Below are 288,358 nucleotides of genomic sequence, written 5' to 3'. Positions count from 1 at the left end.
TGAGGTCCTCCCACTAAAAGCCAGGGTGAGGTCCTCCCACTAAAAGCCCAGGTGAGGTCCTCCCACTAAAAGCCAGGGTGAGGTCCTCCCACTAAAAGCCCGGGTGAGGTCCTCCCACTAAAAGCCTGGGTGAGGTCCTCCCACTAAAAGCCAGGGTGAGGTCCTCCCACTAAAAGCCAGGGTGAGGTCCTCCCACTAAAATCCCGGGTGAGGTCCTCCCACTAAAAGCCAGGGTGAACCCAAAACATTGTACGTAGAAATGTTGCCATTGTGTGAATCGCTAACGACTTGCTACAGTAGCATGTCGAGAAATGAATTGTGAAGAAAATGTGTGAAACCACTGTGCTGTTCAGTACTGTGGAGTCAAAGACTCAAATAGATAAGGCTACTATTGGAACTAATAATTGTCACACCCTGACCATAGTTTACTTTGTATATTTCTATGTTGTGGTTGGTCAGGGTGTGATCTGAGTGGGCATTCTATGTTACATGTCTAGTGTGTCTAGTTCTATGTTCGGCCTGATATGGTTCTCAATCAGAGGCAGGTGTTCGTCATTGTCTCTGATTGGGAACCATATTTAGGTAGCCTGGGTTTCACTGTGGTTTTGGGGGTGATTGTTCCTGTCTATGTGTTTTCACCAGATAGGGCTGTTTAGGTTTTCGTTACGTTCTTTATTTTGTAGTGTTTGTATTAATTCGTGTTTTACGTTTGGTTATTAAAACATGGGTCGCAATCTACACGCTGCATTTTGGTCCGACTCTCCTTCTCATACGGAAAACCGTTACAGAATCACCCACCACCAACGGACCAAGCAGCGTGTCAACAGGCAGCAACAGCAGCGTAAAGAGGAATGGACATGGGAGGACGTTTTGGATGGCAAGGGCTGTTACACTTGGGAGGAGATACTAGCTGGAAGAGATCGCCTCCCATGGGAACAGGTGGAGGCACTTAGGAGAGCAGAGGCAGCCGGAGAAAGGAGCCGGCGATATGAGGGAACAAGGCTGGCAAGGAAGCCCGAGAGGCAGCCCCAAAAATTTCTTGGGGGGGGGGGCTAACAGGGAGTATGGCTACGCCAGGTAGGAGAACTGGGCAAACTCCCTGTGCTTACCGGGGGGCTAGAGAGACCGGACAGGCACCGTGTAATGCGTCGGTGCGCACGGTGTCTCCAGTGCGGGTGCATAGCCCGGTGCGGTATATTCCAGCTCCGCGTGTCGGCCGGGCTAGATTGAGCGTCGAGCCTAATGCCATGAAGCCGGCTCTACGCAGCTGGTCTCCAGTGCGTCTCCTTGGGCCGGCTTACATGGCACCAGCCTTGCGCTCGGTGTCTCCGGTTCGCCTGCATAGCCCAGTGCGGGCTATTCCACCTCGCCGCACTGGCAGGGCGACTGTGAGCATTCAACCAGGTAAGGTTGGGCAGGCTCGGTGCTCAAGAGCTCCAGTGCGCCTGCACGGTCCGGTCTTTCCAGTACCACCTCCACACCCCAGCCCTCCGGTAGCAGCTCCCCGCACCAGGTTTCCTGTGCGTGTCCTCGGCCCAGTACCACCAGTGCAAGCACCACGCATCAGGCCTACAGTGCGCCTCGCCTGTCCAGCGCTGCCGGAGCTTTCCTCCTCTCCAGCGCTGTCGGAGTCTCCCGCCTGTCTAGCGCTGTTAGAGCCTTCCTTCTCTTCAGCGCTGCCGGAGTCTCCCGCCTGTTCAGAACTGCCAGTCTGCATAGAGCTGCCAGTCAGCATAGAGCTGCCAGTCAGCATAGAGCTGCCAGTCAGCAAGGAGCTGCCAGTCTGCATAGAGCTGCCAGTCTGCAAGGAGCTGCCAGTCTGCAAGGAGCTGCCAGTCTGCAAGGAGCTGCCAGTCTGCATAGAGCTGCCAGTCTGCAAGGAGCTGCCAGTCTGCAAGGAGCCGCCAGAGCTGCCTGTCTGCAGGATGCCGCCAAAGCTGCCAGTCTGCAGGGAGCCGCCAGAGCTGCCAGTCTGCAAGGAGCCGCCAGAGCTGCCAGTTAGCATGGAGCAGCCAGAGCCGCCAGTCAGCATGGAGCAGCCAGGGCCGCCAGTCAGCATGGAGCAGCCAGGGCCGCCAGTCAGCATGGAGCAGCCAGGGCCGCCAGTCAGCATGGAGCAGCCAGGGCCGCCAGTCAGCATGGAGCAGCCAGGGCCGCCAGTCAGCATGGAGCAGCCAGAGCAGCCAGTCAGCATGGAGCAGCCAGTCAGCATGGAGCAGCCAGAGCAGCCAGTCAGCATGGAGCAGCCAGAGCTGCCAGTCAGCATGGAGCAGCCAGTCAGCATGGAGCAGCCAGAGCTGCCAGTCAGCATGGAGCAGCCAGTCAGCATGGAGCAGCCAGAGCTGCCAGTCGACCGGACTCTTCCAGATCTGCCAGTCGACCAGACTCTTCCAGATCTGCCAGTCGACCAGACTCTTCCAGATCTGCCAGTCGACCAGACTCTTCCAGATCTGCCAGTCGACCAGACTCTTCCAGATCTGCCAGTCGACCAGACTCTTCCAGATCTGCCAGTCGACCAGACTCTTCCAGATCTGCCAGTCGACCAGACTCTTCCAGATCCGCCAGTCGACCAGACTCTTCCAGATCCGCCAGTCGACCAGACTCTTCCAGATCCGCCAGTCGACCAGACTCTTCCAGATCCGCCAGTCGACCAGACTCTTCCAGATCCGCCAGTCAGCCAGACTCTTCCGGATCTGCCAGTCAGCCAGACTCTTCCGGATCTGCCAGTCAGCCAGACTCTTCCGGATCCGCCAGTCAGCCAGGATCTTCCAGATCCGCCAGTCAGCCAGGATCTGCCAGAACCGCCAGCTAGCCAGGATCTGCCGGATCCAACTACCTGCCTGAGCTTCCTCTCAGTGCTGAGCTTCCTCTCAGTGCTGAGCTTCCTCTCAGTGCTGAGCTACCCATCAGTCCCGAGCTACCTCTGTCCCGAGCTGTCCTTCTGTTCCGAGCTGCCCCTCTGTCCCGAGCTGTCATTTAGGAGGGTAACCTTTCTAGGGACGCTAAGGAGGTGGACTAAAACGATTATGGAGTGGGGTCCACGTCCAGCGCCAGAGCCGCCACCGCGGACAGATGCCCACCCAGACCCTCCCCTATAGGTTCAGGTTTTGCGGCCGGAGTCCGCACCTTGGGGGGGGGGGTACTGTCACACCCTGACCATAGTTTACTTTGTATATTTCTATGTTGTGGTTGGTCAGGGTGTGATCTGAGTGGGCATTCTATGTTACATGTCTAGTTTGTCTAGTTCTATGTTCGGCCTGATATGGTTCTCAATCAGAGGCAGGTGTTCGTCATTGTCTCTGATTGGGAACCATATTTAGGTAGCCTGGGTTTCACTGTGGTTTTGGGGGTGATTGTTCCTGTCTATGTGTTTTCACCAGATAGGGCTGTTTAGGTTTTCGTTACGTTCTTTATTTTGTAGTGTTTGTATTAATTCGTGTTTTACGTTTGGTTATTAAAACATGGATCGCAATCTACACGCTGCATTTTGGTCCGACTCTCCTTCTCATACGGAAAACCGTTACAATAATGCAATACCCTGTTTGGCATACCAATAGAAAAGTACATATAGCCTAGTAAATAGTGAAGTTCAGCCTTGTAGCAGTTTTACCAACATTTTCTATCCATGTTTAAAGCCCCCATGGTTTCAATTCAGTAATGCTAGTCACATTGGAATGCTTTGGCATGACACGACCTGCAAAATACCAACTCCTTCCATTGAATGGAAAATGCCAGCCTCATAGAGCATTGTTCCCATAACAACTAAGTGCCAAGACTGCCACAATGTTGCCACATTCCGACATTGACTCCTCCCCCCTTAAGGTTGAGTAATGAGTCAAGCAAAGACAAAGACACCACATTTGGATGGACCCCACAATCCCACAGATGCAATCACCCCTGGAAGACACTGCACTAGTCTGTTTCCTATTTGAAACCTCAATGAATCCTATCCTCATGCTTTATAGGAAGTCACACACAGAGCGAGCCATGGCCAGAGATGCAGCCTGCGTCCTGAATGGCACCCTATTCTGATTCTAGATCATTGAGTTTGACCAGGACCACAGGGCTCTAAGTCAAAAGTAGAGCACTATATAGGGAATATGGCGAGATATGGGACACACCCACAAGCCACAGTTCTATGTCAGCTCGGTGGAAAATTTGAGAACTACCGCAACAAAGGGAGATCCACTACATTCCAGTAAGACATTAGAAGGCATAGTGTTCTATCTCTAAGGGAGATTTGGAATGTAGTCTTATTGTATGGTAGGAGCATTGCAATGTAGTGAATCGAATCATTATCATCAATACAATGTATATTTGATTAAGTTCTAGCCAGACCACTAACCAAAGGAGATCGATTGGACTCAACAGATAATGTATTGCTCACTACAATTGTGGAGGCCACAGTGATTAGACTATGCTCATTATGTGGATGATATATGCAATAGTATGCATTAGTTAATTTATTCCATGATTTCACACCGACATAATGGGAAGTCTATGACATGTTGTGTGGGGTGGAGCACCATGTTAATCGTCATACTCTGGTGAAGAATGTTGCCTGATAGAGATATCATCAATTGTTGTTTGTAACTGTCACATCATAATTGTGACAAAGAGAAACTTGAGAAGACCATGACAGAAAAAAAGCCTTCAATGTGTCCCAAATGGCACCCTGTTCCCTATATAGTGCACTACTTTTGACCAGAGCCCTGGGGTGCCATTTGGGACGAAAGCAATGTGTTTCTATTAGGAATTCCCTCAATAGGAACAGCCAGGACCTCACAGAAGTTACACTTGATCCATCACAAACCACCACAAGCATGTGCGTTAAAGCGTACAGTTTTCCATCCAGTCAATATCACCCACACATCCAAAACTCATGTTTTTTCCTTGTTTTCAAAGATTCAGTCAGAGTTGTTTGTTTTCAAAATGCTCCTGGCTCGGGACCTACATTTCCAGAGTGGGTTCTCAGGACAAAAGTGAAAACATACTGGAGAGTGGTGAGTTAGGAAGCACACTCCTAACTTACAGTACCCCTCTACACTTTTCTTGTTTGCCATGAGTACTGTCAAAAATTAAAACGTGTAAATCCATGGTTTCTCCACTATCTATTTGCTTAGTATCTTGGCTACTTGAGAACCCTCTTTTGCCACGTTCTTTATAAAGCTATCTCATGCTATGCATTCAATGTCTCCTACCATGTGAGACATTGCAGGGACTCTCAAAGTCCAAATCCTAACAGTAAGACCAAGGTGTGATTTTACCCTACTACCACTGTCTCTACAGTCAGAGCTAAAAATAGAAATAAAATGTCAAAGAAGGCCATAATAATTAGGTATTGGAAAGGACCTGTCTCTCCAGTGGAAAAGGGGTTTGGCAGGGTGGACCAACAGCCACAGCCGTGTGGCAACAAGTCCAACAGTCTTTTCATGTAAACAGTGGAAATTATCGACTCATTAATGTCCTGCGTGTTTAGAATTCATATCAAAAAGAGCCCAAATTTACCGCAGACCATGCAACCCCAAACCCCTACAAAAAGCACTCCCATACACTCTGATTAAAATGAAACGGTGCAGTCGGCGACAGAAATGGTTTTACCAGTCGGCCGGGTTGTGTTGTGATTGTGTGTTGTAAGAAGGGGGAGGAAAGCAGTATAACAAAATATTGTATTAGTCTGAGGGAGAGAGTCACAAGTTGAATGTGAAGCTTTGAATTGTTTCAATCTATAAAGAGACTCAGAGAAAGACACCCAGTGAGGTTCACAAACAGCTGTTTAATTCCCATACATTGTCTGCATCCTGTATGCCAAACTATTCCCTATCTAATGCACTACTTTTGTCCGGGACCTATAGGCCTAAGTCTGTTGTTCCCAATGTTTTTAGACAACAGTCACCATTACAGTGCATGTTAAGTCTGTTTTTGATACTACAGTACCATGTATTGTATTGTCTCAGCTTCATAACCGTGCCAGGCGATGTTTGCAAAGACTTCACATGGAATTATGCACCATGAAAGAGTCTTCTTAGGCCCTCAGATCTAAGTGTTTGTGTTGTTATTGTGCGTGACCAGTTTGTTTTGGATACATCTATGAGTTCTATCATCCTTCAGTCAGGGCACAACTATTTCCAGCCAGTACATTTAGTCATAATAGCAGAAACACCATGCTGCATATTCCACCCATCCACCGCCCTGAAGCAACCCGTTGCATAACAGTATAACAACATTTAACATGTCTGTTAGCATTACTTAACGAGGGAAATGTCTGCCCCCATGTCACGCTTTGTGCTTAGGAATCATTTTAAAAAATCAGCATAATGAAAAGAAAAGAAAATAAACTTTGAATGGTATGTAATAGAAGAGAAGGGAGACTGGTGTGCACAAGGCTGGGCAAACACATATCCATTCAGCTTTTATTGGGAACATTCTTCCATCTCTGCTTAGCTTTGTGAAATCCAATGTACCCTACGAATATGATTGGCTATCACAAAACAATATGTAAATATAGCCGATTCAGCGTCTTTCCCATTAGTGAACAGGAAACATGTGTATTGGAAACCCTTTGCCAATGTGAAAGTTCTACATGAAAAACATTTCCAGACAGACTTCCAGCTTCAAAGCCAACAGGGCTGCGGCACTAAACCTGTCTGTAACGAGAAAATCATGCAGAGATATTCATAGACACATTAATATTCCCTTGGACAGAATGATGCAACAAGGCCACTGAGGGGTCATACATGACACTTTATCTCACCATCTCTCTGTGTGTGTGTGTGTGTGTGTGTGTGTGTGTGTGTGTGTGTGTGTGTGTGTGTGTGTGTGTGTGTGTGTGTGTGTGTGTGTGTGTGTGTGTGTGTGTGTGTGTCTGCATTTGTGTGTGTCTGCATTTGTGTGCATCTGCATTTGTGTGCATGAGTGTCTGTGTGCCATTGGCAGTGTTGGCTAGCATTTCATGCGCTGATGTCACCTACCTAGAGACATCTCCCCATCAAAGCCAAAGGTAGACCGGTTAAATACCCATTTGTATGGATGACGGTTCACATCATAAAGGCACAGAACCAGCGTTACCCATGAGCATCCCTGTGTGTGCTTACGTAGGTGCGAACCAAATAGGTAAAATGGCAGGTCAGCAGTAACTTTTAAATGTGTCGGTTTTGGCTCACAGATGTTCCTCTCACCCATCCACTTCTCCTTCATCCACATGCTGCCTTTCTAAATGCCAAGCTCAGCTGCCAAGTCAGCATCTGAATAGAGTTCAGCAGGTAGGGTAAATACCATTTTAGAACCCGCTGTTGAAATCTGGGGGACTTTGGAGTGCGCTATCTGCCTCAGCCCTTCAAAACGCTCCCCAAATCCCCAGATCACCATGAGAGGGAACATCTGCGGCCAGAGAGCGGCTCCAGATGAGAATAGACATGACCTTGTGTGTGTGTGTGTGTGTGTGTGTGTGTGTGTGTGTGTGTGTGTGTGTGTGTGTGTGTGTGTGTGTGTGTGTGTGTGTGTGTGTGTGTGTGTGTGTGTGTGTGTGTGTTTCCCAGCAGCACAGTTTCTGATTCCCCATAGTCCTCCAGTTATAATACTTCTCATTGGGAAGAGGAAGAACGAGGCTGTCCGTCGGGCAGACTGCTGTAATTCATTTAGAAGAGGGAGAGCGGCCCACTGGGCAAAAACTGGTCGAATCAACGTTGTTTCCACGTCATTTCAACCAAAGAATTCAATGTGATGACGTTGAATCAACATGGAAAACTGACTGAATTTGAAAATCATAAACTTAAGTGAATTTCGTATTTGTAACGTTTAACCTAAATCCAGTGACATGGTGGCATTTTTGGTTGATGTCACGTTGAAATTCAAGCTAGTTGACAACTCCACCAGATGTAAATCAAAACTAGACATTGAACTGACGTCTGTGTGCAGTGGGGAGGCTATTTGCGAGGCAGACTGCTGTGATTGAGTTCATGTGTGTGAAGGAGGAGAAGGCATGCTCCCTGCCATGCATTCCTCATTAACACATGTTAACACATCTTCTGCCTTGACACTGCACACACTAATCATTAGCACAATCACCTTGCAGCGAATTCCAGCGTGTGTCAATATCTGATTTGATCAAGATGCATTGACACACCTACAGGATATATTTTGATTTGTTTTGGCGTTGTGGAATTGGCAGCATGCAGTGGTCTTTCTGGTTTTGATATTATTGGTGGAGGAACAGTTTTCCATGAACTATTGTTTTTCTGTGTATGTGTCACAGACAGACAGGTAAACAGACAGACAGACTGATACACAGACACACACACACACACACACACACACACACACACACACACACACACACACACACACACACACACACACACACACACACACACACACACACACACACACACACACACATACACACCCACACACCCTACAGTATTGAGTGAGAGTTTGACAGGGTGCCTTCCATCTGTTCCTACAGGTCTGTGATGATAGACTGAATAAGGGGTTAAATATTACACTTCGTTGTAAACAAAGGATTGTGCATATATTTAAACAGGTTGTTGCCAAGCATCCAAGGAAAGCAAGAATTTGTGGCCAGCTGAGCAAACATCATGATTAGGCAGATTTGCCATTGATGTCTGGGTTAAGATTACATTGGAAATATTTGTTCAAAAGGCAGCTATCACCGTGAATTACCTCTGACATGTTCGCAAGTTCGCAAAAAAGGGAAGCCGGGGGAAAGCCAAAGAAAAACAAGAAAAAGAAAGAAAATAAGAGGGAAAGAAAGACATCTTAGGTGAGTGTGTTGCTTCAAAAATCATTGTGGTGTTGCTGTGAAGCATGTAGAAGGTAGAATACAGGGTGGTTTTCAAGGACAAACCTAGACAGGACAGCTACCTCTCTCTGCTCAGAGGGAGAGAAGGACTTTCGTTGTGATGGTAAAAAGCAGGGAATACAGGAATGGATGGAGGGACGGGGGGTCCAAATGGGACACTATTCTCTTTTGACCAGGACCCAGAGACTTCTCTCTCTCTCTCTCTCTCTCTCTCTCTCTCTCTCTCTCTCTCTCATTCTCTCTCTCTGTCTCTCTCTCTCTCTCTCTCTCTCTCTCTCTCTCTCTCTCTCTCTCTCTCATTCTCTCTCTCTCTCTCTCTCTCTCTCTCTCTCATTCTCTCTGTCTCTCTCTCTCTCTCACTCTCTCTCCCTCTCTCATTCTCTCCGTCTCTCTCTCTCTCTCTCTCTCTCTCTCTCTCTCTCTCATTCTCTACATCTCTCTCTCTCTCTCTCTCTCTTTCTTTCTACCTTACACCCAACATCCCCTTCTCTCTTTGTCTCTTTATTATGTTCTCTCTCTGTCCACTCCAAACTAAACATACCAGTGCATAATACATACAGGTGTGTTGGAGTATACGCAGTACCATACATGCATAAGCACACACACACACACACACACACACACACACACACACACACACACACACACACACACACACACACACACACACACACACACACACAAACACACACACACACACACACACAAATCAATGTTTTTTTTGTCACATGCACAGAATACAACAGGTATAAATCATCCAACAAAATTCTTCCTTACAAGCTCTTCTTCTTTGATATTGAACTCTGCATTGTTGAGGAAGAGCTTGTAAGTAAGCTGAATGGTTTATTTGACACACACACACACAGAGAGAGAGAGAGAGAGAGAGAGAGAGAGAGAGAGAGAGAGAGAGAGACAGAGAAGCACTCTGAAATGAACACATGTGTAAAGGACATTAACGATCTTACACACACACACTCCATGCCATGCCAAGGACATAAGCAGGTGGGGTGTGGTGGGGTAGGGCCTGGACAGTGAAAAAGCCTCCCCAGATTTCAACCACAACTATGTTACACGCCAGTGAATGTCTGGTTAACCAAATAAAGCGGGACATGGGTCTGGGCCAGGCCACATATATAAAGCATATGTCTCCAAACACATTCCAAGGTCAGGAATTTAGGAGCGCTCTTTAGATTTGCTTTACTGTGGCATGAAGGTCTTACGATCCAAATGTGATTATCTATTTTACAAATTGTTTGGGAATACCAGATGATCAAAGTTGATTTATAATAGATGTGTGGTACTGAATTTAACAACCATTGTCAAACGCATTGGTATTTATCTCTCACTGTATTTCTCTCTCTCTCTCTCTCTCGCTCTCTCTCTCTTTCTCTCTCTCTCTCTCTCAATTCAATTCAATTCAATTCAATTCAAGGGCTTTATTGGCATGGGAAACATGTGTTAACATTGCCAAAGCAAGTGAGGTAGACAACATACAAAGTGAATATATAAAGTGAAAAACAACAACAATTAACAGTAAACATTACACATACAGAGGTTTCAAAACAATGTTATATATATATATACAGTGTTTTAACAATGTACAAATGGTTAAAGGACACAAGATAAAATAAATAAGCATAAATATGGGTTGTATTTACAATGGTGTGTGTTCTTCACTGGTTGCCCTTTTCTCGTGGCAACAGGTCACAAATCTTGCTGCTGTGATGGCACACTGTGGAATTTCACCCAGTAGATATGGGAGTTTTTCAAAATTGGATTTGTTTTCGAATTCTTTGTGGATCTGTGTAATCTGAGGGAAATATGTCTCTCTAATATGGTCATACATTGGGCAGGAGGTTAGGAAGTGCAGCTCAGTTTCCACCTCATTTTGTGGGCAGTGAACACATAGCCTGTCTTCTCTTGAGAGCCATGTCTGCCTTTTTGCAGAATTCTGCGTGCAGAGTCTCAATTTGGTGTTTGTCCCATTTTGTGAAGTCTTGGTTGGTGAGCGGACCCCAGACCTCACAACCATAAAGGGCAATGGGCTCTATGACTGATTCAAGTATTTTTAGCCAAATCCTAATTGGTATGTTGAAATTTATGTTTCTTTTGATGGCATATAATGCCCTTCTTGCCTTGTCTCTCAGATCGTTCACAGCTTTGTGGAAGTTACCTGTGGCGCTGATGTTTAGGCCAAGGTATGTATAGTTTTTTGTGTGCTCTAGGGCAACAGTGTCTAGATGGAATTTGTATTTGTGGTCCTGGTGACTGGACCTTTTTTGGAACACCATTATTTTGGTCTTACTGAGATTTACTGTCAGGGCCCAGGTCTGACAGAATCTGTGTATAAGATCTAGGTACTGCTGTAGGCCCTCCTTGGTTGGTGACAGAAGCACCAGATCATCGGCAAACAGCAGACATTTGACTTCGGATTCTAGCAGGGGGAGGCCGGGTGCTGCAGACTTTTCTAGTGCCCGCGCCAATTCGTTGATATATATGTTGAAGAGGGTGGGGCTTAAGCTGCATCCCTGTCTAACCCCACGACCCTGTGTGAAGAAATGTGTGTGTTTTTTGCCAATTTTAACCGCACACTTGTTGTTTGTGTACATGGATTTTATAATGTCGTATGTTTTACCCCCAACACCACTTTCCATCAGTTTGTATAGCAGACCCTCATGCCAGATTGAGTCAAAGGCTTTTTTGAAATCAACAAAGCATGAGAAGACTTTGCCTTTGTTTTGGTTTGTTTGGTTGTCAATTAGGTTGTGCAGGGTGAATACATGGTCTGTTGTACGGTAATTTGGTAAAAAGCCAATTTGACATTTGCTCAGTACATTGTTTTCATTGAGGAAATGTACGAGTCTGTTGTTAATAATAATGCAGAGGATTTTCCCAAGGTTACTGTTGACACATATTCCACGGTAGTTATTGGGGTCAAATTTGTCTCCACTTTTGTGGATTGGGGTGATCAGTCCTTGGTTCCAAATATTGGGGAAGATGCCAGAGCTAAGTATGATGTTAAAGAGTTTTAGTATAGCCAATTGGAATTTGTTGTCTGTATATTTGATCATTTCATTGAGGATACCATCAACACCACTGTCTCTGTCTCTCTCTATCGCTCTCTCTCTCTCTCTCTCTCTCTGTCTGTCTGTCTCTGTCTCTGTCTGTCTCTCTCTATCGCTCTCTCTCTCTCTCTCTCTCTCTCTCTCTCTCTCTCTCTCTCTCTCTGTCTGTCTGTCTCTGTCTCTGTCTCTCTCTATCGCTCTCTCTGTTTTTCTCTCCTGCTGAGGAGGAACATGGATTCCATAAAGCACTGGACCGTATAAAAGTCTCCTGACCTACGCTCAGCACCTGGCTAAATATTTTCCCAGTGATACTTTGGTGACGTCCCCACCGAACAAGAAAGTGTGCCCTCAACTGACACAGATATTTAGGATGACGCACAAAGGACTGGGCTTTCCTCCACAGACATGTATTTAGTCTGAAGTGATATAGAGTATGTAGTGGCTTGGGATTGTCGGGACTGTGTGCACTAAAATAGTTGCCCTGTCTTGATTCTAAATATATGCACTTATAAGGATCCGCTTATCCAGTGTGCAAAAAACACAAACAAGAGAGACAGCATTAGGTGTGGAAAGAACTGTGTTGGATGGATCGCTTCCCCAAAAACATGTACAGCACCTGAAAAAGCAAACATGCCTTTGAAAATAGCTACCCAAAGAATAACACAACAGCCCCTGATAGCACTATTCTCTGTGTGTAATCTGGGTCTGCACCTCGTCTTCGAACAATGGTGGGTGTTTGTACAGCCACAGCATGTAGGGTGAGTTAAGGTTAGGAACCCATGTCTGACCAGACTCCCACCAGGAACACAAAGGCTCTAGGACCATAAAAACCCAAACAAGGGGGGAGTGGGGACATGAACCTCGTCGCACCACAGATTGAGAGTCCCTGGCTGCGGTCCAAACACTTAAAAGACACACCCTCGTCCACTTACCCTCGCCTTATGCCCTTGGGGGAATCCCCGTCGCCATCTTGGAGGGTGGTAAATGATTAGCCAAGCAAGGGAAGTTTGCAACATAAGCCCCTCAGCCCTCATTTTTTGTTGGCTTTGCAAGTGTACAATTATGTTCACTCCGGGCCTGAAACTTCCCATAATTCAATTCCTGAAACTCCCCATAATTCAATTCCTGAAACTCCCCATAATTCAATTCCTGAAACTCCCCATAATTCAATTCCTGAAACTCCCCATAATTCAATTCCTGAAACTCCCCATAATTCAATTCCTGAAACTCCCCATAATTCAATTTGCGACGATTGTACATACGCTAAGAAAAGTCAGCGAAAACTTAAAAACAACATCAATGGAGAAGTCAACATAAAAGTGTAAGTAAAAACGAATGCAAATAAGTTAGAAATTTTGCTACTACGTAAAAAGTAATTATGTTTTTCTGTGGTTAGCTTTTGGAAATTGAAGAAATAAAAATGTTCCTTCTTCAGAAGTTCCAGCTAAGCAGGCTAACGTTAGTTAGCTAATTAATTTGCTAGCTATCATACAGTAGGCGTATATTAATAATTATATATTTAATAGACCCACTCATAATTGACTGTAGCACATATAAAGCCCCCACAAGTTACCAGAGGCTGAAAATGATCATAGCGAGATGAATGAGTGATGAATTTCCGGCCAAGGGTGGTCCATTTAAATATCATTCCTTCCTCCCTCGCCCCTTGCCCTGCATTATACTTGCCAGACATCATGATACGTCATCAGAAGTGTCCACTTAATTTGAGGGCTGAGGGGATCGGGTGCGTCTTTTAAGTTGTTGGACCGCAGCCACAGAGGCAGGACATACCCCACTAACATTTAGAAGACAGAGACAGTACAGGTGCATCATAGCTGGGACAGAGACACTGAGAAACAGCTTCTATGTCCAGGCCATCAGACTGTTAAATAGTCCCCAATAGCTGACCTTCACCCAGTACCCTGCCCTGAACCTTAGTCACTGTTCTAGTTGACCTCCACCCGGTACCCTGCCCTGAAGCTTAGTCACTGTTCTAGCTGACCTCCACCCAGTACCCTGCCTTGAACCTTAGTCACTGTTCTAGCTGACCTCCACCCAGTACCCTGCCCTGAACCTTAGTCACTGTTCTAGCTGACCTCCACCCAGTACCCTGCCCTGTACCTTAGTCACTGTTCTAGCTGACCTCCACCCGGTACCCTGCCCTGAACCTTAGTCACTGTTCTAGCTGACCTCCATCCAGTACCCTGCCCTGAACCTTAGTCACTGTTCTAGCTGACCTCCAGCCAGTACCCTGCCCTGAACCTCAGTCACTGTTCTAGCTGATCTCCACCCAGTACCCTGCCCTGAAACTTATTAACTGTTCTAGCTGACCTCCACGCATTACCCTGCCCTGAACCTTAGTCACTGTTCTAACTGACCTCCACCCAGTACCCTGCCCTGAACCTTAGTCACTGTTCTAGCTGACCTCCACCCGGTACCCTGCCCAAAACCTTAGTCACTGTTCTAGCTGATCTCCACCCAGTACCCTGCCCTGAACCTTAGTCACTGTTCTAGCTGACCTCCACGCATTACCCTGCCCTGAACCTTAGTCACTGTTCTCGCTGATCTCCACCCAGTACCCTGCCCTGAACCTAAGTCACTGTTCTAGCTGACTTCCACCCAGTACCCTGCCCTGAACCTTAGTCACTGTTCTAACCTTAGTCACTGTTCTAGCTGACCTCCACCCAGTACCCTGCCTTTAACCTCAGACACTGTTCTAGCTGACCTCCACCCAGTACCCAGCCTTTAACGGCAGACACTGTTCCAGCTGACCTCCACCCAGTACTCTGCCCTTAACCTTAGTCACTGTTCTAGCTGACCTCCACCCAGTACCCAGCCTGAACCTTAGTCACTGTTCTAGCTGACCTCCACCCGGTACCCTGCCCTGAACCTCAGACACTGTTCTCGCTGACCTCCACCCAGTACCCTGCCCTGAACCTTAGTCACTGTTCTAGCTGACTTCCACCCAGTACCCTGCCCTGAACCTTAGTCACTGTTCTAACCTTAGTCACTGTTCTAGCTGACCTCCACCCAGTACCCTGCCTTTAACATCAGACACTGTTCTAGCTGACCTCCACCCAGTACCCTGCCTTTAACCTCAGACACTGTTCTAGCTGACATCCACCCAGTACCCTGCCTTTAACCGCAGACACTGTTCTAGCTGACCTCCACCCAGTACTCTGCCCTTAACCTTAGTCACGTTTCTAGCTGACCTCCACCCAGTACCCTGCCCTGAACCTTAGTCACTGTTCTAGCTGACCTCCACCCAGTACTCTGCCCTTAACCTTAGTCACTGTTCTAGCTGACCTCCACCCAGTACCCTGTCCTGAACCTTAGTCACTGTTCTAGCTGACCTCCACCCAGTACCCTGCCCTGAACCTTATTAACTGTTCTAGCTGACCTCCACGCAGTACCCTGCCCTGAACCTTAGTCACTGTTCTAACTGACTTCCACCCAGTACCCTGTCCTGAACCTTAGTAACTGTTCTAGCTGACCTCCACCCGGTACCCTGCCCTGAACCTCAGACACTGTTCTCGCTGACCTCCACCCAGTACCCTGCCCTGAACCTTAGTCACTGTTCTAACCTTAGTCACTGTTCTAGCTGACCTCCACCCAGTACCCTGCCTTTAACCTCAGACACTGTTCTAGCTGACCTCCACCCAGTACCCTGCCTTTAACCTCAGACACTGTTCTAGCTGACCTCCACCCAGTACCCTGCCTTTAACCGCAGACACTGTTCTAGCTGACCTCCACCCAGTACCCTGCCTTTAACCGCAGACACTGTTCTAGCTGACCTCCACCCAGTACTCTGCCCTTAACCTTAGTCACTGTTCTAGCTGACCTCCACCCAGTACCCTGCCCTGAACCTTAGTCACTGTTCTAGCTGACCTCCACCCAGTACCCTACCTTTAACCTCAGACACTGTTCTAGCTGACCTCCACCCAGTACCCTGCCTTTAACCGCAGACACTGTTCTAGCTGACCTCCACCCAGTACTCTGCCCTTAACCTTAGTCACTGTTCTAGCTGACCTCCACCCAGTACCCTGCCCTGAACCTTAGTCACTGTTCTAGCTGACCTCCACCCAGTACTCTGCCCTTAACCTCAGACACTGTTCTAGCAGGCTTCCATCTGGTACTCTACTCTACACTTAGAGACCTTATGTACAGTAGATAGTCATTGAACATTGGTCACTATAATGTTGGTTACATACTGTTTCCCCACTTTATATCTACTGTGTATAATGTATTCTAGTCATGGCTCAGCAAATATAAATTATTTATTTATTGTTCTTTTTAACTGCACTGTTGACACTAGAACACAATCATTTCACTGCACTGTTGACACTAGAACACAAGCATTTCACTGCACTGTTGACGCTAGAACACAAGCATTTCACTGCACTGTTGACGCTAGAACACAAGCATTTCACTGCACTGTTGACGCTAGAACACAAGCATTTCACTGCACTGTTGACGCTAGAACACAAGCATTTCACTGCACTGTTGACGCTAGAACACAAGCATTTCACTGCACTGTTGACGCTAGAACACAAGCATTTCACTGCACTGTTGACGCTAGAACACAAGCATTTCACTGCATCTGTGATAACATCTGCAAATCTGTGTACGTGACCGATAAAGCTAGATTTGATTTTGTGTGTGGTGGGGGCAACTCTGACAGCTTAACTGGCATTGAGTCATCATCATCATAAGCGCAGCCCAAAACAGCGAAGACATGCTGTATGTCTTGAGAAGCAAAAAAGCTAAATGAGCCAAAAAAGCAAACAGCAGCATGTGACATGGAATGACCAGGCTGTAGAATTGCTCCCACATGGAATGACCAGGCTGTAGAATTGCTCCCACATGGAATGAATGAATTTTGAAATCCCAAATGGCACCCTATTCCCCACAAAGTGCACTAGTTTTGAACAGATCCCTATGGACCCTGGTCAAAAGTAGTGCACTATATATAGTGAACATAGTGCTGTTTGGCATGCAACACAAGTGTGCCAGAATGCTTAGCATTTACAAATACAACCGCAGTGTTTTTTTATGATGATAAGGTCTTAACTCAGAGGCATTGTGCACTGTTAAACAATCCTTTCAGGCTTACTACAGACCCTGACTGAGGGTGGGAGGAGAGGGGGAGGACTGGATTGAAAAGGAGGGAGAAAACGAGGGGGAGATCGGTTTCACTGCAGCTCCTTTCTTGATTGGTTAATAATTCAATCAGTTATCTAATTTAATTAATAATTTGTGCTGGCTCGTGACTCAGTGTTTTGAATCCAGTTGCTTTACTATGTAACTGCCTATAGTCAGGTCTGAGAAACGTCTGTGGATATGTATCTAATAGAACAGTGACTAAGGTTAATCTGATTTGTATAAAATAACATTTAATAATACAAAATGCTTAAGAGCAAATTTAGGAACCAACCACCTACAGAGAAGCATAGTAGGCAACGGCAATTCAGTTACTGTCCAGTCATAACGTTTGTTCAGTGGCACTCTGTACACTTAGTTGAAGGGAAACTGATTTGAATGGAGACGGGATACTGTAGGCCATGTTCTAACCTGGAATACATTCCTCAGTTTACTGACACTGATGGCAAAGAAAACCAAAGGGGGGAGGTAGAGAAACCAAGAGAAAATGAATATCTTCTAGTACCACATGGCTCTCGCTAACCTCCTGGTGTGCTTTTTTATTATTTTCGCCTCATGCCTCCATCCTCTCCTCTGTCTCGTCCCTCGCTTATAGAAATTAAGAGAGAGAAACTCAGAGGGAGTCAGAGAAATAGAGAGAAGGAGAGAGGGAGAGAGAGAGCAAGAGAGAGAGAAAGAGAGAAAGCGAGAGAGAGAGAGAGAGAGAGAGAGAGAGAGAGAGAGAGATTGTCAGAAACAGGAAGAGAGAGAGAGAGAGAGAGAGAGATTGTCAGAAAAAGGAAGAGAGAGAGATATTGTCAGAAAGAGAGAGAGAGAGATTGTCAGAAACAGGAAGAGAGAGAGAGAGATTGTCAGAAAGGGAGAGGCCACAGTAGGTTGGAAAATATAACTAGAGAATGAACTAATGCATCCAGGGTTTCTGTGTAATTAGGGTTCCACACACACACACCCCTCATCCCCCCCATCCTCTCTGTCCTCTTTCCATTGTAGGTTGAAATTGTCCGAACAGCTGAGTTTATACATTGTAACACATCATCCTAAACCCAAACACAGTAAAAGAGTAAACAGTGCTGTTGAGAGTCTGTTTCCCTCCCTCCTTCCTCTTTCCCTCCCTCTCTCTCTCTCTCTATCTATCTCTCTCTCTATCGCTCTCTCTATCTCACTCTCTCAGACACACACACTCTCCTTCTCCCTCCTTCCTCTTTCCCTCTCTATCTCTCTCTCTATATATATCTCTCTCTCTATCGCTCTCTCTATCTCACTCTCTCAGACACACACTCTCCTTCTCACTCCTTCCTCTTTCCCTCTCTATCTCTCTCTCTCGATCTCACTCTCTCAGACACACACACTCTCCTTCTCCCTCCTTCCTCTTTCCCTCTCTATCTCTCTCTCTCTCTCTATCTATCTCTCTCTCTCTATCACTCTCTCTATCTCACTCTCTCAGACACACACACTCTCCTTCTCCCTCCTTCCTCTTTCCCTCTCTATCTCTCTCTCTCTATCTATCTCTCTCTCTCTATCACTCTCTCTATCTCACTCTCTCAGACACACACACTCTCCTTCTCCCTCCTTCCTCTTTCCCTCTCTATCTCTCTCTCTCTATCTATCTCTCTCTCTCTATCACTCTCTCTATCTCACTCTCTCAGACACACACACTCTCCTTCTCCCTCCTTCCTCTTTCCCTCTCTATCTCTCTCTCTCGATCTATCTCGCTCTCTCTCTCACACACAAACTCTCCTCCTCCTCCTCCTCCACCTTCTATTCCTCTTGTGTTTATGAGTGATTGTTTTGTTACAGTAAAGGAGGGGTAAGGCCATGCCTCTCAATGCTTCCGTCTGAAAAACTAGAAAGTGGTGGACTTTTTTCCATTCTTACATGACCAGATAGTGACAACTAAAAGTTCCAAGCAGAACAACTAAAAGTTCCCAGCAGAACAACTAAAAGTTCCCAGCAGAACAACTAAAAGTTCCCAGCGGAACAACTAAAAGTTCCCAGCGGAACAACTAAAAGTTCCCAGCACATTACTGTGTTGAAAATCACAAATTGTTTGCAACATACACACAGCTCTGACACACACACTTATCCCACCAGACATGCCACCAGGGGTCTTTTCATATTCCACAAATCCAGAACAAATTCAAGAAAACGTGCAGTATTATATAGAGCCCTTATTGGGTCTCCTGACCTCTCCTGTCTCAGCCTCCAGTATTTATGCTGCAGTAGTTTTTGTGTCGGGGGGCTAGGGTCAGTTTGTTATATCTGGAGTACTTCTCCTGTCCTATTCGGTGTCCTGTGTGAAAAGTGTGCGTTCTCTAATTCCCTCCTTCTCTCTTTCTTTCTCTCTCTCGGAGGACCTGAGCCCTAGGACCATGCCCCAGGACTACCTGACATGATGACTCCTTGCTGTCCCCAGTCCACCTGGCCGTGCTGCTGCTCCAGTTTCAACTGTTCTGCCTTATTATTATTCAACCATGCTGGTCATTTATGAACATTTGAACATCTTGGCCATGTTCTGTTATAATCTCCACCCGGCACAGCCAGAAGAGGACTGGCCATCCCACATATGCTCTCTCTAATTCTCTCTTTCTTTCTCTCTCTCGGAGGACCTGAGCCCTAGGACCATGCCCCAGGAATACCTGACATGATGACTCCTTGCTGTCCCCAGTCCACCTGGCCGTGCTGCTGCTCCAGTTTCAACTGTTCTGCCTTATTATTATTCGACCATGCTGGTCATTTATGAACATTTGAACATCTTGGCCATGTTCTGTTATAATCTCCACCCGGCACAGCCAGAAGAGGACTGGCCACCCCACATAGCCTGGTTCCTCTCTAGGTTTCTTCCTAGGTTTTGGCCTTTCTAGGGAGTTTTTCCTAGCCACCGTGCATCTACACCTGCATTGCTTGCTGTTTGGGGTTTTAGGCTGGGTTTCTGTACAGCACTTTGAGATATCAGCTGATGTACGAAGGGCTATATAAATACATTTGATTTGATTTGATTTATTGCATGGAACTTCCTTCCATCTCATATCCAGCTCAAATAAACAGCAAACCTGGTTTCAAAAAACAGATAAAGCAACACCTCGCGGCACAACGGCTCTCCTCTATTTGACTTAGATAGTTTGTGTATGCATCGATATGTAGGCTACGTGTGCCTTTTTTTAAATGTATGTAGTCCTGTTTCCTAGCGTGGTCTTCTTCTCACATTTCAGCACCAGAGAGGCTCACTTCAGCGGAGAGGCGGATTACCATTTTCCCTGCTCTGCTGGAAGTCTTTGTTTGCGCTCACTCATCCAGAGGAGGATCATAGAATACAATTATCTCAGACCACTGACCTTATAATTGCGTCGTGAAGTCTAAAGACAATTGATCTTACTCTAAGCCACGCCACTTTGTTAACTGTTGGAAACTCTGACAACATTTTACTGGGAAGTCAAATTCCCCATTCAAACCACTGGAGAAAACCATTGGCTAGCTAGCTTTAGCATAAGCAAAGTTTTCAATGGTGGCAAATGACACTGAGAGCTAGCTAACTAGCTAACAAACAATCCAACAAAATTAGGATATATCGGTGCACTCAGTTTTTGCCATAGCTCTCTTGGTTAGAGACGGTTGCTATCCAATGGAGCGCTGTGATAGGTTGCCCAAAATACAGAGCATGATAGCAGCTCATTCAGTGAAATAATTTCTGCATCCTATCGTCACCCTATTCCTTGATTTTTGCTCTGGTAAAAGTAGTGCATTACATAGGGAAAAGAGAGAGAGAAAGTGCATTACATAGGGAAAGGAGAGAGAGGAAGTGCATAACATAGGGAAAAGAGAGAGATAAAGTGCATTACATAGGGAAAAGGGAGAGAGGGGAGAGAGAGGAAGTGCATTAAATGGGGCAAAGAGAGAGAGAGGAAGTGCATTAAATAGGGAAAAGAGAGAGAGAGGAAGTGCATTAAATAGGGAAAAGAGAGAGAGAGAGGAAGTGCATTACATAGGGAAAAGGGAGAGAGGGGAGAGAGAGGAAGTGCATTACATAGGGAAAAGGGAGAGAGGGGAGAGAGGGGAAGTGCATTACATAGGGAAAAGAGAGAGAGGGGAGAGAGAGGAAGTGCATTACATAGGGAAAAGAGAGAGAGGGGAGAGAGAGAAAAGGTGCATTACATAGGGAAAGGGAGAGAGAGAAAGTGCATTACATAGGGAAAAGAGAGAGAGAGGAAGTGCATTACATAGGGAAAAGAGAGAGAGAGGAAGTGCATTACATAGGGAAAAGGGAGAGAGGGGAGAGAGAGGAAGTGCATTACATAGGGAAAGGAGACAGAGGGGAGAGAGAGAAAAGGTGCATTACATAGGGAAAGGGAGAGAGAGGAAGTGCATTACATAGGGAAAAGGGAGAGAGAGGAAGTGCATTACATAGGGAAAATGGAGAGAGGGGAGAGAGAGGAAGTGCATTACATAGGGAAAAGAGAGAGAGGAAGTGCATTAAATAGGGAAAAGAGAGAGAGAGGAAGTGCATTAAATAGGGAAAAGAGAGAGAGAGAGGAAGTGCATTACATAGGGAAAAGGGAGAGAGGGGAGAGAGAGGAAGTGCATTACATAGGGAAAAGAGAGAGAGGGGAGAGAGAGAAAAGTGCATTACATAGGGAAAGGGAGAGAGAGGAAGTGCATTACATAGGGAAAAGGGAGAGAGAGGAAGTGCATTACATAGGGAAAAGGGAGAGAGGGGAGAGAGAGGAAGTGCATTACACAGGGAAAAGAGAGAGAGGGGAGAGAGAGAAAAGGTGCATTACATAGGGAAAGGGAGAGAGAGGAAGTGCATTACATAGGGAAAAGGGAGAGAGGGGAGAGAGAGGAAGTGCATTACATAGGGAAAAGAGAGAGAGGGGAGAGAGAGAAAAGGTGCATTACATAGGGAAAGGGAGAGAGAGGAAGTGCATTACATAGGAAAAGGGAGAGAGAGGAAGTGCATTACATAGGGAAAATGGAGAGAGGGGAGAGAGAGGAAGTGCATTACATAGGGAAAAGAGAGAGAGGAAGTGCATTAAATAGGGAAAAGAGAGAGAGGAAGTGCATTAAATAGGGAAGAGAGAGAGAGAGGAAGTGCATTACATAGGGAAAAGGGAGAGAGCGGAGAGAGAGGAAGTGCATTCATTACATAGGGAAAAGGGAGAGAGGGGAGAGAGAGGAAGTATATTACATAGGGAAAAGAGAGAGAGGGGAGAGAGAGGAAGTGCATTACATAGGGAAAAGAGAGAGAGGGGAGAGAGAGAAAAAGTGCATTACATAGGGAAAAGGGAGAGAGGGGAGAGAGAGGAAGTGCATTACATAGGGAAAAGAGAGAGAGAGGACGTGCATTACATAGGGAAAAGGGAGAGAGGGGAAGTGCATTACATAGGGGAAAGGGGGAGAGGGGGAGAGAGAGAGAGAAAGTGCATTACATAGAGAAAAGGGAGAGAGAGGAATTGCATTACATAGGGAAAAGGGAGAGAGAGGAAGTGCATTACATAGGGAAAAAATAGAGAGGAAGTGCATTACATAGGGAAAAGGGAGAGAGAGGAAGTGCATTACATAGGGAAAAAATAGAGAGGAAGTGCATTACATAGGGAAAAGGGAGAGAGGGGGGAGAGCGAGAAAGTACATTACATAGGGAAAGGGATAGATGGGAGAGAGAGAGAAAGTGCAATGCATAGGGAAAAGGGAGAGAGGAGGAGAGAGAGAGAAAGTGCATTACATAGGGAAAAGGGATAGAGGGGAGAGAGAGAGAAAGTGCAATGCATAGGGAAAAGGGAGAGAGAAGGAGAGAGAGAGAAAGTGCATTACATAGTGAAAAGGGAGAGAGGAGGAGAGAGAGAGAAAGTGCATTACATACGGAAAAGGGATAGAGGGGAGAGAGAGAGAAAGTGCAATGCATAGGGAAAGGGGAGAGAGGAGGAGAGAGAGAGAAAGTGCATTACATAGGGAAAATGGAGAGAGGGGGAGAGAGAGAGAAAGTGCATTACATAGGGAAAAGGGGGAGAGAGGAAGTGCATTATATTTAATTTTACCTTTATTTAACTAGGCAAGTCAGTTAAGAACAAATTCTTAGTTTCAATGACGGCCTAGAAACAGTGGGTTAACTGCCTGTTCAGGGGCAGAACGACAGATTTATACCTTGTCAGCTCGGGGGTTTGAACTTGCAACCTTCCGGTTACTAGTCCAATGCTCTAACCACTAGGCTACCCTACCGCCCCAGGGAAAAGGGAAAAGGGAGAGAGAGGAAGTGCATTACATAGGGAAAAGAGAGAGAGGGGAAGTGCATTACATAGGGAAAAGAGAGAGAGGGGAAGTGCATTGCATAGGGAAAAGAGAGAGAGAGGAAGTGCATTACATAGGGAAAAGAGATAGAGGGGAGAAAGAGGAAGTGCATTACATAGGGAAAAGAGATAGAGGAGAGAGAGGAAGTGCATTATATAGGGAAAAGAGAGAGAGAGGAAGTGCATTACATAGGGAAAAGAGAGAGAGAGGAAGTGCATTACATAGGGAAAAGAGAGTGAGGGGAAGTGCATTACATAGGGAAAAGAGAGTGAGGGGAAGTGCATTACATAGGGAAAAGAGAGAGAGAGGAAGTGCATTACATAGGGAAAAGAGATAGAGGGGAGAAAGAGGAAGGGCATTACATAGGGAAAAGGGAGAGAGAGGAAGTGCATTACATACGGAAAGGGAGAGAGGAGGAGAGAGATGAAGTGCATTACATAGGGAAAAGAGAGTGAGAGGAAGTGCATTACATAGGGAAAAGAGAGAGAGAGGAAGTGCATTACATAGGAGAGGAAGTGCATTACATAGGGAAAAGAGAGTGAGGGGAAGTGCATTACATAGGGAAAAGAGAGAGAGGGGAAGTGCATTACATAGGGAAAAGAGATAGAGGGGAGAGGAAGTGCATTACATAGGGAAAAGGGAGAGAGAGGAAGTGGATTACATAAGGAAAGGGAGAGAGGAGGAGAGAGAGGAAGTGCATTACATAGGGAAAAGGGAGAGAGGGGGAGAGAGAGAAAGTGCATTACATAGGGAAAAGGGAGAGAGGGGGAGAGAGAGAGAAAGTGCATTACATAGGGAAAGGGAGAGAGGGGGAGAGAGAGAGGAAGTGCATTACATAGGGAAAGGGAGAGAGAGAAAGTGCATTACATAGGGAAAAGAGAGAGAGAGGAAGTGCATTACATAGGGAAAAGAGAGAGAGAGGAAGTGCATTACATAGGGAAAAGAGAGAGAGAGGAAGTGCATTACATAGGGATAAAAAGGGGTAGAGATTGCTAAATGCAATAAATGCACCAATGGTTAAGGATAGGATTTAGTAGGGGGAGAGGGAGAGAGAGGGAGACGGGGGGGAGAGATGGGGGGAAAAGAGACGGGGGAGAGAGAGAGGGGCGAGTGAGAGGGGGAGAGAGAAGGGGGGGAGAGAGAGAGGGGAGAGAAAGAGCGGGAGAGAGAGAGAGAGGGGAGAGAGAGAGGGAGAGAGAGAGAGAGGGCGAGAGAGAGAGAGAGAGAGAGAGAGAGAGAGAGAGAGAGAGAGAGAGAGAGAGAGAGAGAGAGAGAGAGAGAGAGAGAGAGGGGGGAGACAGGGGGAGAGAAAGTGGGAGAGAGAGAGAGAGAGAGATAAAGAAAAATAGGGAGATTGTGAGAGAGAGAGAGAGAGAGAGAGAGAGAGAGAGACAAAGTGAGAGAGAGACAAAGTGAGAGAGAGCGTGAGATGGTGGGAGAAAGAGAGAGACAGGGGGAGAGAGAGAGGCGGAGAGGGAGAGAGGGAGAGCGAGAGAGAGAGATTGTGAGAGAGAGAGAGCGAGAGAGAGAGAGAGAGAGAGAGAGGGACAGAGAAAGAAAGTGATAGAGAGGGGGAGGATAGCGAGAGGATGAGAGAGAGACAGAAACAGACACAGAGCGGAAGAGCCAGCAGAGAAACTAAAGAAAACCAATATTTCCTCATCTCAGAGTCAGACCCAACTGACAGAAAGGAAACACCGCCAGGTGCACTCCGCCCTCAACTTCCTTTTCCTGTATGACCTCATCTTTCGGCGTCACAGTAGCTCGACTCTCTCACCTCCATCCCGGAGCTCCCCGACTGGAGATGTCAGCGGGGAAATGTTCCGACCATCCCAGTGTTCTGAGAAAAGGAGGCTGGCTGAACTTTGCTCTGTTGGACAACAGCCAGTACAAGTCGTTTAGAATCTGTTACTTTCCTCCAGAAGCAATATTTCACCTCTAGAAGTATAATACTATCATTCTAACAGTAGCTGTTGTTGTATTTATGTTTTACTTAAACTGTCGGGTATTTTGGAATTTTCAGTATGTATTTCCTGGTGTGTGTGTATGTGTGTGTGTCTGTGTGTGTGTCTCTGGACAACGGCCAGTACAAGCCGTTTAGAATCTGTTACTTTACTCCAGAAGCAATATTTCACCTCTATAAATATAATACTTTCATTCTCAGTAGCTGTTGGTGTATTTATGTTTTACATAATTATTTTTTATCTGTTTTATGTTTTTGGTGTGCGTGTGTGTGTCCAACAGATTTCTGAATAGGCTCTGTCAAAATGTCCCTGCTATCCTCAGTTTGTCTAACGAGAGAGTTCTGTGGGGGCAGTAGGGCACAGTAAGTCATGGGCGGGGTTTGAGGTGAAGTTATTACAAGAAACATAAACTGTTCTTAGCATTGTAACACAATCCCTTACACACACAAACACACTCACAAAGGTTAGGATTGTCCTTTGTGGCTGTAACCTGGGGAACATGAAATGTTTTAGGTTTAAATAGGATTTTCAGACCACTCAGGAAGTGACATCATAATTCCCTGAATGGAGAAAGGAGTATGTGTGCGCTTGTGTGTGTGCGCCTGTGTGTTTCATGTGTGTGTGGGTGTGTTGTGCACTCAAGAGAACAGCGGCAGTGGTATGTCATGGATGTTGTAGCAGGGGATGAAATGCCTGATTGCCCTTTATGGCACATGGTTTGGTCAGAGTGGTGGTATGATGTATGGGTGATTGGTCAGAGTGGTGGTATGATGTATGGGTGATTGGTCAGAGTGGTGGTATGATGTATGGGTGATTGGTCAGAGTGGTGGTATGATGTATGGGTGATTGGTCAGAGTGGTGGTATGATGTATGGCTGATTGGTCAGAGTGGTGGTATGATGTATGGCTGATTGGTCAGAGTGTTTGTATGATGTATGGCTGATTGGTCAGAGTGGTGGTATGATGTATGGCTGATTGGTCAGAGTGGTGGTATGATGTATGGCTGATTGGTCAGAGTGTTTGTATGATGTATGGGTTATTGGTCAGAGGGGTGGTATGATGTATGGCTGATTGGTCAGCGTGGTGGTATGATGTATGGCTGATTGGTCAGTGGTGGTATGATGTATGGCTGATTGCTCAGAGTGATGGTATGATGTATGGGTGATTGGTCAGAGTGGTGGTATGATGTATGGCTGATTGGTCAGAGTGTTTGTATGATGTATGGGTGATTGCTCAGAGTGGTGGTATGATGCATGACTGATTGATCAGAGTGGTGGTATGATGTATGGCTGATTGGTCAGAGTGGTGGTATAATGTATGGCTGATTGGTCAGAGTGATGAAATTATGTATGGCTGATTGGTCAGAGTGTTTGTATGATGTATGGCTGATTGGTCAGAGTGATGATATGACGTATGGCTGATTGCTCAGAGTGTTTGTATGATGTATGGCTGATTGGTCAGAGTGATGATATGACGTATGGCTGATTGCTCAGAGTGGTAGTATGATGTATGGCTGATTGGTCAGAGTGGTGGTATGATGTATGGCTGATTGGTCAGAGTGATTATATGATGTATGGCTGATTGGTCAGAGTGGTGGTATGATGTATGGCTGATTGGTCAGAGTGGTGGTATGATGTATGACTGATTGGTCAGAGTGATTATATGACGTATGGCTGATTGGTCAGAGTGGTGGTATGATGTATGGCTGATTGGTCAGAGTGGTGGTATGATGTATGGCTGATTGCTCAGAGTGGTGGTATGATGTATGGCTGATTGGTCAGAGTGGTGGTATGATGTATGGCTGATTGGTCAGAGTGGTGGTATGATGTATGGCTGATTGGTCAGAGTAGTGGTATGATGTATGGCTGATTGGTCAGAGTGGTGGTATGATGTATGGCTGATTGGTCAGAGTGGTAGTATGTCGTACTCCACTTCTGTCTTCACATACTGAATCCCATAACGTTAACACATATTTTACATCTCTCTCATCATCATCTCTCTCTCTCTATCGCTCTCTCTCTCTCTCTCTCTCTCTCTCTCTCTCTCTCTCTCTCTCTCTCTCTCTCATCATCTCTCTCTCATAATCTCTCCCTCATCATCTTTCTCTCGGTCTCTCTCTCTCTCTCTCTCTCTCTCTCTCTCTCTCTCTCTCTCTCTCTCTCTCTCTCTCTCTCTCTCTCATACACACATCTCAAACATCAACCGTATCTCTCTGTAATGAGACAATGTTGCTTAAAATAATGATGGTTAAAGAGGGCTCCTCCCTTGTTTCTAAATGACTCCTCTCCTCTTTCCTGCTCTTCCTTTTCCAACACCTCATCAGTCTAAATGATCCATATCGACGGGCCTGCAGTGGAGAAGGTGAAAAGCTTCAAGTTCCTTGGCGTACACATCACTGACAATCTGAAATGGTCCACCCAAAACAGACAGTTTGGTGAAGAAGCCGCAACAGCTCCTCTTCAACCTCAGCAGGCTGAAGAACTTCGGCTTGGCCCCTAAGACCCTCTCAAACTTTTACAGATGCACCATTGAGAGCATCCTGTACCGTCCGCAACCACAGGGGGGTGGCCGGCTTCCACTCAGTACCCTGCCCTGAACTTAATCACTGTTACTAGCTGGCTACCACCCGGTTACTCCCACCCGGTTACTACCACCCGGTTATTACCACCCGGTTACTACCACCCGGTTACTACCACCCGGTTACTACCACCCGGTTACTACCACCCGGTTACTACCACCCGGTTACTACCACCCGGTTATTACCACCCGGTTACTACCACCCGGTTACTCATCTGTGTACCTCTCTGCACCTCCTCTTTCCTGCTCTTCCTATTCCTCCACCTCATCAGTCTGTCAACCCCTGGGTTTATGAGACAGTTGTTCCACTATCTGTGTGTGTGAGTGTTTGCATGTACATGTGCGTGGGTGTGTATCAGCCGAGTATTGTGTGAAGGTAAAAGTGTTGCACATAGTTTTTAAACATAAATATCTGAAGATGCTGGTGAATAAAGTCATAGTTTATATGGAGTACCAACTCCTGCATGTTTTGACCCTGAGTAGATCTGCAGAGGTCTGATTAAAGAAGTTGAGTGCTAGTTTGTGTTGTTGTTGTTGTTGTTTGTGTGTGTGTGTGTGTGTGTGTGTGTGTGTGTGTGTGTGTGTGTGTGTGTGTGTGTGTGTGTGTGTGTGTGTGTGTGTGCATGTTTTCCCTGAGCTTGTGTTATTGCTCATTTAGGTTAGCCCTGGAAAACTAAACACCTCGTGACACAGCCCTCCATCGCCTGGGGGCAAGGCCAGAACATGATTTCACCACTACCCAGACTGCCCTGGGGGCCTGGCGGCCGCCCCACCCGGGTGACATAGCAACGTGTCAAAGGTAGCTGTTGTGTTTCAACCAGCCACGTCGCTCGTGTTTGAGGGTGTGTGTGTGTGTGTGTGTGTTTGTTTGTGTTTGTGTGTGTTTGTGTGTGTTTGTGTGTGTGTGTGTGTGTGTGTTTTTGTGTGTGTGTGTGTGTGTGTGTGTGTGTGTTTGTGTGTGTTTGAGAATGTGCGTGAATGTGTGTGTGTTTGAGAATGTGCGTGAATGTGTGAATGCGTGTGTGTGTGTGTGTGTGTGTGTGTGTGTGTGTGTGTGTGTGTGTGTGTGTGTGTGTGTGTGTGTGTGTGTTTGAGAATGTGCGTGAATGTGTGAATGCGTGTGTGTGTGTGTGTGTGTGTGTGTGTGTGTGTGTGTGTGTGTGTGTGTGTGTGTGTGTGTGTGTGTGTGTGTGTGTGTGTGTGTGTGTGTGTGTGCATGTGTTTGTGTGAGGCAGCTTGTGACAAGGTGAGTTGAAGAGTGACTAGGCATGTTTTTCGAACCACATATTGTAAACCAGCACCAGACCATCTTAAACCATGGCAGGGTGGGAATGGGGGGTTCTGTTGCTGAACAGGGCAGTCTTTGAGTCCTTGATTGGGAGACCGCCGACCCCTCCAGAACTCTAGAGTAGGGGGTCAGGGGTGAAGGCATCACACAGGGGAGGGTGCCTCCCCCTGGGCCGCATACTGTATGTTACTCCATCACCTTACTTGCCTGGTGATGCTCATTGTAAATGTAAATTCCTAATGTTTTTTTAATCAAGGTTCTGTAAACAATATTATAAAAAGGTTGTGAAAAAAAGATTCTCATGAAATGAGTTGTTATTCATTAAATCTATCAAAAGTTATTGGCACATTCTTTGTTGCAGATATCAAATGTGTTTGAGATATTAGAATTTGGATGTGTGTGTGTAAATTGTTCCTCGTGATTGGTTGTCAATTAATTTTAGGTCACGATCTGGTCTTCCGAACACATCTGGACTCAAATCCACGTACATTCTTTCAGCTTCATTGGATTTAATGTCCAACATCGTTCTCCCTAGTGCCTGCTGGATAATATATACCATGACTGCATATCAGATACAGACTTTACTAGGCCCATCTAGCCCTATATGCTTCGGAATCAGGAGATTAAAAATAAAAGGTTGCTATCCCATTGACAAGGGCAACACTTCTGTGAGAGAGAGAAAGAGATAGAGAGAGAGAGATAGAGAGGGGAACAGCAGCCCAAGGTATAGGGCCTGTAGAGAGAACCAGTGTGTGTTATATGCCTGCACTGAAACCATATGATTGTACTCTCTCTAGCCAATAAAGCCCAGACGTATTTGTCCCTCACTGAAACCATATGATTGTACTCTCTCTAGCCAATAAAGCCCAGACGTATTTGTGACTGACGACAGTCGGAGGCCCAGACACCATGACCCTCAGCACGAGAGGCCTGGCCACCACCCAACTATGCGCCAAGCAGGCTTGGGCCGTCACCTGGTTCATGGAACCAGGGCTGCTCTCCTTGTGTCTGGTCTGTCTGTCAATTCAATTCAATTCAAGGGGCTTTATTGGCATGGGAAACATGTGTTAACATTGCCAAAGCAAGTGAGGTAGATAATATACAAAAGTGAAATAAACAATAAAAAATAACAGTAAACATTACACTCACAGAAGTTTCAAAACAATAAAGACATTACAAATGTCATTATGTATATATACAGTGTTGTAACGATGTACAAATGGTTAAAGTACAAAAGGGAAAATAAATAAACATAAATATGGGTTGTATTTACAATGGTGTTGTAAGGGATCTCGTCCTCCTCTTCTGAGGAGGAGTAGCGAGAAGGATCGGAGGACCAAAACGCAGCGTGGTAAGTGTCCATAATTTAATGAAGCAAAATGAACACTGAACAAAAACAATAAACAACAAACGAACAGTCCCGTAAGGTGAATGACAAAACACTAAACAGGAAATAAACACCCACGAAACCCAGGTGGAAAAAGGCTACCTAAGTATGATTCTCAATCAGAGACAACTAACAACACCTGCCTCTGATTGAGAACCATACTAGGCAGAACACAAAAACCAACATAGAAAAACAAACATAGACTGCCCACCCAAACTCACGCCCTGACCATACTAAAACAAAGACAAAACAAAGGAACTAAGGTCAGAACGTGACAGGTGTTTGTTCTTCACTGGTTTCCCTTTTCTTGTGGCAACAGGTCACACATCTTGCTGCTGCTGTCTTGATCAAAATTGGGTTTGTTTTTGAATTCTTTGTGGATCTGTGTAATCTGAGTGAAATATGTGTCTCTAATATGGTCATACATTGGGCAGGAGGTTAGGTTACTACCTAATTTTGTGGGCAGTGTGCACATAGCCTGTCTTCTCTTGAGAGCCATGTCTGCCTACGGCGGCCTTTCTCAATAGCAAGGCTATGTTCACTGAGTCTGTACATAGTCAAAGCTTTCCTTAAGTTTGGGTCAGTCACAGTGGTCAGGTATTCTGTCACTGTGTACTCTCTGTTTAGGGCCAAATAGCATTATAGTTTGCTGTGTTTTTTTGTTAATTCTTTCCAATGTGTCAAGTAATTCTCTTTTTGTTTTCTCATGATTTGCTTGGGTCTAATTGTGCTGCTGTCCTGGGGTTCTGTGGGATGTGTTTGTGTTTGTGAACAGAGCCCCAGGACCAGCTTGCTTAGGGGACTCTTCTCCAGGTTCATCTCTCTGTAGGTGATGGCTTTGTTATTGAAGGTTTGGGAATTGCTTCCTTTTAGGTGGTTGTAGAATTTAACGGCTCTTTTCTGGATTTTGATAATTAGTGGGTATCGGCCTATTTCAGCTCTGCATGCATTATTTGGTGTTCTACGTTGTACGCGAAGGATATTTTTACAGAATTCTGCATGCAGAGTCTCAATTTGGTGTTTGTCCCATTTTGTGAAATCTTGGTTGGTGAGCGGACCCCAGACCTCACAACCATAAAGGGCAATGGGTTCTATGGCTGATTCAAGTATTTTTAGCCAGATCCTAATTTGGTATGTTGACTTTTATGTTCCTTTTGATGGCATAGAATGCCCTTCTTGCCTTGTCTCTCAGATCGTTCACAGCTTTGTGGAAGTTACCTGTGGCGCTGATGTTTAGGCCAAAGTATGTATAGTTTTTTGTGTGCTCTAGGGCAATGGTGTCTAGATGGAATTTGTATTGGTTGTCCTGGTGACTGGACCTTTTTTGGAACACCATTATTTTGGTCAAAATGAGATTTACTGTCAGGGCCCAGGTCTGGCAGAATCTGTGCAGAATATCGAGGTGCTGCTGTAGGCCCTCCTTGGTTGGTGACAGAAGCACCAGATCATCAGCAAACAGTAGATATTTGACTTCAGATTCTAGTAGGGTGAGGCCGGGTGCTGCAGACATTTCTAGTGTCCGCGTCAATTCGTTGATATATATGTTGAAGAGGGTGGGGCTTAAGCTGCATCCCTGTCTCACCCCACTGTCCTGTGGGAAGAAATGTGTGTTTTTTGCCTATTTTAACTGTCTGTCTGTCTGTCTGTCTGTCTGTCTGTCTGTCTGTCTGTCTGTCTGTCTGTCTGTGTCCTGTCTGTCAGTCAGTCAGTCAGTCAGTATTTCTCTTTAATTTCTATTTCGCTCTCTCTCTCTTTCTCTCGCTCTCTGTCTCTCTCTCTTTCCATCTCTCTCTCTCTCTTATCCCTCAGTCCAGTGACAGGGCTGGTACACAGGTAGTCTGGGTCAGATGTGGAACTGAACAGCAGCATGCCCTACCAGGATGGTTAATAGGAGAAAGGCCCAGCACTTTATGAAGTCTGTGGATAGGGCTTTCTTTACCTATTCTACTAAACATGCATAAAAAACAGACGCACACATCCATGTGTGTACACACAAAGTCAGAGAGAAACGCATGCACACATGCCACACACACACACACTTCTTCCAATGTGCAGAGCAATACAAATGTAGCAGGCTTTCAGAACAATGCTCACCTTATTCCTATGTTGAATGACAGGAGCAGGAAATGAATAACACAGAGGAGTCTTGCAAATGTGAACACATATAGGAACATTGAGCACACACGTATAGTTAGGCATACACATACTCTTCATAACACTGAAGACACACACACACACACACTCTCTCCCTCAACGTGATCAAGACAAAGGACTACAGAAAAAGGAGGGCCGAGCACGCCCCCATTCTCATCGACGGGGCTGTAGTGGAGCAGGTTGAGAGCTTCAAGTTCCTTGGTGTCCACATTACCAACAAACTATCTTGGTCCAAGCACACCAAGACAGTCGTGAAGAGCGCACAACAAAACCTATTCCCCCTCAGGAGACTGAAAAGATTTGGTATGGGTCCTCAGATCCTCAAAAAGTTCTACAGCTGCACCATCGAGAGCATCCTGACTGGTTGCATCACCACCTGGTATGGCAACTACTCGGCCTCCGACCGCAAGGCACACTTAACAGTTCTACCCCAAAGCCATAAGATTACACAGCTAATCAAGTGGCCAACCTCAATTACCTCCACTAACCTGTACCCCACACATTGACTCTATACCGGTACCCCCTGTATATAGCCTCGCTACTGTTATTTTTATTTTTGCTCTTTAATTATTAGTTATTTTTATTATTTATTTTCTTATTTTAATTACTTTTTTTTTTACTTCAGTTTATTTTAGTCAATACTTTCTTAACACTTATTTTTCTTAAAACTGCATTGTTTTTAAGGGCTTGTAAGTAAGTATTTCACTGTAATGTCTGCTACACCTGTTGTATTTGGCGCATGTGACAAATAAAATGTGATTTGATTTGATTTTACTTACTCACATACAGTACTCAACCTCAATCATCAAATCAAACCAAACTTTATTTACATAGCACATTTGTTACAACAAATGTATTTCAAGGCACTTAACAAGTCAATAACAAAAGGTGAGGAAGATGTTTCTAAACGTTTCTATGCAAAAAACAAAGTCAAGACAGACATTATGTGTGTGTGTACAGACATTATGTGTGTGTGTACAAACATAGAACACACAAAACCCACACCAACATGCACACATGAACAAATAAGTCTGTTATCAGCAACACAACAACACACTCTATCTCTCTCACACATACACCCACCCACACACACACACACACACACAGGTGAAAAGCTTCAAGTTCCTTGGCGTACACATCACTGACAATCTGAAATGGTCCACCCAAAACAGACAGTTTGGTGAAGAAGTCGCAACAGCTCCTCTTCAACCTCAGCAGGCTGAAGAACTTCGGCTTGGCCCCTAAGACCCTCTCAAACTTTTACAGATGCACCATTGAGAGCATCCTGTACCGTCCGCAACCACAGGGGGGTGGCCGGCTTCCACTCAGTACCCTGCCCTGAACTTAATCACTGTTACTAGCTGGCTACCACCCGGTTACTCCCACCCGGTTACTACCACCCGGTTATTACCACCCGGTTACTACCACCCGGTTACTACCACCCGGTTACTACCACCCGGTTATTACCACCCGGTTACTACCACCCGGTTACTACCACCCGGTTACTACCACCCGGTTATTACCACCCGGTTACTACCACCCGGTCACTCATCTGTGTACCTCTCTGCACCTCCTCTTTCCTGCTCTTCCTATTCCTCCACCTCATCAGTCTGTCAACCGCTGGGTTTATGAGACAGTTGTTCCACTATCTGTGTGTGTAAGTGTTTGCATGTACATGTGCGTGGGTGTGTATCAGCCGAGTATTGTGTGAAGGTAAAAGTGTTGCACATAGTTTTTAAACATAAATATCTGAAGATGCTGGTGAATAAAGTCATAGTTTATATGGAGTACCAACTCCTGCATGTTTTGACCCTGAGTAGATCTGCATAGGTCTGATTAAAGAAGTTGAGTGCTAGTTTGTGTTGTTGTTGTTGTTGTTGTTGTGTGTGTGTGTGTGTGTGTGTGTGTGTGTGTGTGTGTGTGTGTGTGTGTGTGTGTGTGTGTGTGTGCATGTTTTCCCTGAGCTTGTGTTATTGCTCATTTAGGTTAGCCCTGGAAAACTAAACACCTCGTGACACAGCCCTCCATCGCCTGGGGGCAAGGCCAGAACATGATGTCACCACTACCCAGACTGCCCTGGGGGCCTGGCGGCCGCCCCACCCGGGTGACATAGCAACGTGTCAAAGGTAGCTGTTGTGTTTCAACCAGCCACGTCGCTCGTGTTTGAGGGTGTGTGTGTGTGTGTGTGTGTGTGTGTGTGTGTGTGTGTGTGTGTTTGTGTGTGTTTGTGTGTGTGTGTGTGTGTTTTTGTGTGTGTGTGTGTGTGTGTGTGTGTGTGTGTGTGTGTTTGTGTGTGTTTGAGAATGTGCGTGAATGTGTGTGTGTTTGAGAATGTGCGTGAATGTGTGAATGCGTGTGTGTGTGTGTGTGTGTGTGTGTGTGTGTGTGTGTGTGTGTGTGTGTGTGTGTGTGTTTGAGAATGTGCGTGAATGTGTGAATGCGTGTGTGTGTGTGTGTGTGTGTGTGTGTGTGTGTGTGTGTGTGTGTGTGTGTGTGTGTGTGTGTGTGTGTGTGTGTGTGTGTGTGTGTGCATGTGTTTGTGTGAGGCAGCTTGTGACAAGGTGAGTTGAAGAGTGACTAGGCATGTTTTTCGAACCACATATTGTAAACCAGCACCAGACCATCTTACACCATGGCAGGGTGGGAATGGGGGGTTCTGTTGCTGAACAGGGCAGTCTTTGAGTCCTTGATTGGGAGACCGCCGACCCCTCCAGAACTCTAGAGTAGGGGGTCAGGGGTGAAGGCATCACACAGGGGAGGGTGCCTCCCCCTGGGCCGCATACTGTATGTTACTCCATCACCTTACTTGCCTGGTGATGCTCATTGTAAATGTAAATTCCTAATGTTTTTTTAATCAAGGTTCTGTAAACAATATTATAAAAAGGTTGTGAAAAAAAGATTCTCATGAAATGAGTTGTTATTCATTAAATCTATCAAAAGTTATTGGCACATTCTTTGTTGCAGATATCAAATGTGTTTGAGATATTAGAATTTGGATGTGTGTGTGTAAATTGTTCCTCGTGATTGGTTGTCAATTAATTTTAGGTCACGATCTGGTCTTCCGAACACATCTGGACTCAAATCCACGTACATTCTTTCAGCTTCATTGGATTTAATGTCCAACATCGTTCTCCCTAGTGCCTGCTGGATAATATATACCATGACTGCATATCAGATACAGACTTTACTAGGCCCATCTAGCCCTATATGCTTCGGAATCAGGAGATTAAAAATAAAAGGTTGCTATCCCATTGACAAGGGCAACACTTCTGTGAGAGAGAGAAAGAGATAGAGAGAGAGAGATAGAGAGGGGAACAGCAGCCCAAGGTATAGGGCCTGTAGAGAGAATCAGTGTGTGTTATATGCCTGCACTGAAACCATATGATTGTACTCTCTCTAGCCAATAAAGCCCAGACGTATTTGTCCCTCACTGAAACCGTATGATTGTACTCTCTCTAGCCAATAAAGCCCAGACGTATTTGTCCCTCACTGAAACCGTATGATTGTACTCTCTCTAGCCAATAAAGCCCAGACGTATTTGTCCCTCGCTGAAACCATATGATTGTACTCTCTCTAGCCAATAAAGCCCAGACGTATTTGTGACTGACGACAGTCGGAGGCCCAGACACCATGACCCTCAGCACGAGAGGCCTGGCCACCACCCAACTATGCGCCAAGCAGGCTTGGGCCGTCACCTGGTTCATGGAACCAGGGCTGCTCTCCTTGTGTCTGGTCTGTCTGTCAATTCAATTCAATTCAAGGGGCTTTATTGGCATGGGAAACATGTGTTAACATTTCCAAAGCAAGTGAGGTAGATAATATACAAAAGTGAAATAAACAATAAAAAATAACAGTAAACATTACACTCACAGAAGTTTCAAAACAATAAAGACATTACAAATGTCATTATGTATATACAGTGTTGTAACGATGTACAAATGGTTAAAGTACAAAAGGGAAAATAAATAAACATAAATATGGGTTGTATTTACAATGGTGTTGTAAGGGATCTCGTCCTCCTCTTCTGAGGAGGAGTAGCGAGAAGGATCGGAGGACCAAAACGCAGCGTGGTAAGTGTCCATAATTTAATGAAGCAAAATGAACACTGAACAAAAACAATAAACAACAAACGAACAGTCCCGTAAGGTGAATGACAAAACACTAAACAGGAAATAAACACCCACGAAACCCAGGTGGAAAAAGGCTACCTAAGTATGATTCTCAATCAGAGACAACTAACGACACCTGCCTCTGATTGAGAACCATACTAGGCAGAACACAAAAACCAACATAGAAAAACAAACATAGACTGCCCACCCAAACTCACGCCCTGACCATACTAAAACAAAGACAAAACAAAGGAACTAAGGTCAGAACGTGACAGGTGTTTGTTCTTCACTGGTTTCCCTTTTCTTGTGGCAACAGGTCACACATCTTGCTGCTGCTGTCTTGATCAAAATTGGGTTTGTTTTTGAATTCTTTGTGGATCTGTGTAATCTGAGTGAAATATGTGTCTCTAATATGGTCATACATTGGGCAGGAGGTTAGGTTACTACCTAATTTTGTGGGCAGTGTGCACATAGCCTGTCTTCTCTTGAGAGCCATGTCTGCCTACGGCGGCCTTTCTCAATAGCAAGGCTATGTTCACTGAGTCTGTACATAGTCAAAGCTTTCCTTAAGTTTGGGTCAGTCACAGTGGTCAGGTATTCTGTCACTGTGTACTCTCTGTTTAGGGCCAAATAGCATTATAGTTTGCTCTGTTTTTTTGTTAATTCTTTCCAATGTGTCAAGTAATTCTCTTTTTGTTTTCTCATGATTTGCTTGGGTCTAATTGTGCTGCTGTCCTGGGGTTCTGTGGGATGTGTTTGTGTTTGTGAACAGAGCCCCAGGACCAGCTTGCTTAGGGGACTCTTCTCCAGGTTCATCTCTCTGTAGGTGATGGCTTTGTTATTGAAGGTTTGGGAATTGCTTCCTTTTAGGTGGTTGTAGAATTTAACGGCTCTTTTCTGGATTTTGATAATTAGTGGGTATCGGCCTATTTCAGCTCTGCATGCATTATTTGGTGTTCTACGTTGTACGCGAAGGATATTTTTACAGAATTCTGCATGCAGAGTCTCAATTTGGTGTTTGTCCCATTTTGTGAAATCTTGGTTGGTGAGCGGACCCCAGACCTCACAACCATAAAGGGCAATGGGTTCTATGGCTGATTCAAGTATTTTTAGCCAGATCCTAATTTGGTATGTTGACTTTTATGTTCCTTTTGATGGCATAGAATGCCCTTCTTGCCTTGTCTCTCAGATCGTTCACAGCTTTGTGGAAGTTACCTGTGGCGCTGATGTTTAGGCCAAAGTATGTATAGTTTTTTGTGTGCTCTAGGGCAATGGTGTCTAGATGGAATTTGTATTGGTTGTCCTGGTGACTGGACCTTTTTTGGAACACCATTATTTTGGTCAAAATGAGATTTACTGTCAGGGCCCAGGTCTGGCAGAATCTGTGCAGAATATCGAGGTGCTGCTGTAGGCCCTCCTTGGTTGGTGACAGAAGCACCAGATCATCAGCAAACAGTAGATATTTGACTTCAGATTCTAGTAGGGTGAGGCCGGGTGCTGCAGACATTTCTAGTGTCCGCGTCAATTCGTTGATATATATGTTGAAGAGGGTGGGGCTTAAGCTGCATCCCTGTCTCACCCCACTGTCCTGTGGGAAGAAATGTGTGTTTTTTGCCTATTTTAACTGTCTGTCTGTCTGTCTGTCTGTCTGTCTGTCTGTCTGTCTGTCTGTCTGTCTGTCTGTCTGTCTGTCTGTCTGTCTGTCTGTCTGTGTCCTGTCTGTCAGTCAGTCAGTCAGTCAGTATTTCTCTTTAATTTCTATTTCGCTCTCTCTCTCTTTCTCTCGCTCTCTGTCTCTCTCTCTTTCCATCTCTCTCTCTCTCTTATCCCTCAGTCCAGTGACAGGGCTGGTACACAGGTAGTCTGGGTCAGATGTGGAACTGAACAGCAGCATGCCCTACCAGGATGGTTAATAGGAGAAAGGCCCAGCACTTTATGAAGTCTGTGGATAGGGCTTTCTTTACCTATTCTACTAAACATGCATAAAAAACAGACGCACACATCCATGTGTGTACACACAAAGTCAGAGAGAAACGCATGCACACATGCCACACACACACACACTTCTTCCAATGTGCAGAGCAATACAAATGTAGCAGGCTTTCAGAACAATGCTCACCTTATTCCTATGTTGAATGACAGGAGCAGGAAATGAATAACACAGAGGAGTCTTGCAAATGTGAACACATATAGGAACATTGAGCACACACGTATAGTTAGGCATACACATACTCTTCATAACACTGAAGACACACACACACACACACTCTCTCCCTCAACGTGATCAAGACAAAGGACTACAGAAAAAGGAGGGCCGAGCACGCCCCCATTCTCATCGACGGGGCTGTAGTGGAGCAGGTTGAGAGCTTCAAGTTCCTTGGTGTCCACATTACCAACAAACTATCTTGGTCAAAGCACACCAAGACAGTCGTGAAGAGCGCACAACAAAACCTATTCCCCCTCAGGAGACTGAAAAGATTTGGTATGGGTCCTCAGATCCTCAAAAAGTTCTACAGCTGCACCATCGAGAGCATCCTGACTGGTTGCATCACCACCTGGTATGGCAACTACTCGGCCTCCGACCGCAAGGCACACTTAACAGTTCTACCCCAAAGCCATAAGATTACACAGCTAATCAAGTGGCCAACCTCAATTACCTCCACTAACCTGTACCCCACACATTGACTCTATACCGGTACCCCCTGTATATAGCCTCGCTACTGTTATTTTTATTTTTGCTCTTTAATTCTTAGTTATTTTTATTATTTATTTTCTTCTTTTAATTACTTTTTTTTTTACTTCAGTTTATTTTAGTAAATACTTTCTTAACACTTATTTTTCTTAAAACTGCATTGTTTTTAAGGGCTTGTAAGTAAGTATTTCACTGTAAGGTCTGCTACACCTGTTGTATTTGGCGCATGTGACAAATAAAATGTGATTTGATTTGATTTTACTTACTCACATACAGTACTCAACCTCAATCATCAAATCAAACCAAACTTTATTTACATAGCACATTTGTTACAACAAATGTATTTCAAGGCACTTAACAAGTCAATAACAAAAGGTGAGGAAGATGTTTCTAAACGTTTCTATGCAAAAAACAAAGTCAAGACAGACATTATGTGTGTGTGTACAGACATTATGTGTGTGTGTACAAACATAGAACACACAAAACCCACACCAACATGCACACATGAACAAATAAGTCTGTTATCAGCAACACAACAACACACTCTATCTCTCTCACACATACACCCACCCACACACACACACACACACACACACACACACACACACACACACACACACACACACACACACACACACACACACACACACACACACACACACACACACACAACAACAACAACAACAACACAAACTAGCACTCAACTTCTTTAATCAGACCTATGCAGATCTACTCAGGGTGAAAACATGCAGGAGTTGGTACTCCATATAAACTATGACTTTATTCACCAGCATCTTCAGATATTTATGTTTAAAAACTATGTGCAACACTTTTACCTTCACACAATACTCGGCTGATACACACCCACGCACGTACCCACGCACGTACCCACGCACCCACGCACATGTACATGCAAACACTCACACACACAGATAGTGGAAAAACTGTCTCATAAACCCAGGGGTTGACAGACTGATGAGGTGGAGGAATAGGAAGAGCAGGAAAGAGGAGGTGCAGGGAGGTACACAGATGAGTAACCGGGTGGTAGTAACCGGGTGGTAATAACCGGGTGGTAGTAACCGGGTGGTAGTAACCGGGTGGTAGTAACCGGGTGGTAATAACCGGGTGGTAGTAACCGGGTGGGAGTAACCGGGTGGTAGCCAGCTAGTAACAGTGATTAAGTTCAGGGCAGGGTACTGAGTGGAAGCCGGCCACCCCCCTGTGGTTGCGGACGGTACAGGATGCTCTCAATGGTGCATCTGTAAAAGTTTGAGAGGGTCTTAGGGGCCAAGCCGAAGTTCTTCAGCCTGCTGAGGTTGAAGAGGAGCTGTTGCGGCTTCTTCACCAAACTGTCTGTTTTGGGTGGACCATTTCAGATTGTCAGTGATGTGTACGCCAAGGAACTTAAAGCTTTTCACCTTCTCCACTGCAGGCCCGTCGATATGGATCATTTAGACTGATGAGGTGTTGGAAAAGGAAGAGCAGGAAAGAGGAGAGGAGTCATTTAGAAACAAGGGAGGAGCCCTCTTTAACCATCATTATTTCAAGCAACATTGTCTCATTACAGAGAGATACGGTTGATGTTTGAGATGTGTGTATGAGAGAGAGAGAGAGAGAGAGAGAGAGAGAGAGAGAGAGAGAGAGAGAGACCGAGAGAAAGATGATGAGGGAGAGATGATGAGAGAGAGATGATGAGAGAGAGAGAGAGAGAGAGAGAGAGAGAGAGAGAGAGATGATGATGAGTGAGATGTAAAATATGTGTTAACGTTATGGGATTCAGTATGTGAAGACAGAAGTGGAGTACGACATACTACCACTCTGACCAATCAGCCATACATCATACCACCACTCTGATCAATCAGCCATACATCATACCACCACTCTGAGCAATCAGCCATACATCATACAAACACTCTGACCAATCAGCCATACATCATATAATCACTCTAACCAATCAGCCATACATCATACCACCACTCTGACCAATCAGCCATACATCATACCACTACTCTGACCAATCAGCCATACATCATACCACCACTCTGAGCAATCAGCCATACATCATTCCACCACTCTGAGCAATCAGCCATACATCATACCACCACTCTGACCAATGAGCCATACGTCATATAATCACTCTAACCAATCAGCCATACATCATACCACCACTCTGACCAATCAGCCATACATCATACCACTACTCTAACCAATCAGCCATACATCATACCACCACTCTGACCAATGAGCCATACATCATTCCACCACTCTGAGCAATCAGCCATACATCATACCACCACTCTGACCAATGAGCCATACGTCATATAATCACTTTGACCAATCAGTCATACATCATACCACCACTCTGACCAATTTCCTCCACTGTTTCTGAAAAGTTTATTTCCCTCTCTTGTTAATTAATGGGGTGGTGAAATCAGAAGTTATTGTTATTGCAACATGTGTGTTATTCAGTTGTTTCTGGGCTCTCATTAAGCTAGCAACACCAGTACCTCTAACAGACCACTGGCTTTCCAGTACCTCTAACAGACCACTGGATTTCCAGTACCACTAACAGACCACTGGCTTTCCAGTACCTCTAACAGACCACTGGCTTTCCAGTACCTCTAACAGACCACTGGCTTTCAGTACCTCTAACAGACCACTGGCTTTCCAGTACCACTAACAGACCACTGGCTTTCCAGTACCACTAACAGACCACTGGCTTTCCAGTACCTCTAATAGACCACTGGCTTTCCAGTACCACTAACAGACCACTGGCTTTCCAGTACCACTAACAGACCACTGGCTTTCCAGTACCTCTAACAGACCACTGGCTTTCCAGTACCACTAACAGACCACTGGCCTTCCAGTACCTCTAACAGACCACTGGATTTCCAGTACCACTAACAGACCACTGGCTTTCCAGTACCTCTAACAGACCACTGGCTTTCCCGTACTTCTAACAGACCACTGGCTTTCCAGTACCTTTTTTTTTTTTTCACTTCCTTACAGTAACTTGACATTGGAGCAACTTAGAAATTTGACGTGGACAAAAGTTGGCAATTTAAGTTAAATTGGCCAAAACGTCAGATCATGTTGGTTCCAACAGGTGTGTGTGTATTTATGTACAGTGGTGGAAAAAGTACCCAGCTGTCATACTTGAGTAAAAGTAAAGATACCTTTACAGAAAAAGGCTCAAGTAAAAGTGAAAGTCACCCAGTAAAATCCTTCTTGAGTAAAAGTCTAAAAGTATTTGGTTTTTAAATATACTTACGTATTAAAAGTAAAAGTAATCGCTAAAATATATTAAAGTATCAGAAGTAAAAGTAGAAAAGCATAAATCATTTAAAATTCCTTATATAAAGCAGACCAGACTGCACCATGTTCTTGTTTTGTTTAATTTACCGAAAGCCAGGGGCATGCTCCAACACTAAGACATCATTTACAAACTAAGAAAGTGAGTCCTCCAGATCAGAGGCAGTAGGGATGACAGGGATGTTCTCTTGTGTGTGAATTAGACCATTTTCCTGTCCTGCTAAGCATTCAAAATGTAATGAGTACTTCTGGGTTTCAGGGAAAACGTATAGAGTGAAAAGCACATCATTTTATTTAGGAATGTAGTGAAGTAATATTAAAACTTGTCAAAAATATAAATAGTAAAGTAAAGTACAAATACCTCAAAAAACTACTTAAGTAGTACTTGAAAATATTTGTATTGAAGTGCTTTACACATCCATATAACCAGCTTCTCAGCTTTAACAACTCCATAATAGAGACCCCCTTTCATATGTGAAGGGAGTTACTGTGATACACTAACCCACAATGGCCTGGAGTAGAGCCCATACACACACATCCACACACACACACGCACACACACGGACAAACACACAAACACACACAAAATAGAGATTGAGGCCTCTATGTCTCCAGTCACACATGTCTCCCACATTCAGGATTGTTCAAATCTCCAGCTCACCCGTTATATCCCTGTCTCCCTCCATTCTCCAGCCGGACAGCTTGAGGTGTTTTATGTGGAAAGTGGAAAGTCATACTTACAGATCTAGTTTGTGTCCCATTTGGGATGCAGAATACTCACAGCAGTCTACTCTTCAATATGACGATTCCCCGATCTACAAAGCCTTCCCTATCTTGCTTGAGCTAAGTAGGTTTCTGTGGTGTTGAGGCTCGCAAACAATCATGTTGAGTCGATGTTAGGCCGATGGCACCTTAACAGCCGCACCTCACCCGAAGCCATCCCCACACTAATCACAAACACACACACCTACACACACACACTCGGTCCATGTTTGGCAGTTGTGAGCCGTGATATCCCGTCCTGTTCAGCTGAGCTCCAGCCTCCAGGCATCCTTGTGGTCTCTCTCTCTCTCTCTCTCTCTCTCTCTCTCTCTCTCTCTCTCTCTCGCTCTCTCTCTCTCTCTCTCTCTCTCTCTCTCTCTCTCTCTCTCTCTCTCTCTCTCTCTCTCTAGCATTCCAGCGTTTCAATAGGAATTACAATATTCGTTATTGCCTGGATGATTGATATAAATATATGCTTACATATGTGCGTTTTGTAGGCAAAACCCTGGGATAATGAAGTCTTAGGTGAGGTACCATACATTCGCCCCAAGGCCAACTGGTGTAAAATTAAACATGACACTTTTCTCTCACTTACTCTCTCTCTTTCTCTATCTATCTATATCTCTCTCTCTCTCTCTTGCTCTTTCTCTCTCTCTTTATTTCCTAAATGTTTTCATTTCAACTGTGCCAAGTTGGAAAGCTCTGCCTGTGTTACATAAACTCAACCTAGATCAGCGTAGAGGTCAGAGGAGACAGAGAGGAGACAGAGAGAGAGAGGAGAAAGAAAGAGAGAGAGAGAGAGGGGGGGGGGGAAGAGAGAGAGAGAGGAAGAGAGGATAAAATATAGAAGAATAAAGGGATAAGAGTGGTAAAGAATTAATGGGATTAAACCTGTATGATCATCAAAAGGAAAGCTCTCTTCTTTTCATACAGTCCTATTGAGAGAGGAAGAACAAAAGATTGTGAGGAAATTGGAACCAGAGGGATGGCAGCTTAGCAGCGAGCATCCAAAAAGCTGGGAAGAAAGAGAAAGAGGAAAAATAGAAACAACGTATCAGACGGGTTGGCCTCTGCAGCTCTAGCCAAACCATGGCTGTACCAGAGCTCACTCCTTATCTTACCTTTGACGCATACTTCAGTCAGACACTGCATGATAACTTGTGATACGTTTTCATACAGCATGCACAGTTTCAATATTCTTTATTCTAACATATGGAGACAAAAAGGCAGCTTCTCAAATGGCACCATATGATATAATTACATATTAGAACATTACAAATATTTAATTTAATAGGATCTCTGTGCACTCTATTACCTGTACGAAAAAGGATGCCATTTTGGAAGCACACAAAATACCCTTCAAACACTGAACACTAATGAGTTGTTCCTAATCGTGTGACCTGACCAGAACAAACTCAGGGCCCTACATTAGGTCCACCAGGCTTTGAGGCCTGTGGGTTTGGAGTGGGTCTGTATCAGACTGTGGCCAACACTGAGACACATGAATACGGATGAAATCAAACATCATTATCTGCTTTTTTCCATCAAAAACACATTTCCACAAAGGTCAACATATTTTGTGTTTTTTGATGGACAATCATCTCCGTCAACAAATGTCTCCCATTTTTAAACCATTGGCTCAATTGTTAATTTTTAGACACAAAATCTCTCTCTAGCCGACTGGTTGTACACTTAGTCGCCACAGTAAGATGATGATTCATCTCCCAAAATGCCTTGCAGGTGGAACTGTGTAGATTTCTGTGGGTTTAAGAACATAGCTACAGGCGTACGAATAAGCAACGCTTGTTCATAACAAATGAATAAGTAAATATGACAAAGAAAACTGGAAAACAGTCTCAGCAATGATTTATTTCTCACAGAAATAAAGGTGTGAATTCTGTACCATGTGGTTTAGATGAGCAACTCTCTCACTGTTTATTAGAAAAGCTCTGCAGGAAGTTAGTGTACAAAGAAAGCCATGTAGAGGGGGCGATTCTTCTTTTAAATCATGTTACCAATGTACAGGGACCAGAAATCGGCCTGGGCATTTCTAACACACTGGCCCATTTGTGTCCTTGAGGCCGAGTTATTGGCCAAATAATGATAATTGGGTGGAAAACCCCCAATTTAGACCGGCCTACTGGCCTAAGGATGGCCAAGGCCATCTGTCATTCGCCTGAACTGCTATTTGGATAGTCGGTCTCTGCCTATGTACTCCAACAGTCAACTCAGACGGTGACATCAGACATGCCTCTTCCCTCCACTTCCCTGCCAACTGTCTGAAATTCCGGGTCTGGGATTCCTTACGGAAACAAGCTGTTCCATGTCTTAGTGCATCCTCTCCTTCCCCGAAACACACAGAGCGTCTTCCGGAATACTGTCCATGCACTTGTCATCTCCCACCTCTCTCCACTGTCCAGACACGAGACACGCTCCGGAAAAGTCAGGAAAACCAGGGATGCTTCAAGCCTACCTCACTTGAGAGAATGAGAGAACACTTTCCGTCATGCAAGCATCTGCAGCGTTCCCAGAGCTTGCCTGATATTCCCAGTGTTCCGATATTCCCAAAGGTGGGATCTTTTTCATATCTCTTTCATTTGACTCTCCTCACTCTCTTTGGCAAGGCTTGACAGAATGAGAAACAGAGGCAGAGATGAGGAGAGGAATCAAGAGTCATGGAGAAGAGAGACAAAAAGAAGGTGGGATAGACAGGGTGGGATAGACAGGGTAGGATAGACAGGGTGGGATAGACAGGGTGGGATAAACAGGGTAGGATAGGCATGGTGGGATAGATAGGGTGGGATAGATAGGGTGGGATAGACAGGGTGGGATAGACAGGGTGGGATAGACAGGGTAGGATGGCATGGTGGGATAGATAGGGTGGAATAGATAGGGTGGGATAGATAGGGTGGGATAGACAGGGTAGGATAGGCATGGTGGGATAGACAGGGTGGGATAGACAGGGTAGGATAGGCATGGTGGGATAGATAGGGTGGGATTGATAGTGTGGGATAGACAGGGTGGGATAGACAGGGTAGGAAAGGCATGGTGGGATAGATAGGGTGGGATAGATAGGGTGGGATAGACAGGGTGGGATAGACAGGGTGGGATAGGCATGGTGGGATAGACAGGGTGGAATATATAGGGTGGGATAGACATGGTGGGATAGACAGGGTGGGATAGACAGGGTAGGATAGACAGGGTGGGATAGACAGGGTGGGATAGACAGGGTGGGATAGACAGGGTGGAATGTATAGGGTGGGATAGATAGGGTAGGATAGACAGGGTGGAATATATAGGTTGGGATAGACAGGGTAGGATAGACAGGGTGGAATATATAGTGTGGGATAGACAGGGTAGGCTAGGCATGGTGGGATAGACAGGGTGGAAAAGATAGGGTGGGATAGACAAGGTGGAATAGACAGGGTAGGATAGGCATGGTGGGATAGACAGGGTGGAATAGATAGGGTGGGATAGACAGGGTGGGATAGACATGGTGGAATAGACAGGGTGGGATAGACAGGGTGGAATAGATAGGGTGGGATAGACAAGGTGGAATAGACAGGGTAGGATAGGCATGGTGGGATAGTCAGGGTGGAATAGATAGGGTGGGGTAGACAGGGTGGAATAGACATGGTAGGATAGGCATGGTGGGATAGACAGGGTGGAATAGATAGGGTGGGATAGACAGGGTGGGATAGACAGGATGGAATAGATAGGGTGGGATAGACAGGGTGGAATAGACAGGGTGGAATAGACAGGATGGAATAGATAGGGTGGGATAGACAGGGTGGGATAGACAGGACGGAATAGACAGGGTGAGATAGACAGGGTAGGATAGGCATGGTGGGATAGACAGGGTGGAATAGATAGGGTGGGATAGACAAGGTGGAATAGACAAGACGGAATAGATAGGGTGGGATAGACAGGGTGGAATAGACAGGATGGAATAGATAGGGTGGGATAGACAGGGTAGAATAGACAGGGTGGAATAGACAGGACAGAATAGATAGGGTGGGATAGACAGGGTGCAATAGACAGGACAGAATAGATAGGGTGGGAAAGACAGGGTGGAATAGACAGGGTGGAATAGATAGGGTGGGATAGACAGGGTGGGATAGACAGGATGGAATCGATAGGGTGGGATAGACAGGGTGGGATAGACAGGATGGAATAGATAGGGTGGGATAGACAGGGTGGGATAGACAGGGTGGGATAGACAGGATGGAATAGATAGGGTAGGATAGACAGGGTGGGATAGACAGGGTGGGATAGACAGGGTGGAATAGACAGGACAGAATAGATAGGGTAGGATAGACAGGGTGGGATAGACAGGGTGGGATAGACAGGGTGGAATAGACAGGACAGAATAGATAGGGTGGGATAGACAGGGTGGGATACACAGGGTGGGATAGACAGGGTGGAATAGACAAGGTGGGATAGACAGGGTGGAATAGACAGGGTGGAATAGACAGGGTGGAATAGACAGGACAGAATAGACAGGGTGGGATAGACAGGGTGGGATAGACAGGGTGGGATAGACAGGGTGGAATAGACAGGACAGAATAGATAGGGTAGGATAGACAGGGTGGGATACACAGGGTGGGATAGACAGGGTGGAATAGACAGGGTGGGATAGACAGGGTGGAATAGACAGGGTGGAATAGACAGGGTGGAATAGACAGTGTGCTAGCGAGGCCTTTTCTGTCATAGCATGTTGTTCTCCATGTGTTTCCTATAAAGACCCTGTGGAAGTTTAGCCAGTTTAAAGCAGATCGGGGTGCATCGTCTCAGGTCTGCAACATTTTCTGCTTGTTTGTCCGGGGCTGTCATAGTAAAGTTTTATTGAAAAATAGAGTGAGCTACGTGAAGAATTAAGTGTGTAACGCGTGAACAAATTGTGTGTGGGATATGAATGATGGGGCGTCTCTCTCAATCCTGCATGTGTTTCTCTGTGCTGTTTAACAAGCATAAGACATACAGCCACAGAGACAGAGAGAGAGAGAGAGAGAGAGAGAAGGGGGGGGAGATACTCTTATCTCAGATACACAGTTCTTACCCTGAGCTTTACAGACCCCAACGACCAAAGATAAAGTGATGTATCACATCTGATTGTTGCTCGGGTCAGAGAGTGAGGACAGGAGTGTGTGTGCGCTCCTGTGTCCTGAGTGCAAGTCTTTGAGCACGCTCCTGTGTCCCGAGTGCAAGTCTGTGCTCCTGTGTCCTGAGTGCAAGTCTGTGAGCACGATCCTGTGTCCTGAGTGCAAGTCTGTGCTCCTGTGTCCTGAGTGCAAGTCTGTGAGCACGCTCCTGTGTCCTATGTGTGTGTGTGCTCCTGTGTCTTGAATGTGTGCGCTCTCCTGTCTGTCTCTGTGTGTGTGTGTGTGTGTGTGTGTGTGTGTGTGTGTGTGTGTGTGTGTGTGTGTGTGTGTGTGTGTGTGTGTGTGTGTGTGTGTGTGTATATACACGCTCCTAAATTCCTGGGCGCATGTGGAAGAGTGATACAGGTTTTCTCACAGCAACAGTCCACAGTATCCCAGCTGTATATCCCCCTGGTACACGGCTCTAATTCTGCCAAGTGATTTACATGGAACGTCTGCACAAAACCATTTCCTCCCTGCTCGCCATCCAATACACACATTATAGACCTACATGTATATATATATATATATATATGTGGGTGTAAACTGGAGCAAGAGCTCTTCAGAGGACGAGGGGCTTGCTTCACACTGACAGTCCTCACAGTGTGTCCACTTTCCACTGTTTATCCTCTCTAACGTCTCCGATTCCAGGCGGGAGAGTGGATCTAGGATTTATTTAGTTAGTAATGAAGGACAGCCCCTTCCCTGAAGGTTGGAAAGCACACATTGATTGTATCAAACCTATTTTGAACTATCTACAGTATTTTGGAATATTGTAGAATAAATATCGGTCTTTGATTCTCATTATGTGCAGAGTAACCTTCTCACCTACATATTCAAACCTCATCCCTATCTTTCAATAATAATAAAAACATGAATCAAAGCTATAGGTAAAAGCTGCCTTTATAAGCTTTACCATTAAAATCATAAGCTTTACCATTAAAGGGGTTAACAGAAATTGATCTTAGATCAGTGTCTAAGGGGAAACTCTTAAAATGAGAGTGACCTGCAGAGGGAATGTTTTTGGAGTGAGACAGTGTTGGGGAATGCAATGCCCACAGTGACCTCTGGTGGTTTCTGTCAGTATGAACACCACAGAACAATACATTTGTGTGTGTGTGTGTATGGCCAGCCCTGTGTGCTCTGCTGTGATTGACGAGGTGAGTGATTTGCCTCAACAAGCGATTGTGTTGGTGACTCCTGGATGATGTCAGTTACGGGCAGAATGGACCTCTGGTCTTTAATGACAACCTGCCCTGCTAGCCCTGTCCAAACACCCCGCCCACTCATTCACTCACACACACACACACCCCTGTTCCAGACAGCCTGTTATTAAGTGCCTGTTCCTAAAACATGGCTGTCAGACACACACACACACACACACATCCTGACTGTTTCCATGAAGCCTGAACAAACATCTGAGCCTTTAGGTCTGTGTAATTGTTGTTTGACTGGACTAAGCAGCTCCAGAGGAATAACTGCCTCAGTGCACTGGGGAAGGGTGTGACACTTCATTACGTGTGAAGAGACCTGCAGCAGGTTAACATGGAACACAGATCCTACTATGTACCCTCATGGACGCACACATCCAACATGTGTGTTTTCTACCAGCTTTAGCTGTAATATGTCATTAATAAAACTTAACAGATTGACGTATCAGCCTACTTAAATGAACATACATGTGGCTGTATCTTTTTTTATTTATTTAATGCATAGACAACAAATAAACATATTATACACAGACATTAACAGAACCTCTGATCTTATATTTAAAAAACTAAATGTCAAAACAAAACGTATCATGTCAAAATCTGGTCCACCGTGTACAACACAATTGACTTGGTAGTGAAACCATCACATCACTTGGTAGTGAAACCATCACATTCCATTCTGTGATCTAAATTGATTAAATGAACAGAATTTAAAATCAAAAACATTTCCATTTGTAATGGGCCAGGAGCTTTTCCTGACTACTTTCACTAGACAAAAAGCCTAGACAATATCTAAGGGACAACGTTTTTCTCAGAAATTAACATATGTGATGAAGTGGCCAAGGAGTTCCTCATCCCAGGAGCAGAGATTAAAGGGGAAATGTCAGGGGTCATATGAGCAGACAGTAAAGGTCAAGGATCATAGTTCAGCAGAAGTCCTTCCATAAACCAAACGGTGCATCTCAAAGGCCAAGTCCTCTCCTTCCCTGAGTTGAACTCTCATCTATCTATCCATTATCTTTACACGGTGCAGGTGAAGGGAAGGAGACAAGGAGAGGAAGATAGAATACATTTGAGACACGCCCAAGGACTTAATTTCCTTGTCTCCATTCTTTCAGTGAAGGGTTACCCAATACCTCTTTCTCGCCCTCTCTCTCCGTACCCCCCTGAGTGACATCAGATTCAGGATGGATGGAGAGCGAGAGGAGAGGTAGAGGTTTCTCTCTCTCACTCACGCTCTGTGTGTTTCTCTCACTCATCCCCGGCCGGTAGGTTCTCTTCCATCCTCTTGATGAACTTCATGCGGATCTCTGTGACATTGTCTCCTCTCAGGGTGTCCTGAGAAAACTTCACATCCACTGCCATCTGCACCTTATAGGGGGAAGAGAGAGAAGGAGATATTAGAAAACTTCCCCTCCACTGCCATCTGCACCTTGGGGAGAGAGAGGAGGTATTAGAAATGAAGGGGGAAATAGAGAACAATTCTCATGACACATGAACATAACATAAATCACGCAAATATAATTTTCACACTACCGTGCTCTGATATTTTTATATATCAGGCTCGGTTAGGCTTGTCTCAGTAGTGTGAAAAGGCCTAAAGAAGCTCTATCTTTACCATCTCCAGAGCTCCTCGGAGTACCCCACACAGCAGGTTGGAGTAGACCAAGGAGCTGTGGTTGTCAGGCAGCTCTACAAAGTCCACTAGGGGGTTACTCTCCAGGATGAGGGAGAACTCGTCTCCCGCCGGGCTCCAGTTGGTCACACTGGGGGTGATGCCCAGGTACATCTTAAACGCCACCTGTTGAAATACACATACAATCACACAATGCTGTTAATGTTACTGTTACAATGGTGTTACATGTGCTGTGTTCATAATGGAACAGAGACCATCACTCCCTTACAAGATTAATCACTGAATGCCGACACTTACACTTTATATTGAGAGAGGGTTGAACAAGCCAGGGTGTGTACAATCTTTCCTTACCAAGAATTCCCCCTTGTTGAGATAATCAGCGATCAAGTCACTGGTTGTTAGCCAATATCAAAGACTGCTAGCGAGAGCTGCCCTGTCGTGCAGTCGCGTCGCTGAAATCTGCATAAACTGGGAACATTTTCAACTGGTCTCTAGCTCCGTCATCCAGGGCCTGGTGTCCCAAAATCATCTTAAGGTTAAGTTCCTCGTTAGATCCTTTGTGGGAACATCGTTACATCAAAACGATCATTAGTAAAGTTGCACTTGAAAACGCTCTTTATTTACCGACTGCCTCAGACCACTCGTAGAACAGCTAAGTGCATTGTTAGATGCTTTGATTGCCCTTCCACACCACTTTATACACAGAAGATCTCTGCTTAACATAGAATCAAGCTGTTTCTCTGCGACCGCCGATAACTTCGTAACGCAGTCGACTACAAATACAAAGTTGCCAATGTCTTTGAACAAGCGAAGGATAAAGAGAGGATTCAAATGAAAAACGAGATGACTATGGGCTACATAATCATTAGAATAAGCCGCCTCAATATTTGCAGCCATAAGCTGTATCTCTACGAGCTGATCCGTGGTCAGTATTTTGGATCTTCGGCCGTTGTAGGAACGATGCATTGTTAAAACCCTTCTAAGGCTAAGTTGCATTGCTATCGGGAAACCGGGCCCAGAGTGCTAAGTTGCTGTGTGTCTACATGAACATGTCCGGTCACTGATAGCTAGGTTGCTCATTATCTCGGCAAGTCTGAACAGCAGTTGAGGCTTACAGTTTATCATCTAGACCAATATTCCATACTACTGCCTTCCATATAACTGAACCATAGGCCTACAATGCAAGATTACACCTGTGAAACGACTTAGCAGAACTGTTAGAACAGACAGAGTTAATTGCATTTCAACCACAAGATGGGAGAAGTGGTTTTGTGCTTAAAGTCTACAGTGGTTTGGTATCGGGCCTGCTGTTCAACAGTTTACTAATGTAATGTACAGCAGACTACTGTCTGACCACATAGTCACAGGCACAAGCGTGTGTGTGGTGTCATCCCATCAGTGTGAACTAATATATTTGGCCGAGGGGTTGGGTTTCACCCTAGGTGTAGGCTGACCGTGCGGCTCAGACTACCGTATAGCAAAGACAAAAAGCAGTGGGGAACATGAGCCCACACACACACACGGGGGCTGGGGCTAGTTGGCTTTGCGGTGACATAGCTGGGATGCTTCCCTACCTGCGTGAGTGCAGAGAAATGAAAAGCAGTAGAGAGGATCTATGAAAGCTCAGAAACTATGCAGACTACTGCAGGTTGGAGTTCAAATTCCAGTCGCCAACTCTCTCGCTCTCTAACTCACTCACAGTCAACCTCTTTCTCTCCCTCCCTCTTTTTACCAGCTCTCTCCCTCTCCCAGATCTCAATCTCTCTCGCTCTTCTTCCTTGTCCCTCTCTTTCTTTCTCTCCCTGTCCTTTCTCTCTTCATCTCGCTCTTCCCCCTCTCCTCTCTCCTTTCTGGGAGCGTTCCAAGGACACGCTCTGATTGGCTCGGGGACGTCCCCACTACCTTAGCAATGACATCGGCTGTTTCTCGGAAATCCTGACACCTCCCAACGCTGGAGCGTGCCAAGAAGTCCTCGATGAGACGCACTCCGATATTGTATCCCCTGGAAAAAAACAAAAGAGTGGGGAAAGAGTGAGTAAAGGAGAATGAGTGCTAAATGCTATACAAATCAAATCAAATGTTATTTGTCACATACACATGTTTAGCAGATGTTTTTGCGGGTGAAGCGAAATGTTTGTGTTTCTAGCTCCAACAGTGCAGTAATATCTAACAATTCACACAACCTAAAGGTAAAAGAATGGAATGAAGGAATATATAAATATTAGGATGAGCAATGTCAGAGTGGAATAAACTATAATGCAGTATATACACATGAGATGAGTAAAGCAAAAATATGTACAAATTATTAAAAGTGACCACTTCAGAGCAGAGATTCCACATCTCCGGTAAAGATTTCAGACATGTACACTGGCTTAGTCAGACCTCAACACAGAGCTGAAAGAAAGAGGGAGATATAGAGAGCAATAGAGAAGCATCTGGACCCTAAAGGAGTCAGATGAGATCATCACCCGAATGAACCATATTTGGGGCAGACCATGCTACAGTAGGTATATTAGTTAAGCCAAGAGCAGAATACCTTCACAGGCCATATCACACAAGCCCCATCTCTCAGCCTCTCAGACTTAAAAGATTACTTTGCCATTTTATTACTTTGGAAAAGTTAACTACACCTTTAAAGGTTTCTAAGCCAGCATAGACCTTTACTAGACAGCCCAATTATTCACAATGGGTACACCACCCCCTTTTCCCCCTTTCAAATTGATTTTCATTTGTCTGTTCCTCAAAAGAGGAGGGGATGGAGCCAGTAAATTCCAGGAGACGGTTGGAAAGCGAAGAAGACTCCTAACATGGATGTGTGAAAGGTGATTACTGCCCTGGTTGTGGACCACCTGTTACATCTCACACACACACACATTAAATCACTAGTCTACTGGTGTCAAGTTTTAGAGGGATGGAGAATTTGCCAGTGTGGTGTAGGTTGATGGGAAACATCAGAGGCAGAAAGCGCTAGCACCACTTTGTCCATTTGCAGAGTAAAGGATAAACTGAAAATGAAACACAGAGGAGTGGCAGAATTTACAGGTTAAGATCAAAACAGTGCACTTCTCTCTCTCTCACACACGCCTCAATTGTTCTCCTTGTTTCCTTTCATTGATCACGTATAAGTGAGAGAGAGTTAGTTTGTTGAGAAAAGACTCACATCTTATCCAGCTGTTTGTTGACCTCCTCGTCATTCTCATAGTCCTTACACAGCTGGGTTACCAGGGCCCCGTATGTCAGTGTGAACAACTCTGCGTTCTACAAGAGGAAGAGAGAGACAGGAAAAGAAAGGGAGAAATAAAAACTTAACTGTCAGCACCCCCTGGTGTAACAAGTTCAAAACAACAGACATATTTTATTGATTCAAAGACAGTGAATCATTTATTGTATTGCAGATGCAGCACTTTCATAAATTAATCCAGCCTGACTAAATTATGTAGACTTGGTTCAGGTACCTACCATAAAGACAAGTACCAATATCATACGGCATATTATGACTTTACAATTGCCATCCATGCCAGGGTAATAGTTAATATGCTTAGCAAATGCAAAAGGTAGCTACGCCTGAATAGTCCTTTTTTTGTAACACTTACTGTCATTTTGGTAGCTAGCTAATTTGCAGTGACTGAGCGTGTCTGCCATCTCACTAGCTAGCTAATGAAATACTAGCTAACTAGCTAGCAGGGTAGCTTCCTGTATTTGTCATTCATTGATTTCTCACGTAATATCTAAATTGCACTACAGCTAAGCTAATATGTCCTTAATGCCTTATCAAAACACGCATTATCAGATTAACATAATAACGTGTTTTTGGAGGTTAATAAAAGGCAGCTTGTCGTCTAAATTAGCCACCTAGCGTTAGCTTGTTTACTAACTACCTAGCATTCATTGAGTAGCCCGAATGCTAAGCAGAACGCGACTTCTTACCATCTTTTTGCTGTCTGTGGTTCGGTTGGATTGCCTTGACATAGTGTATTGGGTTACAGGCTTGTAAAGATGACTGGGTATTTATCCTTTATTTATTTGTTTATTTGAAAGCGGTCTCCGTGATCTATTTTCTGTATCAGCTGTCAAACACCCAACTTCCTGAACACAAGCTGGAACCGGAAGCAGCGGAGGGTTGTGGAAAATAGCAGCACCATTATCATCATCTGGAATACATTTTCTGCCTGTGGTGAAAAAATAAGTAGCTAGCAAAACACAAAGAAATCTCGACGTTCATACCTCTCAAAATGTCTAAACTGGCATTGTTCAATGTGTATATAACTGAACGGCTAACAGCGGTGGCTGTGGAGATAGCCGGGGTGGTAGAGAGAACAATAACAGAATACCAGGAAGAAATCTCTCGTTCAAAGGAGGAGAACGAACGTCTTCGACGGCTGCTGGATTTCAAACTGCACAGAACAGGTTTGTTTCGATTTAAATCAAACGAATCGGGTGGTTAGTTACTGATGTAAAGACCCACTACTTGCAATGTTGTACTTGAATTCGCTAACTTGAATCAGCAGTATTTGGGTATTTATCCAACTGTAAACTAACTAGCTAAACATACTGTAAACAAAACCAATTGTATTGCATGAGTTTCAAAGGCGAATCCCAAGACCCTATCAACCAAGTCCAGGGCCTTTAATTATGATCGAGTCGCGAGTCCCTTCACAGTGAGCAAAATGATGTTGAAAATGCTTATTCTATACGTCTTTTCCAGACATCGAAATAAGTAAAACATTTGTTATGAATGAAAGTTGAAAATATGTATTCTCCGGATGTTAAACACTTAACGTAATTTTCCAGGAGAAAGACTTAATTGAAAACACATATTTTAAAAAGGTTGAAAATACATATTTTCAACGTCTGTAAAATGTATCTTACAGATGTTGAAAATACTATTTTTTTGATAATTGTTTCTAGAGCCAGCTTTTAAATGCATGCATTCACTTATATCCACTTCATTTTTTCTTAACGCTTTTTAAACACTGAAGCCAAACATGGAAACTATTGCTACAACTTCATGTGTGCTAGCGCATAAAAATAATTAATATGCGCACCACTACAAATCCCTGCATTAGCATGTTTCTGTAAGCTGATACATCATGACAAAATACATAATATTACTGTCCTGCTAATATGCTTGGACCTTGTAGGCCACATATGTCAGAGTCAAGGCCCGCGGGCCACATCCGGCCCGCAAGAAGGTTTTTTACGGCCCCTGGGATGATCTTGATTTATTATTAGAACCGGCCCGCAGCAAGCCGGCAGCCCGCAGATCTTTTACACGCACCAATACTACATTTCCCACAATGCAAAGGTGACGCACCGAGCAGTAGGCTGCTTCATTTCAATATTTATTGGCACAGCAGTCGTCAGCATCACAGTAAAATTAACTTTCAGATACCCATCAAAAATGGCAAAACGGAAGGTGGATACTGAGAACCGGGGGTTTCAAACAAGGTGGGAGTCGGAGTATATGTTCACGAAGGTAGCTGGAAAACCTGTGTGTCTTCTGTGTGGAGAAAGTGTGGCGGTACTGAAAGAGTATAATCTGAGACGACATTATGAAACGAAACACGCGGACACACACGCGGACGCAACTGTCAAGGCCAGTTTTATTTTGGCAGAAGAGATCGCTAAATCAGCCCGGCCATTTACGGAGGGGGATTTCATCAAAAACTGCATGATTAAAGTTTGTGACGAAGTTTGCCCAGAAAAAAGGCAACTCTTTTTAAATGTGAGTCTGAGCAGAAACACCATTGCCGAGAGAGTAGACCAGTTGTCCATCAATCTAAAAGAGCAGCTTGTGAAAAAGGGAAAAGATTTTATTGCATATTCCTTGGCTGTGGATGAGAGCACCGACATTTCTGACATTGCCCAGTTGTCAATTTTCATCCGCGGAGTGGACTCCAACCTAAGCGTGACAGAGGAGTTTTTGGCTTTACGTCCTATGCATGGCACAACTACGGGGCATGATTTGTATGAAGAGGTGTCAAGATGTGTAAATGAGATGGAGCTGCCTTGGGAAAAACTCGTGGGTTTGACAACCGACGGAGCACCTGCGATGTGTGGACACAGGAGCGGACTGGTGGCGAAGATACGGGAAAAGATGCAAGAGGAAAACGCGACAGGTGAGCTGACAGCTTATCATTGTATCATACACCAGGAAGCGTTGTGCGGTAAAGCCTTGAAAATGGAGCATGTAATGAGCATCATCACGCGCACAGTTAACTTTATCAGAGCCAAAGGTTTGAATCACCGCCAGTTCAAGGCATTTCTGACGGAGTTAGAAACGGAGCATGGTGATTTGCCTTATCACACAGAGGTGCGATGGCTAAGCCAGGGAAAGGTGCTTCAAAGATGTTTCGAGCTTCGTGAGGAGATTTGTCTGTTCTTGGACAGCAAAGGGAAAGACACAACACAACTCCGAGACGAAATGTTTCTGTGTGAAATGGCTTTTCTGTGTGACATTACGAGTCATCTGAATGCAATAAACTTGCAGCTGCAGGGTCGGGATCGTGTCATCTCTGATATGTACAGTACAGTGAAGGCATTTAAAACCAAACTGACTCTGTGGGAGACGCAGATGCGGAAAGAAAATTTGAGCCACTTTCCCAGCTGCCAGACCATGAAAGAGAAGCTCTCTACCAGTGCGTTCCCGAGCACACAGTTGGCTGATAAAATAGGTATGCTTGCCGCTGACTTTCGACGCCGATTTGCTGACTTTGAAGCACAAAAAAGCAGGTTGGAACTGCTCGGTAACCCATTTGCTGTTGACGTGGAAAGCTCACCACCAAACCTCCAAATGGAGTTGATTGACCTCCAATGCAATGATGCACTGAGGGCAAAATATGCGGCAGTGGGTGCTGCGGAGTTCGCCCGTTTCTTCCCCGGCACAATGCCCCAGCTGCGCATCCAGGCTGCTCAAACGTTGTCTATGTTTGGCAGCACATACCTGTGTGAACAACTGTTTTCTTTGATGAACCTGAACAAAACATCACACAGAAGTCGACTTACTGCTGAACACCTCCACTCAATTCTGAGGATTTCTTCAGCTCAGAGCCTTACCCCGAACATTGATGAACTTGTGGAAAAGATGGGACACCACCAAGTATCACCCTCAACCTCAAACAAGTGAACATTACTGTGCAATCACATATTTAGAGTTTTTACTCAGTTCAAGTTTAAAAGTTAAAATTTAATATTTGTTTTCACTGCATGTTACTTCTCCTTAAACAAAGTGTTGTTTTTGATTAATAGATTTTTGCACTTTATTTTTTTGTATTTCAATCCAATTATATTTTAAAAATATTTCAGTTGAGTGGATGATAGAAAATTGCTATTATTGTTTTTTCTTTGAAGTAAATTTAGCCCACTTTTGCTAAAATAGAAAATATAGTCTACTGATGGTGCCTTGAATACCGGTTTCTTTCATTTAATGTTCATGTTATGGGGATATTTATATAAAGGAAATTTGTCTTTTGTGTCTGTTGAAAATTAAAGATTACTGACAGAGCCATAAGAAAATATTGCTTTATTTATCTGATCATATTGTAATATATTTGTTAGGTTTTCAGTAGGTTCAATTAGGTTCACTAGACTATATGCGTCATTTAAAAATTTTTCAATGAACATTCGAACAGTCCGGCCCTCGTCTTGTAGCTGATTTTTTTATTTGGCCCTCCGTCCATTTGACTTTGACACCCCTGTTGTAGGCTATACTGCCTAGAAAAAACCCATAACTGATTCAAATGGTTGCCCAATCAGGCAGGCAAGATCAAGTCCAGTAGTGCAAAAAAAGCTATTAGGTGAACAATAGGTAAGTAAAGAAATAAAACAACAGTAAAAAGACAGGCTGTATACAGTAGTGAGGCTATAAAAGTAGCAAGGCTACATACAGACACCGGTTAGTCAGGCTGATTGAGGTAGTATGTACATGTAGATATGGTTAAAGTGACTATGCATATATGATGAACAGAGAGTAGCAGTAGCGTAAAATACGGGTTGGCGGGTGGCGGGACACAATGCAGATAGCCCGGTTAGCCAATGTGCGGGAGCATTGGTTGGTCGGCCCAATGATGTAGTATGTACATGAATGTATAGTTAAAGTGACTATATGATAAACAGAGAGTAGCAGCAGCATAAACGAGGGGGGAGGCACACAATGCAAATAGTCCGGGTAGCCATTTGATTACCTGTTCAGGAGTCTTATGGCTTGGGGGTAAAAACTGTTGAGAAGCCTTTTTGTCCTAGACTAGGCACTCCGGTACCGCTTGTCATGCGGTAGAAGAGTCTATGGCTGGGGTCTTTAACAATTTTTAGGACCTTCCTCTGACACTGCCTAGTGTAGAGGTCCTGGATGGCAGGCAGCTTAGCCCCAGTGATGTACTGGGCCGTATTTACTACCCTCTGTAGTGCCTTGCGGTCAGAGGCAGAGCAATTGCCGTACCAGGCAGTGATGCAACCAGTCAGGATGCTCTCGATGTTGCAGCTGTATAACCTTTTTGAGGATCTCAGGACCCATGCCAAATCTTTTTCGTTTCCTGAGGGGGAATAGGCTTTGTCGTGCCCTCTTCACAACTGTCTTGGTGTGTTTGGACCATTCTAGTTTGTTGTTGATGTGAACACCAAGGAACTTGAAGCTCTCAACCTGCTCCACTACAGCCCTGTCGATGAGAATGGGGCGTGCTCGGTCCTCCTTTTCCTGTAGTCCACAATCAGTTATTTCATTATTTTCAATGAATACGCATTGAAAACACCAGGTTTTTGAGCAGTTAATCAAATGACATAGGCTATTGACTACAGTTTACAGCCTGGAATAGAGTTTTGTACTCACTAGAAAACAATAATAACATTCTTCATTACATGTTGTTGCCTATGTAGAATTTATTTATTATTTATTTAACCGTTATTTAACTAGACAAGTCAGTTAAGAACAAAGTCTTATTTATAATGACGGCCTACCCCGGCCAAACCCGAACGACTCTGGGCCAATTGTGCGCTGCCCTATGGGACTCCCAATCACGGCCGGATGTGATACAGCCTGGAATCAAACCAGGGTCTGTAGTGACGCCTCTAGCACTGAGATGCAGTGCCTTAGGCTCCCGAGTGGCGCAGCGGTCTAAAAGAAATTTGTCCCTAAAAAACTGAAACGATATTGTAGCTTTAGGTAGTACCCGGGACAACTTCGGGAGCACACATAGTGTACAGTCGTGGCCAAAAGTTTTGAATGATATAAATATTATTTTCCACAAATTTCCAGCGGTAAATAACAATAGCGGGGCTATATACAGAGGGTGCCGGTAAGAGTCAATGTGCGGGGGCACCGGTGTCGAGGTAATATGTACATGTAGGTAGAGTTATTAAAGTGACTATGCATAGATAGTAACAGAGAGTAGTAGAAGGGGGAGGGGGCAGGGGCAATGCAAATTATCTGGGTAGCCATTTGATTAGCTGTTCAGGAGTCTTATGGCTTGGGGGTAGAAGCTGTTTAGAAGTCTCTTGGACCTAGGCTTGACGCTCCGGTACCACTTGCCATGCGGTAGTAGGGAGAACAGTCTATGACTGGGGTGGCTGGAGTCTTTGACAATTTTTAGGGCCTTCCTCTAACACACCCTGGTATAGAGGTCCTGGATGGCAGGAAGCTTGGCCCCAATGTACTGGGCCGTACACACTACCCTTTGTAGTGCCTTGCGGTCAGAGGCCGAGCAGTTGCCATACCAGGCAGTGAAGCAACCCATCAGGATGGTCTTGATTGTGCAGCTGTAAAACCTTTTGATGATCTGAGGATCCATGCCAAATCTTTTCAGTCTCCTGAGGGGGAATAGGTTTTGTCATGCCCTCTTCACGACTGTCTTTGTGTGCTTGGACCATGTTAGTTTGTTGGTGATGTGGACACCAAGGAACTTGAAGCTCTCAACCTGCAGCCCTGTCGATGAGAATGAGGGCGTGCTTGATCCTCCTTTTCCTGTAGTCAAAAATCATCTCCTTAGTCTTGGTTACGTTGAGGGATAGGTTGTTATTCTGGCACCACACGGTCAGGTCTCTGACCTCCCTATAGGCTGTCTCATCGTCGCCAGTGATCAGGACTACCACTGTTGTGTCATCTGCAAACGTAATGATGGTGTTGGAGTCATGCCTGGCTATGCAGTCGTGGGTGAACAGGGAGTACAGGAGGGGACTGAGCACGCACCCCTGAGGGGCCCCTGTGTTGAGGATCAGCGTGGCGGATATGTTGTTACCTACCCTTACCACCTATGGGCGGCCTGTCAGGAAGTTGCAGAGGGAGGTGTTTAGTCCCAGGGTCCTTAGCTTAGTGATGAGCTTTGAGGGCACTATGGTGTTGAACACTGAGGTGTAGTCAATGAATAGCATTCTCACATAGGTGTTCCTTTTGTCCAGGTGTGAAAGGGCAGTGTGGAGTGCAATAGAGATTGCATCATCTGTGGTTCTGTTGGTGCGGTATGCAAATTGGAGTGGGTCTAGAGTTTCTGGCATAATGGTGTTTATGTGAGCCATGACCAGCCTTTCAAAGCATTACATGGCTACAGACGTGAGTGCTACGGGTCGGTAGTCAGGCAGGTAGCCTAGTGGTTAGAGCGTTGGTCCAGTAAACGAAAGGTTGTCGTTCTGCCCCTGAACAAGGCAGTTAACCCACTGTTCCTAGGACGTCATTTTAAATAAGAATTTGTTCTTAACTGTCTTGCCTAGTTAAATAAAATAATTAATAAAAATAGTCATTTAGTTAGGTTACCTTAGTTACCCTGCCTCATCTGACGAGCATCGGAGCCGGTGTGGTACGATTCGATCTTAGTCCTGTATTGACGCATTGCCTGTTTGATGGTTTGTCGGAGGGCATAGCGGGATTTCTTATAAGCTTCCCGCTCCTTGAAAGCGGCAGCTCTACCTTTTAGCTCAGTGCGAATGTTGCCTGTAATCCATGGCTTGGTTGGGGTATGTATGTACAGTCTCTGTGGGGACGACGTCATCAATTCACTTATTGATGAAGCCGGTGACTGATGTAGTGTACTCCTCAATGCCATCGGAGGAATCCCGGAACATGCTCCAGTCTGTGCTAGAAAAACAGTCCTGTAGTGTAGCATCTGCGTCATCTGACCACTTCTGTATTGAGCGAGTCACTGGTGCTTCCTGCTTTAATCTTTGCTTATAGGCAGGAATCAGGAGGATAGAATTCTGGTCAGATTTGCCAAATGGAGGGTGAGGGAGAGCTTTGTACTCGTCTCTGTGTGTGGAGTAAAGGTGGTCCAGAGATTGTTTTGTTTTTTTTCCTCTGGTTGCACATTTAACATGCTGATAGAAATGAGGTGAAACTGATTTAAGTTTCCCTGCATTAAAGTCCCCGGCCTCTAGGAGCGCTGCCTCTGGATGAGTGTTTTCCTGTTTGCTTATGGCGGTATACAGCTCATTCAGTGTGGTTTTAGTGCCAGCATCGGTCTGTTGTGGTATGTAGTAGAGGTCGACCGATTAATCGAAATGGCCGATTAATTAGGGCCGATTTCAAGTTGTCATAACAATCTGTAATCTGCATTTTTGGACACCGATTGTGGCCGATTACATTGCACTCCACGAGGAGACTGCGTGGCAGGCTGACTACCTGTTATGCTAGTGCAGCAAGAAGCCAAGGTAAGTTGCTAGCTAGCATTACAACTATCTTATCTTATCAGTCTTAACATAATCACTAGTTAACTACACATGGTTGATGATATTACTAGTTTATCTAGCTTGTCCTACGTTGCATATAATCGATGCGATGCCTGTTAATTTCTCATCGAATCACAACCTACTTCGCCAAACGGGTGATGATTTAACAAGCGCATTCGCGAAAAAAGCACTGTCGTTGCACCAATGTGTACCTAACAATAAATATCAATGCCTTTCTTTAAAATCAATACACAAGTATATATTTTAAAACCTGCATATTTAGTTAATATTGCCTGCTAACATTAATTTATTTTAACTAGGGAAATTGTGTCACTTCTCTTGCGTTCCGTGCAAGCAGAGTCAGGGTATATGCAGCAGTTTGGGCCGCCTGGCTCGTTGTGAACTGTGTGAAGACCATTTCTTCCTAACAAAGACCGTAATTAATTTTCCAGAATTGTACATAATTATGACATAACATTGAAGGTTGTGCAATGTAACAGCAATATTTAGACTTAGGGATGCCACCCATTAGATAACATACGGAATGGTTCCGTATTTCACTGAAAGAATAAAGGTTTTGTTTTTGAGATGATAGTTTCCGGATTTGACCATATTAATGACCCAAGGCTTATATTTCCGTGTGTTATTATGTTATAATTAAGTCTATGATTTGATATTTGATAGAGTAGTCTGACTGAGCGGTGGTAGGCAGCAGCAGGCTCTTAAGCATTCATTCAAACAGCACTTTCGTGCATTTACCAGCAGCTCTTCATTGTGCTTCAAGCATTGAGCTGTTTATGACTTCAAGCCTATCAACTCCCGAGGTTAGGCTAGTGTAACTGATGTGAAATGGCTAGCTAGTTAGCGGGGTGTGCGCTAATAGCGTTTCAATCGATGAAGTCACTCGCTCTGAGACCTTGAAGTAGTTGTTCCCCTTGCTCTGCAAGGGCCGCGGCTTTTGTGGAGCGATGGGTAACGATGCTTCGAGGGTGGCTGTTGTCAATGTGTTCCTGGTTCGAGCCCAGGTAGGGGCGAGGAGAGGGACGGAAGCTATACTGTTACACTGGCAATACTATAGTGCCTATAAGAACAACCAATAGTTAAATGTATATGAAATACAAATGGTATAGAGAGAAATAGTCTTATAATTCCCATAATAACTACAACTTAAAACTTCTTACCTGGGAATATTGAAGACCCATGTTAAAAGGAACCACCAGCTTTCATATATTCTGAGCAAGGAACTTAAACGTTAGCTTTTTTACATGGCACATATTGCACTTTTACTTTCTTCTCCAACACTTTGTTTTTGCGTTATTTAAACCAAATTGAACATGTTTCATTATTTATTTGAGGCTACATTTATTTTATTTATGTATTATATTAAGTTAAAATAAAAGTGTTCATTCAGAATTGTTGTAATTGTCATTATTACAAATAAATAAATCGGATGATTTAATCGGTATCGGCTTTTTTGGTCCTCCAATAATCGGTATCGGTGTTGAAAAATCATAATCGGTCGACCTCTAGTATGTAGACAGCTAATATGCATAGCCCCCCCCCCCCCCCCGTGTCTTACCAAAGGCTGCTGTTCTATCCTGCCGATAGTGTATAACACGCCAGCTGTATGTTATTAATGTTGTCGTTCAGCCACGACTCTGTGAAACATAAGATATTACAGTTTTTAATGTCCTGTTGGTAGGATATACGTGCTTTCAGTTTATTTTCCAGCGATTGAACGTTAGCTAGCAGTACGGAGGGCAAAAGCAGATTAGCCATCTCTTTCCGCAAAATCTGTTTCCGTCTCAAGCGAATGACAGGGATGTGTAACTGTTCGGGTGTTTGGAGTAAATCCTTCCCGTGCGACTCATTAAAGAAAAACTCTTCGTCCAATTTGAGGTGAGTAATCGCTGTTCTGATGTCCAGAAGCTCTTTTCGGTCATAAGAGACGGTAGCAGCAACATTATGTACAAAATAAGTTACGAACAACGTGAGAAAGGAAAAAAATAGCATGGTTTGATAAAGAGCCAATAAAACAGCAGCCACCCTCTCCGGCACCATCAGAACGGCCGACACCATATGAGTGGCCTGCTAATCTACCTTTCTGGACCTTTCTGAATAATGGCTGGAATGGAGTCAATGGAATGGTATCAAACATATGGTGGTCGTCCTCCCCTCAGCAGCCTCCACTGGAATAGACCCACACTGATCCAAATGGTTGCATAATCAGGTCTAGGCTGTTGGCCTATGCAGTTATATCGGCATGAAACAAAACACTAGGTTCGAGTGAGCAGTTATTCAAATGAGCCTACATTATTATTTTTGAGTCATTTGAGTCATTTCACAGATTCTCTTATCCAGGGCGACTGATACATTTTCATACTTTATGGTACATCATTGCAGTTTACATCCTATGGACACTGCACTGTTGTTGATGTAGCCCAGGTATAATAATAATAACTAATCAATAGTGGAGCTTTGCATGCCCGGGGACCACAGAGCACAACCTAGAGGAACAGACTACAGATCTGCCATTTCAAAATCTGTTCATTTATTTTTCTTGCACTTAGTCAGGTAAATATTTGGCCTATAACCCTAATATTTAGCTAATAAATGACCTAATATCTAGCTAATATTTAGCTTCATACTACACATCACCAGCCTCTCTCTTCCAGCTGTTCCCATGCGCAACAGACTATAGGCTACACATGCCTCTCCACAAAAAGCCATTCCTCTTCTTGTGAAATCCCGGGAAAAGCTATAGGCTACAAAAGCAACAGGACATTTATTTCTATACTTTTTTTCTACTAGGCCTAATAGCCTATTTGGGGAAAGAAGCAGGCTTGCTCTTGTTAATTGCTGAAAATATAACGAATAGTTGCACAGGACAGTGAAGCACAGTGAAAACGAAGACCCACAGGAATTGGCAACCATTATCAAAATGGAAATCCCTTGCAAACCACAATGACATGCTGTAAAAGATGCACAGGCTAAACGGCATTTGTTGTTGAATTGCTACATTTAAATACAAGTTAATGTAGGCCTAATGAAAATAATACAGTAAGTATTATTTTCAGTTGTTACTATGACAAGGAACACACCCTGAAAGCACAGAATGGTCTGAACCAGTATTTGTGCGATAGAGACCTCATGAATGGTCTTGGTACCACCTTATTAATAGTAAACGTGCAGTAGGGTGCCTTGATCAGTTGATTGACCGGTGTAGTGTGGCTGCTCACCGTTTTATAGTTATGTAGCCTATAGTTAGTTTATCGTTATAGTTATTGGCTTGGTGGATGGCCCGGGCCTTAACTCTGACACAACTAACATTATTATTACAACAGAACTCGCCTACTAGTAAGTCTAGCTAACGTTAGCGAACTTTAATGAAATAAAATTATACTTATATTTGTTTACTTGGCTTTAATACTCTGTAAATTGACTCTTTTCAAATAATTTACCCTGGCAAGTTTAGGGAAGTAAAGCGGAAGTCGAATCCATCACTTCCTTTGTTTGGCTGTTCCCATAGCAATATTAGAAAATGAGGTGTATACATGTCAATGAAGAAAGCATTATGTCACATTCAACATTTTCTTTTAATCCACTTAAAATAGGGAAACTGACCAAACTGAAGACTGCAGTAGGGCCGCTATAATGTTCAAAGTAATCCAACCTACAGAATAAACCCACAGACCACTTCAACTACAATAACATTCTTAGCAACGGTTACATACATTTTTTTCTTGCTATGACTGTGATATGTTGTTTATCTACCTTAGTTTAATGCACTGACAGTAAGTTGCTTTCGATAAGAGCGTCTGCTGAATGACCAAAATGTTTTTTTTTAAACGAGTACACATTTGGTCGGTCCGGATCAGACCAAAGCCTAGACGTCTATGATTCGTTCAGTTGTGTTTCACACGTTGTAGCAGCACAGTTCAGTAGAGTACAGTAAAGTAGAGTTTAATTCAGTAGAGTACATTGTACTATACTTTACTGTGCTCTACTGTATTGTACTGTACCATAATTGTATTTACTGTAATGTATTGTACTCTGCTGTACTGTGCTGTCAACTTGTGAAACATAGATGTCTATGATTGGTTCAGATTTAGACGGGCTGGTCCGTGGACATTGAAATCAAGTCCGGGACCCAAAAAAGACATTTAGAAGACGTGGGCGTCAGTCCATGCTTACTGGGTTGTTAGTGCTCAATGATACATTTTGTAACATGGAAAGCTGGATAGCTTTTACTGTCTTGCACATTGGTAAGGCTAGCAGCAAATAAAGTAGCTATCTGACATTTGCTGTTGTAGCTAGCATGTTGAATAATGCAAGCGAGATAATTGAGTCATGAAAATTGTGTCCTGGACTTGAGTACTACAACACTGGATAGGCCTATGTTATTTACATAAATTGTTCAAATATGTATTGATTGGGCCTCCTGAGTGGCACAGCTGTCTAAGGCATCACTACAGACCCGGGTTCAATCCCCTGCTGTGTCGCAGCCGACCACAACCAGGAGACCCATGAGGTGGCCCACAATTGGCCCTGCATCGTCCGGCCGGGATGTCTTTGTCCCATCTTGCACTAGCCACTCGTGTGGCGGGCCGGGCACATGCAGTGTGTCAAGAAGCAGTACGGCTTGGCAGGGTCGTGTTTCAGAGGAAGAATGGCTCCTTGACCTTCGCCTCTCCTGAATCCGTACGGGAGTTGCAGCGATGGGACAAGACTGTAGCTACCAATTTGTATATCACTAAATTGGGGAGATAAAAGTGGTAAAAAGTAAATAAATAAAATACTAATGTGTATTGATCACATATTTATCCCTTTCCCCACTTTTTTTCTAGACCCCCAGCAGCTCACGCTCCCAGTCTCTGAAGAGGAGGTTCCCCCTGCGCGGCAGCATGGTGAGCAGAAGTGGGGCCCCAATCTGGGGCAGAAGGACCCAGAGTCAACACAGATTAAAGATGAACAAGAGGAAATCGGGACAAATCAGGAGGAAGAGCTTGAAAGGCTAGAATCTGATACCAACGACTCCATATTCACTGTCTGTGAGGAGAGAGACAGTAACCCACCTTATCCGCCCTATCAAATGGATTTCTCAAGCCACACTTTCGAGAGCAAAGAGGATGATGTGTTGTGCATCCTCATTCCTAAAGAGATCAAAACTGAGCCTGATGGAGAGGACTACACAGTATCAGAAGCAACCAGTGCCTCTCAGTCCCTATCAGAAGGATATCTAGGCTGTTCTGCAGCTCAGAGTGAAAACAGCGGAAGTGACAACGAGGTGGAGAGTGGGGGACAACCGTCAGGGTCGAAGCCACTGGAATCATCCAGAAAATGGGCAAAGAAAGAACTAAGCTTCCATACCGTTGCTGGGGGCAGGGCGACCACAAATGCTTCTCCTTATTGTTGCAAGTTGTGTGGAAGTACATTTGTGTATATTGGTCCTTTAGTTAACCATGTGAAAAATGTACACACAAAGCATACGAAAATGTGTGGTGTGTGTGAAGAAGTCTTTGAGTCCATGGCAAGTCTGACAGATCACTTGCAAACCCACATAAAAGCAACGCGTACTTGTAATGTTTGTGGCAAATGCTTCCCTAGTGATGCTAATCTGAGAACACACATGGTGTCTCACACAGGAGAGAAACAGTATCAATGCAAAGAATGTGGGAAATGCTTCAAAACTAAGGGATATATGAAATTGCATATGAGACTGCACACTGGGGAGAAACCATTTCAGTGCAAAGAATGTGGAGAAAGTTTCACTTGTAATGGATACTTGAAAGCACATATGAAGTTCCACACAGGGGAGAAATCATATCGGTGTAAGGACTGTGGGCAAGACTTTGACCAGAAGACACAACTGGAAACGCATATGTGGACTCACAGAGGTGAGAAACCACATGGTTGCAAGCAGTGTCCCAAAAGCTTCAAGCGCAAGGAAGAACTGACCAGACACACAGCGGTTCACACAGGAGAGAGACCTTTCAAGTGCACTGTTTGTGGACATTGCTTTGCCACCCCAGGTAACCTGACACAACACCTGACCACTCACTCCGGAGAGAAACCGTATCGGTGCAAATTCTGTGGCAGATGCTTTAGAAATAATCCGCTACTTAAAAGTCACCTGAGGAACCGTCACAAATTTCAGGAAAGTGCCTGATTCTCAGAAGATTATTTAAAGGACAAGTTAAGTTTTTTACAACCAAATCTCTATTTTTGATATAAATAGCATGTTCTTGAAGAGTACAGACACCTTTTTTGTGATTTTGCACGTTTGAGAAGCTTAACACTAACATTTCCAAATGTGTACTTTTAGTTCATTCCGAACTTTATCCACACTGTTATATTACCTTGCACAAGTCATTTCCCTTATCCAGCTGTTCCATTTTCTGTGTAGCCTGCTGCTACATAACTGCCAAAATAAAGGAAACACCAACATAAAGCATCTTAATATGGCATTGGGCCACCACGAGCCGCCAGAACAGCTTCTATACTCTTTGGCATAGATTCTACAAGTGTCTGGAACTTCCTGTGTGGAAGCACCCCATGCTTTCAATGTCAAATTTTATTGGTCACATACACATTTAGCAGATGTTATTGCGGGTGTAGCGAAATGATTGTGCTCCTAGCTCCAACAGTGCAGTAGTATCTAAAAATTATTCACAACAATACACACATCTAAAAGTTAAATCATGGAATTTATAAATATTAGATCGAGCAATGTAGGCGTGGCATTGACTAAAATACAATATAATAGAATACAGTATACATATGAGAGAGTAAAGCAGTATGTAAACGTTATTAAAGTGACAAGTGTTTCATTATTGAAGGGGCCAGTGATTCCAAGTCTATATAGAGCAGCAGCCTCTAAGATGAAGGCTTGCGTAACCAGGTGGAAGCCGGCTAGTGATGGACTGAAAAACAGCTAATATCAGGTCCCAGCTTTGATGCACCTGTACTGACCTCGTCTTCTGGATGATAGCGGGGTGAACAGGCCGTGGCTCAGGTGGTTGATGTCTTTGAAGATCTTTTTGGCCTTCCTGGGTGCTGTAGGTGTCCTGGAGGGCAGGTAGTTTGCCCCTTGTGATGCATTGGGCAGAGCACACCACCCTCTGGAGAGCCCTGCGGTTGTGGGTGGTGCAGTTGCCCTACCAGGCGTTGATACAGCCCAACGGGATGCTCTCAATTATGCATCTATAAAAGTTTGAGAGTTTTAGGTGCCAAGACAAAATTCTTCAGGCTCCTGAGGTCTTTGTGGTTGGACCATTTCAGAACGTCAGTGATGTGTACGCCGAGGAACTTGAAGCTTTCCACCTTCTCCACTGCAGTCCTGTTGACGTGGATAGGGCTGTGCTCCCTCTGCTGTTTCCTGAAGTCCAGAATCAGCTCCTTTGTTTTGTTGACGTCGAGTGACAGGTTATTTTCCTGGCACCCCTCTCCCAGGGCCCTCACCTCCTCCCTTTATACTTTGTATCTCTTGTTTACTCAATACGTTCCTTTATTTTGGCAGTTACATGTAGAATGGACAGAGGTATTGCTGGAGTCGCAACAAAATGTTGCGGATAAAGTTCTGAATGACACGATATCTAAAGACCTAATAAAATGACATATTTGTTCATGTTTTTCAGGGCCCCCATACTACACAATGGGGAAGTGATTTGCTGTTTAGTGTAAGTTTCTCAAAAACATGGGAAATCACAAAAAAGGTTTCCTGGACCCTTCTATAACATGCCATTTACATCAAAAATAGTGATTTGGTTCTAAAAAAAGGAAACTTCTCCTTTAAGTTTAAAATAGATACTGTCTTTTGGTTGGTGGTGCATTGGAACATACTGTACAATATAATCTATAAAACAATGTAGTAGATGCTCTCTGTCAGGCTATGCCTTCAGTCAGAGTTGTGAATACTAATCTGCTTTTTACTATTAAATAAAGGCCTTCTATATATATTCCCATGAGAGCACACTATTTTCATTTTTGTGAAGGATAACACATTTTTAACTTACAAAACTGTCCCTGTACATTCTTTATATAAATAAAAATGGGTTCAGGGGTAAATGTAAATGTTTTGCATATTATATGGATGCTACAGAGTACAATGAACCTTCTATTGGGATACGATGTACGGTTGTTGTTTTATTTACAGTCCATTAGATAGGAGTATGCACAGGCACAAAAACATTTTGAAGGTAGACTCCCTCCGTGAAATGTTGCCATGAGCAGCACTGCAGATATTGGGGTGAGTGAGATGCACAACTTCACTTTCACTCAGTATGTGTGCAGGACCAAAACAGCGGAGAAGTTGCGCTTCAATGCTATTGTTGTGGAAATTGACCTACTATGCTGCTGTTTACTTTCAGCATCTACATCAGGAATGGGCAACTCCAGTCCTCGGGAGCCTGATTAGTGTCACACTTTTGTCCCAGCTAACACATCTGACTCCAATAATCAACTAATCATGATCTTCAGGTTACAATGCAATTTGTTTAATCCGCTGTGTTTGCTAGGGATGGGGGAAAAGTGTGACACCCCTCCGGCACCCAATGACTGGAGTTGCCCATCTCAGATCTATGGTGTCTTCTTCTGAGGTTTAACAGCAGTTAGCATCCAATTTGTTGCATTACCGCCACCTACTAGCCTGGAGTACAACTCCCTTATACTTTACTTGAAAAGAAAAATGTACTAAATAAATACCCTACCATCTAACACTATACTCACTAATTTCAAAATGATCTAAAATGAACACCCCCCTACTCCTAATTAAATGCATTTACTCCTACATCATGCCATCACCCTGAAAGGATGGGACATCACCACTTAACACATCCTGTAACTCTTCTGCTGTCAAGTCTCACACACTCAAATACCTCTGCGGCTGCCACCACAACCTCAATCTTCTGAGACTTACGGTCCATCCCTGCAGTACAATTGATAACCATTGCTTTAAATGCTAAAAATCCAATCTTACTGAAATGTATTTCACTTTTTGGCCTATTCCTCTGTACTGGTATATCTCTACTACTCTCACCACTCCTTCCCCTTAACCCATCTTCCTCTACTTTCTTCACTGCCTCAGCATATGACATCTTCTGCTCTACTCTAACCCTGGAAACCTCAACCTGCCTCTCTCGCACCAGACATTTCTGATCCCCAGCTCCATGGGCACCCCTACAATTAACACATTCCACTACTTTTCCCCAATACTACACATTACTTTGTCTCATGCCCTTCTGCACACTTCTCACACAATGGACCCTCCCTCCTTAACACTAATGCCACATGCCCTTCTGCACACTTCTCACACAATGGACCCTCCCTCCTTAACACTAATGCCACATGCCCTTCTGCACACTTCTCACACAATGGACCCTCCCTCCTTAACACTAATGCCACATGCCCATAAGCTTGACACCTGTAACATCTTAATACTCATACAGGATAACTTGTATCCTAACTTCACTTTGTCAGGCAAAGACTCAACTTCAAAACTCAAGAGAACAGACAATGAATCTTCTGTTTCCCCGCTCTCGCCACCCTGTCTGCGTCGCATCAAAGGATGAGCATCACATACACCGGGAATCTTTGCCCCCAGCTGGTCAACGTTTATATCTACTGCTACCCCAGTTATCACTCCTTTCATTGGTGTCGTTTTCTTGAGAACAAAACAATTCACTTTTCTTGCCCCCATTCGATTTACTTTGAGCGCATTCTTCCTCTGCCCAACAGAAACAAACAATTATCACTAGACCACTTCTAGTTACCCTCACCGATTCCACATGACCCAACTCTTTTTTTTTTCACCCACCATGAAACCACAAATTCATCAGCCAAAAGGCAAGAGTCCAGGAACATCAATCCTACTGTCAGACTCTTCTTCATCCTGATCCTCTGTGCATACCTCAGTCTCCGATAACTTCATTCACTTCCATTTATCCTCCTGTCTTCAGCTCCCTTTGCTTACACTTTCTACCATTCTTCTTTGATAAACTATCTCCCTTTTTTTCCACCATTTTATCCAACTCAAGCTCACTCTCTTAGACCTCTTCTACCTCTCTTTTTCCCTCCATCTCCATTCCTCCTCTGTTTTCCAAGTACACGTCTCCTTATGATAATACTACCACCCCATCCCTGACACTCATCTTTTACTTGCTTTCTCTATGGACTCAATTTTCCTCTTCCGGAGGCCCTGATCTATGTCATATCGCTGTCTACCTTTAAAACGTACAAAATAAAATGTAAACAAATATCACTTAATTATTTTCACTTTTAGAAACGCATGTTTGATAATTAACTAAGATATATTGATTGTTGATAACTGTGCATACTTTCTAGCATTTTTACCTTCATCATTAATTTAGTTTACTGGACAGAACGAGAACGGATGACAACTCTTATTTTGAAAGAGTGACAAAAATCCAGAAGTAGCATCACGTCACGTGATTAAGAGGACATTTAAGCTCCTGGCGCGAGTTGGCGAGAAAGGAAAGTGACTTCCGATAAATAAAGAAGTAAACCAATCTGATCCCACTCCCGGGAAGCTGCCAAAACTGTGAGTTACGTTATTATATGGTAATATAAATGTTGAATTTCTCTCCGGTCAAATACGCTCAAGTCAATAAGTGTATTACACGAATGATAGCGCCTTTTTTGTGACAAAATGAATGTTAGCCAGTACTGTGTTAGCTCATGCCAGCTAGTTACTTGTTTTAGCCGGTTTGGTTTATGATTTTGATCCTTCTATTTTACTAACTAGCTCATTTGGTCCGCGTTAGTATCTTTGGAGCAAGACATTGAGAATGTTAACTATACAGACAGTTATTACTTAACCTGGCCGCATACCAAAGATCCTGGTAACTTTCTGCTTTTGTCTGTGGCTGTAAATTGCCAGCCATTTTTGGCGGGTTTTTTCCTCCGGGCGAGATGGGAAGTCTGTTAGACTGTGACAACTAGAGAACGCTATTCCAGAATCACGTTCTTGGCTACATTTTTAACGATTTAATTTATCATTCTTAAGTCACTTTTTTTTCGAGTTGTAAATTACCTTTTAGAATTTACAGTGTACCTTTCTCACCAGGTCTTGTCAACATGTCCATTAGGAAAATGAAACCTGGGAATAAAGCCTCTGCGAACATAAAGGTAAGGAAATAATATATGCCAATCCCCAGTCTAGTGCTAAGATATCAATGTGTTTTGTAGCAGACTACTGTAGTGTCAAGTTAATTTACCAAGTATTATGTGCAACGAGGCGAACCATTTACAATTCAGCAAGTTAACTGAAGTGGTTTTAACCCACAGATCCTTCATGCACATCCAGAATTGGAACTCAACGTTTTGAAATTCATGACTCTACCTCGTGCCTGTTACTATTGTTAGGGTTAATGTTTGCATACTCATTAACTTGTAGTTTCCCATAATTCGTTTTTGAAGACTTGTTCCCACAGTAATTAATTGGTTAATGTCCGCGGGTAAGATGATGACCTGGGGCAAATTGCAGCCTGTGGGAATTGGAAGGCAATTGGCTCATGCATGCAGTTGTGCTAGGCTCGGGGTAAGCCTGCCCTTTTCCCACACCTGCCTGTGCAATCTGGTCAGTTACCAGCAGAGGTGGGACCAAGTCATTGTTTTTTAAGTCTCAAGTCCCAAGTCAAGACAGGAAAGTCCTGAACTAGTCATGTGCTCTTCACAAAATGAAATACCATTTCATATTTTTAACAAGCGTATTAGTTAGTATATTACATTTACGCTAATCATGAATGCTTTTAAAAATAAATATTTATTACTTTCCAAATAAACTTTATAATTCCATGGAAATGCATGGGTAGCCATGAACAACAACCCCCCCCCAATAGCATCGAGGATCTATGGGGCTCAATCGGCGATGTAGGCTTGTACACAATCGCCCAACCTTAACACACACACACACCCTCTTTGTGGTTACCGTAGGCTAAGGTATGTCAATGGTTTTAGGAACCGCAGTAACATCAGGCAGGATTTAGGCTGCCAACTGCCTAGCCAGTTGTGAACATTGCACCCAAGATTGAGTTACGTTTCTACATTGACTGACTGTGGATACTCATTGATTTAATGTTACGCTAGCCTACATGCCACACTAGCAAAGATTTAAATGATATAGCTGTTGGCTATATTAGCCACGACTTACTGTTCTTTGTGCAGCTTCAAATGTCGAACAAAGCTGGAAGTTGTTGCGCCTCCGTCTAATTTTCTTCCCACATGTTTTGCAATCAGTTTTTTGTTTGTTGATACAGCGTAGTCTTGATACCCCAAATTATTATTTTCGGGTATAGTCTTTCCAAGGGCTCCATCTGAATTCACCCGCCGATATTCCTCGGCACTGCCACACGCAACTTTTTCTCAGCTGGCACAATTTGATTGGCTGCTGTCCGACTCAAACTGTAATCTGTTAAATAAAGAGTTGATGCGCTGCACACTTTATTTATATATTTTAAATTGCATTTTTAATATCTGTGCTTGGAGGGTGCCGGGTCAAGTCAAAAGGCTCAAGTCCAAGTTAAGTCACAAGTCATTGGTGTCAAAGTTGAGTTGCAAGTCATCATATTTGTGACTTGAGTCCAAGTCATGTGACTCATGTCCACACCTCTGGTTACCAGACCTGGGTTCAAATACTATTGGAAATTTGCTTTAGCCTGCCTGGAGTGCCAGGGAGACTGGGTGATGGGGGGATTGGATTGTTTAGGATCTTCTATTGGTTCCAATGCAACAAAGTTCAAACAGCATGTGATTTAAAAATGAAAAATGTTATTTGAACCCAGGTCTGCCTTCACGTGAGACGAAGGGCCGTTCAGACACTTCACTTATTTGCTATCCCAAAAGTGACAGTGTAACCAGAGTAGGGTTTGTTGAATGGCACTATATCCAGGTAAATGCTGAGTGTGCTCACTTGAGGTCAGGGAGAGGGTTGTTTGTTTCCCACCAATGTTGTACCTTAATGGTTTTTCATGGAGAGGGGTGTTGAACTTCTGACTGGTTTTGTATAGAATCACATGAGCACAGGCTTTTTGTGTAACAATTATCCAACTACTGGATTTAACTTTAAATGTGTTTGTCTTCGTGTTTTATTTCAGAGCTTTTTTGGTGGGTCCATTCAAGACATGGGACCTACAAGGAAAACTCTGCAAGTCCTCCAGCAAGCTGCAGTCAATAAGAACCTTGGCAGAGGAATGCTGGTATGTCCTGGGGACTGTCGCACAAATCTGTGTATGGGGGGGGCAGCAGCAGCAGTGTTAATGTTGCATCTTCTACCAATGTTTTTGTTTTGTGTAATTTCCAATCCCGTTTGATTTATACATTTCCCTCTAACCCTACCGCCCGACAACTTCTTACCACTTCTAATGCTCTATCGAGACAACTATGCTTTATAAGTTTCATTTAATTTGTCTTCATATCTCAATCTCATGTGGGTAATTGCAATTCTAAATGATACAAACCTAAAGTTAACTTCTATTGCCATTGCCAACTATGTAAAAAAATAGCCCACATTGCAGGTAGAAAATATCCTGATTTAAAAAAAATATCCTATAAATCACATTGGCTACACATGGCCTGTCAGCAACGAACTTGAAACGTCATATTCATTTGTGGACTTGCCTGCAATGTGCTAGTGAACTTGCAACATTGTGTAAAATAGTCTAGGCCCTCCGGTTCCAGTGCCATTGAGCTCGGGACACAGCTGTATGCTATTTGCACAAGGGATAAGAAGCAGCAATTGACTTGGGTAGGAGCTCACAGGAGCTGAGTATTTCAGTCCAAGTCCAGCACGGATTAGAAGCCTATTTTATGACCCTTTGGGGTTATGGAAAGGCAGCACGCTGGAATTATTTTTCAAGTTCATTGAGGAACTATTGTGATTCTCAATGGATGTAAATCAGATTTTTTTTGCTTTTTGAGGTGAAAGCATTAGTTTGAGAAGCTCAAGGTCATTAATGGTGGTGCGTTAAGCCAATCAGATCCCCCAAATGTATGCTTACATTTGCATGCAGGCAGTGTGTAGGCCTACTTCAATGCGTGCGCATCCTTATTAACATTGACAGGGGTGCTCCAAACAAAAGACGATGACTAAATTGACACGACTTGTACCGTAATTGCTGGACTATTAAGAGCACCTGAATATAAACCGCACCCACTGAATTATAAAAAAGAAATATGTATTTTGTACATAAATAAGCTGCACATGTCTAAGCCGCAGGTGCCTACCGGTACATTGAAACAAATTAACTTTACACAGCCTTTAAACGAAACACGGCTTGTAACAAAAATTAAAACAGTAGCCTACCAAGAAAGTCATTGGTCACTATCTTCCTTCTCCTGTGCACTGAAACCACTGAAGTCATCTCCTTCGGTGTCGGAGTTGAATAGCCTCAGAATTGCTTCATCCGATGTTGGATCGTTTTCATTGTCGCTCTCGTCACTTTCATCCGGAGGCAAATACCCCGCTGAGCTCATGCTGCTCCTTCAACACGCAGCAGTCCAGCCTTTCGAAACCCGTTGATGATAGTGGATTTTTTGACAATGCTCCACGCTGTCAGGACCCACTGGCAGACTTGACCATAAGATGCTCTTCGCCTGCGGCCCGTTTTAGTGAAGGATTTCTCCCCACTTGTCATCCAAGCCTCCCACTGAACAAGGAGCGCCACCTTAAATGCACGATTTACACTGATGTCGAGTGGCTGCAAATACTTTGGGCCATCTGCTTTTCTTCCCTCTGAAAGCTTTTGTTTTCTTTTTGCACTGAGTCAGTTCCTCACGCTGCTGTTTCCAACGTCTTATCATTGACTCATTAAGGCCAAGCTCCCATGCAGCAGCTCTATTTCCTTTTCCAACAGCCAGATCGATCGCCTTCAACTTGAAAGCTGCATCATTGGCATTTCTCTGTGTCTTTGCCATGAGGGTAACAAAATTACTACCGTAATCAGAATGATGGGAAGTTTGAGCGCGCTCGATTTACGTCACATTATGTGACGGTGCTCAGTTTTTTGGCAGCATGAATCTTGTGAAAGCGGGATAAATCCATAAATTAGCCGCGTCATTGTATAAACCGCGAGGTTCAAAATGTGGGAATAAAGTAGCGGTTGATAGTCCGGAAATTACGGTAAGTGGAATTAAAGTAACCAAAATGTGTTTCTCACAAGGGTAGTGTAGGATTTGGACTGCAAACATTGTAGCCACTCTGACATTGAGAACAGGTAGACTGTAAATAATAATATTGAATGCATTAAAATAAATGACCATAACCTAACATTGTAGATTAAAAATGATATGAATTCATGGTAAATGTACTGCGGGTCATATTTGTTCAAATCAAAGTTTATTTGTCACGTGCGCCAAATACAACAGGTGTAGTAGACCTTACAGTGAAATGCTTACTTACAGGCTCTAACCAATGGTGTGGGGAAAAAGTATGTGTGTAGGTAAGGAAATAAAACGACAGTAAAAAGACATTTGAAAAAAGAGTGGCAAAGCTATATACAGACACCTGTTAGTCAGGCTTATTGAGGTAGTATGTACATGTAGGTATCGTTAAAGTGTCTATGCATATATGATGAACAGAGAGTAGCAGAAGCGTAAAAAGAGAGCCCGGTTAGCCAATGTGCGGGAGCACTGGTTGGTCAGGCCAATTAGGTAGTATGTACATGAATGTATAAGTGACTATGCATATAAGATAAACAGAGTAGCAGCAGCGTAAAAGAGGGGGTGGGAGGGGGCACACAATGCAAATAGTCCGGGTAACCATTTGGTTACCTGTTCAGGAGTTTTATGGCTTGGGGGTAAAAACTGTTGAGAAGCCTTTCTGTCCTAGACTTGGCACTCCGGTACCGCTTGCCATGCGGTAGAAGAGAGAACAGTCTGTGGCTGGGGTCTTTGACAATTTTTCGGGCCTTCCTCTGACACCGCCTGGTGTAGAGGTCCTGGATGGCAGGCAGCTTTGCCCCAGTGATGTACTGGGCCGTACGCACTACCCTCTGAAGTGCCTTGCGGTTGGAGCCCGAGCAATTGCCGTACCAGGCAGTGATGCAACCAGTGCTCTCGCTGTTGCAGCTGTAGAACCTTTTGAGGATCACAGGACCCATGCCAAATCCTTTTAGTTTCCTGAGGGGGAATAGGCTTTGTCGTGCCCTCTTCACGACTGTCTTGGTATGTTTGGACCATTCTAGTTTGTTGTTGATGTGGACACCAAGGAATTTGACGCTCTCAACCTGCTCCACTACAGCCCCGTCGATGGGAATGGGGACGTGCTCCTTTTCCTGTAGTCCACAATCATCTCCTTAGTCTTGGTTACGTTGCGGGATAGGTTGTTATTCTGGCACCACCCGGCCAGGTCTCGGACCTCCTCCCTATAGGCTCTCGTCGTTGATGGTGATCAGGCCTACCACTGTGTCGTCAGCAAACTTAACCTCCTAGCGACGAGCAATCCGGGAGCGTAATCGTAGCCTCAAGTGCATTACCATAACGCAACGTTTCCTATTCATGAAAATGAAAATAAATATATTGAAACACAAGCTTAGCCTTTTAACAACACTGTCATCTCAGATTTTCTAAATATGCTTTTCAACCAAAGCTACACAAGCATTTGTGTAAGAGTATTGATAGCCTAGCATAGCATTCAGCAGGCAACATTTTCACAAAAACAAGAAAAGCATTCAAATTAAATAATTTACCTTTGAAGAACTTCGGATGATTTCAATGACGAGACTCTCAGTTAGATAGCAAATGTTCATTTTTTTTTCCCAAAAATATTATTTGTGTTGGCGAAATAGCTCTGTTTTGTTCATCACTTTTGGCTAAGAAAAAGACTGGGAAATGCAGTCACTACAACGCCAAGCTTTTTTCCAAATTAGCTCCATAATATCGACAAACATGGCAAACGTTGTTTAGAATCAATCCTCAAGGTGTTTTTCACATATCTATTCGATAATATATCAGTGGTGACAGTTGGTTTCTCATCAGAAGCGATCGGAAAAATACTGCAGCTGTAGATTACGCAATAATTGCAACAGAGGACACCTGGTAGATGTAGTCTCTTATGGTCAATCTTCCAATGATATGCCTACAAATACGTCACAATGCTGTCGACACCTTGGGGAAGCGACAGAAAGCCTAAGCTCATTCGTGGCCCATTCACAGCCATATAAGGAGTCATTGGCATGAGGCGGTTTCAAAAAATGCAGCACTTCCTGATTGGATTTTTATCTGGGTTTCGCCTGTAACATCAGTTCTGTGGCACTCGCAGACAATATCTTTGCAGTTTTGGAAACGTCAGTGTTTTCTTTCCAAAGCTGTCAATTATATGCATCGTCGAGCATCTTTTCGTGACAAAATATCTTGTTTAAAACGAAGGTTTTTCATCCAAAAATTAAAATGGCGCCCCCTATATCCAAGAAGTTAATGATGGTGTTGGAGTCGTGCCTGGCCATACAGTCGTGGGTGAACAGGGAGTACAGGAGGGGACTGAGCACACACCCCTGTGGAGTTCAGTGTTGAGGCTCAGCATGGTAGATGTGTTGCTACCTACCCTGGCCACCTGGGGGCAGCCCGTCAGGAAGTCCAGGATCCAGTTGCAGCGGGAGGTGTTTAGTCCCAGGATCCTTAGCTTGGTGATGAGCTTTGAGGGTACAATGGTGTTGAACGCTGAGCTGTGGTCAATGAACAGCATTCTCACATAGGTGTTCCTTTTGTCCAGGTGGGAAAGGGCAGTGTGGCGTGCAATAGAGATTGCATCATCTGTGGATCTGTTTGTGCGGTATACAAATTGGAGTGGGTCTAGGGTTTCTGGGATAATGGTGTTGATGTGAGCCATTACCAGCCTTTCAAAGCACTTCATGGCTACGGACATGAGTGCTACAGGTCTGAGTCATTTAGGCAGCTTACCTTAGTGTTCTTAGGCACAGGGACTATGGTGGTCTGCTTGAAGCATGTTGGTATTCGACTCAATCAGGGACATGTTGAAAATGTCAGTGAAGACACCTGCTAGTTGGTCAGCACATGCCCGGAGCACGTGTCCTGGTAATCCGTCTGGCCCCGCAGCCTTGTGTATGTTGACCTGTTTAAAGGTCTTACTCACGTCGGCTACGGAGAGCATGATCACACAGTCGTCCGGAACAGCTGATGCTCTCATGCATGCCACAGTGTTGTTTGCCTCGACGCGAACATAGAACTGATTTAGTTCGTCTGGTAGGTTCTTGTCACTGGGCAGCTCACAGCTGTGCTTCCCTTTGTAGTCTGTAATAGTTTGCAAGCCCTGCCACAAGACGAGCATCAGAGCTGGTGTAGTATGATTCAATCTTAGCCCTGTATTGACTCTTTGCCTGTTTGATGGTTCGTCGCAGGGCATAGCAGGACTTCTTGTAAGCTTCCGGGTTAGAGTCCCACGCCTTGAAAGCGGCAGCTCTACCCTTTAGCTCAGTATGAATGTTGCTTGTAATCCATGGCTTCTGGTTTGGGGTATGTACGTACAGTCACTGTGGGTACGACGTCCTCAATCCACTTTTTGATAAAGCCAGTGACTGATGTGGTGTATTCCTCAATGTCATCGGAAGAATCCCGGAACATACTCCAGTCTGTGATAGCAAAGTAGTCCTATAGTTTAGTATCAGCTTCATCTGACCTTTTTTTTTTTTTTTTTTTTATTGTTTTTTATAGACAGTCACTGGTGCTTCCTGCTTTAATTTTTGCTTGTAAGCAGGAATTAGGAGGATAGAGTTGTGGTGGGATTTACCAAATGGAGGGAGAGCTTTGTACGCACGCGTCTTTGTGTGGAGTACAGGTGATCTATAAAAAATCCCTCTGGTTGCACATTTAACATGTTGATAAAGATTTGGTGGAACTGATTTAAGTTTCCCTGCATTAAAGTCTCCGGCCACTAGGAGTGCCACCTATGGGCGAGTGGTTTCCTGTTTGCTTATTTCCTCATACAGCTGACTTAGTGCGGTCTTGGTGCCAGCATCTGTCTGTGGTGGTAAGTGTATCCCGCTAGCTGAATATCCATGTTGTAATTCAGCCACAATTCCGTGAAGCATAGGATATTACAGTTTGATGTCCTGTTGGTGAGTAATATTGGCGGTAACGGCAGCTTTCCTTGAGGTGGCAATTCTGGAGTGAAGTGCATCTGGTTGCATGGTCAATCCAACTTCCTCATTGGCCATGCAGCATTTACGGTGATATTGCTGGAGCAGAAGTTGGGACATTCATACTACTTCGCAGAGCTGTTGTCAAGGAAATGAGTTTGTTTATATAGGATGTACAGTGCCTTGCGAAAGTATTCGGCCCCCTTGAACTTTGCGACCTTTTGCCACATTTCAGGCTTCAAACATAAAGATATAAAACTATATTTTTTTTGTGAAGAATCAACAACAAGTGGGACACAATCATGAAGTGGAACGACATTTATTGGATATTTCAGACTTTTTTAACAAATCAAAAACTGAAATTGGGCGTGCAAAATTATTCAGCCCCCTTAAGTTAATACTTTGTAGCGCCACCTTTTGCTGCGATTACAGCTGTAAGTCGCTTGGGGTATGTCTATCAGTTTTGCACATCGAGAGACTGACATTTTTTCCCATTCCTCCTTGCAAAACAGCTCGAGCTCAGTGAGGTTGGATGGAGAGCATTTGTGAACAGCAGTTTTCAGTTCTTTCCACAGATTCTCGATTGGATTCAGGTCTGGACTTTGACTTGGCCATTCTAACACCTGGATATGTTTATTTTTGAACCATTCCATTATAGATTTTGCTTTATGTTTTGGATCATTGTCTTGTTGGAAGACAAATCTCCGTCCCAGTCTCAGGTCTTTTGCAGACTCCATCAGGTTCTTCCAGAATGGTCCTGTATTTGGCTCCATCCATCTTCCCATCAATTTTAACCATCTTCCCTGTCCCTGCTGAAGAAAAGCAGGCCCAAACCATGATGCTGCCACCATGTTTGACAGTGGGGATGGTGTGTTCAGTGTGATGAGCTGTGTTGCTTTTACGCCAAACATAACGTTTTGCATTGTTGCCAAAAAGTTCAATTTTGGTTTCATCTGACCAGAGCACCTTCTTCCACATGTTTGGTGTGACTCACAGGTGGCTTGTGGCAAACTTTAAACGACACTTTTTATGGATATCTTTAAGAAATGGCTTTCTTGCCACTCTTCCATAAAGGCCAGATTTGTGCAATATACGACTGATTGTTGTCCTATGGACAGAGTCTCCCACCTCAGCTGTAGATCTCTGCAGTTCATCCAGAGTGATCATGGGCCTCTTGGCTGCATCTCTGATCAGTCTTCTCCTTGTATGAGCTGAAAGTTTAGAGGGACGGCCAGGTCTTGGTAGATTTGCAGTGTTCTGATACTCCTTCCATTTCAATATTATCGCTTGCACAGTGCTCCTTGGGATGTTTAAAGCTTGGGAAATCTTTTTGTATCCAAATCCGGCTTTAAACTTCTTCACAACAGTATCTCGGACCTGCCTGGTGTGTTCCTTGTTCTTCATGATGCTCTCTGCGCTTTTGACAGACCTCTGAGACTATCACAGTGCAGGTGCATTTATACGGAGACTTGATTACACACAGGTGGATTGTATTTATCATCATTAGTCATTTAGGTCAACATTGGATCATTCAGAGATCCTCACTGAACTTCTGGAGAGTTTGCTGCACTGAAAGTAAAGGGGCTGAATAATTTTGCACGCCCAATTTCAGTTTTTGATTTGTTAAAAAAGTCTGAAATATCCAATAAATGTCGTTCCACTTCATGATTGTGTCCCACTTGTTGTTGATTCTTCACAAAAAAAATAGTTTTATATCTTTATGTTTGAAGCCTGAAATGTGGCAAAAGGTCGCAAAGTTCAAAGGGGCCGAATACTTTCGCAAGGCACTGTACCACCCCACCTACTGTTAACCAGTCATGTCAATGTGACACTATACAGAGCCTTCCGCATTATTACATTTTTGGCAATGTGGTACAGAGCTTTATATTTTGCTCTGCAATTGTCACACCCTCTATATGGAGTCTCTGACCACATTTTCAAATCAAGTATAAATTGGCTTTTAGTCCAGGCCTCTGCAATGGATTAGTTGACTGAGGTATGTGCACCTGTGTTACTGCTCAATCTCTTTCGACCAACAAACCAAACAATCGGACAGTCGCCTAATTGGGCTCAGACCTAAAAACAACTCTCCAGCAAAGTCTGCAGTGCTTGGATGACTGTCCCCATATACATTACTTTCTATTGGTTGCTAGAATTTTGTAGAATTTAAATTGAAAGACTTAATTTTGGAGTAGGCGTTGTGTCAGTTCATTAATCATGTGCCACGGAATCGACATTGCACGTTTCTTCCCAACTGTTTTGCAACCTGTGTGGCACAGCTGTCATTTTAATTGGTAAATGGTCTACCAACAACTGATGTGCTAATCAAGTAATTCTTAGTTTTTGTTAGACAGGAAAGGTGGTTCCCAAAAGAAAACAGTGGAACGCGGAACACGGGAAGGGCTCAAAGAGGGTGAAGGCTGAAGTTGCCGTCAAATCTACAAACACAGAGAATTATGATCTACCTGATGGCGTTACCAAGGAGGCCTATGAACTAATGGTCAAAGGTATGTTTGTATTCAAAGAATTGTAAGCATGAACTGTTTTATGGCTGGCCATGATCCTAATCCCATTTATCACATCCATGTTTCACAAATGGACTGGGTTTATTTTGTCTAAATGTACAATGTTGTACTTTTAATCCCATAGAATGAAATCTATATTCTCATTCATCTCTAATGGTTGTTCAATTGAAATGGCCTACCCCCTCTGTTTCAGAAACCCCTCCCTCCTCTTACTGGAAGGAAGTAGCTGAGGAGAGACGAAAAGCGCTCTACAGCGTTCTCCAGGAGAATGAGAAAGTGAGTTAATCACGGATGTAAACTGACTAATGTGTAGCCATCAACTTGTCCCTTTCCCACGGTGCAATTTGTCAAAATCAATCTCTGGCACAGTGGGTGTTAGTCTGTTTCAGAGGTGTCTGTTTTTCACATTCTTGTGGCATTTTGACCCCAGGTTGTTTGGATATAGTGCTGTTGACTTAAGCTGATAGTTGGCACTGAAATGACCTTTTTTAGCTGATGGTGAAGCCTGAAACTGTCAATTTCTCAAACTGACTTTCACCTTGTTTGATTAGTTGCACAAAGACATTGATGCCAAGGATGAGCAGATAGCCCAGCTGAAGACTGAGAATGATGAGCTTCAGGAGCTGGCCCAGCACATACAGCACATGGCTGACATGATAGAGGTAACTAGTGGGAAATTGATGCAACATAAAGGGGTATTTGTCTGTCTTTGCTGGATGCTTTTCAACTTAAGGTCATTTGTGATGTTCAAAGCTCATTCTGTCTCCTCAGAGGTTGACTGGAAAGAGTCCGGAAAGTCTGGATGACTTGAGAGAGATCACCCTTGGTACCGAAGATGAGTTGAAAGCGCTAGATGAATCTGATGACCAATGTACCAGCAGTGATTTCACACCCAGGGCTGATGTCTTGGATGATGTCACAGAACAACAGGAAGATGAACCCTCAGAGGATGATTGAGTGACAGAACTCCAGTATACTGGTGAAACTCAACTTTGGGAGATGTCTGGACTATGTTATGGACTTGCCATTCTGTAGTTATATATTTTCTCTGCTTACATCTAAAGAGATACTTGTGCCTTATTTGCATAAGATTTTTACTTTGATAAACCACAACAGTTTACCACCTGATTTATGAAAATGGAAGTTTCCCTTGTTTTATCTTTGCTGTTTTAAATCTATTTGTGTTAACCTATGTTTGAGAAATGTTCATTATAGTGCTGTTTTAATGCGCTCTGTACATATGCTTCTGGACTTCTGTGAAATAAACTTTTTTTTTTTTACTAATTTGCATTTTAATTTCTCAAACTTCCAAAAGAATAGTGACATCGGTTGGCCTATGTTTAAACCTGACCTCAAACAAAGGCATCAGAAATGAGTTTGCTTAAGAGCCATAGTTTTGCACTGTAACCTGTCCTGCGCCTAGTGCTGTAACAACCTGTGGTGCCCAGAACCCTAGCATGCAGAGCAGTTCCCTGGCATAGTTCTTCGGCCAGCCGTACCAGTCCTGTCCCTCCAGAGCCTCTAGGGTCAGCCTCAGGCTCTGTGACCCCACCAAGGTGCGTATAACTGGGATGTTGTTACAACACAGGATGTTGAGCAAGTAGCAGCTCCACATTTTAGCCTTGGTGGATAGAGACAGTGGGCAGGTGGGGTCCATCAGCTCCTGTAGGTGAAGATTGCGTACTAAATTGTCAGACACATTTTTGGCTGGGAATTTTATGCAACAATGCTATTTTATGGCTTCAGTGCCTTGCTCAAGGCCACAATGGCAGGTGACCATCTATAGCCAGAGTTAACTGCTGTCCCTACCTGCTGCTCTAACCTCCAGGCCCTTTAAATGCCAACTCTACCACAATGCCACTGCATTTAATTGTTCCCCTCTAATCAAGGACTGCTTTAGACCTGGGACACCAGCTGGGTGCAATGAATTATCAGAACAGAACCAGCAGGCTCTGGACCTCATAGGGTAAGTGTTGAATAACCTTTCTCTAGGCTACCTGTAGTGTGGCGTAGAGGCCTATTGAGTGGGCCTGCTTCTGGTTGGTCAAGTGGACATAACAGACACCAGACAGCCCCTCTAGCACAGAGATCCTCTGGTCATCTGACAGGCTGTGCTGCTTGAGGAAGTCTGCCATGGCTGGCATGTACTCTGCAGCACAGGTTGCTGCTGCATAGCCACCTGGGGAAATGGTGTAATACTTTTCAGAGGCAAAGTACTTCTTTTGGGGTGTATCTATCTACTTTCAGTAGCTACATATCAAACATTGACACACGATGGCTTTGCAATGTGCTCTGATTTCACAAGACAATTAATATAATCTTGGAGTTAATTTGAGCAGTGCAGTGGTACCAAACACATGCATTTAGCTGTTTTCATGTCATTTATTAATTTAATTAGCATACAGAGACCAAAACAGTCCATTGTGTCAGTATGCCCCAACAGGTCAAATTAGCCCACAGGAGTTATACCTCACCACGACAGTTTTGCGCAATTGGATGTCGAAACATTTAGCAGAAGCTGTTATCCAGAGTGACTTACATGAGCAATTAGGGTTAAATGGTGTAACTAAACCCCAAATTCAGCCTCTGCCCAACCCATTCAAGTTAATAAAATGCATTCTGGTGAAGTTGTAGGTGGGTGAAATTGCTTATGAATAATTTTGTGGTGGGTACATGTAGTCGAACCTGATCCCAACACTTTCTCACTAAAGCACACTTAGAAGTCCACTGGCATGCTCTAATAAAATAATGTCCACGACGAGCAAATCAGTCTGGCCAGTTGGCTCACTGTGGTAACGCGCGGCATGCCGAGCAAATCAGTCTGGCCAGTTATCTCACTGTGGTAACGCGCGGCATGCCGAGCAAATCAGTCTGGCCAGTTATCTCACTGTGGTAACGCGCGGCATGCCGAGCAAATCAGTCTGGCCAGTTATCTCGCTGTGGTAACGCGCGGCATGCCGAGCAAATCAGTCTGGCCGGTTATCTCACTGTGGTAACGCGCGGCATGCCGAGCAAATCAGTCTGGCCAGTTATCTCACTGTGGTAACGCGCGGCATGCCGAGCAAATCAGTCTGGCCAGTTATCTCACTGTGGTAACGCGCGGCATGCCGAGCAAATCAGTCTGGCCAGTTATCTCACTGTGGTAACGCGCGGCATGCCGTGCAAATCAGTCTGGCCAGTTATCTCACTGTGGTAACGCGCGGCATGCCGAGCAAATCAGTCTGGCCAGTTATCTCACTGTGGTAACGCGCGGCATGCCGAGCAAATCAGTCTGGCCAGTTATCTCACTGTGGTAATGCGCTGAGTTCCTGACATCGATTTTTCACTTGCAATGTAATTCAAATCCCCAATGGGGTGCAAAAATGATGCTAAACGTAGACTTGCATATTGCAACATTGTGTTGAAAGAAAGTGCAATCACCTTGAAAATGAAGATTAGGGGCTCAGTTCAATCCAACCCACATTGCAGTATTTACACAGTAGCTATTTTTCCAATGGTCAAATTAACTCTGCTTTTGGGTACTTTTAGCTCATGTGGGTTTAGAATTCTCAGCCATTGAACTATGAGCCACCTGTGGTGACATACTACACTAAAAATCAGTATAACAACACTTATAACAACACCTGCACAGGATCGGTACATCCGAACATCACACCTGCGGGACTGGTACAGGATGGCAACAACTGCCCGAGTTACTTCAGGAATGCACAATCCCTCCATCAGTGCTCAGACTGACCTTAGTAGGCTGAGAGAGGCTAGACTGAGGGCTTGTAGGCCTTTTGTAAGGCAGGTCCTCACCAGATATTACCGGCAACAATGTCGCCTATGGGTACAAACCCACAGTCGCTGGACCAGACAGGACTGGCAAAAAGTGCTCTTCTCTGACGAGTTGCGGTTTTGTCTCACCAGGGGTGATGGTCAGATTCGCATTTATCGTCAAAGGAATGAGTGTTACACCGAGGCCTGTACTCTGGTACGGGATTGAGGTGGAGGATCTGTGTGTCACAGCATCATTGGACTGCCTGCAATGACAACAAGCTCAATCTCAACGCTGTGCTTTACAGGGAAGACATCCTCCTCCCTCATGTGGTACTCTTCCTGTAGGCTCATCCTGGCATGACAATGCCACCAGCCGTACTGCTCGTTCTGTGGGTGACTTCTGCAAGACAGGAATGTCAGTGTTCTGCCATGGCCAGCGAAGAGCCCAGATCTCAATCCCATTGAGCACATCTGGGACCTGTTGGATCGGAGGGTGAGGACTAGGGCCAGTCCCCCAGAAATGTCAGGGATCTTGCAGGTGCCTTGGTTGAAGAGTGGGGTAACATCTCACAGCAAGAACTGACAAATCTGGGGCAGTCTACGAGGAGGAGATGCACTGCAGTACTTAATACAGCTGGTGGCCACGCCAGCTACTGACTTACTTTTGATTTATTATTATTATTCCATTTCTGTTAGTCCCATGTCTGTGGAACTTGTTCAGTTTGTCTGTTGTTGAATCTTATGTTCATACAAATATTTGCACATGTTAATTTTGCTGAAAATAAACACAGTTGACAGTGAGAGGACGTTTCTTTTTTTGCAGAGTTAGAGGAAAGCCCATAAAATTGTCTGACCCAAGACTGTTTTCTCTGCTACCGCACAGCAAGCGGCACTGGAGCGCCAAGTCTAGGACCAAGAGGTTCCTCAACAGCTTCTACCCCCAAGCCATAAGACTGCTGAACAATTAATAAAATCACCACTGGACAATTTACATTGACCCCCCCCTCCCTTTTGTACATTGCTGCTACTTGCTGTTTATCTATGCATAGTCACCACCCCCACCTATATGTACAAATTACCTCAACTAGCCTGTAACCCCGCACACTGACTTGGTACCGGTGCCCCCTGTATATTCTTATTGTGTTACTTTTTATTTTAGTGTACTTGGTAAATCTTTTCTTGACCTGCACTCTTGGTTAAGGGCTTGTAAGTAAGCATTTCACAGTAACGTCTGCACTGGTTTTGTATTCGGCGCATAAAAAGTTTGATTTGACCTTGAGCATAATATAATGGATAATCTCAGGTTAATTGCATCGACAGATTTTTCACCTAGGCGGCTCCGGGATTCGAACCAGCAATATTTTGGTTATTGGCCCAAAGCTCTTAACCTCTAGGCTACCTGCCACCAGAAAACATTACATAATACGGTTTACACAGAGCTCCCGTAGGATGGTTATCATTTGTGTTAAAACAATAGATTATGTTGTCATGGTGACCTTTGTAGCCTCTGCTACAGTACGAAAAGTGTTGATTAGCTAAATATAGGGTTTCTCCAACTCGATTCCTGCAGAGCTACCATCCTGTAGGTTTTAGCTCCAACCCTAATCTAGCGCACTTGATTCTAATATAATTAGCTAATTGATATGCTGAATCTGGTTAGTTATGACTGAGGTTTCTGTGAACCTACAGGAGTGTAGCTCTCCAGAAACAGAGTTGGAGAGCCCTGAGATACACCTATTCAGTGATTGCAGGTTTCTTCTCTTTATTTCAATCAATATAGTTTACTACTTTACAAAGTGTTGAATAAGGTTTAAGCATTAAGCACACTTGTTTCTTATACTACACTATACCTGTGTATCCCAGTAGGCCAATGTTGTGGACTGCCAGTACTCTCTTCTCCAGAGGCAGTTCTGTGTTCTGAATGTCCTGGCCTGCTAGTCTAATCTTCTTATAGTGCAAGTTCTTATTGCCTTCATCAGACCCCTCATCATTGGGAAACAGGTAGTTTTTGATATGGTTGCTGTAAAATAATGCAATTCGCTGAATCATGGTGTCAGTTTTCCTCTGTGTTCAGCTGAATGTGTGTGGATCGGAATGCTTGAGATGGAATACAAAATTCTCTAACCATTGTGATGCATCTACATTCTTTATGCAAGTAGAATTACTTCAGCGATATCCAGACACGGATAGTTCTTTCTCTATGGAAATACCAATCACACAAGCACAGGACTTTATCTGCTGGTATATGTAGGCTGATAATCCCCATCTGAACACAACTTTTTTCTCTTGTTAGAAAACTTTGTAAAGTCAGCTAGTTAAGTTTCCCAACTCCAGTCCTCGAGTACCCCGAACTGTACACATTTTCATTGTAGCCCGGGACAAACAAACATCAAGGGCTTGATAAGTTGAATCAGGCGTGCTTGTCTGGGGCTACAACGAAAATGTGTGCTGTTGGGGGTACTTGAGGACTGGAGTTGGGACACTGAGCTAGAGGATGAGTGTGTACTTTCCCACAGCCGCTTAACCTTCCAGCAGTGACATACTCTTTACACTGTCATCTCTCCTCTTTGTTTCTCCTTTTAGCCCTGTTTACACCTGGTGATAACATGTGTCCTGTGTCCTAAGCGTGTCCACATTTTAGACTGGTGTACTGTAGATTTAAAATAACTTGTGTTCGGTGGAGTGCTTGTTATTAACTAAAATAAATCCCAAAACTTTGGCAGCCAGAAAATGATGTTAATATGATAGGGAAGATATACTAAACCTTGCAGAGAGCATATCCAACTGACAATCTCTTAAACTATTGGAACCAAGACTTAACAATAACTGATGTAGGCACAAGGTGGAAGGAAAGTTGAACCATAACTAATGAAATCACAGTTAACAAATGTATCCAGTATAAACTAATGAGTAGAATTTATATATATTTTAAATGTATTTAACTAGGCAAGTCGGGTGTAAACAGGGCTAAAAGGACAAACAAAGAGGAGAGGTGACCGTGTGATGAGTATGTCACTGCTGGAAGGTTAAGAGGCTGTGGGAAAGTACACACTCATCCTCTAGCTCAGTGTTTCCCAACTCCAGTCCTCCAGGACCCACCAGTGGGGTGAGGGGCATTCTTCTTACCAAATCACATGACTTTTGTTTTGGAGGTGTTCAGAACAGGGTTAAGAGCAGAGAATGTTTTGTTGCAGAGCGTTTAACACAACATCCAGGGAGGGGCCAGCTGAGTATAAAACTGTAATCTTTGTTGATGTAAATTTAGATCGTGGGGCCTAGGATCAAGCCTTGGGGTACTCCGTTGGTGACAGGCAGTGACTGAGTCAGCAGATGTTCTGACTTTCTATACACTGCACTCTTTGAGAGAGGTAGTTAGCAAACCAGGCCAAAGACCCCTCAGCGACACCAATATTCATTAGCCAGTCCACAAGAATGTAATGGTCTACCGTAATCAAAAGCTTTGGCCAAGTCAATAAAAATAGCAGCACAACATTGCTTAGAATCAATGGCAATTGTGAACCTTTAAGGTTGCAGTGACACACAGACTGCATACCAGAGAGAATACTATAGACATCAAGAAAGACAGTCAGTTGATTGACAAGTTTTTCCAACACTTCTGATTAACGGCAACATAGAGAGGCCTATAACAGTTAGGATCAATTTGATCTCCCCCGTTAAATAAAGGATGCACCGTTGCTGCCTTCCAACCAATGGGAATCACCCCAGAGAGGAGAGGCAGGTAAAAAAAAATGTCAGAGACAGGCTTGGCGATGATAGGGGCAGTAACCTTAAAGAAGGGTCTAAACCATCTGACCCAGATGGTTTAAGGAACTCCTTTAGCACCTCGGACTCAGTGACCGCCTGCAGGGAGAAACTTTAACGGTGCAGGGGCAAAACAGGGAGGAGCAGTGGGGGCTTGTCGCATTAGCAGGGGTGGGAGATGAGGAAATGTTGGGACAGGCAAGGAGGCATGGCTGAGTTAAATATGAAGCATGTCTTAATGAAGTGGTGATTAAAGAGCTCAGCCGTGTGCTTCTTGTCAGTAACAACCACATCAACATTAAAGGACATGGGCAGCTGTGAGGAGGGTTTATTCTCCAGGTCTGTAACCGTTTTCCAGAACTTCTTGGGGTTAGACCTTGAGAGAGGCAACTGCTCCTTAAGTAACTAACTTTGGCCTTCCGGATAGCCTGAGAGCACTTATTTCTCATTTGCCTGAAAGAGAGCCAGTCAGCCTGAGTATGCGTGGGCTGAGCCTTTCACCAAATTAAATTCTCTGCAAGATCACGGTTGAACCAGGAGCTGAACCTGTTTTTAATGATCATTTTCTTTATGGGGGTGTGTTTGTTTACAATACCACTGAACATATCAAAAAAGGTCCAAGTATCTTCAACAGAGGGGATCATGCTAATTTTATACCAATTTACAGAGGCCAGGCCATGAAGGAAGGCTTGCTCATTAAAGTTTTTTAGCAAGCGTCTGACAAATCAGGACAGGTCGTTTGACTGAGCAGCCAATACAAACACAGGCTGTAAAACAGTCATCACTAAGGTCATTACAGAAAACACCAGACTGATACCTATCAGGATTATTTGTGAGGATAACATTGAGGAGAGTCGCCTTTTCTGGGTGTTTGGAGTCACACCTTGGGATTGGTGATAATATGAGAAACATTTAGGGAGTCCCATTGCTTTAGGACTTGGTCAGATGGTTTAAGCATGTCCCAGTTTAGGTCACCTAGCAGGACAAATTCAGACTTAGTTTAAGGGGCCAGGAGAGAGCGTAGGGCAGGTCGGGTACAGGCCGGTGCTGATGGAGGACGATAACACCCAGCAACAGTCAACAAATAGCTATTTTAAAGTTTAATGCTTAAAACCAGCAAATCAAATTGTTTGGGGACAGACTTGGTGGAGACAACCGAGCACTGATGGTGATCCTTGGTAAAGATTGCCACTCCCCCACCTTTGGAAGGTCTGTCTTGCCGAAAAAGGTTATAACCAGAAAGGTTAACATCAGTATTCAAAACACTCTTCCTTAACCACGTCTCAGTAATGACCAACACATCTGGATTGGAGCTGTGAACCCACACCTTCAATTTATACATTTTTAGGTAATAAGCTTCTAGTGTTAACGTGCAGAAAACCCAGGCTTTTACGAGAGCAGAAATCAGTGAAGCAGATATCAGAGCACAAGTCAGAATTGGGGCTAGCAACTGTAGACGATGGGCCAGGGTGTACATGCACATTTCCAGACATCAGCATTAATACAATCAAGGCACGGCAGAGGACAGGAAGAGCTCTGCAGTGTTGATTTATGACATTTGAATGTGCATTAGATGGCAACAAGATCATATTGTACAGCAATTTCATCAGGTAACATGAATACAAAGCCGGCGATAGGTGGTTGGAATAGGATGGGAGGCCAAAAGTCATTGCAACCAATAGAGAGTCAGAGTACCTAGTGTGGGAACAAACAGCCTGTCCCACAGTTGGGTAAACAAGAAAGTTCATAGTCAACAAAACATACAGGAGTCATGAGGCAAATAACAAAATATCAAAAAGCACAAAACAATAATGAAGTGCTTCTACACCTGCATTGCTTGCGGTTTTGGGGTTTTAGGCTGGGTTTCTGTACAGCACTTTGAGATATCAGCTGATGTACCAAGGGCTATATAAATACATTTGATTTGATTTGATTAATGACTTGGGGCTAGCCACAACAGTGCGTGAGAGCTGTAGGCAAGCAAAAGCGGGAGAGAGGGGGAAGTGTGGTGGGGTATCTGTACAGGACAGGGGGAGTCAGGCCAGGGCAGATGGTGAACAGATCAGCAGATCATAATTCATGCAGCAGGCAATAGGAGTAGGTGTCACACCCTCTTGGGATAAAACATTTTTATCTCTGGAGGCAGATGATCTCTGAACAGCTGGGGGGGGGGGGTTCCGACTTTTGGCAAGTCGGTTAGGACATCTACTTTGTGCATGACACAAGTAATTTTTCCAACAATTGTTTACAGACAAATGATTTCACTTATAATTCAGTGTATCACAACTCCAGTGGGTCCAAAGTTTACATACACTAAGTTGACTGTGCCTTTAAACAGCTTGGACAATTCCAAAAAATGTTGTCATGACTTTAGAAGCTTCTGATAGGCTAATTGACATTTGAGTCAATTGGAGGTGTACCTGTGGATGTATTTTAAGACCTACCTTCAAACTCAGTGCCTCCTTGCTTGACATCATGGGAAAATCAAAAGAAATCAAACAAGACCTCAAATTAATTGTAGACCTCCACAAGTCTGGTTCATCCTTGGGAGCAATTTCCAAACGCCTGAAGGTACCATGTTCATCTGTACAAATAATAGTACGCAAGTATAAACACTATGGGACCACGCAGCCGTCATGCCGCTCAGGAAGGAGACGCGTTCTGTCTCCTAGAGATGAACGCACTTTGGTGCGAAAAGTGCAATCAATCCCAGAACAACAGCAAAGGACCTTGTGAAGAGGCTGGAGGAAACATGTATTAAAGTATCTATATCCACAGTAAAACTAGTCCAATATCGACATAACCTGAAAGGCCGCTCAGCAAGGAAGAAGCCACTGCTCCAAAACACCATGAAAAAGCCAAACTACGGTTTGCAAGTGCACATGGGGACAAAGATCATACTTTTTTGAGAAATGTCCTCTGGTCTGATGAAACAAAAATGGAACTGTTTAGCCATAATGACCATTATGTTTGGAGGAAAAAGGAGGAGGCTTGCAAGCCAAAAAACACCATCCCAACCTTGAAGCACAGGGGTGGCAGCATCATGTTGTGGGGGTGCTTTGCTGCAGGATGGACTGGTGCACTTCACAAAATAGATGGCATCATGAGGCAGGAAAATTGTCAATATATTGAAGCAATATCAAAAGACATCAGTCAGGTTAAAGCTTGGTCACAAATGGGTCTTCCAAATGGACAATGACCCAAAGCATACTTCCAAAGTTGTGTCAAAATGGCTTAAGGAAACAAAGTCAAGGTATTGGAGTGGCCATCACAAAGCCCTGACCTTTGTGATGGCCCCACCCCACAGAACATTTGTGGGCAGAGCTGAAAAAGTGTGTGTGAGCAAGGAGGCCTACAAACCTGACTCAATTACACCAGCTCTGTCAGGAGGAATGGGCCAAATTATTGTGGGAAGTTTGTGGATGGCTACCCGAAACGTTCGACCCAAAGTAAACAATTTAAAGGCAATGCTACCAAACACGAATTGAGTGTATGTAAACTTCTGACCCACTGGGAATGTGATGAAAGAAATTAAAGCTGAAATAAATCACTCTCTACTATTATTCTGACATTTCACATTCTTAAAATTAAGTGGTGATCCTAACTGACCTAAGACAGGGAATTTTTACTCTGATTAAATGTCAGGAATGGTGAAAAACTGAGTTTAAATGTATTTGGCTAAGGTGTATGTAAACTTCTGACTTCAACTCTATGACAATGTAAACTTACTTTTATTCCGTCTGTCTGCATATTTCAAGACATGGCATATGGGGGTGTTGTGAGATACCCGATGGGCTGGACAATTCTCTTCTTACAACTCATCTTGAAAAAATGTATTCAAAAAAAACTTGGAAGTCTATTAATCGCCCATCGTTGACACAATTTTAATATTTTAATAGCATGGTCAACTGAGAAAAACAAATTGGTATGATTTAAGGCCAAGTGGCAAACAATGTAGGCAGTAGGGATGGGAGAGTGAGAATGCTGGGCTGGGCAGATGCTCGGGAGGCAGCAGTCTAAGGCACTGCATCTCAGTGCAAGAGGCATCACTACAGACCCTGGTTCAATTCCAGGCTGTATCACAACCGGCCGTGATTGGGAGTCCCCTTGGGATTGGCTCCTCTTGATCAGATCACGTAAACCACATGCAAGGTGGCTGTCACGTTCTGACCATCGTTCGTGTGCGTTTTCCTTGTTTTAGTGTTGGTCAGGACGTGAGCTGGGTGGGCATTCTATGTTGTGTTTCTGGTTTGTCTATTTCTATGTTTGGCCTGATATGGTTCTAAATCAGAGGCAGGTGTTAGTCATTGTCTCTGATTGGGAACCATATTTAGGTAGCCTGTTTGGTGTTGGGTTTTGTGGGTGATTGTTCCTGTCTCTGTGTTTTGTTGTCACCAGATAGGCTGTTAGGTTTTCTCACGTTTATTGTTGTTAGTTTGTTCATGTTCAGTTTCTTCATTAAAAAACATGAATAACAACCACGCTGCATTTTGGTCCGACTCTACTTCACCCAAAGAAAACCGTTACAGTGGCCCTATTTTAAGAAAAGGCATCGGCAAGATTACAACCTGTGAACTTCTGATCCATATCCCATGTATTTCCAATAAATGAAACAATCGGACAACATTTTCAGAATTATGCAAAAATAAACTTTATTGCCACTTTCATTGAGCAGGAGAAATACTGTAAACCAATAGGAGAAAATAATGTAATGCAGTCTACTGAAGCTATGTGACATGACCTTTCTGTGTGCTTTCTGTTCAAGTCCAAGGTTTACCATAATGTAAAGATATAATGCAAATCATGTGTGGTTACATAAAATATGATGAATATTAAACAACGTTGAATTATTTGACCTACGTCTTTAATCTGATGACTTGGATTGGAATAGAAGCAAAATGTCAATTCACAACACTGGTCATTTTTAGTAGAAAGTAAGCAGAGGCCTCGTGGAGAAAAAAAAACAACAAGGATGTTGTTAGAGTTAGTCCTTGAAGTAACTAGTATCATCTTACTAAAATACTGTAATGTTATTCACATCATGGGAGAAACAGGCATTGTTACTCAAAATATAGACCATGTTCAACGAACACAAGGCCACACTTTGACATAGAACAACAAAAAGCCATCTTCAATTTGAACAACTCACACTTACAGCTTTAATATACAAAATAAAAAAATAACATTATCACACATATTACTGCCTTAAATACACCTATTTCATCGCTATGGCTTTTGGAGAGTGTGCAATTAGTTAGAACCCGATGTAATGTCGCAGGATTGGGATGATCATTTAGATAACATTGATTAATATTGTTGTGCTTTTCAGGTGAGTCTGGGTGTAGAGGCCAGGTTGCAGATAGGTTCATCATTCATTCTTACAAAAGATGATTTTCTTAAATTCAGGCTTTACTTTGGTTATGCGTCACTTGCGTAATAAAGAAACATTCTCTAATATCTACTGTCCCATTTGGACCAAAGCTATATGATATTGGCAAATCCTCTCCAAATAATAACCAGCCATTCATTCTACTTACAGGAAGAATCCACTCAAACAGCTTTTTGGTATTTCTTTTCATTAGTCTACTGTGGATACTGTCCCAAAATATAGTTTTTGAGTGGATTTTTCCTTTAAAACGCATAAACAAATTCCAAAAGAGCTAAACAAATCCACATTTTGAGTTACATTATATGTAAGCAAGATCATTCCCAAAATGAATTTGAGGCCAATATTTGAAATGTCAACCAGAAGCAGAAAATGAAACAATTTTACTAGTATCTGCATTCTGCCCTCTTACTCAAAAAAGTACATGCAAATGAAAGAATATTAGAATCCAAAATGTGACGTGTAAATAAGTAAATAAATTAGGTTGAGAAACAAACATGTTTTGTTGTCGTGGCAAAGAGGCCACGGACTCAGTAGTATAGTTACAATAGGCATAAGAAGCTATACGGAGCACTATAGCCTCGGCAACATCCCAACTTATACAAACCCCTTGGTTCTGATCTGTACCGCTATGGAGCAGTTACGTTCTCATTTCTCACTAACATTACCTAACTAACACATACTCCTAGACTGCATTAGTACCAATAGGATGAAAAGAGCAGTACATGTAGTAATGGGCACATGCATGGAGGCCAACCTGCTTCCAAAACAATAGATTCTGATCAATCTCCTCCAGTGGCTTAAACAACTGATCTCAAATCAGTTCCCAGCAAGCAGACATTCAATCAAACTCTGAATGCAGATCCCAGGCATGTGTGGGTAGAAGAGTTTGTTAAGCAGTCCAAGTATATGATTCTCTCCACGTTGTGCATGTTGATGAAGTGAGGACATTGCTGGCCGGTAAGACACCGTCTTCCTCTTTTTGCATGTTGATGACGTGAGATTGCGAACATTGCTTAACTACCTCCTCCTGAGCAACCTGAATCTGTCTTCTGACTTCTCATCCATGACACACTCTGACAGAAAGTGTTCAAACGGTCTGTAAAATCCCTGAAACTCAACGGTGCATATCAGAAAAACACCAACTCGATCCATTTCGATGCGTCACTCATTATCACACAGAGTTTAATGCTGTGCTATGATATTTACATGCCTGCCACAGTGCAATTCAAAAGTACAAATAGCCGTCGACTAATGTGAACGTCACTTACTAAAACAAATAATTAATAGCAGTTATATAAAGCAATCATAACTGTGATACTGATAATAACAATGTCAAACACAACCGTGATAATAAGATTCATAATAATAGTTATGATAGTAAATAGGCTCTGTCTGTGCAGTGAGAGATTGCTTAATAGTGGTGGTCAGTGGACAGCTAGGATTTAGACCAGTCTGTTGAGAAGGATGAGACATGTGGCCCTTTGATGATGAGTTGGGCTCCTCTGCTTTGATCAGGCCCCTCCCCCTAGCTGTGTCCATTCAAATGTTCAGGCAAGGTGGAGGGAGGCCCGGACTGTTGGACTGTTGGGGGTGAGGGGGTTGTCCCCCTCCTGTGGTTATGATGCTCCTAGGTTAAGTTAATTAGACCTGTGCTTTCAGAAGGCGGTGGTGACAGCGGTCCCTCGCCTTGTCCCCAGTTGTACCAGCTCCCTGGGCACCGTGTCCAGCTGCTCATACGCCAGACGCCCCTCCTCTCCTGGGGACCGTCATCGGCAGAAGAAAGAAAGAGAAGGAGATGTTAGACCTCAACCATTTGAAAATGGATCAAGGTTCACTAAAACAGACATTGTTTGTCAACCACTCACCCAAGGTGAGCAGGGTTTCTATGGCAATGTGGTGAAGCTCCTCGTCTGCCGAGTCACACAGCAACACCACCGCTCGAATACTCTCTACCGCCTGACAGAGAGAAGAACAGGTTCACTTCATAACCGGTACGTTGATGAAAGGAGACTAAGCCACTGAAGAAGTTCATAAGGAATGTCACGCAGGGAGACATAATGAATATTAATTACTTGATTAATAAATCAATCTTACTAAGACCAGGAACATACAGACAAACATACAGACATACAAACTTCACTTTATCTTCCATGGAAATGGGGTGACGCACAATTGGTCTTCCGGGTTAGTGAGGGTTTGGCCGGTAGGATATCCTTGATATCCTTGGCCGGGCGCAGTGCACAGTGTTTCCTCTGACACATTGGTTTAAGAAGCAGTGCGGCCAAACCCTCACTAACCCGGAAGACCAATTGTGCGTCACCTCACGGACCTCCCGGTCGCGGCCGGCTGCGACAGAGCCTGGGCGCGAACCCAGAGTTTCTGGTGGCACAGCTAGCGCTGCAGTGCCCTAGACCACTGCACCAACCGGGAGGCCTCGCAATATTCCATTTGGGTTGTGTTTCGGAGGACTCATGGCTTTCGACCTTCGTCTCTCCCGAGCCCATACGGGAGTTGTAGCGATGAGACAAGATAGTAATTTCTAACAATTGGATACCACGAAATTGGGGAGAAAAGAGGGTAAGATTTCAAATAAAATAAATAAATAGATATACACTGACCTGTAGACAACCGAGAGCAGCGCAGGCAGACCTTTGCGTTAGAACTCCCCCCTCCGACAAGGACTGTGTGTAGCAGTCCACCGCCTGTAAACACACACACACACACAGAAACTCAGTTCCCTGCAATAACACACCTGTCCAGTAATCCTGGCTGGTTTAGTGAGTACCTTGACAGACAGTAGGGTTGATCCTTGACCCTCCCAGGCTAATAGAAACACCATTTCAAAACTGACCTTTGACCTAAAGGGTGTGTGAGAGGCAGCGGAAGTGATGTAGGCAGTTGCGGCCTTGCTGAGCTGGGGGTCTTTGTGGGAGAGGAGGGAGGCCAGGGCCCTGAGAGTCTGCAACTGGGGACACAGGCTGGTGTGTGACACCTCTTCTAATTCCTTTAGACAACGCTCCGAGTCGCCGCCGCTCAGGACTTCCGCAAACACAGCTGAGGGATGGACGGCCAGTTTATTACATAATTAACTCACATGGGTACTTACAGTGCCTTGCGAAAGTATTCGGCCCCCTTGAACTTTGCGACCTTTTGCCACATTTCAGGCTTCAAACATAAAGATATAAAACTGTATTTTTTTTGTGAAGAATCAACAACAAGTGGGACACAATCATGAAGTGGAACGACATTTATTGGATATTTCAAACTTTTTTAACAAATCAAAAACTGAAAAATTGGGCGTGCAAAATTATTCAGCCCCCTTCAGTTAATACTTTGTAGCGCCACCTTTTGCTGCGATTACAGCTGTAAGTCGCTTGGGGTATGTCTCTATCAGTTTTGCACATCGAGAGACTGAAATTTTTTCCCATTCCTCCTTGCAAAACAGCTCGAGCTCAGTGAGGTTGGATGGAGAGCATTTGTGAACAGCAGTTTTCAGTTCTTTCCACAGATTCTCGATTGGATTCAGGTCTGGACTTTGACTTGGCCATTCTAACACCTGGATATGTTTATTTTTGAACCATTCCATTGTAGATTTTGCTTTATGTTTTGGATCATTGTCTTGTTGGAAGACAAATCTCCGTCCCAGTCTCAGGTCTTTTGCAGACTCCATCAGGTTTTCTTCCAGAATGGTCCTGTATTTGGCTCCATCCATCTTCCCATCAATTTTAACCATCTTCCCTGTCCCTGCTGAAGAAAAGCAGGCCCAAACCATGATGCTGCCACCACCATGTTTGACAGTGGGGATGGTGTGTTCAGCTGTGTTGCTTTTACGCCAAACATAACGTTTTGCATTGTTGCCAAAAAGTTCAATTTTGGTTTCATCTGACCAGAGCACCTTCTTCCACATGTTTGGTGTGTCTCCCAGGTGGCTTGTGGCAAACTTTAAACAACACTTTTTATGGATATCTTTAAGAAATGGCTTTCTTCTTGCCACTCTTCCATAAAGGCCAGATTTGTGCAATATACGACTGATTGTTGTCCTATGGACAGACTCTCCCACCTCAGCTGTAGATCTCTGCAGTTCATCCAGAGTGATCATGGGCCTCTTGGCTGCATCTCTGATCAGTCTTCTCCTTGTATGAGCTGAAAGTTTAGAGGGACGGCCAGGTCTTGGTAGATTTGCAGTGGTCTGATACTCCTTCCATTTCAATATTATCGCTTGCACAGTGCTCCTTGGGATGTTTAAAGCTTGGGAAATCTTTTTGTATCCAAATCCGGCTTTAAACTTCTTCACAACAGTATCTCGGACCTGCCTGGTGTGTTCCTTGTTCTTCATGATGCTCTCTGCGCTTTTAACGAACCTCTGAGACTATCACAGTGCAGGTGCATTTATACGGAGACTTGATTACACACAGGTGGATTGTATTTATCATCATTAGTCATTTAGGTCAACATTGGATCATTCAGAGATCCTCACTGAACTTCTGGAGAGAGTTTGCTGCACTGAAAGTAAAGGGGCTGAATAATTTTGCACGCCCAATTTTTCAGTTTTTGATTTGTTAAAAAAGTTTCAAATATCCAATAAATGTCGTTTCACTTGATGATTGTGTCCCACTTGTTGTTGATTCTTCACAAAAAAATACAGTTTTATATCTTTATGTTTGAAGCCTGAAATGTGGCAAAAGGTCGCAAAGTTCAAGGGGGCCGAATACTTTCGCAAGGCACTGTATAGCTAGCTACAAGCAAGTTTTGTTCAGCGGACCATGTAGCAAGTCAATGTTTGGACCCCTCAGTCTTCATCAGATCAGACCTCTAACTTGGGTTACTGACTGGTTCGACATTCCACACTACATCATTGTCTTGCCAAACAGCAAAATGTTAGTTAAAGCAAAACAGACTGGCACCTAGATTATAAACAACTCCGCCTCCAAGGAAATTAGTACACTAGGACCCCCAACAGATGAGGAAGGGAAGTTAGTTACATGAATGCTGATAAAAAAGGGGTGTTGGTCCTGAGCCTTACCCTCTCTAGCCACCTGCAGTAGGTGTTCCTTCATGTCCCCAACACTGTGCTCTGAGACGTAGCTGTGGAATTGGAAAACTGTGAGGACGTCCTGGGACAGGGCCGAGGGAGGAGGGGAGGCCAGTTCACTCCTGTCCACCATCTCACTCACCACCAGCCAGATCACTGTGGAGGACCGAGAGGGAAGAGAGATACAGCCGTGTGAGATGTATACAGTGACAGCACAGACAGCTGTGTGAGATAAATACAGTGACAGTACAGACAGCCGTGTGAGATGTATACAGTGACAGTACTGAGACAGCTGTGTGAGATGTGTACAGTGACAGTACAGACAGCTGTGTGAGATGTATACAGTGACAGTACAGACAGCTGTGTGAGATGTGTACAGTGACAGTACAGACAGCCGTGTGAGATGTATACAGTGACAGTACTGAGACAGCCGTGTGAGATGTATACAGTGACAGTACAGACAGCCGTGTGAGATGTGTACAGTGACAGTACAGACAGCCGTATGAGATGTATACAGTGACAGTACAGACAGCCGTATGAGATGTATACAGTGACAGTACAGACAGCCGTGTGAGATGTATACAGTGACAGTACAGACAGCCGTGTGAGATGTATACAGTGACAGTACAGACAGCTGTGTGAGATGTATACAGTGACAGGACAGACAGCTGTGTGAGATGTATACAGTGACAGTACAGACAGCTGTGTGAGATGTATACAGTGACAGTACAGACAGCTGTGTGAGATGTATACAGTGACAGTACAGACAGCTGTGTGAGATGTAAACAGTGACAGTACAGACAGCTGTGTGAGATGTATACAGTGACAGTACAGACAGCTGTGTGAGATGTATACAGTGACAGGACAGACAGCTGTGTGATATGTATACAGTGACAGGACAGACAGCTGTGTGAGATATATACAGTGACAGTACAGACAGCTGTGTGAGATGCATACAGTGACAGGACAGACAGCTGTGTGAGATGTATACAGTGACAGGACAGACAGCTGTGTGAGATGTATACAGTGACAGGACAGACAGCTGTGTGAGATGTATACAGTGACAGTACAGACAGCTGTGTGAGATGTATACAGTGACAGTACAGACAGCTGTGTGAGATGTATACAGTGACAGGACAGACAGCTGTGTGATATGTATACAGTGACAGGACAGACAGCTGTGTGAGATGTATACAGTGACAGTACAGACAGCCGTGTGAGATGTATACAGTGACAGTACAGACAGCCGTGTGAGATGTATACAGTGACAGTACAGACAGCTGTGTGAGATGTATACAGTGACAGGACAGACAGCTGTGTGAGATGTATACAGTGACAGGACAGACAGCTGTGTGAGATGTATACAGTGACAGGACAGACAGCTGTGTGAGATGTATACAGTGACAGGACAGACAGCTGTGTGATATGTATACAGTGACAGGACAGACAGCTGTGTGATATGTATACAGTGACAGGACAGACAGCTGTGTGAGATATATACAGTGACAGTACAGACAGCTGTGTGAGATGCATACAGTGACAGGACAGACAGCTGTGTGAGATGTATACAGTGACAGAACAGACAGCTGTGTGAGGTGTATACAGTGACAGTACAGACAGCTGTGTGAGATGTATACAGTGACAGTACAGACAGCTGTGTGAGATGTATACAGTGACAGGACAGACAGCTGTGTGAGATGTATACAGTGACGGTACAGACAGCCGTGTGAGATGTATACAGTGACAGTACAGACAGCCGTGTGAGATGTATACAGTGACAGTACAGACAGCTGTGTGAGATGTATACAGTGACAGGACAGACAGCCGTGTGATATGTATACAGTGACAGGACAGACAGCCGTGTGAGATGTATACAGTGACGGTACAGACAGCCGTGTGAGATGTATACAGTGACAGTACAGACAGCTGTGTGAGATGTATACAGTGACAGTACAGACAGCTGTGTGAGATGTAAACAGTGACAGTACAGACAGCTGTGTGAGATGTATACAGTGACAGTACAGACAGCTGTGTGAGATGTATACAGTGACAGGACAGACAGCTGTGTGATATGTATACAGTGACAGGACAGACAGCTGTGTGAGATATATACAGTGACAGTACAGACAGCTGTGTGAGATGCATACAGTGACAGGACAGACAGCTGTGTGAGATGTATACAGTGACAGGACAGACAGCTGTGTGAGATGTATACAGTGACAGTACAGACAGCTGTGTGAGATGTATACAGTGACAGTACAGACAGCTGTGTGAGATGTATACAGTGACAGTACAGACAGCTGTGTGAGATGTATACAGTGACAGGACAGACAGCTGTGTGATATGTATACAGTGACAGGACAGACAGCTGTGTGAGATGTATACAGTGACAGTACAGACAGCCGTGTGAGATGTATACAGTGACAGTACAGACAGCTGTGTGAGATGTATACAGTGACAGGACAGACAGCTGTGTGAGATGTATACAGTGACAGGACAGACAGCTGTGTGAGATGTATACAGTGACAGGACAGACAGCTGTGTGAGATGTATACAGTGACAGGACAGACAGCTGTGTGATATGTATACAGTGACAGGACAGACAGCTGTGTGATATGTATACAGTGACAGGACAGACAGCTGTGTGAGATATATACAGTGACAGTACAGACAGCTGTGTGAGATGCATACAGTGACAGGACAGACAGCTGTGTGAGATGTATACAGTGACAGAACAGACAGCTGTGTGAGGTGTATACAGTGACAGTACAGACAGCTGTGTGAGATGTATACAGTGACAGTACAGACAGCTGTGTGAGATGTATACAGTGACAGGACAGACAGCTGTGTGAGATGTATACAGTGACGGTACAGACAGCCGTGTGAGATGTATACAGTGACAGTACAGACAGCCGTGTGAGATGTATACAGTGACAGTACAGACAGCTGTGTGAGATGTATACAGTGACAGGACAGACAGCTGTGTGATATGTATACAGTGACAGGACAGACAGCTGTGTGAGATGTATACAGTGACGGTACAGACAGCCGTGTGAGATGTATACAGTGACAGTACAGACAGCCGTGTGAGATGTATACAGTGACAGTACAGACAGCTGTGTGAGATGTATACAGTGACAGGACAGACAGCTGTGTGAGATGTATACAGTGACAGGACAGACAGCTGTGTGATATGTATACAGTGACAGGACAGACAGCTGTGTGAGATATATACAGTGACAGTACAGACAGCTGTGTGAGATGCATACAGTGACAGGACAGACAGCTGTGTGAGATGTATACAGTGACAGTACAGACAGCTGTGTGAGATGTATACAGTGACAGTACAGACAGCTGTGTGAGATGTATACAGTGACAGGACAGACAGCTGTGTGATATGTATACAGTGACAGGACAGACAGCTGTGTGAGATGTATACAGTGACAGTACAGACAGCCGTGTGAGATGTATACAGTGACAGTACAGACAGCTGTGTGAGATGTATACAGTGACAGGACAGACAGCTGTGTGAGATGTATACAGTGACAGGACAGACAGCTGTGTGAGATGTATACAGTGACAGGACAGACAGCTGTGTGAGATGTATACAGTGACAGGACAGACAGCTGTGTGATATGTATACAGTGACAGGACAGACAGCTGTGTGATATGTATACAGTGACAGGACAGACAGCTGTGTGAGATATATACAGTGACAGTACAGACAGCTGTGTGAGATGCATACAGTGACAGGACAGACAGCTGTGTGAGATGTATACAGTGACAGAACAGACAGCTGTGTGAGGTGTATACAGTGACAGTACAGACAGCTGTGTGAGATGTATACAGTGACAGTACAGACAGCTGTGTGAGATGTATACAGTGACAGGACAGACAGCTGTGTGAGATGTATACAGTGACGGTACAGACAGCCGTGTGAGATGTATACAGTGACAGTACAGACAGCCGTGTGAGATGTATACAGTGACAGTACAGACAGCTGTGTGAGATGTATACAGTGACAGGACAGACAGCTGTGTGATATGTATACAGTGACAGGACAGACAGCTGTGTGAGATGTATACAGTGACGGTACAGACAGCCGTGTGAGATGTATACAGTGACAGTACAGACAGCCGTGTGAGATGTATACAGTGACAGTACAGACAGCTGTGTGAGATGTATACAGTGACAGGACAGACAGCTGTGTGAGATGTATACAGTGACAGGACAGACAGCTGTGTGATATGTATACAGTGACAGGACAGACAGCTGTGTGAGATATATACAGTGACAGTACAGACAGCTGTGTGAGATGCATACAGTGACAGGACAGACAGCTGTGTGAGATGTATACAGTGACAGAACAGACAGCTGTGTGAGGTGTATACAGTGACAGTACAGACAGCTGTGTGAGATGTATACAGTGACAGTACAGACAGCTGTGTGAGATGTATACAGTGACAGTACAGACAGCTGTGTGAGATGTATACAGTGACAGGACAGACAGCTGTGTGAGATGTATACAGTGACAGTACAGAAAGCCGTGTGAGATGTATACAGTGACAGTACAGACAGCTGTGTGAGATGTATACAGTGACAGTACAGACAGCTGTGTGAGATGTATACAGTGACAGGACAGACAGCTGTGTGAGATGTATACAGTGACAGGACAGACAGCTGTGTGAGATGTATACAGTGACAGGACAGACAGCTGTGTGAGATGTGTACAGTGACAGGACAGACAGCTGTGTGAGATGTATACAGTGACAGGACAGACAGCTGTGTGAGATGTATACAGTGACAGGACAGACAGCTGTGTGAGATGTATACAGTGACAGGACAGACAGCTGTGTGAGATGTATACAGTGACAGGACATACAGCTGTGTGAGATGTATACAGTGACAGGACACTACACTATGGCAGGGTTCCCTAATTGGTGGTTTTATTTGGCCCACAAGTTTTACAAGCAAAAATAAAGAAAACGGTCTTGATTTTTTGAGCATTTTCAATGTTGGACATAAGACTGTAAAAACACCAGGAAATCAGCTCCAAGTGATTTTAACTTTGGAAATCTGTTCGCAATTATTCCCACGCATGATAGAGACACGTGGTTATATGTGTAAGAAAGGTTTTACATTTTTATGTCTTAGTCAATTATTATCTCTGTTTGGGCTTCTTGCAGTCCTCAAATGATTTGTAATTATGTTCCGGTCCCTCGAAATCCGCGCAAGAAAAAAAAACGTCCCACAGCTGAATCGAGCTGATGACCCCTGAACTATGGTGTAATCAATCAGATTCACTCACATACACTTTGTAAATGTTGGAAACAAATAGCTCCAAACACAAAACGTTTTAAGACACAAACACACAGAAAGAAAGAGAGGCCTACCTGTTTCAGCTGTGGTGTGTGGGTGCCTCTCCTGCAGTGGACTGGTGTAGCTGTGGTGCATGTGTTTAAGCACCCGGTCCAGCGTAGTGTGAAACTGTCCTCCAGAACCACTACACTCTGACCACAGAGCCATCAGCCCTGGCCGCTCTGCCAGCCCTGGGAGCACTGAGAGAGAGGAGGGAGGACATAGAGATTCATTATCTGACCTAGTTCCTTGCCCCAGAGAGAGAGTACAAAGTAGCCTCCATTATATTCATATTTACTCAACTGTAAAGTATTGAGAGAGATCGAGAGAGAGAGCGAGAGAACCCACCGTCAGCAGCCGAGGTGATGCTCCCCAGGCATTCTGTGCTGATCTCTCCCAGTTCCTCTAGCAGCTGAGTCTGAGCTGAGAGCTTCTGGAGCTGGGCTCTACGCTGCCAAGGGCTCCCTCCACTGGACAGTAGCTGTCGTTACACACAGAGATTGAGTTGGTGCGCACACAGTCTAGCCAAACCATGTAGTATTGTGTTAGTCTCCACTCTTCCATGCAGTCGCAGCCAATAAATGACAAGAGAACTTCCCGGCCACACTCTTAGATCAATGCTAATTTCATTTTCTACATCTGCTCAAGACTGTAATTCGTTAGCATGACAGAGTCTAGTTTGTTATCAATTGGAAAAATGATGTTTGACATTTAAATTGCAGGCAGCCTAATAGGAGCGCAGTGGATTTGACACATGCTTGACTATAACAATATCATAAGAAAAACATTTCTCTATCATTTTCCAGATTTCCTCTGTGAGGGCACTGGAGCATGTTCATTCACCTGGATGAGATGATCGCAGTACTGCAGATGAATGACGATGGCCATGTCCAGATTCTCATTGCCAGTGGTGAGAGGCAGGGGGCTGCCGGCCACACTGTTGCCCACCCCGGTGTCCTCCGTCAGGGCTTCACTCAGGTGGCCCCTGGCCTCTGGGTGCTGGCCTCCAGGCCTGTTAGACAGACAGGAGATCCACAGTCACCACCAGGGGGCAGCAGCAGAGTATAGAATGGAATACAATCACTACTAAAAGCATGAGAATATTACAGTATGTAAATCAGCCTGATATGTAATGCTAGAGTTAAATGCATTATGTTCCATCGTAATATAGAGGCTCTGGTACAGAATAACATTTACTGGCTGACACTCGATACTGAACATGAGTAGCTGTTTAACACCCTACAATGTTTATTTAATTATACATATTCTCTAGGATTGTGATCTGGACAGGAAGTGGGCACCTGAGACAGACAGAAAGAGACAGAATAAGAAGAGAGGAGAGAGAGATAGGAGAGGGACATGGCCAGAGAGACACATAGGGCAGAAAAACAAACCGAGCCACGACACTGTTAGGCTGACAACAGCGATAACAATCACACCGCATAACGTGCATGACAGTCACAGCAACACATGAAAAATTAAAAAAGGAGAGCCACACACTCTAGGAGCTCAGATGCAATAATTGAATAACCTAATAACCAACGTTTCGACAGACAAGCTGTCTTCATCAGGGTATAATTCAGCAATAAGGCACGAGGTGGTGTGGTATATGGCCAATATACCACGGCTAAGGGCTGTTCTTAGGCATGACCACAAACCCGAAGTGCCTTATTGCTATTATAAACTGGTTACCAACGTAATTCGCACAATAAAAATGTATGTTTTGTCATACCCGTGGTATACCACGGCTGTCAGCCAATCAGCATTCAGGGCTGAACCAGTTTATGATGACAAACACTGCGGGTCACTAGTTTATATAGTGTCAAAGGACACACACAGGTGTCTGTAATCATGGCGGGCTGTGGCCTGATATCATTGGTTGATTTACAGATATAAATAGAACATGTAAAAAACTAATGGATATCATACATACAATTTGGCTAAATAAGCCTACAAACATTACAATGATTAGTAGAATCACAAGAATGGCTTCAGATCAAAGTCTACGTTGAGACCAAGGGTCTTTAAATTAAACATCCAGGCAGCCTCTCGATTTATCAATAAATTGTAGAGGTCACCCCCTCTCCTAGGACGGGCGACGTGATGCCGATATAACGTAGGGACGAAATCAAGTGGTTCGCTTCTAAAAAGTGGCCCACAACTGTGTACATCAAGTTTTTACACGTGCTACGATGACCCAAGATTCGTACTTTTGATTCGCGTTTCGTTTTACCCACATCATTTGTACCACAAGGACAAGCTATAGGATAAATAACTGCCTTAGTGGAGCACGTTATGACACCTTTGATTGGGTTCTGTTTCCCTGTTTGTGGGTGTTTGAAGGATCTACATTTGTAAGTGCCATTGCATTGAGCGCAGACATTACACTTGTATTTTCCATCCGGTAGAGGCGCAAATAGTTGTTGTGCAGGGGTATATTGGGATGGTAAGTCAGAGTTTACCAGTTGATCTCAGATTTATGCCCTGCAAGAATACGACCAAGGGAGGGTTCGAAAGCACATTACCAATACTGTCATCGGCTCTTAGAATATGCCAATGTTTGTGAACGAGTCCATTAATTTGTTCAGAGCACTTTGAATAGCTGGTAGTAAGAACGCAAGAATGCTTCTTTTTGCGAGACTGTCCTTGAAATAGATCATGTCTTGAATTTTCTCAATGGCAGTATTAATCTGACCATTCTGTCAATCTGATTGTTTTTTGCAAATTCTTTTTGTTTGACAGAATTGGCTGTAGGGCAAACTGTTTTTCAAGGGAAGCGGGTGACAGCTATCATCAACAAACTGTTACTATCAGTAGGTGTCCTGTAAAGATCAGTCAGTGTATGTTACATTATCCTCACACAAAAGATCAAGGAAACTGATGTGTGTCAGATTTCATAGTAAATCATACAAATTAACATAGTTAGGAGCGATAGGATATCCCATAGCAGTACCCTTTGTCTGAATAAAGAAATAATTTACAAACATGAAATAGTTGTGTGTGAGTACTACTAGTCACAGCAACACAGACAGTCACAGACAGCAACAAGACAATAGTCTACCCATAAGGAACCTACACCTGGCAGAGACTGCTAACCTGACTCTTCTGGACAGAAGCACAGGGCTAGAGAGACAAACAGGAGGGGAGGAGAGACAGATGGGGGGGTGAGAGAAATATATGGGGTGAGAGAAAGATAGGGGAGATAGACAGAAGGTGGGGAGAAGGAGAGGGGAGAGACATAAGGGGCGAGAGAGGAGAGACATGAGGGGAGGGAGATGAGGGGAGAAAGAGATGGGATAGGAGGGAGAGAAAGAGAAAGAGGGTAGGAGAGAGGGATAGAGAGATAGGGAGAGAGAGGGTAGGAGAGAGGGAGAGAGAGATGGGGGAGAGAGAGATAGGGGGAAGAGAAGGGGAGTGATGAGGGGGGGCTGGTGATCGATAACGGTAGGTCACAAGCAGATAAATAAGACCTGATCTGTGGAGTCCCGGCTTTTGGTGTGCATCAACGTATTCCGTGTTTATTTCGTATATGCTTCACAACGCTAACCGGAATGCAGATGGGGGCTACCATTCTCATACCAGACTGAATTGAAACCAAATCAAATAGGGTCCCTAAATATGGAAACTTTACATTTAAGTACTTTAAACCACTGTGTGTGTGTGTGTGTGTGTGTGTGACTAACCCCCTATTTCTCTCCCACCCTCTCTTTCTCTCCCTCCTACCCCATCTCTTTCTCCCGAGAGGCCAATTCTTTATTTTCAACAACATTTTCACTAAACAGCAAACATTTTACAAGGTAAGCTTCCATTTGATATGTATTTGAGCTATAGCCACATGGGATTCATCTTTAGGTTGGTAGGAACAAATCTAGCATATTGCCATGTTATCTGATGTATGACTTAATGGCAACATCGAATGTCCACTGAGTGACTATATCTTTGCGCATCAAAAATATGTTGACTGCTTACGCGCTGTAGGCATCCATTACACAGAGGATTGGCTACTATGGCACATTGGCAGTCTTGTAGCCAATGAGATAAGCTTTCCAGGGATATGGAGTTGACCTGGGAGGGACAAAGCAAGGCCTAGAACCTTTATGTGTAATGTGAACTATTGCTACCTGGCTCCGAGACGAGACGCATGCTTCATTACATTATAAACAGATTTCATCGCTTTCATTTCATGGCTTTAGAATAAAATATGACTTCTCAAGAAAGAAAAAAACGGGGGAAACTCTAAAATATCAAACAGGATATTAAAAAGAAGGCATCTATGAATAAGCATACCGACATAGAAGCGTTGAATAAAATACTGGAGTCGGACTTGGATCAGGGGAGCGATTTCACCTCGACCGATGACGATAACCTTCTAGAACGATTGGATGCACTTTTAGATCTGGAAGTAAATTATTTTCATGACTTTATATCGCTAATTTACTAAATGCATTTCGTTTTTTATAAGTTGTCTGCTTTTTGTGCTTTGGATTTAGTTTACATAGGCCTATGTAGCAAGTCATTTCAATGTTATATCATACATAGTTGTTCTTGTCTATGTTTTATATCAGTTCACTGTTTGATGTTCTATGTTTCATGCTTGTAACTTTGGAGAGGCCATTGTTTATTTGTGGTTCTCATCTCTGCCTTTGTTTCCAAAGTGTTACTGTTTGCGTTGTGTGTGTGCTTCACACCTTCTATGCAAGTCACTGTACAGATAAAGTTTAGGCTTGGTGTTTTTATTTTACAGTAATGTTGTTTTGTAAATTTTGTCAACTGTAATTCTGTCTTAACAATATATCCCTTTATTTTATTCACCACAGAGTGGAGGATGCCGAGGATTTGGATGATGACGTTTTGGAGCCACCCCTCCCCAGCTAGTACCCCCGCTGGCCAAGGTCTTCACCCCCCACTGCTATAATCTGTCTGATGGTTCTACATCCATCACTCGACAAAGACCCCACTCCTCCTTCAACCACCCCCACTGCAGGCCCTGGCACCCCTCCCCTCTCTGCAAGTTCATCTGGAGGTGCGGGGGCAGGGAGGAGATCTAGGCCTCAACAGAGAAGAGGGAGAGGCAGTGGAAGCCGCACAACAGAGGGAGATGAAACTGAGGACAGGTGGCAAACGGTCCTTGAAGATGCTGTGGAGTCAGAACAATTTAGGTTTAAAACATACACCACCTTGCAGCTGTTTCAGCTCTACTTTATCACCTCTATACTGGAATACTAATTAGTAATACCAACAAGTATGGGGACAAGAAGCAGCAGGGGGAATGAAGGACCTGTCACCATCAAGACTAGTTGACAACTGGAGCAAGTCCCCACTCTGTCGGTTCGAGTTCCCCACCTCCAACATGAGTGAAAACCGATTCTTGGCCATCAACCGTACACTTCACATGTGTGACACACAAAAGGATCAGGAGAATGACCAGAAGAAGGGGACTGCAGGGTATGATCGTCTTGCACGGGTCAAGCCCCTTTATCATGACTTGGTGGAGGCATGAAGAACTTACTTCAAGCCTGCTCAAAATCTATCTATAGATAAGCGCATGGTTGCCTCAAAGGCTCGAATTGACTTAAAGCAATATATTAAAAATAATCAGAGAAATGGGGCTACAAGCGCTTTCTGCCAGCCGATTCAGCCTCTGCCTACACGTGGAAGGCAAGGCGATCACACCCACTGGGAAGGGCCTTAGTTATGACTCTGTCATGCAGCTGGTGGACTTTCCCTCACTTGGGTACAAGCTCTTTGTGGACACTTTTTATACTAGTCCCATGCTTTTCATAGACCTCTTGAAAAAAAAGAGGGGCATGTGGCACCATTCGTCCTAAAACAGTCGTTTTCCCAAAGACCAAGGTAAACAACATGACAAAGACAGCGGAGGAGGACCATACGTTGGATCAGGACTAACAAGCTGCTTTTTGTGAAATGGAAGGACACTAGGGAATTAACCATGCTCACCACACAGCATAAGGCATTCAATAATGACCATGTCTCAAGGAAGGTGAAAAATGCCACTGGGGCACGGGTGAGGACGAATGTCCCCATTCCTGTTTTTGTGAAGGACTACGATGCCAGCATGGGGGTGTCCTATCTGATGCTCTGATAGGCTACTACCAGGTCCTCCACCAGACCAGGAAGTGGTATAAGACTTTGTTTTTACCACTGTGGACATTGCTACAGTAAATGCTTTCATTCTCCACAAGCAGATGGCCAAAGCAAAAGGTCAAACCCCTCTCTCAGTTGGCCTTCCGAGAGCAGCTGGTGTTGGAAATGGCTGAATTGGGGGCCCAAAGCAACCTCACAACCATCACAAGACCCCCCACTCAAGGTGAGCGCCACTATCCAACACACAAGCCAAAAGACAAAAGAACTGCAAGCATTGCACAAAACACAGGGAGGGAAAGGGTGAAATGCCAGATCTTCTGTTCAAAATGCAGTCTTGAAGGAGTTCCCACATATGCTGAGCACTTGTTGGCTGCTTTTCCTTCACTCTGCGGTCCAACTCATCCCAAACCATCTCAATTAGGTTCAGACACTTTGGAGAGGTTGAAAGGATACTTGAATGTACCCTGGATACCCCATAACACCACCACAATGTTTGAGTGAGATCGATATGGTAGAAAGTGTTTTTATACAAATAGCACTTAGGGATTGCAAATATGTAAAACACTGGAATGGTTTAATTTACAGACATATGCCACTATGGAGAGGTTTAGGGACATTTGGAAACGTCCCATGACCACACCTGACACCACTTACTAAAACATCTGCCCATTTCTAGTTGTTAGGGCTGTCAATCCCATTTCTTTCCGACATTGTTCACGTTGTGGAAGCCATCTGATGTGTTTCCAGCTCTAGTCATCAATAACTCACTTATAGTTTGTCAATGAAAAATGACTTTCAAAATAAAAATTGTTATTTTGAGTGTGCTTGATCTTGTGTATTCTGAACTATGTAACTCCTATCTATTTTCTTATAATTTCCTCAATCTCCCAGATGTCTTCTTTCCAAATATAGCAAGTTTTTTTCATGTCAGTATCATGTAACTAAACATGATTAGCAGTTACTTTTGGGTGTGTCTATTTAGGCGGAAATATCTGTACTTTACTATTTATATTTTTGACGACTTACTTCACTACTTTCCTAAAGAAAAGTATGTACTTTTTACTTCATACATTGTCCCTGACACCCAAAAGTAGTCGTTACATTTTGAATGCTTAGCAGGACAGAAAATGGTCCAATTCGTACAGTTATCAAGAGAACATCCCTGGTCATCCCTACTGCCTCTGATCTGGTGGACTCACTAAACAGAAAACATCCCTGGTCATCCCTACTGCCTCTGATCTGGTGGACTCACTAAACAGAGAACATCCCTGGTCATCCCTACTGCCTCTGATCTGGTGGACTCACTAAACAGAAAACATCCCTGGTCATCTCTACTGCCTCTGATCTGGTGGACTCACTAAACAGAGAACATCCCTGGTCATCTCTACTGCCTCTGATCTGGTGGACTCACTAAACAGAGAACATCCCTGGTCATCCCTACTGCCTCTGATCTGGAGGACTCACTAAACAGAGAACATCCCTGGTCATCTCTACTGCCTCTGATCTGGTGGAATCACTAAACAGAGAACATCCCTGGTCATCTCTACTGCCTCTGATCTGGTGGAATCACTAAACAGAGAACATCCCTGGTCATCCCTACTGCCTCTGATCTGGAGGACTCACTAAACAGAGAACATCCCTGGTCATCTCTACTGCCTCTGATCTGGAGGACTCACTAAACAAAGAACATCCCTGGTCATCTCTACCGCCTCTGATCTGGTGGAATCACTAAACAGAGAACATCCCTGGTCATCCCTACTGCCTCTGATCTGGAGGACTCACTAAACAGAGAACGTCCCTGGTCATCTCTACTGCCTCTGATCTGGTGGACTCACTAAACAGAGAACATCCCTGGTCATCCCTACTGCCTCTGATCTGGAGGACTCACTAAACAGAGAACATCCCTGGTCATCCCTACTGCCTCTGATCTGGAGGACTCACTAAACAGAGAACATTCCTGGTCATCCCTACTGCCTCTGATCTGGTGGACTCACTAAACAGAGAACATCCCTGGTCATCCCTACTGCCTCTGATCTGGAGGACTCACTAAACAGAGAACATCCCTGGTCATCCCTACTGCCTCTGATCTGGTGGACTCACTAAACAGAGAACATCCCTGGTCATCCCTACTGCCTCTGATCTGGAGGACTCACTAAACAGAGAACATCCCTGGTCATCCCTACTGCCTCTGATCTGGTGGACTCACTAAACAGAGAACATCCCTGGTCATCCCTACTGCCTCTGATCTGGAGGACTCACTAAACACAAATGCTTTGTTTGTAAATGATGTCTGAGCGTTGGAATGTGACCATGCCTATCCGTAAATTTAAAATAAAATACAATTGTGCCTGTCTGGTTTGCTTAATATAAGGAATTTTAAATGATTCGTACCTTTACTTTTGATACTTAAGTATATATATAAAACCAAGTGGTGGATCATTTTAGACTTTTACTCAAGTAGTATTTTACTGGGTGACTTTCATTATGAGAATTTAGTACTTTTTCCACCACTGCACACACACGGATACACACACACGGATACACACACAGTGATACACAAAGGCCCAGTGGAATCTCATTGTCTGTGGTGAGATGTGGCGTGACAGGGCAGAGGTTAGAGGCCAGAGAAGGAGATAGTGGTAGTGACCCTGCCTATCTCCCATGTAGGGTGTAGTAGCCTAGAGAGAGTACAGGGGACGGGACTTTCCCTCTTCCCCTCCCTCTTGACTCACCCAATCCTCTCCACCTCCATGTCAAAGAACACAGAGTGGTGGAGGGCGTGGTCATCACCCGTGTCATCGTCGTCGAAGTCGGAGGTGTTGAGGAAGTCAAAGCTCTCCAGAGCGCTCTCAACCGTCAGGCTGAGACTGGACGACCTGCTCCTGTGGCCCGGGAGACGACACTGAGGGAAAGACGTCACGAGATGCTGAAACCCTGCTTGGAGGGCACTAAGAGAAACTAGGTGCTATAAGAACATGGATGACTTGCTACAGTAGCCCGGGAGACAGCACTGAGGGAAAGATGAGACCCTGAAATACTCTGCCCTAAAAAGCCCTGCCAGGGGTTGGCTAGACTAATACTAATGGAGACCACCTGTAGCCATAGGGGGGTTCTAATGAATGTCAATACCACAATACAGCTCCAATCATCTTAACAGCATACATTAACTACCACCCTTAAAAACCTTGCCAGATCATTTATCTTTATGAAAAATAAACAAATCCCATCCCAGGGAAAATCCCAAAAGGCACCTTGTACCCTATACATTGTGCAACTTTTGGCCAAGGCCACATGGGGTAGTGCACCACATAGAGAACAGGGTGCCATTTGGAATGACACAGGGGACATGGAAGCCAGGCCTCACCTTGAGCAGGTCCTCCAGGCGCATCACTTCCTGTTCCAGGTCCTGCAGCTCTCTACAGCGTTGTCCCAGTGATTCCAGCCTCAGCAGCAGGCTGTGCAGGGCCTCTTCCAGGCTGCTCTCCAGGAAGGCCCTGCTTCCCTCCCCGGCCCAGCTCAAACCCACCACCTCGGGCAGAATGTCGGACGACGTCAGCCTCCTCACCAGTTGCCTGGTCAAGTTGCCTGGTTCTTCAGTGTCCAGTTCCACAGGTTTCAGCAGCTCCGAGCTGACAATAGAAAATAATTTAATAGATTATAATACAAGTTCATTGAGGGGAGATTAATTTGGCCTCTGTGCAATAAACATCATAAAGACAAAACATCAATCACATATTACCTGTCGTCCTCATCTCCATCCCTGTCAGACCCAGCGTGGTCCAGGAACACATCTTCAGGAGCCACAGCTGACAACTGGCTCTCGGAGCAGAGAGAGGAGGAACCTACATTAAGCTGGAACTCTGCCCTCTCCCACTCTGACTCCACTTCCTCGCTGACCAGACTAACACTCACGCTACCGCCGCTGTCACCACTCTCCTCTTCCTCCTCACCCTCCTCTTCCACTACGTCTGCATGCACCCGAACCATCTCTTCTACCCCTTTGTCTTCCCTGGGGGGTATTTGAGGCCAATGGTTCGTGTCAGGCGGCGTGACAGTGATTTCGGGGTTGGACTGGCCTGGGGCGAGGCTTGGGCTGAGGGAGGAGACTGATGTATCGGAAAAGGTGAAGGAGAGGCGCTTGCACTCAGAGTTGCCACACCCACCATTCTCAAAGACGTCATCAGGGAGGGTGGACTGGAAAGGGAGAGAAAGAGGGGGGAGAGAGAGAGAGTCAGATTAGAGGAGAGAGATATATATAGAGAGAGCGAGTCAGATGAGATGAGAGGAGAGAGAGATATATAGAGAGAGAGAGTCAGATGAGATGAGAGGAGAGAGATATATAGAGAGAGAGAGTCAGATGAGAGGAGAGAGAGAGAGATAGAGAGTCAGATGAGAGGAGAGAGAGAGAGATATATATAGAGAGAGAGTCAGATGAGAGGAGAGAGCCTGTAGGTGCTCCAATAGTCTAGTGACATCACAGCCTCCTCCTCTTTCCCTCCTCCTACTGTTGTGTCAGTCTGGGATGTGAACACAGGCTGACACAAGCCACTCCATGCAAACAAATAAGCAGGCAAAGGCACACAGGCAGGGGTAAACGGGGCTAGTACTAGCGTAGCAGACCTCACTCACATAGACCTCCAGCCTGGACTTGGGCCTGGGGCGGAGGGAGGCCAGGTCGCCAAAGGAGCGACTGCGTCTCAGCTTCTCTAACAGGGAGTTCCTCAGGGCGTGGAAGAAGGAGAAGCGATGCTGGGTTGGGGAGGGGCGGGGGTGCCACTCCTTTACCACTCACAGGTAGCAGGGGGTGGAGGGAGGAGGAATGGGTGCAGGGTTGGGGGGGTGGTACGAGGGAGGGAGCAGGGGTGGGTGGAGGGAGGGAGGCAGGGAGTGAGAGGGAGGATGGGGAGCAAGGAGGGTGTGGCGGGTGGGTTAGGGTTAGTCAGACTCAACCATTGCTTTGTTAGCACACACAGACACATATACGTTGAATACATAGACAGACAATCACAGTTTCACAGTTTAAAGCAATCCTGGGTAAGTGGGTTCCAGGGTTAGTGCAACGAGGGATCCTGTGTTGTGAGCAAGCAGGTGCTAGTATGCAGGATGCTGTGCTATACACCCACTCCTCTCCCCTATCCCACCCCAGGGAGAGGACGCTCTGACTGGGACTCACAAAGAAGGACTGGTCCTGGAAGGTGGGTGTCTCTGGCGTGCCCTGGCTGTAGACAGACACCCGTCTCTGCAGGGCGGTGGCCTTGCTCACGTTGCCTGAAGACAGAGTCAGGTCCTCCACATCGAACGGACTGCATGGGGGGAGGACAGAGAGACAGTTAGGAGGGGAAGTCCATTAGAGAACTATGAACTGCAGTACTATGGTAATGCTGTAACACTGGAGCAGACACCCAGATTCTCCAGAAGAGGGCAGCGTTAGAGTATAACTTAATGTAGTCAACGTACACTGATGTAACTAACCACTGTATGTATTGTGTAGTTTATAATGTCCTACAATATGGTTTGTATGTTGTTCATGTTTTTCTGCTCCTTGCACCACACCAATAACTTTCTGTGACCTTCCTCTGTGAACTTCCTCTGTGACCTTCTGATTCTGATTAAACTGTCACTAACCAAAATGTAAAAATATTTCCATCACTCAGAGACATTTAATTAAGTCCACTTACAACCATGTGACCTCCAGATTGAGTTTGATTGTTCCCAGGTCGTTGACATCAACAGCCACCACCTGAGGCATGGCCGTGAACAGGTCCTTGGTCTCACAGATCACACTGCCCACTAGGATGTGAGTGGCTAAACCCTTCAGCTCGGTAACCTGATTGGACAAGAGACAGGAAGTTAGAGCTAATTGGACCAGAGAAAGGAAGTAAGGTCACACTGCCCCACCAAGATGTGAGTGGCTAGACCTGTTCAGCTCTGTCAAGACAGGAAGTTAGAGGGTGATTCAGGTGGGTTAGTGCTGGGCTAGAACAAAAGCCTGCACACTCCGTGGTTCCCCAAGACCAGGACTGAACTCCACTGCCCTAGGCTGGGTCACTGTGCTCTAGGCTGGGTCACTGTGCTCTAGGCTGGGTCACTGTGCTCTAGGCTGGGTCACTGTGCTCTAGGCTGGGTCACTGTGCTCTAGACTGGGTCACTGTGCTCTAGGCTGGGTCACTGTGCTCTAGACTGGGTCACTGTGCTCTAGACTGGGTCACTGTGCTCTAGGCTGGGTCACTGTGCTCTAGGCTAGATTACTGTACTGTTATCTATGCTGGGTTACTGTACTGTACTCTAGGCTGGGTCACTGTACTGTACTTTAGGCTGGGTCACTGTACTCTGGGCTGGGTTACTGTACTCTAGGCTGGGTTCTATAAAGCACGTTGACTTAAAAATGTCTTCATAAATATAATTAATTGGTTGATTGGTGGGTTGGTTGATTGACGGATTGTGCTGTACTTTGATGTTGATGAGGTCTGTGATGAGGGGCGTGAAGACCATCTCTTCTCCGTCCCAACTCTGTCTGGAGTTCACCTCTATCTTCCCTTTCAGCTTCCAGCGCTGACGACCATACCGCATGAAGATCTGACAGACGGAGGGAGGGAGGAGACAGAGGTGTGAGAGGGAGGGAGGGAGAGAAACAAAGAGAGATTTAGAGAGGGCAGAGAGGGATAAAGATGGGTAGAGATAGAGGAGAAAGAGAGGGGGGGTGAGACAAAGATACAGGTTAAAGATAGATGCAGGGTCAAGGAGAAGGATATAAGCTAAGAAACGGTTGTTTTTATATATTCATAAGTGCCGTTTTCGAGGCAGTCTGCAGATTGGGAAAGATATACAGTAGTTGTCTATTTGTGATACAGGGAGGGCCTGTTAGGAATGATAAAGACAGAGAAAGAGAGAGTCAAGTCTTATATTAATTCATCTCACCTCATACTGATCTCCTGAACACAGACGAGCAAAGCCAGCAAGACCTGAGGAGAGAGAGGGGCGGGGCAGAGAGAGAGGGGGTGGGTGGGAGAGTGAGTGAGGCAGCGAGCGAGAGGGGGGGTAGTAGAAAGAGAGGGGCGGGGGGTGAGAGAGAGAGAGAGAGAGAGAGAGAGAGAGAGAGAGAGAGAGAGAGAGAGAGAGAGAGAGAGAGAGAGAGAGAGAGAGAGAGATAATTGAGCAGTGAAATCATTGCTTGTTTGTTTTTCAGTCTACACTAACAGCAGTTCCCCTGGCCTCAGTCTTACCTTTCATTTTGATATGGAATTCCCCCAACAAGTTCTCCAGCTCCACCTCAAACGTGCTCATATTCTGGGGAGGAAAGGAGACTGATCAGCTCAAACACAAACAACTGGAGACAAACTTTGACACCAGGCTGTGTTCGATTTCAGTGGGTGATTGTATAGTGCCGGTGAACAGGCTGATTTATGTGTGGGTCCATCCTCACCTCTGTGTACTCCTTGTATCTGCGGTTGACCTCTAATATGCTCTCTCTGGTGGCCTTGGTGGAGGGAGAGGCAGAGAAGGCCTGCTTCATCTTACTGGCTCCCTCTCTCAGCATCCTCTGGATACAGAACACCTCATACAACTCATCCACCTGCAGGGGACGCAGCACACAGATGGTTAAACACTATAATCTACACAGCCCAGACAGGGTTAAAAGACTTAACATACAGCAAGGAGGTGGTTACACACAAACCATATCCAATAGACGTGACATACAGACTTAAAATCGCTATTAAAGCAAAAATAGTGTTAATGACTTAAAACGCATTAAGTATACACATCAAAGACAATTACAGATGTATAACCTATATAACCTGTATACATACAAACCACACACACTGCACTGATCAGCCAATAACAGCCTGTGAAGTTTGTAAAGTTCGATACAGCATAAACAAAAGCCCTGGGCTTGAAACAAGCTAATAAATCCTACCCATCCTCCCTCATACACAAAGACACTAAATATTCAGTAGGCAGATGAGTGATCATTTCCAGAGAGCGGCGCTGGATATGAGGACTCACTCCAGCCCTCCTCTGGGGGAGACAGATTACCATGTCTGACAGACTGATGAGCAAGCCCTGCCCAGCCTCAGACCCACACCCTTTGTCATAGACCTGCACAATTAGATCATTCACAACCCTGCAGCATAGCACACTGCCCAACTTCCCCCTTCATATGAACTATGCTAAGCCCAATGACTGTGGAGAGAAAAAGGGGAGGGAGGGATAGAGAACTGGGAAATAGAGGAAGACAGAGGTGAAGAAAGTGAGAGAGGCTTGTGGGAGTCCCAAGGAGGCAGACAGCGTTTAGCGATCGCTTGGGAGCACTGTCTAATACCCACACACCCAGCAGAAACATGGAGAGAAAGACACTGTGGTGGGTCAGCATTAATCCACATGGGAGGAGAAGGAGACAGAGAGAGACAGAATAGAAAGAGAGAGGGGGAGATCCAGCTTACTTACGCAACCCAACTCTCTCCATCCCTCACTCTGCCTGTAATGAGCCTGAGTGATATTATAATGTGCTGACTTCCCTACTTTCCTACTGTATTGAGACTGTACTGAGACTGTACTGTCTGGCAGGCATAAACAAAGACCTGGAATGGGCCAAATGAAAAGGAAATATTCAGATGACGCCGTGGAGCTGTGAAATATTGATGCATCGCAGTCTTTAAGGTTCTCATTAGGGGATAACAGAGGGTGAAATGGGCCAATCGTATTCCCCAGCGTTTTGACAATCATAGCAGACACAGAAGTGGTGAAGGGGGAGGATGATGATGAAGTAGATGAATTTAGTAGGAAAGCAGCAAGGGCTGTCAGTTGTCAGGGAGGGGACTGGGATGCTCCAATTCAAGGGTGGAACACTCCGTCTAGAAGGGGAGTTGAGAGGGTTGATGATGATGTCAGGTTCTGGCAGTGCAGTGGATCTTTGCTATGTTTGATATTAAAAGAGAGAAACCCTGCCCTGCCCCAGCTTCCCTCATAGCATCATCCACCCCCACCCCAACCACAACAGCCCTGTACCCCTGGGTCCCCCTACCGCTACCACAACACCTCACCCCCACGACACCCCCACTCCCATCCTGCCCCGCCATGTCTGTGGTATGTGGTAGGCTGTTAATTTGGGTGCTGCTTCTCTGATTGGAAAGAGCTGAGCCACAACCAATGAGATCATTGAAAAAGGCTACTTACTTACCGAAAATGTAGATTAACTCTAACAAGGATTAGAATTCATTCTACCAATGATGAATCCATGTCACCACACTCTCGATGACTATTTAACAAATGTATATAGCTCAAATATCTTAGAAGGATTGTACAGCGGGAGAGTGCAGTAAACAGACCCTCTGTGCCAACTTTGCCCTATAGGATTCAGGCCACCAAGTTCAGAGTGGTATCTGAGAAATGGGGATTTGGGGGAGTGGGAAGAGGCTGTCTGTCAGTGACTGACACCTACTGGTGTCAGGGTGGGATGCCTGTCCTGCTGATCAATGCTGTAGTCCAGGGGAGAAATCAGCATAAAAAAAATCTAAATCAAATCACATTTTATTGGTCACAAACACATGCTTAACAGATGTTAATGCGAGTGTAGCGAAATGCTTGTGCTTCTAGTTCCGACAGTGCAGTGATATCTAACACGTAATCTAACAATTCCACAACTACCGAATAGACACAAATCTAAAGGGATGGAATAAGAACATGTACATACAGTTGAAGTCAGAAGTTTACATACACTTAGGTTGGAGTCATTAAAACTCATTTTTCAACCACAAATTTCTCGTTAACAAACTATAGTTTTGGCAAGTCGGTTAGGACATCTACCTTGTGCATGACACAAGTCATTTTCCAACAATTGTTTACAGACAGATTATTTCACTTATAATTCACTGTATCACAATTCCAGTCGGTCAAAAGTTTACTGTGCCTTTAAACAGCTTGGACAATTCCAAAAAATTATGTCATGGCTTCAGAAGCTTCTGATAGGCTAATTGACATCATTTGAGTCAATTGGAGGTGTACCTGTAGATGTATTTCAAGGCCTACCCTCAAACTCAGTGCCTCTTTGCTTGACATCATGGGAAAATCAAAACAAATTAGCCAAAATTCTTCAGCCTCCTGAGGTTGAAGAGGCATTTTAGCGCCATCTTCACCACACTGTCGATGTGGGTGGACCATTTCAGTTTGTCTGTGATATGTACGCAGAGGAACTTAAAACTTTCCACCTTCTCCACTACTGCTCCCTCTGCTGTTTCCTGAAGTCCACGATCATCTCCTTTGTTTTGTTGATGTTGAGTGAGCGATTGTTTTCCTGACACCACACTCCGAATTCCCTCACCTCCTCCCTGTATGCTGTCTCGTCGTCATTAGTAATCAAGCCCACTACTGTTGTGTCGTCTGCAAACTTTATGATTGAATTGGAGGTGTGCATGGCCACGCAGTCATGGGTGAACAGGGAGTACAGGAGGGGGTCGAGAACGCACCCTTGTGGGGCCCCAGTGTTGAGGATTAGCGAAGTGTAGATGTTGTTTCCTACATTCACCATCTGGTGGCGGCCCATCAGAAAGTCCAGGATCCAATTGCACAGGGTAGGGTCGAGACCCAGTGCCTCAAGCTTAATGATGAGCTTGGAGGGTACTATGGTGTTGAATGCTGAGCTGTAATCAATGAACAGCATTCTTACATAGGTATTCCTCTTGTCCAGATGGGATAGGGCAGTGTGATAGCAATTGCATCGTCTGTGGACCTGTTGGGGCGGTATGCAAACTGAAGTGGGTCTAGGGTGGCCGGTAAGGTGGAGGTGATATGATCCTTGACTAGTCTCTCAAAGCACTTCATGATGACAGAAGTGAGTGCTCCGGGGCAATAGTCATGTTGTTCAGTTATCTTTTCCTTCTTGGGTACAGGAACAATTGCCATCTTGAAGCATGTGGGGACAGCAGACGGGGATAGGGAGCGATTGAATATGTCCGTAAACACACCAGCCAACTGGTCTGCGCATGCTCTGAGAACGCTGCTAGGGATGCCGTCTGGGCCAGCAGCCCTGCGAGGGTTAACACGTTTAATCGTCTTACTCACGTCGGCCATGGAGAAGGGTTGGGGGGCAACCGCAGTCCTTGGTAGTGGGCCGCGTCGGTAGCACTGTATTATCCTCAAAGCGGGCAAAGAAGTTGTTTTGTTTTTCTGGAAGCAAGACATCGGTGTCTGACATGGCTGGTTTTCTTTTTCTAGTCCGTAATTGTCTGTAGACCCTGCCACATACGTCTCATGTCTGAGTCGTTGAATTGCGACTCTAATTTGTCCCTATACCGACATTTCACTTGTTTGATTACCTTGCAGAGGGAATAACACCTACACTGTTTATATTCACCCATATTCCCAGTAATCTTTCCATAGTTAAAATGTGGTGGTTCGCGCTTTCAGTTTTGCGCGAATGCCGCCATCTATCCACGGTTTGTGGTTAGGGTACGTTTAATAGTAACAGTGGGTACAACATCTACAATGCACTTCTTTAGAAACTCACTCACAGAGTCAGTGTATAAATCCATGTTATTCTCTGAGGCTGCCCGGGAACATTTCCCAGTCCGCGTGATCAAAACAATCTTGAAGCGTGGATTCCAATTGGTCGGACCAGTGCTGAATGGTTCTAGTCACGGGTACATCCTGTTTGAGTTTCTGCCTAAGGACGGTATGAGCAAAATGGAGACGTGGTCAGATTTGCTGAAGCGAGGGCGTGGGAGGGTCTTGTATGCATCACGGAAGTTAGAGTAGCAGTGGTCCAATGTATTGCCCGCGCAAGTGCTGCAATTAATATGCTGATGGAATTTAGGTAGCCTTGTTCTCAAATTTGCTTTGTTAAAATCCCCAGCTACAATAAATGCATCCTCAGGATATATGGTTTCCAGTTTACATAGAGTCCAGTGAAGTTTATTGAGGGACATCTGGGGTATCTGCTTGAGGGGGTATATACACAGCTGTGACAATAACTATTGGGAGATAATATGGTCGTCATTTGATTGTAAGGAATTATAGAGCAGGTGAACAGAAGGACTTGAGTTCCTATAGGTTGTTATGATTACACCATGAGTCGTTAATCATGGAGTATACAGTCCCGCCCTTCTTCTTCCCAGAAATATGTTTATTTCTGTTGGCGCGACGCATGAAGAACCCGGTGGCTGTACCAACTCCGACAACATATCCTGAGAGAGCCAAGTTTCCGAAAAAACAGAGTATGTTACAATCCCTGATGTCTCTCTGGAAGGCAACCCTTGCCCTAATTTCTTTCACCTTGTTGTCTAGAGACTGGACATTGGTGAGTAATATACTCGGAAGCGGTGGGTGGTGTGCACAAACAAAGGATCAGCTTCGGGAAAGTCATATTCCTGATCGTAATGTTGGTAAGTTGACGTCGCTCTTATAGTCAATAGTTCTTCCCGGCTGTATGTAATAACACTTACGATTTTCTGGGCTAACAATGTAAGAAATAATACATAAAAAAACTAAATAGTGCATAGATGCGGCCTAAGGCCTAAGGACTCGAAGCGAGGCGACCATCTCTGTCAGTGCCATCTTGCTACACACTACCATTTAACACTACCATTCAATACCCCCATTCGACACTACCATTATACTGCATGGGGGTCCTCTGTAGCTCAGATGGTGGAGCATGGCACTTTGCAACGCCAGGATAGTGGGTTCAATACCCAAGACAACCCATACGTAAAACGTATGCACGCATGACTAAGTTACTTTGGATAAAAGCGTCAGCTAAATGGCATATATACTGAACTATTAAGGTAACTTATCACCATACTGCTGGCCCAAAACAAGTGTGTCACCCACCCACCCACCCCAGGAAATGAAAGACAGGGTGACTGTGAAAACACACTGTGTTGGGCTGTAGGACTGTTGGACTGGGCACAAAATGAGGAAACAACACATTCTGTGGGCTCGACTGCACACACCCTAAGAGGGACACACACTGTGCAATAGCAGCCGAGGCAAGCATGAGCACACACACACAGCTGGCAAGCGAGGGGTGACCTTTATCCACGAGAGTATCTTTAATCTTCAGCGAGGGGTGACCTTTATCCACGAGAGTGTCTTTAATCTTCAGCGAGGGGTGACCTTTATCCACAAGAGTGTCTTTAATCTTCAGCGAGGGGTGACCTTTATCCACAAGAGTATCTTTAATCTTCAGCGAGGGGTGACCTTTATCCATGAGAGTGTCTTTAATCTTCAGCGAGGGGTGAACTTTATCCATGAGAGTGTCTTTAATCTTCGGTGGGTTTTTGTCCTCTTAGATTTAAAGAGGAACTCACTAAGTGGATTTAACCCACAAACAAACAAACACCCAACAATGGCTACCCAGACTATTTGCACCCAATGGCTACCCAGACTATTTGCACCCACCTATTTTACGCTGTTGCTAGTCTCTGTTTATTAAGTACATATTATTTTAAACACCTTGACTAACCGGTGCCCCCGCACATCGACTCTGTACCGCTAGCCCATGTATATTGCCTCACTATTGTTATTTTACTGCTGCTGTTTAATTATTTGTTACTTTTAGTTTTTTACCCATCTACTTATTTTTAATAAAACTGCATTTTTGTTTAAGGGCTTGTAAGTAAGCATTTCACTGTATGGTCTACACCTGTTGTATTCTTTGCATGTGACAAATACAATTTTATTTGAGTTGATCATCAGGAAAGAAGGGACATCTTTAGCCTCAAAACATCCAAACATCATCAGGAAAGAGGGGACCCAAAGGATGTCTGTAGCCTCAAAACATCCAAACATCATCAGGAAATAGGGGACCCAGAGGATGTCTGTAGCCTCAAAACATCCAAACATCATCAGGAAAGAGGGGACCCAGAGGATGTCTGTAGCCCCAAAACATCCCAACCAAAATATTATTATAATGTCCATGCACACACATCTACCGCATCTAAATGATGGCCGGCATTCATGCACTGCTAAGAAAGGAGAGTCTCTAAGACTAAATGAAATCCTCTTACGATATGGCTCATCTGGGCTGTAATGGATTTACCCTTCCGCTCTACATTACACCAGGGACTAGCAGAGGAGAGTTTATACTACACAGACCTAAAGCTCGGCCACATCAAACACATGTAGTACTCTCTGAGGGGAGGGCCGATCAAAGAACAGGAGGATAGGCCCGGATCCCATCAAACACATGTAGTACTCTCTAAGGGGAGGGCCGATCAAAGAACACGAGGATAGGCCCGGATCCCATCAAACACATGTAGTACTCTCTGAGGGGAGGGCCGATCAAAGAACAGGAGGATAGGCCCGGATCACATCAAACACATGTAGTACTCTCTGAGGGGAGGGCCGATCAAAGAACAGGAGGATAGGCCCGGATCCCATCAAACACATGTAGTACTCTCTGAGGGGAGGGCCGATCAAAGAACAGGAGGATAGGCCCGGATCCCATCAAACACATGTAGTACTCTCTGAGGGGAGGGCCGATCAAAGAACAGGAGGATAGGCCCGGATCACATCAAACACATGTAGTACTCTCTGAGGGGAGGGCCGATCAAAGAACAGGAGGATAGGCCCGGATCACATCAAACACATGTAGTACTCTCTGAGGGGAGGGCCGATCAAAGAACAGGAGGATAGGCCCGTATCACATCAAACACATGTAGTACTCTCTGAGGGGAGGGCCGATCAAAGAACAGGAGGATAGGCCCGGATCACATCAAACACATGTAGTACTACTCTCTGAGGGGAAGGCCGATCAAAGAACAGGAGGATAGGCCCGTATCACATCAAACACATGTAGTACTCTCTGAGGGGAGGGCCGATCAAAGAACAGGAGGATAGGCCCGGATCACATCAAACACATGTAGTACTCTCTGAGGGGAAGGCCGATCAAAGAACAGGAGGATAGGCCCGTATCACATCAAACACATGTAGTACTCTCTGAGGGGAGGGCCGATCAAAGAACAGGAGGATAGGCCCGGATCACATCAAACACATGTAGTACTCTCTGAGGGGAGGGCCGATCAAAGAACAGGAGGATAGGCCCGTATCACATCAAACACATGTAGTACTCTCTGAGGGGAGGGCCGATCAAAGAACAGGAGGATAGGCCCGGATCCCATCAAACACATGTAGTACTCTCTGAGGGGAGGGCCGATCAAAGAACAGGAGGATAGGCCCGGATCCCAAGCAAACAGACAACAGGACAATCAGGACTAGGTTTCTACTGCTGTTCAGTATCGAAGAGAACAGAATTGCACCTAGATAATGTATAAAAAGACACTGAGTGTAAAAAACATTTAAAAAACTAAACATCCATGACATAGCTTTCACCTGGATTCACCTGGTCAGTCTATGATCCCTTAATGATGTCACTTAAATCCACTTCAAAGCAGTGTAGATGAAGGGGAGGAGACAGGGTAAAGAAAGATGTTTAAGCCTTGAAACAATTGAGAAATGGATTGTGTATGTGTGCCATTCAGAGGGTGAATGGGTAAGAGAAAAGATGTAAGTGCATTTAAAACGGGGAATGGTAGTAGGTACCAGGCGCACCGGTTTGAGTATGTCAAGAACTGCAATGGTGCTGGGTGTTTCACGCTCAACAGTTTCCCGTGCGTATCAAGAATGGTCCACCACCCAAAGGGCATCCAGCCAACTTGACACAGCTGTGGGAAGCGTTGAAGTCAACATGGGCCAGCATCCCTGTGGAACATTTTGACACATTGTAGAGTCCATACCCGACAAATTGAGTCTGTTCTGAGGGCAAAAGGGAGTGCAACTACATTTTAGGATGGTGTTCCTAATGTTTTGTACACTCAGCGTACATATACACTACCGTTCAAAAGTTTGGGGTCACTTAGAAATGTCCTTGTTTTTAAAAGAAAAACACTTTTTTTGTCCATTAAAATAACATCAAATTGATCAGAAATACAGTGCAGACATTGTTGATGTTGTAAATGACTATTATAGCTGGAAACTGCTGAATAGAGTTTGGAATAGAGTATCTGGAGCATCAGCATTTGTGGGTTCGATTACAGGCTCAAATTGGCCAAAAACAAAGTACTTTCATCTGAAACTCGTCAGTCTATTCTTGTTCCGAGAAATGAAGGCTATTCCATGCGAGAAATTGCCAAGAAACTGAAGATCTCGTACAACGCTGTGTACTACTCCCTTCACAGAACAGTGCAAACTGGCTCTAACCAGAATGGGAGGCCCTGGTGCACAACTGAGCAAGAGGACAAGTACTTTAGAGTGTCTAGTTTGATAAACAGAGGCCTCACAAGTCCTCAACTGGCAGCTTCATTAAATAGTACCTGCAAAACACCAGTCTCAACATCAACAGTGAAGAGGCGATTCCGAGATGCAGGCCTTCTAGGCAGAGTTGCAAAGAAAAAGCCATATCTCAGACTGGCCAATAAAAATTAAAAATGAAGATGGGCAAAAGAACAGACACTGGACAGAGTAACTCTTCCTAGAAGGCCAGCAAAAATAGAAAAGTGAGGTGTAACTTTGCATTGGGACTTTTGGTGTGTATACTAATGCAAATCCATATGTTACATCTGGGTACGTTTATGCTACCTACCCTTTAATTAATACGCCATGGGAGTAACGCCCCTTCACACACATGTCCCTAAAAGGGAATAGGAGGCATCTAGCATAGGAGTTCCAGCTTTCTGGCCTTCAATCTCTTGCCCTCATCTCACTAATGAGGGCTGGGCAGCACCGGTAGGCACAGGCACACAACACAGACACTAATCTAAGCAGGGCAACATCACAGGGCTGATTCATGCCACCTGCTTCCCTATTACACTTCTCATCTGCAGACAAGGCAGGCAACACTTTGGACTGCCTGATGTGTTGAAGAAAGGAAACAGGGATGGGTGTGCGTCATTTACAGCTTCTCATCTGTGAAAGGCAATGGGTTAGTAGCCACTTGCAGATGGCACCCTGAGGGTGGTCATTCTGTCTCCAGCTGGGTTGGTCTTAATCCGAGCACAATTACACACAACACACAGTGACACAGACATACACAGTGACAAACATGCACAGTGACACACACACACCGACAAACACATTCACACAGGGAAACAAACACACATACACAGTGACACACACTTCAAAAGAACCATGTTTCTCTATTTATAGTCCTCTTTTCAGGCTCTATTCATTTCCTTTCTTCAAAAGGACAAGATAAAGAGTTGACTGCCCCCACCCTTTCCCTCATGTTCCTCTCATCAACACCTGTCACAATCCCCACTTCCTGTTTGGCCCTGCCCTACTTCCTTCCTGTCAACAGCCACTGTGGGTGATGTGCTTACGCTGTTATGTGTGTGTGTGCATGTACCCCTGGCACTGCGTGTGTGTCGCAAACCTCTCTGTTGCACAGTTACTGGCGACACCAGGGCCGGGTTCAATTCTAAAAGGAAGTCAATTCAAATTACAATTCAATAATGAAAAAGAGTGCATTCATTTTCAAATACTTCTCATACTGATAAGTAGAAGATTATATATATATATACATATATAAACTCAGCAAAAAAAGATGCCACCAGCTGCATTAAGTACTGCAGTGCATCTCCTCCTCATGGACTGCACCAGATTTGCCAGTTCTTGCTGTGAGATGTTACCCCACTCTTCCACCAAGCACCTGCATGTTCCCGGACATTTCTGGGGGGGGGGGGATGGCCCTAGCCCTCACCCTCCGATCCAACAGGTCCCAGACGTGCTCAATGGGACTGAGATCCGGGCAATCTCAGATCGATTGTCTGGGGCCAAGTGAACCTCTCCTTTCATGTAAGAAAGCCATCACCATCATGCTTTTAGGGAAAGAGGATAATTTTGTACATGTATTAAACTGTGAATTTGACCAATTCCATTCCTCTTGCTTTGGGGGTCCGGGGTCCTCCCCAGGATAATTTTCATGAAAATGACTGAGAAGGACATTCTACTCCAAAATGTACAACAATAACAGATAACTTTAACCCCTGGTGTTGACACACTGATAATGATTCTGCTGTTTGAATGTTAAAATTCCTGTTAAAATGTATAGTACAATAGAGTTTGAGGAACATTAACGCTTGAAACACCACGGCACCACAAAGCAGGGTTTGATTTGAACTACTCTTCTCCCTGTGGTGATGAGGCAGGATGTAGATTTAATTCCCTGACATCATCAGCGTTTCAGAGGATAGTTATAGTTATAGGATAGTCTGGTGATTCTCCTGGCTGAGTTCTTTATTCAGATTGATCTCATTAGATAGATATCTGCTGATGTCTGGGCTGGCTCTATGTTGGTGTGTGTGTCAGCAGTCCGCCACCCAGAGATAGGCATCAGCTGGCTTCCCACTTTAGAACACTCATGCTCCCAAATTGTCCCTTGTCCAATTTACAATACCATGCTGCCGAGTTACAACAAAGTCGTCTAAAAAGCATTGGCCAAAACTGTATGAGAAATGTTTGTGTTGTTCTTATTCAGAAAACCCCCGTATTTCTCAAGAACTCCAAATGGACGTCATTCATCACTAGTAATGAGAATGTGCGTAGGCCTACATGTGCTGTTCACAGAGTACCAAATTAGTATTGAATGGAGGAGAAAGACTGTTTTGAGTGTGAAGAGAGATGAGGAGACACATTGTCAACAACAAACACCACGCACGCACACACACGCCGGAAGCACCATTATCATCCCCAACCCTTCCCTCACCCCTCAGACTAGAAACGGGACCAGTCGATTGATCTCTGTCCTGTCCCCCGAGGCCCCTAGACTCTCCACAGGGTGCCAACACAGAACACACACGCTCTAACTCGTTTTAGACACCTCCCCTCCCTCACCCAAATAGCCCTCATTAGTGTCTCACAGAACCATAGCTCCCTCCCTCAATCCCTCCTATACTCTCCCGCTATCCCCCTCTCCTCTCTCTCCCAGTCAGCCACAAGGGGCTTGTCAAATGCTCCAGAGCAGGTCTTCCCAAACTGGGGTACGCGCAATGCCGTCGGGGGAACACTAAATAAAAATTAGATTTTTTTTTTTATTTTAAAAAATGTGAATGTTTTTTCTTTTTTTATTCACATCTTCAGTAGCCTTGTTTCACTGCCAAAAATAAAATTAAACCATCTAGTGTTCAGCGAAATAACAACACAATGTCAAATACAGGTAGCCTAGTCAATTAATTAACATCCAATCTGTTAATCTCTCGCAGGAATTCCACTAACGGTCCATATGTAGCGAAACGTAGCTATGTGAGAGTGGATTCTCGGCCCTCACTAGCATGAAAACTAAATACAGGCACAGACTCTGTGTGGAAAAAGACAGAGACTCTCTCCAATACAACCCAACATTGCAGAGCTATGTGCATCCTTTCAAGCACACCCTTCTCGTTAACCAACATGTTTCAAGCAGACCACCATAGTTAATGTGCCCAAGAACACAAAGGCAACCTGCCTAAATAACTAAAGACCCGTAGCACTCACGTCCATAGTCATGAAGTGCTTTGAAATTTTGGTAATGGCTCACATCAACACCATTATCCCAGAAACCCTAGACCCATTCCAATTTGAATACCGCCCAAACAGATCCACAGATGATGCAATCTCTATTGCACTCCACACTGCCCTTTCCCACCTGGACAAAAGGGACACACATGTGACAATGCTATTCATTGACTACAGCTCAGCGTTCAACACCATAGTACCCTCAAAGCTCATCACTAAGCTAAGGATCCTGGGACTAAACACCTCCCTCTGCAACTGGATCCTGGACTTCCAGACGGGCCGCCCCCAGGTAGTGAGGGTAGGTAGCAACACATCTGCCACACTGATCCTCAACACTGGAGCTCCCCAGGGGTGCGTGCTCAGTCCCCTCCTGTACTCCCTGTTCACCCACGGCTGTATGGCCAGGCATGACTCCAACACCATCATTAAGTTTGCAGTGGTAGTTTGCAGTGGTTAAGTTTGCAGCCTGATCACCGACATCGACGAGACAGCCTACAAGGAGGAAGTCTGAGACCTGGCCGGGTGGTGCCAGAATAACAACCTTTCTCTCAACGTAACCAAGACTAAGGTGATTATTGTGGACTACAGGAAAAGGAGGACCGAGCACACCCCCATTCTCATCGACGGGGCTGTAGTGGAGCAGGTTGAGAGCTTCAAGTTCCTCAGTGTCCACATCAACAACAAACTAGAATGGTCCAAACAAACCAAGACAGTCGTGAAGAGGGCACGACAAAGCCTATTCCCCCTCAGGAAACTAAAAAGATTTGGCATGGGTCCTGAGATCCTCAAAAGGTTCTACAGCTGCAACATTGAGAGCATCACTGCCTGGTACGGCAATTGTTCGGCCTCTGACCGCAAGGCACTACAGAGGGTAGTAAATACGGCCCAGTACATCACTAGGGCTAAGCTGCCTGCCATCCAGGACCTCTACACTAGGCGGTGTCAGAGGAAGGCCCAAAAAATTGTCAAAGACCCCAGCCACCCCAGTCATAGACTGTTCTCTCTACTACCGCATGGCAAGCGGTACCGGAGTGCCAAGTCTAGCACAAAAAGGCTTCTCAACAGTTTTTACCCCCAATCCATAAGACTCCTGAACAGGTCATCAAATGGCTACCTGGACTATTTGTATTGTGTGCCCCCCCTACCCCAACCCCTCTTTTTACGCTACTGCTACTCTCTGTTCATCATATATGCATAGTCACTTTAACCATATCTACATGTACATACTACCTCAATCAGCCTGACTAACCGGTGTCTGTATGTAGCCTCGCTACTTTTATAGCCTCACTACTGTATACAGCCTGTCTTTTTACTGTTGTTTTATTTCTTTACTTACCTATTGTTCACCTAATACCTTTTTTGCACTATTGTTTAGAGCATGGAAGTAAGCATTTCACTGTAAGGTCTACTACACCTGTTGTATTCAGTGCACGTGACAAATAAACGTTGATTTGAGTTATTCACAACTTTTGATGAACGAATATGGTTTTATATGTAAGATGGCTAAGTAATGAACAAAAATATTTATTATTATTATTTGTGCCCTGGTCCTATAAGAGCTCTTTGTCACTTTCCACGAGCCGGGTTGTGACAAAAACTCACACTCATTCTTATGTTTAATAAGTGTGGCAGGCTACAATGATGGCAAAAAAACAACATTGGAGAGCGCGCTGACCCTGGTGCTAGAGGGGGTACACAGCTGGAGATTGAATGTTTGAAGGGGTACGGGACTATAAAAAGTTTGGAAACCACTGCTCCAGAGGATTGCTTCGACCTAGATTCAACACCCACCGCCCCGGATGCTAACAATGCTAAGTAGGTGCCAACACTAACAATGCTAGCTGTGAGGAATAACAAATCAAGTGGGAAACGGTAGCGCTCAGTGCTAACAATGCTAGGTGTAACAACGCTAGCTGTGAGGGATAACAAAACAGAGCAGGTAATGATAGAGCACAACACTAATGCATCACACAGGCAGCACACATCTGTTGAAAGGCCAAAGGAACATTTCATCAACTTAAGTAATGAAAGAAGAGATACTGTAGTTTTTTTTGAAAGGTTGGAAATACACAAAGTTCAAAAACTTGTTGGCGCATGTGTAGTGGGGTCTGTGTGAATATGTTCAAATGTTTTATGTCACAATGATTGGCTCTTCAGAAGCCTCAAATCCAACATCTCCATGTTTCTATGGTTATCTTCGGCACAGGTGCTGGTTTTGGTTTGTGTGTTGTTATTGACTAGTATTCATTCTGCTATATTCCACTGCAGCTTTGACACATACACAGCAGGGCTACCGGAGAGGAACCTTAGAGGAGACATGGCAGGGATGCCACCCAATCTGTCAACAACAGGGACATGGCAGGGTAGAATGCCACCCAATCTGGCAACCGCAGAAGGGAGTATAACCAGGGGGACTTTGAGGTGGCAAGTCGATTAATATTAACAGGACATATGTGTGTGTGTGTGTGTGTGTGTGTGTGTGTGTGTGTGTGTGTGTGTGTGTGTGTGTGTGTGTGTGTGTGTGTGTGTTCAAGGCCATGGCTCTCAGCAAATACATTAGAGACGTCTGAGAGGTCAAGGGGTCAAGCCAGAGTCACACAACACAGACAATCTGACTCAGTGTATTGAGAGATAAAAAGAGGCACAAGATGGAGGGAACGTTGGAACATAACTAACGAAATTACAATTAACAAAAATGTAAGCATAATCCAGTATAAACTAATGTATTGAATTTATTACTCAAGCATGTCTTAAGTATAAAACTAACAATGACTCAATAATCCATGCTTTCTGGGAATGCTCCAAAGTCCAAAAGCTACGGGCAGAGTTAGTAAGTTGGTGTCAGAAGTATTACAGTGTCAATTTACTTTTATTCCGTCTGTCTGCATATTTCAAGACATGGCATATGGGGGTGCAGTGAGATACCCGATGGGCTGGATGATCATTTTATCGTCAATCATCTTGAAAGAATGTATACTTAAAAACGATCAAATCAACCAATCCTCCATTGTTAACACAATGGAAAGGTCAAAGCTTTATTATGTAAATGTCTAAGCAACGGACAGAATGAAAATGGTGCCGTTTTAGGTCATGTGGCGGAGAGTGATGCGGGCGCTGGAGACGGGGAAGTGAGCAGGTGGGTTTGGACAGGGGTGATGTTGTGGATGTTTGTATGCTTCTGCGTAGAGAAAAGTGTATGGCTCAGCTATGATTGAAGGATCCATAGCAACACTCAAAAACTGCTGTTGCTAGTGCGTGGGAAGGCTGGTTGAGGTGTTACGTTGTTAACGACACCAGTGTGTGTTGGCGTGTGGGGGTGGCACAAGGGGCAAAGAGAGACGAGGAGAAGGAGTGGAGGGGAGAGGGAGAGAGCAGAGTTTAAACCCTCTCTAAAGCACTTCATGTTCTCTTCATTTTTGCTCCGGGTTTTCAGAAGCACAGACCCAGTTTGAAGCCCCACAGATTGGGCTACAGCAGAATCTATCCAAAGCAGTACAGTAACACAATATGCTCTGCTATTATGTAAATACCTACCTTGCTCATATGAAACTCCAACCGCCTCATATACCTCTCGATGGTTTTGATTTGCTGCAGACAGAAATAGAACAAGCTAGAGTTACATTGTGCTGTTGACAAGAGAAGATAGTGTCAGTAAAATGGTGCATCCACGCCTTTAAGCTGTGACAGCAGTTAAAACAGAGGCTAACATGTTAGATGATCAAACATGTCACACTTTCAGCCGAGAGCAGACTCATTTATGGTAATCTAATCCCCCTCTCTCTTTTCCTGGCAGAAACATGATTCACACACACAGACACACATCAAAGATCCATCCTCACTCAGGCAGACTGGTTAGGCCTGGTGCCTTCCACACAACTCACTCACCTTGTCAAGATCGTACAGGACTCCCTGGGGGAAAACACACACAGTAGATAGTGTTACTACTGCACAGCATATGGAGGAGCAGCTCACAACTATGCCATTAATGCAAAGCAGACTGCAGTTGTCTGACAACAAAAGGAATGAATAATTTGAAAAACGCTTCCTCCCATTGAGAGAAGCTGTCTTTGGTTAGAGGAGCAGCAATGTGTTTGCTGTCTGACTAGCGTCGTAGCTACTAGCTGCAGAACTAGATGTGGTTGCTGTCTGACTAGCGTCGTAGCTACTAGCTACAGAACTAGATGTGGTTGCTGTCTGACTAGCGTTGTAGCTACTAGCTGCAGAACTAGATGTGGTTGCTGTCTGATTAGCGTCGTAGCTACTAGCTGCAGAACTAGATGTGGTTGCTGTCTGACTAGCGTCGTAGCTACTAGCTACAGAACTAGATGTGGTTGCTGTCTGACTAGCGTCGTAGCTACTAGCTGCAGAACTAGATGTGGTTGCTGTCTGACTAGCGTCGAGCTACTAGCTGCAGAACTAGATGTGGTTGCTGTCTGACTAGCGTCGTAGCTACTAGCTACAGAACTAGATGTGGTTGCTGTCTGACTAGCGTCGTAGCTACTAGCTACAGAACTAGATGTGTTTGCTGTCTGACTAGCGTCGTAGCTACTAGCTACAGAACTAGATGTGGTTGCTGTCTGACTAGCGTCGTAGCTACTAGCTACAGAACTAGATGTGGTTGCTGTCTGACTAGCGTCGTAGCTACTAGCTACAGAACTAGATGTGTTTGCTGTCTGACTAGCGTTGTAGCTACTAGCTACAGAACTAGATGAGAGGGAGCTTAAGCGCTCATTAGCACATGTGAGATGTCATGGGGAAGAAATAACATAATTAACAAATTGATTATCAGGCCAATTAGAATGAGGAGCCGTGTAGCTAGCTGCATTAGCAGTGTTACTCAACCCAGTCCACTGGGACCATCAGCCGTTTCACATATTTGATCTAACCCCAACACTTCAACACACTTGATTCAAATAGTCAAGGGCTTGATGATTAGTAGACTAGTTAAATCAGGTGTGCTAGTGTTGGGATAGAGCCAATAAGTGAAATGACAGGTTGGTCCCTGAGAACTGGGTTGAGAAGCACTACACTACAACAAGGGTATAGGGTGTAGGGTCTTGGTGTTGATTTAGGACTGAGCCTACACTACAGTCAGTGGTAGTGGTGATGATGATGAGCTCACATCCTGTCTCACCAGTCTGGAGTTCCTCTTCATGTCCTTCATCAGAGAGGTGAGTTTATCAAGCTCAGTCTGGTATACCTCCAGATACTCACTGAGGGAGAGAGAGGACGGGAGAGAGGGAGGAGGAGAGGGAAGGTGGGATGGAGAAAGAGGGGGAAAGGGAGAAGAGGGAAGGAGAGGGGTGGAAGGAGGGGGAGAGGTAGAAAGAAGAGAGGAGTGGAGAGAGGGGAAGAAGAAAGTTGTAGGGAGGGATAGAGGGGGGAGAGAAAGGTCACAGCTTACAATAAAGCTCTCACATATCACCAGGTTATCATATGTCTGTGTGTGTGCATGTCTGTACTCACTCCAGGCCTTGTTTGAGGGCCCCGTACACCTCCTCCACCCTCTTGGGCTGGGGCTCTCTGGAGCCACTGCTGGCCTTGTGCCCTGACAGATGGGGCTTCTTGGGCTTGGATGTGGGCTTCTTCTGCACCGCAGAGTTCCCCATGAACGAGTTACACCTGGACACACACAGAATTTCAAGGTTTTCTTTGGGTCCTCAACAGAAATGGTCACAAAGGTGGTCTTTCTGAGGTCAAGACAGCAATTGTGACTCCTCAGTCCACAATACATAAGAGTTATGTACTGTAGTTTCTTCTTCATAAACCAGCTCAGACCACACAAACCTCACACACCAGAGACAATTTCATCACCTAGTGACAGTCCCCAAGGTAACCCTGCCCCAGTATAGTAGGCAGAGGGATATAAACTGTACTGGGGTCAGGGGCTAGTTCAAGGCAACCCACCCCAGTATAGTAGGCAGAGGGATATGAACTGTACTGGGGTCAGGGGCTAGTTCAAGGCAACCCCGGCCCAGTATAATAGGCGGAGGAATATGAACTGTACTGGGGTCAGGGGCTAGTTCAAGGCAACCCCGCCCCAGTATAATAGGCGGAGGGATATGAACTGTACTGGGGTCAGGGGCTAGTTCAAGGCAACCCCAACCCAGTATAATAGGCGGAGGGATATGAACTGTACTGGGGTCAGGGGCTAGTTCAAGGCAACCCCCGGCCCAGTATAATAGGCGGAGGGATATGAACTGTACTGGGGTCAGGGGCTAGCCGAAGCAGTCCCAGTGCTGGAGTGCACTAACTGCTCTGGTGGTGATGTGTGACATGCACATTAGAAATGCTCTTTACAATATTTCCAACCCTAGAGTGATGGAAAGTGGTCTTCTGGTTTTAATTAACTAGTGTATATAGTGTAGATATTATAGACTCGCATCACTACACTGACAAATATCCACTTCCTTGTATAGAGCAGAATTATGGGGACACAGTGACAGCAGATTTCACTTCTTGCTCGACAAGTCAGAACATGCCACGTACTGCTACCTGCCTGGAACTCAGAGCTGCCACAAATCTAGGCCAGCGTGCAGAATGAGTTGCCATGGTGTCACGCTAGCTAGCTTTATGCTACGTTCAGCCTAGCAGCAGTGCTTTAATAGGCAGACATATTATCAGAAGGAGATAACCACACGTGACAGTCGTCCTTCAGTCGCTTAACGCTCATTCAACTGATTAATGTATAGCAATTACTACATTCCCAGTCAGAGGAGGGTAAGTCCGTTAAGAACAAATTGTCAGTCGCTTAACGCTCATTCAACTACAGCTTTACTACATTCCCAGTCAGAGGAGGGTAAGTCAGTTAAGAACAAATTCTTATTTTTAATGACGACCTAGGAACAGTAGGTTAACTGCCTTTTTCAGGGGCAGAACAACAGATTTGTACCTTGTCAGCTCGGTGATTTGAACTTGCAACCTTTCGGTTACTAGTCCAACGATCTAACCACTAGGCTACGCTACTTCACTGCTTCACTGAAGAACACTGAGGTCTCAGAGTTAAAGTCTATCCACAGGGGGTACTTGAGAAGACTCTTGAGACCATAGGCTTACTGGTAAAATGCACATGAGAGGGTACTTCAGGGGTACTCCGGGCAGAGCAAAATTCTGTTGGTGGTACAGTAAGCAAAAAAGGTAAGGAAACACTGCTTTAGAGTAGGATGAAGTTGTGCTTAGGCAATGATCTACGGTCAGTCTTGCATTTATCCCACTAACAGCTAGGGCTGGAATATTAATATTAATGAAATTAATTAATTAATTAATTAATATTAATCCTAGATCTAGATCTGTGCCTAGAAAGCCTTCAGGCTAACTTCCACCTCTCTATTCCCTTACCGCGAGCGTCTTTCCTGTAGCGTGCTGAAGCCGGCGAAGGACTGGCTCCGGATGATCCCATTGGGTCCCCCGGGGGAGTGGGTTCCAGCCGCCATGATCTCTGGGACGCGGGACGACACTCCTGGAGAGAGGCAGGGAGGAAAAGAGAGCGAGATTGAGTTATATGAGCTACAGTAGTGAGCTACAGTAGTGAGCTACAGGAAACTATAGCAGATAGATATACATGAGCAACACGGGTAAACTGGGATGACAGAGAGAGAGAGCTATTAGGAAATAGTATGATATTAAACTCTACAGTGACAGGATAAGAGAGGTAGACCTGTATGGGCTACACAGTATGCAGGAAACTGTAATAAGCTTAGTATGTTGCAACTCTACAGTGACGGGATGAGAGACAGAAGACTTGTCGATACCGGCTCTGAATGTTGTTAGTCTGCATCTAAGCTTGAAGTCATCATCTATTTACTACACTGCAGATGGTAAATCACTCAACCCTGTGTAGTGTGTTGAGAAAATTGGAAAGGGAAAGGTGGATACCTAGTCAGTTGTGCAACTGAATGCATTCAACTGAAATGTGTCTTCCGCATTTAACCCAGCCCCTCTGAATCAGAAAGGTGCGGGGGGGCTGCCTTAATCGACATCAGTATTGTACTATAATATGTCCTTGATCGGTAAGAAGTCTATTTTCATTGTGCTCCCGACTCCTCCAAGAGTGGCTACTTACACCGAGTATACCAAACATTAAGAACAGCTTCCTAATATTGAGTAGCTTTTACCTGGATTCACCTGGTCAGTCTGTCATGGAAAGAGCAGGTGTTCTTAATGTTTTGTACACTCAGTGTATTTTCAGTGTCGTTCTTCCTTGCTCGCACATTTCTAATCATCATTGATGGAACATTGTAGGAACCAGGGATAGGCTGGGATTCTACTAGACAATACTGCTGATGTACTCTTGATTCCTTAAAAAAATATCTAGGTTATTTCTATATTTAGCTAACCTGAGCTGTCAGAGACTTATAACAGTCGAGAAGACCATTTGATAGAGACATTAAAATGAGCTTCCTAGAAACAGAAACACAGGAGAGAAGAGTGGACGCACATAGCACACAGACAATTAGTGATGGGGAGAAAAATATATACTTTACATATCATGATATTATTGTCCTACATAGTATAGGCTACCAGCTAAACTCATATTATGAGATATGAGAATAATGTCAAGTGATTTTTACAGTAAAAGGTTGTAAACCTAACCGTCACTAGGGTAGGCTTTCCCTGGGTGAGTTGCGGCACCTCGCCACTCGTGACTCCCTCCAGTCAATGGAAGCGTATAGGGGAGCCTTCAACTTGCAGGCCCCAGCAACATGGCACCGTGCCTGGTTCTCAGCACAGAGAGACGTGACAGTGACAAAGCCCAGGGCCACACAAAGGCCCTGCACATGCCGTGCACGGGCCCGGGGAAAGACTAGATGTTGTTTTGCTGTGGAGGGACAATAGGACAGGTCTGATATGGCCTCAGCTATTTATAGAGCCCACTTCAACACCACTCACTCACTGTGAAGCTGGGTCCTATTAAAAAAGAATGCTGATCTAGGATCAGGTCCCCCTTGTCTATATAATCGTATTCATTATGATCAAAAAGGAAAAACGTATCCTAGATCAGCATTCCTACACTGAGACGCTTTGTGAACACAGGCACTGATGTGCATCAGACTAGAACACTGGTACACAGGTCAATTAGGTCTATCTGCAAAAGAGGCTGGGTATGACCACTCAAATATTCAAAGAAACTATTGTGATCTTATAATTCTATCTGGTTGGTATCGATGGCACTTTTTTTTTTCGATAATTTGATGTCTTACAAGAACACAAACTGTTTGACCAGAGACTAACCCACTGTAGACAACCCAAGGAGAAGATGTTGAAACAAGGAAAAACACAGTTTATCTATTTGAAGGTACAAATGAGGGTCTAAAGTGAGAATCGATAGGAGCTGGAGCTAGAGATTATGGAGTGAATCTTTACATTTCCCTTTAGTCCTCCATTTCCACAAAACAGTGGAAAATGGCAAAAAACGCATCATCACATAATTTGCTGGCTTGATGGTAAATAGCGTGCCCTTCACTGTGGCTCACTCTGCTTTCTGAAAGCCTTGCTCTTAGAGAGACAACAGCTCAGAGGAGGCTGGGAGAATTGACAAAACCTTCATCATGTTTAGAGTTCTGACTGAGCTTTTCAAAAGCCTTGTAGAAGTCATGCTTTTGAACACACTTGAAAAGTCTAGAAATTCCTGCTGAGATTGGCGGAGACTCAGGCCGGAACAAAAATGAAAAGATTGGTTTCAGCTTCAATTTGTTGGATCTTCTCGACATTGGAATCACTTCCTTTGATACCACTTCCATCCAACTCCACATCTTGCCAAATGGCAAAGTCAAGAATGAGACAACAGAGCCTCCGGCCAACTCAAGAGGCGGGAATATACAGCGTGGTAAGCATGTTAGGGTACTCTAGGGACTGCCAACATTGAGAACTGGAGGGCAGAACTGTCAGAAGTATCTTATCAAGCCAAACACTTCTATAACTCGGTCATAACATCCTGAATACATTAACTAATCTATTCTACAGAGGCTCTATTCTCTATTTTCCATCTACAGGTTTAAAACTAATGTGGAGAGAGAAACTAGAGAGAAATACACCACCACCCACTGACTAAATCAACTAGCATGTTTTCAGTTCAGTTTTAACATCAACCTGGAGAGAGAATCTGGAATGAACGGTATGCCAGTCATCCATCCACATTCATGTCAAGGCACGTCTTTCACATCCAGTAAACATCACTACTTGCCTCAAAAACAAACTACAGTCGTGGCCAAAAGTTTTGAGAATGACACAAATATTAATTTTCGCAGTCTGCTGCCTCAGTGTCTTTATATATTTTTTGTCAGATGTTACGATAGAATACTGAAATATAATTACAAGCATTTCATAAGTGTCAAAGGCTTTTATTGACAATTACATGAAGTTGATGCAGAGTCAATATTTGCAGTGTTGACCCTTCTTTTTCAAGACCTCTGCAATCCGCCCTGGCATGCTGTCAATTAATTTCTGGGCCACATCCTGACTGATGGCAGCCCATTTTTGCATAATCAATGCTTGGAGTTTGTCAGAATTTGTGGGTTTTTGTTTGTCTTGAGGATTGACCACACGTTCTCAATGGGATTAAGGTCTGGGGAGTTTCCTGGCCATGGACCCAAAATATCGATGTTTTGTTCCCTTGGGCCACTTAGTTATCACTTTTGCCTTATGGCAAGGTGCTCCATCATGCTGGAAAAGGCATTGTTCGTCACCAAACTGTTCCTGGATGTTTGGGAGAAGTTGCTCTCAGAGGAGGTGTTGGTACCATTCTTTATTCATGGCTGTGTTCTTAGGCAAAATTCTGAGTGAGCCCACTCCCTTGGCTGAGAAGCAACCCCACACACTAAGGGTCTCAGGATGCTTTACTGTTGACATGACACAGGACTGATGGTAGCGCTCACCTTGTCTTCTCCGGACAAGCTTTTTTCCGGATGCCACAAACAATCCGAAAGGGAATTCATCAGAGAAAACGACTTTAACCCAGTCCTCAGCAGTCCAATCCCTGTACCTTTTGCAGAATATCAGTCTGTCCCTGATGTTTTTCATGGAGAGAAGTGGCTTCTTTGCTGCCCTTCCTGACACCAGGCCATCCTCCAAAAGTCTTTGCCTCACTGTGCGTGCAGATGCACTCACACCTGCCTGCTGCCATTCCTGAGCAAGCGCTGTACTGGTTGGTACCCGCAGCTCAATCAACTTTAGGAGACGGTCCTGGCGCTTGCTGGACTTTCTTGGGTGCCCTGAAGACTTCTTCGCAACAATTGAACCGCTCTCTTTGAAGTTCTTGATGATCCGATAAATGGTTGATTTAGGTGCAATCTTACTGGCAGCAATATCCTTGCTTGTGAAGCCCTTTCATCACACATCCATGTGTGGGGTTGCTTCTCAGCCAAGGGAGTGGGCTGACAAACTCCAAGCATTGATTATGCAAGAATGGGCTGCCATCAGTCAGAATGTGGCGCAGAAGTTAATTGACAGCATGCCAGGGCGGATTGCAGAGGTCTTGAAAAAGGAGGGTCAACACTGCAAATATTGACTCTTTGCATCAACTTCATGTAATTGTCAATAAAAGCCTTTGACACTTATGAAATGCTTGTAATTATACTTCAGTATTCCATAGTAACATCTGACAAAAATATTTAAGACACTGAAGAAGCAAACTTCGTGGGAATTAATTAATATTTGTGTCATTTTCAAAACTTTTGGCCACGGCTATACACAACAAACTATGAGTTTCAGGTCAGGCGAAATGTAGACTAATCAAAAAACATCCCCTCACAGCAGGAAGATAAAAATCCATTAGCTCAACCAGTGAGTCAACCCCCTCTCTCTCTCACAGCCCAATGTCACCCCTCTGTCCGATCTTCCCTCCAATAGAGAGCCTTTCATACAACACAACACCGCGCTTCCTGAATCCTGATGCATTCTGGGACAGAGGCAGGGTGTCCCGGTTCAATGAGGCTGCCAGTCAGTCAGTCAGGCTATTGAAGGCTTCGCAGTCACGCAACCCTGCATTCTCCATGAGGAGGGGGACGTCAATGGGGTACAGGGGGGACGTCAAGGGGGGACAGGGGCCTCTCAGGCTGCACAAGCCTGATCAGTATGCTAACCAACAGCCTGGCATAAATCCCAAGAGGACCATGCAACGGGAGGAGGTGCAGCAATAGGCTGATGCAATGAGTCAAGGAGGGCAACACTGAGGGGCGTGAGCGAGGAGAGCGAAGAGGGAACGGAGGTTGCTGGGGAAATTGGTAATTATCTTCCAGCAAGGTCTGTGTTTGATTCATCAACCCTCCAGATCGAGGTGGATGGGTTATGGAGGTGTGTGTGTGTGTGTGTGTGTGTGTGTGTTAAGAGACCTGAGCATAGAGGGTTAGGGGTGAGGGTGCTGGAACAGGGTGGGAGATCCTCCAGCAGGACCAGGTGGGCCCAGGGCTGAGAAACACAGGCCAGGGTAATCGTCCAACAGCACCCGTGGGCCCAGGGCTGAGAACCACAGGCCAGGGTAATCGTCCAACAGCCCCCGTGGGCCCAGGGCTGAGAACCACAGGCCAGGGTAATCGTCCAACAGCACCCGTGGGCCCAGGCCTGAGAACCACAGGCCAGGGTAATCGTCCAACAGCACCCGTGGGCCCAGGGCTGGCATCTTGAGAACAGGACACATCCCACACACAAACAACCCTCCCCCTCTCTCCAAACTCAGTCACCCATTCTGACTAAAACAAAATCAGAACATCGTTCTCACCATTACCCCCTCTGAAGAACTAACAGACAAAAACAGACTCACTCGTTCACACAGTCCTCTTTCGTTTTAAGTCTAAACACAGCTCTCTCCTGAACAAATGAGTCCTCTTCACTCGGCCTCGCACAAAACGCACACACACAGTCATTAAAGCAGCCCCTCTTCCTCCCTTTGTCTCCCTTCCACAACCCATTAGGTAGGACTACAATCCTCCTGACTGCCAACGAGGCCAATCAGGGACACTGAAGCTCTGTTTTGACCCTAAGTAATGTCCATTACCAGGCTCTCCCCAGCCAGTAAGCAAGCCACTATGACCTCAGCCATCTTCCATGGTCACCCAGCCAACCAGGGTGCATTAGCTCACAGTGGATGTGAACCACATACAGACGGGTGGTGACCAAAGTCTCTCCCATGGAACAGCCCTGTAGGAAATGGCTAGTCAGGACGTTTCAGGGATTATTATATGGACGGGAAAAAGTGTTGTAATTCGCTGGCTTCCTGTGTCCTATTGACAGGTTGACCAATAAATGGGGCCCAAACTCCCATCCTATCCAATGTCCTAAAAAATTATTTATTTGCCGGTAGTATGCAAATATTTGGAAGGACACAAACATGCACACAAACACCTTCTCAGCATACACCACTTGGCAGTCTCTAAATAAAACTTTTGAGAAATGGAACCATGTACATCCAGTACCTGAACGTTTCAGAAGTGTTCTATTAATAGCTGGCTGCTATCTTTATCACCACAACATCAGAAAGTATCCGACACAGGGACAGACAGAGGATGGGAGAGCATGTAAATCCAAGGCTCTCACAGTGAAAAGGCACAATGGCGGTTTACTTTACAGCAGCTCAGCGAGGTAAAGCATTTTAAGTGCATTTTAGGTTTAGAGTAACAATTAGGGTTAGGGTAAGGGGTTGGTGGTTATGTTTAGGGTTACAGATCAAGGCTATGGTAAGGGTAAGGTTTAGGGAAAATAGGATTTTAAATGGAAATTAGTTTTAGGTCCCCATGAGGATAGAAAAACATAATGTGTGTGTGTGTGTACTGCTAGGTGCTGAAGAGACAATTATTTATTTCCTTTAGAACGCATTAGAGTGCCTAATACAGTTTCTAAGTGGTGGAGGAAGGGAGGGAGGGAAGAAAGCCCTGTGAAATTTCAATAACATGCTGAGCTGTTACAAATGAAACACTGCTTTTAAATGGGTCCATAAAAAAGGTTAGTGTCATTACTTTCAGCTTACTTCCCATTTTAGTGTATTGACCGTCTTAAACCCTCTAGCTAAAATTATGAGCATGAAAGAAAGTTTACGGTCTGTATTTGTGTTCAGATAATGATGACTGCTTTCAGACTAACATTTTATTAGCCTTTACTTTTTCCCCGGAGGGCCAACCCAGTACCAGTGTTTAAAAGCATAACGCCCAAATAAGTTCATGTTATTCCACCAAAAGTACATTTCCTCCAGCATATGTAGGTTCAAAGACCTTTATGACAGGGCATACAGCATATGTAGGCTCAAAGACCTTTATGGCAGGGCATACAGAATATGTAGGTTCAAAGACCTTTATGGCAGGGCATACAGGCTGAAGTAATAAATAAAGTGACAGACCTACTATAACACAACTGACTGGTATCTACCAGAGACAATAAAAACAGAGACAATATGGGTCAGCTGTCATAGTTCAATCCCTAAACTGCCCCAGCGAAACAACAAACTGTCATTTTCAACATGAGTAATTAGGAAAAAGCCAACCCCCTACCCCAATACTCACGATCACACACAAACACATACAAAACAAGGAAACAGAGAGTGACTGTGGTGATTCAGCACACACCATGTTATGTGACAGTAGTGATTCACAATTAGACCCAAGCAAATCACGAGAAAACAAAAATGAATAATTGACCAAAAAACAGAGCAAACGGAAATGTTATTTATCCCTAAACAGAGAGTACACAGTGGCAGAAAACCTGCCCACTGTGACTGACCAAAGTCTCTGACTCTGACCCAAAACCCAAAATTAAGGAAAGCTCTTGACTATGTACAGACTCTGTGAATATAGCCTTGCTATTGAGAGAGGTCACCGTAGGCAGACCTGACTCTCAAGTGAAGACAGGCTATGTGCACAAAATTAGGTGGAAACTAATGAAACTGAGATGCACTTCCTAACCTCCTGCCAAATGTTTGACCATATTAGGTTAGGAAGTGCAGCTCAGTTTCAATAGTTTGCACCTAATTTTGTGCACATAGCCTGACATATTTTCCTCAGATTACACAGACCCACAAAGAATTTGAAAACTAATCCAATTTTGATCAACTTCCACATGTATTAGGTGAAATACCACAGTGTGCCATTACAGCAGCAATGTTTGTGACCTGTTGCCACATAAAAAGGGCAACCAGTGAAGAACAAACATTTTAAATAAACCCATATTTATGTTTATTTATTTTCCCTTTTGTACTTTAACTTCGCAAGTCATTATAACACTGTAGATAGCCATAATATGACATTTGAAATGTCTCTGTTCCTTTGAAACTTTTGTGATTGTAATGTTTACTGTTCCTTTTGTATTTCACTTTGTTTATTACCAATTTCACTTGCTTTGGCGATGTAAACATATGTTTCCCATGTCAATAAAGCCCTTTGAATTGATTCAGCACACACACCATGTCATGTGACAGTGGTAATTCAGCACACGCATCATGTCATGTGACAGTGGTAATTCAGCACACACACCATGTCATGTGACAGTGGTAATTCAGCACACACACCATGTCATGTGACAGTGGTAATTCAGCACACACATCATGTCATATCAATAGCGCACCAGCAGAAGGTCAAAACAATCAGTGTTAGGGGGTATGTGTAATAATTGCGTGCTGCTTATGAATGTGGTATGTATGGGATATGAATGTATTGAGAAGTCCTTATATAGGTAACCTTCATGTATAGTATTGCTGCAGAGGGTTCACCCATGCACAGCTTCAAATGACACAGCATACTGATTTCTCTTCGAAGTGGTTAGTTACATCATGTCATGTGGATATTCTGATCTAACGCAGAGACCACTGTGTCATTTGGTATGACAAGCCAAACTTTTACCAATATTGAGTGAATGCCTGTGGCCTAGACTGTGAGTGAAGAGTTATACAATAGGGCAGGATGGATGGTAACTAACAGGAGTCAGCTGAGAATCAATTTAATAACATTATTCAATTGATTCATTTCAGATGCCTTTGACCACCTTCCTGTCCAAGGCCCTTCTACCCTGATTGCTCAGTTTGGCTGGGCGGCCAGCTCTGAATTTTTGTGGAATTTCACATCTAAGGGAAGAGTAAACGGAATGTAGTTATTTAGGTGTGGGAATGCCACAGTGTTAGGCCAGCAGCAACCAAAATCTGTGCAGTTGAACATGGATCACAAGCAAACATCACATGTGAGAGAGAAAGCGAAAACAGAACCAGGTTAAGTAGGTCAGAGGTCAAACTAACTAAACAACACAACCAACCAAGAGGATTACAGGATCCAGGCTGCATCATAACTGGCCATGATCGGGAGTCCCATAGGGCGGAGCACAATTGGCCCAGCCTCATCCGAGTTTGGCCAGGGTAGGCCGTCATTGTAAATAAGAATTTGTTCTTAACTGACTTGCCTAGTTAAAAAAAAGGTTAAATAAAAAATGTAAAAATACTGTTTATAGAGACACACACACAGATTTGGATAACCCTGTCCGTGTCTTAATACCCATACTAGCATCCTAAATAGAAGGCCGTTTGTGTATGTCAAAAACGTACGTTTTACAGTATGTGACATTTTGAAAATTCTGTATGATTTAAATGCCCAGATGTCATGCTACTTATGTCGGGCTTCTCATGCAGTATGGATGAATTGTAAACTTTCGGGAATTTCACACCCACAATACATACAAACAGAATAAAAGGAGGGCTTTGAGATTTGAATGTTCTCTGAAACAAACATAACATTTATTGAAGATGGCACAGAAGACGAGCAAAGAGTCTCCTGCAATGTTCAAATGTTAGTCGTTTTTTGTTGTCCTTAAAATGATCATGACTATTTAATCCTTAATCTTTGAAAACAGATTGATATTTGCAGCCTGCCATGCCTTTACTTTAGCTAAATAGCTAATGTTAGCTACATGCTTTAGTAGGAATTGAAGTTAGCTGGATACCCAATAAGCACACAGTTGTCGAGCAACCTTTCCGGTTTATATACAGTTGAAGTCGGAAGTTTACATACAGTTAAGTTTGGAGTCATTAAAACTCATTTTTCAACCACTCCACAAATGTCCATGTCCATTCTGCGGCGATACGACATCCCATCTGGTTTGAGCTTAGTGGAACTATCATTTGTTTTTCAACAGGACAATGACCCAATACTCCTCCAGGCTGTGTAAGGGCTATTTGACCAAGGAGAGTGATGGAGTGTTGCATCAGATGACCTGACCACCACAATCACCCAACCTCAACCCAGTTGAGATGGTTTGGGATGAGTTGGACCGCAGAGTGAAGGAAAAGCGGCCAACAAGTGCTCAGCATATGTGGGAACTCCTTCAAGACTGTTTCAAAAGCATTCCAGGTGAAGCTGGTTGAGAGAATGCCAAGAGTATGAAAAGCTGTCATCAAGGCAAAGGGTGGCTGATTAGAAGAATCTAAAATATGCAAAAAAACATGTTTAACTCATTTTTGGTTACTACATAATTCCATATGTGTTATTTCATAATGTAGAAAATAGTACAAATAAAGAAAAACCCTTGAATGAGTAGGTTTGTCCAAACTTTTGACTGGTACTGTATATCTACAGAAATAAGACAGGTTCTGCTTCTGTTGCCTGTTTGAGTGTTTGTATAAAAGCTACTGATTCCATGAGCTTCAAGCCTCATGCAACCACAACATGTCGGATAAAGCAGTTTCACCAATATTTTTAATCTTTGCTATGCTGTAATAAAGGCTTTACACTTTTTTTGTTCGAACAGTCTCTCTGGTATTACTGATTGTAACATCTGCTTCAAACTCACACTCTCAAACACCTAGATCCCCTGAACACAGTTCACTCTCCAGATCCCAATCACCTGAATTCTAATCACCTGTTCACAAACATGTATGTCATTACCACACACTATTTAGTTCAGTTCTTTGCACCCCATCACTGTGAGGTATTGTTTGTTTTGTGACACACGTCTTTCGCGTATGAGATTTTTTTTGCCTGCCTCAATAACGACGCCTTTTGCCTATTCCCTGCTTGTACTTTAGCCTATCGGATTTCCTGTTATCTACCTATTGCTTCATCTTCCGGAACTACGTTACTAGCCTTTTCCCTGCCTGTACTGTTGCCCTTTTGGACCACCTGTGTATGACCTTCTGCCTGCCCCTGGACCCAGCTACATGCCTCCTCCTGTGTATGACCTTCTGCCTGTCCCTGGACCCAGCTACATGCCTCTTCCTGTGTATGACCTTCTGCCTGTCACTGGACCCAGCTACATGCCTTCTCCTGTGTATGACCTTCTGCCTGTCCCTGGACCCAGCTACCTGCCTCTTCCTGTGGTCCTTTGCAATAAACACCTGCTGCGCCCTGCACTTGAAACCAGCTCTCTGTCTTCCCTTGTGTTCATTACACTGAAAATGTATTTAGTGTTGTTTTCACTATCCCAAATTATCAGAAACATCACACTGTAATCTAACAGCACCTGTTTGTCAAACATAATATGCACGCAGCGCTTGCACCTTACCGTCCTTCTTTTTCTTGGTATCTAGTAGTTTCCACAACTAAGTCAAAATTTTCCGCACATCTGCCTTCCCCTTTCCCGCCTGAGCAACCAGGAAACATTCGTCCGTTTCGAGTTTATTTTTCATGTTCTCATCCATTTTGCTGTCACATGTTATGGTGTTCAGAGTTTGTTATAATCAATTTATTGATGTGAATGTGACAGGCTATAGGTCAGGCCCCATTGGTCACTTGCATTCGATGCATACATGTGTCACATAAAGAGAGCAAGAGTTGAGGGAATAGGTCATGTTTTTCCTAAACAAATGAAGGATTTCGGTAACCAAACTTTCCAGTCAGAAATGGCTGTAATTATGTCACAGCTTCAGCAACACAGACAGCACGATAAACACTGTTGATGTTCTTTTGGTGGTCGAGGCAGCAGTGAGGAGTGCGAGACAATGGGTGCTAGTCACACAGGCACTTGCTGTCATTTATTTGAACACAGGGCAGCAAGTCTGAGCCCGGCCTGGCACAATCAAATCAATTTCGGTCAGACTCCCTCTAGATTAATGTGTGTATCTTAATTATTTCATCAAACAGTGCGCTTAAAGCATCAGACAAGTTCAGTGCATATAGTTGATTTTATTAAAACAGATAGGGTGTGTTTTATACAGTGCCTTGCGAAAGTACAAAAAAAAATACAGTTTTATATCTTTATGTTTGAAGCCTGAAATGTGGCAAAAGGTCGCAAAGTTCAAGGGGGCCGAATACTTTCGCAAGGCACTGTATATGGAAAACTACAACTTTTAAAATCAATTGTTCGAAAGAACAGATGGGATCTCTGTAGACAAAGATTTTGTTTTGGGTCGGGGACAGCCTTACCACATGTTTATTAGGTTACTCATTGCCTTCTTTGTGTTGTTTCACTCTTCACACTGGTCCCTCTCACATACTAAACTCACCCAATGTGCTAATGTTGACTTTTAAGCTTCTGGAACCCTTCACTCACTGCCTTCTCAAAAACACCTCACTCATAAGTCTTCTTCATGCAGGGAAGTACTCTTTCTCTGTCATTTTAAATACATTATCTCCCCACAGTAAGTCACATGCAGGGTGATTATCATAGCTGTTTTGTATGTGTGGCATTGGCACATTAATAATTTAATACCAGCAGCAAGTCATTTCTCCTGACTGGAGCCAGATGTGCTGCTGCTCTTCCTGTACAGCTGACTGGGTAGAAGCCTGAGGCGCAGTAACAGCAGGTGATTGGGTTCACATGGATGATCCTTAATCTGAGCAGCAGGAAGCTGAACAGCCAGCTCACTGAGACCAGAGCCTCCTCAAATTGATCATATCCCCTAGTCTCATCACCTACTGTACCTACCTGTTCTCTTGTTTACTTGCTCTCTCTTTTATTTCTCTCCTTTCTCTCTATCATTCTCTCTTTTCTTTCTTTCTTTCTTTCATTCTCTCTCTCTCTCTTTCCTTTCTTTCATTCTCTCTTCTCTTTCTTTCATTCTCTCTTCCTTTCTTTCTCCACAGCATGGTTACTAATTTGAATAGTGAACACTGTTAGTTTCCAGCATTTCAGAGCATGGTACATGGTATGTGCGCTCGCATGTGTCTGTGCGTTTGCATGTGAACTTGTGTGTGTGGCCTGGAGTGGAAGTTTAGAGCGACTGGTATACTGAGCGGTTCACTACAGGGTGGTGATGACTAGTGGTATTAAAGTGAACAGCTGGTGATTCAATTCAATCCAGGAAAGCTCCATTTACATCACATAATGGAGCTTGAAGCTTTGGATCGACGAGTCATTTTCATCACCATCTTAGTAGTAGAAATAGGGAAATACGTACTGCATAATAGTATCTCAGGATTCTTTCTTAAAAAAACAAATCCTTTCTTCTCTTTTTTTGGTCAGAAAGGGCACATTTAGTTGGCCTAAGTGTTGATCTTTTTTGCAAGCTCATGTTTTATTTTTGTCTTTCTCTCTCCCACGGTGTCTCTTTCTCTCCCTGCAGTGTTACTAAACTGTTGTTCTCTTATTCTGTTCAAACTGTTCTTAAGAAGGGTTCAGTCGTGGATGTGAAAATAGTGGAGGGCAGATTCACCATGACCTCAGTAGCTGCTGTATCTCCATATCACCTACAGCAATAAGAGAGAACAATTACCAAGATAAATATTCAGTTGAACTGACAGTATGACCAGGCTACTAAGACCACATGTCCCCCTATATCCATTGAGCAGAAGCCAGCTGCTAAATCGTTGCCGCCACAATTTAATATAACAAAAACGTCTTCAGTGTAAACTTAAATGACTGAAACCAGATATAAAGTATGAAAAAGTATGATAGAGGTGTGTGTGTGTATATATATATATATATATATATATATACACACAGTGCCTTGCGAAAGTATTCGGCCCCCTTGAACTTTGCGACCTTTTGCCACATTTCAGGCTTCAAACATAAAGATATAAAACTGTATTTTTTTGTGAAGAATCAACAACAAGTGGGACACAATCATGAAGTGGAACGACATTTATTGGATATTTCAAATTTTTTGAACAAATCAAAAACTGAAAAATTGGGCGTGCAAAATTATTCAGCCCTTTACTTTCAGTGCAGCAAACTCTCTCCAGAAGTTCAGTGAGGATATCTGAATGATCCAATGTTGACCTAAATGACTAATGATGATAAATACAATCCACCTGTGTGTAATCAAGTCTCCGTATAAATGCACCTGCACTGTGATAGTCTCAGAGGTCCGTTAAAAGCGCAGAGAGCATCATGAAGAACAAGGAACACACCAGGCAGGTCCGAAATACTGTTGTGAAGAAGTTTAACGCCGGATTTGGATACAAAAAGATTTCCCAATCTTTAAACATCCCAAGGAGCACTGTGCAAGCAGATAATATTGAAATGGAAGGAGTATCAGACCACTGCAAATCTACCAAGACCTGGCCGTCCCTCTAAACTTTCAGCTCATACAAGGAGAAGACTGATCAGAGATGCAGCCAAGAGGCCCATGATCACTCTGGATGAACTGCAGAGATCTACAGCTGAGGTGGGAGACTCTGTCCATAGGACAACAATCAGTCGTATATTGCACAAATCTGGCCTTTATGGAAGAGTGGCAAGAAGAAAGCCATTTCTTAAAGATATCCATAAAAAGTGTTGTTTAAAGTTTGCCACAAGCCACCTGGGAGACACACCAAACATGTGGAAGAAGGTGCTCTGGTCAGATGAAACCAAAATTGAACTTTTTGGCAACAATGCAAAACGTTATGTTTGGCGTAAAAGCAACACAGCTCATCACCCTGAACACACCATCACCACTGTCAAACATGGTGGTGGCAGCATCATGGTTTGGGCCTGCTTTTCTTCAGCAGGGACAGGGAAGATGGTTAAAATTGATGGGAAGATGGATGGAGCCAAATACAGGACCATTCTGGAAGAAAACCTGATGGAGTCTGCAAAAGACCTGAGACTGGGACGGAGATTTGTCTTCCAACAAGACAATGATCCAAAACATAAAGCAAAATCTACAATGGAATGGATCAAAAATAAACATATCCAGGTGTTAGAATGGCCAAGTCAAAGTCCAGACCTGAATCCAATCGAGAATCTGTGGAAAGAACTGAAAACTGCTGTTCACAAATGCTCTCCATCCAACCTCACTGAGCTCAAGCTGTTTTGCAAGGATGAATGGGAAAAAATTTCAGTCTCTCGATGTGCAAAACTGATAGAGACATACCCCAAGCGACTTACAGCTGTAATCGCAGCAAAAGGTGGCGCTACAAAGTATTAACTTAAGGGGGCTGAATAATTTTGCACGCCCAATTTTTCAGTTTTTGATTTGTTAAAAAAGGTTGAAATATCCAATAAATGTCGTTCCACTTCATGATTGTGTCCCACTTGTTGTTGATTCTTCACAAAAAAATACAGTTTTATATCTTTATGTTTGAAGCCTGAAATGTGGCAAAAGGTTGCAAAGTTCAAGGGGGCCGAATACTTTCGCAAGGCACTGTATATATATACACACACTGAACAAAAATATCACCGCAACATGTAAAGTAAGTTGGTCCCATGTTTCATCATTTGAAATGAAACATCCCTGGTGGTAGCGGCTACAGTGATCTGAACTAGCTGTTGCGATAGGGGGTTTTGTATGAACTGAAGTCCAGAGGGAGACAGTATGACACAGTTATTGTTTCATCGCAGTTTGATATTAATAATGAACACTTTTGTCACAGTGGCTGTTGTCTCACTGACCCAGGGACATTTTCACAGTGTTTGATTTGATTTCAAACTAAAAAGGCTATGTTTAAAATGTCACTCTTTTCTCAATATAGTGCACTACTTTTGACCAGGGCCCTAGGGAATAAGTCTCTCTTACTTGATGTCCGTGGCTGTGAAAGCACACAAGTCATTGAATAGAAATTAGTCCTGACAATCTGATTATAGGTCATAGGCATCGTCCTTATTGGACAGAGGGAAATTTGGGATTGGGAGTGGTATGACTTTTATACATTCAGATCTGTGGGCATCTGATTTTAATTTTTACATTTGAGCTGTTGGCATTTCACTGAAGTAGGCTGTTAAATTAATTAAATTACATTTATTTTTTAAAGTCTGGTTTCATGTTTGATAATGGTTAGATATCCTAACGCTATGTCAATGGCCGTTTCATAATATCCATACTCGTGTACTACATACTCAGCCTGCATAGTATGTACTCATTGTTGCATAGTATTTATGACGTAATGTGTAGTAAAAAGTATGTAATATTCCACGGCCATAGCGGACATCTTTGCAACAGGTTCACATACAGTTGAAGTCGGATGTTTACATACACCTTAGCCAAATACATTTAAACTCAGTTTTTCACAATTCCTGACATTTAATCCTAGTAAAAATTCCCCGTCTTAGGTCAGTTAGGAATAAACGTAGAGAGAATGATTTATTTCAGCTTTTATTTATTTCATCACATTCCCAGTGGGTCAGAAGTTTACAGACACTCAATTAGTGTTTGGTAGCATTGCCTTTTAAATTGTTTAACTTGGGTCAAACATTTCAGGTAGCCTTCCACAAGCTTCCCATAATAAGTTGGGTGAATTTTGGCCCATTCCTCCTGACAGAGCTGGTGTAACTGAGTCAGGTTTGTAGGCCTCCTTTCTCACACACGCTTTTTCAGTTTTTCCCACAAATGTTCTATAGGATTGAGGTCAGGGCTTTGTGATGGCCACTCCAATACGTTCACTTTGTTGTTCTTAGGCCATTTTGCCACAACTTTGGAAGTATGCTTTGGGTCCATTTGGAAGACCCATTTGCGACCAAGCTTTAACTTCCTGACCAATGTCTTGAGATGTTGCTTCAAGATACCCACATAATTTTCCTGCCTCATGATGTCATCTATTTTGTGAAGTACACCAGTCCCTCCTGCAGCAAAGCACCCCCACAACATGATGCTGCCACCCCCGTGCTTCACGGTTGGGTTGGTGTTCTTCGGCTTGCAAGCGTCCCCCCTTTTCCTCCAAACATAACGATGGTCATTATGGCCAAACAGTTCTATTTTTGTTTCATCAGACCAGAGGACATTTCTCCAAAATGTATGATCTTTGTCCCCATGTGCAGTTGCAAACCGTAGTCTGGCTTTTTTATGGCGGTTTTGGAGTAGTGGCTTCTTCCTTGCTGAGCGGCTTCTCAGGTTATGTCAATACAGGACTCGTTTTGCTGTGGACATAGATACTTTTGTACCTGTTTCCTTCAGCATCTTCACAAGGTCCTTTGCTGTTGTTCTGGGATTGATTTGCACCTTTCGCACCAAAATACGTTAATCTCTAGGAGACCGAACGCGTCTCCTTCCTGAGCGGTAATGACGGCTGCATGGTCCCATTGTGTTTATACTTGCGTACTATTGTTTGTACAGATGAACGTGGTACCTTCAGGCGTTTGGAAATTGCTCCCAAGGATGAACCAGACTTGTGGAGGTCTACAAAATTTTTTCTGAGGTCTTGACTGATTTCTTTTGATTTTCCCATGATGTCAAGCAAAGAGGCGCTGAGTTTGAAGGTAGGCCTTGAAATACATCCACAGGTACACCTCCAATTGACCAATTATGTCAATTAGCCTATCAGAAGCTTCTAAAGCCATGACATCATTTTCTGGAATTGTCCATGCTGTTTAAAGGCACAGTCAACTTGGTGTATATAAACTTCTGACCCACTGGAATTGTGATACAGTGAATTATAAGTGAAATAATCTGTCTGTAAACAATTGTTGGAAAAATGACTTGTCATGCACAAAGTAGATGTCCTAACCGACTTGCCAAAACTATAGTTTGTTAACAAGACATTTGTGGAGTGGTTGAAAAATGAGTTTTAATGACTCCAAACTTAAGTGTATGTAAACTTCCGACTTCAACTGTATATAAACCGGAACGGTTGCTCGACAACTGTGTGCTTATCGGGTATCCAGCTAACTTCAATTCCTACTAAAGCATGTAGCTAACATTAGCTATTTAGCTAAAGTAAAGGCATGGCAGGCTGCAAATATCAATCTTATTTGAGCTGTTCTTTCCATAATATGGACTTCTTCTGTATTCCACCCCTACCTTGTCACAACACAACTGATTGGCTCAAACACATTAAAGAATATATATTTTAACAAGGCACAGCTGTTAATTGAAATGCATTCCAGGTGACTACCTCATGAAGCTGGTTGAGAGAATGTCAAGAGTGTGCAAAGCTGTCATCAAGGCAATGGGTGGCTACTTTGAAGAAACTAAAATCTGTTTAACACTTTTTTGGTTACTACGTGATTCCATGTGTTATTTCATAGTGTTGATGTCTTCACTATTATTTTACAATGTAGAAAATAGTTATAAAAAAAAAATTAAAACCTGGAATGAGTAGGTGTGTTCAAACTTTTGACCTGTACTGTACAGCCAGGCACATTTAACCATTAGGCTCCTCCTCTCCTCACTTTTAGACAATTAAGGCAATGACTGTTTTCTCGTCTCCTCACTCCCCTGCTGGCTCTGCTGCATAGTTCTCAACACCAATATGCTGGTTAACTTTGCTATTATGCACACAGCAACATGGTCTAGAAAAAGGTGCCAATTCAACAGCGCACTGAAGTTTCAGAAACACATATCCAACGCGGGAGATAGTGCATGTTATTAAAAATACACATACATACATACATACATACATACATACATACATACATACATACATACATACATACATACATACATACATACATACATACATACATACATACATACATACATACATACATACATACATACATACATACATACATACATACATACATACATACATACATACATACATACATACATACATACATACATACATACATACATACATACATACATACATACATATATATATATATATATATATATATATATATATATATATATGTGTGTGTTTTTTTAAATTATTATTAGTGTTCCACCATTGTTCTTACATAATATAACCATATACAATTTCAGTAGCACGTCTTAGAGTGATGGACTGTGACATCCCCACGGACTCCACAATGGATTAGGCCACTCAGACAGGCACCAATCAGACAGGTGTCTTGTTCTCCATGAAAAATATGTTTTGCGACCGACTGCTCGACTAAAGAAATCTCGTTCCACCAACAGCCTGTCAACCAAACAATCAACTAGTCGACTACATGGGATCAGCCCTAGAGTGTGGAGTTTATTAGTTAATAATGTGGGCCATTAAGTTTGCTAGCTTTGCCTCAGGATAAACGAACACACACACACACACACACACACACATACACACAGTACATCTGTCATAGTACAGCTGTGTGACAGCCTTCCGGATGGAAACTACTGGGAGAAACAATCATTCTTGTTATCTGAAGTACAGTATACTCAGCCTTCGTCTGAAACGGCACCCTATTTCCTATATAATGCACAACTTTTGGACCAATATCATATGGGTAGTGCAAGGGGAATAGGTTAACCCTCTTTGCCACCCAATCCCCCTCTATATAGCAACACGCAATGGCCATGAAGACAGATGATGTTATCTTTTTTATCCAACCTCTCCTCTGGCTCCCAGCTGTTCACAACCGGGGTTGAAATTAGAAAACAGAAAAACAAAACATCCATCTTATCATAATATCGGAAAAGCTGACCACGACTCCATTTTGTTGATCCCTGCCTACAGACAGAAACTAAAACAAGAGGCTCCCACGCTGAGGTCTGTCCAACGCTGGTCCGACCAAGCTGACTCCACACTCCAAGACTGCTTCCATCACGTGGACTGGGAGATGTTTCGTATTGCGTCAGATAACAACATTGACGAATACGCTGATTCGGTGTGCGAGTTCATTAGAACGTGCGTTGAAGATGTCGTTCCCATAGCAACGATTAAAACATTCCCTAACCAGAAACCGTGGATTGATGGCAGCATTCGTGTGAAACTGAAAGCGCGAACCACTGCTTTTAATCAGGGCAAGGTGTCTGGTAACATGACCGAATACAAACAGTGCAGCTATTCCCTCCGCAAGGCTATCAAACAAGCTAAGCGCCAGTACAGAGACAAAGTAGAATCTCAATTCAACGGCTCAGACACAAGAGGCATGTGGCAGGGTCTACAGTCAATCACGGACTACAGGAAGAAACCCAGCCCAGTCACGGACCAGGATGTCTTGCTCCCAGGCAGACTAAATAACTTTTTTGCCCGCTTTGAGGACAATACAGTGCCACTGACACGGCCTGCAACGAAAACATGCGGTCTCTCCTTCACTGCAGCCGAGGTGAGTAAGACATTTAAACGTGTTAACCCTCGCAAGGCTGCAGGCCCAGATGGCATCCCCAGCCGCGCCCTCAGAGCATGCGCAGACCAGCTGGCCGGTGTGTTTACGGACATATTCAATCAATCCCTATACCAGTCTGCTGTTCCCACATGCTTCAAGAGGGCCACCATTGTTCCTGTTCCCAAGAAAGCTAAGGTAACTGAGCTAAATGACTACCGCCCCGTAGCACTCACATCCGTCATCATGAAGTGCTTTGAGAGACTAGTCAAGGACCATATCACCTCCACCCTACCTGACACCCTAGACCCACTCCAATTTGCTTACCGCCCAAATAGGTCCACAGACGATGCAATCTCAACCACACTGCACACTGCCCTAACCCATCTGGACAAGAGGAATACCTATGTGAGAATGCTGTTCATCGACTACAGCTCGGCATTCAACACCATAGTACCCTCCAAGCTCGTCATCAAGCTCGAGACCCTGGGTCTCGACCCCGCCCTGTGCAACTGGGTACTGGACTTCCTGACGGGCCGCCCCCAGGTGGTGAGGGTAGGCAACAACATCTCCTCCCCGCTGATCCTCAACACTGGGGCCCCACAAGGTTGCGTTCTGAGCCCTCTCCTGTACTCCCTGTTCACCCACGACTGCGTGGCCACGCACGCCTCCAACTCAATCATCAAGTTTGCGGACGACACAACAGTGGTAGGCTTGATTACCAACAACGATGAGACGGCCTACAGGGAGGAGGTGAGGGCCCTCGGAGTGTGGTGTCAGGAAAACAACCTCACACTCAACGTCAACAAAACTAAGGAGATGATTGTGGACTTCAGGAAACAGCAGAGGGAACACCCCCCTATCCACATCGATGGAACAGTAGTGGAGAGGGTAGCAAGTTTTAAGTTCCTCGGCATACACATCACAGACAAACTGAATTGGTCCACTCACACAGACAGCATCGTGAAGAAGGCGCAGCAGCGCCTCTTCAACCTCAGGAGGCTGAAGAAATTCGGCTTGTCACCAAAAGCACTCACAAACTTCTACAGATGCACAATCGAGAGCATCCTGGCGGGCTGTATCACCGCCTGGTATGGCAACTGCACCGCCCTCAACCGTAAGGCTCTCCAGAGGGTAGTGAGGTCTGCACAACGCATCACCGGGGGCAAACTACCTGCCCTCCAGGACACCTACACCACCCGATGTCACAGGAAGGCCATAAAGATCATCAAGGACATCAACCACCCGAGCCACTGCCTGTTCACCCCGCTATCATCCAGAAGGCGAGGTCAGTACAGGTGCATCAAAGCTGGGACCGAGAGACTGAAAAACAGCTTCTATCTCAAGGCCATCAGACTGTTAAACAGCCACCACTAACACTGAGTGGCTGCTGCCAACACACTGACACTGACTCAACTCCAGCCACTTTAATAAATGGGAATTGATGGGAAATGATGTAAATATATCACTAGCCACTTTAAACAATGCTACCTTATATAAATGTTACTTACCCTACATTATTCATCTCATACGCATACGTATATACTGTACTCTATATCATCGACGGTATCCTTATGTAATACATGTATCACTAGCCACTTTATACTATACTATGCCACTTTGTTTACATACTCATCTCATTTGTACATACTGTACCCGATACCATCTACTGTATCTTGCCTATGCTGCTCTGTACCATCACTCATTCATATATCCTTATGTACATATTCTTTATCCCCTTACACTGTGTACAAGACAGTAGTTTTGGAATTGTTAGTTAGATTACTTGTTATTACTGCATTGTCGGAACTAGAAGCACAAGCATTTCGCTACACTCGCATTAACATCTGCTAACCATGTGTATGTGACAAATAAAATTTGATTTGATTTGATTTGATTTGATTATCAGCTTATGTCTGTTTATTAGAACGCTTAATACCGAAAGAGGTCATGCTTTCTACTGAACCATCAAAATGGGCAGGGACAGGGGTACAAGTGGTGTGTACATCTGGTTCAGAGGTAAGCGCCAGCGACAGTGGGTGTGTTCCACTGCTGGGCCTCAATGGACTCTAGGGATTAAGGGGGAAGACCCCCCATAGGGCTGCACTGACAACACATATCTGCTCATCTGCTCAGAGACAAGGGAGGAGAGGAGAGAAGGAAACCCCCTGTCCTCATCCCTCCATCTCTATCCTCATCTAGGGCGTAGGGAGAGGAGGGATGGAGGGGATGGAGGGAGAGCCCTAGGGTGGACCAGTAGCCTTTCACTCCCAACACCTGCCAACCCATCCTGAGAGGGAGTCCAAACGCAACATACGCACACTCGTGCCAACATACACACACACACACACACACACACACACACACACACACACACACTTTTTTAGTCAATAGAAGACTTCCATTGCTCAGGCTATCCATTTAGTCACACATCATTGCTGCTTGCTCATGTAGACTATACACATCAATGAGCTTTATAAAGACCCAGATATACTGTAAATCAGGAGCTTATATTCATGCAAAGACCAGGGCGCATATTCATAAACCCTCTCAGAGTAGGCATTCTGATCCAGAATCAGATCTCCCCCAGTCCATGTAATCTTACTTATTATGATGTAAAATGCTAAACTGATCCTAGATCAGCACTCCTACTCTGAGACAGTTTATGAACACTGATGACTTCTAAACATATTCATAAAGAGTAGTGATACTGACAGAAACACATACAGTAGGTCTCTCTGACCCAGTTCTATTAGAGGTTGAACACTGGCATCACTGTACTGCCATCCATGACTTTACAAAAGTCACTAATGCACTCTGTTCTTTATGCCATGGCTGACGCCATCGCTTAATGCTAACAAGCTAGGGTGAACTATGGATGACTGTGATGATTTAATTCAGTCCTCCCTTCTCTACAGGCTGGGAGGAAAAGTGGTGGGAAGAGGGAGATAATATATCCACCCTCCCTCACACACGCCTCGTCCCGCTGGGCCTAGGAAGGAAAAGCAGAGTGTAAAAGAGAGGGAGTAAACCGTCTTTCATCCTGCCTTCCCCTCCCCACCTCCCTCTCCTCTCCTGAGGAATATCTGATATTATCTTTCTTATCCAACTTCCTAAACCCAATCCCAATGTCCCGTCTTTTCCTCTCCAACCCAAAATTCCAACCCCCCTCTCCCCTTCCCTCCCCCTTACTCTATTGTCTCATCTGCTCCCGAGTGGCGCAGTGGTCTAAGGCACTGCATCTCAGTGCAAGAAGCATCACTGCAGTCCCTGGTTCAAATCCAGGCTGTATCACATCCGGCCGTGATTGAGAGTCCAATAGGGGAGCGCACAATTGGCACAGAGTGGTCTGGGTTTGGCCGGGGTAGGACGGCAACGTAAATAAGAACGTGTTCTTAACTGACTTGCTTAGTTAAATAAAGGTTCAATAAAACAATTTTTAAATTATCATAGCTGCTAGGAATATGAAAACATTCCCTTCCTCATTTAACTCCCACCTCTATCCCTTCCCTCCCAATGTACAACCTCCCCTCTCCCTCTCCCTAATTTAGATTAACATCCCTCCCCATTCCTTACCTCCCCTACTGTCTAAGCAGCCCCTCCAGAGGAATGTCAAAAAATCCCTTTCTCAAACTCCCAACTCCACCCCCCCCAGAAATACCTCTACCCCTCAGGGATGCCTCTGTCATGGAGGGACGTGTCAGGACACGAGAGACAGGCCAGAGGAGAGATAACAAGACAGGGGTAACATCTCTGGATCAGATAACCCTGATAAATAAAGCCAGGTCAGGTCACTGTAGATCCTGGAGAAACCTTCACTGACTGATTGGGAGAAGCCTGGATGAAACCTGGTTTATGGACTGTAGACTTAACACAACAACAGATATGTGGTCTGAATCAAGAACTTTAATTCCTAGGATGAATATTACAATTGGGGCTGTGGTTTAAGATCTTATTTCTAATTTAAGGAATTTGGATAGTAACAATTGAGCTTGGATAGGTCCAGTTTGGCACCACCTTTCAGGAACTAGAGATTTGTAGGACATTCTGGGAATCAGTGTTCTCTCCCAGCTGGGCATCCTTACCACACTGCTCGGCACCATGTCTGCTACAATCCTTATGAAATGACTATCAGCTGTGAAAACTGAAAGACACTCCTTTTTTAAAGAATGCAAGGCCAACAATTTCCTAAAAAGTAAGAACCACACACATATGGAAGCACACACCAGAGCACATGCACACACACAAACTGCTCCATGCAGAGAACTGAAAGTAGGGTGGTCTTGAAGAGCAAGGTACTAAAAGTAAAATGTCATTGTACTGCGTTTTTTAGGCCACCTCTTGTATAATTTCTCTGAGATTTAAAACAATGAGCGTTTTCAGTTTCCTGTTAATCTTTCACCTTGACCTTCAATCTTTGTATTGATTCTCTGTGCTTAGTGGGCTACTGATCACACACACCAACACAGTCACACACAGTGCTTAGTGGGCTACTGATCACACACACCAACACAGTCACACACAGTGCTTAGTGGGCTACTGAACACACACACCAACACAGTCACACACAGTGCTTAGTGGGCTACTGAACACCAACACAGTCACACACAGTGCTTGGTGTAGGCTACTGATTACACCATTAGAGACCATACAAAAGAGCTGAGGACTGACGTTCCTTGCAGCAATCTATGGCGTCACACTCCATTGTGTTCAGGAGCCCTGTTGTGTTGCATTGAGCAGAAGAACACAGTGAAAAACATGCAATGGTTTGTCTGAATTCACTCCAGACCACAATGCTATAATAATTGATTTAATGAGGACGACTTAGGGAGAACGAAAGAGAGTGAAAGAAAAAAGAACGAGAGAGAAGTGAGAGAGAGAAGCAGGAAAGAGAGAGTGGGAGAAAGAGAGAAAGCACTGGAAAGGCTGTGAGAAGGGGACTGGGACTGTCTGGCAGCAGCCATGCTGGCTGGTTTAGGCCTTGGCATCCTGCTTCTACCCTCCCATCATCCTGAGTCTTACCATCAAACAGCTTAATAAAATGAATATGCCCTGGCAATGGAGCTAAGCACTTCAGTTGAACTACATCAGAGCAAGCCGTTCTCGACAGAGAAAACACTAACTCTAAAGCGACTTTCTCAAAACAGTACATGCAGCTGGAGTGGAGGGTATAGCAGTGGGCTATAGGATGGTTTTTATAATGCATTCTAGAGAACATGACATTTACATATACTCCTGGCTGCATCATACTAGGACAAGCAATATGAGGGAGGACAGACCTGAAGAAACCTGTGTTATCGCATGGTACTACCTTTAATTGTCCATTCTATTAGCACATGGTTATGGTGTGAGAGAATGCAAAGAGTAAATGGATAAGATACTGAATCCTTCCACCAACCCCATAAAATGATGAATGGGCAGTGATCTCTAGCCTTACAACGGGTTTATAATGTATACTGTATCCTTCACTATCTATTCCTTACTATCTATTGCATCTTAGCCGCTCTGTCACTGCTCATCCATATATTTTATACTTATATATTTTCATCCCATTCCTTTACTGTGTGCATTCGGTTTTGTTGTAGAATTTGTTAGATATTAGGTTTTGTTGTGGAATTGTTAGATATTAGGTTTTGTTGTGGAATTTGTTAGATATTAGGTTTTGTTGTGGAATTTGTTAGATATTAGGTTTTGTTGTGGAATTGTTAGATATTACCTGTTAGATACTGCTGCTCTGTAGGATCTAGAAGCATAAGCATTTCGCTACACTCGCAATAACATCTGCTAACCATGTGTATGTGACCAATACAATTTGATTTGATCTAGTAAACAAAGCCTAGTTACTGAATTTGACAATGGCCTAATGCCCCCTGACCTCTCCAAAACCTGCAGGAGTTCTGAAATCCCTGCTTGCTGACCCACTTCACTCAGTCCATGAGAGTTGAGTTGTGTGTATGTGTGGGTCCTTCTCGCCTGTCTACAACACGTAGTGAATCACAATCCCACACACACACCTCTGGAGCAACTCTCCACTCCTCCTATTCTCGAATCGCTAAGAGGACATTTAAACCCATTGTCCTAAAGCCCAACCACTGCGCTCTACACCGCGGCTCTGTGATGAGGACATTCACCTCACCACGGATCGCGATGACGCGACCCCTGTGGTCAAAAGCAAATCGAGAGAAAGTGGTCGACAAAAACCCAGGAAGAAACATGTTTACTGGGACGTCAAGAGACTCAAATATGATCCGTTTAGCCTCACGATATCGCGGACAGTATCAAAATCGTGGAGTCTATCAATTAAATCAAATCCCAAGGCATTTGATGTTGGTATGAACAAAATGGTTTTATAGATGCATCAAATAATTTGTTTTACTAAGGCAAAACAAATCGCCTACATAATGTAGTGTTTAGTTTACTATTTCTTTAAGGGTGTATCACTGTCGTTTACTAAGCCACTGCCCTACTAGAAGCCGTTCTCACTCAATCTCTACTCCGTTATTATTGAATGAAGGTGAAGTGATCTAGCCTACTCATCGAGCTCGCACACTGCTCTAGCTAAAAAGATAAGGAACTCTCAGACAGATGTCTTAACTAGTCCAAATACACGAGAGAGTAAATCTACTCACCTCTGAAAAACTTACTTGAACTGAATCCTATGTATTGTCTGTTAACTGCGCCGCTCCATCCGTGCATAAAGGAGAAGCTCCGCTTTCCAACGTGAACTTTTGGTCCACTGGATCACTAAAACAATGAATTCGACAGTGCTTTACGGAAAATGTCTTTCCTGACTACCTTATGAACTATATATATTTTCACTTGGGCATTATTCCTAATGTAACAAACACAGGCTACACAGCCCCACGCTCGTACCGAAAATCATGTGCATTGCAGTTTAGGTTTGTAGCGCTCGCCCTGGCTAACGTTGGACCAATGAAAAGGCAGAGTTGTAACAGTAGGCGGGGCCGTTTCGTGCCCTCACAACACGACTGGCGAGGAGTTGACATCCCTGCAATGCCATCGGCATTCGGCACTAGTAGTTGGGCACTGCTGTTCGTGCATGTTAACCGGGGCGACAGACTGGGGTAAATCCCGTGTCTACCCACTGTATTTGCACAGCTGTCACGGTATGAACTGGCTCTTCCATTTTCACTGCCCCTAACGATAGGCTATGAAAACGGATCGAGATTAGCAAAGGGGTAGCAGCCTATTTGAAGGCTAGGCTACACGGGCCCCACTTAGGTATGGAGAGTGGTGGATTTTAATGACAAACGGTTATTTATTCTGTATGGATGAAAAATAATATGAATATAATCGATGAAGCCATTACATTGCCACAGATATTAAGTTTACTTTGAACATCAATCCTCCTCAAGGACAACGAATATTATTTTCAGTACAGAACTGAAGATCTGGCCACACTCAAATGAACTAGCCTCAAGACTGGTTACAGAAATTGCATTAGGCAGACAGCAAACAACAAACACATTAAATGGAACCAGGGACAGGACAAACAAGTTAATCCCTATACCTTAACTGCCGTTAGGCCTAATGGACTGCAGACACACTGCATCATGGCACAGGCGTGTCATGGCCTAGAAAATAGATTTCCACTTCAACTAACTGGCCCTTACTATGATGACAGGCCAGATATGGTTGTCGTAATCCAGCGCTGCCAACTTGATTGGTTCCAGCACCAAGGGCGAGGGATGGGCAGAAAACTGACTGTCTGATCGAATCAATCCGTGTCATTTTAATACAGAGGAAGGACCTTTGTAATGAAGGAGTCATCGGTGGAAATCCTTCACTTGTATCCATGTCACTGCATTGTGTATTGTATGTCCTTTATGTACCATGATCATGATACCAATTAAAGTTACAAATTGATTTAGAGGGTAAGCAACTTTTAAATGAGCATAAATCAATTGTGCCAACTGCTATTGTCCTGGCACAGCACAGCAGTATTCTAAATGGTTTTATTTTCCTGAGTGACGCAGCGGTATAAGGCACTGCATCTCAGCTAAAGGTGTCACTACAGACCCTGGTTTGATCCCGGGCTGTATTACAACCGGTCGTGATCGGCAATCCCATAGGGCGGTGCAAAATTTGCTCAGAGTGGTTAGGGGACGGTTTGGCCGGGGTAGGCCATCATTGTAAATAAGAATTTGCTCTTAACTGGCTTGCCTAGTTAAATAAAGGTTAAAAAAAGCTATGTTCTGTGTGATAAGGTGGTAAGGTGGTAGAATGTGGTGATAGAAGGCTAACACACACACACACACAACCCTCTCTGTCTCTCTCCTCTCAGAACATCTGCTGTTTCGGTTCCTGAAACTAAACTAAAATCCTGAAAAACATACCTACTGTATAAGTATTATCACTGCTGGGAGGTGAATACTGTTCAGAGGATATGAAAAACATACCTACTGTATAAGTAGTATCACTGCTGGGAGGTGAATACTGTTCAGAGGATATGAAAAACATATCTATAGACAGGTTAGCTGAGAATGTCACGAAAACTGTGCACTTGCTTCAAAGGGACAGAAGGCAATGTATTGGTATGGTTCTGGATGGCTAGATTGCTAGCAACAATGACAAGAAACTGCCATGGGAAATCATAAGAGGCTCCTTTCAGCTCGTTTTATCTTGTTCTTGATACCATGTCTTGTTTTGAGGTGTTTTGACTGGTGCCACGTCTATGCTGATATGGCAAACAATTTTAGCTAGCTAGCTAACCAACAACTGTGACGATGTATTGGAGAGACAAGTGCTCATTGTGCAACTTGATTTATGTTTTCAATCAAAATTGGAGACTAAATATAGTTGACGTGTTATCAATCTAAGCCAACACAGTCTGTTTTGCCCTGTAGTTGCTCACTGCTCACGTGTAGGTTTTGTTGCTGAACAACCAACCCATCTATTAGTATTGTCACTGCTAGGCGATGAATACTGTTCAGAGGTTGAGGTGATGTAAATCTGTCATCCCACTGTTCTGTCTATATGAACACTGTATTCTGTAAACCTCTGTGGTTTCTCACTCAGGCAGGCAGTGTGTTTCCACCTGAAGCTACAGAGCACAGACCCCCTCCATAGTAGCATTCTCTCCTCTCCTCTCTCCTCCTCTCCTCTCAGCTGGCTTACAGTTCATCCTGTAATTGCGGCTAGCTGTCATCAACAGCCCCCGACCAGCAGCTATATTTACTGGAGAGCCAACAAACAGACCCAGCAGCCTGGTAGAATCACTTAAAGGAGCCGCTCAGATTAGAAACCAGAGCCATGGGTAGAAGGATTAGAGCCAGGACTGGTCCCAGATCAGTCTGTGTAGTAGACCAACAGGAGTGTTGAGAGGTAGCATAATTTCTCTGGTATGCTATTAAGCTAGTGTCAGGTTATTGGGCTATGCAAGTCGGTCAAAAGAGACTGCTGTCTGGCAGTTGGGGAATGGGCTCTGGCAGCCCACCTCCCAATAGTTTTTACTAACCTCCTCCCGGTTTCCCCTCCCCTCCAGGCCGAGCTTTCCCTCTGGTCGTGACGAGGCAGAGGATCCTCCTTTTCTTGACGTAACGTGGCATTTAACTAACAGCCTCCTCTTCCTCGCTGGTTAGGCTAATTCACACAGCAGAAGGTAATGTTACGCGGGACCACCTCTCTAAGACATCTCAGCCGACACCCCTCACACACACACACCCCTCTCTCACTCCCTTGCAACCGCAGCACTTGTGAACACTTACATGGGGAGACCCACTCGGACATACCACGTGACGGGGAGGCAGGGTTAGAGAAGGGTGACACATGAGGGTAAGAGTGGAAGTGGGACAGGGAGGGAGGGATGGGTGAGACAGGGAGGATTCAGTGGGATGGGGAGGGTTGAGGTAGGGATCAGTGGGACAGGGAGGGTTAGGGAGGGAGGGCTCAGTGGGATGTCGAGGATTGAGGGAGGGATCAGTGGGACAGGAGAGGAGGGATCAGTGAGACAGGGAGGGTTAAGGAGGGAGGGCTCAGTGGGAGAGGGAGGGTTAAGGAGGGAGGGATCAGTGAGACAAGGAGTGTTAGAGAGTGAGGGATCAGTGGGACAGGGAGGGTTAAGGAGGGAGGGATCAGTGAGACAGGGAGTGTTAGAGAGGGAGGGTTAAGGAGGGAGGGATCAGTGAGACAGGGCGTGTTAAAGAGGGAGGGATCAGTGGGACGGGGACGGTTAGGGAGGGAGGGATCAGTGGGATGGGGAGGGTTAAGGAGGGAGGAATCAGTGAGACAGGGAGTGTTAGAGAGGGAGGGATTAGTGGGACGGTTAGGGAGGGAGAGATCAGTGAGACAGGGAGGGTTAGGGAAGGAGGGATCAGTGGGACAGGGAGGATTAGAGAGGGAGGGATCAGTGGGACAGGGAGGGAGGGATCAGTTAGACAGGTAGTGTTAGGGAGGGAGGGATCAGTGAGACAGGGAGGGTTAGGGAGGGAGGGATCAGCGAGACAGGGAGTGTTAGTGAGGGAGGGATCAGTGAGACAGGGAGTGTTAGGGAGGGAGGGATCAGTGGGACAGGGAGGGTTAGGGAGGGAGGGATCAGTGGGACAGGGAGGGAGGGATCAGTGAGACAGAGAGTGTTAGGGGGAGGGCTCTGTGAAATATGCAGATTGCTGTTGAGTCTATGGTTACATTTACACCCTACTAGACACCATAGTAATGGAGGCCATGTACAGCAATGTCTCAGGGCTATTCTACCACCCTGGAAATTGCCTGGTTCATTGTAAGTATGAGGGAATACCTCCTTGAGTCCTTTAGCATTGAACCACTTCTACTGTGCAGAGTGAAGTGTGTGTAGGCCAATGTGGATGGTGGGGGGTCTAGCCCTTGCGGCCTTTAAAATGACTTTGAGACTTCACGCAACCATATGGCTGTTCTGTGTATGTTTTCTTTTTGGGTGGGTAGCAGTGAGACAGACACTGCTGTTCTGCCTCAGTCAGACGTGGGCAGATTATAGGGCTGTCATGCCCTGTAGCACAGTTCCTTTGGTGATAATGACAGGGCTTTGACTGCTGCAGCTAGGCCTACGTCCAGCCCCCAAGCACCAGCTTTACTGTGGGCTGGTAGGAAAGGAACCTGTTGGCGCCAGGTGTTCCTCTATGACACACAACCCACCAGCCCTAAGCTACCTACAAGGCCAGAACCATATAAATGGGATCCACCCATCACAGAATGTTCTACCCATCACAAATGATATTTCTATGGTCATCTCTCTCCCTCCCCCCAGACTGTGCAGAGAGAGAAAAAAGAGACGGGGGGGGGCATCTCACTGGCTCCAAGCTTGTGACATACTGCAGTTCCATAGAAAATCCATTCAATGTTTTATTTGAACTGCACTGACTGTGTCATAACAGCGTGACTTGTTGTGTCAGTGAAACATCTCACAAGCGTATGACTTACAGCTCCATAGAAAATGAAACATTCTACTCCCCGTTTTTTCCCCATTCCATTTATTTTCTCTCTACTTGTTCTGCTTCTGTAGAAAGACAAACAAAGACTTGTGTTTGTGGAAGAAAGCCTTGTGGAAGCTTGTTCAGGCTAAACAGGTCAATGGATGCAACTTTCATCAACAGAGAGAGGAAAACGCATAGTAATATGCTAGCTAGGGCTAGGCTGCCACTAACGTGAACACAAGGCAATGTTTCCCATTCCCCTGCCCCCCATTGTTTCCCATTCCCCTGCCCCCCATTGTTTCCCATTCCCCTGCCCCCCATTGTTTCCCATTCCCCTGCCCCCCATTGTTTACCATTCCCCTGCCCCCCATTGTTTCCCATTCCCCTGCCCCCCATTGTTTCCCATTCCCCTGCCCCCATACACAGAACAGACAGTCAACATTTTTTTGGTAGGTTAGAGTCTGTAGGTGAGAGGGTAGAAGTTCAACTTGGCTTCGACCCCAGCCCTTTGGCAGAGAGAGAGAGAGAGAAAGAGACAGAGTGTGTGTGTTCTCTGGGCCTGGAGTGGTATGTCATGAGCTGACTTGACCTAGGACTGACTCAATATACCCTCTTCAACTCCTCCCATCCTCCTCCCTCTCTTCCCTACCGTCCTCCTGTCCTCCTCCCCTCTCATCCTCCTCCTCCTCCTGCTCTTCCCCTCTCCTCTTCTCAATCCCTCCTCCCTCTCCTTCTTCCCCCTCCTCCTCTTCTCCTCCTCCTCCCCTTCCACTCCTCCTCCCATCCCCCTCCTTCTCTTTCCCCTCCCCCTCATCCCCTTCTCTTCCTCCACTTGTCTTCCCTTCCTCCTCTCCTCTTCCCCTTCTACAACCACCACAGGGCTTACAAGGTCTGACCTCTGTCTGTTTGTAAACACACACCTTCAAACACACACTCACTCTCCAAAAATGTAAGGACAAACATACCATGCAACAAAGCACACATTCCTCACAATGTTCTAAATCATGTCCATGGGATTGAGAGTACAAGAGGCAGCGTGGTATGGAATCCTCTTCTTCTTTTTACCACAAAGTATAAGCCACTCAGTAAACATTAGTGTCTTGTGTTGAGACACTGGCAGACTTCATAATGTTGAGACCCTGCTTCAGATCCAGAGACTTCATAATGTTGAGACCCTGCTTCAGATCCAAAGACTTCATAATGTTGAGACCCTGCATCAGATCCAGACTTCATAATGTTGAGACCCTGCTTCAGATCCAGACTTCATAATGTTGAGACCCTGCTTCAGATCCAGAGACTTCATAATGTTGAGACCCTGCTTCAGATCCAGACTTCATAATGTTGAGACCCTGCTTCAGATCCAGACTTCATAATGTTGAGACCCTGCTTCAGATCCAGAGACTTCATAATGTTGAGACCCTGCTTCAGATCCAGACTTCATAATGTTGAGACCCTGCTTCAGATCCAGAGACTTCATAATGTTGAGACCCTGCTTCAGATCCAGAGACTTCATAATGTTGAGACCCTGCTTCAGATCCAGACTTCATAATGTTGAGACCCTGCTTCAGATCCAGACTTCATAATGTTGAGACCCTGCTTCAGATCCAGACTTCATAATGTTGAGACCCTGCTTCAGATCCAGACTTTATAATGTTGATACCCTGCTTCAGATCCAGACTTCATAATGTTGAGACCCTGCTTCAGATCCAGACTTTATAATGTTGATACCATGAGTCTGTGAGAGGAATCATGTATCCTTTGCTCCCTCCTCCTTCCCTTGGTCAATCATTACAGAGGGAGGTAGGAAGGGAGGGAGGGAGGGTGTGTATGTGCATACATGTGCATGTGTGTATGCGGGGTGTGTGTGTGTGTGTGTGTTTCCTGTGTAATACAGTACTACCTCAGTGGGCTCAGCAAGGCCCCTGTCAGGATACAGTTTCCTGGGTTGCAGTAACACAAGGCAACAAGACATGTCTCGACAAGGAGAGGCACAGAGAATAAATGGATTTGTGAAACTCAAACCTGCTTCTTGCGTCGCTGACCCTGCCTGAGTCGCTGCATATCACAAGTTCTAGCACGCACGCACACACGCACACACACAATTTACTGGCTCTTGTTGGCTACAGTAGTACACACACTGAGATACCTTGTGGTTCACAGTGATATATTTGTCCTCCTTTAACCCTGCAGGCTGTTGCAAGAAAGCTGCTGTGTGTACTGTAGTGGGCCATTTTCTATAGGTGACAACATGGTGGTTCCCCCGGGCAGCTGTGTCACGTCGAGTAGTGTTTCACAGATGCACCGCAGCAGGGGTTGAGTTCATTGAACTTCATTCTAGCAATGCCCTCTGGCAAATGTAGAGGCTGGTCTTAGGGCACAGGTGAACAAGGCAAATCAAAGCTTGCCTTGACTGTAAAGGGCACACTGGACTACACCTGTTTTGTATGGAAGGTGTGATATAAATAAAAATGTATTTGAACTATGTGGAGCTGTGCAGCTCAAGTATCATTGTGGCAGCAATAGCCTGCAACAGAGGATCTACACCCTGCATGCACCACTCTGCCTGATCAAGGAAGTGATGACCGTGGAAAGGAGGACTGTGGAAGCAAGGACCGTGAAAATGAGGACCGTGAAAGCGAGGACCACGGAAGTGAGGACCGTGGAAGCACAACGAGGCATCTGATTCGAGGAGAGACGACTAGACCAGGTAGTGAAACAGTACTACAGGACCCAGATACACTACTACTGTATAGGCCGGCAAGGGGCTTTCATAAACTTCCCTCCTCTCACTGAAGTGGTACCTTTCTTTGGGTTTTCTGCCCCTCTTGACCCAGTTTCCCAAACACTGATTTATTTAAACTCTCCACCCCTGCTAACACTAGCTCTTCATCTCGGTCCACCTCGTACCCCTTCTCGGTTACATCATTTCCGGTCGGAACTCACAACCATGGCTCTTTGGGACATACAGGCTCAACACTTTCCTCAGCCTCCTCACAGGCAGCGAGTCCTTTGAATAACTTATGAAGCTCACTCAAATAAAAAAAGAGAAAGGCATCCATTGTGTGTTATTTTAGTCACAATTGCGCTGTTGTGCTGATGCCTTTTTATTTTTTTATTTTACAGTGCCTTCAGAAAGTATTCATACTCCTTGATTAGTCCACATTTTCCACATTGAATTCAGCCTGAATTCAATTTTTTTGCTAGATTTTCTTCTAACCCATCTACACCCAATACCCCATAATGACAAAGTGAAAACAAATTTTTATAAATGTTTGCACATTTATTGAAAATGAAATATATAAATATCTAATTTACATACTGTAAGTAATCACACCCCTGAGTCAATACTTTGTAGAAGCATATTTAGCAGCGATCACAGCTTTGATATGCCTTGGTTATGTCTGTATCAGCTTTGATATGCCTTGGTTATGTCTGTATCAGCTTTGATATGCCTTGGTTATGTCTGTATCAGCTTTGCACATCTAGATTTGGGGATTTTCTCCCATTCCTCCTAACAGATTTTCTCAAAAGCTGTTAAATTAGATTGGGAGGGGCCACCATCAGCAATCTTCAAGTCCTTCCACAGATGTTCAATGGGATTCAAGTCTGGACTTTGTCAGGGCCACTCAAGGACTTTCAGATTATTGTTCTGAAGTCATTCCAGTGTTGCTTTGGCTGTATGCTTGGGGTCATTGTCCTATTGGAACGTAAATCTTCACCCCCAGTCTAAGGTCATTTGCACTCTGAAGCAGGTTCTCATCAATGATTTACATGTATTTGGCACCATTCCTTGTTCCCTCTATCCTTACTAATCTCCCAGTCCCTGACACAGAAAAGCATCCAAATAGAATTATGCTGCCACCACCATGTTTCAAGGTAGAGATGATGTTAGACAGGTGATGAGCTGTGCCTGGTTTTCTCAAGACATATCGCTTTACATTCAGACCAAAGAGTTCAGTTTTTGTCTCATCAGACCACAGAATCTTTTGCCTTATGCTCTCAGAGTCTTTCACATGCCTTTCTGCAAACTCCTGGTGTGCTGTCATGGGCCTTTTTCTCAGGAGTGGCTTCCATCTGGACCACTCTCCCATAAAGCCCAGATTGGTGAAGTGCTGTAGAGACGGTTGCCCTTCTGGCAGGTTTTCCCGTCTCAGTTCTGTCAGTGTAGTCATTGGGTTCTTGGTCACCTCCCTGACCAAGGACCTTCTTGCCCGGTTGCTCAGTTTGGTCGGATAGCCAGCTCTAGGCAGAGTTAGGATCGTTCCATTTTTTTAAAATTTGCCAATAATGGAGACCACTGTGCTCTTGGAAACTTTTAACACTAGAAATAGTTTTATTCCCCAGATATATGCCTCCTCACAATTCTCTCTCGGAGATCTACAAACAGTTCCTTGGACTTCATGTTATCGTGTGTTTGTATGCATGTGTCTGGGCCTATGTTTGTGTTGCTTCACAGTCCCCGCTGTTCCATAAGGTATATTTGTATCTGTTTTTTAAATCTAATTTTACTGCTAGCATGAGTTACTTGATGTGGAATAGAGTTCCATGTAGTCATGGCTCTATGTAGTACTGTGTGCCTCCCATAGTCTGTTCTGAACTTGGGGACTGTGAAGAGACCTCTGGTGGTATGTCTTGTGGGGTATAGACAGAGTTGCAAAGAAAACGCCATATCTCAGACTGGCCAATAAAAATAAAAGATTAAGATGGGCAAAAGAACACAGACACTGGACAGAGGAACTCTGCCTAGAAGGCCAGCATCCCAGAGTCGCCTCTTCACTGTTGACGTTGAGACTGGTGTTTTGCGGGTATTATTTAATGAAGCTGCCAGTTGAGGACTTGTGAGGCATCTGTTTATCAAACTAGACACTCTAATGTACTTGTCCTCTTGCTCAGTTGAGCACCGGGGACTCCCACTCCTCTTTCTATTCTGGTTAGAGACCGTTTGCACTGTTCTGTGAAGGGAGTAGTGCACAGTGTTATATGAGATCTTGGCAATTTCTCGCATGGAATAGTCTTCATTTCTCAGAACAAGAATAGACTGATGAGTTTCGGCAGAAAATTATTTGTTTCTGGCCATTTTGAGCCTGTAATTGAACCCACAAAAGCTGATGCTCCAGATACTCAACTAGTCTAAAAAAGCAAAAAAATGGGCCTTCTTTAATCAGGACAACAGTTTTTAGCTGTGCTAACGTAATTGAAAAAGGGTTTTCAAATAATCAATTAGCCATTTAAAATTATAAACTTGGATTAGCTAACACAACGTGCCATTGGAACACAGGAGTGATGGTTGCTGATAATGGGACTCTGAAGAATATGTAGATATTCCATTAAAAATCAGCCATTTCCAGCTACAGTAGTCATTTACAACATTAACAATGTCTGCACTGTATTTCTGATCAATTTTAAGTTATTTTAATGGACCAAAAATGTGCTTTTCTTCCAAAAACAAGGACAATTCTAAGTGTCCCCATACTTTTGAACGATAGTGTATGTTTTTCCAGCAACAGACTGATCGATAATGTCAAAAGCCGTACTGAAGTCTAACGAAATAGCCACAGGTGGACTCCAATCAACTCCATAGCATTACCTTTAAATTGCTTAATATGGGTCAAATGTTTTGGGTAGTCTTCCACAAGCTTCCCACAATAAGTTGGGTGAATTTTGGCCCATTCCTCCTGACAGAGCTGGTGTAACTGAGTCAGGTTTGTAGGCCTCCTTGCTTGCACACACTTTTTCAGTTCTGTCCACACATTTTCTATAGGATTGAGGTCAGGGCTTAGACAATACCTTGACTTTGTTGTCCTTAAGCCATTTTGAAACAACTTTGGGAGTATGCTTTGGGTCATTGTCCATTTGGAAGACCCATTTGTTACCAAGCTTTAACTTCCTGACTGATGTCTTGAGATGTTGCTTCAATATACCCACATCATTTTCCTGCCTCATGATGTCATCTATTTTGTGAAGTGCACCAGTCCCTCCTGCAGCAAAGCACCCCCACAACATGATGCTGCCAACCCCGTGCTTCACGGTTGGGATGGTGTTCTTCAGCTTGCAAGCCTCCCCCTTTTTCCTCCAAACATAACGATGGTCATTATGGCCAAACAGTTCTATTTTTGTTTCATCAGACGAGAGGACATTTCTCCAAAAGTACGATCTTTGTCCCCATGTGCAGTTGCAAACTGTAGTCTGGCTTTTTTATGGCGGTTTTGGAGCAGTGGCTTCTTCCTTGCTGAGCGGCCTTTCACGTTATGTCGATATAGGACTCGTTTTACTGTGGACATACTTTTGTTTTCCTCCAGCATCTTCACAAGGTCCTTTGTTGTAGTTCTGGGATTGATTTGCACCTTTCGCACCAAAGTAGGTTCATCTCTAGGAGACAGAACGTATCTCCTTCCTGAATGGTATGACGGCTGCATGGTCCCATTGTGTTTATACTTGCGTACTATTGTTTGTACAGATGAACGTGGCACCTTCAGGCGTTTGGAAATTGCTCGCAAGGATGAACCAGACTTGTGGAGGTTTACCATTTTTTTCTGAGGTCTTGGCTGATTTATTTTGATTTTCCCATGGTGTCAAGCAAAGAGGTACTGAGTTTGAAGGTAGGCCTTGAAATACATCCACAGGTACACCTCCAATTGACTCTAATGATGTCAATTAGCCTATCAGAAGCTTCTAAAGCCATGACATCATTTTCTGGACATTTCCAAGCTGTCTAAAGGCACAGTCAACTTAGTGTATGTAAACTTCTGACCTACTGGAATTGTGATCCAGTGAATTATAAGTGAAATAATCTGTCTGTAAACAATTGTTGGAAAAATTACTTGTGTCATGCACAAAGTAGATGTCCTAACCGACTTGCCACAACTAAAGTTTGTTAACAAGAAATTTGTGGAGTGGTTGAAAATGAGTTTTATTGACTCCAAACTTAAGTGTATGTAAACTTCCAACTTTAACTGTCAATGAGATATTTCTGTATATTATTTTCAATACATTTGCAAACATTTCTAAAACAGGTTTTAACGTTGTCATTATGGGGTATTGTTTGTAGATGGGTGAGAAAATTGTTTTGAATTCAGACTGTAACACAACAAAATGTGGAATAAGTCAAGGGATATGAATACTTTCTGAAGGCACTTTACATAAGCCTTCCTCATGGTGACAGTTACCACTGATTAATTGGCCCCTTACCATACAGTTTTAAATCACACAGTTTTTATTTTATTTATTTGACCTTTATTTAACTAGTCAGTTAAGAACAAACTCTTATTTTCAATGACGGCCTAGGAACAGTGGGTTAACTGCCTGTTCAGGTGCAGAACGACAGATTTGTACCTTGTCAGCTCGGGGGTTTGAACTTTCAACCTAGTCCAACGCTCTAACCACTAGGCTACCCTGCCACCCCAGTTACACACCCACATGCACACATACCATAGGAACACTAACACACATACAAACTGGACCCTATCCACACATTTCTTTTGATTAAATTAGGTTAAAATGAAAAGATAATAATAATAATAATAACAACAATTATGAGCCTTATAAAGAAGCCTACCCACCTTACAACATTAAGTTGAGCTGTATGGTAAGCTGTATTGTAAAGTTGAGCTGTGTTGTAAGCAGTATTGTAAAGTTTAGCTGTATTCTAAAGTTAAGCTGTATTCTAAAGTTAAGCTGTATTGTATCTCTGATGAAATAGAATATTGATTTAGGAGCACATCTTTCAGGTTTGTTCTGGGGGTTTTAATTCAAGAGAAACTGTGAGTGAGAGAAAGAAAGAAAGAAAGAGAGAAAGAAAGAGAAAGTGAGAAGTGAAAGAGAGAGGGAGCTCTGAGCCACTGTTCATTATTTATCCCTCTATAGTAGTACAGAACTCTGACAGTTCTGCTGCCACACTCACCACTGCAGGGAAAAGTACCGCCTTAGTCATCATTTACTCTATGGCAGCCTAGGCATGACGAGTCAAATAAATCCATTATTTGTTTACACAGAGGGGTAAGAGCACTCCTGTATTGTAAGGCTCCCCTGTCCTCTCCCTCTCACCATCCTTCTCCCTCTCCCATACGACAGAACAGGACAATACCTCTGGTAGTAAGCATACTGTTGCATTATGGTGGGAACAAGATGGTCATTACCCCTGGAAGTAACTGTATCATTACAGAATGGGAAAGGGTATACCTAACTGAATGCATTCAACTGAAATGAGTCTTCCACATTTAACCCAACCCCTCTGAATCAGAGAGGTGTGGGGGGCTGCCTTAATCGACATCCACTTCTTCGGCACCCGGGGAACAGTGGGTTAACTGCCTTGCTCAGGAGCAGAATGACAGATTTTTACCTTGTCAGCTAGGGATTTGATATAGCAAGCTTTCGGTTACTGGCCCAATGCTCTAACCGCGGCTACCTGCCGCCCCACTAGGCTACCTGGAGACAAGATGGTCATTTATGTAGTGAATATAGTCTCTCACATACAATTTGCATTTAGATCAAAGTTAATAAAATCTTTGAATATTATTCGCATTGAAAATACTACCATATATACTGTATAGCTCTGAGCCTAAATCCAAAGAGCCAATTCAATTGAAACGGTAAGCGATCTATACTGAAACCTTCAATAGAGGAGAGCCAAGAATAAATGCATCTGTCTGATTGGACGCTCTGTTGCAGAGTGAAATGTGGAAGAGTCTACTCTGAGTCTACCTCCTGAATGTGTGTGTGTGTGTATGCATGTTTGCGCGTGTGTGTGTGCGTGCGTGCGTGTGTGTGTTTCTGCTCACAAGGAAAGAAGGTAAATTACCATTGACTCGTTTCATTTCGTGTAAAGTGGTTCAACCAACCTAGACATTATCATACATGAAAGAACTGACATAATGCACAATATGAATCTACGAGTACCCTGCATGTTGTTTATAATGGATTGTATGTATGCTTCTAAAAATACTATTGCAACTGAACCGACTATTATAATGTCCTTTTTATATATTACCATAATAAACATTGTAATGGTAAACTAGTTTGCACATGAGTTTTCGAAAGCTGAAGTTTTATGGATCCTATAAAATGGATGGAAGACTTAAGCAAGAGAAAATAATTTCATCAGCTGTCAGTACAGTTGTTTTACTCTCCCTGGACGACTGTCCAAAAACCCCATTCACTTTATAATTCAATTCTCCTACCATCATAGTGGAAAGTCAAATTCTATGCATGTTGTGATTATATTGGGTTTTTATAAAAACAAGACAGTAAAATAAATTACCAGTTAAAATACTCTCTTGTGGTACATAATGTTTGGTTTAAACATATGCGAGTTATACAAGAACACCCACACAAGACTCTGAGGCTCTCTCTGCTGCCTACTAAAAAAACAAGCCGACTGAAGCTCTCTCTGCTGCCTACTAAAAAAACAAGCAGACTGAGGCTCTCTGCTGCCTACTAAAAAAACAAGCAGACTGAGGCTCTCTGCTGCCTACTAAAAAAACAAGCAGACTGAAGCTCTCTCTGCTGCCTACTAAAAAAACAAGCAGACTGAAGCTCTCTCTGCTGCCTACTAAAAAAACAAGCAGACTGAGGCTCTCTCTGCTGCCTACTAAAAAAACAAGCAGACTGAAGCTCTCTCTGCTGCCTACTAAAAAAACAAGCAGACTGAAGCTCTCTCTGCTGCCTACTAAAAAAACAAGCAGACTCTGAGGCTCTCTCTGCTACCTACTAAAAAAACAAGCAGACTGAAGCTCTCTCTGCTGCCTACTAAAAAAACAAGCAGACTGAAGCTCTCTCTGCTGCCTACTAAAAAAACAAGCAGACTGAAGCTCTCTCTGCTGCCTACTAAAAAAACAAGCAGACTGAAGTTCTCTCTGCTGCCTACTAAAAAAACAAGCAGACTGAGGCTCTCTCTGCTGCCTACTAAAAAAACAAGCAGACTCTGAGGCTTTCTCTGCTGCCTACTAAAAAAACAAGCAGACTCTGAGGCTTTCTCTGCTGCCTACTAAAAAAACAAGCAGACTGAAGCTCTCTCTGCCGCCTACTAAAAAAACAAGCAGACTGAAGCTCTCTCTGCTGCCTACTAAAAAAACAAGCAGACTGAGGCTCTCTCTGCTGCCTACTAAAAAAACAAGCAGACTCTGAGGCTTTCTCTGCTGCCTACTAAAAAAACAAGCAGACTGAGGCTCTCTCTGCTGCCTACTAAAAAAACAAGCAGATTCTGAGGCTTTCTCTGCTGCCTACTAAAAAAACAAGCAGACTGAGGCTCTCTCTGCTGCCTACTAAAAAAACAAGCAGCATAGAGACGCTGCAGAAAGGGAATTATGCAGAACCAATACATTTTTAACCTCTATAACCTTAAAAAATCTACTTCTCATTTACTGGTTATTCACTGGTCAATATGATCATGCAGGCATGAAACCATCCAACAAAACGTTGTCACAGTCACCTCAGCCCAAAGACACACTGAACTGAACCTATTTTTTCCACACTACACAGATCTTTAGTGTCAGTCACCACGTCTACGTCAGTGTGTGTCCTGCCCACCCAGCCATGGCCCCAATGCCCCTCCGTCTGTCCCCTTCATGGTGCCAGTCTCACCCCCTTACAGTCCAGTGTGTTGACCCCATGAAGCACCAGGAGCACCCATCCATCCTACCATCATAGAAGGTACAGTGCCCACCCAGCCATGGCCCCAATGCCCCTCCACCTGTTTCCTTCATGGTGCCTCCCCCACCCTCTTGACCCCATGTAGCACAACCCACCCACCCATTCACCCACGCACCCATCCCTCTAACCATCCATCCACCCATCCAACCATCCATCCACCCATCCATCCACCCACCCATCCAACCATCCATCCACCCATCCGCCTATCCACCCACCCAACCCTCTAACCATCCACCCACCCATCCCTCCTACCATCATAGATGAAGACGTCCTCCATCTCTTCACGCATCACTTCATTTAGGTCATCCTGGTCCTCTCCAATGTCGGCAAAAGCCATCACTTCTTTTCCCCTCGTCTTTTTTTTCCCTTCTATTTTTCTTCTCTGGGTGGTTAAGGATCGGTTGGTTTGATTCTGGGTGACTCCAGTGTAAAATTGAATCAGCGTTGTGTGGCCTCTTCTTCCTGCTCCGGGCGATGGCTGGCCGCTCCCTGTCAGGAATCAGATCCAGCCTGAGCAGAGAAGCCAGGCAGGCAGACAATGACTGTGAGCTGCTCTTCTTCTGACTGATCACTCACACACTGCACCAGGGCGAGTGTGTGTGTGGGGATGGATGGACGGGAGTGTGTGTGGAGACTGACGGACGGAGGGGAGTGTGTGAGAGAGTGTGTGTGGGAAGCCCTCACGACTACCACAACCAAGTTTCATCAACACAAATGATTTCATAATTTCCTTTGTGAAACCGAGAGAGAGAGTGTTGGAGTTTAAGTACACGTGTGTGTGTGTGTGTGTGTGTGTGTGTGTGTGTGTAGCACTGAACATGCAGGAGCACTGTTCAGTGAGTCAGCCCAAGTGGCTGCTGATTAGCTGGCATAATTAGCTGCTTTATTTTGGGACAGCGGGGACATGAGGTGCTAGGTCCCTCTGCCTCTAGTGTGTGCGTTTGCGTGTGCGTACGTGTGTGTATGTGTACAACACATACACACACGTACGACTCAGTGGTGTGCGTGCGTGTGTGTCTGTCTCGGCTTGTCGTTACCTCACGGCTCACCGGAGGTGATCATGGGATTGCTAACTCTACTTCTTCACTTGGCCCTCAGCATCTAAAGGGGCCACAGAGATCTGGGCGGGCGGTGGTGGCTGCTGGCAATGTTATTATACTTCCAACATGCATATTCAAATCAACAGATACTGTGCTGTGATTACCTAAGGTCGTACAGTATGCACTGCAGCAGCGACACAGATCTAGGCCTAAACAGAGACCTACGTAAAAAGTCTACTTTAACATTCTCAAACTCAGGGTCAAGAAGTAAAATTAAAATGAGTGTCCATAAACTAGTATTGTTGGTACATTATTGTGTGTGCTGGGTTTTTACTGTAGTAGTCCCTCATCAGCATTCCTGTCCTGTTGGAATGATTGCTTCCTGTCCACTATTCCAGTTTGATTTCCTTGGAATGGCTGCTTCCTGCTTGGGAGGCATATACTTGTGTCCCTCCTCTCCATAAGGGAATGGGTTAAACGCGAGCACACAGTTTCTTCCTCATACTCCTCTTCCTGTTCTTCTTCAGACCCCTTGACTTTTTCCACATTTTGGAACGTTATAGCTTTATTCAAAAATGTATTAAATCATTTCCCCCCTCTTCAATCTACACACAATACCCCATAATAACAAAGCAAAAACTGTTTTTTAGATTTTATAGATTTTTTTTGTGTGAAAAATATTATATCACATTTACATAAGTACTCAGACCCTTTACTCAGGACTTTGTTGAAGCACCTTTGGCAGCGATTACAGCCCCAAGTTTTCTTGGGTTGACACTACAAGTTTAGCACACCTGTATTTGGGGAGTTTCTCCCATTCATCTCTGCAGATCCTCTCAAACTCTGTCAGGTTGGATGGGGAGCTTCGCTGCACAGCTATTTTCAGGTCTCTCCAGTGATGTTAGATCGGGTTCAAGTACGGGCTCTGGCTGGGCCACTCAAGGACATTCAGAGACTTGTCCCGAAGCCACTCCTGCATTGTCTTGGCTGTGTGCTTATGGTCGTTGTCCTGTTGGAAGGTGAAACTTCGCCCCAGTCTGAGGTCGTGAGCACTCTGGAGCAGGTTTTCATCAAGGATCTCTCTGCACTTTGCTCCATTCGTCTTTCCCTCGATCCTGACTGGTTTCCCAGTCCCTGCCACTGAAAAACATCCCCACAGCATGATGCTGCCACCACCATGCTTCACCGTAGGGATGGTGCCAGGTTTCCTCCAGACGTGACGCTTGACATTCAGGCCAGAGAGTTCAATCTTGGTTTCATCAGACCAGAGAATATTGTCCTTTAGGTGCCTTTTGGAAAACTACAAGCAGGCTGTCATGTGCATTTTACTGAGGTGAGAGGCTTCCGTCTGGCCACTACCATAAAGGCCTGATTGGTGTAGTGCTGCAGAGATGGTTGTCCTTCTGGAAAGTTCTCCCATCCCCACAGAGAAACTCTGGAGCTCTGTCAGAGTGACCATCAGGTTCTTGGTCACCTCCCTGACCAAGGCCCTTCTCCCCCCATTGCTATGTTTGGCTGGGTGGCCAGCTCTAGGAAGAGTTGGTGGTTCCAAACTTCTTCCATTCAAGAATGATGGAAGCCACTGTGTTCTTGGGGACCTTCAATGCTGCAGGCAATTTTTGGTACCCTTCCCCAGAACTGTGCCTCGACACAAAAAACCAAGCCATGAGGTCGAAGGAATTGTAGAGCTCCGAGCTCGGCTTGTTTTTTTCTCTGACATGCACAGTCAACTGTGGGACCTTATATAAACAGGTGTGTGCCTGTCCAAATCATGTCCAGTCAATTGAATATACCACAGGTGGACTCCAATCAATTTGTAGAAACATCTCAAGGATGATCAATGGAAACAGGATTCACCTGAGCTCAATTTCGAGTCTCATAGCAAAGGGTCTGAATACTTATGTACAGTGCCTTGCGAAAGTATTCGGCCCCCTTGAACTTTGCGACCTTTTGCCACATTTCAGGCTTCAAACATAAAGATATAAAACTGTATTTTTTTGTGAAGAATCAACAACAAGTGGGACACAATCATGAAGTGGAACGACATTTATTGGATATTTCAAACTTTTTTAACAAATCAAAAACTGAAAAATGGGGCGTGCAAAATTATTCAGCCCCCTTAAGTTAATACTTTGTAAGTCGCTTGGGGTATGTCTCTATCAGTTTTGCACATCGAGAGACTGACATTTTTTCCCATTCCTCCTTGCAAAACAGCTCGAGCTCAGTGAGGTTGGATGGAGAGCATTTGTGAACAGCAGTTTTCAGATCTTTCCACAGATTCTCGATTGGATTCAGGTCTGGACTTTGACTTGGCCATTCTAACACCTGGATATGTTTATTTTTGAACCATTCCATTGTAGATTTTGCTTTATGTTTTGGATCATTGTCTTGTTGGAAGACAAATCTCCATCCCAGTCTCAGGTTTTTTTTTGCAGACTCCATCAGGTTTTCTTCCAGAATGGTCCTGTATTTGGCTCCATCCATCTTCCCATCAATTTTAACCATCTTCCCTGTCCCTGCTGAAGAAAAGCAGGCCCAAACCATGATGCTGCCACCACCATGTTTGACAGTGGGGATGGTGTGTTCAGGGTGATGAGCTGTGTTGCTTTTACGCCAAACATAACGTTTTGCATTGTTGCCAAAAAGTTCAATTTTGGTTTCATTTGACCAGAGCACCTTCTTCCACATGTTTGGTGTGTCTCCCAGGTGGCTTGTGGCAAACTTTAAACAACACTTTTTATGGATATCTTTAAGAAATGGCTTTCTTCTTGCCACTCTTCCATAAAGGCCAGATTTGTGCAATATACGACTGATTGTTGTCCTATGGACAGAGTCTCCCACCTCAGCTGTAGATCTCTACAGTTCATCCAGAGTGATCATGGGCCTCTTGGCTGCATCTCTGATCAGTCTTCTCCTTGTATGAGCTGAAAGTTTAGAGGGACGGACAGGTCTTGGTAGATTTTCAGTGGTCTGATACTCCTTCCATTTCAATATTATCGCTTGCACAGTGCTCCTTGGGATGTTTAAAGCTTGGGAAATCTTTTTGTATCCAAATCCGGCTTTAAACTTCTTCACAACAGTATCTCGGACCTGCCTGGTGTGTTCCTTGTTCTTCATGATGCTCTCTGCGCTTTTGACGGACCTCTGAGACTATCACAGTGCAGGTGCATTTATACGGAGACTTGATTACACACAGGTAGATTGTATTTATCATCATTAGTCATTTAGGTCAACATTGGATCATTCAGAGATCCTCACTGAACTTCTGGAGAGAGTTTGCTGCACTGAAAGTAAAGGGGCTGAATAATTTTGCACGCCCAATTTTTCAGTTTTTGATTTGTTAAAAAAGTTTTAAATATCCAATAAATGTTGTTCCACTTCATGATTGTGTCCCACTTGTTGTTGATTCTTCACAAAAAAAATACAGTTTTATATCTTTATGTTTGAAGCCTGAAATGTGGCAAAAGGTCGCAAAGTTCAAGGGGGCCGAATACTTTCGCAAGGCACTGTAAATAAGTTATTTCCGTTTTTTAGTTTGAATACATTTGCTACATTTTTTACAAAATGTGGAAAATGTCAAGGGGTCTGAATACTTTCCAAATGCACTGTATGTACATTTTGGTAGGGGTAAAGGGACTTTGCATAGATAATAAACAGCGAGTAGCAGCAGTGTAAAAAAAAAGGGGTGTATGCTCTCCAACTCCAATTCTAATCTAGGAGGAGTTTTGCTGCAACTTTACACTCTCCAGGGTCTCACAAATGGTGCATTAGTCAAAGGCACTGCATCACAGTACTTGAGGCATCACTAGAGACGTGGATTCGTTCCCAGGCTGTGTCACAGCCGGCCGTGACCGGGAGACCCATGAGGTGGCGTACAATAGGCCCAGTGTCATACGGGTTAGGGGAGGGTTTGTCCGGCCTGGATTTCCTTGTCCCATTGTGCTCTAGCGACTCCTTGTGGCGGGCTGGGCGCCTGCAAGCTGACTTCGGTCGCCAGCTGGATGGTGTTATCTCCGACACATTGGTGTGACTGGCTTCCGGGTTAAGCGAGCAGTGTGTCAAGAAGCAGTGCGGCTTGGCAGTCATGTTTCGGAGGATGCATGGCTCTCGACCTTCGCATCTCCAGAGTCTTTAGGGGAGATGCAGCGATGGGACAAGACTGTAACTACCAATTGGGGAGGAAAAGGGGTAAAAGTACCCAAAAAATATTATGAATAAAAAAAAAAACTTTAGGCTCTCCAACTCTAATCGCAGAGGAGTTGTGCTGTACCTTTAAGATCACAAACTCTAATCTAAGCGGAGGTGTGTGCACCTCCCTTTGAATCCCCCTGGTATGTACTTGACGACAAACTCATTATCAGAGAGGGAACGGACCTGACGACAAACTCATTATCAGAGAGAGAACAGACCTGACGACAAACTCATTATCAGAGAGAGAACAGACCTGACGACAAACTCATTATCAGAGAGAGAACAGGCCTGACAACAAACTCATTATCAGAGAGAGAACAGACCTGACAACAAACTCATTATCAGAGGGAGCAGACCTGACGACAAACTCATTATCAGAGAGGGAACAGACCTGACAACAAACTCATTATCAGAGAGGGAACAGACCTGACGACAAACTCATTATCAGAGAGGGAACAGACCTGACGACAAACTCATTATCAGAGAGAGAACAGACCTGACCACAAACTCATTATCAGAGAGAGAACAGACCTGACAACAAACTCATTATCAGAGGGAGCAGACCTGACGACAAACTCATTATCAGAGAGGGAGCAGACCTGACAACAAACTCATTATCAGAGAGAGAACAGACCTGACAACAAACTCATTATCAGAGGGAGCAGACCTGACGACAAACTCATTATCAGAGAGGGAGCAGACCTGACGACAAACTCATTATCAGAGAGAGAACAGACCTGACAACAAACTCATTATCAGAGGGAGCAGACCTGACGACAAACTCATTATCAGAGAGGGAACAGACCTGACGACAAACTCATTATCAGAGAGAGAACAGACCTGACAACAAACTCATTATCGGAGAGGGAACAGACCTGACGACAAACTCATTATCAGAGAGAGAACAGACCTGACCACAAACTCATTATCAGAGAGAGAACAGACCTGACAACAAACTCATTATCAGAGGGAGCAGACCTGACGACAAACTCATTATCAGAGAGGGAGCAGACCTGACAACAAACTCATTATCAGAGAGAGAACAGACCTGACAACAAACTCATTATCAGAGAGAGAACAGACCTGACGACAAACTCATTATCAGAGGGAGCAGACCTGACGACAAACTCATTATCAGAGAGGGAGCAGACCTGACGACAAACTCATTATCAGAGAGAGAACAGACCTGACGACAAACTCATTATCAGAGGGAGCAGACCTGACAACAAACTCATTATCAGAGAGGGAACAGACCTGACAACAAACTCATTATCAGAGGGAGCAGACCTGACGAGAAACTCATTATCAGAGATGGAACAGACCTGACGACAAACTCATTATCAGAGAGGGAACAGACCTGACGACAAACTCATTATCAGAGAGAGAACAGACCTGACAACAAACTCATTATCAGAGAGGGAGCAGACCTGACGACAAACTCATTATCAGAGAGGGAACAGACCTGACGACAAACTCATTATCAGAGAGGGAACAGACCTGACAACAAACTCATTATCAGAGAGAGAACAGACCTGACGACAAACTCATTATCAGAGAGAGAACAGACCTGACAACAAACTCATTATCAGAGAGGCCAGTCCAGACAAGCAGAGCACATAGAAAAGCTATTATAACAGCTTCTGTATTAGGAAGTAAAACACGTTCCAAAGAAAAGCCAGAAATAGATGCACCAAATAATTGCACTAATTTGGCAAGAGTCATAGGATTGACTTGTCAAACCATGAATGATGAGAGCGTGGAGAGAGAGAGTTGGAATGAGAGCGGGAGAGAGGGGTAATGAGAGAGGGAGAGAAAGAGAGGGAGAGAGATAAAAAGAGAGAGAGTGTGTAGGTGTGTGCGTGTGTACGTGTGTATGTTGAAATCTGTGTGCAGTTTCGTATCAGTAGGGGACTGGCCCCAGCCACAGGACATGAACAGGACATAGCCGCTACAAGTGATCTCTGACTGCCCTGTGGCCATGACTTATAAAGAAGCAGGAGGAAACAGGAGCTGTGATGCAGCAGGTGATCTCTGACTGCCCTGTGGCCATGACTTATAAAGAAGCAGGAGGAAACAGGAGCTGTGATGCAGCAGGTGATCTCTGACTGCCCTGTGGCCATGACTTATAAAGAAGCAGGAGGAAACAGGAGCAGTGATGCAGCAGGTGATCTCTGACTGCCCTGCGGCCATGACTTATAAAGAAGCAGGAGGACACAGGAGCTGTGATGCAGCAGGTGATCTCTGACTGCCCTGTGACCATGACTTATAAAGAAGCAGGAGGAAACAGGAGCTGTGATGCAGCAGGTGATCTCTGACTGCCCTGTGGCCATGACTTATAAAGAAGCAGGAGGAAACAGGAGCTGTGATGCAGCAGGTGATCTCTGACTGCCCTGTGGCCATGACTTATAAAGAAGCAGGAGGAAACAGGAGCTGTGATGCAGCAGGTGATCTCTGACTGCCCTGTGGCCATGACTTATAAAGAAGCAGGAGGACACAGGAGCTGTGATGCAGCAGGTGATCTCTGACTGCCCTGTGACCATGACTTATAAAGAAGCAGGAGGAAACAGGAGCTGTGATGCAGCAGGTGATCTCTGACTGCCCTGCGGCCATGACTTATAAAGAAGCAGGAGGACACAGGAGCTGTGATGCAGCAGGTGATCTCTGACTGCCCTGTGACCATGACTTATAAAGAAGCAGGAGGAAACAGGAGCTGTGATGTAGCAGGTGATCTCTGACTGCCCTGTGGCCATGACTTATAAAGAAGCAGGAGGAAACAGGAGCTGTGATGCAGCAGGTGATCTCTGACTGCCCTGTGGCCATGACTTATAAAGAAGCAGGAGGAAACAGGAGCTGTGATGCAGCAGGTGATCTCTGACTGCCCTGCGGCCATGACTTATAAAGAAGCAGGAGGACACAGGAGCTGTGATGCAGCAGGTGATCTCTGACTGCCCTGTGACCATGACTTATAAAGAAGCAGGAGGAAACAGGAGCTGTGATGCAGCAGGTGATCTCTGACTGCCCTGCGGCCATGACTTATAAAGAAGCAGGAGGAAACAGGAGCTGTGATGCAGCAGGTGATCTCTGACTGCCCTGTGGCCATGACTTATAAAGAAGCAGGAGGAAACAGGAGCTGTGATGCAGCAGGTGATCTCTGACTGCCCTGCGGCCATGACTTATAAAGAAGCAGGAGGAAACAGGAGCTGTGATGCAGCAGGTGATCTCTGACTGCCCTGTGGCCATGACTTATAAAGAAGCAGGAGGAAACAGGAGCTGTGATGCAGCAGGTGATCTCTGACTGCCCTGTGGCCATGACTTATAAAGAAGCAGGAGGAAACAGGAGCAGTGATGCAGCAGGTGATCTCTGACTGCCCTGCGGCCATGACTTATAAAGAAGCAGGAGGACACAGGAGCTGTGATGCAGCAGGTGATCTCTGACTGCCCTGTGACCATGACTTATAAAGAAGCAGGAGGAAACAGGAGCTGTGATGCAGCAGGCGATCTCTGACTGCCCTGTGGCCATGACTTATAAAGAAGCAGGAGGAAACAGGAGCTGTGATGCAGCAGGTGATCTCTGACTGCCCTGTGGCCATGACTTATAAAGAAGCAGGAGGAAACAGGAGCTGTGATGCAGCAGGTGATCTCTGACTGCCCTGCGGCCATGACTTATAAAGAAGCAGGAGGACACAGGAGCTGTGATGCAGCAGGTGATCTCTGACTGCCCTGTGACCATGACTTATAAAGAAGCAGGAGGACACAGGAGCTGTGATGCAGCAGGTGATCTCTGACTGCCCTGTGACCATGACTTATAAAGAAGCAGGAGGAAACAGGAGCTGTGATGCAGCAGGTGATCTCTGACTGCCCTGTGGCCATGACTTATAAAGAAGCAGGAGGAAACAGGAGCTGTGATGCAGCAGGTGATCTCTGACTGCCCTGTGGCCATGACTTATAAAGAAGCAGGAGGAAACAGGAGCTGTGATGCAGCAGGTGATCTCTGACTGCCCTGCGGCCATGACTTATAAAGAAGCAGGAGGACACAGGAGCTGTGATGCAGCAGGTGATCTCTGACTGCCCTGTGACCATGACTTATAAAGAAGCAGGAGGAAACAGGAGCTGTGATGCAGCAGGTGATCTCTGACTGCCCTGCGGCCATGACTTATAAAGAAGCAGGAGGACACAGAAGCTGTGATGCAGCAGGTGATCTCTGACTGCCCTGTGACCATGACTTATAAAGAAGCAGGAGGAAACAGGAGCTGTGATGTAGCAGGTGATCTCTGACTGCCCTGTGGCCATGACTTATAAAGAAGCAGGAGGAAACAGGAGCTGTGATGCAGCAGGTGATCTCTGACTGCCCTGTGGCCATGACTTATAAAGAAGCAGGAGGAAACAGGAGCTGTGATGCAGCAGGTGATCTCTGACTGCCCTGTGGCCATGTCTTATAAAGAAGCAGGAGGACACAGGAGCTGTGATGCAGCAGGTGATCTCTGACTGCCCTGTGACCATGACTTATAAAGAAGCAGGAGGAAACAGGAGCTGTGATGCAGCAGGTGATCTCTGACTGCCCTGCGGCCATGACTTATAAAGAAGCAGGAGGAAACAGGAGCTGTGATGCAGCAGGTGATCTCTGACTGCCCTGTGACCACGACTTATAAAGAAGCAGGATGAAACAGGAGCTGTGATGCAGCAGGTGATCTCTGACTGCCCTGTGGCCATGACTTATAAAGAAGCAGGAGGAAACAGGAGCTGTGATGCAGCAGGTGATCTCTGACTGCCCTGTGACCACGACTTATAAAGAAGCAGGAGGAAACAGGAGCTGTGATGCAGCAGGTGATCTCTGACTGCCCTGTGGCCATGACTTATAAAGAAGCAGGAGGAAACAGGAGCTGTGATGCAGCAGGTGATCTCTGACTGCCCTGCGGCCATGACTTATAAAGAAGCAGGAGGAAACAGGAGCTGTGATGCAGCAGGTGATCTCTGACTGCCCTGTGGCCATGACTTATAAAGAAGCAGGAGGAAACAGGAGCTGTGATGCAGCAGGTGATCTCTGACTGCCCTGTGGCTATGATTTATAAAGAAGCAGGAGGACACAGGAGCTGTGATGCAGCAGCCTGAAGAACCAGTCTATTAGATTACAACTGTTTACCACACTGTTTACTGCAGGGCCAGGCAGCACAGAACAGCTCCAAGGGGACTGACCAGAGAGTGAGAGAGAACGAGAGAGATCGAGAGAGAAGGAAATAGGCCTACACATACCAGTCTGCACTCTGATGGCTAAGCCGCAGAGACAGTTGCCTCAGGTTCATATCTCAGATTTATCCAAAACAACTAACAAAAATAAGTGGTCTTGGTGTGATTTTGAAGAAGAAGAATTTACACGACTATATTTGTAAATGTTTAGCAACTCTGCCAAGAGTGCCTAGGAGTGACTGAGAGGGAGGGTGATGAAATGGAAGCCATTGGTGGTGGTGATTCAGACACCATGGAGACAACATGGAGACAACATGGCGACAACGTTACAGCTCTCCCCTTATCCCTGAGCCTCAGACGTGATGATTATGAGACCCATTAGTCACACAGACAACACACACAAGCACGCACACACACACACTCTCTCTCACAAATAAGCCTGCTCTTCCCTAACCATCCCACCCCCATCTCACACACACTGTATTTTGTTCCTGTATAATGATTTATGATTTCTGTGCAAATGATGACATACATTACAGACTCAGGGGTAGAAGTGTATCATCATGAGCAGACAGAGATAACCTTACTGTGTTCCGTACCATAGTGTAGATCGAGGCCTTTGAAAATAAGCAGTTGTCATGTATTTTACAGTAACAATTAGCTTGTTTCAGATAGAGGCTGTAGTTAGCTGTAGGCTTCAGTAAATACAAACTAGAGTAATGTTGGTTTGTCCTGTATCTGCTCTGCCTGTGAATGTCAATGACTGGATACATTGTCTTCAACAGCACAGAGAAAACCCCCGCCTCCAGAAACACAAACGCACATGCTCGTATGCACTCACACTCTCACACACACCACACACAGTAGTATAAACCGGCAAACGCAGAGGCACAATTGCAGTGAACAATCATCCCCGGACCGGGACCCGCTCTGCTGTACAATGGATCTTTTTTGAATGGGTTAAACAATGGCTCTCAGTGCCATATTAAAAAGACACAAATGATTAGTAATTCAGACTGCTGAATAGGACTTTTCAGCATCCTGCATTCTGCAATATGTCCTTAACAATGTGACAATAAGGTTCAGTGTGTCGCCTGTCACTGTGTGTTGAAATGCAGCTTATTAGCAAGGGCGGGCGCTAGCACCAGGAAAGCTAATTCAGATCACTGATGGTTAGCTCTCTCTCTCTTTATGAGATCTAGGCCCTAAAACAACATTGCGCAAGAATGTGCAACACTGTATTCACCGCAGGCACATGCCACATTGAGATATCAAGTAGAGGGAAAGTGAAATGAGAAAGCTCCTTCATCCATCTCAACTGCTTTCCTTTCCACCCTGAAGAAACAGGCTAACCATGAAAGGTGAACTTGAAGAGAGAGGGCACTGGCAGTCAGAGACTGGCAACATTGCCTTCTGGGTTAAACCTGCAGATGTAGGATCTTAATTTAAGCCAGGTCGCTACAGCAGGAAAATAATTCTGTAGCAACAGCAAATGTGAAATATTATGTGGATTATAATTAATGAAACATTTTGTAAGGGTTGATAAAACATTTCATGAGGGAAAATCAAGCCTGAAATGTCAAAGTGGAAATTGCAAACTTCAGAAGCGTTTTTAAACCTCAAATACAATACAGGTTTGACAAAGTAATAATCAAATCAAGATCCTACATCTGTAGTTGAACCTATCCCACCTACCCGTCCCCTCTCATCCCTCAATCCTGCCCGCTCTATCAACACACCAAGCCTCTCTCTCTCTCTGTGTTCTCTCTCTTTTTCTATCAGCAGGACAATGACAGATAATTGAGAAGTGGGTGCCAGGTTGCCACGGCAACGATAATAAGGGCATTGCGTGGTAAAGTGGTAAAGCAGATCCGGCGTAGGATTGGTGCGTAGTGGCAAGTTGGGGAGGGGGTTGAATCTGATTCATCCAGGCTTTATGGGGTCTGGTAAAGTATTTGCCATGCCGCTATAGGTCTACCCCCACCCCACCCCCTCATCTCTCTGCAGCTGCAATCCGAGAGGACCCCCCCCCCCCCCCCCCCCAATATAATCCAACCACATCAGCACCAAACCTCCACAAATTAATCATGGCTAAGGGTGGGATCTATTTGGCTATGGAGAGTAGGGGCAAGGACATGAGACAATACCAAGCCAGTCAACCAGTTCTTGGAAGTACCCCCCTTTTAATAAAGGATTTTGGGTAATAGGCATAGGGTTGGACATACGGAAGGTGTGGTTGAGCATGCAATACAAATTAACTTTGACCTCACATACAACAGTGTGTTCACACATTCTACAACCTTTGTATAATTCTAATCCTACACCTTAACGTTGTCTCTTTCATCAATGTCAGTCCCCTCTGATACACAAACGATTATCCAAGAGGAGTCTGATGCATTTTACTGCATACAGTATTCTCCTACACTACAGCATCTCTCACTGTCTTTAATCTGGTCCGGTCTGGTGTGTTTTACTGCATACAGTATTCTCCTACACTACAGCATCTCTCACTGTCTTTAATCTGGTCCTGTCTGATGCATTTTACTGCATACAGTATTCTCCTACACTACAGCATCTCTCACTGTCTTTAATCTGGTTCGGCCTGGTGTGTTGTACTGCATACAGTATTCTCCTACACTACAGCATCTCTCACTGTCTTTAATCTGGTCCGGTCTGGTGTGTTTTACTGCATACAGTATTCTCCTACACTACAGCATCTCTCACTGTCTTTAATCTGGTACGGTCTGGTGTGTTTTACTGCATACAGTATTCTCCTACACTACAGCATCTCTCACTGTCTTTAATCTGGTCCGGTCTGGTGTGTTTTACTGCATACAGTATTCTCCTACACTACAGCATCTCTCTGTCTTTAATCTGGTACGGTCTGGTGTGTTGTACTGCATACAGTATTCTCCTACACTACAGCATCTATCTGTCTCTAATCTGGTCCTGTCTGGTGTGTTTTACTGTGTACAGTATTCTCCTAAACTAATCTGGTCCTGTCTGGTGTGTTTTACTGTATACAGTATTCTCCTACACTAATCTGGTCCTGTCTGATGCATTTGACTGTATTCTCCTACACTACAGCATCTCTCTGTCTCTAATCTGGTCCTGTCTGATGTGTTTTACTCTATACAGCATTCTCCTACACTAATCTGGTCCTGTCTGATGTATTTTACTCTATACAGCATTCTCCAACACTAATCTGGTCCTGTCTGATGTGTTTTACTGTATACAGTATTCTCCTACACTACAGCATCTCTCTGTCTCTAATCTGGTCCTGTCTGATGTGTTTTACTGTATACAGTATTCTCCTACACTACAGCATCTCTCTGTCTCTAATCTGGTCCTGTCTGATGTGTTTTACTGTATACAGTATTCTCCTACACTACAGCATCTCTCTGTCTCTAATCTGGTCCTGTCTGATGTGTTTTACTGTATACAGCATTCTCCTACACTAATATGGTGCTGTCTGCTGTGTTTTACTGTATACAGCATTCTCCTACACTAATATGGTGCTGTCTGCTGTGTTTTACTGTATACAGCATTCTCCTACACTAATATGGTGCTGTCTGATGTGTTTTACTGTATACAGCATTCTCCTACACTAATCTTGTCCTGTCTGCTGTGTTTTACTGTATACAGTATTTTCCTACACTAATCTGGTCCTGTCTGATGTGTTTTACTGTATACAGCATTCTCCTACACTAATATGGTCCTGTCTGCTGTGTTTTACTGTATACAGCATTCTCCTACACTAATATGGTCCTGTCTGATGTGTTTTACTGTATACAGTATTTTCCTACACTAGGCTACAGCATCTCTCACTGTGCTCTAATGTCTAACACAGAGAGCAAATGATCTGACAATGGCAGGAGTGCAGCTGCTATAGATGCCATCTGTAAGGGCAGGGCAGCGCAGGGCAGGTGCCCGTGTCACCAATGTGTGTCTGTTGATACCTCCTCCTGCAGGGGAGAGATAACAAACAAACAGAGAGAATCAGGGAACCAGTTAACCACAGTGAGCCACACCCAGTAGCTCTCAGTTTGACTTCTGCTACTGTTTTCAACTGTTTTCATGAGCCCTAATTAAAGTGGAACACCCACAAACAAAAAGGTGTCGAGAAGTTAAACAGAGATGACAATATAAGATGTTTTATAAACTGGGTTGATCGAGCCCTGAATGCTGATTGGCTGACAGCAGTGGTATATCAGACCGTATACCACGTGTATGACAAAACATGTATTTTTACTGCTCTAATTACATTGGTAACCAGGTTATAATAGCAATAAGGCACTTCAGGGGTTTGTGGTATGTGGCCAAAATACAACGGCTAAGGACTGTATCCAGACACTCCACGTTGTGTCGTGCTTAAGAACAGCCCGTAGTCATATACCACACCCCCTCTGGCCTTATTGCTTAATTATAGCTATAATGTGTTATTCTACTGTTGTAAGGGGTTGGAAACGTAGTAGAAGCATTGAATGCATTTTATTTAATATAGAAACGACCATATGAGTTTATGAAACCAAAATTAGAACTCACAGATCTTATCTAGAAACAACTACTTCAACCAAAAGGAACATCATGTCGAGATGGTAGCAATTTCCCACCCAGATTTCACACTCTCACTCGGTACTCCGCCCAACACCACACGCTGAGGGAGGTCTCTTCCTGTTTCTAAGATGCCCAATGTAGATGATCCTCAGTAGACCCGGTCTAGCAGGGTGGAGTGAGGCTGTGGTTAAAGCCATGCTCCCCACAGTTTCCTCTCCCATGCTCTATAGGGCCACAGGTGGCCAGAGAAAGGGGATGTGAACCCTGCAGGGGGGGGGGGGGGGGGGGTCAGAGGGTGGAGGAGGAGATAGGGGAGGTAGTGGAGAGAGGTAGATTGAGGAGGAGGGTGGAGGAGTAGAGAGGGGAGGTGGTGGAGAGAGGTAGAGGGTGGAGGAGGAGAGGTGGTGGGGAGAGGTAGATTGAGGAGGAGGGTGGGGGAGGAGAGAGGGGAGGTGGTGGAGAGCGGTAGAGGGTGGAGGAGGAGAGGTGGTGGAGAGCGGTAGAGGGTGGAGCAGAAGAGGTGGTGGAGAGCGGTAGATTGAGGAGGAGGGTGGAGGAGAAGAGAGGGGAGGTGGTGGAGAGAGGTAGAGGGTGGAGGAGGAGAGGTGGTGGAGAGAGGTAGATTGAGGAGGAGGGTGGAGGACCTCCCAATAATATCTCTCTACACATTAATTTTAGTTCAGAGAATCACACACCACAACCCCCCCCCCCCCCCACACACACACACACACACACACACACACACACACACACACACACACACACACACACACACACACACACACACACACACACACACACACACACACACCACAAGCTGCACATGTGTTGAGAGGTCAAGTAGAAACACAGCCCACTTCCCGGAATCAGGGCAGTGGGGCAGAACTATAGGTTTGGTAATAGGCCTGAACACACAGAGGAGGTTGCAATAGTGCAATGATATATATATATATATATATATATATATATATATATATATATATTCCTGGTTTATGAAAGAAAATACACATCTACAATCGCAATAATGGCTACACAACTAAGGGCTTGGTAGAGACCACATTGGGCAATGGAGGGTTGCAGAGCTACCCCCTGTTACACCCCTCCTTTGACTCAGCGGTCTATGAAATGACTGGCGAGTTTCTGGGGCCAGAGTCTGTTAGTGGCAGCTCATCATTCCACATGAGGTGCAGTGTTTGTGTTTGTGGGTGTGTGTGTACTTTAGTGTGTGTGTGTGTTACAGGGTTCCCTTGTGTCTGCCCAAGGAGTTGAGCCACTCAGGAGCAATCACATCCGCAATGACTACTCATCTGTCACAGGAATGGGGATGTGATACAATTGTGCTCACATAAATGTCTCTACCAATGACAACTTTGCAGTGTCTCTTTTCACTGTCTGAAAAAAGACCCATATTGTTTTCTACAGAACCTACCATAAATGTGCTTTAGATAGACAGACATAGTCAGCTGAGCTGGAATTTTTACAATTGCAGAGCGAGCAAAGTGAATGGAAGCCATCCGCTTGTCCCTTTTAGAGGTTCTCTCTCAGTGAGAGGTTCCGTTTCAGCCAATCATTCGGTATAACATAGTATGGGGAATCAATCCTATTCATCTGAAGCACTCTCCAAAGCCCCGTCTTCTTGGCTGTAATACCAGTGTTTGCATCCATTTCCTCATCTCTTTGCTCTTCAGCTCACCTGAAGGATGAACGTGTTACACAATTTATCAACTTTTCAAGCACATGAAGGCTACGAGATTGGGCTTCGACTTAGGTGTCTGTGTGTGGGGATAGAGTACTCGTCCCCGTAGATGTTGCGAGTTTTGGGTCTTGCTATTGGTTTTTGCGTTTGATAAAAGCTAACTTCTTTCTGCTTTGCTTGTATAGCTAATGCTTCCTTTCTTGAGTAAGATGGCCAGTGGTAAGAGTAAGTCAAAAATGCTAACCAGCCGAATTCGAACCTCTAACCGCGCCCTAGGGCATGTGGTTTCACAATGAAAATGAAAGATAGTCACGAGTGGTGCTGTCCTGTTGCCCGGGGTGGAAACAAGCTCAGGAGGCCTTGTCTCGAACCAGTTCGTGTTACCATGGTCTCCGGCTGGGTTCAACTTCCATTGTAGTTGGACTGGCTTTGTGAGGAAGATTGGTGGTCTGAGTTGATAGGGGTGTCATCCCAGCTGACTGAGGCTCATTCCGGTGCCTCTGGCAGTGTTCAGAGTGTGGATTCTAGGGATGATAAACTATCCATGAAGCCCCAGCTTTGTATTCGTCAGGGGGAGAATGAACCATTGGTGGGGAATGTGCCTTTGATGGCGTTTTCTCCCCTGCAGCAGAGTTCCTCCAGGTTTGGAGGAAGGTATTTACCTCCTGTCCCTTCAGCGGTGAAGCGTCGCTTACCCCGGTTTAAAGATTTGGCCAACGAGTGGCGAGTTTCTTAGCTCCAGAGGCTAATGAGGGGGTTAATCCTGGGATTCCAAATAAACAGCGCCGGTTTACGCGATTTCTGAGAGGGACAGGTGGATGTATTTGGATGAGCCAATTTCGCCAACAAGGATGTTTGGCTCGGGGGCCCTCCTCCCCAAGAATTTACTCTAACAACAGTGCTCCCAAGCGGCTCGGTCAATAGTGGCAAATTACTGGTTGCCGAGGTCCCCGAACCCAGTGTGGGCTGGGTATCAGAATGCACAGTTCCTTCCCCAGGTTCAGACACACAGTTGTAAAGACTGGTGGATCTGAAAACAAGCATGACAAAGAAAAATGTTTTATCCAAGTCCTCAGGGTGGTGCCCTGCTCCTTCAGGACATAATGTAGGGAGACAGGCAGTTTGCTCTGTCCAGTTTCACCATGGGTGACGCTGTGCGTCCTCCTCCTTTTCGTAGCGTCATTAGGTCAACCTCCCCGAGGTCCTAGCGCCTGTCTTGAGAGGAGTTTTCATCTCTCCTTCAAAAGCAGGCTATTCAGTGGTCCCCATGTCAGAAGTACAGCGCGGTTGGTACAGCCAGTACTTCTTAGTTTCCATGAGCGATGGAATGTTGCATCCCATCCTGTACTTTAAACAAGCACTTCAAGTTTGCAAGTTCAAAATGCTCACACTTTGCCAGCTATTGCAGTCGGTGCGTCCCAGCGATTGGGTCACGTCCATAGATCTGAAGGATGCATATTTTCATGTGCTATAACATCCTCCCTAGAAGCAGCTTTGGCACTAGTGTGGTGCCATGGGATCAGAGTATAGGCCTATCTGGACAATTGGCTGGTCATAGCGGAGTCAAGGGAGCTCCACACTGCCACACTGGTTTCCCATATTCAGTCTCTGGGATTCATAGTGAATCACAAGAAAAGTGTTTGACTCCAGCTCAGCGCATTCAGTTTCTGCTTCTCGTTCTGGACTCGGTTCTGAATCATGTGTTTTTGTCCCAACAGGGGGTCACATGCCTTTTTCGCTTGTGCCTGTGGTAATAGGGTCTGATGGTCTCTGTGAAAGCTGTAGTGCCTCTGAGACTTCTGTTAATGCGTCTCTTTCTGTGCTGGGTGATTGCTACACGTCTGGACACATCTCACCACTGTCATCAAGGTATCCCCATATCCCGTTGAGCCTAAGGGGGTTGACTCCTTGGAGTCAACAAAAGCATCCTTACTGGGACAGGCAGCAGTGTGTGTGGGCTACTCGGAAAGAGGAATTTGGTCAAAAGCCCAAAGAGCGCTGCATATCAATTACCTGGAGATACTGATGTTTGTTAGCGCTGAGGCATTTCCTTCTATTGTTGGAGGGCCAGCATGTGTTGGAAAGGTTCGACAACAGGACGGTGGTGGCGTACCTCAACAGGCAGGGATGCTGATCTCTCTTTCTCCTATTTACTGGATTTATTTGATATTAATGGTGAACAATTAATATTTATCTAATAGTAAGACATTTTTGTCCTACTATTGCTGTGTTTTTATGGTCTACACTCTAGTTCCCTGCAGCTAATCTGGGCGTATGGTCACTAGAGATGGCTTGAGTGTAACGGTTTTCTTTAGGTGAAGGAGAGGCGGACCAAAATGCAGTGTGGTTGTTATTCATGTTTTTTTAATAAAGAAAACTATACATGAATAAACTAACAAAACAATAAACGTGCGAAAACCTAAACAGCCTATCTGGTGAACACAAACACAAAGACAGGAACAATCACCCACGAAACACTCAAAGAATATGGCTGCCTAAATATGGTTCCCAATCAGAGACAATGATAAACACCTGCCTCTGATTGAGAACCACTCCAGACAGCCATAGACTATACCTAGAAAACCCCACTAAGCCACAATCCCAATACGTACGAAAAACCCCAAGACAAAACACACCACATAAAAAACCCATGTCACACCCTGGCCTGACCAAATTAATAAAGAAAACACAAAATACTAAGACCAGGGCATGACAGAACCCCCCCCCAAGGTGCGGACTCCCGACCGCACAACTAAACCCATAGGGGAGGGTCCGGGTGGGCGTCTGTCCACGGTGGAGGCTCCGGCGCGGGACGTGGACCCCACTCTAACAAAGTCTTAGTCCTTTTTCCTCGCGTCCTTAGATAGGCGACCCTCGCCGCCGACCTTGGCCTATTAGTCCTCACCAAGGACCCAACTGGACTGAGGGGCAGCTCGGGACTGAGGTAGCTCGGGACTGAGGGGTAGCTCGGGACTGAGGGGTAGCTCGGGACTGAGGGGTAGCTCGGGACTGAGAGGAAGCTCAGCACTGAGAGGAAGCTCAGGCAGGTAGTTGGCTCTGGCAGATCCTGGCTGGCTGGCAGTTCTGGCAGATCCTGGCTGACTGGCAGTTCTGGCAGATCCTGGCTGACTGGCGGATCCTGGCTGAATGGCGGATCCTGGCTGAATGGCGGATCCTGGCTGAATAGCGTATCTGGAAGATCCTTGCTGACTGGCAGCTCTGGCTGCTCCATGCTGACTGGCGGCTCTGGCTGCTCCATGCTGACTGGCGGCTCTGGCTGCTCCATGCTGACTGGCGGCTCTGGCTGCTCCATGCTGACTGGCGGCTCTGGCTGCTCCATGCTGACTGGCGGCTCTGGCTGCTCCATGCTGACTGGCGGCTCTGGCTGCTCCATGCTGACTGGCGGCTCTGGCTGCTCCATGCTGACTGGCGGCTCTGGCTGCTCCATGCTGACTGGCGGCTCTGGTTGCTCCATGCTGACTGGCGGCTCAGGCTGCTCCATGCTGACTGGCGGCTCTGGCTGCTCCATGCTGACTGGCGGCTCTGGCTGCTCCATGCTGACTGGCGGCTCTGGCTGCTCCATGCAGACTGGCAGCTCTGGCGGCTTCTTGCAGACTGGCAGCTCTGGCGGCTCCTTGCAGACTGGCAGCTCTGGCGGCATCCTGCAGACTGGCAGCTCCTTGCAGACTGGCAGCTCCTTGCAGACTGGCAGCTCCTTGCAGACTGGCAGCTCCTTGCAGACTGGCAGCTCTGGACAGGCGGGAGACTCCGGCAGCGCTGTAGAGGAGGAAGGCTCTGGCAGCGCTAGATAGGCGGGAGACTCCGGCAGCGCTGGAGAGGAGGAAGGCTCTGGCAGCGCTGAACAGGCGGGAGACTCCGGCAGCGCTGTAGAGGAGGAAGGCTTTGACTGCGCTGAACAGGCGGGAGACTCCGGCAGCGCTGGAGAGGAGGAAGGCTCTGGCAGCGCTGGATAGGCGAGGCGCACTGTAGGCCTGATGCGTGGTGCTGGCACTGGTGGTACTGGGCCAAGAACACGCACAGGAAGCCTGGTGCGGGGAGCTGCAACCGGAGGGCTGATGCATGGAGGTGGTACTGGATAAACCGGACCGTGCAGGCACACTGGAGCTCTTGAGCACCGAGCCTGCCCAACCTTACCTGGTTGAATACTCCCGGTCGCCCTGCCAGTGCGGCGAGGTGGAATAGCCCGCACTGGGCTATGCAGGCGAACCGGGGACACCGTGCGCAAGGCTGGTGCCATGTAAGCCGGCCCAAGGAGACGCACTGGGGACCAGATGCGTAGAGCCAGCTTCATGACACTTGGCTCGATGCTCACTCTAGCCCGGCCGATACGCGGAGCTGGTATGTACCGCACTGGGCTATGCACCCGCACTGGAGACACCATGCGCTCCACAGCATAACACGGTGCCTGCCCGGTCTCTCCAGGCCCCCGGTAAGCACAGGAAGATTGCGCAGGTCTCCTACCTGGCGTAGCCATACTCCCTGTGAGCCCCCCCCCCCCCCCCCAATACATTTTTGGGGCTGACTCTCGGGCTTCCATCCGCGTCGCCGTGCTGCCTCCTCATACCAGCGCCTCTCCGCTTTCGCCACCTCCAGTTCTTCTTTGGGGCGGCGATATTCTCCAGGCTGTGCCCAGGGTCCTTCTCCGTCCAATTCGTCCTCCCACGTCCATTCCTCTTTCTGCTCCTGCTGCCGTTTCTCCTGCTGCACCTTGGGGCGGCGACACTCCCCTGGCTTTGCCCAGGGTCCTCTCCCGTCGAGGATTTCTTCCCAAGTCCAGAAGTCTTTATTACGCTGCTCCTGCTGCTGCCCGTTACCACGCTGCTTGGTCCTGTTGTGGTGGGTGATTCTGTAACGGTTTTCTTGTGGTGAAGGAGAGGCGGACCAAAACGCAGCGTGATTATATTGATTCATGTTTAATAAACAGAGATAAACACGAACACTACAAAACAATAAACGTGGAAAACCAAAAACAGCCCTGTCTGGTGCAAAACACAGAGACAGGAACAATCACCCACAAACACACAGTGAAACCCAGGCTACCTAAGTATGATTCTCAATCAGAGACAACTATTGACACCTGCCTCTGATTGAGAACCATACTAGGCCGAAACATAGAAATACCCAAAACCTAGAAAAACAAACCTAGACTGCCCACCCAACTCACGCCCTGACCATTCTAAATAAATACAAAACAAAGTAAATAAAGGTCAGAACGTGACATTGAGTTGACAAATGATTTAAAGACTGCATTACATAGACAAGATGGGGTGGGTGTAACCGAGATAGAGATAGCCTGGAAGAGTTTAGAACAATCCCTTATTGTCTCAATCATCCTGGCATCTGGGAAACTAAGCTGGATTTGGGGTAAAACAACATCCCGTGTAGATAACCAGGAGATGAACCAAGGTGGTTTATGGGAGGGGTGGAATGACTAAGCATTCTTAGTGTCAGCTATATAAAGAACTCTGCACTGTCTGTAAAGGTTAGGCTACTCGGCCCAACAGTCAAGAGTGTTGGGTTGACTAGTCTCATTATTGCAATAATTAATCAATATTAAATAAAGATGATTGTTTGAAGAAATGAAGTCTCTCTCAGTATGAATTTCCACAACACTTCCCAGATCTCTGAACACGAGTGCGGATCTACTTTCCAGGAGGGTTTTACCCCAGGAGGGTAAAACTCTCATATGCAGATAACATCTATGCTTGCTGGGTAGCATACAGGTTTTTAGCAAATTTTCTTAAAAGGCCCCTCCACAAAAGCTATTGTGTCAAATCCAGTGCTCTTCAGATCCTCTTCCATGCATTCGTGGAAGATGGTGTTTAACAACTCTATTTTCTCTTTTCCCGAGTCATCTCTTCTGTCATCTGAGACCAAAGACATCTTTGGATGAGGATCTAGTCATCTATTGTCAAATTTGTTGGAGATCTGTAGACAATGGTGTTTGAATGTATACTGAGCATTTGGTTTTATATACTGTATAATTTTGCCTTACATAATCAGAAGGCTGCATTTTTACGAGATTTGTTACTATGGAGTGGAGACTGCCCTCCTCTGTGGTGGCCCAGATATGGGAACAGTTTGGTAGGACCGAATTAGATCCTATTCATTGTTTTCTGTTCTTCTCAATAAGTTATATAAAGGTTAAATGTAAAAAATTAAATAAGGGATCTGTTTGCCCGGTTGGGATTCAGGCCACTGTGGAGAAAGTCTATCAAGAGGGTCTATTGTTGATTCTGGTGGCGCCCCGTTGGCCCAGACAAACGTGGTTGGGGATTACCCTCAAATGTAATTACGACTATATAGTCGGTGTGTGCGCCCTCGATGCGAGGGCTGTATACTTAATAAGTGGTGCAGGTTTCAGGGTTGGTGTCAGGTTAAAGGAATTTCTCCTTTTCAAAGCTCTTTGGTGGACATTTTGATGTTCTTGCAGGAGCTTTTCAGCAGGACCTTTATTTATCCACATTGAACGTTTATATGGCAGCCATCTTGGCGTGTCATCTAGGGATTGACGACTCTAACCCGCGGTCTCATCCTCTGATGGTGCGATCCTGAAAGGTGTGTGTCGCCTCAGACCAGTGTCTAAGCCTATGACACTGACATGGGACCTGGCTTTGGTCCTGGACGCTCTGTGTGAGCCTCCGTTTGAACCATTGGTGTATGTGGACCTGAAGGTCCTTTCCTACAAGACTGCATGCTTATGGTCTTGGTGTCAGCAAAGCGTGTTGGGGATATTCACACACAGTCAGTACACCCTTCCTGTTTTGGGTTCGCTTCTGGCGACTCCAAAGAGATGTTACGTCCTAATGCAGCTTTTGCTCCCAAGGTCTTACAGCTTTCAAGCTGTTCACTTTCTCACCTCCTATGTTTGCTTCCAGGGAAAAACAGAGGTTGCCTGGCCTGTGTCCGGTGCGCACTTTATGCACGTATATGGATAGGACCAAGGATATCCGCATGTGACCAGCTTTTAGTCTGTTTTCGCTAATTCAGCAGCTTCTTTCTGATAGCCTAGCCTCCACAATCCTATCTCCCTGGCATATGACAGCAAAGGACAAGGGTTGCCTAGCGGTGTACATGCTCACTACACTAGGGGTGTGGTGGCTTTTTGGGCAGTGTACAAGGGCATGTCTATTGGTGATATCTGTGCTGCAGCGGGTTGGGGTTCCCCACATATCTCTGTGAGGTTTTATCGCTTGGATGTAACTGCTCACAGTATGGCTCATATTGTTCTTGTGGCTGGGTCCGGGAGTCTGTGTTAAGCAGTACGCAGGTTGCACATTTATCCGGGTTACCACAGTGTCATGACTTTCTTGATCAGGTCAGGTTACAGGAGACCACAACCCTACAGATTATCTCTCAACCCCAACAGAGGAGGAGAGATCTAGGGGTCTGAAGATGTGGGGCGTTTATGGCCCTCACGCCCCTGGTAAATCTCAGGCCACAGACAAATTCCTTTGTCCTGTCACTATGGAGAACCAGTCTCAGAACATTAAACATGAACTAAAGGGACTTTGGAACAATGGTTTTCGTCAGCCACAATGGAGGTCATGATGATAGATGTAATATAAAAATGTATGTCATTTTTGTTTTGTTATTAAAAGGTTAATAGATGATGTTATTACGAAAACATTGTAATGTGAAGGGTTTTCCTAGTAGATGTTTGATGTTTATACATTGTACGTTGTATGGAAAATATCCAAATCAAAGAGAATGTTTCGGGGAAGATTAAATGTTAAGTTAGTTGTCTAAAATTGGATTTGAGAAAAACCTAGCCCTTGCCTCATTAACTTGGTACGCCCAGAGAATTGCCCTAAAGGCGGTTACGCCCACTTCTGACCCAAGGGTATAAAACCTGTGAGTATAGAATTTACGACAGGACTACGTGACCCCAGCTGCAGCAGGGTCTGAAAAAGTCAACCAAACCAGAACGCAACGCACGTTTGAGGACAAAGAAATCCTTTTCTACCCAAGCTATGGATGAGTAGCTGTGTCTAAGCGGGCCTCCATCTCCCATCGAAACGTGGTATCTAAAGGGTTTCATTCCTATGCTGTGAGCTCTGAACTACAGAGCTGTCTGTCCTCAGGAGACCCCTTCCAGGGAAAGGGGTGAGGGAACAGACTACTAAGCCAAAAAGGACACTGACACCGGGAGGACGAACAGGGAGGTGCGCAGGAGAAGTGCATCATCGAACAATGGAACGGTTCACGCAGAGAATCCCCGGAGATCGTCCCCACGTAATTACATCATTATATTCTGACCCATAATATCGGCAGTTTGGGCAAGGCTAGGGTTAGAATAGCATAGCTGACAAATTCACCCAAATGTATATTTCTCTTGTGTACTTCTTTTTCTCTCTCTCTTTTGAAATTCCCACACGCGCCATAGTGTGTGTGCCCGTTATACTAAGTTCTAATCAAAAGCCTATAATGTGTTTTGTCTATGTGTATCTTTTACCATTATTTTAGCTTTTTAGTAAATAAATATTCAACTAAGATTGGTGTGGTACGAATTCATTAGTGAGACCCGGGTCCGTGCAGATTCACAGGCTATACGACGACCAGAACGAGATTGTTAGAGACAACTGGTTAATTAGCGGCTGTTGTAAAATCAATATTCTGATTTTCTTTGAGTTAATTTGGGAAATAGAAACTCAATAAAAACAAGTTTTCCCATGGTGTCCCAGGTTAATGAGTTAATAATTGCTTGATTCAGTTAAATAGAAACTTGTAATCATTCGATGAGCAACAGTCATCACATTAACTAATACAACGTCACGGCAACAGTTTGTTTCCCTGTGTGTTTGAGGCGTGGTTTGTCGATGAGGCGGTGTGCGAAGCGCATTATCAAGTCACATCAGGTGCCCTGTTGTTTTGGACTTGCGGTTCTTTGTGTGAGTTCTGGCATTCCAGACTCCTCAGGTCTCATGTGAGCCTTTTTGGAACCAGTAAGGTCTATGGACTTGGGCCGCTATGGTTGATGTTAGGCAGCATTTTGTCTGGGTTACCACTGTTTCCCTGTGGGTTTGAGCCTCGCACAGACTTGGTCCATAAACTCTGGTTGATGCTATGCAGCGCACGTCGCTTCACCAAGTCACGGCAGGTGTTCTGTTGTTTTGGACTTGCTGTTCTGACACTGACATCATTGTTTTTGGAACCGTATGGTCTACAGACTTTGGCTGTAGTACCAGAGTGTCAGTGAGCATAGCCAAGTTGCAGCAGGTTCTGGTTCCCTATATGGGGTTATGACGGTTCAAGCCTCATGAGGCTCTGACAGTTCAGGCTTCTCGGGTAAGTATTAGGAAAAAGATGGCTTCTGTAATCCCCTTTTGGAGCCGGTGGAACTTGGGCTGCCATGGGCTTCCTAGTCTGGTACCCTCTGAGCTGGTTTGGGGCGTGATCGTATGTAAGGGAACGTACAGTTATGAATTTAACCACTGTTCCCAAAGGGGGGAATGAGGTATAACATATTTTTGCCCCACAGCTTCAGGGCGATTGGGCTCGCTGAGGAGCGGTACTGAATTGAGGAAATGGATGCGAGCTCCGGTATTATAGCCAGGAAAGTGGGGCTTCTGAGGGCGGGCTCTGCATCCATTGGCCTGCTGAGTGTGATTTTAGGTTGCTTCAGGTGAATATGATTGGTTGTTGACTCCCCATAGTATGTTATACCATATTCCCTCCTTCAGGGAACAGTAGTTATATTCATAACTGTACGTTCTCACATGGTGTCCCTGAGAGGAGATAGGTCCTCTCATGGTGTCTCTGAGAGGAGAGAGGTTCTCACATGGTGTCTCAGAGAGAGGTTCTCACATGGTGTCTCTGAGAGGAGAGAGGTTCTCACATGGAGTCTCTGAGAGGAGAGAGGTTCTCACATGGTGTTCCAGACTGAGACAAGAGGCTCTTTTCCCGGGTTCATCAGCATGAGAATGTCTCACCCCTACATCCATTCACTACTGCCAGCCTTTCACAGTGTGTGTGTGTGCGTGTGAGCATGTAAGCGTCAGCCTTGCCAGCTTGGCACCAGTCTGAGGGCATCCTCTCAACAGAGCCACATCTCACCCTTACATCCATTCACCACTGCCAGCCTGTCACAAGTCAATGTGTGTGTGCGTGCGCGTGTGCGTGTGTGTGTGCGTGCGAGTCTTGCCAGCTTGGCACCAGTCTGAGGGCATCCTCTCAACAGAGCCACATCCTGCCTTGCCATGAAAACCATGTGGCTCAAAGAGAACTGCTCCAAAGCAGCCATCACAGAGAGAACAAGCTATCGATAACAAGCGCTGGCATCCTACACTCACACTGACATGAGCCAATCAGGTATCGAAGGCACTTTAAAGGGGAATGAAAGTGGATGTTATGTTGCTCCATTACGACATGTTCTGGCCTAAAGCTGAATGGATTGTAATACATATTACAGTAGCACATAATGATATAACGATACACTCTGTCACACAATGAATGTCAAATCAAATCAAATTGACCCAGATCCATCTATTTATCATCTATTACCATTACTGTATTACAATACAAATGCGGTCAAGCTGCTAGACGACGACACTGTCTGACTAATCGTTGTGCTTGTTTACCTAGGCAACAAGACAACAATTACAAGTCCATGCAGTAAAGCTCTGAGGATAGAACTGATCTGATCTGAGTTGTTTGGATTTGATTTATCCAGGAACAGAGCAGGATTATGTTGAGGCTTTATATATCCATGAGTGACTCATGTTTGAACACACAAAGAGAAACAACGAGTACCTATCATCCGACAGCATTCAGCACGACTCCATAACAGCAGCAACAAAACAAAAGAGTATGATATTATTACATCATGAGGAACAGTGATGCACGGTAAAATTGTTTAAATTGTTGGGTCAATTCTGATTGCCAGTCACGGAGAAGAAAGTAACCATTCCTATTCTATTCAATGCATTTTTATGCAAAAGATGTGTAGACTGTTGGGCAAAAAAAAGGGGGTTAAACTGTGTTTACTTGCATGTACCCCCCCCCCCCCCCCCCCTCTCTCTGTGTGACAATAGAAAGAAAGTGAATGTCTGTAGAACTGAAAGTACTGTTATTTTCCCGGTGAAATAGAGGCTTTTTGTGTGAGCGGCCCACACACACACACACACACACACACACACACACACACACACACACACTTCATAATGGCTCTGGCTTGTGACGTTATTCAGAGAAATAACAGCAGAAAGGGCGGCCAGGATTTACGTCTGTATGTCAGCTATTACATACTGTATGCCCTACAAAGGCACAATACTTTGATTTCTTTCTTTCAGAGAGAGAAATACATTGTGATGGAGAGAAAGAGCAAGAGAAAAAGCACAAGAGGGAGAGAATAATGGACAGAGAGAAAAACAGAGAGAAAAACAGAGGAAGAGAAAACATGAGAATGAGAGCGATTAAACATGGATCTAAACATGGATCTGGACAAGAGAGAGAAGACACATGGTCGTGTGTGTGTAAGAGAGAGAGAGGAGAGAGCGAGAAAGAGAGAGACAGAAAGAGAGAGATGGATGGATGGATGGATGATTCACGACAATCAGTAATATAATCTTCTCTATGGTGTTGATCAACTGACTCCTGCTGAACGCTTGGAAGGCGTGTTGCCATGGTGTGGGAAGAGATTGTGCCTGTAAAAGCCATTACCAATCAGGTTAAGGCACTAACACAGGGAGTAGAGAGAGGGACGGATGGAGAGGAAGGAGAGGCAACACACACACAACCCCCAGCTCATATCCTAAATTGCTTACTGGGTTTTAAATCGTACTTAATATGATTACTACTGGTGGTGTTTATGGTTCTGCAGACTGCAAATGGATCAAAGCCGGGCCGGGTGCTGTGTTGCAAAAACCTCTAGGTGTGTCAGTCAGAACTAAGAATGGATTTCATCTGAGTAGAGGAACAGAAACCAAGCAACAGTACTTTCATAATTTCCACATAGACCACTGTTAAATAAAAAATTGTGTAAGCTTCCTCTTGCGAAACTTCCCTTTCTGGAAGTGACAGACATTCATTCTCAGAGATGAATTAGATAGAGAAACGAGATGAAGAGAGGGCGGTCTACACCTTTCATTTCAAATGAAAACCAAAAAGACAAGTACATTCAAAAGTACTTGAAAACACCACAAATGAACAGGGCATCTTGAGTAACACTACTCTAACACCAATATGACTGCCGTTCTCACCCACACCCATAGTTCAACCAGACAATAACATCATATGATCAATTACCAGTTCATGTTATCCACAGCAACTTACAAGTAACAAGAATCTGACAAAGGTTTTTGTGTTTGTTTTTTTAAAGAGATTTTGAGATTCTGTTTGTAATGAAAAGTTGTATATCAAATAAATGTATAAATATTACTATTTTACATAGCTGTATATTGAAAGTAGCTATTGAGGGCATTAAACCCACAACATAGGGATTGCCTTTCAATGATCCAACCAACTGAACCATGGTAACCACAGCTACACAACGTGATGCGTCCTAAACCAAGGCCCTGTCGGTTTTGATCCTTTGTTGTCTGGTGTGTGCATTCATGATGTTGTATGTATCCTCTGGGGACTCCTCAGAGCTCTAATAATAATTAAGCGGGAACTCCTGCCTGGACTGACTGGGTAAGGAAGGGGGGTTTACTGATTACACCTGCCGACATGTCTCTCCTCTCTCCAGAGGACTAAGAATAGGATAGAGTCACTCAGGGAAGTGTGTTGTTAAAGGAAAGGAAAGCAGCTCCTAATCATGTCCTTATTGAAGCCTAGGCATTCCCAACCCAGTAGCACAGACTATTGTGAAATAGACAAGTTCATTTTTTTCACGATTTTGTATACAGTGAATTTCATCACAGATAAAGACAGTAGGTTAATTGGGACAGAAATGATAGGAGGGAGATTTTTGAATCTCATCACAGAAAACTTTAGCATTTGAGTTAATTAGCAACTTTGCAACTACTTACTACTTTTTAGCTACATTGCGACTACTTAGCATGTTAACTAACCCTTCCCTTAATCCTTTAACCTAACTCCTAACCTTAACCCTTTAACTACTTAGCTAGCATGTTACCTAACCCTAACCTAGCTAACGTTAGCCACCTAGCTAGCCTAAATAATATTAGCCACAACAAATTTGCCTCTCCCTAGCCCATTGGGGAGTTCCAGCGATGAGACAAGATCGTATTTGGACATCACGAAATTGGGGAGAAAAAGGGGGTAAAATTACAAACTAAAAATAATAACAATACAGGTAAGCTAGTTGTCAAACAGTCCTAATTCAAGTCTAATCAATCGATGAAGGGGTCTATACTCAAGGAGACGCACACACACCGTGTTAAATAAATACACACTACAAAAATCACCACAGTTTTCAGTCAGGCATCTTGGGGGATGTCCAAGGATCTTTGCTGGAGGGCCTTCAAATCACACAAAGCCCTCTCTTTGAGAACAATCGATAATCTGCCTTTATCTTCATACGTTCACTTTGAATTGGGGGCTTAAAAGGAAATTGATATTTCATTGTTGAAGCTTTAAAGGTATTTGATAAGGAACCGGCTAAAAAGCACGTTTTTTTTTTCTGGAAACAATGGCTGCAGGAGTATCAGAGTGCTTATCTAGAGGTCAGAGTATCCCTCCTATCACTTTTATCTGGAATCAGACAAGACATCTCTCTCTCTCTCTCTCTCTCTCTCTCTCTCTCTCTCTCTCTCTCTCTCTCTCTCTCTCTCTCGGCTTCATTGGCATGGGAAACATATGTTTACATTGTCAAAGCAAGTGAAATAGATAAACAAACAATAGATAAACAAAAGTGAATACAGTATCTTATGCATTCTAAATTACCACCCATTTGGAAAAGGAATATGCAATAAATATTTACTCTGAACTGTGCTTCGGTAGGTTGGTGTTAGATGGAAGGCCGTGTTGCCAAACCGAGTCCTTTGAAGAATGTCTCTGCTGGTAAATTTAATACGTTGTAGTAACATTGTTGTGTGGTAGACGGGATACTCTGTCTGTTCCTTCCTAACCCTCATTTGCAGCGGCTGTTGCTAACTCAACGGCTAGGAAGTATCACTTCTGTAGTGAATAAGTTCAAAGTTCATACCATTCGCAACCAAAGCTCACGCTGATGTTGGCTTCATTCTGTAGTTATTATCTGAACCATTCTGACATCGGACCGTCGTCTTCACGTCCTCGGAACAGGAGGTTATATTGTCGTCAAGGGCTTATATAGGAAGGGAGAGGAGGGCGTGTTTGAAAAGTTTTATAGCCCATGTCCCTTCACAGGTGCGGGCCACTGATTGAGCAGAGCCCTATCTTATGAAAACCCAAATCTCACATTATAGAAGCTGAAATCACATTTCATCCCATCACAAATAATTTAATATTCAAACATTTAAATTGAACAACAATTCCATGTGAATCCGATAACTCGGATGTGTAGACTTTCCACTGTACAGTTTATGTCATCTTATTATTGATGAGAATGTCTCAGATGATAACCGAACTGACATCATATTCATTAAGTACCACCGCATATGTTCAATTGGTCGGATTACCAGAATATTGTTCATTTCCCCCCACCTTCTGATGTTCCCAGAATCTCTATGTTAACCAAGGGTTTTGCAAATGTAACATCAGTAGGGTAGAGAGAGGAAAAATGGGGGAAGAGGTATTTATGACTGTCATAAACCTACCCCCAGGCCAACGTCATGACAATGTGCCAATAATTAAAGCACAAAAGGGAAAATAAATCAACATAAATATAGGTTATAAACTCAGCAGAACGTCCCTTTTCAGGACCCTGTCTTTCAACGATAATTCGTAAAAATCCAAATAACTTTACAGATCTTCATTATAATAGGTTTTGAACACTGTTTCCCATGCTTGTTCAATGAACCATAAACAATTCATGAACATACACCTGTGGAACAGTCATTAATACACTAACAGCTTACAGACGGTAGGCAATTAATGTCACAGTTATGAAAACTTAGGACACTAAAGAGTCCTTTCTACTGACTCTGAAAAACACCAAAAGAAAATGTCCAGGGTCCCTGCTCATCTGTGTGAACGTGCCTTAGGCATGCTGCAAGGAGGCATGAGGACTGCAGATGTGGCCAGGGGAATAAATTGCAATGTCTGTACTGTGAGATGCCTAAGACAGAGCTACAGGGAGACAGGACGGACAGCTGATCGCCCTCGCAGTGGCAGACCACGTGTAACAACACCTGCACAGGATCGGTACATCCGAACATCACACCTGCGGGACAGGTACAGGATGGCAACAACAACTGCCCGAGTTACACCAGGAACGCACAATCCCTCCATCAGTGCTCAGACTGTCCGCAATAGGCTGAGAGAGGCTGGACTGAGGGCTTGTAGGCTAGTTGTAAGGCAGGTCCTCACCAGACATCACCGGCAACAACGTCGCCTATGGGCACAAACCCACCGTCACTGGACCAGACAGGACTGGCAAAAAGTGCTCTTCAATGACGAGTGATGGTCGGATTCGCATTTATCGTCGAAGGAATGAGTGTTACACCAAGGCCTGTCCTCTGGAGCGTGATCAATTTGGAGGGTCCATCATGGTCTGGGGCGGTGTGTCACTGAGTTTGTTGTCAGTGCAGGCAATCTCAACACTGTGATTTACAGGGAAGACAATGTGGTACCCTTCCTGCAGGCTCATCCTGACATGACCCTCCAGCATGACAATGCCTCCAGCCATACTGCTCATTCTGTGCATGATTTCCTGCAAGACAGGAATGTCAGTGTTCTGCCATGGCCAGCGAAGAGCCCAGATCTCAATCCCATTGAGCACGTCTGGGACCTGTTGGATCGGAGGGTGAGGGACAGGGCCATTACCCCCCCCAGAAATGTCCGGGAACTGAGTGGGGTAACATCTCACAGCAAGAACTGGCAAATCTGGTGCAGTCCATGAGGAGATGCACTACAGTACTTAATGCAGCTGGTGGCCACACCAGATACTGACTGTTACTTTTGATTTTGATCCCCCCTTTTGTTCAGGGACACATTATTCCATTTCTGTTAGTCACATGTCTGTGGAACTTGTTCAGTTTATGTCTCAGTTGTTGAATCTTGTTATGTTCATGCAAATATTTACACATGTTAATTTTGCTGAAAATAAATGCAGTTGATAGTGAGAAGACGTTTCTTTTTTTGCTGTGTTTATTTACAATGGTGTTTGTTCTTCACTGGTTGCCCTTCTGGCAACAGGTCACAAATCTTGCTGCTGTGATTGCACATTTTGGCATTTCACCCAATAGATATGGGAGTTCATGTGTCTCTATGGTCAAACATTTGGCAGGAGGTTAGGAAGTGCAGCTCAGTTTCCACCTCATTTTGTGGGCAGTGTGCACATAGCCTGTCTGTCACAGCTGATTTCCTCCTCTTCCTCTGAAGAGGTGAAACAAGGATCGGACCAATATGCGACGTGGTAAGTGTCCATGGTATTTAATATGAAAACTCAACATGAACACAAATACAAAACAACAAAGTGAACTGGCAACGAAACAGTCCCGTGTGGCACAAACACTGACACAGGAAACAATCCTCCACAAAATACCCAAAGAACATGGCTGCCTAAATATGGTTCCCAATCAGAGACAACGATAAACACCTGCCTCTAATTGAGAACCAATCTAGGCAACCATAGACTTACATAAAAACCTAGACTAGAAAACACCCCATAAACATACAAAACCCCTAGACCAGACAAAACACATAAATCCCCCATGTCACACCCTGACCTAACCAAAATAATAAAGAAAACAAAGATAACTAAGGCCAGGGCGTGACACTGTCTTCTCTTGAGTGCCAGGTCACTGAGTCTGTACATAGTCAAGGCTTTCCTTAATTTTGGTTCAGTCACAGTGGTCAGGTATTCTGCCACTGTGTACTCTCTTAGGGTCGAATTGCATTCTAGTCTGCTTTGTTTTTTTGGTCAATTATTTCCAATGTGTCAAGTAATTATCTTTTTGTTTTCTCATGATTTGGTTGGGTCCAATTGTGTTGCTATCCTGAGGCTCTGTGGGTTCTGTTTGTGAACAGAGCCCCAGGACCAGCTTGCATAGGGGACTCTTCTCCAGGTTCATTTCTCTGTAGGTGATGGCTTTGTTATGGAAGGTTTGGGAATCGCTTCCTTTTAGGTAGTTGTATAATTTTACAGATCTTTTATGGATTTTGATAATTAGAGGGTATCGGCGTAATTCTTCTCTGCATGCATTATTTGGAGTTTAATGTTGTACACGGAGGACGTTTTTGCAGAATTCTGCATTCAGTCTTTTTTGTGTTCTCTAGGGCTATAGTGTATAGATGGAATTTATATTTGTAGTCCTGGCGACTGGACCTTTTTTGGACCACCATTATTTTGGTCTTACTGAGATTTACTGTCAGGCCCCAGGTCTGGCAGAATCTGTGCAGAAGATCAAGGTGCTGCTGTAGGCCCCCATCGGTTTTTATTTTTATATTGAACCTTTATTTAACTAGGCAACTAGGCAGTTAAGAATAAATTCTTATTTACAATGACGGTCTACACCGGCCCAACTGGGACGACGCTAGGGCAATTGTGCGCCGCCCTATGGGACTCCCAATCACGGCCGATTGTGATTCAGCCTGGATTTGAACCAGGGTGTCTGTAGTGACGCCTCTAGCACTGAGATGCAGTGCCTTAGACTGCCGTGCCAGTCGAGGGCTGGGTTGGTGACAGAAGCACCAGATCATCAGCATGCAGTAGACATTTGAGTTCAGATTCTAGTAGGGTGAGGCCGGATGTTGCAGACTGTTCTAGTGCCCTCGCCAATTCGTTGATGTATATGTTGAAGAGGGTGGGGCTTAAGCTGCATCCCTTTCTCACCCCATGGCCCTGTGGAAAGAAATGGGTATATTTTTTGCACATTTTAACCGCACACTTGTTGATTGTGTACATAGATTTTATAACACCCCCCCTTACCACACTCTTACTCTCCTCTTGTCCCAATGCCTTTGTCTTGCTGGTAAAAATGTCTGTGAATTAGTCAGCAGCATGAACAGCACTGCAGTACACCACCAAGATGAAAGAGAGCTTTGAAATTAAATATGCCCCACAGCCTGTGGCCTTTTGTGTGTGTGTATGGTGGGGAGGGTAAAGACCGGGCCTCACACCCTCCCGCACCATGGGGTGTTTCAAACAATTTATTTTTTAATATGAGTAGGGGTGGGGATTCAATTCTTAGAGATGATCTTTTTAACCCTACTACAAAGAGCTCTCATCCCAGCTGCAGACACAAAGGCTCTCTAAGGTTGCTATACACTCCGATACCATCTGATGGAATACGTTAATATTCTGTACTCTGAATATGTGTTTGGCAGGCATGCCTCGTTGACTTTCCACTTACAGTTATACTGCTGCCTGCTGGAGGAAATAGAAGAGGTATTTGAACTTGAACAAGCCTGTGTTGTGTTCACACTTGATGTCCTAGTGTTTTGGAAAACATATTACCCTCAAGTCTTACTCTGTTTAGTTCAAACAAGCTGTAACATCGAAACTCACTACATTAATGACATACAGTAATTGTAATCTGAATCACCCCGTTTCCTTTTATGCTTTAATTTAATACACCATTTTAAAGATAAAGACTCACAGTAGAGACAGCGGTAGAGACAGCTTTACACAGTAGAGACAACAGTAGAGACAGCATTACACAGTAGAGACAACAGAAGACACAGTATTACACAGTAGAGACAACAGTAGAGACAGCGGTAGAGACAGTGGTAGAGACAGCATTAGACAGTAGAGACAGCGGTAGAGACAGCATTACATAGTAGAGACAACAGTAGAGACAGTGGTAGAGACAGCATTACACACTAGAGACAACAGTAGAGACAGTATTAGACAGTAGAGACAACAGTAGAGACAACAGTAGAGACAGCATTAGACAGTAGAGACAACAGCGGAGACAGTATTACACAGTAGAGACAACAGTAGAGACAGCATTACACAGTAGAGACAACAGTAGAGACAACAGTAGAGACAGCATTAGACAGTAGAGACAACAGTAGAGACAGCATTACACAGTAAAGACAACAGTAGAGACAGCATTACACAGTAGAGACAACAGTAGAGACAGTGGTAGAGACAGTGGTAGAGACAGCATTAGACAGTAGAGACAGCATTAGACAGTAGAGACAGTGGTAGAGACAGCATTAGACAGTAGAGACAACAGTAGAGAGAGCGGTAGAGACAGCATTAGACAGTAGAGACAATAGTAGAGACAGTGGTAGAGAAAGCATTAGACAGTAGAGACAACAGTAGAGACAGCATTACACAGTAGAGACAACAGTAGAGACAACAGTAGAGACAGCATTAGACAGTAGAGACAACAGTAGAGACAGCATTACACAGTAAAGACAACAGTAGAGACAGCATTACACAGTAGAGACAACAGTAGAGACAGTGGAAGAGACAGTGGTAGAGACAGCATTAGACAGTAGAGACAGTGGTAGAGACAGCATTAGACAGTAGAGACAACAGTAGAGAGAGCGGTAGAGACAGCATTAGACAGTAGAGACAACAGTAGAGCCAGCGGTAGAGACAGCATTACACAGTAGAGACAGTGGTAGAGACAAAATTAGACAGTAGAGACAGTGGTAGAGACAGCATAAGACAGTAGAGACAACAGTAGAGACAGTGGTAGAGACAGCATTAGACAGTAGAGACAACAGTAGCGACAGCATTAGACAGTAGAGACAACAGTAGAGACAGTATTAGACAGTAGAGACAACAGTAGAGACAGCATTGCACAGTAGAGACAACAGTAGAGACAGTATTACACAGTAGAGACAACAGTAGAGACAGTATTACACAGTAGAGACAACAGTAGAGCCAGCGGTAGAGACAGCATTACACAGTAGAGACAACAGTAGAGACAGCGGTAGAGACAGTGGTAGAGACAGCATTAGACAGTAGAGACAGCGGTAGAGACAGCATTACATAGTAGAGACAACAGTAGAGACAGTGGTAGAGACAGCATTACACACTAGAGACAACAGTAGAGACAGTATTAGACAGTAGAGACAACAGTAGAGACAACAGTAGAGACAGCATTACACAGTAGAGACAACAGTAGAGACAGTATTACACAGTAGAGACAACAGTAGAGACAGCATTACACAGTAGAGACAACAGTAGAGACAACAGTAGAGACAGCATTAGACAGTAGAGACAACAATAGAGACAGCGGTAGAGACAGCATTACACAGTAGAGACAACAATAGAGACAACAGTAGCGACAGCATTAGACAGTAGAGACAACAGTAGAGACAGTATTAGACAGTAGAGACAACAGTAGAGACAGCATTGCACAGTAGAGACAACAGTAGAGACAGTATTACACAGTAGAGACAACAGTAGAGACAGTATTACACAGTAGAAACAACAGTAGAGCCAGCGGTAGAGACAGCATTACACAGTAGAGACAACAGTAGAGACAGCGGTAGAGACAGTGGTAGAGACAGCATTAGACAGTAGAGACAGCGGTAGAGACACCATTACATAGTAGAGACAACAGTAGAGACAGTGGTAGAGACAGCATTACACACTAGAGACAACAGTAGAGACAGTATTAGACAGTAGAGACAACAGTAGAGACAACAGTAGAGACAGCATTAGACAGTAGAGACAACAGTGGAGACAGTATTACACAGTAGAGACAACAGTAGAGACAGCATTACACAGTAGAGACAACAGTAGAGACAACAGTAGAGACAGCATTAGACAGTAGAGACAACAGTAGAGACAGTGGTAGACAGCATTACACAGTAGAGACAACAGTAGAGACAGTATTACACAGTAGAGACAACAATAGAGACAGCGGTAGAGACAGCATTACACAGTAGAGACAACAATAGAGACAACAGTAGAGACAGCATTACACAGTAGAGACAACAGTAGAGACAGTATTACACAGTAGAGACAACAGTAGAGACAGTATTACACAGTAGAGACAACAGTAGAGACAGTATTACACAGTAGAGACAACAGTAGAGACAGTATTACACAGTAGAGACAACAGTAGAGACAGCAGTAGAGACAGCAGTAGAGACAGCATTACACAGTAGAGACAACAGTAGAGACAGTGGTAGAGACAGCATTAGACAGTGGAGACAGTGGTAGAGACAGCATTAGACAGTAGAGACAGCGGTAGAGACAGCATTAGACAGTAGAGACAACAGTAGAGACAGTGGTAGAGACAGCATTAGACAGTAGAGACAAAAGTAGCGACAGCATTAGACAGTAGAGACAACAGTAGAGACAGTATTAGACAGTAGAGACAACAGTAGAGACAGCATTACACAGTAGAGACAACAGTAGAGACAGTATTACACAGTAGAGACAACAGTAGAGACAGTATTACACAGTAGAGACAACAGTAGAGCCAGCGGTAGAGACAGCATTACACAGTAGAGACAACAGTAGAGACAGCGGTAGAGACAGTGGTAGAGACAGCATTAGACAGTAGAGACAGCGGTAGAGACAGCATTACATAGTAGAGACAACAGTAGAGACAGTGGTAGAGACAGCATTACACACTAGAGACAACAGTAGAGACAGTATTAGACAGTAGAGACAACAGTAGAGACAACAGTAGAGACAACAGTAGAGACAGCATTAGACAGTAGAGACAACAGTGGAGACAGTATTACACAGTAGAGACAACAGTAGAGACAGCATTACACAGTAGAGACAACAGTAGAGACAACAGTAGAGACAACATTAGACAGTAGAGACAGTGGTAGAGACAGCATTACACAGTAGAGACAACAGTAGAGACAGTATTACACAGTAGAGACAACAAATGAGACAGCGGTAGAGACAGCATTACACAGTAGAGACAACAATAGAGACAACAGTAGAGACAGCATTACACAGTAGAGACAACAGTAGAGACAGTATTACACAGTAGAGACAACAGTAGAGACAGTATTACACAGTAGAGACAACAGTAGAGACAGTATTACACAGTAGAGACAACAGTAGAGACAACAGTAGAGACAGCATTACACAGTAGAGACAACAGTAGAGACAACAGTAGAGACAACAGTAGAGACAGTATTACACAGTAGAGACAACAGTAGAGACAGTATTACACAGTAGAGACAACAGTAGAGACAACAGTAGAGACAGCATTACACAGTAGAGACAACAGTAGAGACAACAGTAGAGACAGCATTACACAGTAGAGACAACAGTAGAGACAGTGGTAGAGACAGCATTAGACAGTGGAGACAGTGGTAGAGACAGCATTAGACAGTAGAGACAGCGGTAGAGACAGCATTAGACAGTAGAGACAACAGTAGAGAGAGCGGTAGAGACAGCATTACACAGTAGAGACAACAGTAGAGACAGTATTACACAGTAGAGACAACAGTAGAGACAGTATTACACAGTAGAGACAACAGTAGAGACAGTATTACACAGTAGAGACAACAGTAGAGACAACAGTAGAGACAGCATTACACAGTAGAGACAACAGTAGAGACAACAGTAGAGACAACAGTAGAGACAGTATTACACAGTAGAGACAACAGTAGAGACAGTATTACACAGTAGAGACAACAGTAGAGACAACAGTAGAGACAGCATTACACAGTAGAGACAACAGTAGAGACAACAGTAGAGACAGCATTACACAGTAGAGACAACAGTAGAGACAGTGGTAGAGACAGCATTAGACAGTGGAGACAGTGGTAGAGACAGCATTAGACAGTAGAGACAGCGGTAGAGACAGCATTAGACAGTAGAGACAACAGTAGAGAGAGCGGTAGAGACAGCATTAGACAGTAGAGACAACAGTAGAGCCAGCGGTAGAGACGGCATTAGACAGTAGAGACAACAGTAGAGCCAGCGGTAGAGACAGCATTACACAGTAGAGACAACAGTAGAGACAGTGGTAGAGACAGCATTAGACAGTAGAGACAACAGTAGAGACAGTGGTAGAGACAGCATTAGACAGTAGAGACAACAGTAGAGACAGCATTACACAGTAGAGACAACAGTAGAGACAGCATTAGACAGTAGAGACAACAGTAGAGACAGTATTAGACAGTAGAGACAACAGTAGAGACAGCATTAGACAGTAGAGACAACAGTAGAGACAGTATTACACAGTAGAGACAACAGTAGAGCCAGCGGTAGAGACAGCATTACACAGTAGAGACAACAGTAGAGACAGCGGTAGAGACAGTGGTAGAGAAAGCATTAGACAGTAGAGACAGCGGTAGAGACAGCGGTAGAGACAGCATTACACAGTAGAGACAACAATAGAGACAACAGTAGAGACAGCATTACACAGTAGAGACAACAGTAGAGACAGTATTACACAGTAGAGACAACATTAGAGACAGTATTACACAGTAGAGACAACAGTAGAGACAGTATTACACAGTAGAGACAACAGTAGAGACAGCAGTAGAGACAGAGGTAGAGACAGCATTACACAGTAGAGACAACAGTAGAGACAGTGGTAGAGACAGCATTAGACAGTGGAGACAGTGGTAGAGACAGCATTAGACAGTAGAGACAGCGGTAGAGACAGCATTAGACAGTAGAGACAACAGTAGAGAGAGCGGTAGAGACAGCATTAGACAGTAGAGACAACAGTAGAGCCAGCAGTAGAGACGGCATTAGACAGTAGAGACAACAGTAGAGACAGCAGTAGAGACAGCATTACACAGTAGAGACAACAGTAGAGACAGTGGTAGAGACAGCATTAGACAGTAGAGACAGTGGTAGAGACAGCATAAGACAGTAGAGACAACAGTAGAGACAGTGGTAGAGACAGCATTAGACAGTAGAGACAACAGTAGAGACAGTATTAGACAGTAGAGACAACAGTAGAGACAACAGTAGAGACAACAGTAGAGACGGCATTAGACAGTAGAGACAACAGTAGAGACAGTATTAGACAGTAGAGACAACATTAGAGACAGTATTAGACAGTAGAGACAACAGTAGAGACAGTATTAGACAGTAGAGACAACAGTAGAGACAGTATTACACAGTAGAGACAACAGTAGAGCCAGCGGTAGAGACAGCATTACACAGTAGAGACAACAGTAGAGACAGCGGTAGAGACAGTGGTAGAGAAAGCATTAGACAGTAGAGACAGCATTATATAGTAGAGACAACAGTAGAGACAGTGGTAAAGACAGCATTACACACTAGAGACAACAGTAGAGACAGTATTAGACAGTAGAGACAACAGTAGAGACAACAGTAGAGACAGCATTAGACAATAGAGACAACAGTAGAGACAACAGTAGAGACAACAGTAGAGACAGCATTAGACAGTAGAGACAACAGTGGAGACAGTATTACACAGTAGAGACAACAGTAGAGACAGCATTACACAGTAGAGACAACAGTAGAGACAACAGTAGAGACAGCATTAGACAGTAGAGACAACAGTAGAGACAGTGGTAGAGACAGCATTACACAGTAGAGACAACAGTAGAGACAGTATTACACAGTAGAGACAACAATAGAGACAGCGGTAGAGACAGCATTACACAGTAGAGACAACAATAGAGACAACAGTAGAGACAGCATTACACAGTAGAGACAACAGTAGAGACAGTATTACACAGTAGAGACAACAGTAGAGACAGTATTACACAGTAGAGACAACAGTAGAGACAGTATTACACAGTAGAGACAACAGTAGAGACAGCAGTAGAGACAGCAGTAGAGACAGCATTACACAGTAGAGACAACAGTAGAGACAGTGGTAGAGACAGCATTAGACAGTGGAGACAGTGGTAGAGACAGCATTAGACAGTAGAGACAGCGGTAGAGACAGCATTAGACAGTAGAGACAACAGTAGAGAGAGCGGTAGAGACAGCATTAGACAGTAGAGACAACAGTAGAGACAGCATTAGACAGTAGAGACAACAGTAGAGACAACAGTAGAGACAGTGGTAGAGACAGCATTAGACAGTAGAGACAGTGGTAGAGACAGCATAAGACAGTAGAGACAACAGTAGAGACAGTGGTAGAGACAGCATTAGACAGTAGAGACAACAGTAGAGACAGTATTAGACAGTAGAGACAACAGTAGAGACAACAGTAGAGACAACAGTAGAGACGGCATTAGACAGTAGAGACAACAGTAGAGACAGTATTAGACAGTAGAGACAACATTAGAGACAGTATTAGACAGTAGAGACAACAGTAGAGACAGTATTACACAGTAGAGACAACAGTAGAGCCAGCGGTAGAGACAGCATTACACAGTAGAGACAACAGTAGAGACAGTGGTAGAGACAGTGGTAGAGAAAGCATTAGACAGTAGAGACAGCATTATATAGTAGAGACAACAGTAGAGACAGGGGTAAAGACAGCATTACACACTAGAGACAACAGTAGAGACAGTATTAGACAGTAGGGACAACAGTAGAGACAACAGTAGAGACAGCATTAGACAATAGAGACAACAGTAGAGACAACAGTAGAGACAACAGTAGAGACAGCATTAGACAGTAGAGACAACAGTGGAGACAGTATTACACAGTAGAGACAACAGTAGAGACAGCATTACACAGTAGAGACAACAGTAGAGACAACAGTAGAGACAGCATTAGACAGTAGAGACAACAGTAGAGACAGTGGTAGAGACAGCATTACACAGTAGAGACAACAGTAGAGACAGTATTACACAGTAGAGACAACAATAGAGACAGCGGTAGAGACAGCATTACACAGTAGAGACAACAATAGAGACAACAGTAGAGACAGCATTACACAGTAGAGACAACAGTAGAGACAGTATTACACAGTAGAGACAACAGTAGAGACAGTATTACACAGTAGAGACAACAGTAGAGACAGTATTACACAGTAGAGACAACAGTAGAGACAGCAGTAGAGACAGCAGTAGAGACAGCATTACACAGTAGAGACAACAGTAGAGACAGTGGTAGAGACAGCATTAGACAGTGGAGACAGTGGTAGAGACAGCATTAGACAGTAGAGACAGCGGTAGAGACAGCATTAGACAGTAGAGACAACAGTAGAGAGAGCGGTAGAGACAGCATTAGACAGTAGAGACAACAGTAGAGCCAGCGGTAGAGACGGCATTAGACAGTAGAGACAACAGTAGAGCCAGCGGTAGAGACAGCATTACACAGTAGAGACAACAGTAGAGACAGTGGTAGAGACAGCATTAGACAGTAGAGACAGTGGTAGAGACAGCATAAGACAGTAGAGACAACGGTAGAGACAGTGGTAGAGACAGCATTAGACAGTAGAGACAACAGTAGAGACAGTGGTAGAGACAGCATTAGACAGTAGAGACAACAGTAGAGACAGCATTACACAGTAGAGACAACAGTAGAGACAGCATTAGACAGTAGAGACAACAGTAGAGACAGTATTAGACAGTAGAGACAACAGTAGAGACAGCATTAGACAGTAGAGACAACAGTAGAGACAGTATTACACAGTAGAGACAACAGTAGAGCCAGCGGTAGAGACAGCATTACACAGTAGAGACAACAGTAGAGACAGTGGTAGAGACAGCATTAGACAGTGGAGACAGTGGTAGAGACAGCATTAGACAGTAGAGACAGCGGTAGAGACAGCATTAGACAGTAGAGACAACAGTAGAGAGAGCGGTAGAGACAGCATTAGACAGTAGAGACAACAGTAGAGCCAGCGGTAGAGACGGTATTAGACAGTAGAGACAACAGTAGAGCCAGCGGTAGAGACAGCATTACACAGTAGAGACAACAGTAGAGACAGTGGTAGAGACAGCATTAGACAGTAGAGACAGTGGTAGAGACAGCATAAGACAGTAGAGACAACGGTAGAGACAGTGGTAGAGACAGCATTAGACAGTAGAGACAACAGTAGAGACAGTGGTAGAGACAGCATTAGACAGTAGAGACAACAGTAGAGACAGCATTACACAGTAGAGACAACAGTAGAGACAGCATTAGACAGTAGAGACAACAGTAGAGACAGTATTAGACAGTAGAGACAACAGTAGAGACAGCATTAGACAGTAGAGACAACAGTAGAGACAGTATTACACAGTAGAGACAACAGTAGAGCCAGCGGTAGAGACAGCATTACACAGTAGAGACAACAGTAGAGACAGCGGTAGAGACAGTGGTAGAGAAAGCATTAGACAGTAGAGACAGCGGTAGAGACAGCGGTAGAGACAGCATTACACAGTAGAGACAACAATAGAGACAACAGTAGAGACAGCATTACACAGTAGAGACAACAGTAGAGACAGTATTACACAGTAGAGACAACATTAGAGACAGTATTACACAGTAGAGACAACAGTAGAGACAGTATTACACAGTAGAGACAACAGTAGAGACAGCAGTAGAGACAGCAGTGGAGACAGCATTACACAGTAGAGACAACAGTAGAGACAGTGGTAGAGAAAGCATTAGACAGTGGAGACAGTGGTAGAGACAGCATTAGACAGTAGAGACAGCGGTAGAGACAGCATTAGACAGTAGAGACAACAGTAGAGAGAGCGGTAGAGACAGCATTAGACAGTAGAGACAACAGTAGAGCCAGCAGTAGAGACGGCATTAGACAGTAGAGACAACAGTAGAGCCAGCGGTAGAGACAGCATTACACAGTAGAGACAACAGTAGAGACAGTGGTAGAGACAGCATTAGACAGTAGAGAAAGTGGTAGAGACAGCATAAGACAGTAGAGACAACAGTAGAGACAGTGGTAGAGACAGCATTAGACAGTAGAGACAACAGTAGAGACAGTATTAGACAGTAGAGACAACAGTAGAGACAACAGTAGAGACAACAGTAGAGACAGCATTAGACAGTAGAGACAACAGTAGAGACAGTATTAGACAGTAGAGACAACATTAGAGACAGTATTAGACAGTAGAGACAACAGTAGAGACAGTATTAGACAGTAGAGACAACAGTAGAGACAGTATTACACAGTAGAGACAACAGTAGAGCCAGCGGTAGAGACAGCATTACACAGTAGAGACAACAGTAGAGACAGCGGTAGAGACAGTGGTAGAGAAAGCATTAGACAGTAGAGACAGCGGTAGAGACAGCATTATATAGTAGAGACAACAGTAGAGACAGTGGTAAAGACAGCATTGCACACTAGAGACAACAGTAGAGACAGTATTAGACAGTAGAGACAACAGTAGAGACAACAGTAGAGACAGCATTAGACAATAGAGACAACAGTGGAGACAGTATTACACAGTAGAGACAACAGTAGAGACAGCATTACACAGTAGAGACAACAGTAGAGACAACAGTAGAGACAGCATTAGACAGAGACAACAGTAGAGACAGCATTACACAGTAAAGACAACAGTAGAGACAGCATTACACAGTAGAGACAACAGTAGAGACAGTGGTAGAGACAGCATTAGACAGTAGAGACAGTGGTAGAGACAGCATTAGATAGTAGAGACAACAGTAGAGAGAGCGGTAGAGACAGCATTAGACAGTAGAGACAACAGTAGAGACAACAGTAGAGACAGCATTACACAGTAGAGACAACAGTAGAGCCAGCAGTAGAGACAGCATTACACAGTAGAGACAGTGGTAGAGACAGCATTAGACAGTAGAGACAGTGGTAGAGACAGTGATAGAGACAGCATTAGACAGTAGAGATAACAGTAGAGACAGTGGTAGAGACAGCATTAGACAGTAGAGACAACAGTAGAGACAGCATTACACAGTAGAGACAACAGTAGAGACAGCATTAGACAGTAGAGACAACAGTAGAGACAGTATTACACAGTAGAGACAACAGTAGAGCCAGCGGTAGAGACAGCATTAGACAGTAGAGACAACAGTAGAGACAGCGGTAGAGACAGTGGTAGAGACAGCATTAGACAGTAGAGACAGCGGTAGAGACAGCATTACATAGTAGAGACAACAGTAGAGACAGTGGTAGAGAGAGCATTACACACTAGAGACAACAGTAGAGACAGTATTAGACAGTAGAGACAACAGTAGAGACAACAGTAGAGACAGCATTAGACAGTAGAGACAACAGTACAGACAGCATTACACAGTAAAGACAACAGTAGAGACAGCATTACACAGTAGAGACAACAGTAGAGACAGTGGTAGAGACATCATTAGACAGTAGAGGCAACAGTAGAGACAACAGTAGAGAGCATTACACAGTAGAGACAACAGTAGAGACAACAGTAGAGACAGCATTACACAGTAGAGACAACAGTAGAGCCAGCAGTAGAGACAGCATTACACAGTAGAGACAGTGGTAGAGACAGCATTAGACAGTAGAGACAGTGGTAGAGACAGTGATAGAGACAGCATTAGACAGTAGAGATAACAGTAGAGACAGTGGTAGAGACAGCATTAGACAGTAGAGACAACAGTAGAGACAGCATTACACAGTAGAGACAACAGTAGAGACAGTGGTAGAGACAGCATTAGACAGTAGAGGCAACAGTAGAGACAACAGTAGAGACAGCATTACACAGTAGAGACAACAGTAGAGACAACAGTAGAGACAGCATTAGACAGTAGAGACAACAGTAGAGACAGTGGTAGAGACAGCATTACACACTAGAGACAACAGTAGAGACAACAGTAGAGACAGCATTACACAGTAGAGACAACAGTTGAGACAACAGTAGAGACAGCATTACACAGTAGAGACAACAATAGAGCCAGTGGTAGAGACAGCATTACACAGTAGAGATAACAGTAGAGCCAGCATTAGACAGTAGAGACAACAGTAGTGCCAGCATTAGACAGTAGAGACAACAGTAGTGCCAGCATTAGACAGTAGAGACAACAGTGGAGACAGCATTAGACAGTAGAGACAACAGTAGAGACAGCATGACAGTAGAGACAACAGTATAGACAGCATTAGACAGTAGAGACAACAGTAGAGGCAGCATTAGACAGTAGAGACAACAGTAAAGCCAGTAGTAGAGACAGCTGTAGACAGCAGTAGAGGCTCTGTGCCGCTCTACAGTCATTAATTAGCTATGTAAGAGGGCTTTTGGAGCACAGCGTTGTCTGTGCTGTCACTAGGCAGAGACAGGCTGGTGTTTTTTGTTGTTGTTTTTTATAATACAAAATTATCTTACTACATCAAACATGTCTAACAAAACACAAAACAAGAAAATACTAAATATACAAAATATATAAATAATAATACATTTAAAAAAACAATTCCAGTGCAATTGTATTAATTCTAAATGATTTAGGAAGATGTTATTCGTGTTGTTATTCACCGGGGATGTCGTCTTAACAATAGGATTCAATTCAATCAAACATTTTGTAATTTTGTAATAAAATTCTCTAATTTTTGTTTGTGTATAAAGTATTTGGCAACAAGAATAAAAAAAATCCACAATAATTTCAAAGGTATTGTTTTCATTGCAATAGTAACATATTATATCCTTCATGTCAAAAACATGGGTAGTGTTCAAAATGGTATTCTGTATTGGGCAAGGTTTTCCCAAAATCCTATTACATAATATCAGAGAGAGGCTGTTGACCAGTCTCACAGTCTCTATTACAATACAGCTAGGCCTGCTAGTAGACCACAGGAACAGAGAATAAACTAGAGAGGTTTCAGATACCTCCCACCCTTCACTCTTTATGCTGCCCTCTTATCAGCCTCGTGCCACAGACCACACTGAGTGGTCAATTACTGTAGGTCATTGCACAGAGAGACCATCGCACAGAGAGACCGTTGCACAGAGAGACCATTGCACAGAGAGACCATCGCACAGAGAGACCATCGCACAGAGAGACCATCGCACAGAAAGGGTGTCGCACAGAGAGACCATTGCACAGAAAGGGTGTCGCACAGAGAGACCATCGCACAGAAAGGGTGTCGCACAGAGAGACCATCGAACAGAAAGGGTGTCGCACAGAGAGACCATCGCACAGAAAGGGTGTCGCACAGAGAGACCATCGCACAGAAAGGGTGTCGCACAGAGAGACCATCGCACAGAAAGGGTGTCGCACAGAGAGACCATCGCACAGAAAGGGTGTCGCACAGACACACACAAATACTGCTGAGGGGAGCAAGCTCTTCAAACAATATACTGCTCAATAAGCAGGAGACACTCATGAAAAGGAAATCGATTATAGAAACACGACAGTACAGAACCTAATCAGAGAGCACCCTTTTCTGGACGGCTCAGCAACTTGGAAATGGTTTATTGTTCTAGAGTGAATCTGTGGTCGATAACCTGCATCAGTCTTGTATAAAGCTCAAATGCTCTTAATGCTCCAACTCCAGGATCTGCCCCAGCCCAGGTAATCAGGGTACAGCAGTCCTACTTGGTCTGGCACATGGGGATGTGTGAAACTTACTCATCAGGCTGAAGTGTCCCCACTTGCACCAGCAAGTAGCTAGCTTTTTGTGTGGCGCCCACTGGAAAGACGCTGTAGGAGGGCAGTCACGTGTGCTAGCAAGGCAAAGGTCTTGGGTTCTGAGCCTCTGTGTGAGATGAAGCAGAAGGAAGTAGTATTCGCTAAGCAAGCATGAAGACGTCATTTACATTTGCAAAGCCACATTCAGTGGAATGGTGGTGGAACCCATACTCTTCACTACTTGACTTTTCAATTAAACTTTCACAGATCTCCCCCAAGCGATAAAAGTCTGATCAAATAGCACTGCTGGTCAACTGACCCTGACAGACACTGACTGACCCTGACAGACACTGACTGACCCTGACAGACACTGACTGACCCTGACAGACACTGACTGACCCTGACAGACACTGACAGACCCTGACAGACACTGACTGACCCTGACAGACCCTGACTGACCCTGACTGACCCTGACAGACACTGACTGACCCTGACAGACACTGACTGACCCTGACAGACACTGACTGACCCTGACAGACACTGACTGACCCTGACAGACACTGACTGACCCTGACAGACACTGACAGACCCTGACAGACACTGACTGACCCTGACAGACCCTGACGGACACTGACTGACCCTGACAGACACTGGCTGACCCTGACAGACACTGGCTGACCCTGACAGACACTGACTGACCCTGACAGACACTGACTGACCCTGACAGACACTGAAAGACCCTGACAGACACTGACTGACCCTGACAGACACTGACAGACCCTGACAGACACTGACTGACCCTGACAGACACTGACAGACACTGACTGACCCTGACAGACACTGACAGACACTGACAGACAGACCCTGACAGACACTGACTGACCCTGACTGACCCTGACAGACACTGACAGACAGACCCTGACAGACACTGACTGACCCTGACAGACCCTGACTGACCCTGACAGACACTGACTGACCCTGACAGACACTGACTGACCCTGACAGACACTGACTGACCCTGACAGACACTGACTGACCCTGACAGACACTGACTGACCCTGACAGACACTGACAGACAGACCCTGACAGACACTGACTGACCCTGACAGACACTGACTGACCCTGACAGACACTGACAGACACTGACAGACACTGACTGACCCTGACAGACACTGACTGAGCCTGACAGACACTGACTGAGCCTGACAGACACTGACTGACCCTGACAGACACTGACTGACCCTGACAGACACGGACAGACACTGACTGACCCTGACAGACACTGACTGACCCTGACAGACACTGACTGACCCTGACAGACACTGACTGACCCTGACAGACACTGACGGACACTGACTGACCCTGACAGACACTGACTGACCCTGACAGACACTGACAGACACTGACAGACACTGACTGACCCTGACAGACACTGACTGACCCTGACAGACACTGACTGACCCTGACAGACGCTGACTGACCCTGACAGACACTGACTGACCCTGACAGACACTGACTGACCCTGACAGACACTGACAGACACTGACAGACACTGACAGACACTGACTGACCCTGACAGACACTGACTGACCCTGACAGACACTGACTGACCCTGACAGACACTGACTGACCCTGACAGACCCTGACTGACCCTGACAGACACTGACTGACCCTGACAGACTGACCCTGACAGACACTGACTGACCCTGACTGACCCTGACAGACACTGACTGACCCTGACAGACACTGACTGACAGACACTGACTGACAGACCCTGACAGACACTGACAGACAGACCCTGACAGACACTGACTGACCCTGACAGACACTGACTGACCCTGACAGACACTGACAGACAGACCCTGACAGACAGACCCTGACTGACCCTGACAGACACTGACTGACCCTGACAGACACTGACTGACCCTGACAGACACTGACTGACCATGACAGACACTGACAGACTGACCCTGACAGACACTGACTGACCCTGACAGACACTGACTGACCCTGACTGACCCTGACAGACACTGACTGACCCTGACAGACACTGACAGACACTGACAGACACTGACTGACCCTGACAGACACTGACTGACCCTGACAGACACTGACTGACCCTGACTGACCCTGACAGACACTGACTGACCTGACCCTGACCCTGACAGACACTGACCCTGACAGACACTGACTGACCCTGACAGACACTGACTGACCCTGACTGACCCTGACAGACACTGACAGACAGACCCTGACAGACACTGACTGACCCTGACAGACCCTGACTGACCCTGACAGACACTGACAGACAGACCCTGACAGACACTGACTGACCCTGACAGACCCTGACTGACCCTGACAGACACTGACTGACCCTGACAGACACTGACTGACCCTGACAGACACTGACTGACCCTGACAGACACTGACTGACCCTGACAGACACTGACACCCTGACAGACACTGACAGACAGACCCTGACAGACACTGACTGACCCTGACAGACACTGACTGACCCTGACAGACACTGACAGACACTGACAGACACTGACTGACCCTGACAGACACTGACTGAGCCTGACAGACACTGACTGAGCCTGACAGACACTGACTGACCCTGACAGACACTGACTGACCCTGACAGACACTGACAGACACTGACTGACCCTGACAGACACTGACTGACCCTGACAGACACTGACTGACCCTGACAGACACTGACTGACCCTGACAGACACTGACTGACCCTGACAGACACTGACGGACACTGACTGACCCTGACAGACACTGACTGACCCTGACAGACACTGACAGACACTGACAGACACTGACTGACCCTGACAGACACTGACTGACCCTGACAGACACTGACTGACCCTGACAGACGCTGACTGACCCTGACAGACACTGACTGACCCTGACAGACACTGACTGACCCTGACAGACACTGACAGACACTGACAGACACTGACTGACCCTGACAGACACTGACTGACCCTGACAGACACTGACTGACCCTGACAGACACTGACTGACCCTGACAGACACTGACTGACCCTGACAGACCCTGACTGACCCTGAGAGACACTGACTGACCATGACAGACACTGACTGACCCTGACTGACCCTGACAGACACTGACTGACCCTGACAGACACTGACTGACAGACACTGACTGACAGACCCTGACAGACACTGACAGACAGACACTGACTGACCCTGACTGACCCTGACAGACACTGACTGACCCTGACAGACACTGACAGACACTGACAGACACTGACTGACCCTGACAGACACTGACTGACCCTGACAGACACTGACTGACCCTGACTGACCCTGACAGACACTGACTGACAGACCCTGACAGACACTGACAGACACTGACAGACAGACCCTGACAGACACTGACTGACCCTGACTGACCCTGACAGACACTGACAGACAGACCCTGACAGACACTGACTGACCCTGACAGACCCTGACTGACCCTGACAGACACTGACTGACCCTGACAGACACTGACTGACCCTGACAGACACTGACTGACCCTGACAGACACTGACTGACCCTGACAGACACTGACTGACCCTGACAGACACTGACAGACAGACCCTGACAGACACTGACTGACCCTGACAGACACTGACTGACCCTGACAGACACTGACAGACACTGACAGACACTGACTGACCCTGACAGACACTGACTGAGCCTGACAGACACTGACTGAGCCTGACAGACACTGACTGAGCCTGACAGACACTGACTGACCCTGACAGACACTGACTGACCCTGACAGACACTGACAGACACTGACTGACCCTGACAGACACTGACTGACCCTGACAGACACTGACTGACCCTGACAGACACTGACTGACCCTGACAGACACTGACTGACCCTGACAGACACTGACGGACACTGACTGACCCTGACAGACACTGACTGACCCTGACAGACACTGACAGACACTGACAGACACTGACTGACCCTGACAGACACTGACTGACCCTGACAGACACTGACTGACCCTGACAGACGCTGACTGACCCTGACAGACACTGACTGACCCTGACAGACACTGACTGACCCTGACAGACACTGACAGACACTGACAGACACTGACTGACCCTGACAGACACTGACTGACCCTGACAGACACTGACTGACCCTGACAGACACTGACTGACCCTGACAGACACTGACTGACCCTGACAGACCCTGACTGACCCTGACAGACACTGACTGACCATGACAGACACTGACTGACCCTGACTGACCCTGACAGACACTGACTGACCCTGACAGACACTGACTGACAGACACTGACTGACAGACCCTGACAGACACTGACAGACAGACCCTGACAGACACTGACTGACCCTGACAGACACTGACTGACCCTGACAGACACTGACAGACAGACCCTGACAGACACTGACAGACAGACCCTGACTGACCCTGACAGACACTGACTGACCCTGACAGACACTGACTGACCCTGACAGACACTGACTGACCATGACAGACACTGACAGACTGACCCTGACAGACACTGACTGACCCTGACAGACACTGACTGACCCTGACTGACCCTGACAGACACTGACTGACCCTGACAGACACTGACAGACACTGACTGACCCTGACAGACACTGACTGACCCTGACTGACCCTGACAGACACTGACTGACAGACCCTGACAGACACTGACAGACAGACCCTGACAGACCCTGACAGACACTGACAGACAGACCCTGACAGACACTGACTGACCCTGACAGACACTGACAGACAGACCCTGACAGACACTGACAGACACTGACTGACCCTGACAGACCCTGACAGACACTGACAGACCCTGACAGACACTGACAGGCACTGACTGTCCCTGACAGACACTGACTGACCCTGACAGACCCTGACAGACACTGACTGACCCTGACAGACACTGACTGACAGACAGACCCTGACAGACACTGACAGACACTGACTGACCCTGACAGACACTGACAGACACTGACTGACCCTGACAGACACTGATTGACCCTGACAGACCCTGACAGACCCTGACAGACCCTGACAGACACTGACTGACCCTGACAGACACTGACTGACCCTGACAGACACTGACAGACACTGACAGACCCTGACAGACACTGACTGACCCTGACAGACAGACCCTGACAGACACTGACAGACACTGACAGACAGACCCTGACTGACCCTGACAGACACTGACTGACCCTGACAGACACTGACTGACCCTGACAGACACTGACTGACCCTGACAGACACTGACTGACCCTGACAGACACTGACTGACCCTGACAGACACTGACAGACAGACCCTGACAGACACTGACAGACAGACCCTGACAGACACTGACAGACAGACACTGACAGACACTGACAGACAGACACTGACAGACACTGACAGACACTGACTGACCCTGACAGACACTGACTGACCCTGACAGACACTGACAGACTCTGACAGACACTGACTGACCCTGACAGACACTGACTGACCCTGACAGACACTGACTGACCCTGACAGACACTGACAGACACTGACAGACAGACCCTGACAGACACTGACTGACCCTGACTGACCCTGACAGACACTTACAGACAGACCCTGACAGACACTGACTGACCCTGACAGACCCTGACTGACCCTGACAGACACTGACTGACCCTGACAGACACTGACAGACCCTGACAGACACTGACTGACCCTGACAGAAACTGACTGACCCTGACAGACACTGACTGACCCTGACAGACACTGACAGACACTGACTGACCCTGACAGACACTGACTGACCCTGACAGACACTGACTGACCCTGACAGACACTGACAGACAGACCCTGACAGACACTTACTGACCCTGACAGACACTGACTGACCCTGACAGACACTGACTGACCCTGACAGACACTGACAGACACTGACAGACACTGACTGACCCTGACAGACACTGACTGAGCCTGACAGACACTGACTGACCCTGACAGACACTGACTGACCCTGACAGACACTGACAGACACTAACTGACCCTGACAGACACTGACTGACCCTGACAGACACTGACTGACCCTGACAGACAGACTGACTGACCCTGACAGACACCGACTGAGCCTGACAGACACTGACTGAGCCTGACAGACACTGACTGACCCTGACAGACACTGACGGACACTGACTGACCCTGACAGACACTGCCTGACCCTGACAGACACTGACAGACACTGACAGACACTGACTGACCCTGACAGACACTGACTGACCCTGACAGACACTGACTGACCCTGACAGACACTGACTGACCCTGACAGACACTGACTGACCCTGACAGACACTGACTGACCCTGACAGACACTGACTGACCCTGACAGACACTGCCAGACACTGACAGACACTGACTGACCCTGACAGACACTGACTGACCCTGACAGACACTGACTGACCCTGACAGACACTGACTGACCCTGACAGACACTGACTGACCCTGACAGACCCTGACTGACCCTGACAGACACTGACTGACCCTGACAGACACTGACTGACCCTGACTGACCCTGACAGACACTAACTGACCCTGACAGACACTGACAGACACTGACTGACCCTGACAGACACTGACTGACAGACCCTGACAGACACTGACTGACAGACCCTGACAGACACTGACAGACAGACCCTGACAGACACTGACTGACCATGACAGACACTGACTGACCCTGACAGACACTGACAGACAGACCCTGACAGACACTGACAGAAAGACCCTGACTGACCCTGACAGACACTGACTGACCAGACCCTGACAGACACTGACTGACCCTGACAGACCCTGAGACTGACTGACCCTGACAGACACTGACTGACTGACTGACCCTGACAGACACTAACTGACCCTGACAGACAGACTGACTGACTGACAGACAGACACTGACAGACTGACAGACTGACCATGACAGACACTGACTGACCCTGACAGACAGACACTGACAGAAAGACTGACTGACCCTGACAGACACTGACTGACTGACCCTGACAGACAGACACACTGACTGACCCTGACACTGACTGACCCTGACTGACAGACACTGACTGACCCTGACAGACACTGACAGACACTGACAGACACTGACTGACCCTGACAGACACTGACTGACCCTGACAGACACTGACTGACCCTGACTGACCCTGACAGACACTGACTGACAGACCCTGACAGACACTGACAGACAGACCCTGACAGACCCTGACAGACAGACCCTGACAGACACTGACTGACCATGACAGACACTGACTGACCCTGACAGACACTGACTGACCCTGACAGACACTGACAGACCTGACCCTGACAGACACTGACAGACACTGACTGACCCTGACAGACCCTGACAGACACTGACAGACCACTGACAGACACTGACAGGCACTGACTGTCCCTGACAGACACTGACTGACCCTGACAGACCCTGACAGACACTGACTGACCCTGACAGACACTGACTGACCCTGACAGACACTGACAGACAGACCCTGACAGACACTGACAGACCCTGACAGACCCTGACAGACACTGACTGACCCTGACAGACACTGACTGACCCTGACAGACCCTGACAGACACTGACTGACCCTGACAGACACTGACTGACCCTGACAGACACTGACTGACCCTGACAGACACTGACAGACACTGACAGACCCTGACAGACACTGACTGACCCTGACAGACAGACCCTGACAGACACTGACAGACACTGACAGACAGACCCTGACTGACCCTGACAGACACTGACTGACCCTGACAGACACTGACTGACCCTGACAGACACTGACTGACCCTGACAGACACTGACTGACCCTGGCAGACACTGACTGACCCTGACAGACACTGACTGACCCTGACACTGACACTGACAGACAGACCCTGACAGACACTGACAGACAGACCCTGACAGACACTGACAGACACTGACAGACTGACTGACCCTGACCCTGACAGACTGACAGACACTGACAGACACTGACTGACAGACACTGACAGACACTGACTGACCCTGACAGACACTGACTGACCCTGACAGACACTGACTGACCCTGACAGACACTGACAGACAGACACTGACTGACCCTGACAGACAGACCCTGACAGACACTGACAGACACTGACAGACAGACCCTGACTGACCCTGACAGACACTGACAGACACTGACAGACACTGACTGACCCTGACAGACACTGACAGACAGACCCTGACAGACACTGACTGACCCTAACAGACACTGACTGACCCTGACAGACACTGACAGACACTGACAGACACTGACTGACCCTGACAGACACTGACTGAGCCTGACAGACACTGACTGAGCCTGACAGACACTGACTGACCCTGACAGACACTGACTGACCCTGACAGACACTGACAGACACTGACTGACCCTGACAGACACTGACTGACCCTGACAGACACTGACTGACCCTGACAGACACTGACTGACCCTGACAGACACTGACTGACCCTGACAGACACTGACGGACACTGACTGACCCTGACAGACACTGACTGACCCTGACAGACACTGACAGACACTGACAGACACTGACTGACCCTGACAGACACTGACTGACCCTGACAGACACTGACTGACCCTGACAGACGCTGACTGACCCTGACAGACACTGACTGACCCTGACAACTGACTGACCCTGACAGACACTGACAGACACTGACAGACACTGACTGACCCTGACAGACACTGACTGACCCTGACAGACACTGACTGACCCTGACAGACACTGACTGACCCTGACAGACACTGACTGACCCTGACCCTGACTGACCCTGACAGACTGACTGACCCTGACAGACACTGACTGACAGACACTGACTGACCCTGACAGACACTGACTGACCCTGACTGACCCTGACAGACACTGACTGACCCTGACAGACACTGACTGACCCTGACAGACACTGACAGACAGACTGACAGACTGACAGACACTGACTGACAGACCCTGACAGACACTGACAGACAGACCCTGACAGACACTGACAGACAGACCCTGACAGACACTGACTGACCCTGACAGACACTGACTGACCCTGACAGACACTGACTGACCCTGACAGACACTGACTGACCCTGACAGACACTGACTGACCCTGACAGACACTGACTGACAGACCCTGACAGACACTGACTGACAGACCCTGACAGACACTGACAGACAGACCCTGACAGACACTGACTGACCCTGACAGACACTGACTGACCCTGACAGACACTGACAGACAGACCCTGACAGACACTGACAGAAAGACCCTGACTGACCCTGACAGACACTGACTGACCCTGACAGACACTGACTGACCCTGACAGACACTGACAGACTGACCCTGACAGACACTGACTGACCCTGACAGACACTGACTGACCCTGACTGACCCTGACAGACACTGACTGACCCTGACAGACACTGACAGACACTGACAGACACTGACTGACCCTGACAGACACTGACTGACCCTGACAGACACTGACTGACCCTGACTGACCCTGACAGACACTGACTGACAGACCCTGACAGACACTGACAGACAGACCCTGACAGACCCTGACAGACAGACCCTGACAGACACTGACTGACCATGACAGACACTGACTGACCCTGACAGACACTGACTGACCCTGACAGACACTGACAGACAGACCCTGACAGACACTGACAGACACTGACTGACCCTGACAGACCCTGACAGACACTGACAGACCCTGACAGACACTGACAGGCACTGACTGTCCCTGACAGACACTGACTGACCCTGACAGACCCTGACAGACACTGACTGACCCTGACAGACACTGACTGACCCTGACAGACACTGACAGACAGACCCTGACAGACACTGACAGACACTGACTGACCCTGACAGACCCTGACAGACACTGACTGACCCTGACAGACACTGACTGACCCTGACAGACCCTGACAGACACTGACTGACCCTGACAGACACTGACTGACCCTGACAGACACTGACTGACCCTGACAGACACTGACAGACACTGACAGACCCTGACAGACACTGACTGACCCTGACAGACAGACCCTGACAGACACTGACAGACACTGACAGACAGACCCTGACTGACCCTGACAGACACTGACTGACCCTGACAGACACTGACTGACCCTGACAGACACTGACTGACCCTGACAGACACTGACTGACCCTGGCAGACACTGACTGACCCTGACAGACACTGACTGACCCTGACAGACACTGACAGACAGACCCTGACAGACACTGACAGACAGACCCTGACAGACACTGACAGACAGACACTGACAGACACTGACAGACACTGACTGACCCTGACAGACACTGACTGACCCTGACAGACACTGACTGACCCTGACAGACACTGACAGACAGACACTGACTGACCCTGACAGACAGACCCTGACAGACACTGACAGACACTGACAGACAGACCCTGACTGACCCTGACAGACACTGACAGACACTGACAGACACTGACTGACCCTGACAGACACTGACAGACAGACCCTGACAGACACTGACTGACCCTAACAGACACTGACTGACCCTGACAGACACTGACAGACACTGACAGACACTGACTGACCCTGACAGACACTGACTGAGCCTGACAGACACTGACTGAGCCTGACAGACACTGACTGACCCTGACAGACACTGACTGACCCTGACAGACACTGACAGACACTGACTGACCCTGACAGACACTGACTGACCCTGACAGACACTGACTGACCCTGACAGACACTGACTGACCCTGACAGACACTGACTGACCCTGACAGACACTGACGGACACTGACTGACCCTGACAGACACTGACTGACCCTGACAGACACTGACAGACACTGACAGACACTGACTGACCCTGACAGACACTGACTGACCCTGACAGACACTGACTGACCCTGACAGACGCTGACTGACCCTGACAGACACTGACTGACCCTGACAGACACTGACTGACCCTGACAGACACTGACAGACACTGACAGACACTGACTGACCCTGACAGACACTGACTGACCCTGACAGACACTGACTGACCCTGACAGACACTGACTGACCCTGACAGACACTGACTGACCCTGACAGACCCTGACTGACCCTGACAGACACTGACTGACCCTGACAGACACTGACTGACCCTGACTGACCCTGACAGACACTGACTGACCCTGACAGACACTGACTGACCCTGACAGACACTGACTGACCCTGACAGACACTGACTGACCCTGACAGACACTGACTGACAGACACTGACTGACAGACCCTGACAGACACTGACAGACAGACCCTGACAGACACTGACTGACCCTGACAGACACTGACTGACCCTGACAGACACTGACAGACAGACCCTGACAGACACTGACAGACAGACCCTGACTGACCCTGACAGACACTGACTGACCCTGACAGACACTGACTGACCATGACAGACACTGACAGACTGACCCTGACAGACACTGACTGACCCTGACAGACACTGACTGACCCTGACTGACCCTGACAGACACTGACTGACCCTGACAGACACTGACAGACACTGACAGACACTGACTGACCCTGACAGACACTGACTGACCCTGACAGACACTGACTGACCCTGACTGACCCTGACAGACACTGACTGACAGACCCTGACAGACACTGACAGACAGACCCTGACAGACCCTGACAGACACTGACAGACAGACCCTGACAGACACTGACTGACCCTGACAGACACTGACAGACAGACCCTGACAGACACTGACAGACACTGACTGACCCTGACAGACCCTGACAGACACTGACAGACCCTGACAGACACTGACAGGCACTGACTGTCCCTGACAGACACTGACTGACCCTGACAGACCCTGACAGACACTGACTGACCCTGACAGACACTGACAGACAGACCCTGACAGACACTGACAGACACTGACTGACCCTGACAGACCCTGACAGACACTGACTGACCCTGACAGACACTGACTGACCCTGACAGACCCTGACAGACCCTGACAGACCCTGACATACACTGACTGACCCTGACAGACACTGACTGACCCTGACAGACACTGACAGACACTGACAGACCCTGACAGACACTGACTGACCCTGACAGACAGACCCTGACAGACACTGACAGACACTGACAGACAGACCCTGACTGACCCTGACAGACACTGACTGACCCTGACAGACACTGACTGACCCTGACAGACACTGACTGACCCTGACAGACACTGACTGACCCTGACAGACACTGACTGACCCTGACAGACACTGACTGACCCTGACAGACACTGACAGACAGACCCTGACAGACACTGACAGACAGACCCTGACAGACACTGACAGACAGACACTGACAGACACTGACAGACAGACACTGACAGACACTGACAGACACTGACTGACCCCGACAGACACTGACTGACCCTGACAGACACTGACAGACTCTGACAGACACTGACTGACCCTGACAGACACTGACTGACCCTGACAGACACTGACTGACCCTGACAGACACTGACAGACACTGACAGACAGACCCTGACAGACACTGACTGACCCTGACTGACCCTGACAGACACTTACAGACAGACCCTGACAGACACTGACTGACCCTGACAGACCCTGACTGACCCTGACAGACACTGACTGACCCTGACAGACACTGACAGACCCTGACAGACACTGACTGACCCTGACAGAAACTGACTGACCCTGACAGACACTGACTGACCCTGACAGACACTGACAGACACTGACTGACCCTGACAGACACTGACTGACCCTGACAGACACTGACAGACACTGACAGACACTGACTGACCCTGACAGACACTGACTGAGCCTGACAGACACTGACTGACCCTGACAGACACTGACTGACCCTGACAGACACTGACAGACACTGACTGACCCTGACAGACACTGACTGACCCTGACAGACACTGACTGACCCTGACAGACACTGACTGACCCTGACAGACACCGACTGAGCCTGACAGACACTGACTGAGCCTGACAGACACTGACTGACCCTGACAGACACTGACGGACACTGACTGACCCTGACAGACACTGACTGACCCTGACAGACACTGACAGACACTGACAGACACTGACTGACCCTGACAGACACTGACTGACCCTGACAGACACTGACTGACCCTGACAGACACTGACTGACCCTGACAGACACTGACTGACCCTGACAGACACTGACTGACCCTGACAGACACTGCCAGACACTGACAGACACTGACTGACCCTGACAGACACTGACTGACCCTGACAGACACTGACTGACCCTGACAGACACTGACTGACCCTGACAGACACTGACTGACCCTGACAGACCCTGACTGACCCTGACAGACCCTGACTGACCCTGACAGACACTGACTGACCCTGACAGACACTGACTGACCCTGACTGACCCTGACAGACACTGACTGACCCTGACAGACACTGACTGACCCTGACAGACACTGACTGACCCTGACAGACACTGACTGACAGACCCTGACAGACACTGACTGACAGACCCTGACAGACACTGACAGACAGACCCTGACAGACACTGACTGACCCTCACAGACACTGACTGACCCTGACAGACACTGACAGACAGACCCTGACAGACACTGACAGACAGACCCTGACTGACCCTGACAGACACTGACTGACCCTGACAGACACTGACTGACCCTGACAGACACTGACTGACCCTGACAGACACTGACAGACTGACCCTGACAGACACTGACTGACCCTGACAGACACTGACTGACCCTGACTGACCCTGACAGACACTGACAGACACTGACAGACACTGACTGACCCTGACAGACACTGACTGACCCTGACAGACACTGACTGACCCTGACTGACCCTGACAGACACTGACTGACAGACCCTGACAGACACTGACAGACAGACCCTGACAGACCCTGACAGACAGACCCTGACAGACACTGACTGACCATGACAGACACTGACTGACCCTGACAGACACTGACTGACCCTGACAGACACTGACAGACAGACCCTGACAGACACTGACAGACACTGACTGACCCTGACAGACCCTGACAGACACTGACAGACCCTGACAGACACTGACAGGCACTGACTGTCCCTGACAGACACTGACTGACCCTGACAGACCCTGACAGACACTGACTGACCCTGACAGACACTGACTGACCCTGACAGACACTGACAGACAGACCCTGACAGACACTGACAGACACTGACTGACCCTGACAGACCCTGACAGACACTGACTGACCCTGACAGACACTGACTGACCCTGACAGACCCTGACAGACACTGACTGACCCTGACAGACACTGACTGACCCTGACAGACACTGACTGACCCTGACAGACACTGACAGACACTGACAGACCCTGACAGACACTGACTGACCCTGACAGACAGACCCTGACAGACACTGACAGACACTGACAGACAGACCCTGACTGACCCTGACAGACACTGACTGACCCTGACAGACACTGACTGACCCTGACAGACACTGACTGACCCTGACAGACACTGACTGACCCTGACAGACACTGACAGACAGACCCTGACAGACACTGACAGACAGACACTGACAGACACTGACAGACAGACACTGACAGACACTGACAGACACTGACTGACCCTGACAGACACTGACTGACCCTGACAGACACTGACTGACCCTGACAGACACTGACAGACAGACACTGACTGACCCTGACAGACAGACCCTGACAGACACTGACAGACACTGACAGACAGACCCTGACTGACCCTGACAGACGCTGACAGACACTGACAGACACTGACTGACCCTGACTGACCCTGACAGACACTGACAGACCCTGACAGACACTGACTGACCCTGACTGACCCTGACAGACACTGACAGACAGACCCTGACAGACACTGACAGACACTGACTGACCCTGACTGACCCTGACAGACACTGACAGACACTGACAGCGAGTCTCAGTCCAACGGCCTTAAGCTTCAAGATGATATTTGTTTCATCGAGGGGTCTGCTTGCATAATGACTCTCACTGACTAACCTGGCACAAACAGTTACTGTCAGCTGTACGAAGCTCATAGGGCATTTACAAGGTTTATTATTCAAGAATCAATGTTATATCATTTTAGCTTAAATTACCATTGATTGTGGCTTTAATATTAAGATATGGGGTAGGTAAACTGATCCTAGACCTTTGAGGGTAACTTCTATCCCGAGCAGAGCATGTCCCGCAGCCTGATGTCTCTGAGTGGAGGTTGTTGAAGTGACATCGCCCCCCATGGTGGCAGTTGTTGAAGTGACATTGCCTCCCATGGTTGGGGTTGTTGAAGTGACATCGCCCCCCATGGTGGAAGTTGTTGAAGTGACATTGCCCCCCATGGTGGAGGTTGTTGAAGTGACATCGCCCCCCATGGTGGAAGTTGTTGAAGTGACATTGCCCCCCATGGTGGAGGTTGTTGAAGTGACATCGCCCATCATGGTGGAGGTTGTTGAAGTGACATTGCCCCCCATAGTGGAGGTTGTTGAAGTGACATTGCCCCCCATGGTGGAGGTTGTTGAAGTGACATCGCCCCCCATGGTGGCAGTTGTTGAAGTGACATCTAGCCCCATGGTGGAGGTTGTTGAAGTGACATTGCCCCCCATGGTGGAAGTTGTTGAAGTGACATTGCCCCCCATGGTGGAGGTTGTTGAAGTGACATCTAGCCCCATGGTGGAGGTTGTTGAAGTGACATTGCCCCCCCATGGGGGAGGTTGTTGAAGTGACATCACCCCCTATGGTGGAGGTTGTTGAAGTGACATCGCCCCCCATGGTGGAGGTTGTTGAAGTGACATTGCCCCCCATGGTGGAGGTTGTTGAAGTGACATTGCCCCCCATGGTGGAGGTTGTTGAAGTGACATTGCCCATCATGGTGGAGGTTGTTGAAGTGACATTGCCCCCCATGGTGGAGGTTGTTGAAGTGACATCGCCCATCATGGTGGAGGTTGTTGAAGTGACATCGCCCCCCATGGTGGAGGTTGTTGAAGTGACATTGCCCCCCATGGTGGAGGTTGTTGAAGTGACATCGCCCCCCATGGTGGCAGTTGTTGAAGTGACATCTAGCCCCATGGTGGAGGTTGTTGAAGTGACATTGCCCCCCATGGTGGAAGTTGTTGAAGTGACATTGCCCCCCATGGTGGAGGTTGTTGAAGTGATATCTAGCCCCATGGTGGAGGTTGTTGAAGTGACATTGCCCCCCCGTGGGGGAGGTTGTTGAAGTGACATCACCCCCTATGGTGGAGGTTGTTGAAGTGACATTGCCCCCCATGGTGGAGGTTGTTGAAGTGACATTGCCCCCCATGGTGGAGGTTGTTGAAGTGACATTGCCCCCCATGGTGGAGGTTGTTGAAGTGACATTGCCCCCCATGGTGGAGGTTGTTGAAGTGACATCGCCCCCCATGGTGGAGGTTGTTGAAGTGACATCGCCCCCCATGGTGGAAGTTGTTGAAGTGACATCGCCCCCCATGGTGGAAGTTGTTGAAGTGACATCGCCCCCCCATGGTGGAAGTTGTTGAAGTGACATCGCCCCCCATGGTGGAAGTTGTTGAAGTGACATCGCCCCCCATGGTGGAAGTTGTTGAAGTGACATTGCCCCCCATGGTGGAGGTTGTTGAAGTGACATCGCCCCCCATGGTGGAAGTTGTTGAAGTGACATCGCCCCCCATGGTGGAAGTTGTTGAAGTGACATCGCCCCCCATGGTGGAAGTTGTTGAAGTGACATTGCCCCCCATGGTGGAGGTTGTTGAAGTGACATCGCCCCCCATGGTGGAGGTTGTTGAAGTGACATCGCCCACCATGGTGAAGGTTGTTGAAGTGACATCTAGCCCCATGGTGAAGGTTGTTGAAGTGACATTTAGCCCCATGGTGGAAGTTGTTGAAGTGACATCGCCCCCCATGGTGGAAGTTGTTGAAGTGACATCTAGCCCCATGGTAGAAGTTGTTGAAGTGACATTGCCCCCCATGGTGGAAGTTGTTGAAGTGACATTGCCCCCCATGGTGGAAGTTTTTGAAGTGACATTTCCCCCCATGGTGGAGGTTGTTGAAGTGACATTGCCCCCCCATGGTGGAGGTTGTTGAAGTGACATTGCCCCCCATGGTGGAGGTTGTTGAAGTGACATCGTCCCCCATGGTGGAGGTTGTTGAAGTGACATTGCCCCCCATGGTGGATGTTGTTGAAGTGACATCGCCCCCCATGGTGGAAGTTGTTGAAGTGGCCTCGCCCCCCATGGTGGAGGTTGTTGAAGTGACATTGCCCCCCATGGTGGAGGTTGTTGAAGTGATAGATATCACTGCTCTTTGTGGATCTGTTCCACACCCAGTCACAGCACACACCAATCAGCAGCCAAAGCCAATCAGCTGGCCGTGTGAGCTGATCCCAGACTCCCCTTCAGTTCTACTTCCTCCCTCCAGCAGAGAGGCTCAAGGTCAGTTCTACCTCCTCCCTCCAACAGAGAGGCTCAAGGTCAGTTCTACCTCCTCCCTCCAACAGAGAGGCTCAAGGTCAGTTCTACCTCCTCCCTCCAACAGAGAGGCTCAAGGTCAGTTCTACCTCCTCCTCCCTCCAGCAGAGAGGCTCAAGGTCAGTTCTACCTCCTCCCTCCAGCAGAGAGGCTCAAGGTCAGTTCTACCTCCTCCCTCCAGCAGAGGCTCAAGGTCAGTTCTACCTCCTCCCTCCAGCAGAGGCTCAAGGTCAGTTCTACCTCCTCCTCCCTCCAACAGAGAGGCCCAAGGTCAGTTCTACCTCCTCCCTCCAACAGAGAGGCTCAAGGTCAGTTCTACCTCCTCCCTCCAGAGAGGCTCAGGGTCAGTTCTACCTCCTCCCTCCAGAGAGGCTCAGGGTCAGTTCTACCTCCTCCCTCCAACAGAGAGGCTCAAGGTCAGTTCTACCTCCTCCTCCCCCCAACAGAGAGGCTCAAGGTCAGTTCTACCTCCTCCTCCCTCCAACAGAGAGGCCCAAGGTCAGTTCTACCTCCTCCTCCCTCCAACAGAGAGGCCCAAGGTCAGTTCTACCTCCTCACTCCAACAGAGAGGCTCAAGGTCAGTTCTACCTCCTCCCTCCAGAGAGGCTCAAGGTCAGTTCTACCTCCTCCCTCCAACAGAGAGGCTCAAGGTCAGTTCTACCTCCTCCTCCCTCCAGCAGAGAGGCTCAAGGTCAGTTCTACCTCCTCCCTCCAGCAGAGGCTCAAGGTCAGTTCTACCTCCTCCCTCCAGCAGAGGCTCAAGGTCAGTTCTACCTCCTCCTCCCTCCAACAGAGAGGCCCAAGGTCAGTTCTACCTCCTCCCTCCAACAGAGAGGCTCAAGGTCAGTTCTACCTCCTCCCTCCACAGAGGCTCAGGGTCAGTTCTACCTCCTCCCTCCACAGAGGCTCAGGGTCAGTTCTACCTCCTCCCTCCAGAGAGGCTCAGGGTCAGTTCTACCTCCTCACTCCAACAGAGAGGCTCAAGGTCAGTTCTACCTCCTCCCTCCAGAGAGGCTCAAGGTCAGTTCTACCTCCTCCCTCCAACAGAGAGGCTCAAGGTCAGTTCTACCTCCTCCTCCCTCCAGCAGAGAGGCTCAAGGTCAGTTCTACCTCCTCCCTCCAGCAGAGGCTCAAGGTCAGTTCTACCTCCTCCCTCCACAGAGGCTCAATGTCAGTTCTACCTCCTCCCTTCAGCAGAGAGGCTCAAGGTCAGTTCTACCTTCTACCTCCTCCCTCCAGCAGAGAGCCTCAAGGCCAGTTCTATCTCCTCCCTCCAGCAGAGAGGCTCAAGGTCAGTTATACCTCCTCCCTCCAACAGAGGCTCAATGTAAGATGTTCCACTGCCATCTCCACACTCTTCTAGAGCAGCATATAAAACACACAAATGAATGCATGCATATAGCCGTACACACAGGTATGTAAACAATAAACATAGCATGAAAGTATCTCTTTGTATTTATGTGAAGGAGAAAAGGTAGAATAAAGACACACTCAACATGGATGGATGACCAACAGTACATATAAACATGTCCAACAACAGTCCAGTTTGAGGAGGGGGGGGGGCTGAGAGGAAGGTAGGAACAAAGAACACCAGCCATGTTGCCTATATAAAGGACCTCTCACTGTGCTTCCATTATGTAAGACAGCAGACTACACCACAACATTGCTCAATCTCCAGCCCTCAGAGGACATCTAATGGATAGGTTTATATCTCGTACAAGGCTCCTTGACAGAATATATAAGCTATGAACTCTGATCCATAAGAGGCTTCTGGGCACACCCATTAACATTGAATGTAATTCCTGACTGCAACGGTTTTCAGAACTAGGCTATTTCACAGCACTATATCTCCAACTACAGCGCTCAATGTGCCGACTGACTGGCTAATGACTTCCTCTGCATGCTTCTCCATTACACAGTGCATATTAAACAGGCAGCAAAAAGCCTTTCTCAACTCTCAAAGACCATAGACTTAGGCCAAATAGACAAACGCAAACACACACTACTCACTGTTGAACTCCCTGTGGCGGGCCCGGGCCCTCCAGGGCCGGTTACGGATCCAGTGCAGCCGCCGAGACAGTTCCATGGCCTGGTGCCAGCAGTGTGCTGTGGCACGAGTCATCCACCATCTGCCTTGTCCCCGAGACAGGAGCTCATCCTTGGGCTGTAGTGGCCCAGCTCTGGGCCTGTCCCTGGACAGGATATGAAGTTCCTATGGATCTCAAGTCAGACTAGCTGGGTCGGTCTGTTTGTTTACAGCCAGTCCTGGCTCTACCAGAGTCTAGTGAGAACACTGTGATGGTGTGGATCATCTCTCCCCCTTCTTTCTCTCAGCTTTATCTTTAATGCATGAGTCTGTGGAACCAAACTCCCTGGGCTGTGCGGAAGGCTCAGGGACACACAGACACACACACAAAAAAACACACTCCCCAGGCCCAGGCACCTATCAACGGGCTGCATCTGAGACAAGGACAGGAGTACACACCCTGCTGAAACGTAATCCGCTCCGGTCCGGACCAGAAGGGAGGGGTGAGGACAAGAAACGGTCACATACACAGACTACCTGACTCAACACAAGGCCATAATATATAGGGCCTACTGCATTGTCCTCACTTTATAAACAAAGATCATCTTCAGTTGGCTGAATCCCAACAGATGACTTGACATTAATTTTGCCATCTAATCCATCATGTGCTTGCTTAGAGATCTCTAGTGGACAATCCTCTCAGTTGTTGTTATGTATACTACAGTACAATGCACTCAAACTATTCACACACCTTGACTTTTTTCACATTTTGTTGTGTTACAGCCTGATTTCAAATGGATAAAAAAAATAATAATTCTCACCCATCTACACACAATAACCCATAATGACAAAGTGGGGAAAAAAAGAAAAATCCGAAATTTTTAGCAAATTTATTGAAAAATAAATACAGTATCTCATTTACATAAAAGTATTCACACCCGATTCAGTACTCTGTAGAAGGACCTTTGGCAGCGATTATAGCTTTCTGGGTAAGCCTCTAAGAGCTTTCCACGCATGGATTGTGCAACATTGACCATTTTTAAATTCCAAATTCTTCAAGCTCTGTCAAATTGGTTGTTGATCATTGCTAGACAACCATTTTCAGGTCTTGAAGTAGATTTAAGTCAAAACTGTAACTCAGCCGCTCAGGAACATTCACTGTCTTCTTGGTAAGTAACTCCAGTGTATATTTGGCCTTGGTTCTAGGTTATTGTCCTGCTGAAAGGTGAATTAATCTCCCAGTGTCGGGTGGAAAGCACACTGAAACAGGTTTTCATTTTCCAGGAATTGTGTACAGATCCTAGGTACATGGGGCCGTGCATTACCATACTGAAACGAGGTGATGGAAGCGGATGAATGGCACGACAATGAGCCTCAGGATCTCGTCACAGTATCTCTGTGCATTCAAATTGTCATCGATAAAATGCAATTGTGTACGTTGTCCATAGCTTATGTCTGCCCATACCATAACCCCACCATGGGGCACTCTATTCACAACGTTGACATCAGCAAACTGCTTGCCCACACGACACCATACACGCCGTCTCCCCGGTACAGTTGAAACTGGGATTCATTAGTGAAGAGCACACTTCTCTAGCGTGCCAGAAGCCATCGAAGGTTAGCATTTCCCCACTTAAGTTGGTTATGATGCCAAACTGCAACCAGGGCAAGACTCTGGTGAGGACGACAAGCACACAGATGAGCGTCACAGAGACGGTTTCTGACAGTTTGTGCAGAAATTCTTCGATGATGCAAACCCACAGTAATCAGCTCAGACGACCCCACAGGTGAAGAATTCGGATGTGGAGATCCTGGGCTGGCGTGGTAACACGTGGTCCACGGTTGTGAGGCTGGTTGGACATACTGCCAAATTCTCTAAAACTATGTTGACGGCTTATGGTAGAGAAATTAACATTCAATCTCCTGGCCCCAGCTCTGGATGACATTCCTGTAGTCAGCAAGCAAATTCCACACTACCTTAAACTTGAGACATCGGTGGCATTGTGTTGTGTGACAAAACTGCACATTTTAGTGGCCTTTTGTCCCCCAGCACAAGGTGCACCTGTGTAATGATCATTGATGGATTATCTTGGCAAAAGAGAAACGCTCACAAACAGGGAAGTAACTAAATTTGAGCTCAAAATTAGAGAAACACGTTTTTTGTGCGTATGGAAAATGTCTGGAATATTATATTTTAGCTCATGAAACCAACACTTTACATGTCACATTTATATTTTTGTTCAGCATAATATCACCATGCTCAAAGGTCGATGGTTCGAATCCCTGAGCTGACTAGGTGAAATATCTGCCGGTGTACCCTTGAGCAAGGCACTTAACTAGTTTCTCTGGATGAAAGCGTCTGCTAAATGACAAAAATGTACACGCGGTCTCCATATTAAAACACCTTATAGTTTCTGTTTAGACTCAAGTCTAAAATATGACTCAGACTTGTCTTCATTCCATTTTAATTCCACTTCACACATCTGAATCTTTCTAAACCATAATATGCAGCGCTGTAAACAAATACAAAATGGAACAAAGCAGACAGTCAGACTGGAATGACAACCGTTAACATGTATACATCAACACCATTATGGAACAACTTCTAGGAGAGACTAGAACTTAACCGTCAATGGACACAACCCGCAACATAGGAATGAATGTCAAGACTGTAACATGACAACATGGGGGATTGTGGAATAAGAACATGTTACTGAAATGTTCTGAAGGATGAAGTGATGGGTGGTGGAAATAGAGGTAGAGGCCCATGTGTCCTCTGTGCACAGCTTTTTATTAACATTTGGACAGTAAAGATGTTGCAGATAAACAAAATAACAGTCATTACAAAGATCCTCTTCTTGGTATGAGAGAAACAATGTCAAGGACACCACTATAGCCTGGTTCTATAGCCGCTGGCAGGACTGCACAAAGCGATGTGGAACCAGGCTAACACGCCCACATCATATATCTTCCTAGGCTGTGTTTACACAGGCAGCACAATACTGCAAAAAAAACTTTTTTTTAAAGAAGCTGATCGGATTGGTCAAAAGTCCAATTGGTGAAAAAGGATCCGAAATGGGCTGTCTGGCGAAACGCAGCCATAGAAGGCCGCACAACAATATAAAAAATGGCCTACATTTGGTCTGGCAGACAACACATTTACAAAAGGCACAAGTGAAAACCATACTCTGGCTGCATATAATACACTTATAAGAACAACAAGAGAAACGTACACACCACTGATTTCCCCTGTGGGAGATATTTTATTTAGCAAGTTCAGACACCCAAATATAATATTCCTACTAAAGATTGAAACAGAAATGCCTGTTGTTCTGTAATGTATAGTGATGGACCTAGTCACTCATTGTGAAGTTAAACCTTTGATTTGTAAAGTAACATGCTATACACATACCTGTACAGATCCTGTGAATTAGGAAAGACGGTAGGAAATGTCTATTTCAGTCACGTGGATGGACAGATTGAAGTTAATGAGTTAATTTGTTAAAATGTCACCAGTACTTTGGAATCCATAGTTATGCAGTAATGTAGAGTAAAAATGATTGCAGAAAGTGAACCAACAGCAGTTGAAGATAGTGATATCACCAAGGGTGACATTGATAAAGTGATATCACCAAAGGTGACATTGATAAAGCGATATCACCAAGGGTGACATTGATAAAGCGATATCACCAAGGGTGACATTTATAAAGCGATATCACCAAGGGTGACATTGATAAAGCGAGTAACACGGGTCGACCACAGTCCATATTGGCTCTGCCATAACCTGGCCAGAATAATTCCCAAATGTAAAAATGGATTTATGTGCTTTATAGGTGAAAAATCTGTCGATGTGCAAGGCACCTATCCCTAATTGCTAATTTCAGTCACTCTGAAACAGCATCTGCTAAATTATTACAATTTCAAAAATGTACACCTGACCACTGAGAACTATAAAAAGTGACCAAAAAAAAAACTCCAAAAACATTCACATGGCAGTCACACATCCATGGAAATGTTTCTGTTTCACATTCAGTTCATGTAATGCAAACAAATTGATTTGATTGACAGGTGAAAGGACTTGGTAAACAGCTTTGGATGGAATTAGATAATTTATTAAAAAGGGTCAATATGCAGTTGCTACATCGATTTTTGGACTTATAAATGAATGATATGTACCCATTGATTCTTGAAGAATATAAATTATAAATGCCTGATGAGCTTAGTTCAACTGACTTTCACCATCAGAACCGAGAAAAAGCTTACATTTTGTTTGTAAACAAAGTAAATGTAAACAAACGGCCTCAAAATGGTTAAGACTGTCATTTTGATATCATGGATGGTCAGTCCTTGCATCCATAGCACCGTCTATGAATTTGAGTGGCTATATTTCTCCCTCAGCTTTTTACCAAAACAGGGGCAGGAGCACCCATTTTATTTAACTCGGCAAGTCAGTTAAGAACAAATTCTTATTTACAATGACAGCCTACAGGGCCAAACCCAGAATGCGCTGGGCTAATTGTGCACCACCCTATGGGACTCCCAATCACGGCCGGTTGAGATACAGTCTGGATTCGAACCAGGGTGTCTGTAGTGATACTTTTAGCACTGAGATGCAGTGCCTTAGACCACTGCGCCACATTGTTATAGTTAAAACTGCTGATTGCCCCTTTAAAGCAAATTTCCAATGACAAGATACATGCATACACCAATAAGAAACAGCGCATTCAGAACAACAACTTTTGGATGCTAGTGCCCAGAGTACAGTGATCCACAACATTGACTTGCTCTCAACAACCTGAAGTTCATAAAACTACCACTAGATGGTGCATAGAAATCAAATATGTCTCAGCCAGTAGATTTAATATTTGATCGGGCTTCTCAATGAATTGCATTGTAAAGGAGATGTTGCATTCCTCTAATCCTGCAAGCTGCATCAAATGTTCATCCAAATTGCATGAATGTGCATATTTACGGCATTGAATCCTACCAAATTCATGTTGTTGGATTTCTAGGTCTATAAAAAAATAACAATAGAGAGCAAGACATGCATGACACCATGGCAAGTCTATGGCAGAGAGGTCATGAATAGGATCGCCATCTCATGGGTATATTTTTTTTATACAAAAAAATAAAATAAAAACATTGAGACCAGTCCTCTGTATATTATTGGAAACATATCCTTTCTACATTTTCCACGTCTACGTCAGCAACTGTCCATTTGGTTCTTCAGATAGGCTTATGGTTTGAAATGAAAACGTCAGTAAATGTAACATCTTAAAATCAAGCACAAAATTCAGTAAGTGCTGTTAACGTGTCACTGCTGGTGATGTCAACGCTGTCTTAGAGAGCCAGCTTGGTGTAATAAGGGCATAGGCTACAAGTCAATGTCATCTACAGGCCTACATGTTCCTTTCTGGACATCAATAGGGCAACCATGGTAACAGCTGTAACAATGTCAGTAACTGGTGATCTTGTAACATATCCTGTGTGTGCCATGGTGTGCAAGGCCAATAGAATGATAGCATCCATGTGAGGCCAAAATTGGGCAATCGGCAACAGTAACTAAATTGCTATCATCTGACAGATTAATGGTGAGAAATAACGCAGTAAAGAGAAAATGCAATCTATTCTTATGAGAATGAGCATGTGTCAGAGACAATCTCTTAGCTTGGTTTGGTAGAGAGGAATAAAGAATATAAAAAAAGGACATTACAAAGTGGTCACAGAATATGGACCACTTTGTTCTTCTGGGGCAGCAGGTAGCCTAGTGGTTAGAGCGCTGGACTAGTAACCGAAAGGTTGCAAGATCGAAACCCCGAGCTGACAAGGTAAAGCTCTGTTGTTCAGGCCATCATTGAAAATAAGAATTTGTTCTTAAATCGACTTCTCTAGTTAAATAAAGGTAAAATAAAATAAAAATTCACCGTCTGTCAGCTTCACCAATAAACATTACTTTGATGCCATAACGGCTCAACCCATGGCAGTTTCCATATAGTACATGAGTCAGTCACTTGACAGCCACTAAGTTGGAGAAATCTTCAATGACAAGTAAACAATCAGACAGGCAGTTTGTGCACACACACCACCTGGCCTAGTGCAAGTATGGTCAGAATGGGCATCTTTGACTGACACTTCCATCTTTCAAAACAAATAACTAATTTAATATTAAAAAAAATATCAATTTTCCACTAGCTTTATTCAGTAGGTCCTGCTGATGAAAACCTACTCCTCCTAAATGGTCAGTAGGGCCTGTTCAAATCTCCATTTGATATTCTTGCGTTGTTAAATGGTTAAACTCCCATGGTTGATCGTCTCCATAGGTGTAACCAGTAGGAGTGAACTACATTGTGCTGCATGCATGTGGTTGTCAGAGTCCACCGGCACTAGAAAGTGGCTTTCCTCAGCACTGAACACACACACACTGTACAGTCCCATAGGACAAGCAAGTCACACATTATTCATAATAAAGTCCTGGCAAAAAATTAATTCAAAACAAATGTTCATCATTGGCACAGAAGGAGTGTAGCTGTGATTGTGGTCTGCCTGTTTCCACCTTTGGCTCAGTATCTACCTCCATCCCTCCACACCTCCTTTCATCCCTCACTCCAGCTTCTCCTCAGGGATGTTGTCCAGGTCTAGGTCACGTGAGGCCACACAGCACAGACACAGCTTCTGGGTGTTCAGGGAGATCGCATCTGGGGAAAGGAAATAGAACCAGGAAGTGTCAAATCCAAGCACAGCTCCCCAGAGCAAAGTGTTACAACTTTTAGTGCCCCCAACCAGCCAGTGATTGTCAAGAAAATAACAGTCGTTCTCATGGTTGACTGTTAATTAACCAACATATTTAGTATCTACTGGCTTCCCTACAAGCCACTGATGCAGACCTTTTTAACATGTAGTTGTTCCGAGGTCTTATAAATCCATGTAATATAGCCTACACTTACACAATAAATCATTTATTTATTTTAGACAGGTCTAAAGAAACATGATATAAAGAAAATGTCGTCTATTTCAGAAGAACAGAATAGCATACTCTGAGTTGTTGTTATGTTAGGTCCTGATCTGGCTATGCCAAACTAGTTCATTTAGCAGAAACGATTTGCTTAGAATTATGTGGCATTATTTTATAGTATGAAGAATACAATTGAACAAAGCTGAATAAAAATATAAAGGATATTTTATCCAAATGATTCGTGGGAGTGCACACATGCGGCTATTCTGTGTTGATCAGTTAACAAAGAAATGGGTATTCCCAGGAGCGCAAATTTGGTTTTAGAAGTGGGAGGAGTCCGCTGGGTCCTAAAGCACACCATTGACTTGTATTCCTATATGCTTCATTTAGAGTAATTAATGCAACACGTTATTCTTCAAACGTTGGGCTATATGTTTAGATTTGATTTGAATAAAGTTGCTTGAAAGGCATGAGCTCTGTTTTGTTTTTAGTGCAGGCTGTACACACTACATCACTCTTTCATTCACAATTTTACAAGCACTTGATAATGCCTTGAATTTTACGGCGGCATTCCCTTCTGCGGCCAGTGGCCGCTGTGCCTTTGGCCCGAGCGCTGCGAGCACCGCTCAATCGCATTGCACATCACGTGATCGGGTCTTTCACAGACTACAAGTAAAGACAGACACATCCGGGGCGCAAATGCGTGCGTCTTTATCCTATTCCCGAGGTGCATATCGAAGATACTGGAAGAACTGTCCACATTTACCTTACCAACAGCAAAAGCACTAGCCTATGTATCTACTATCCCCCATAGTACAAAAGTCAACCTATTCTGTGTGAGAAATAAATATTCCAGTCTGTGCCAGTTGTGCGATGCGATAGATCCCAAATCAATAAAACCACTAGCATCAAAAAAAGTTCACGCAACACGGCTGATGCAAAATATCAAAACGTTTAGCTTAAAATGTTCATAAACTGTCATGCTATTTCTTCAAATTATAAGCGCAGCAATGCACTCATGGTAGTAGGTTGTAAACGCGAATGTTCCTTAACGGCAAAACACCAGTATCAAAAGTGACCGCAAATGCAATTATGCATGTAATGTTTTTATTATAAAGGTGCATTTTTATGGTGAAAATGATGTTCCCCAAACTTGAAATTCACGCGATGCTTATGTATGCCAGTTAAGCTCTACGCCCCTTGTAAAGCAGATTAATGTGCTTAATTTTAAGAAGTTATTTGGTCTCTTTAGTGTGTGCGACTACGATTCTAAAAAGGTCGCAAAAATAAAAGGCATTGTTTCTTGTCATTCACAAGTGATAATTCACAATAGGCTAATATTGTCACCCATCAGACTATGTTTGATTTAATCTCCTCTTTACATATACGTGAAATTTGTTTTGATTTAGAATGGGAAATTATCAAGCACCCGTCTCAAAATCGTGTCAGCGAAAAAAAGACATGTCATCTATGCACTTAAACAGCGAATGGAGGACGCTTTTGCCGTGGTTTATTTTCATGCCAGCCAGGTAGCTATACTCCTGTTGTAAAGATAAATAATGTGCTGAATATTAGGAAAGTTGAGAAATAAATATAGTAGGCCTATAGCCTATAGAGAGCTGATGGGATCCTCTGTTTAGTAGAAGCCATCACTCTGTTTTCTCAAGCAATTACAAAGCCTATAGAAATGTTGGGCAACATGAGCTCATGGGCTCTCATGAAGTGTTTGATTAGATTTTCGAAAACATTTGCATTGATGTCAGATTGATTAGAGGGACAATGGAGTGCTGAGTACCAGGAAGTTAGCCAGTTTGGTAGGCTACTAATCAGCAGCATCAACGCTTGGAGAAGCCTAATTACCTTGACTAAACGGTCATGTTGAATTTGACTGCCTTCATGATGGCCTGTGTGAGGGTAATATGGTCACAGCAACAGCCCTACCTCCAACTACAGTAGATCTAAATTTGGCTGCCCAATTACAAAATCACAAGGTAACCATGATATGAATGGATAGCTTTCCACCATGTACAGTGGGGCAAAAATGTATTTAGTCAGCCACCAATTGTGCAAGTTCTCCCACTTAAAAAGATGAGAGAGGCCTATAATGTTCATCATAGTTACACTTCAACTATGACGGACAAAATGAGAGAAAAAAAATCTAGAAAATCACATTGTAGGATTTTTTATGAATTTATTTGCAAATTATGGTGGAAAATAATTATTTGGTCAATAACAAAAGTTTATCTCAATACTTTGTTATATACCCTTTGTTGGCAATGACAGAGGTCAAACGTTTTCTGTAAGTCTTCACAAGGTTTTCACACACTGTTGCTGGTATTTTGGCCCAATCCTCCATGCAGATCTCTTCTAGAGCAGTGATGTTTTGGGGCTGTTGCTGGGCAACACAGACTTTCAACTCCCTCCAAAGATTTTCTATAGGGTTGAGATCTGGAGACTGGCTAGGCCACTCCAGGACCTTGAAATGCTTCTTACGAAGCCACTCCTTCGTTGCCCGGGCGGTGTGTTTGGGATCATTGTCATGCTGAAAGACCCAGCCACGTTTCATCTTCAATGCCCTTGCTGATGGAAGGAAGTTTTCACTCAAAATCTCACGATACATGGCCCCATTCATTCTTTCCTTTACACGTATCAGTCGTCCTGGTCCCTTTGCAGAAAAACAGCCCCAAAGCATGATGTTTCCACCCCCATGCTTCACAGTAGGTATGGTGTTCTTTGGATGCAACTCAGCATTCTTTGTCCTCCAAACACGTCGAGTTGAGTTTTTACCAAAAAGTTCTATTTTGGTTTAATCTGACCATATGACATTCTCCCAATCTTCTTCTGGATCATCCAAATGCTCTCTAGCAAACTTCAGACGGGCCTGGACATGTACTGGCTTAAGCAGGGGGACACGTCTGGCACTGCAGGATTTGAGTCCCTGGCGGCGTAGTGTGTTACTGATGGTAGGCTTTGTTACTTTGGTCTCAGCTCTCTGCAGGTCATTCACTAGGTCCCCCCGTGTGGTTCTGGGATTTTTGCTCACCGTTCTTGTGATCATTTTGACCCCATGGGGTGAGATCTTGCGTGGAGCCACAGATCGAGGGAGATTATCAGTGGTATTGTATGTCTTCCATTTCCTAATAATTGCTCCCACAGTTGATTTCTTCAAACCAAGCTGCTTACCTATTGCAGATTCAGTCTTCCCAGCCTGGTGCAGGTCTACAATTTTGTTTCTGGTGTCCTTTGACAGCTCTTTGGTCTTGGCCATAGTGGAGTTTGGAGTGTGACTGTTTGAGGTTGTGGACAGGTGTCTTTTATACTGATAACAAGTTCAAACAGGTACCATTAATACAGGTAACGAGTGGAGGACAGAGGAGCCTCTTAAAGAAGAAGTTACAGGTCTGTGAGAGCCAGAAATCTTGCTTGTTTGTAGGTGACCAAATACTTATATTCCACCATAATTTGCAAATAAATTCATTAAAAATCCTACAATGTGATTTTCTGGATTTTTTTTTCTCATTTTGTCTGTCATAGTTGAAGTGTACCTATGATGAAAATTACAGGCCTCTCTCATCTTTTTAAGTGGGAGAACTTGCACAATTGGTGGTTGACTAAATACTTTTTTGCACCACTGTATATGTCTTCAAACAAAGTCTACCTATTATTCCCCATGAATCAATCTTTCCTGTTGAATCATGTCAGCTCTATTCATTACATCTTAAGGTTGTTTCAGCCCAGTCTCACCGAGCATCCTGCCCAGGAAGGCAGGCCTGGAGGAGGGGGGCAGGTGGATACAGATGTAGTACACTGGAGCTCCAGACAAAGCCACCCCGATACCAACCAGAGAGTTGATGGTATCACTGTAGAGAGGTACTACCACCAGGAACACACTGCATAGGCAGTACACTATAGGGAAGAACAGAGAGAGCTGGAGAGAGGGAGAGAAAGAGGGAGAGAGAGAGCGCAAGTGGGGGGACACTCAACATGAATTATGCATTCCATCATGTTCTCACATTCCTCAGAGCAGTTGACAAAATAACTGATAGAAAAGTAGATGACTGACAGGAATTAAGACATTTAGTAACCGTGAATAAGGTCCTTACCTTGACGGGCCGGGGCATGTTGGGAGCCTTGAACCGGAGGTATATCTGGCTGGCGATGGAGAGGCCGATGAACAGCCAGTAGTTGAAGCTGAAGTAGTTGATGAGCTGGAACACGTCCTTCACGCACAGGTAGATCAGAGACATGCCTCCCTGCAGGAGACACAGAACACTTCAGAAATCTGATCCTATATCAGACATGCCACCCTAAACCAGACAAAGACAGTGCCCACACACACCAGCAGGATAAACCCTATATTTCTACAGAGAAAAAGGATTGTAAAGCTACTATATACAACATCACACTCCCCATCAATCACTGTGTGACATGACATTTAAGTCGTCATTCACTTACGTTGAAGAGCAGTGCTGGGATGGGGGTGTAGCGCTCGACGTGGATCATGCAGAGGACGTTGGGTAAATGGCCCTCCCTGGAGCCCACGAAGAACAGCCTGGAGACAGCAATGATGGAGGAGTTGAGTCCTCCGTAACAGGAGATGGCCACTGACAAGGGGATCAGCCACCGAGCCCAGCCCAGGACCAAATCAGAAAAAGTCTTCAAAGACAAGACAACATAGGTTCACATCTGGTATTTGGCTACAGAAACATTGGTTAGGCTGTGTTCCATTTATTTCAACCAATTCAGCAATTTATTGCCTTTCCATGGGGAAAGGCAATAAGTAAACATAATTTTCTGTTTACTTCCTGAATTGCAATGGAATTTATCCCATCTCTGCTAGCAACCGTCAACACACCTAAAAAGGACACTTACTCAGGGCATTCTGTAACTACATGATCATTATTAATTACCATAGTCCTGTGTACAAGCTAACCTCAGCAGCTAGAGGGCTTTCCCTCCTCTTGGTTATCATGTCAGTGAGAGTCACAGGAAAATAGTATAGCTGGTGCCCCAGGCAAGCAGAGCAGCCAGTCTCCTACTGATGATGTCACAGGAACCAGAGAACAGCAACAGCTGATCAACTAGCTACACTGAACAGATGCTGCCAATTAAGACCTGCCCGTGACCTGCTAATGGTTTAACCATGGTGTGTGTGTTTGAAAAGAGAAGCCTTTTTCATTCATCATGATTGACTTAACATGGCAGGTCCCAACTCATCCATAACCCTACTAGTGGTGAGCGATTAATCAAACATTTGTTTTATTAAATAACTAATTGACAGACGCCTGTTCAATTACTTGAATTCCATTTACTTCTGTTTTTTGTGAGCTCAACGCGCAGTTTCTCTAGAAATAAATCAAATAATTAGAGAAATTAAGTCAAGAACAAATGTGGGACGCTGGGCTGAAGGGAGTTATAGTTTTCATTAGGCAAATATTGAACATAATTACTACGTTTCTGTGCTAAACTAACTGCAGAGCCTTCAGAAACTATTTATATCCCTTGACATTCCACATTGTTGTGTTACAGCCTGAATTCAAACATTTTTTTTACCACATACAATGCCCCATGATAAAGTGAAACCCGGTTTAGAAATATTTGCACATTTTGTGAAAATGAAATACAGAAATCGTATTTCCATAAGTATTCGCAGCCCCGAGTCAATATTTTGTAGAAGCACCTTTGGCAGCGATTACAGCTGTGAATCTTTCTGGGTAAGCCTCTAAGCTTTCCACACATGGATTGTGCAACATTTGACCATTTTTTATTTTCAAAATTCTTCAAGCTCTGTCAAATTGGCTGTTGATCATTGATAGACAACCATTTTCAGGTCTTGCCAAAACTGTAACTCGACCACTCCAGGACATTCACTGTCTTCCTGGTAAGGAACTCATGTAGATTTGGCCTTGTGTTTTAGATTATTGTCCTGCTGAAAGGTGAACCAATCTCCCAGTGTCAGGTGGAAAGCACACAAACAGGTTTGCATCTAGGATTTTGCCTGTGCTTAGCTCCATTCTGTTTCTTTTCTTATCCTGAAAAACTCCAGTCCTTAACGATTACAAGCATACATACACATAACATGATGCAGCCACCACTATGCTTGAAAATATGGAGAGTGGTAGTCAGTAATGTATTGTATATGCTCCAAACATTGTATTCAGGACAAAAATGTATTGTCTTGCCACATTTTTTGCAGTATTACTTTAGTGCCTTGTTGCAAACAGGATGTATGTTTTGGAATATTTTTATTCTACACAGGCTTCCTTTTCACTCTGTCAATTAGGTTAGTATTGTGGAGTAACTACAATGTTTTATCCTCAGTTATCTCCCATTACAGCTATTAAACTCACTGTTTAAAATAAATCACCATTGGCCTCAGGGTGAAATCCCTGAGCAGTTTCCTTCCTCTCCGGAACCCGAATTAGGAAGGACGCCTTCTTTGGGTGGTGTATCAATACACCCTGTCACTACAAAGTGTAATCAACAGTAATTGGTAATAAGCAGTCTTAAAAGTAGGGCTAGGCGATACAGCCACAATATTATATCACAGTATTTTTAGTTTTTGAATAATACAAGTTTTACATTTGCTTTATGAGTAGTGAGTGATCCTAGCGTGGCAACACATACATTCAATTAGTCTTTCTCCACTCTGATTGTTTTATACTGTTCAATTCAACCAAAACATATTTCAGCACTAATAATTATTTCCTGCACTCAATTACAGTGGTGGGAAAAGTACCCAAATGTCATACTTGAGTAAAAGTAAAGATACGTTAATAGAAAATTACTAAAGTAAAAGTGACCCAGTAAAATACTACATGAGTAAAAGTTAACGTATTTGATTTTAAATCTAATTTGATCAAATTGACTTAAGTATTAAAAGTAAAAGTATAAATCATTTCAAAATTCTTATATTAAGCAAACCAGATGGCACCATTTTATTTACGGATAGCCAGGGGCACACTCCAACACTCAGACATAATTTACCAACAAAGAATGTGTTTAGCGAGTCCTCCAGAGAGGCAGTAGATGACCAGGGATGTTCTCTTGACAAGTGCGTGAATTGGACCATTTTCCTGTCCTGCTAAGCACTCAAAATGTAACGAGTACTTTTAGGTGTCAGGGAAAATGTATGGAGTAAAAAGCACAGTATTTTCTTTAGGAATGTAGTGAAGTAAAAGTTGTCAAGTAAAGTACAGATACCAAGAAAAAAGCAACTTAAGTAGCACTTGAAAGTATTTTTACACAAAAAATGTCCACATAGGGCTGCATGATATGTGCAAATAATCAAGGACTTATTTTTAACCAAATGCTACAAATGCAATTTGACTTGCGAATTAGAGCAAAACTGTTGGAATCATGTAAATAGAATGACAGTTCTAATTCTATAGTTAAAATATAATAGTGGGCACTGAATACAGTGTTGTTTGAGATGACAACAAATAAAAATGCCATGGATGAGTTCTCGTGACAGGGTAGGAACTAAAGTGTTAATACGTGTTTCCTAGGGGACCCAATATGCACGGGCAAACATTGCATGTTCTCTCTTAGCTACACCATGTAGGTAACATATTCTTGCTTTGAAAATTCCTCTTTGATTTAGAAGATACTGTTGCAAACATGATGGTTTACGTCTACCCAATCACTGGTATTATCAGGCTGTAACAGCTAGCTACGTTTGCTCTTACTCAGTACATTTATTAGCGGCTAACAGTTAGCGTCTCACAGGATTTAGGGCAACTTGCTAAGACGTTGCTTTGCTGCTGTAAGAAACAAACTAATAATGTCATTATAGAACGCTAGTGTATTTATATTAATTAAGAAGCACGGCATTGTCGTCATTAACTTTGTTGCATGTGCTGCATTGACCATGCAGACTGATCGCGTGTCTCATGGTTGAGGATGCGCTCCTTGAGTGACAGGGGGCGGGGCTAGGTCTGTGGAAAGTGACACGGAGAGAAAGAGCGGAGAGCGATGACTCAAGTAGCGATGTAAAACTATAAAAATTGACATTACACATGGCGTATCACATTTAAAAAATCAAACATTCAAATACCGGTATAGAAGGTAAAGTAAAATCCCAAACCGGTCCCTGCATCAATACCGGTATATCATAAAATACGGAATACCGCCCGCCATACTTTGAAGTACTTTGAATAACTAGTAAAATGATTGTCAGACAGCTCTGCAGCATACTTAGGCAGCTACTAGCGATGAGGGTTTGAAATACTTTCACTATTCGAATGGTATCATGAATAATTGTGAAATATGTGTTTGACCTGAGCACTGCTGCAGGAGGGAGAGACGCTGGTGCTCTATTGCAGCTATGGAGGGGCCGAAGAGATGGGAGCAAGCAGACGGAGGGAGACTCAGTTAGCCAAGGCAACTCAGCTAACGTTACAGCCAAGACTACAGTCGTGGCCAACAGTTTTGAGAATGACACAAATATTAATTTTCAAAGTCTGCTGGCTCAGTTTGTATGATGGCAATTTGCATATACTCCAGAATGTTATGAAGAGTGATCCTCTTTGCCATGCAAATGAACTGAATCCCCAAAAAACATTTCCACTGCATTTCAGCCTCGCCACAAAAGGACCAGCTTGACATCATGTCAGTGATTCTCTCATTAACACAGGTGTGAGTGTTGACGAGGACAAGGCTGGAGATCACTCTGTCATGCTGATTGAGTTTGAATAACCACCCAAAGCTTCAAAAGGAGGGTGGTGCTTGGAATCATTGTTCTTCCTCTGTCAAACATGGTTACCTGCAAGGAAACACGTTCCGTCATCATTGCTTTGCACAAAAAGGGCTACACAGGCAAGGATATTGCTGCCAGTAAGATTGCACCTAAATCAACCATTTATCGTATCGTCAAGAACTTCAAGGAGAGCGGTTCAATTGTTGTGAAGAAGGCTTCAGGCCGCCCAAGAAAGTCCAGCAAGCGCCAGGACCATCTCCTAAAGTAGATTCAGCTGCGGGATCGGGGCACCACCAGAACAGTGCTTGCTCAGGAATGGCAGCCGGCAGGTGTGAGTGCAACTGCACGCAGTGAGGCAGACTGATGTTCTGCAAAAGGTACAGGGATTGGACTGCTGAGGACTGGGGTAAAGTCATTTTCTCTGATGAATCCCCTTTCCGATTGTTTGGGGCATCTGGAAAGCTTGTCCGGAGAAGACAAGGTGAGCGCTACCATCAGTCCTGTGTCATGCCAACAGTAAAGCATCCTGAGACCATTCATGTGTGGGGTTGCTTCTCAGCCAAGGGAGTGGGCTCACTCACAATTTTGCCTAAGAACACAACCATGAATAAAGAATGGTACCAACACATCCTCCGAGAGCAACTTCTCCCAACCATCCAGGAACAGTTTGGTGACGAACAATGCCTTTTCAAGCATGATGGATCACTTTGCCACAAGGCAAAAGTGATAACTAAGTGGCTCGGGAACAAAACATCGATATTTTGGGTCCATGGCCAGGAAACCCCCCAGACCTTAATCCCATTGAGAACTTGTGGTCAATCAAAAACCCACAAATTCTGACAAACCCAAAGCATTGATTATGCAAGAATGGGCTGCCATCAGTCAGGATGTGGCCCAGAAGTTAATTGACAGCATGCCAGGGCGGATTGCAGAGGTCTAGAAAAAGGGTCAACACTGCAAATATTGACTCTGCATCACCTTCATGTAATTGTCAATAAAAACCTTTGACACTTATGAAATGCTTGTATTTATACTTCAGTATTCCGTAGTAATATCTGACAAAAATATCTAGACACTGAAGCAGCAAACGTTGTGGAAATTAATATTTGTTTCATTCTCAAAACTTTTGGCCATGACTGTACCTAACTTGTAGCAGCCAATGTTATTTATCATCCATTTATCATTATAACAGTGCCTGTCTTGACTAAGCTAGCAACCTATAGCTAGCTAAGCTAATTGAGGAAACGCTGCGCTTTCTCCCCAATCCCATTCAGATAAAACAGCTTACCTGTTGGTTGCTCGTTGTAGCCTACTCATCATTTCGCAAACTTTTAATTACATAATTCTATTCCTTCTAGCATTAGTGAATTTGCGCTCCACTTGCCACACATTGAGCCACTTTGATTGGCCAACAAACAACCTACACGTGAAGGCTACCGGTCTTCTTATGGGGCATATCATAATAACGATATTGAAAAGTTGTGTTTTATTAAATTAATCATTTGAAATATAATGGTAAATCCTTGTACGCAACATGGATGTTTACATTTTATTTAGAAAAAGCCTTTGTGAAAAATAGGCCTATTTTTTGCCAACATTTATACTCACAAGTACTTGAATACTAACGTCAGTTCGTATATTCGAATAACCGTGCACATCCCTACTATCTAGCTAAATAGGATGACAAAGACCTTGCACTATAGGGAGCACAGGGATGACGTTAGATGGTTGGCTGCTACTTCCTGAACAGAGATAAAATGACCAAGGAATTAAAAATGAAGTAATATACACAACTGATATTTTATTATTTCAGAGTAATTTCCTTTTTCTATTGACATCTACCCAATGTGGAACTGAGAAGACAATGGAATGTTTTCGGCAATTGAACGTTCACTATTTTGGGCTTTGGAATCTCCATTAAAAAGCTATAAAATAATTCTCATGTAATTATTTCATAACTCATTTAATGTTTTAAATGATCTAATCCGACCTCAAAATGCACCAATCGCTCAACATTAAACCCCACACAACTTCAAATCCAGAGCAGAGTAGAACTCACCATAGCCACAGCATCACTGGCCAGCACAGTGCCAGCATCCATAACGGTGTAGTAAGCTATATTAGTCAGAATGTAGATCACTGTGACGATGGGCATGGAGATCCCTATTGCCAATGGGAGGTTCCTGGTAGGAATGGATAAAAAAAATTGATAGAACGCTTTATAAAAATACAAGGACAAACTTTGCGGGGAGAGAGAAACCTTGACAGGAACCAGACGGCCAGGGCCGGGCATACGTTCCTTGTCTATATATAACAAGAGTCAGACTAAGACGGGTCAAGAGAGGACTGGCTGGTGGAACATAGGAACGGTACCACCCAACCCTATGCCATACCGGGGTATACAGTAGCGCTATTTCTTTCCAAAATTAAAAATAAAATAATATAAACATGACAGATTGCCTCACCTCTTCGGGTTCTTGATCTCCTCGGTGATGAAGTTGAGTGCGTCCCAGCCCGAGTAGGAGTAGAGCGCAGCGTACAGAGCCAGGGCCATGTCCCCAGGGTTCACTTTAGAACCCTTAAACAAATCCTCAAAGTTCTGCGTCTGGCCTACAGACAGAGGCCAGGGATCACATAATGAATTAGATATAATAGATTAAATAATTGTAATGAATTAAATAATTGAGTTAAATATCATAGCTCTTTTCCTAGTTTTCAATGCTCTTTACATTGTAAGGGGGACTCATCTCATCCACTACCAACTTCAAAAAACTCACACTCACACCTGGTCAGCAAGTGAAGCTCTATCATGAATAGGCCAGCTGACATTAGGGACAGGTGGGTTATGTGTCCCTAGCCAGATGCCGTACTGTACCTTGTCCCAGCTTGATCATCCCAGCAATGATGATGACAATGAGGGCCAGGACCTTGGCTACTGTAGAGACAACCTGGAGAATGGCCCCCCACTTCACCTTCATACAGTTCACACACGTCAAGAGACCTAGAGTGGGAGAGGAGGAAGAAGAATGTAGCAGACCACTCTCTGCAAGCAACTCCAAAGCAAGTGTTTCAAACCAGGATTGGTTCAGGTAAATTCCATTTCAAACTGATGTAAACCAATGGCTTAGGAACGATTCATATCAATATTCTTCACCTGCGGGATCGTCTGAGACCAGACACCCAGACAGCTGATGAAACTGAGGAGTATTTCTATCTGTAATAAAGCCCTTTTTGTGGGGAAGAACATATTCTGATTGGCTAAGCCTGGCTCCCCAGTGGGCATAAATGGGACCCATACCATCCAAAAAGTTATACCTTTGACTCATCGATCCATAAAACATCCTTACAAGAGTATTGATGATCATCCAGGTGTTTTTTGGCAAGCTTGAGTCAACTTTTTGGATGAGATGGGTCCCATTATGTCTGGAGAAAACCAAACACTAGAAAGAACCTCATACCAACAGTCAAGCATGGTGGTGGTAGTCTGATGGTTTGGGGATTCTTTGCTGCCTCAGGACCTGGACAACTTGCCTTAATAGAAGGAACCATGAATTCTGCTCTGTATCAGAGAATTCTACAGGATAATGTCAGGTCCTCCGTCTGAGCTGAAGCTGGGGTGCAGCTGGATCATGCAGCAAGACACACAATCAAGTCTACATGAAAATGTATAAAAAGCAATGCATTTTTAGCTTTGGAATGGCCTCAAACTAATCCCAATTGAGATGTTGTGGCAGGACTTGAAAAGAGCAGTTCATGCTTGAAAACCCACAAATGTCACTGAGTTATAGCAGTTCTGCATACAAGAGTGAGCCAAAATTACAACACAGTGATGTGAGAGACTGATCAACAACTACAAGACACATTTGGTTGCAGTCATCCAGTCACTGCAGTTAAAGGTGGCACAACCAGTTATTGAGTGTAAGGGGGCAATTACTTTTTCACACAGGGGAATTGGGTGTTGCATAACTTTGTTGAATAAATAAAAAAAGCATAAATGTTTTGCTATTTGTAAACTCAAGTTCCCTTTATCTAATATTAGGTTTTGGTTTAGGAGCTGATAATAAAAATAAAAAAATCAGAAAATCAGAAAGGGGGCAAATAAATTTTCACGGCACTGTAGTTTGAATAGCGATCCTTATTTTGTCTTCCTAAACTGGGTGGTTTGAACCCTGAATGCTGATTGTAAAATGGCGCTGGAAGAAATGGCAGCAGATTTACGGGCGCCCAACCAATTGTGCTATTATGTTTTTTTTTGCGTTATTTGTAACTTATTTTGTACATAATGTTTCTGCAACCGTATCTTAAGGCAAAAAGAGCTTCTGGATATCAGGACAGCGATCACTCACCTCGGATTAGACAAAGAATTTTTCTTCAACAAACAAGACATTCTCCAAACACCCCACAGAGCCGACATCCACGTTATTTGCAAGAGGAAGCGACGCAGGTACAGAGGACAAAGAGCCGGATGCCTGGTCAGGACCCGGAGAAGGCGACTGGGAAAGCTGCCGTTACCGTCAATACTACTCGCCAACGTGCAATCATTGGACAATAAACTAGACGAGGTACGATCACGAATATCCTACCAACAGGACATCAAAAACTGTAATATCATATGTTTCACGAAATCGTGGCTGAATGACAACCTGGATATTCTGTGCATATTTGTAAACAGCTGGTGCATGAAATCTAAGGAAATCTCTAGATTTTGCTTGCCTGAAGTAGAGTATATTGTCATAAATTGCAGGCCACACTACTTGCCTAGAGAGTTCTCAGCTATACTTTTTGTGGCTGTTTATTTACCACCACAGACACATGATGGCACTAAGACCGCACTCAGTCAGCTGTAGAAGGAAATAAGCAAACAGGAAACCACTCAACCAGAGGCGGCGCTCCTAGTGGCAGGAGAGTTTAATGCAGGGAAACTTAAATCAGTTCTACCAAATTACCATCAACATGTTAAATGTGCAACCAGAGGGGAAAACAATTCTAGATCACCTGTACTCCACACAAAGACGTGTACAAAGCTCTCCCTCCATTTGGTAAATCCGACCACAACTCTATCCTCCTGATTCCTGCTTACAAGCGAAAATTAAAGTAGGAAGCACCAGTGACTCAGTCTATAAAAAAGTGGTCAGATGAAGCAGATGCTAAACTACAGGACTGTTTTGCTATCACAGACTGGAGCATGTTCTGGGATTCTTCGATGGCATTGAGGAGTACACCACATCAGTAACTGGCTTTATCAATAAGTGCATCGAGGACGTCGTCCCCACAGTGACTGTATGTACATACCCCAACCAGAAGCCATGGATTACATGCAACATTCGCACTGACCTAAAGGGTAGAGCTGCCGCATTCAAGGTGCAGGACTCTAACCTGGAAGCTTACAAGAAATCCTGCTATGCCCTGCGACGAACCATCAAACAGGCAAAGCGTCAATACAGGGCTAAGATTGAATCATACTACACAGGCTCCGATGCTTGTCTTATGTGGCAGGGCTTGCAAACTATTACAAACTACAAAGGGATGCACAGTCGCGAGCTGCCCAGTGACACGAGCCTACCTGATTAGCTAAATCACTTCTATGCTCACTTCGAGGCAAGCAACACTGAGGCATGCATGAGAGCATCAGCTGTTCCGGATGACTGTGTGATCACACTCTCCATAGCCGACGTGAGTAAGACCTTTAAACAGGTCAACATACACATGGCTGCAGGGTCAGATGGATTACCAGGACATGTGCTCCGGGCATGTGCTGACCAACTGGCAGGTGTCTTCACTGACATTTTCTGTAGCCATGAAGTGCTTTCAAAGGTTGGTCATTTCCCACAACACCATTATCCCAGAAACCCTAGACGCACTCCAATTTGCAAACCGCACAAACAGATCCACGGATGATGCAATCTCTATTACACTCCACACTGACCTTTCCCACCTGGACAAAAGGAACACTTATGTGACAATGCTATTCGTTGACTACAACTCAGCATCCAACACCATAGTACCCTCAAAGCTCATCACTAATCGAAGGAACCTGGGACTAAACACCTCCCTCTGCAACTGGATCCTGGACTTCCTGACAGGCCACCCCCAGGTGGTCAGGGTAGGTAGCAACACATCTGCCACGCTGATCCTCAACACTGGAGCTCCCCAGGGGTGTGTGCTCAGTCCCCTCCTGTACTCCCTGTTCACTCGCGACTGCATGGCCAGGCATGACTCCAACACCATCATTAAGTATGCAGATGACAGTGGTAGGCCTGATCACCGACAACGACGACACAGCCTATAGGGAGGAAGTCAGAGACCTGGCCGGGTAGTGCCAGAATAACAACCTATCCCTCAACGTAACCAAGACTAAGGAGATTATTGTGGACTACAGGAAAAGGAGGACCGAGCACGCCCCCATTCTCATCGACGGGGTTGTAGTGGAGCAGGTTGAGAGCTTCAAGTTCCTTGGTGTCCACATCAACAACAAACTAGAATGATCCAAACACACCAAGACAGTCGTGAAGAGGGCACGACAAGGCCACTTCCCCCTCAGGAAACTAGAAAGATTTGGCATGGGTCCTGAGATCCTCAAAAGGTTCTACAGCTGCAACATCGAGAGCATCCTGACTGGTTGCAACACTGCCTGGTACGGCAACTGCTCGTCCTCTGACCGCAAGGCACTACAGAAGGTAGTGCGTACCGCCCAGTACATCACTGGGGCTAAGCTGCCTGCCATCCAGGAACTCTACACCAGGCAGTGTCAGAGGAAGGCCCTAAAAAATTGTCAGAGACCCCAGCCATAGACTGTTCTCTCTACTACCGCATGGTAAGCGGTACCGGAGTGCCAAGTCTAGGACAAAAAGGCTTCTCAACAGTTTTTACCCCCAAGCCATAGGATTCCTGAACAGGTAATCAAATGGCTACCCGGACTATTTGCATTGTGTGCCTCCCCTCCTCTTAAGCTGCTGCCACTCTCTGTTTATCATATATGCATAGTCACTTTAACTATACATTCATGTACATACTACCTCAATTGGGCCGACCAACCAGTGCTCCCGCACATTGGCTAACCGGGTTATCTGCATGGTGTCCCAACCACCACTCACTCTTTTACGCTACTGCTACTCTCTGTTCATCAAATATGCATAGTCACTTTAACCATACCTACATGTACATACTACCTCAATCAGCCTGACTAACCGGTGTCTATGTAGCCTCGCTACTGTATATAGCATGTCTTTTTAATGTTGTTTTATTTCTTTACTTAACTATTGTTCACCTAATACCTTTTTTGCACTATTGGTTCGAGCCTGTAAGTAAGCATTTCACTGTAAGGTGAAACACCTGTTGTATTCGGCGCACGTGACAAATAAACTTTGATTTGATTGGCTGACAGCCGTGGTATATGAGATTGTATACCACGGGTATGACAAAACATTTATTTTTACTGCTTCAATTACGTTGGTAACCAGTTTATAATAGCAATAAGGCACCTCAAGGGTTTGTGATATACAGTGCCTTGCGAAAGTATTCGGCCCCCTTGAACTTTGCGACCTTTTGCCACATTTCAGGCTTCAAACATAAAGATATAAAACTGTGTTTTTTTGTGAAGAATCAACAACAAGTGGGACACAATCATGAAGTGGAACGACATTTATTGGATATTTCAAACTTTTTTAACAAATCAAAAACTGAAAAATTGGGCGTGCAAAATTATTCAGCCCCCTTAAGTTAATACTTTGTAGCGCCACCTTTTGCTGCGATTACAGCTGTAAGTCCCTTGGGGTATGTCTCTATCAGTTTTGCACATCGAGAGACTGAAATTTTTTCCCATTTCTCCTTGCAAAACAGCTCGAGCTCAGTGAGGTTGGATGGAGAGCATTTGTGAACAGCAGTTTTCAGTTCTTTCCACAGATTCTCGATTGGATTCAGGTCTGGACTTTGACTTGGCCATTCTAACACCTGGATATGTTTATTTTTGAACCATTCCATTGTAGATTTTGCTTTATGTTTTGGATCATTGTCTTGATGGAAGACAAATCTCCGTCCCAGTCTCAGGTCTTTTGCAGACTCCATCAGGTTTTCTTCCAGAATGGTCCTGTATTTGGCTCCATCCATCTTCCCATCAATTTTAACCATCTTCCCTGTCCCTGCTGAAGAAAAGCAGGCCCAAACCATGATGCTGCCACCACCATGTTTGACAGTGGGGATAGTGTGTTCAGGGTGATGAGCTGTGTTGCTTTTACGCCAAACATAACGTTTTGCATTGTTGCCAAAAAGTTCAATTTTGGTTTCATCTGACCAGAGCACCTTCTTCCACATGTTTGGTGTGTCTCCCAGGTGGCTTGTGGCAAACTTTAAACAACACTTTTTATGGATATCTTTAAGAAATGGCTTTCTTCTTACCACTCTTCCATAAAGGCCAGATTTGTGCAATATACAACTGATTGTTGTCCTATGGACAGAGTCTCCCACCTCAGCTGTAGATCTCTGCAGTTTATCCAGAGTGATCATGGGCCTCTTGGCTGCATCTCTGATCAGCTTTCTCCTTGTATGAGCTGAAAGTTTAGAGGGACGGCCAGGTCTTGGTAGATTTGCAGTGGTCTGATACTCCTTCCATTTCAATATTATCGCTTGCACAGTGCTCCTTGGGATGTTTAATGCTTGGGAAATCTTTTTGTATCCAAATCCGGCTTTAAACTTCTTCACAACAGTATCTCGGACCTGCCTGGTGTGTTCCTTGTTCTTCATGATGCTCTCTGCGCTTTTAACGGACCTCTGAGACTATCACAGTGCAGGTGCATTTATACGAAGACTTGATTACACACAGGTGGATTGTATTTATCATCATTAGCCATTTAGGTCAACATTAGATCATTCAGAGATCCTCACTGAACTTCTGGAGAGAGTTTCCTGCACTGAAAGTAAAGGGCCTGAATAATTTTGCACGGCCAATTTTTCAGTTTTTGATTTGTTAAAGTTTGAAATATCCAATAAATGTCGTTCCACTTCATGATTGTGTCCCACTTGTTGTTGATTCTTCACAAAAAAAATACAGTTTTATATCTTTATGTTTGAAGCCTGAAATGTGGCAAAAGGTCGCAAAGTTCAAGGGGGCCGAATACTTTCGCAAGGCACTGTATCTCTAAAATACCACGGCTAATGGCTGTGTCCAGGCACTCCGTTGCATCGTGCATGGTAACAGCCCTAAGCCATAGTACATTGGCCATTTACCACACCCCCTCGGTCCTTATTATTTAACTATACTAATGGTACTTAGTGCTAATAGCTGCTAACACATGAAGCAGGAATGTGGCTTAGGCCACATCACACCCAAGGCTAACAGAAGGATCGTGCAAACTGAAAAGTTGCAAATCTTATGTTGAAGAGTTCAAAATGTTTGATTTTGTTTTGATTTTTTTTTTTTTTTTTTTGAAGAGAGTTAGATCTTACTACACATTTTATTTATTTTAAGAGACAACCTCTGGTAATAGATTATCTATATACACACACACAACTGCTAAATCATTGGAATCATTGGTTTCAACAAGGACCTAATGTTGCTAGTCAGTGTGTTTCTGCTTCAGGGAGAATTTCTACAATGGCGTCACACAACAACCAAATGCTTCCATGACATGTTTGTGTTCTGTTGTCATGGCCTATGGCATTTATGTACATCAAGCCCTGCGTTTTGGCAACATGGATTCCTTAGCATTTAGTGGAACAATTATACCTACATCTTTTCAGAAACATGAGTAGCATACACTGTTACCGTTGCAATATTAAAATGACATTTAAAATCCCCCACAAATAACTGAGCAGATTCTCAGTTAGCTACTAAGATGTTACCAGGTTGCTTCCGCATAGACCTTGGCCTCCTACACTAACCAGAGAATCAGCATTCCTTTACTCACTCGTATTTCATGAAGGAACGTGTGAGAATGTCTCCCCAGACCCATAAAGAGAACAAGCATGTACAGTTGGCCTAATTCCTGAGGTGATTCAACTAAATGCCAAGTCAGGCTGTTCCTTTATTACAGATCCCTCTGACTCAACATAACCCCTTTTGAGGCTTCTACACATTTGTCTGACAAAGCACACATTTTTTTTTTACCTTGAGTGGCTCAGCTCCAACTGAAAAACACACACACACACCACACGCACATTCATATCCCCCTGTCAACTGCAGAGCTGACACAGGATGAGAGAAACAAACAGCAGGACTGAGAAAAACAAAGAGAACACAAGTGCACTTTAAAGCCAGACCCAGTTGAGACCCAGTTACATAATTTGTATTCATGCAATATCACACTGTCTGAGAGACAAAAAATCCCCAGGGAAGACAATGTAAAGAAACCCAGGCAAGACGTCATAATGTGTTCGATCAGAGTTCTTTAGTGGCAGCTGGGCCAGCCACCCTTTGATCAGTCAGTATCAGACAGCTGATGTTCTCGTTTGCGTGTAGCCAACAAGCATGTAGGCTACTCTACAGTATTGTAACATTTTAAATGTACAAGTGGGATCAGCTTTGGACGTTAGAAGGCAGTCAAATGGAATTCTAATTTACAATAAGAGGCAGCAAAAAAGGCAGCCTAAATTTGTCTTATGTGATATTTTGATTAATACCCCTTAGAGCTACCCCCCTACTTTGTGCAATTTCTGTCTGAAGACATACCCAAATCTAACAGCCTGTAGCCCAGGCACAGAACCAAGGATATGCATATTCTTGGTACCATTTGAAAGAAAACTCTGAAGTTTGTGTAAATGTGAATTGAATGTAGGAGAATATAACACAATAGACCTGGTTTAGATAATACAATGAAAAAAAACATCCGGTTTTTATTTTTATATTATCATCTTCAAAATGAACAAGATAAAACAAACATTCAGATAGGATGATGGGGACAATTTCAGTGAAAAATATAAGAGGGCAACAGTACTTGTGCAAAGTTTCAGAATGATAACTTCCAAAATGTGTGCTACATGACATTTATCATGAAGTCACCCAGGTGTCCCACACAAGTATAACTATATACAAAATACCAAAATGGTATTTATATCTATTTATATAGCCCCAGCCTAAAACCCCAAACAGCAAGCAATGCAGGTGTAGAAGCACGGTGGCTAGGAAAAACTCCCTAGAAAGGCAAAAACCTAGGAAGAAACCTAGAGAGGGACCAGGCTATGAGGGGTGGCCAGTCCTCTTCTGGCTGTGCCGGGTGGAGATCACAGTGGTTGTAGAGGGTGCAACAGGACAGCACCTCAACAGGACAGCACCGTTTAGGGTTCCATAGCCGCAGGCAGAACAGTTGAAACTGGAACAGCAGCAAGACCGGGTGGACTGGGGACAGCAAGGAGTCATCATGGCAGGTAGTCCTGAAGCATGGTCCAAGGGCTCAGGTCCTCCGAGAGAAAGAGCAGACTTAAATTCACACAAGACACCGGATAAGACAGGAAAAGTACTCCAGATAACATACTGACTCTAGCCCCCACCCACTTTGCCATATAACCCCACCAACTTTGCCAAAACTGCCAAAACTCTAGACAATATTCTGCTGCTGATGCCATAGCAGTCTCTTTCTGATGTAAAGCAGAGGGTCACTGAGCATGTGATGGGAGACTTCATCTTGCAAACACAGCAACGCCTCCATGCTGTTCCCTTTTGGCCCTTAGGCACATCCATACCTGCACAAATATATTTGGGCAGATGAACACTTGTGGCAGGAGCAGAAGGGACAGGGCTTGGTGCAGTGGTGCTGTAGCCAGCAAGCTCCTTGATGCTCCCTCTAATGTAGACTGATTGGAGGAAGCATGCTGGCTGTGTTAAGATGTATGGGTTTGCATTCTACACCATATATATATATATATATATATATATATATATATATATATATATATATATATATATATATATATATATATATATATATATATATATATATATATATATATATAAAAAATAAAGGGAACACTTAAACACCACAACGTAACTCCAAGTCAATCACACTTCTGTGAACTCAAACTGTCCACTTAGGAAGCAACACTGATTGACAATACATTTCACATGCTGTTGTGCAAATGGAATAGACAACAGGTGGAAATAGGCAATTAGCAAGACACCCCCAATAAAGGAGTGGTTCTGCAGGTGGTGACCACAGACCACTTCTCAGTTCCTATGCTTCCTGGCTGATGTTTTGGTCACTTTTGAATGCTGGCGGTGCTTTCACTCTAGTGGTAGCATGAGACGGAGTCCACAACCCACACAAGTGGCTCAGGTAGTGCAGCTCATCCAGGATGGCACATCAATGCGAGCTGTGGCAAGAAGGTTTGCTGTGTCTGTCAGCGTAGTGTCCAGAGCATGGAGGCGCTACCAGGAGACAGGCCAGTACATCAGGAGACGTGGAGGAGGCCGTAGGAGGGCAACAACCTAGCAGCAGGACCGCTACCTCCGCCTTTGTGCAAGGAGGAGCAGGAGGAGCACTGCCAGAGCCCTGCAAAATGACCTCCAGCAGGCCACAAATGTGCATGTGTCTGCTCAAACGGTCAGAAACAGACTCCATGAGGGTGGTATGAGGGCCCGACGTCCACAGGTGGGGGTTGTGCTTACAGCCCAACACCGTGCAGGACATTTGGCACCAGAGAACACCAAGATTGGCAAATTCGCCACTGGCGCCCTGTGCTCTTCACAGATGAAAGCAGGTTCACACTGAGCACATGTGACAGACGTCACAAGAGCCTGGGTACGCCGTGAAGAACGTTCTGCTGCCTCCAACATCCTCTAGCATGACCGGTTTGGCGGTGGGTCAGTCATGGTGTGGGGTGGCATTTCTTTGGGGGGCCGCACAGCCCTCCATGTGCTCGCCAGAGGTAGCCTGACTGCCATTAGGTACCGAGATGAGATCCTCAGACCCCTTGTGAGACCATATGCTGGTGCGGTTGGCCCTGGATTCCTCCTAATGCAAGACAATGCTAGACCTCATGTGGCTGGAGTGTGTCAGCAGTTCCTGCAAGAGGAAGGCATTGATGCTATGGACTGGCCCGCCCGTTCCCCAGACCTGATTCCAATTGAGCACATCATGTCCCGCTCCATCCACCAATGCCACGTTGCACCACAGACTGTCCAGGAGTTGGCGGATGCTTTAGTCCAGGTCTGGGAGGAGATCCCTCAGGAGACCATCCACAACCTCATCAGGAGCATGCCCGGGCGTTGTAGGGAGGTCATACAGGTACGTGGAGGCCACACACACTACTGAGCCTCATTTTGACTTGTTTTAAGGACATTACATCAAAGTTGGATCAGCCTGTAGTGTGGTTTTCCACTTTAATTTTGAGTGTGACTCCAAATCCAGACCTCCATAGGTTGATAAATTTGATTTCCATTGATAATTTTTGTGTGATTTTGTTGTCAGCACATTCAACTATGTAAAGAAAAAAAGTATTTAATAAGTATATTTCATTCAGAGCTAGGATGTGTTATTTTAGTGCTCCCTTTATTTTTTTGAGCAGTAGATAGATAGATATATATATATCTATCTATCTATCTATCTCTATCTACATATAAACACAGACATAGGCTATGGTCGTTCTCATACAAACAAACAGACCCTCACAATGACTAGCTAACGTGTACTTTACCCATTTCATTACATCTTTATACGTTGCAAATAAAATGTAAAAACCATCACATAATATTTTATATTAATTTCAAACAACGGCATTAGCATGAGAGCAACTTACCAGTCCAAAACAATGTCCTCTCCGTTCAAAAAAAATATGCTTCAGTTTCAGAATCAAAGCTATGGGAGCCAATGAGTCTTCAAAAAGCAGATCTGTCTCACATTCACTATCAATTTCCTCTAAAATTGTTTCTACATTCGTATATCTAGTCTTAGAATTAACTTTCCTTGACTTATTCGCCATGATGTTGAATAAATAAACAGCTGAAGATGCAAGTCACCAAAATACTGCTGTGCGTAATAAGCGTCGCTCCTTCACGGTTGAATTGGCAATGGCGAAAGAATGGTCCTTACGCCAGCATTCAATGGAAAGGTTTGTCTTACAACAAAGAACCATGGGATATTGCAGTTTACTACCCAGCTAGATTTCAAGACGATCAGTGGTCATTGGGTTAAAATACAGTCAATCAACGAGACAGTGGTCATATAATTGGTGCACAATGGGCTCGTCACTTGTCTTCCAATCGTTTTTTCCGGGTCAATACGTCCCGTAAAATGACCCATCAAGTTTGGTTGTGTTACAAACAAACAGTTGATTGCAAGGAAACCAAACATGACTGGATAAAGTCAGGGAAAGTCTGTCTATTTTACGTTGGATGTTACGTCGAAAATTGAATGACACGAAATTCAACGAGATAAGCGTTCACAAAATGTTTCGTGTTAGGCTATAAAAAAATGGATTTAACCGAACCAAAGACCATTCATTGTGTAACAATGAGCCTTGGGATTGCAACCAGAGCAAGATCTTCAACGGTAAACGATTTATTTCAATGCAATCTGTGATTTAGTTACACAAGTGCTGGTTGAATAAGGAGTTTGATATGGGGGTCTGTGCTCAGATAATCGCAGCGTATTCTTTCGCAATAAATATTGTTTTAAATATGACAACGCAGTTGGATTAGCAAGATTCTAGGCTTTTGAAGCATGTGAGACACTTGTATTTTAAGGAATGTTTAATATGACTTTGTGGCGAACACCGTATGTTGTCGAATTCAAACCCGCATCCGGAATGGGTAGTTCAGAGAGGTTTTAAGACAATTGAAATTGAATTGAAATTAAAACAATACTACATTACTTCCTATTAGCAATACATTTATTGTTTGAGAAACATGAGCATGCTCATCGGTTTCTGTTTTGTTGGTGTAATTTTAGCAGGAAACTAATATTTTGGCTGGTAAATTTTCCATCTAACTGCCAGTGGCTGTTGGACCAAAAATACAATTTTAGACCCTGGTTACGACATGAATTTGTCCGGGATGCTGGCCTTCTAGGCAGAGTTCCTCTGTTCAATGTCTGTTCTTTTTCCCATCTTAATCTTTTATTGGCCAGTCTGAGATAAGGCTTTTTCTTTGCAACTCTGCCTAGAAGGCCAGCATCCCGGAGTCACCTCTTCACTGTTGACGTTGAGACTGGTGTTCTGCAGGCACTATTTAATGAAGCTGCCAGTTGAGGACTTGTGAGGCGTCTGTTTCTCAAACTAATGTACTTGTCCTCTTGCTCAGTTGTGCACCAGGGCCTCCCACTCCTCTTTCTATTCTGGTTAGAGCCCGTTTGCGCTGTTCTGTGAAGGGAATAGTACACAGCGTTGTACAAGAGCTTCAGTCTCTTGGCAATTTCTCACATGGAATAGGCTTCATTTCTCAGAACAAGAATAGACTGACGAGTTTGAAAAGAAAGTCTTAATCGAACCCACAAATGCTGATGCTCTAGATACTCAACTAGTCTAAAGCTGGCCAGTTTTATTGCTCCTTTAAATCAGGACAACAGTTTACAGCTGTGCTAACATAATTGCAAAAGAGTTTTCTAATGATCAATTATTTTGTTATGTTTGAGTCACGGCATAAGGCATCGCAAAATCTGTATAACTGCAGAAAATCGCTTAAAACACTAAATGTTGTCTGCGGCAAAGAGGACCTCTTAAATGTTCCTTCAGCAACTGCGATATTGGCCAAGCCCACTTCGACACCCCCGCCACGACCACCTGCGTTCAGCAGGGCACACCATAGAACGACACTTTATAAAAGTCCAGGTAGTATCTCCTCATTTCAAAGCAGGCAGAGGGAGGAAAAGTGAGCTCAGCTTATCTTACTGATGATGGCTGCTGCTATGAGTTTCACAGCATCGTAGGGGGCTGAGCACATGGGGTAGAAGGGCTGCACCAGGTAGTTGGAGAAGGTGAGGGCTATGACAGCCTGGCCTGCTGGCTCCACGATCATCAGGGACGACCACAGCCTGATAATTTAAAAATAAGAAATTAATGAGGATATAAATAGAGAGCTTTTCTAGATACTCGAAGCACTTTACATAAAGGTCTCTTTTGCAATATAGTTTCTCAATGAGACCAACCTGTAAAAAAAATGTTTTTAAGTGGAATCTCACCTAATGAAAGCCGCGAAGCCACCAAAGGACTCCAGGATGTAGGCATAGCTGGCCCCAGACTTGCGGATGGTGGTTCCCAGCTCGGCGTAGCACAGGGCCCCGAAAACAGAGAAGACCCCGCCGATGGCCCACACCACCAGAGACAGGCCGAAGGAGCCTGTGTAGAAGAGCACCCCTTTGGGGGAGATGAAGATGCCTGAGCCAATCATGCTTCCCACAATGAGGCAGACCCCTTGGAGCAGGGAGATTTCCTGCTTCATACGCATGGAGCCAGTGTCTGTGTCTTTCTCAGCCCCCATGGTGATGGTTCGGGGAGGGTATGAATAAGGTGGAGGGTTGAGGCAGAGGCCAGGGTGGAGGGATTGAGGACAGAAAGATAGAGTGGAGACAAGAACAAAGTAGAGGGTGAAGGACTGGAGACCGGGGTAGAAGGATGGAGACAGGTGGATGCAGCACGTCACTAAACAAGGCCACTGTCAGAGGCTCTCAGCTGATGGTCATCAATGTTCTTGATCAGCTGTACTCTTGACAAGAAGGCTGTAGGGAAATAAGGATAACTGTTAGCACAGGATGAAAGACAACATAACTTGCTGTGTGAGACCATTGGGCTTCAGGCAATGACTCCTTGTATTAGGTAACTGAAATGCAGCATTTGAGGGATAGAATCCAAAAGAAACTGGAAAAACTAGCTAGTCCTACAAGCTGGAATTCACAAAGATGCAGCTGATTACAAACCTACTTACAGGTACAATGTGGTAGCAAGTCTAGAGTTTCTCTATAGAGTCTCTGAGCCACAAGCCGTAGTGGAGGAGGAGTTGAAGAAGGATGTGTTTCTGGGTAACGGATAGCGTGGAAAAGTGCTAATGAATGCTACAGCAAGGTCTTGTGACCAACTGTTTTTCCACTAACAGGTGCGGTTTCCGATCACATATTTTCCTCCCTCTAGAGTTGAAATAAACTTGTCTGGGATTCAAGTCGCTGTTTACTCAAGCGCAACCTCTGTAACAAAGAAAAAGGACAAGGACAAGGAGTGAATCAGAGTTCAAATGCCTCCTGTTACCATGGGAGAATTTCCCATGGCGGTTTGTTCACCAACTAGAAAATCGTCAAAGTGAACGTAGAACAGCCCACACACTTTGCATTTCATAACAGTAAGGCTAGATAGATGCTCATTAAAATTCACTAATGGTGTACTAGAGCTTGATATAGCCTAGCTGAATATCTAAGGCAACAATGCTGTCAGTAGGAGAGATGCATCTTTCAAATGATCTGCCCCCGATATATAAAGTGCGCCGCACGTAACAGTTGGCAATACATAGAGAAGTTAAATGAGAAGATGAAATTCAAACTTTGAGGTGGAACTGAGCTACAGTGGCAGTAAATGTGCAATGCTGAAAGGGAGGCAGCAGGAGAATCAGCACTTTACTCTGAGTAAATAGCTCTCCTCCCGGGCAGTGTTGCTGTGTGAGGTGAGATATAGGTGAGATATAGGATTCGTATTTATTTGTGCGCACAAAGAAATACAAATCCTATATCCAACCTCACGCAGCAACACAGTAAAGTGTGAATATATTCATTTTTGGAGGAGCTGCGCACAGGCATAAACTTGGGTCTAATTTACTATAAAGTCTACAAAGTGAGACTATGTCCTCGTGTTTGACTTTTCATATAGTATTGTTCACAAGCTCGGATGTTTTTCAACGTTAGTTTGGAGTCTGCTGCTTTAAATGATAGTGAAGCGACGCAGGAGTCAGATCACTCACCTCACGGCCCGTTACCACGGTAACCTCCAGCCTTTATATTTTGGTTAAAAGACAAGTTAAAACATGTTTTATTAGATTTAGAAATATACCACATTACTTCATAATATTTTTTTTGTTGTAGAAACATTACAAAGCATGAGCATGTTTTTTTAATGCAATTATGACGAAAAATATATAATTTTGGCTGGCAGAAAATCTGATTGGCTGGTAGACTTTCCCCCCCACTCTACCTGCCACAGTGGCTGGTGGAACAAAAAGTCAATTTTAGGCACTGGTATTGCGATTAAATACTGCGATTTTATTGCAGTTTGACGTTCTGAACATATTGCTCACGATATGTCTGCTGCAGAGAGACAAGAGCATAAAAAAATGTGTTTTGATCAGTCATGGAAATAAAAGTGCTGAAAACATAAGCTACAGGATGAAAAATACTGGTGTTTTAGAGCAGGTACAATTTATCGAGGCAAGTCTACGGCCTATCGTCAGTATTGGCCAACAGTAGGGGACCCTTCAATTAAGTGTTTGTCATTCGACGACATACGATTAAGTTTAAGCACATTTTTTCGCTTGAGAAATACGGCACCAAACATATTTGATAGATGTGAAATTGCGCGACTAAGACCTCCTCTGCAAAAACTTCAAAATTAACGAGAGATTTCTTGATTTTATCTTAGTTTGATTCTTGCTATTTTGTGTAAGTTTTACTGTATGTTGTTACTACAGTGGGACAAACGGTCATATCGTTTTAAGGTAATGTCTTTTTACGTGAGTAGGTGAGGCACAGACGTTCGCGTCGCTTAGCTGAGTTCCGCTAAGAGCAAACCAAACCTAGTGTACGGTCGCCTTAATGCTGCGTCTGTTTGTAATGCCCCTCTCTGTGTTTGTAATGCTTCTATTTGTAAAGATACTTGTGTGTTTAATGCAGTCTCTCGGTTTCTAATGCCCATCTCTGGCAGAAGCGTCCTATACTTTACTAGCTAGTTCCTCTCATATCCATGAACAGGAATATAATAGGGAGTCAGAGGGACCACAGCCATGCAGACAAGTCTATTAGATTCCAGTGGTACCTGGTCTGGTGGTCTGTGTACGTTCTGGGAAATACACTGTCTTCAATTAAAAGTATTCGGGATTCCTGGCAATAACAGCCTAGAGGCTCATAACATAATCACAGCTTTAACTAAAAGATATCAGGGTGTCATGTGAGAATTAGTTTTCCACTCATGCGTGTGTGTCAACATCAGCTTGTAGCAAGTGATGCAACATCTAGATCACATTAAGTTATTCTACCTGCTTGAAAGTCAAATGTCACAACCCATATCATGTTCGGATTAATTTAATCTACATTACAGTGTTCAACATTTTGCTAGTCTGATTAATCAGGCTGTAATACAAAATGTATTGGTATAAACAACATGAAATAAATGCCTAATAAAATTACATTTAAGGTTAATCGAGCATGCTTTTGTGTTTTGGTTTTGGTAAACACTCATGCTTTTTTTCTATTCACTCAAACTACCTGGCAAATATGTGTTATTGTCTAAGTTGATCATTGTTGGGAGTTCTTTAGGTGCCAGTAGTTATATTTGCTAGCTAGTTTAGCAAGCTATAAATATATAACAGACAGCGAGCCAGGTCTCGAACCCTTGACCTTCGAGCCCGAGGTCCGGCGCGCTTGCGACATGAGTGTTTACCAATCTTGAACCCTTTCAAACAGACGCAGTTCAATCCAGTGAAGTTTAGCTCGCTCTCTACTGTAGCTAACAAGTTTGAACCAGCTGGCTAGTTTAACATCTTAACTATATCACTTGAGTTAAGAAGTGAAATCAAATTCTCTTTAAAAAAAATACCTTACCTTGAAATATTCAATGAGACTAGAACCCCATGTGCAAAATTACTCAACAATGGCTGTTTGACTATCGTTGACTGCATCTTCTACCGCGTTCAACTACTAGATTGAACTAGGAAATGTAGAAGTTTCGGACTTGCTAACTGGTTGTAATTATACACGTGCCGCGTTCAACGAATCAGCAAATCGAAATGGAGTTTCCTTGTTCTAAATAGTACATAAACGCTGCATCATCACTTGCTAGTGAAGCTTGTCGCATGTTCCCGCCCTCCTTCTCTTGGGTGAGGTACTAATAATGATGCTAATGCCCTGTGATGAAGTTGTGGTTAGGATGAGTTTGAAGCATCTATTTAAAGTCAGGTTGAAGTTAGTTGTTGAGGTGAGTTAGGATTAAATACGATTGTATTTAAACCTTTATGACTAAAAACTAACCAGGAGACTGAGGGGTGCTTATCTAGCTGAGCACCTTGATCTCATGTTCTGTGAGCTGGGAAACCTGTGTGCCTGACAGTGATCTGAACACTCCTGATAATTGCAATTGCAAAATATTAGTTCACAATCTCACTAGATGATAGTGTGTGAGCCAGGTGTGTGTGAAGTGCATCTATTTCAGTTTCCCTAAATGACCATCTGATACTCATTCACCCATTCCTAAAGAGATCCATTTTGGTCAATCAGTTACTCTGGGGTGTCAGGTGGCTGGGTCCTCATGATTATTTTGTTGATTATTTACCCCAAATAGTAGTGCCTTAGCCCCTGTTATCTATAGAAACACCATACCTTTTCCATAAATAGTCCCCACAAGTACTTGTCCAGTGGTGTCTGTGCTATTGATCTCAGTGATCAGTGTCCTATATTTCATATATGTAGTAGCGATACCAAGCAGATTAACATTGATCCTCATATAATTATAAAGAGACATTTAAATCTATTTTCCCCACAAACCTTTGTTCATGATATGTACAATATTACTCTGACGTCTCTATCAGCAGCATGCCTGACCCTGAATTAGAGCTAGAATTGTTCTCATCTATTTTAATCTCTCTGGCAGACAAACACACTCCCTTTAAATGCATTAGAGGAAAAAACAGAAAAAAACAAAAAACACAAGTCCTTGGTTCTGTATAGAACTTCAGATCTTTTAACGCATAAGAAATCAGGTCTGGGCCAAGGCTAGAAAAACTGGCTCTGTAGCTGATTGGCGGCTTTTCAGTCAATTGAGAAATTGATGCTCTTCCTCAATCAAGAAAGCTAAATCTACTAGCTACTTTCTAAGTTATATAAAATCAAATCAAAGTTTATTTGTCACGTGCATCGAATACAACAGGCAGACCTTACAGTGAAATGCTTACTTACAGGCTCTAACCAATAGTGCCAGAAAAAAAAGGTGTGTGTGTGTGTGTGTGTGTGTGTGTGTGTGTGTGTGTGTGCGTGTGTGTGTGTGTAAGTAAAGAAATAAAACAACAGTAAAAAGACATTTGAAAATAAAAGGAGCAAGGCTATATACAGACGCCGGTTAGTCAGGCTTATTGAAGTAGTATGTACATGTAGGTATGGCTAAAGTGACTATGCATATATGATGAACAGAGAGTAGCAGTAGCGTAAAAAGAGGGGTTGGCGGGTGGTGGGACACAATGCAGATAGCCCGGTTAGCCAATGTGCGGGAGCACTGGTTGGTCGGCCCAATTGAGGTAGTATGTACATGAATGTATAGTTAAAGTGACTATGCATATATGATAAACAGAGAGTAGCAGCAGCGTAAAATATGGGTTGGGGGACACACACACACAATGCAAATAGTCCAGGTAAACATTTGGTTACCTGTTCAGGAGTCTTATGGCTTGGGGGGTAAAAACTGTTGAGAAGCCTTTTTGTCCTAGACTTGGCACTCCAGTACGACTTGCCATGCGGTAGTAGAGAGAACAGTCTATGGCTGGGGTCTTTGACAATTTTTAGTTCCTTGCTCTGACACTGCCTGGTGTAGAGGTCCTGAATGGCAGGCAGCTTTGCCCCAGTGATGTACTGGGCGGTATGCACTACCCTCTGAAGTGCCTTGCGGTCGGAGGCCGAGCAATTGCCGTACCAGGCAGTGATGCAACTGGTCAGGATGCTCTCGATGTTGCAGCTGTAGAACCTTTTGAGGATCTCAGGACCCATGCCAAATCTTTTTAGTTTCCTGGGGGGAAGTGGCTTTGTCGTGCCCTCTTCACGACTGTCTTGGTG

The 288,358-nt window shown here is 44.9% G+C and overlaps 5 protein-coding genes across 15 annotated transcripts; 1 reads left to right on the top strand and 4 right to left on the bottom strand.

The window, feature by feature from the left end:
• Positions 1-50,392: 50,392 nt before the first annotated feature.
• On the bottom strand, positions 50,393-55,688 carry LOC139373696 (trafficking protein particle complex subunit 3). The gene is made up of 5 exons (XM_071114560.1): positions 55,485-55,688; positions 54,718-54,815; positions 53,460-53,559; positions 51,540-51,722; positions 50,393-51,292 (listed from the first exon to the last, which is right to left on the bottom strand). Exons 1-5 carry the CDS (start codon positions 55,524-55,526, stop codon positions 51,173-51,175), a joined length of 543 nt encoding a protein of 180 aa, XP_070970661.1. The 5' UTR covers positions 55,527-55,688; the 3' UTR covers positions 50,393-51,172.
• On the top strand, positions 55,648-86,124 carry LOC139373695 (zinc finger protein OZF-like). 4 transcript variants are annotated; one of them, XM_071114556.1, is made up of 7 exons: positions 55,648-55,964; positions 74,290-74,351; positions 76,319-76,420; positions 84,666-84,822; positions 85,034-85,116; positions 85,392-85,502; positions 85,612-86,124. In XM_071114556.1, exons 1-7 carry the CDS (start codon positions 55,790-55,792, stop codon positions 85,795-85,797), a joined length of 876 nt encoding a protein of 291 aa, XP_070970657.1. In that variant the 5' UTR covers positions 55,648-55,789; the 3' UTR covers positions 85,798-86,124. The 4 variants fall into 4 exon arrangements, with proteins under 4 accessions (XP_070970657.1, XP_070970656.1, XP_070970659.1 ...); XM_071114558.1 differs by lacking the exon at positions 55,648-55,964 and adding an exon at positions 73,644-73,764; XM_071114559.1 differs by lacking the exon at positions 55,648-55,964 and adding an exon at positions 73,743-73,784 and having other exon boundaries at positions 85,612-86,007.
• Positions 86,125-86,221: 97 nt separating this feature from the next.
• On the bottom strand, positions 86,222-90,648 carry LOC139372371 (armadillo-like helical domain-containing protein 2). Its single transcript, XM_071112083.1, has 3 exons — positions 90,450-90,648; positions 86,838-87,019; positions 86,222-86,503 (listed from the first exon to the last, which is right to left on the bottom strand). The coding sequence occupies exons 1-3, from the start codon at positions 90,646-90,648 to the stop codon at positions 86,222-86,224; spliced, it is 663 nt and encodes a 220-aa protein (XP_070968184.1).
• A 6,339-nt stretch (positions 90,649-96,987) lies between these two features.
• Positions 96,988-251,145, bottom strand: LOC139373694 (rho family-interacting cell polarization regulator 2-like). 7 transcript variants are annotated; one of them, XM_071114548.1, is made up of 23 exons: positions 250,758-251,145; positions 141,066-141,186; positions 139,194-139,349; positions 138,862-138,940; positions 137,613-137,636; positions 137,262-137,315; positions 121,669-121,818; positions 121,469-121,532; positions 121,164-121,207; positions 120,696-120,821; positions 119,924-120,072; positions 119,419-119,548; positions 117,985-118,439; positions 117,610-117,874; positions 116,978-117,147; positions 108,984-109,152; positions 108,489-108,621; positions 108,176-108,340; positions 102,774-102,938; positions 100,602-100,804; positions 100,369-100,452; positions 99,616-99,706; positions 96,988-99,506 (listed from the first exon to the last, which is right to left on the bottom strand). In XM_071114548.1, exons 1-23 carry the CDS (start codon positions 250,867-250,869, stop codon positions 99,406-99,408), a joined length of 3,210 nt encoding a protein of 1,069 aa, XP_070970649.1. In that variant the 5' UTR covers positions 250,870-251,145; the 3' UTR covers positions 96,988-99,405. The 7 variants fall into 7 exon arrangements, with proteins under 7 accessions (XP_070970649.1, XP_070970651.1, XP_070970650.1 ...); XM_071114550.1 differs by lacking the exon at positions 250,758-251,145 and adding an exon at positions 183,284-183,724; XM_071114549.1 differs by lacking the exon at positions 250,758-251,145 and adding an exon at positions 183,284-183,688 and having other exon boundaries at positions 138,850-138,940.
• A 2,868-nt stretch (positions 251,146-254,013) lies between these two features.
• On the bottom strand, positions 254,014-286,387 carry LOC139373699 (Y+L amino acid transporter 2-like). 2 transcript variants are annotated; one of them, XM_071114573.1, is made up of 11 exons: positions 286,142-286,387; positions 283,270-283,525; positions 282,527-283,063; positions 282,237-282,379; positions 269,299-269,424; positions 268,889-269,033; positions 268,483-268,606; positions 262,181-262,381; positions 261,829-261,978; positions 261,470-261,653; positions 254,014-257,468 (listed from the first exon to the last, which is right to left on the bottom strand). In XM_071114573.1, exons 3-11 carry the CDS (start codon positions 282,823-282,825, stop codon positions 257,374-257,376), a joined length of 1,467 nt encoding a protein of 488 aa, XP_070970674.1. In that variant the 5' UTR covers positions 282,826-283,063; positions 283,270-283,525; positions 286,142-286,387; the 3' UTR covers positions 254,014-257,373. The 2 variants fall into 2 exon arrangements, with proteins under 2 accessions (XP_070970674.1, XP_070970675.1); XM_071114574.1 differs by lacking the exon at positions 283,270-283,525 and having other exon boundaries at positions 286,142-286,267.
• Between the last annotated feature and the right edge of the window lie 1,971 nt (positions 286,388-288,358).

The sequence above is a fragment of the Oncorhynchus clarkii genome, chromosome 18, assembly GCF_045791955.1.
Source record: "Oncorhynchus clarkii lewisi isolate Uvic-CL-2024 chromosome 18, UVic_Ocla_1.0, whole genome shotgun sequence".
Lineage (NCBI taxonomy): Eukaryota > Metazoa > Chordata > Actinopteri > Salmoniformes > Salmonidae > Oncorhynchus > Oncorhynchus clarkii.
The sequence above is the reverse complement of the archived record's forward strand: the minus strand, read 5'-3'. Positions and strand labels throughout refer to the sequence as shown.

Excerpts from the sequence above, each read along its gene's own strand:
- LOC139373695 (XM_071114555.1), top strand. The coding sequence starts at position 55,790 with ATGTCTAAACTGGCATTGTTCAATGTGTATATAACTGAACGGCTAACA. Across the intron at positions 55,965-68,053 it reads TTTCAAACTGCACAGAACAG|ACCCCCAGCAGCTCACGCTC; the intron begins GTTTGTTTCGAT and ends CTTTTTTTCTAG.
- LOC139373694 (XM_071114548.1), bottom strand. The coding sequence starts at position 250,869 with ATGACTCGTGCCACAGCACACTGCTGGCACCAGGCCATGGAACTGTCT. Across the intron at positions 141,187-250,757 it reads CCGCCACAGGGAGTTCAACA|GAGTGTCGTCCCGCGTCCCA; the intron begins GTGAGTAGTGTG and ends GCCTCTCTCCAG. Across the intron at positions 108,341-108,488 it reads CATCACCTCGGCTGCTGACG|TGCTCCCAGGGCTGGCAGAG; the intron begins GTGGGTTCTCTC and ends CCTCTCTCTCAG.
- LOC139372371 (XM_071112083.1), bottom strand. The coding sequence starts at position 90,648 with ATGATTCAGCGAATTGCATTATTTTACAGCAACCATATCAAAAACTAC. Across the intron at positions 87,020-90,449 it reads TGGCCTACTGGGATACACAG|GTGGCTATGCAGCAGCAACC; the intron begins GTATAGTGTAGT and ends CCATTTCCCCAG. Across the intron at positions 86,504-86,837 it reads GCCTCTACGCCACACTACAG|GAGCTGATGGACCCCACCTG; the intron begins GTAGCCTAGAGA and ends CTTCACCTACAG.
- LOC139373696 (XM_071114560.1), bottom strand. The coding sequence starts at position 55,526 with ATGTCAAGGCAATCCAACCGAACCACAGACAGCAAAAAGATG. Across the intron at positions 51,723-53,459 it reads CAGCCGATGTCATTGCTAAG|GTGGCGTTTAAGATGTACCT; the intron begins GTAGTGGGGACG and ends GTATTTCAACAG. Across the intron at positions 51,293-51,539 it reads TCCGAGGAGCTCTGGAGATG|GTGCAGATGGCAGTGGATGT; the intron begins GTAAAGATAGAG and ends TCCCCCTATAAG.
- LOC139373699 (XM_071114573.1), bottom strand. The coding sequence starts at position 282,825 with ATGGGGGCTGAGAAAGACACAGACACTGGCTCCATGCGTATGAAGCAG. Across the intron at positions 268,607-268,888 it reads GAGATCAAGAACCCGAAGAG|GAACCTCCCATTGGCAATAG; the intron begins GTGAGGCAATCT and ends CATTCCTACCAG. Across the intron at positions 262,382-268,482 it reads CCAGTGATGCTGTGGCTATG|ACTTTTTCTGATTTGGTCCT; the intron begins GTGAGTTCTACT and ends TTGTCTTTGAAG.